Raw genomic sequence first — 285,758 nt, forward strand, 5'->3', positions numbered from 1 at the left:
TTTAAACAAATATTTATAAACAGCCGATATAAAATACCAAAGCAGCGTACAACAATATATTGCGAGTGAAAATAATAACGTGTCAGAAAAAACGATACAATAATAATCATTTTTTAAACAGCTGGCTCATCGGAACAGGTCTCTTGGCATGAAGAGACACCTGAAAACTAGGCTTGTGCCAAACGCCAGACTTTTAATGGAAGTCTTGGCAGATGTTGTTCAAAGCTTTGCAAATTATTTTCTGCACACAATGAAGTTTGCATGGAGAAAAGGAGACAGAAAACAGGGTTACAATACAACAGGGAGAAGCTATGCACATTCAACAGGCTTCCCTTTTAAAGAGATTTTTTTAAAAAGGAGAAAAGCACTCTGTGCATGCTCAGAGACACCTTTGCCCAAGTGGCAGCATTTGAAATACTGAGCAAAAAACTGCGAACTTCCGAGCTACGGTTCCTAGCTTGGCAGATGCTTTGCATTCCTACCCAACCCAGCTCAACTCTTCCTCCTTCCCAGCAAAATGCAACATTAAGCCAAACCCTCCCCTGCTCATCTCAGTCCTCCACCCCAGCAACCAAGTCCTGCCAAGGGACAAAGGCGGGAACGAAGCGTGACGGACACCCAAGCAAGCCAATGCCCGGCAAGATAGCCATCCCCACCTCGCCCACTCACCAATCAGCGCCGCCCAGCCCCACAGGGGCGGGGTTCCTTCCCGGCTCGTTCGAGACGAGCGAAGACGAAGAATGCGCCTTCCGCCATCTTGGATGCGGCGCCCATCGCCTCAGCCTCCTTTCCGCACTCGTGGTACAACCCAGCGCCGGGCGGGAGAACGGGAGTAGGTGGGCCCGTTCGTGGAGTATACACACACATATATATATATATTAGAAATCCCCCCACACAACCCCGAAATCATGCCCTTGTTTCTTAATATACTGTAAGCGACAACTCAAGCGGACGCCACGCTCAAGATGGCGTCGGCGTCCTCCCCACCTCGTGCGGGAGACGCGCGCCGTGCGGGGTGACGTCACCGCGCGCTTCTGGGCATGGGCAGGTGGGAAGAGCAGGCTAAGTTTGGCCCCTGTTAGGAGGAGGGAAGCGGGAGCAGGAGGCAGGCTGCTGTGCGTGGGAAAACTCAAGGCAGGCTCCGGTCTCCTTCTTCTCCCTCCCCCCTTCTCTCCCCACTTCCCTGCCTTTTGGGGGCCAGGCCTGCCAGCCTTCCCTTTTTTCCTTTTTGCCTGTGCTGGGGGAAGCAGCTGCTGGTGCCATGGCTGCTGAAGACTCCAGCTCCCTGCCCTGGTCCATCAACAAGGATGATTACGAGCTGCAGGAGGTGATTGGTGAGTGGGGCCGGGCACTTGGGGGGTGGGAAGGGCGAGGAGGCCAGGGGGGGGGGTGCTGCTCCCTCCCCAGATCTCTCCAGCTAGGCCTGGTGTGGCCAAAATGCAAGGAAGAGGAGGGTGGATCTTGCATTTTCTAGGGGGGCTGCACTTTTGCACCGTGTGTGCGTGTGCCTAGGAGTTGCTTTCCTCCCTCTCCCTCTCTCTGTGTGTGTTGGGACTCCCGTGTGCAGCATATAATCCTGCCTTTCAGCTGGAGGAGAGGAGCACGAGGGGGTGTGCCTCTGCCTGGCATTTTCGCGTGTGCACTTGGGAGTGCGTAGGTCTGCGAAGGGCTGGCCTCTCCAGGTCTGTGTCAGGGCATCTGACACTTTCTCTGCCCCGCTCTTTCCCCTGAAATCTGGGGCCAAAGGGCCCAGATGGGTTTACAGTGACTGTTTTGTGTCGACAGGGTGGCCTCCCTTGTGAAACGGAGTCCTCTGCCCCTGGGGAGGAAACACTTCTGAGCCAAGCATTGTGGGCACCTTAGATGTTGTGCTTGCGGAGTGGAAATTATATCTGTGATGTGTCTGTCTATCTGTCTGTCTGCATATGTACACACACACACACGTGTGTGTGTTTAAATATATGTATGGCATACCATGACCCCTATCTTAAATGTCCTTTTCTGGCTGCAAGTCTTGCTGAGGTCAAAGGGGTTGTGAATAGTGCTCTGGATTGCAGCCCGGAAAGAACCAAATTAATGTAGGGAATTGCATGTGTCATGTTCATGCAAGGAAAAGGACAGAGTGGGCATTGTGTGCTTACGGGCGTGTGCAGGTTGTGTATATATGTGAGGATGTGTGTCCGGCAGCTCTTAGTGGTGACAGGCAAGCCTCTTTCTTGGAGCTGGGTGGGTGGTGCTGGGTGGTGGTGCTTTGGAGGTGGGGGCCTTGCATGTGTTGCGCCTGCCGCACGTGTGCTTTGGTGCTGGCGGGTGACCCAGTTCCGGAAATAATAGTTTTCTGGATGCCTTTTTTTCATTCATCTGGAGGACCATGTGTGTCTCCCGGGAGCTCATGGTGTATGTCAGCTGCGTTTGGGGAAATCTCTTGTATTGGCATTCTTGCTTTTCAAAATATTGTAGAGCTTGCTGCTTCTTAGCTAGGTGGGAGAGTCATGCTTTCTCATGCGAAGTTGGGGCTAAGGTGTTGGTGCATGCGTGAACATGTGTGCCCACAGCTGCTTGAGATTTTGTGGAATTTGGAGTGTGCTGAAGTGATTACCGTGGACCTGAGAGATCAGGGCTTAAATCCCTACTCAGCCTTGAAGCTCACTGGCTAACCCTGGGCCAGTCACCATCTCTTAGCCTAACCCACCTCACTGGGTTGTTGTGAATATAAAAGGGGGAGAGCAGAACCATATATGACTCCTTAGTTCTTTGGTGGAAAGGTGGGATATAAACGTAATAAATCTGTGCCTGATTTGGAGGTGAAGGAGCACTTGAGTCGAGTGTTCTCATGCATAATACCATTGTATGCACCCCATTTTGTACACAATTAAAATATCTGGATCTTATTTTGTAGGCACACAGCTATAGTTACGTGCTACCAGTTCAGTACGCCTACTCCTGCATGTGTGTATTCCTGTACAAAGCTCTATCTGTTGGCGTTAGCGCTGTAGGCTTTCACGGGATCTCTGTGGTCTCCCAGGGGAATGGTGTGTCGCGACTTTGTACTGGGTTGTAGGTATCTGCAGGCCTGCAGCTACTCTCCCTGTTAATGATGCTCCACGGATGAGGTGGTTTGAATACCTGTGGTTTGAAAGCTCTGGGGGTGTGGCTCTGCTATCATTTAAGGTTTTTGTAACTGGATCCTTGCTCTCCGTCAAACTTTCTCTTGCTGGAGCTGTGGAGATACAAGGTGCACAATAGAATTTTCATTTCTTATATTTCCTCTTTGCCTCTTTAGTTTGCTGTAACAGACGCTCTTGCATTTCAGCGCTCGGAGGTGCATCTGTAAAGCTCAGGAAGAGGTCAAAACTCTTGAGGAGGTGTTAGCTGCTCGGAGATTTGGGGGTCTGTTGCATTGTGGAAGTCATTGTGGGCTTGCAAAGTAAGCATTTTAGTGTTGGTGCAGCCTTGCAAATTTATAACGTATTGCTGAAACAGTGTTTGTCGCCCTTCATCCTGACACCTACCCTTGTGTGGTGACTCCTCTCCCCCGCCTTGGGGTGTGAGTTCATTGGGAGGACACCAGTGCTTGTGACCTTGGAATGGATGGTGGGTCCATAGAGTTGGTGCTGAAAGCTAAAGGAAGCCCCAGTCCCAAGTCCAAAGAAGTTTGCTATGTATTTGTGACACCTCTCTACTGCTCATCAACCAAGTCCTCTGGTTTTATCAAAATCAGCAAAGTCAGTCTAAAAAAGTGATTGGACACAAAGCAATCTAATTTTTTTTATAAAAGCATCCTGAAGCCCAGCATGGATTAGTGCCAATGATCTGAAATGTCCCCTCCTCAAAACTATATAATTAAAAGTTATGGGATTTTTTAAAAAACCAAAAAACAGATGTTTAGTTGGCACTGGAAAGACCATAACAGAAGTATCGGATGAGCCTCTCTAAGAAAAATAATACGCAACTGGGGTGCCAACACTGCAAAAGGCCCTCCTCCTGGTGACCTCTCACCTTGACTCATTAGGATGGAAACCTGGAGAAGCACCTCTGCTGAAGATCTATTCTTAAGGGCCAGAGAGGGATACCTGACTGGAAGTGATCCAAGCTAGTCACAACCTGTTGAGGGCTTTAAGGGTGCTTTGAATTGGGCTTGGAAATCAAGGGTGTGGGTTTTCCAGAAAACTGTGAATTGTAAAATTCTCCTGTGAATTTTTATCAACATTTTCAGTTTGCATTGGAAAATGTTACAATGCCCACCAGAGTGATCTGATTCAGCGTGTTCGTTCCACTCGCGTTGTTTTAAAAAGCCGAACTTTTCTGAAACTGCCCTGCTTGTCTAATTTTTTAATTACCGTTGGCATCTCTTCTTTGTTTCAAACGAACATATAAGATGGAATTTCCCCCCTGAGATTTTTCCGTCCCATATCCCTGACTGGAAACCAGTGCAGGTCATCGAGTCTGGTGTGATGTGATCATACCTGCCAGCCCCAGTTACGATAACCCTGGTGCCCCACACTCTAGGCCTGTTGAAGTTTCCAGACCCATTTTCAAAGGCAGCCCCATGCATATCACTGTGCTGCTGTAATAACCCCACTAGGAGGTTACCAGAACCTCATTAACCGTTGTAAGGCTATCTCTGCCCAACTAAAGTTGCAGTTGGCCTGTCTGCCAAAGCTGATGAAAGTGACTGTGCTGAATCGAATAGCATCCCCAGTTGTCAAACCTCCTCCTTTGGATGGATGGAGCAGAATGCTAACCATTAAATGAGCAGATGAACCACCCACTAGTTCCGCTCCTTGAGATCAACTTGGCAAAGGCTGCGCTAACAGCTCCTCTGCCTTGCCGGGATTGAGGCTCCATTCACTGGCTGTCATTCATTCCATTTCCATGCCAAAGCTGTGGTTCAGAACACCCACTGAGTTACCTGGATTAGGTGAAAAGGAGATAAAGAGCTGGGTGTCACCCGCATATTGGTGACACACCAGCCCCCACCCCTCGGTGACCTCTCCCAGTGGTTTCATGTAGGTGTTAGATAGCCCGGGGGATAAAATGGAGCCCTGTTGAACCCCATGGCATAACTGAGATAGGTCAGGGCAATAATCCCCCAGAGTAATAATTTCTTGAGTCAACCATCCAAGTGAGACCACCATGATTGCCGTGTAGGGTCTCTAGGACCCAAACCAGGCAACAAGTAACCAGACAGATACTGTGATTGATGGTATCTAAAGCCACTGAGAGGTCCAAGAGAATCAACAGGCACTTTGGTGAGATCTCTGGGAAAGATGCAGCAGGGTGAAGTATGGGGATGGTAGCTGATTACAGGGCCAGAAGGGAATAGACAGGGTGATGGTGATGAATGGTGCTGCAAGAGGGTGCATGCAAAAATCCAGTAGAATGTGAAGACAGGGGAGATGGGAAGTGAAGACAATGAAAGGCCCACGAGAGCAGTGTGTAGCAAGCGCATTAGGCTCGTGAGCATTGGTAGCCAACATAGTGCTCTCCAGATATTGTTGGACTGCAACTCTTATAATTCCTGGCCATTGCTGGCTGAGGTTGATGGGAGTTGGAGTCTTCTGTTGACTATCCTTGTCCTAGAAGATGGCTTTCCAGGAAAGGCCAGGGATGGAACCACCCTCGTTGCGAGAGTCTTCATCCATGGTAGTGTTGGAGGCCTTTACATTTCTTGTGGTATCTTGAGGACAGATGGGGCATTCCAACCCCACCTATTGGTTTGTTGGACTATGGTAGCTGCTGTTATGCATCAGAGCTGTGGAAGAATTGCCTCTTGGAAAATACTGGTGACACGGCCTCTTCTTTGAAGACTTCTGAATTCTGAACCAATATTGTTGGTTGGTTCCTCAGTAGGCTGTCCCATGGCACCCCCTTTGTCTCTTTCCCCTGCAAAATAGTGAGTGACTGCAAACTCTCTCCTGGCTGCCATGTTTATGTGATCAGTACCTTAGAGATAAGGAATTGTGTCACATTCAGTTGGGCTAGTAGTTTGACAAGTTAACTGTCCCGTTTTCATCATTCAGAAAAAGCTCCCATGCGCATCGTGGCTGAGCGTTGGGGTGTCAGCCCTGGCAGACTCTCATAAGCAAATGAGTCACTTAAAGGTCAAACTCCACCACTGAGACCGTTGCTCTGCTATCTGTCTGTCCTGTTCCTCAGGTGATGGTCTGGAGTTTGCATGCGTGTGCCTGCTGTCCAATCCATGCTGTTTATTTTTAGTGGAGGCAGCAGCAGGTGAATAGGGCTGGTGCCCTTTGTCTGGCTTCTTCAGCAATCACAAGTAACATGACTCATTTAAGAGGCGGGGTTGGGTGGGGGGAAGGAAGAGGAAAAAGAACCCATAGGTTCAAATTTTAGAAGAAGGGGAAAAGAGCACTTAAATGTTCCTTTTCCAGCAGCTTTCAAACGCCTTCGTTCCCAGATCCGCGTTGGACAGCTGCACCATGTCTATGAGTTAGGTTGAGAAAACTTGGAGCCAGACATGACAAGATACTGCTCTTCTGGAAATTGCTTTTGATCAAATGCTGTCCATACTGTAATAGGGAAGTAGGAGCACAAACCTGCTAAAGAGGTCTGCTTCTGTTTAAGCATAGTTGGTCTCTGGCATGAATGTTGCAGGCTTGCACAGACAGCTTCACAGTATGAAAAGGGACCAAGTCCCCTGGAGCCAGTGTCTGATGCAAAGATGCTGAGCTTTATGATGCCATCATTGGTTAGGAAAGGCGTACAGTGTGATGCCAGTGCTCTGCTTCTCCGCTGCCTGCAAGGGGGGTCAAATGAAGTGGAGCGGGAGGCAGGGAAACCCTGATTGGGATTGGATGGCTTGGCTGCTTCAGCTAAGTACTACTGAAGATGCCTCGGCTGGTGGTAGCTTGCATGTCCCATGTAATGTGCAGTTTGGTCGTAAGTGGTTGCTGCTAAGTTGGGTCCTATTTCCTTTGTTGTTGTTGTTGCTGTTGTTTAGTCATTCAGTCGTGTCCGACTCTTCGTGACCCCATGGACCAGAGCACTCCAGGCACTCCTGTCTTCCACTGCCTCCCGCAGTTTGGTCAAAGTCATGCTGGTAGCTTCGAGAACACTGTCCAACCATCTCGTCCTCTGTCGTCCCCTTCTCCTTGTGCCCTCCATCTTTCCCAACATCAGGGTCTTTTCCAGGGAGTCTTCTCTTCTCATGAGGTGGCCAAAGTATTGGAGCATCAGCTTCACGATCTGTCCTTCCAGTGAGCACTCAGGGCTGATTTCCTTAAGAATGGAGAGGTTTGATCTTCTTGCAGTCCATGGACTCTCAAGAGTCTCCTCCAGCACCATAATTCAAAAGCATCAATTCTTCAGCGATCAGCCTTCTTTATGGTCCAGCTCTCACTTCCATACATCACTACTGGGAAAACCATAGCTTTTGTTTCCTTTAATTTTATTTGTGTAGCTGAAGCCATTACAAAACAAGATGCATGAAACAAAGCAAAATGTACTATTACCCAGTTAAAACTGTGATTAAAACTGGGCATTCTGTCAAATAGAAAATTGTTCCACTGAAGAATTTGATTTGTCGTCCCCACAAACTTCCCTCCTTAAAAACGCTGCTCTAAAGGCAAAGCAAGTCGCCTTTTCAGAAGTGTCCCCCCCCCTAAGAAAAGTTAATCAAGTGCCCCGTAGGTCTTTCAGCTGATAGATTTAAATCTTTGGACAAGGCTACTCTTAGGTCCTCGTAAATGGGTCAGACAAATAAGTAGCTAGGTAAATTTTCAGGCATATTTTCCCTGCCCCCCATGGACAAGCTCTGTCCCCATACAGAATCCAGCGATGGCGTCCTTCAGCTATAGCAAAGTGCCTGGGTTGGAATCGCAGAGATGTAGAAACGTTTCTCCATTTAAACATTTGTCATGTTTGTTACATAGTAGGGATAAGGAGTCTGAATCGGGACCGATTATTTTGGTGTGTGTTTGCTCTTTTTTATGTGATGAAGGGTAATGAAATAATTAGTAGGGGAAGAATCATATTAATTTATTTTTCCTGTAGACTATCTCCCTTGCAACTGGCTGCTGGTCTTCAAAGATTGCTTCAGGATTTTGGACTGCGTGTTAAAACACATGTTGACAATTGGTCGAGAAGAATGGGCTTGTTCTTATTTTCGTCCTTCTTACCTTCTCCCCCCTCCTTTGACCCTCAAATTCCTGAAAGCACTGAAATACTCAACCGTTGCAGGCTGTGACTAAAAGCTCTGCAAAGAACTCGTGTAATTCATAGGAGGAAAGGTGAGAGGTCATGGATCTTGCGGGTGAGATAGGGCAGAAAAATTCCCAGGTCTTTTCCCATTTTGTAAATTTGTTAGTAACAATGAATGGATGCTAATTGGAAATATTACGCAAGCTTGGCAGTTCCAAATGGTTTTGCTTTGACAAGTAAAATAACCTGGCTGAATTGGATAACACTCTAAGGTAAGTGGTTCTCAAAGGGTGTGGTAGGAGACAGTGTTAGAAACTCAGATTTTTTGCTTTCCAATGTATTTCTTATCAATAAAAAACTCAGTGTGGCACAAGCAATATTTTGTTCTGAAGCTCAATGGCTTGAGAACCACAGTTCTAGAAATTACCAGTTTTGCCGTTCAGAATTTTCTAGGAAACCCGCATTCCTGGGTGTTGTGTTTATTTTCCCCTCCACTGTCTTTTTGTTATGCTCAGTTGTTATTTTTTTTTGGGGGGGGGGGAGAAAACCACTTTCACTCTACCCACTCACCACTTCCCGCCCCCTTCCCATCCATGTCCTGTAGCTTGTACAGTATATCTAACCGCCAATAGTTTCTTTGCGGGGGGGGGGGGCACCAGTATCCGAATGGAGAAACGGCTATCTTTAAGTTGGCAAACTGCTAATGTTGCTGCTCCGAATCACATTGATACAAAACACTATTACTAGGAAACTACTTTGTGGTTTCTCCCCTCCCCTCCTTTTTTTGGGTTAAAAAAACACTTCCTCATGCTGATTCTTTGCCTGAAAACCACCCACGAAAAACTCTTGAGTTACTCTAGTGGGCATTGTGCCATCCTGCCACCGCTGTTTGCTGAATGCTATAAAGAGAGAGAGAGAGAGAGGAAATCCCCTTGTGAAATGTCCTTGCTTTATCTAGGGCCCAAAAGAGGAAAAAATCTATTACTCAGCACGGGTCTGATTCATTCCATTTACAAGGTATGCATTATATCTGTGTCATGATCTGGGATTAGCCTGGAGTGACTAACAGCTGCAGCGTCTCTGTGGACTTAGATCGGAGATCTTCTGCATGTAAAGACAGCAGCTGTTGGTGGAGGCAAAGATTATAGCCTGGGTTGCGTCTATTCCGTTCCCTGTATGGTTTAGTGCAAGGGGTCAGCAAACCTTTTCAGCAGGGGGCCGGTTCACTGTCCCTCAGACCTTGTGGGGGGCCGGACTATATATTATTATTTTTTTTGGGGGGGGGAGGAATGAATTCCTATGCCCCACAGATAACCCAGAAATGCATTTTAAATAAAAGGGCACATTCTACTACTACTACTACTACTACTACTACTACTACTACTATTACTAATTTATTATTTGTACCCCACCCATCTGGCTGGGTTTCCCCAGCCACTCTGGGCGGCTTCCACAAAGACAAAAAATACACTAAGATGTCACACATTAAAAACTTCCCTGAACAGGGCTGTCTTCAGATGTCTTCTGAATGTCAGGTAGTTGTTTATCTCTTTGACATCTGATGGGAGGGTGTTCCACAGGGCGGGCGCCACTACCGAGAAGGCCCTCTGCCTGGTTCCCTGTAGCTTCACTTCTCGCAGTGAGGGAACCGCCAGAAGGCCCTCGGCGCTGGATCTCAGTGTCCGGGCAGAACGATGGGGGTGGAGATGCTCCTTCAGGTATAGTGGGCCGAGGCCGTTTAGGGCTTTCAAGGTCAACACCAACACTTTGAATTGTGCTCGGAAACGTACTGGGAGCCAATGTAGGTCTTTCAAGGCCGGTGTCATGTAAAAACACACTGATTCCCGGACCGTCCGCCGGCCAGATTTAGAAGACGATTGGGCCGGATCCAGCCCCCAGGCCTTAATTTGCCAGCCATGGTTTAGTGAATGCATTTGGGAAGTGTGCAACACACACACACACACACACACACACACACGAGTCAGTGAGTGCAGAATGTAATATTGGACTCAAAAGATGATAATGATGATGATTTTTACTGTTGACCAGGTGGAAACATACACGATTTCGTTCAACCAGTGTTAGAAACTCAAATATATGAGTTAGGCTCCAAATGGCTCCTTAAAGCAAGGTTGCAGTTGCCAGAACGGAATGTCTAGTTGCCATTTTGGACAAGGCAGCTCTTGGACAAGTTGTATTTTTCAAATGGTGCGCTGACTGTGATTGATGATCAGTTTAACATCTGGCTAGTTCCTAGGACAACTTTGAGAACTTCAAAAGAAAAGTCACTTGATCCAGGGACAGTCTGCATATATATTTGCCTATTCTGACCTGCTTTTCTTAATGCTGACACAGACCATTCATAACATAAGAATATTCTTCACAATACATTGGAGAATATGAGCAGGGCAGTGGGGTAAGTGGAGACAAGCTACAACAATTAACTATAACGTTGTTCACTGCTCCTGCTCAGACTGGACAGAAAAAGCATTTTGATCCCTTAAATTCATTCCACATGTGCAGATACAATATAGCTGATAGAATTCTGCAGGTTGTGATATTAGTGTGTGAAAACAGTCAAGTTCCAATGATTGCCAGGCACGCACCGCCAGATGGCGGAGATGTCAAGTTGCAAGTGGATGATAGTCAGGTGCAAAATACGCCCGGGTAATTTTGAACACTGCCTACAGCCCATTTTACCTTTACCGTAGCCCTGTGGGGTAGATTAGGTTCATTGGCCTAAGGTCACCCAATGCATCTTCGCAGTTGAGGCAGGATTCAAATCTTGATCCCTCCCATACGTACTACTTTCGTGGTAACAAAATGAGCAGGGACAGTGTCTGATGCGGGGAGAAAATAATTTTGCCTTTCTTAGGTCAGGTTCCTTCAGAACTGCTTAACCCTTTACTGAATGGCCTGGCTGTTGCACTTGAGTAGCAGCACGGAGTGATACCAGCTTTGACGACTTTAGAAAGTTATTGTTTGTGCAGATCGAAGACCTGAATTTTTAACTTCCTTAAAAAATAATAGCAGCAAGAACTTGTTAAAATTCTGCATATTTCCTTGACCTTTGCAAAGAAATAGCTAGGCAGAAATGCACAAAATAATTGAAAGTGTAGAATATATTATAATAAATTTGCAGAATTTAAGTTTACACCACAGGTAGAATTATTATTTTGCTTTGGCACTTGAAACTTGTGAGCACAGCTCTGGATATGTAACACTGCATTTTAGTTGGGTTCAGATTTCTCCTTTGTGGTGAAGTTAGGGCTGCTTTGCTTTAAGGTTTCCAGAATCAGGGCTGAATGAAGCATTGCAAGGGAGGGAAGCAAGGGGCCTGAGCTGCTCTGGTGCAAGCCAGAATAGCCAGACCAACTGTAGCCTGAGGTGGAACTGTTTTGCCTGTGAGTGGAGCTGGGGGGGACCTTTTTAGCTAGTGCACCACCTCAGCCATATTGATGCTTTGCCTATGGAGTGCCTTGCAGTCGAGCACCAAAGGATTCCTGTTACTGGAGCAGCAGAGACTTTCCATGCTTTAGCCCCAAGAAAATTGCAAGGATTTTATGATCTGGCATTCTTTTGTTTGCTTTCTTGAAATCAAGACAGCTATTCGTGCCAATTAAAAGGACATAAAGCATTAACATTATTTTTTTTAAATTCAGTGACTAACAATCTTCAGCTACTGTCATGAGATTTGTGGCTTTGTGTTGCTTAATCTTATTTGATCAAGGCTTGTTTCCTTCAGTTACTCAGCGAGTAAGCGTTGCCTCTTGACGTAGCAGCTTAAATACCAGATGTGTGCGTTCTGTGTTCTGCATCTCTAACTGGATGATCTGTGCATATGCATTTCAGCATTCTCCATGTAGTCATTTCCCTTCTTTCAATGTCCTTACAGCAAATCTCTGCTGTAAATGGACACAAGAATGTCAATTTGCACCAGCCTTCTGTTCCTCACGGTGGCCGGCCGGGTGCATCTGAGAGGTCCACAACCAGGATATGAAAGCAATAACCTCTGGAAGTCCCAGTATTTAAGAGATACACTGCTTTTGAGCCAGGAGGTTTTGCTTAATCATCATGGACAGTAGCTACTGTGCTCCCATGTATGTTTCCGTCGTCTTCTCTCGCCACAAAGTACCTTTTTTGTTTTGTTTTTTAGGAACAGTTTGTTAAGGCTTTCCATATCAAAGAAATACAGACAACAAAACCCCGGAGCATATACACATATACACTTTGTTGCAGCAAACGTAAGACCAAAACAAGCAGACAGCAGAAAATCTCCTGCAAATATACAATACGTAAACACATGAACAAATAAAACACTCAGTGAAGCAATAAAAGGAGCTGTCTTTTATGTAATTAACTAGCCGAGCATAACAAGAAGGGAAAATAATTAACTCAGCCAGCCTGTAATAATAAAGCAGTACGAGTTGATGGAGGAAGCCAATCACTCTCTTTGACCGAAAAATATTTAATAAAACAAAACCATTCCCTTTCTTCCGAATGTCTCAACAAATGAAACTGATTTGTAAAATTGTTACATGGAAAAAATACGAGGGACATTACACATATTTCTGTAAATCAAGAAAATCTTTAATAATAATAAAAAAATGTAAATAAATAAAAAAAACAAAACTATTTCACATAAGACTTTCCCCCTCAATGGACTCTTCCTTTCCCTCAATTGACAAGTTTTTACATAAGGGCCACCAACCAAATATGAGAATACCACTCCCGTATCAAATTTGCTGTTACTAATCTCAAATATTGTGCTACCGCTATACAGGCTGCAATTACAAAGGGAAATGATAATAAAAGTAAAGACGGAAACAAATAAACCAATAAACTCTTATCACCACATAGTTGAGAAGGTTTTCCTCCCTATATGCTAACAGAAGCCGCACTGTCTGCTGAGTGACACTGTTGGACGCAGCCCCACGTGGATGATGCTTACCAGATTGCCCCTGCCTACGTATTTCACACTCTCACAGAATTCTTCCTTGTCATACTGTTGCTGCCTTTGTATTAATGGACTTTGAATTGAGTTTGTGCGGTTGGCATGCATGGTCTCTACCAAGAATCGAGGCACACTCATTCATGTTTTGTACAGCATATCGAATTGGCCGCCATGTTTAGTTGAGATTCTCAGTCATCAGCTTATGCCAAAAATATAAGAAGCCGTACTCTATAGCTAAAGTCAGCAGGCTTATGCTTTCATGTCCAAGATTCCATTATAATTGCTTACATTTATATGCTGTCTCCCTTTTGCCATGGAACCAAATACGACATGGGGTTCCCAGTTAGTCACTCAACAAGGTGCTGGCGACGCGGGTGGCGCTGTGGATAAAACCTCAGTGCCTAGGACCTGCTGATCATAAGGTCGGCGGTTCGAATCCCCGCGGTGGGGTGAGCTCCCGTCGTTCGGTCCCAGCTCCTGCCCACCTAGCAGTTTGAAAGCACCCCTAAGTGCAAGTAGATAAATAGGTACCACTTTATAGCAGGAAGGTAAACAGCGTTTCCGTGTGCGGCACTGGTGCCGGCTCGCCAGTTGCAGCTTCGTCACGCTGGCCACGTGACCCGGAAGTGTCTTCGGACGGCGCCGGCTCCCGGCCTCTTGAGCAAGATGAGCGCGCAACCCTAGAGTCGGTCACGACTGGCCCGTACGGGTAGGGGGGCCTTTACCTTTTTAAGGTGCTGGCAAAACACAGGCTTGCTTAGCTTTAGTGTGGCCATTGCTTCATGTTCCTTTAGACTCTACCCTTAGACTGACCTAGAACCTAAGGAGAACCCTGCTAGACTAGTCTAGAGGCTGATTTAGTCCAATATCCTGTCCTTACAGTGGCCTATGGGATGCCCACGAGCTAAATACACATTTGTTAGCCTTTAAGGTGCCACAGGGCCTTGCTTTTGGCCAAAATGCAATGGTACTCTTGTTGCTCACTCCCACAAAATGATCTTTTTTTGCCCCAGTGGTCCTGTCCACTTTTGTGTAGAGCATTGTGTGAAAACCCAATGTACGTGGGCCTGAACAGCAGATTGATATCTGAGAATCATCCTGGGCCTGCGCATGATGGATTTTGTGTGCCCTATTGATACATTAAGACTGTAGCATCGTGGTGGAGCGGCATGTTGGGTAGTTGGGAAGCAGAGGGAGGGTACATAAGTCCTAGGCATGTGGAGAAGGGAGGTGGGTATGTTTAGCCTGGAGAAGAGAAGACTGAAAGGTGATATCGTAGCCACCTTCAAATGTCTAAAGGGCTGTCGCATGGAAAATGGAGCAAGTTTGTTTTCTGCTGCTCCAGAGGTAGGACCTGAAACAATGGATTCAAATTACAAGAAAGGGGGTTCCAACTACAGTGGTACCTCGATTCTCCAAACGCCTTGGTACTCAAACAACTTGGAACCCTGCAAACCCAGAAGTGAGTGTTCCGTTTTGCGAACGTTTTTTGGAAGCCGAACATGCTCCGTTTTGAGTGTTACACTTCTGATCTGAGTGCCACACTTCCGTTTTGGGTGTTACACTGAGGTCTGTCTATTTTTTGCATTTATTTTGCATTTCTGTTTTTGCAGCTCTTTTGTTTTTGTGACTGTGTGGAACCCAGTTCAGCTACTAATTGATTGATTGTGTGACTGCAGTACATTGTTTATTGCTTTCATTTGATGGACCAATGGTCTCGTTAGATTGTAAAATTCATGTTCAATTGCTTTTTTTAGGGGTTGTTTTTAAAAGTCTGGAACGGATTAATCCATTTTGCATTACTTTCTATGGGAAAGTGTGCCTTGGTTTTGGAACGCTTTGGTTTTGGAACGGACTTCCGGAATTGATTAATTTGAGAACCAAGGTACCACTGTACAGAACTTTCTGACAGTAGGAGCTGCTCTATGGTGGAACAGACTCCCTCGGAAGGCCAGGGGCCCTCCTTCCTTTTAGGTTTCCAAGTAGAGGTTTTTCTATTATTCATTTTCTCTTGCTGTGGGGGAGCCATCGGGTAAGTGCATCATTTGAATCGGGCCTAAATTGCTGCAGACTAGCACAGCTATCTCTCTGGAATTAAAGTAGCAATTGGTAGATGTGAAGAGGAAATGGTTCAGCTCTCTGATCAATTAATCAAATTGAGGCTATTGCACAAGGGAATACAGAGAAGAACTTCATTGACTGATACTTCAGAAACCTGCACATTAGAGGCGGGAGTTAGTGAGTAAGCTTGAACTAATATATTACCCCTTTTCTTCTGCTTGTTCTTATTTGATGTAAAGTGAAATCTATATTAATATATTTAATATCTGCTATGCAGTGTAAGGGTTTGCAACCTTTGGAGACTTGTGGAGACAATTCTATGAGTTGCCTTCCGTCCATGCAAGTCTTTGCTTATATGTTTCTATATGCAATACGTTGTCCATTCAGGAAATAGTTATTATATCTGGTGGGTTTATTTAATCTCTCCCCTTCCTTAACCTGCTAGGTTATTAATACTTCAACTGGTGGTTTAATGACCGTAATCATTAGGTGTAATTGCATTTTTTAAAAAAATGTTATCAGGCATGTGGTTTTGTTTTTCAAAAAAAAGAAATAGGATGGAAGCAAGGTACTACTAGGGAGGCAGTGCTGAGGAAAGTTTGGAGTTTGGAAAGAAGACAAGTAAAGCGGGGGACATGATAGAGGTGTAAAAAATGATGCATGGGTGTAGAGAAATCAGGGTATAATTTTTCTCTTCCTCTTATATTACTAGAATTCAGGGCATTCAGCAAAGTTGAATCTAACAAAGTTGCTCTTATTTTCCTACAGCAATGTATTTGACTGGTCGGAAGAACCGGGAAAACTAGCATTGTTTGGAAGAGAAGAATTGCTAATGAAAAAAAATAACAGGATTGATGTATAACAGCTGAATCTAGTAAAGGAAATTAGGCACTAGAACTCTTGCATCATATTTTGAAATACTTGTGTACTAAACCCAAACATTTTGCAGCTTGTGACAGGCCAGGAAAATTATTAGCTCATATGCTGGCAAATTGCTTTTGGAAAGAGTCGGTTCCCCCCGTCAAGAAAAGTACATAATGCACTGGCTATGAGCAATAAAGAAAACTGCGCAATATATGCTGGCATATTAATAACACCCCACAAAGGTGCCATTAGAATAGCCATATTATTTCATAAGCTTTTTATTCTGCTTTTCACGTGGACCTTGCAAAGAGGTTTATTGATGGTCATTGTTACAAGAATGTCAAATAGAAAAGACAAATGTTTTTGTTTTTCAACGAAGCCGGTATCTGTTTCTTCTATTCCCTCAGGGCAAAAAGAGCTCTTCAAAAGCTTCTGTGGTGGAAATTGGGGAAGGCAGGAGCTACTCTTGGGAGCTGAATGATGGCTGCTCACCAGGAGGCTTTTGCCTTTTCTCTGTGCTCCTCAGGGTGAGGTGATTTCTATTTTAAAAAGCAGCCATATTAACAGTTTCTTAGGCTGCCTGCACACCATACGTTTAAGCCACAGTTAAAGCACAACCCCCCTCAAAGATCCCTGGAAACTGTAGTTTAGGGGGTGCTGGGAATTGTAGATCTGTGAGGGGTTCCCAAGATCCTTTGAGGAGGGCTGTAAAGACATTTATCGTGTTTAAACATCTTAAATAACATGGCTTAAATAACCCATAATTAAGAGTGGACTGTTGAAGAGCTTATGGAATCCATTCAGCAAAAATAAAGCAATATGTGTATTAAAAATACTTCAAGGCTTCTGGCCCTGATGGTTTTAAACTATGGTTACCATGAAGTGTGTGTGTGGTATTTTGAAACTTAATGGAAGTGGGTGAGCATAGTAGGAAATACGAAGGGAAACTTCTAGAAGAGAGCCTTCCTCAACATGGCGCCGTTTGGACGTTGTTGGACTCCAACCCCCCTCAGTCCCAGCCAGCATGGGAATGATAGTTCGACAACATCTGAAGGGTGTCATGTTGGGGAAGGCTGGCCTAGAATCATGGACAGGAATTTGAGTAATACCGGCAGCGAAGCCAGGGCATTTTATTGTCCTGTTTCTCTGAAGTCACGGCTATAAAATGGTGGCAGCCATCTTGGATGGGGCGGAAGGGCCTTCAGCCCGAGAGATGAAATTAATTCAAAAATTAAGGGCAGAGGGCTAGATGAGGATTGTAGAGAAGCGGGGAGTGAGTTGAGGGCCAGTCCTGGAAAACATTTACAGAGAAGCATTTTCTCTTCTGCGCATACGGAAAGCGACTCATTGAGAGAACTAAGGGTTGAGAAATTTATTCAGGAATTCCTTCCCACCCCCAGCACAAATCAGTGTGCGATTCTTCCAGTCACATACTGTTAAGAAATAATGCGACTCATATTATTCCTTAACAGTGTGGCACAATGACACATATGTTGTGACAAGACAGAGGGAGAGATTTGTGTCACTGTCAGCTGAAATATTGAAATTCTACAAGAGGCTTGCAGTTTTGGGGACCACAGTTGAGGAGAAATTGACATAAAATAACACCCCAGTGTCATTTGACTCCTTGAGTCAAATGTGTAATACCTTTAGTGATAATTATTGCTTTGGGGGGGGGGGAGTTTTGGAAGGATTTTATCTTACATCTAAGGAAATGTGTGAGAGATTGGAGAGCCTTGGCAAAATGGCGCAAATCTGATTAACCTGCTCCTGTATCTTCAGAATAACATAAAACTTGAAATCCCTGAAGGATATGTTGAGTTTCTGTGGCATTTAGAAACACAATAAGCAGAGTCCTAGTATGTTAACATATTAGAATCTGTACGAGGTCCGTCATTAGAAAGATATTTTCTTGGTGATACGTCTTGATATGTTACCATGGTCAAAAATGATGAAATGGTTACGGACTTCAAACCAGTTTTGGACGATATATCACCCAGCCCTATTGGATATATATAGCCACAGTACAAGTACAGTGGTGCCTTGCAAGACGAAATTAATCCGTTCCGAGAGTCTCTTCGTCTTGCGGTTTTTTCGTCTTGCGAAGCACGGCTATTAGCGGCTTTAAGAAAAAGAAAACAAACTCGCAAGACGTTTCGTCTTGCGAAGCAAGCCCATAGGGAAATTCGTCTTGCGGAACGACTCAAAAAACGGAAAACTCCTTCGTCTTGCGCGTTTTTCGTCTTGCGAGGCATTCGTCTTGCGAGGTACCACTGTATGTGGAAGGAAGTCTTCTACAAAGTTATTTGGGAATTAGCTTTATCTCATGGTTTGCCCTGAAGTTGCAGGTTTATGATTTTATATCGTAACCCTCCGAAAAAGTAGGTTGAATGACTCCCAGCTGCTTAAATCTCTTTAGTGAAAAGAGACATTGGCTCTTAAACCATTGCTTTTGACTAACCCGTCTGCCATCTGATGCAGAGACATCACCTTGCCAACAAAGGTCCATATAGTTAAAGCCATGGTTTTCCTAGTAGTGATGTATGGAAGTAAGAGCTGGACCATCAAGAAGGCTGATCGCCGAAGAATTGATGCTTTTAAATTATGGTGCTGGAGGAGACTCTTGAGAGTCCCATGGACTGCAAGAAGATCAAACCTTTCCATTCTGAAGGAAATCAGCCCTGAGTGCTCACTGGAAGGACAGATCCTGAAGCTGAGGCTCCAATACTTTGGCCACCTCATGAGAAGAGAAGACTCCCTGGAAAAGACCCTGATGTTGGGAAAGATGGAGGGCACAAGGAGAAGGGGACGACAGAGGACGAGACGGTTGGCTAGTGTTCTTGAAGCTACCAGCATGAGTTTGACCAAACTGCGGGAGGCAGTGGAAGACAGGAGTGCCTGGCGTGCTCTGGTCCAGGGGGTCACAAAGAGTCGGACACGACTAAACAACAACAACCCGTCTGCCCACCTGCTACACTGCAAGGAACAGCATTTATTGTTTTAATAGCATTTTTTAGAAGACAAAGTACTCTATTATTTTTCTCTCTTAGCCCAATGAGATATGGTCACAAGTTCCTGTTTTCTAATCTCCATCCAGAGGTGTTCATCCAGTCCTGACCACTACAAATGTAGCTTTACTCTGGTGCAGGTTTGTCAGCCCTTTGCCTGGACAGCTCTTGGCAATAGAGAAGTGTCTTCAGGTGACACAGTTTTGAAAACTGCTGGGGTAGTGGCCCACTAGCCAATTAAAATATTATTTATAACTGGCCACTAATATTTGGAGAAGGGGCAGTTCAGAGGCAAAGGAGGAATGGGGATACCATTTTGACTACAGCGGTTCCTGTTTAATAATAAAAATAATAAAAAAGCATTGAGCCACAGTAAGATGAGAAGTGGATACAGTGATCGTAGCGTTTATTATGGCATCTTCCATCAAGACAGCTGCAGGCGATTAAGGAGGAATGGTGTACCATTCTGATCTGGTCGCTGTGTGCTGGAAATGGGTCCTGCAGAATTGCTTTCCCTCCATCCCAGGGAATTAACGCTGAATAGTTTGGGTGCCCTTTAAATTGGCCCAGGAGGGAGCCTGGCCGAAGGGAAAGGAAGGAATATAATTGCTCGTTTTCAAATGGCAAATCTAATTTGAACATGTTAATAGTGCTGCGAGTAAATAAACACACGTGGCAAACGGCATACGGCTCTTGTTCACTCTCTCACTCGCTGCTTTCCAGAGCTGTCAGTAGCAAGGGGGCACATGTAGAGGGTTATGTTGTGGGGTGTGTATGTGTACCTAGGTCATCTCTCAGATACTAGAGTTCTTTATAGGCATGGATAAAAACAGCTTTAAAGCCAGTGCAACCACTCTCAGTCCTGTGTCCAGAATAAAAATGAGCAAAATAACTGAATAGTTTTCAAGACCTGAGGTTGTGCAAATGATATAAAGGTGAGCTGGAAGTGTTTTGGGGTGGATAGGGGAATTACATCTGCAGAAAGTTCAAGAGGGAGAGAAATATTTTGACGGTTGGGGTGAGGAACGCGAAGGACTGTTGCTAGGGGTTTTCTGACTTAAGTTTCTGGACTTTGTGTTTGCTTCAGTCCTGAGAGCTAGGAACCGCACTCAGGTTCTGAGGACGCAAAATCTTATGTTAGTTTGCATTGGGAGATTTGCGCATTGCATTTCCACAGTGTTGGTCTCCTTTGCTAAAGTGCGCATCTGGAAAGTATATAAAAGTCAGGACTGGTTAGCTTCAGCAGCAAAACTGTTGTCAAGTCAGCTTGGCCTTGTAAAGGGTGAGAGAGAAGACTTTGGGAAGCTTTGCTATCCCCTTTCAAAAAACTGTTCCTTGCCTCACAACAGCTTCCTCGTTGTCTCCCCATTGTAACCTTTCACTCTTCTTGCTATTAGCTTTGTGGTTTTGGTATGCTGTGTCTGTAGTGATACCTTCAAACTTGTTCTGCCTCTCTTGAGGAATGTTACAATTTAAATTCCATAGCAGCTCAGCCATCCCAGGAATTGCAGCTATGCCTTTATTAACGTTTTTCTTGAGGCAGCCTGGCGATCCGCCTTAAGTTTGGTCTGGAAAATCCATGGTGTGCCACAGTCGCTGCCAAAGTGAGAATTCACATGTGTGTCTTGTTGCTTTTTTAAAATATATATACTTTGGAGAAAGTCATCCCTAGGAAGTCTCTTTGTTTGCTCTGCAACCTAATAGTTGGAGGGGGGATATGAATGGATGTAGTGGGGAGCAAGTGAGATACGGAGCCTTGCATTTAAATCAGGCATGGGCAAATTCGGCCCTCCAGATGTTTTGGGACTACAACTCCCATCATCTCTAGGTAACAGGACCAGTGGTCAGGGATGATGGGAATTGTAGTCCCAAAACATCTGGAGGGCCGAGTTTGCCCATGCCTGATTTAAATTCTGGCCTGGTAGCCATAGCTGAAAAAGCAATTGCATGCTGACATTTGAGCTGGCCACTGGAGGAGAAATGGAGTGCCCATCAGAGAAGTGCAACTGGCTTCTAAAAGAGGCGTGGAGTTACTGGCAGGCTAGTAATTTATCTTTCTTTTTATTTTTAAGGCAGGACTATAGGATTTCTGTAAGTTTGTGGGCAGAATATGCAATTTGAGTATGCCAAGAGTGTTCAGAAGCAGCATTGTTTATCAATGTATTTATGCAAAGAAAACCAGTGTGGCTTATTGGCTTAAGAGTGTCGAACCAATACCTGGAAGGGCAGGGTTCTAATCACCACTTCCTCATGAAGACCTCAGCCTGAACTACCTCACAGGGTTGTTGTGAGGGTAAATTGCAGGGAGGGAGAAGCACATGCACAACCTTGAGCTCCTTGGAAGAAAGAAGGGCCCATAAATGAAATAATAGAATTCAAAAATGTAGTTGTCAATATTTCAGACCTCTCCTCGCAAAGAGTTGCTACTCGGCAGCATCCTTAGCAGCTTCTTCCTAACTTTGTATTTTTCTGTGTTTTCTCTGCCAGGCAGTGGAGCAACAGCCGTGGTGCAAGCAGCCTATTGTAGTCCGAAGAAAGAAAAGGTGGCAATCAAGCGGATCAACCTTGAGAAATGCCAGACCAGCATGGATGAGCTTCTGGTACAAAAATCCCATCCATCTTCTTCCACAATTCATTTTAGGGTCTATAAATCACCGTTGTTCTATGTTGGCGGAGGAGTTCCCCCCCTGTGCAGGCAATTTGTTAGACTTTCTGTGACTGTGCTGGGTTTTTGTGGTTGTTTTTTGTTTTAAGGAAAAAGTTGAAGACCTCATGACTGTAAGCAACATTTGAAAAAGTGTTAAAATCTTGTGGCTACTCTCTCTCTCTCTGTGTGTGTAGGTTTCCTGGATTTGTGGGTAGGATTTCACCCTTGGATTGCATAGGAGAAAGCTGTACAATTACGGGAAACAAAAAAATGGGGGGGGGGACTGGACGATCAGTGGTAGGAAACCATTTTCACATTGAGGGCTTCTTTCCATCATGAGCAGCCTTATGTTGGCTGTGTGGCATGGGGTGAGTGGCCAGAGGCAAACACTGGCATGGCCTCGGCCCAGTATACCTGAAGGAGCGTCTCCACCCCCATCGTTCTGCCCGGACACTGAGGGCCAGCGCCGAGGGCCTTCTGGCGGTTCCCTCGCTGCGAGAAGCCAAGTTACAGGGAACCAGGCAGAGGGCCTTCTCGGTAGTGGCGCCCGTCCTGTGGAACGCCCTCCCACCAGATGTCAAAGAGAAAAATAACTACCAAACTTTTAGAAGACATCTAAAGGCAGCCCTGTTTAGGGAAGCTTTTAATGTTTAATAGGTTATTGTATTTTAGTGTTTTGTTGGAAGCTGCCCAGAGTGGCTGGGGAAACCCAGCCAGATGGGCGGGGTATAAATAATAAATTATTATTATTATGGCAGTGGATGTGGCTCTTACATCCAAACTAGCGCTGGGCGATACCAGGTTTTGAGCATCAAAATAGAGTCATACCTTGGTTCTCGAACGTAATCTGTTCCAGAAGTCTGTTCGACTTCTGAAACATTTGAAAACCAAGGCGTGGCTTCCGATTGGCGCAGGCAACCCGGAACCAATAGCCGACAGCCACATCGGTGTTTGGCTTCCGAAAAGCATTCGAAAACCGGAACACTTCCCGGTTTTCGGCATTCGGGAGCCAAAATGCATGAGTACCAAGGCATTTGAGAACTAAGGTACTACTGTATATCGCCAGCTAAACATCGCATTATACTGATATATCACAAAGTCTGAAATAAAGATGGAACTATATAGAGGCGAACAGGAGGGCTGGGCAATATCTGGTTTTCAACATTGTGATATATTACCAGCTAAACATCGCAGTATACTGATTTGTCACAATGTCTGAAATAAGGATGGAGCTATGTAGAGCCATTGGCTGGCTTCACAGTTTTCCCTGCATCATGATTTTTGCATAGCGCACACACGCAAACCATGATTTGCCATATATTTCCCGGACAAAAAATTATGAAACTGGTATCATGATATGGACTTCAAACCGCTTTAGGATGATATATAGATATGTCGCCCAGCCTTAATCCGAGCCACGGAAAAGAGTTCTGCACCCCTACCCTATCTTAGCAAGTAAGGAATATTATCATAATTCAAGGGACGCAGGTGGCGCTGTGGGTTAAACCACAGAGCCTAGGACTTGCCGATCAGAAGGTCGGCGGTTCGAATCCCCGTGATGGGGTGAGCTCCCGTTGCTCAGTCACTGCTCCTGCCAACCTAGCAGTTCAAAAGCACGTCCAAGTGCAAGTAGATAAATAGGTGCCGCTCCGGTGGGAAGCTAAACGGCGTTTCCGTGCGCTGCTCTGGTTCGCCAGAAGCGGCTTAGTCATGCTGGCCACATGACCCGGAAGCTGTACGCCGGCTCCCTCGGCCAATAAAGCGAGACGAGCGCCACAACCCCAGAGTCGGTCACGACTGGACCTAATGGTCAGGGGTCCCCATTACCCTTTAAGGACACATTGCAGCCAGGAAAAAGCACTTGAGAGTGTGGAGCAGGGCCTGTAAAAGGTTGCAAGACCAAATGGAGGGGCCTGGAGGGGCACATTCCTTCCCCCAGACTGTGAAGTGTTTCCTGCGCTGCCTCTTGCTCTCGGGGAGTCAGTTTTGTGGGCTTTAGTTCCACTGCAACTGTGAAGTAAGTTGTTACAGGTCAGATCTGGTTCAGGTGTATACAGGTTTGGGAAGTGATTCGATCCCTTAAAGATGAATCACGTTTGCGGTGCCTGTAAGGGGGGGGCACGATGCCACTGATGGAGAGGCAGCTGAGAGCAGCTTGCCCAGAGCCACGCCGCCCCCACCCAGCCACCCAAAACTTAGAGGCCGAGCCTGTGTGTCTGATTGCCTTTTGCATCCGTTGTACCATTCGGCCCCATCCCCTCCTCTCTTTAGTCCCTTCCTGCTAAAGTAGTCACACATACTGTTGGAACTTGGGCACTTGCCAGCTCAGGGCTCAAAGAACCATTCAGAAAGCTCTGCAGCAGAAAACACAGATAAAACTCCTAATTAAATAATTTAATCTCCAGCTGACCCAGTCCTCCACAACAGCCCCCTATTTCATTGGCTAATGAATGGGGCAGCAATGAATTGCTTCATTTTCTTCTCAAGAGGTCCCAATTAGGTGACCTGATGGGCAGTCGCGCTTTGTTTACCGGGCTTTTCGTTGGGGGAAGGAGCCTCGTGCTTTTCTTCCCCTAGTGACTTAAACATAACAAACAAACTTTTAATATTGCATCCGAGCTGCGCCCTGTCAGGATCAGGAAGATGGGAATTTTCCACCTTCAATAGTTTCTTGGGTCTCTTCTCTCAGCCAGCTAGTCCTCCTTCTGATAATAGATGATGGTGGTGAAATAATCAAGACAAGCGCAGATTTTAAAAAAGATCTGCCCAGTTTTCTTTCTCCAGCAGTGGCTGGATAGATGCCTCCAAGAAATCCAGATCTGGCAATCGTGATGGTGCGGAATGCTTGTTGCAGGACTTAGTTTGAGCTGGGGCTAAGCCTGATCCCCAGCACATGTGAACAAAAATTGGTGCCACCATCTTGAGCATGTGCAGAGTATTTTTATTGTTGAGCAACCAGACAGCTGTGATGTATTTGGCAAAGAATGGACAACGTTTCCACACTACTACTTAACTGCTCCTGCTTTTTAGTGTTCCCATTTAACAGCCTCCCCCAAAGCCACTTGGTTTGCTGTGAGTGTATTTAAACATATCTCTTCTAAACACACCGCTATGGCCAGCTGGGCCAGAGAAACTGCCCTGCATGATGGAATGGTTAATTAGCCTCCAGTGTTGTGGGTTTTCCAGGAAACTTCCCTTGTTATATTAGCGTAATTTGCATTGGAAATTTTGAGTTTTAATTAAAAACAACAACAACATTCTGATGCCCTGTGTTTAGTAAACAATGCTTAAAACTTTGAAACTGCCTTGCTTGCCTAATTTTTACTTGCAGCTGACATCCTTTCATAATTATTAATGAATTTATGGAGTGGAACATTTTCCATGGGAAAATAAAGTGCTGGAAAATTTTCCACTGCAGCATTTAATTGCCTGGTTACACTGATTAAAAATAGGTTGCTTGGAAACGTTTGCATAATTGATTGAGCAATGGATCTTAAAGTTTTTTTAAAAAACACACACGCAGGTACTACTTAACTACTACAGTTGGTCAGTGCTCTTGATTAAACACACAAGCAGGAATGATTCTTCTAACGTGGTGCGGACTTCAATTTAACTTGTGTTCAGATTTAAGCAGGTGACTCACTTCGTCTCCCAAGGTTTCTTTAATCAAGCGACTGCCCTAATGCATTCTAAAGACTTTTTTTGGGGGAAATCATTGCCTTGAAGAAACACCAACTTAATAGAGCAATTCAGTTAACTCTGGAAAGGGAGAGAAAAAGAGAGAGAGATGAATTGAGAGGGGTCGAATTGGTGCCTCTTCGACAGCCCAACCCACTCTGAGTGCTGCTCTCCTTGCTTATTCTGCTGATCGAGGGGGGAATCCAAGCCCAGTTGCCAGCTTGCAACACATTCCATCCAGTTTCTAGGCAACACAATCCTAGCTTTTGTGCCACATCAAAAGCCCTGGCCTTTCCACCTTGGTGGTGCTGGGGGGGGGGTGGTGGAGCAGAGAATAATGTATTGGGGAGGTCAAATAGACCAAAAGATGTGTGTGGGGGGGGGAACCATATGCAGATTTTGTGTTGGGGTGCGTTAAGTCTTGTTGTGGGTGGAGGCGCAAAAGCTTTGATCCCCTCCATCTCCCTCCCCAGTCAACTGAGCAGCTAGGGCTCCATTACTATTGCTGGCTGCCCCAGCAGGCATGGCTCCCTTCAGTTTTGCCTTTGCTTGATCTTCTGGCACTTTGTACATTTCCCTCTAACTTTCTTGAGAACTCTGCCCCCTTAACTGGGTTTGGGCTGCACTTCCATCCAGAACTTGTGGGGTGCAAGGAAGGATAGGTAGATAGCTGCAGTTTCTCACCACTGTTGCAAGGGAGGCGTAGATTTGAAACTATTAAAAAATACTTGATTATTACCAAATTAACTGATGGGTTAGGCCTTGGGGGTGTTGACCGTGCTGCAAGTATGATGCGGAGTAGGGGTCTTTTTTTGAGGGGTGGGGTAACATTAGATAGAAACTGAGTTTGAAAAGGCATCCTCCTTCAGATTGCTTGGAACAGCCTTCCTTAGAAGACCTATATGTCAGCAAGAGTTGTTTGACAGTGGGACAGGCTCCTTTGGAAGGCAGTGGACTTCCAAAACAGTTTGGTTGGCCTTCTGTCCAGGATTATTTAGCTGTGATTCCTGCATTGCAGAGGATTGGATTAGATGACACTCAGGGTCCCTTCCAACTCTACAGTTCTCAGATTCATCCCAGGGCACTTCAGATGTTGCTGGACTCCAAATTCCCCATCATCCCTGACCATTGGCCACGGTGGCTTGGTCTGATAGAGGAGTTTCAGCCCATAATCCCTGCGGGGGCACCAGGTTGTAAAAGCCTGCCTTGGAATGATAATTCCCCCCACTCAGAAAAGAGCTTGCTGGGCATTTTTGGAAGCACTTAACTTGCCGTTAAAAGTCTCAAAATATACTCGAGGGGCTGCGCGGCCTCCTGTGACCCTCACACCTTGTTGTCATGTGGCGGTTTGCGACGGCGACGTGTTTATAATTAACAGGCGTGCATTTCTAGATGAATGCCATCTTCATACACAGTGACAGTGTTTTAAATTTAGAAAGCTGGGGCTTGCCCACACCAGGGATTAGCGTGGGGGATTTAGTATGGAAATATGCACGCAGTAACTCAAGGACACCTTGGCTGTTAGGCAGAGCAAAGGAAAAAAGGGAAGAAGAAGAAGAAAAGATCATTGAGGTGTAGGCACGATCTTCCACAAAATGGCAGGGGTGGAGGGAATTGTGGCAGACACTTGTGGAATATAATAGACAGGATGTGAAGCTAGGGATTGCAGGTGGGCAGACTAGTTGAGTGCACCCCTCTTGCAAGAGTGGCATTCAGGCTGATGTTGGGAATGTGCATAATTCTTGGGAGCCAGAACACAGGAAGCTTCCTTATACTGAATCAAGACTGTTGATCCATCTAGTTCAATATTGTCAACACTGACTGACAGCGGCTCTCCAGGGTTTCAGGCTGGATCGTGTCCAGTGACCAAAGAAGAGCATTGGAAAAGGGAGCTTTTGACTTGTATTTCTAGAGCAGCAGCTCCTCCATCCTCATGCTATATAGCATGGGTAGGCAAATGAAGGCTCGGGGGCCGGATGCGGCCCAATTGCCTTCTCAATCCGGCCCGCGGACGGTCCGGGAATCAGTGTGTTTTTACATGAGTAGAATGTGTCCTTTTATTTAAAATGCATCTCTGGGTTATATGTGGGGCATAGGAATTTGTTCATTTCCCCCCCAAAAAATATAGTCTGGCCTCGCACAAGGTCTGAGGGACAGTGGACTGACCCCCTGCTGAAAAAGTTTGCTGATGCCTGCTATATAGCAATGGTTCCCAAAAAAGCCCAAGCCATGGACCACCTACTTTTGAAAAAGGTTAGTTTCTCTGTGGTAGTTTTTGTTGGGTGAATGGTGCCACCATACCCTCCATCCAGGCCCAGTGCAAATCTGGGACGTGCATCTTTCAGGCTGCGCCCTTGCATGAGTCGTTTCCCCCCCAAAATGGGACGTCCTGGGCAGTTGATGGGTATTAGACCCCCAGTTGGGAACCATTGCCATATAGCAGTGAAAGGGCTTTTAAAATGCAGTGTTTGATGTGGCATTGGGGTCTGATATTCAAAGCGGAAAAAACCCTGTTCGGTTATTCCCATGCTCTAGGGTGTACCTGAAGCAGAAGATTGGATCTTTGTAAGGACAGCTGAGATTATGTACTAATGCGTATAAATAGTGGTCCAACTGTTGGTCTCTTTGGGGCGGTGTGGGGGGGAGTATTCAGCAAATGCTTTTGGATTGCACAGCCTTTCCTGCGAAAGAGCTGAAATTCCTAGAAAGAGTTCCTCATCCATGTCCGGCAGACATGGGCGACTTGTGCATCCCTGAGCACAACAGTAGATTCCATGTTGCTTTTTCATTTCGGAGGAGCTGTTACATCTGGGCCTCTGGAGATGGAAAGGTAGAAACCCCGAGATCCCTTGCGTGCAGAGAGATTCCTCGGGATTCGAGTCTGCCGAAGCTTATGGCTGAGCAGTCTTAATTACTCTGCGGGTTGATGTCTGCTCTTATTATAGCTCAGCCTCTACATCTGGGCTGGAGGAAAAGCCCCGACCGCTGCAAGGAAGCAGCATTCTACATTTGCCTCTTCCTTCTGTCCAGAAGGAGCAGGTCCTGCCAGGTTGCCTGGGAGGCAGGCAGTAGGACCCAGGAAGCTGCCATATATGAATCAGTATATCAAGCCACCTAAATCCGTATTGTCTTTATTGATGGCGTCTTTCCAGCGTTCCAGGCAGGGGCCATTCTCAGCCCTGCTTGGAGACGATGGGGATTGAACCCGGAACCTTCTGTGTGCAACTCAGATTCTCTACTTCTGAGCTGCAGTCCTTCAGATTAGTCAGCCGATGACAGCAATTATATTAGCTGATGGACTGATAGCAAATTTTTGTGCCAGTAAAAACGATAAGCTTTTGTGGTATAGGTGTGGTGTAAAAGGCACACTCCTGAGAGGCCTTCTCGTCGTCCTTTCTCATGCACGAGGTGATGTCTCTTCCAAGATAGCCCTTGCAATCCGAAGCCTTTTAATTGTGCAAATTTTTATTTTAAAGAAAGCTAATGTTCATTTAACCAGGACACCTTATTCCAGTACAGTCATACCTCAGAATGAATATGCTTTGGGTTAGGCAAATTTGGGTTGCGCTCAGCGGTGACCCGGAAGTAACGGAGCGTGTTACTTTTGGGTTTCGCCGCGTGCGCATGCGCAGACCATCAAAATGACATCATGCGCAGAAGCGACAAAACGTGATCCACGCATGCGCAGACGCGCGGGCACGGATTGTGTTCGCTTCGGGATGCGAACGGGGCTCTGGAACGGATCCCGTTCGCATCCTGAGGTACCACTGTATGTTAAAAGTTTTAGATGGTTTTTTTTAAAAAAAAATAATAATCTATTTATCCGATTGATTTTTAAAAGATGCAATCCTCTAGGCATTAAGAAGTAAGCTTGAGATTTTGATTATCTGAAGCATCATTCTGGCTAGTTAAGAAGAGTGAATATAACCCATGGTGCAGTGTAACTCACTAGTGTTTGTGGTAGCTGTGAGCTAGGGCAATTCTAGGAGCAGGAACCCTATCTGCCTTCAAGAGTTGGCTGTTTGAGGAAAGTTGTTTTTGGAGACTCTCGCCTCGCTAGGTTGGCTGTGATAAGTTACAGCCTGAAATAGACGAGACAACATTCGCAAGCTTTTCCGCTTCACATTGTTTGCAGGGGTCAGAAGAATGGTTAGCTCTGGAGCCAACCATTTCTCCCCCCGACTGCTGCCCTTCTGCTAATAGAATCATAGAATCATAGAGTTGGAAGAGACCACAAGGGCCATCGAGTCCAACCCCCTGCCAAGCAGGAAACACCATCAGAGCACTCCTGACATATGGTTGTCAAGCCTCTGCTTAAAGACCTCCAAAGGAGGAGACTCCACCACACTCCTTGGCAGCAAATTCCACTGTCAAACAGCTCTTACTGTCAGGAAGTTCTTCCTAATGTTTAGGTGGAATCTTCTTTCTTGTAGTTTGGATCCATTGCTCCGTGTCCGTTTCTCTGGAGCAGCAGAAAACAACCTTTCTCCCTCCTCTATGTGACATCCTTTTATATATTTGAACATGGCTATCATATCACCCCTTAACCTCCTCTTCTCCAGGCTAAACATGCCCAGCTCCCTTAGCCGTTCCTCATAAGGCATCGTTTCCAGGCCTTTGACCATTTTGGTTGCCCTCCTCTGGACACGTTCCAGTTTGTCAGTGTCCTTCTTGAACTGTGGTGCCCAGAACTGGACACAGTACTCCAGGTGAGGTCTGACCAGAGCAGAATACAGTGGCACTATTACTTCCCTTGATCTAGATGCTATACTCCTATTGATGCAGCCCAGAATTGCGTTGGCTTTTTTAGCTGCCGCATCACACTGTTGGCTCATGTCAAGTTTGTGGCCAACCAAGACTCCTAGATCCTTTTCACATGTACTGCTCTCAAGCCAGGTGTCACCCATCTTGTATTTGTGCCTCTCATTTTTTTTGCCCAAGTGCAATACTTTACATTTCTCCCTGTTAAAATTCATCTTGTTTGTTTTGGCCCAGTTCTCTAATCTGTCAAGGTCGTTTTGAAGTGTGATCCTGTCCTCTGGGGTGTTAGCCACCCCTCCCAGTTTGGTGTCATCTGCAAATTTGATCAGGATGCCCTTAATAGATGATGGGAATTGTCATCCAGCAACATCTGGGGACCTAAGGTTGAGGAAGCCTGCTTTATGTGATCCTCGGGACCCTTGCAAGATTTGTAACTTTCATGAGGGGAGACCGAAGGAATTGAGAGTTGTGAAAGCTTTGCCCCATGTGTTCAGCTCTGTCAGTCTTGCAGAAATAAAGGAAGGCAGCATCCTTTCCATTAATAATTCACATCTTTACTTCTCCATTTTACAGATTTATTTTTTTTTAAATCCTCTGCCTTCCATTATTGAATCAGCCTTATTGCAGATGGCTAAGTGCCTCTTCGTTCCTAATAGCCACAGTACTTCCCCCACTTCTTCTGTCAACCTAGCTGTGATCTTGAAATCTGGAGAAGACTGTCAATTATTCAAGGTTGTTTCATGCATTTCTTGTCTTTCTTTCGAGAAGCTCGTGCCGGAGTATGTGGTCACCCCTCCCACCGTAGAAGAAATCAGTCCTGAAAGGAGCAAATAGGTTGTGGTGTGTGCTTGGTTGAGGGGCACATGCGTGGCACCCACAACAGCGCCTCTGGTTTACAAACACGCCCATGGGCCCAAAAATGTTGGTGACCATGGGATCCTGGGAAGTGTAGTTTGTTGAAGAGATTTGTGCATCTGAAGGCAGCCCTGTTTAGGGAAGCTTTTAATGTTTAATAGATTATTGTATTTTAATGTTCTATTGGAAGCTGCTCAGAGTGGCTGGGGAAACCCAGCCAGATGGGCGGGATATAAATATTTATTATTATTATTATTATTATTATTATTAGACTCCCCTAATCCTCTCACAGAGCTACAATTATCAGAGTGGTTTAAGAGTCTGAGAATTGTTCCCAGGGAATTCTGGGAACTGTAGTCCTGTGAGGGGAATGGGGGAGTTAACTCCCCAACTCTCAGTACCTTGAGCAAACTACGCTTCCCAGAATCCTTTGGGTGAAGCGATTAGTGTTTTAAGTTGTGTTATACTGCTTTAAAGGTACAGGCCAGATGGGGCTTGGTTGCAGCACATCACCAACTTCTCTGAAAGGAGATAGTGTTGGTACTTGTAGAGCAGATGTCTCACTGGCTGGTTGAAAGCTCACCTGTTCACATGGGCGTCCCCAGCCACTTGACCCTTAGTATAAATCCTTGGTGGGAAATCTGTCTGTGTATATTATTATTATTATCATTACTTTATCGTATTGGTTTTGTAAACAACCTTGCTTGTTTTGTTTTAAATTCCGCTTCTTCTAAGTTCTTTGCACCTCAAAGGAAGATTGAATGGAAACAGTAAAAAGAAAACCAATAGAAGAGAACAATATCGCAACGAAACCAAGCACCATACATCGTATATGTTAATAGCAACCTTAGTTCTTGGCAGGCGCTTCTCCTTATGGAGCCAAAATGGCACCACTCTTGCACATGACGGAGGTGTTGGCATATGAGGAGATGGGAAAGCAAGATTTGCAGAAGTATATGGGGGGGATCTAATGTGGGGGGAGGTGGAAATAGTTGTGCTCATACTGGGATATGAATGAAATGGGAAACTGGAAGGGGGAGAAGGGGAAATGCAATGGAGTATTTGGGTAACAGGCTGGCCTCCTGCACAGCAGCACTGTACACTGCAACACTTCGTTGCAGCCACCCCCACCCCCCGCACAAAACATTTCCAAATGAGCAGAATTGAAATATGCATAATCTCGGCACCATATTTCTAGAATTCTGTCTCTGTTCTTCTCGACTTGCATTCTTCGTCCAGGTTTCTCCATCTTCAAAGACTCAGATGAATTTTCTCCCTCAGTTTATATAATAGGGTTGCCATACATTTGGAATTTCCCAGACACAGCTGGGATTCGACCACCAGTGTCCGGGTGTATCTCATTTCTTGCGATTTTGCCAAGAAGCTCAACAGCTTTGCCCCCAAAAGGCTCAACAACTTTTCTGTCTGGATTTTCGCTTTTGAAATATGGCAACCCTACCCTAGGAGTTGGCTCATATGCTTCTTAATATACTAGTTTTTCTACATCCAGGGATCCTTTTTAAAAACACTGTTGAGCCTTCAGACATGCAGCAGCCTACCTGCAACTTGGAGCACTGGAGCAGGCTTTCCCAAACTTGGGTCTCCCAGCTGTTTTGCGGCTACAGTTCCCATCATCCCTGACGACTGGTTCTGCTAGCTAGGGATGCTGGGAGTTGTAGTCCAAGTCTGGAGACAACCCTGCACTGGAGCGTAGCAAGGGCTGTGTCTTGTGTTTTGTCCTGACTCTGCAACTCAGCTCTTACGGCCAGTTCCTGACCCCTTCACTTGCTTGCCATGACTGGGTTCATCTTACACATGTCTTGAGCACTCTGCCCCCAAACTGGGCACTCCACTACTTCTTCATAGAGCACTCAGCACATGGTTTTTGAAAAATAATAATAATAGTAACAGCAGTTTTCTCTTTCTCCCCCACCCCCTTCTTTAGAAAGAAATACAAGCCATGAGTCAGTGCCATCATCCGAACATCGTATCTTACTATACTTCCTTCGTAGTGAAAGATGAACTCTGGTTAGTGATGAAGCTTCTCAGTGGAGGTAAGTATAAGGTTATTAGGCGTGTCTGTGTGTGCTCTCAGGTTGTTTTGGTTCTAGTCTAGTAAAAGGGACTTTCAAAACATTCAAAGAGGTATTTTTGTTTCTAACACTGAGTAGCAATTTTGACTTTTAAAAAATAAAGCATATCCTACCCCATTTCAAAAAGGCATCTAAATAGAGCTTTAAAAAATAATCTGATAATTTTATTTGTCAGATTTTATTTATTTTAACCTGAATGATTCCCAAATACAGTTGCTTGGCTCACATTTAATGGCAAAGCCATAGCTAGGGTTGGACGATACCTGGTTTTCAACATTGTGATATATCACTAGCTAAACATTGTGTTATACTGATATTTCAGACAGGATGGAGCTATGTAGAGGCATTGGCTGGCTTCATGGTTTTTCCTGCGTTGTCATTTTTGCATAGCACACAAACACATCATGATTCACAACATATTGCCAGGTCAAAAGTTATGAAACTGATATCACAAGATGGACTTCAAACTGGCTTTGGACGATATATCGACATAACACTCAGCCCTAGTCATAACTTGGGTATCCTCGAAAGATTCCATCAATGGTGTCTCTGAAAAATTTTACACATCACTTGGGAAGACAGACAAACTAATATCAGTGTACTGGAAGAAGCAAAGATCACCAGTATTGAAGCAATGATTCTTCAACATCAACTTTGTTGGACTGGTCACGTTGTGCGGATGCCTTATGATCATCTTCCAAAGCAACTACTCTATTCCGAACTTAAAAATGGAAAGCGTAATGCTGGTGGTCAACAAAAAAAGGTTTAAAGACTCTCTCAAGGCAAATCTAAAAAATAAAGTAGTATAAACACCGCCAACTGGGAAACACTGGCCTGCGAGCACTCCAGTTGGAGCACAGCCTTTACCAAAGGTGTCATGGGCTTTGAAGACCCTCGAACTCGGGATGCAAGGGAGAAACATGATAAGAGGGAGGCATGCTTGGCAAATCCACACCGTGATCAACTCCCACCCAGAAACCAATGTCCCCACTGTGGAAGGACGTGTGGCTCCAGAATTGGCCTCCACAGTCACTTACAGACTCATTGTTAAAACCGTGTTTATGGAAGACAATCTTACTTGGCTAGGAGTGATTGCCAAAGAAGAAGAAAGATCATGATTATTATGCCTGAGGCCTGCAAACTTCCCATGAGACTTGGAGATTCCCTCACTTCCTGGTTTGGCACACTATAGTTTGTTTTGGCATCCATAATGGACAAATTGTAGCTTGCCTATTAACTAGACTTAGAAACAAACTATGGGTTGCGCCAAAGTTTGACCTAATTGGATGTCATAAAGTATGGTTTACCTTAACCAGGAAGTGATTTGAAAATGTGTGAATGCAGTGAATGGCCACAGCTACATGGTACAAGGACCCCTTATTTGAGCAGAACTTCTGTTCTTGCTCCTCCCATCCACCCCTGACACTAGCAGTCCCGTAACCCTCAGGAATGGCTCTTGGCAGAGGAGGGAGCAGTTGGTTTTAGCAGGGAAATAGAGAGGTTGCAAAGCCCTGTTTGAACACAACTTCTCCAGATGCTCTTTGGATCTAGGCCAATTACCTTTATTTTTTTGGTAGAAATTAAAAGGATGGCTTGTGTTCACTTGCAGACATTAATAATACCCTAGCTAAACCTACCCACTCAACCCTGCCAGAGACATCTTGTGAAAATAGCAGGAATATTAATAAATTACTTGATAATCCAGAAAAGCTTGAGGGAAGGTGACTGAGGAGGGAGAATCTGTTTCACCTGGTTGGGATGAGGGGACCTGATACTCTTTCAGACCTGACTTTTCTTCACATCTTTAAAGGATGAAGAAAGCAGAGTAGGATATTTCAAGAACCACTTTTTTATTTTTGGTAGACTACCTGTTTCTTGGTATGCATTTAAACTTGAGTTGTTAAAAGGCACAAGTTTAGTTGGCAAAAACGGCCTCAATCAGTTGGCAGCCCTATTCTTGGACCCTCTTTCTTTCTTTTGTTGCTGCTTTGGTGTTCAGACCTGTTGCTTGGGATCCTCGGTGTAGCTGCAATTTGTCAGGATTCCCACGAGGTTGAGCTGGCAAGCAGCAACTTCAGATTCTATCTCCCTTTTCTGAGGAACGTTGCTGCCTGTCTTTGGGGAGAGTGCAGTTCTTAGTTACGCACGCAAGGCTCTTCCAGCATGTGTCATAAATCAGCTCTTTATTGACCTTTTCCTCTCCCTTAATTATCTCGTTAAGTCTCTTTTACCTGGCATTTGAAGAGGGAGGGGTACAAGAAGGGAAGGGAAAGGTTCTTGAGTGATGACTGTGCGTCTTTCATCTCTCTCTCTCTCTCTCTCTCTCTCTCTCTCTCTCTCTCTGTTTCTCCCTCCTGCTGCAAAACTCTAATGCCTAGCAATGAGGAACACCAATTGATTCCTTTAGAATTTGTGTTCAAGCCGGTCATTTCCATCTCACCCTACTTTGCATTGCCTTGTCTGCTGAGGAACCTTTGTCCATGACAGACAACTTCTTGATGGTAGGGCAGTCTGACAATGGACTGATTAACCTGATGGGGTTGGTAGGCTTTCCCTCCCTGGTGGTCTTCAAGCAAAGGCTAGATAGCCAGCTGTTGGAGATGCTCAAGCTGTGGACCTCCTGCATCAAGCAAAGGGGTGGGGGAATGTGGCTTGCAAGCCATCTCCTCAACTCAGATTCTAACCCAGATATCCTTGAATATTAGTTCCTTCAGATCAGCTACTTTAAACTCGGCACATTTCCTGGTTTAAAAGTGATCTGTGTGTAGGAAATAGTGTGTAGCTGGTGTGCAGGTTGAAGTGGAGTGGTCTACACATAAGTTTCATACTACATATTTCCCTACATCAAAGTGCCTTCTGTGTAGGATTTTTGCAGCCTTCCCTTGAGGAAGGGAGTTGTCTTGGGGTTTCCAAAGCTTTGGAGCTGAATCCCTCTTGAGTTTTATAGGCAGGTTAGTTTTCCAGAATAGCTTTCACGACAGAGATTCTTCTGCTAATTGAGGAAAGCTTCTACAAGTCTATGATTCTATGAAACTTCCAAGTCAGTGGATGACATCATAACCAAGGAGGAAGTCACTGAAGTGTTTTGCTCTCAGTCTGCAGGCTGTCTAATAACTTTCTCTAAATCACATTTCTTTCCCCGTGTGTCTTGTTAACTGCGATCATCTCTTTCCCACAAGGGAGTTCAGGGTGTGTCACTTCCTCTCCTTGGAAAAGAATTTTAACTACTCCATAAAACTCCCTCTCTCTAGGGAAGGAAAAGTGAAGCCTCTCTGGATTAATATATGGAGAAGTTAAAGAATGGCTCAACAAAATTAAGTAGAAGTATGTCTTGAGCTGGGGTGCGATAGGTTCTGCTTTATGATAAACTTGCTGGATAGGGCTGTTCTTTGAGCCTCATAGCTTAATTTGTACTTCTATCCCCATTACATTTTCACTTTTTGGAAATGCCACTCCATTCTGTTCTGGAAGAAGAGTTAACAAACAAATAAATGCAATTCATGAGGACCAGAAACATGATGTCATTGCTGTTGGTTGGCTTTAGAAGGGAAAACCCCATTTCAAGCACAGCTTTGCACAGATTAATAGCATTGAAGTGCCTATAATTGGACCACTGAAAATGAACAACCTTTCAGGGAGCATTATTAAGGGGGCTGAAGGGGGCTTGATGAAGTTCATTGAGAGAAGATGAGAAGAGCTTTTGAGAGTGAGTCTTGGTGCAGCTACATAATGTCTAGACGCACCTTTGCAAGGCTGTTTGCATATTAAACTGGGCAGGTTGCCTTAGTGAAAAGCAGGTATGGAAGCCAGGGTCCTGATTGATCATTCATTCATTCAGTGCCTGTTGCATCTATGGCTGTGTCTCAACATTTGCACATCCTAATCCAAACAGTTCTTTTTTTTCTCTTTTTTTTTGCTGGGGGGGGGGAGCTGGGAGTCTCCAGCCTCTCCCATTTCTCATTCTGCTCATGACTTGCTTTCCTGCTGAGTGGCCCATGAATACCCACTTAGGTCTACACACACGCACTCCCCCTTCTCACTGCCTCTTGCCCTATTTTTATTTCCAACATATGTCTGCAACCGGAGGCTAACTAGCAATTTCAGTGATGCATGAGGCAGCATAAGTACGCCTTTTCAGATGTTATTGTGGGTCCTGGAGGCATAAACATTTATCTCTTGGTGATTCACATGGCATTTGCCATGGCAAGGAGGTGGCTTTTTTGAAATTCCATTATCTTGTCAGCTCCCCCAAAACAGTGAAGAACATGTCAGAGGCTTTTGCTTGTGCCTTTGAATCTTTTTTCTAAGGAGCACTCTTGCCGATGCTTCCATTACTTCTTAAGCATCTTAACCTTGAACCTGGATGCTTCCAAACACCTAGGAGAGGCTGGGTTTGATACCAGCACTGCATCTCATGGCCTATTATTTTCCTTGGATGCCTTGGATATCTTCCCCTTCAGTCTATATTTGCATCTTCCCTTTAAAAATGCTTTTAATGATGCCTGCTTTATTTGCTTCTTGCACGGTTGAGGCATTAACCTCTTTGGAAGCTATTATTTTTGAAGGGTGGAAGGGTTGAGGAGTTCCACAAGGTTTATTTCAAACCAGGAACACAAGAGGCTGCCTTGTAGCGGATTATCTATTGTTACCTCCAGCTAAGAATTATGTACATAGTGCCCTCCAGATGCTGTAGGACTACAACTCCCATCATTCTTGACCATTGGGCAGTGCTGGCTGGTGCTTATGGGAGTTGTAGTCCTACATTTGTTGGCTGCCCTTGATCTACACACTCAAGAGCGGCTTAAGACGTTTTGTAGAGTTGCTAAAGATTCAGAAAAAGCGCAGCCAAAACAATCAAGAGCATGGCCAACGAGGCTGATGGGAGTTGTAGTCCTACAGCACCTGGAGGGCATCGGATTGGGGACAACTAGTGCAGTGGATAGTGGCGCACTTGAACCCTCTTCCTCCTTCAGGAAGTTCAACGTGGCACATGGGATTATCCCATATTCATCTCAACAATCCTGGGAGGCAGGTTGGGCTTAGAAATATGTAGTAACTTAGCCCAGTGCCCCCTGCTGACCTTCATGACTGGGCAAGAATTTGTACCCAGATCTTGCTGCTCCAAACCCAGCATAGTTCATTATACCAGGCTTGCTCCTAGCTCACCAACCTGAGGAGCTGTTGGTCATTCTAAGTATGGGGTGATTTCAGAGCCTTCTCCCAAGCAAGGCATTAGCTGGAGTTTTCCTGCTTAAATACAATGTGCTCCCATATATCCCTGTTCCCCCGGCTGGAGGAAGGGAATATCTTTTCCAATAAGAAAATGTAGGAAGGGAGAGGATATGGTTTGTTTGTGTTACTAGTAGTTATGTCTAAGAATACAGTAATCAGCCCAGAAACTGGTTGTTGTACTAACACATAAGTATTGCAAATAAAGGGGATGCAGGTGGCGCTGTGGGTTAAACCACAGGGCCTAGGACTTGCTGATCAGAAAGTCGGCGGTTCGAATCCCCGCGACGGGGTGAGCTCCCGTTGCTCGGTCCCTGCTCCTGCCAACCTAGCAGTTCAAAAGCACGTCAAAGTGCAAGTAGATAAATAGGTACCGCTCCGGCGGGAAGGTAAATGGCGTTTCCGTGCGCTGCTCTGGTTCACCAGAAGTGGCTTGGTCATGCTGGCCACATGACCCAGAAGCTGTATGCCGGCTCCCTCGGCCAATAAAGTGAGATGAGTGTCGCAACCCCAGAGTCGGCCACGACTGGACCTAATGGTCAGTGGTCCCTTTACCTTTACCTTTATTGCAAATAAAATTAAGGAATAAAATAGGTCTGGACAATCGGCAGAAACAAACACCCCCATTTGTGTTTTTTAAAAAAGGTGGTTTCTTGCTGTTTCAACTCACTGATTTTAAAACATTCTGCAAAGTGAAAAGCACAGGAGCAAGTCAGGCAGTTTTCTTGGGTCACTTGGCAGCACTGTGTGGTAGACTTGCCACAGTCCTGAGCCACTGATGAATGCTGGGGGGGGGGGTCGAGGGGGTGTGTGGGTGCTTATGTGAAAGCACTAAGGCAGTATTTTCTATGCCATACCTTTGACACACATTTCCTCACGCCCAAATAATTTGGGGCACTGTAGTTTGTTAAGAGTTGCTGGGAATTATAGTTGCTGTGAGGGGCAAACTACAGTGCCCAGAATTATGCGAGGGAAATAACGTGCTTCAGATGTGTTTTAAAAGTCATGTGTGTGTGTGTACGCAACCTCAGTGCAAGGCCTATACAGTCATATCTCTTGTTATGTTTGCTTCAGGTTACATCTTTTCAGGTTGCGTCCCGCAGCGACCCAGAAGTACCGGAAAGGGTTACTTCTGGGTCTCGCCTCATGCGCAGACGGGCAAAATGACGTCACGCGTATGCGCAGAAGCGGCGAATTACGACCCACGCATGCGCAGACGCGGGTTGCATTCCTCCCAGGTTGTGAATGGGGCTCCAGAACGGATCCTGTTTGCAACCAGAGGTACCACTGTAATGCTATGTGGTACTCTGGGTTTTGGTTGAGGATATGCAGGAATTCCTCAGCAGTCAAAAGGAGGTAGGAAAAAATCACCTCAAGGTAGAAAGTTTAGGAGGAGGCCGGGTTGGTTCCAGACTGAGCCACCTCCACTTCCTGCACACACGTTTATCGGGTCTTAGTGGTGCTAACTGTCATTCTGGATTAATCGGCAATCCAAAATAAATACTGTTTAAACTTAATTTTCAATGGGGGTAAGTCTTAAGGATTCTAGGCTTTTGAAACTCCCCGAAACAAGCCTGGGCAGGCAGTCTCCCCCACCGTGAAATGTTAATCCCCAGGCTAAGCACAATGAACTCTCTGTAACTTTTATTCCAAATTAAATTGCTGCTGCAATATCTGAGGCCTATAAGCACCCTAAGGTTTCTTGTTGACCTTTTTAAAGATATATATTTTAAAAGCTAGATTAGGACCAGCTCTTGGCACACTCTGGGGATGGTGGCTGGATTTCCTAAATCCTTTCCACAAATTACTGTTGCCGACACTTTGATCTAGTAGCATCGTCACATAAGTTGCATTCAAGTGAAAGAGAGAGAGAGAAAGAAAGAAAGAGAGATGGGAGGTGCTGGGCAGAGCTGGTAGCTCAGCCCTAATTCTACCTGCTTAAATGTTTCACACAAGAGACTTTATTTCAAGGGCTGCATAACTGGTGCTTCTGCAGGTATTGTGGGATACCCAGTTCCAAAAATACCTGCCCATGAGCTGTGCTAGGTTCAGCTGATGGGAGCTGAGAATCCCATAATAGCTGGAGAGCCACAAATTTCCCACCCCTGCTTTCCTTTCTAACAGCCTTTCCTTGCTCCTTTTCCTCTTTCGACAGTGTGGTCCAGCCACTACAGTCCAAGGGAAAGCTAAGCTATGGTTTAGCATTATGTCCAAACCATAGTTTAATATCCTTGCTCTCACACTTGGGTGTGTGCACACCTGTGCTGGGATCATGCTTACAAGGCTAAACCATAGTTAAACTCAAATGTCCAAATGCAGGCAAAAATATAGCAAGCAGTAGTTTGTATACTCCCATCGTTCAGCACCCAAACCATGGTTTGAGCACATATAACAGGCAGATCATGGTTTGGAGCTGCTAGTTTGCCTTTCTTCTCAGCCATTTCTGCATTCAGCATTCAATAACTGGGAGGCAGAGCCATGGCAGGAACACTGGCTTGGCAGAATGTTTGAACAGAACAAACCACCCTTGGCACAGGCCACAGTTTGCCAACGTACATGGTTTCTGAATCTGGCTTCCCAGCTAACTGCAAGCTGTTCATCTGTTCAGAAATTACACCAAACTGCAAGTAAAGCTTCCTTGAACTATGCTTTCACTGATGTTCTAGAACTGAGCCATGAGACAAGTAACTTATCAGGACTTGCCAATTCAAACTGGCAGCTGTGCAGGAACTATGTTCTGTGGGGGCTTTCTGTCTCTGAGTGCTGGGGACAAAGAGGTAAGGCCATCGAAAGGCGTTCAAGAGCATTCATTGAGTGAGGTGCAAAAATCATTAGGTGGCTTACGAGTCACCCATTCCCTATCAACCGCATGAAGCTGGACACAAATGAGAGGATGAATATCTTGAGATAACTGGTGGTGTAATCAAGCGCTGCCCCCAATTTTACTAACACGTTTCTTCCCTTCCATATAGGGTCTGTTCTGGATGTCATTAAGCACATTGTGTCAAAAGGAGAACATAAGAGCGGAGTGCTGGATGAACCTGTGATAGCCACGATCCTGAAGGAGGTGCTGGAAGGACTGGAATACCTGCATAAAAACGGACAAATCCACAGGTGGATCTCTTACTGCATTTATAACTTGCTGTCTTATATCATGCTTCTTGTGGGGTCAACGTGCCTCCCAGTCTGTTCCGTTTGTTTGTGTGTGAGGCAGGTCACATTTGTTTTCATCTGACATGTTAAGAGCTGTGGCAGAGGCAAACTTGACACACTTTCTCCAGAACTGCCTTGCAAGCCTGAGTCACAATTTGAATACAGGACCCAATGTTCGGGAGTGCTCCTGTGCATTGCACCCACTTTAGCTCTTCTGACACATTTTGTATTTGCTTGTTGTTGGTCTGGAATTAATACCCAGCCATTTACTGCACTCATACACTTCCCTCCTGAAGTTTGAAGGCTTATTTTTATTAATATTGTCTCTGCTTTTAAAAAATACAATAAAATGCTGAACTGGTCCATCAAGCTCAGCACTGTCTACACTGGCTGGCAGTGACTCCCCACTTTGCAACAGCCTTTTCCGCCATTGACTACAGCCTGCATTGCAAAATACCGGTAATTCTATAAAATAATGCATTTCTGAAACTCGAAGACGTTTCCACCCTCTCATTTTCCACTGGTCAGGCCATTCTTTTTGATCATTTCTGGATTCCCCCTCTCCCAGCTTTTTGCTTGCTGAGAAGTACTGCCAATTGCATTCACGATTGCCAGGTTTATGTGTTACGTTTTCACTGCACGGGTGCCTCCAAAGCTGTCACCGTATAGAGACTTTTTTTCCCTTGCGGACCAGCTCCAAACAGACGTTGTTCTTGGGGTGCATCTGCTTGCCTGCTTAGAGGTGGAGCTGAACTGGAAGAGGAGTTTCAAGACTTTGTGGAAGAAATAAGCTCCAAGCAGCTTATCCAAGTTAGCACAATAAAACGATTGTTCGGGGCCTGTGCAGCGGAAGGCCTGAGTCATAGCTCACACCTTTAGCAGAAAAGCAGCCCAGTACCATCAGAGCCATGGCGCGGAGGCAGGACGAATGCCTTTAGTACATCTGACCAAATTTGGCACCCAGCTTATTGGCGGAGTGAGAAGGGAGTCTCTTTCTGGAGTGGAGCCTGCCTTCCCCCTTAGTTATCGTATGTTTTGAGAGGAGACGGTGGGAAGAACAGGTCAAGCTGTTAAAGTAGTGCATTGGCAGGGACCTGACATGTTTGTGTGTGAGAGGGAGGGACAGAGAGAGACATTCGACCCTGCAGATGAGTGTTAATTTAAACACTCTCCTTTCTTTTAAAATATAAGTTTATGGAGTAAATGGCTACATGTGGCTTTCTTGTCTTAACATTTTCAAAGATTAAGCCACATTTGCTTGCTTTTTTTTATTCTTAAAAAATGTACTCGTTTCACTACCCTCCCTCAAGCCTTCAAGGGCAGGAGAAGTATAAGTTTTACCTACTACAAGCCTAAAGGTGTAGGTGTGTAGGACCCAGTACACTTTATAGCATCTTGCATTAGCTAGTTACTTGCTGGGCCTCCTACAGGGTATTAAAAAGGGGGGTGGGATTTGGGTATTTGTTTGCTGTCTTTGAGGGCTATTTGGCCTTCTCAAGGTGGTTCACGTCACAAAGAATAGCATATGACTTTCACAATAAAAGTAATTCAATTTAAAAGAGAACAACAACAAAAACTGCAGCAGCAAATGAAATAATGCGTAAAAGTTCAGAGCGGCCTCAAATTTAATCAGTTAAATCTTGCTGGGCCTGTGGGTATAATTAGGCCTAGTCTGGGTCCAACTGGTCCACCAGGTTGTTTTCCCCAAACCGTGGCCACCTGCCCCTAACCCATCAACAGATTCTGAGTAGGCAAGGACATGGCTACAAAGGAACGACTAGGACCCGATCATTCCTTTGCAAGCTCGCTGTCAATTGCAGCCAGCTGATTGGCACTCTCAGCAAGTGCCACTTTGAGCTATGTAAAGGCATTGGCTGGCTTCACGGTTTCCCCCACATTGTGATTTTTGCAGAGCACCCACACCCACACACCATGATTCACACTATATTGTCCAGTCAAAAATTATGAAACCAATATCATGATATGGACTTGAAACTGGTTTTTGGACGATATATCGCCCAGCCCCAAACACATCATGATTCATGATATATTGCCAGGTCAAAAACTATGAAATCGATCACAAATATGGACTTCAAACCGGTTTTGGATGATATATTGATGTATTGCCGAGCCCTAAACAGGATAAGGGAGAATTACCCACCATCTGATGCAAGTGACTTCTCTCTTCCTTAACACTGGGCTTCTTGCCATGAGCAACATTTCCCCCAAGCTTCTTTGGCAAGGGTTTAGGGGAGATTTGGCTTGGGAACTTTTGTTTGCTGTGGAAGACAGCCCAGTTGGGAAGCTGCCATTCATGCAGGAAGTTCTAGGTTCAGTCCCCCATGTTTCCGGGTAGTACTGGGAAAAACTCACTGCTTGAAACCCCAAAGAGCTGCTGCCAGCCAGTGTAAGCAGTCCTGACCTAGTTGGTCCAAAGGTCTGACTCAGATGAAGGCAGCACCCTATATTCCTGTGTAAAGTGCTGCAGGTGAGCAATCCCTGTTGAGCATCCAGGTAATGCACTCTGTACCACCTGCAAACTCCTCCACGGTCTTCAAAGGTTGCCCTGGTGTGCCAGAGGTGTGTTGCACTGCGGTTAATCCTAGAGGCTTTGAAGGCCACGGAGTGTGTTCTGTGACTAAGGAGGGGGAAAAGGAGACCACTCCCAGGCCTGAGTGACAAGAGGCAGTTGATGTGTTAAATATTTTGCACCACTCCCAATTCTGGACGCTTGACTTGCCTTTGCATTTGTTCATGGATTATCATGTGTCCAGTTGCTTGATGGATGATCCTCTATAATCTGTAACCAAAGCAAATGGGAGAGCTGCTGGGAAGTTACTGGGCAGAGTTTGAAACTTAAGCCCTTTCAGGTGGTGCTGCTTTTTCTTTTTTTAAATAGCTTTCTGACAAGCCAGTCATGGTTAGCTTAACTGGATGGCTTATGATCAGCTCTTGTGTAACTGAATATTTTGACAATCTTGGAGAGGAAGCAGTAATACTATGTGTGTTGTTGTTTTTGTTTTTCAAAAAATGCATCTTAGCTTCGGGAGGTTTTCCTTTTTGGTATGCCGGATTGTTGGGGCTGCACACAGGTGCTCTCTAAAGTCGGTCGACATGGCTGAAATATAAAGGTTTGCTTGGGACATTCTGAAAGCTGACCCGGGTACCATTGAAAGTGAGCAAATATAGACTCAGGGCCTAAATCTATTGCAGCAGAGGAGGGCGATCCTGTGGCTGCTCCAGATGTCATTGGACTCCTGCTGCGGTTGGACTCTGGCTCCCATCAGTTCCATGCAGCATGGCCAATGTCCAGGCACGGTAGAAGCTGTAGCCCAACAACACAGCCACAGCTCCCCCACCTTGTCCTACAACTGTGTTTTGGTAGCTTGGGTCCACCTGTGCTTGGCGGTGAAACAGCCTCTCCGCTCTAGAAATTGCTCACACAGAGGGACAGCTTCACACATTCCTTAGTGGCGCACCCAGTGTTTGAAATTCGCTAGGTGTCAAGCGCATTTTGCACATGGCTATCGGCCACGTGTGACCTAGTGAACATGTCTCCGTCACCTGGAGGTGCGCGTCTGGGGATCCTTGGATCTTGCCTGTTTTCACACACCAGCAACACACCCTGTAGAATTCTATCTGTGGTATTTCATCTGCACAATCAGAAGAAATCTCAAGAACCAAAAATTTGTACTGAAAGATATGACTTTCAAGCCTCCTGGCCCCAAAATGGCAACTAGGCATTCCATTTTGGTGACTGTAAAAGGTAAAGGTACCCCTGGCTGTTAGGTCCAGTCATGGATGACTCTGGGGTTGTGCGCTTATCTCACTTTATAGGCCAAGGGAGCTGACGTTTGTCCGCAGACAGCTTCTGGGTTAGGTGGCCAGCATGACTAATCCGCTTCTGGCGAACCAGAGCAGTGCACGGAAACGCTGTTTACCTTTCCACCGGAGCAGTATGTATTTATCTACTTGCACTTTGACGTGCTTTCGAACTGCTAGGTGTGCAGGAGCTGGGACCGAGCAACAGGATCTCACCCTGTTGCGGGGATTCGAACCACTGACCTTCTGATCGGCAAGCCCTAGGCTTTGTGGTTTAGACCACAGCGCCACCCACGTCCCTTGGTGACTGTAACCCTGGTATAATGAGCCATTTGGTGCCCAGCTTATATATCAAGAGTTTCTAACACTGGGCACACCCAGCCCTGGCAATGGGAGATGTGGCCCATCATCAACATCCATGACTGTAGGAGACACACATCTGCAAGCTTGTGTTTTTCTTGCTTTTGTGTTCTTCACCAGCTCATATGCTTCGTTGGAAAGGATTGGGATTAGGTACGGTTGCTTTGTGCCCTGTTTGGACAGAGGCAGCATATTTCTGCCTAATGGGTGCTGAAGACCACTAGGGATGGCTGCTTCCACCTTGCTCTGCTTTGAAGATTCCCAGAGTGGCACAAGGGATGTTGCCTTCCACAGAGTCAGACCAATTGGCCCAGCCAGCTCAGCGGCTTTGCAGGTTTTGGGGCAGGGAGCACTCCCAGCCCTGTGTGCTTGCCTGTTTTATATTTTCTCTAAGTCTGGCTATCCCTGGTGATCCCAGGGCAGACAGAGGAAAACTTTTCCTGACTTCATACATACACCTCCTGAGAACATTGTTTTCAGAATCTGGGTAATTCAAGACATCGCGATTCTCGCTCCATTCTGCTCTATGAAGTTTCCTGTCGTCGTAAAGTGTTGACATTTATGCATACTATTTTAATTGTTTGGGGGTTTTTGGTTGTTTTTTTTTAAAAAAAACCCTTCCCTTTCCCCCAAAGAGCCCTGCAGGGATATATATTTTCCCACTGCTTAAATGCGCTCCTTTCTCCAATCTCTCCTCCTTGCATGTCAGAAATTCCAAATCCGAGCTGCGCAAAATTGGAAAAATGTCAGCTGTAATATTTGATTCCTCAAAAGATTGGTCAAGGCCCCCGGAAGCGTAGGAACAGAACACGCCTTTTCCCCCTGTTGGATGCCGACTCATATTTCTGGGATCCTGAGTAATGCTTTGACAAGATTGCTCACAGATGCTGCAGTTGGGAGTGTGTGTGTTTTTAATTTTGAAGAAGAGGAAAATCCATTCTCCGCAGAATTGCTATGGAGACTATCAAAGACTGCAACTCTTGTGTTAACCATTGTATCCTGTGCGATTCTTTTCTTTTCCCCATCCTCTTTCCGACATCAGATGGTTTTTGCTTCAGGGGAGTTTGTAAGTGGAGAAATCCAGTGGGAACAAGGAGGTCAGGAGAAAAAATTAGTGGGGAGGTTGCCATAAGAATGTGGAACCCGGTCTCTCCTCTCCTCTTGGTCTCCTGGGCCTCAAGGAGATTAGGCTTCGACCAGGGCCAATGCCTTTTCAGCTGTGGCCCCGGCCTGGTGGAATGCTCTGTCGCAAGAGACCAGGGCCCTGCAGGATCTGACATCTTTCCGCAGGGCCTGCAAGATGGAGCTGTTCCGCCAGGCCTTTGGCCAGAGTCCAGTCTGACTCTTCCTCTCTCCTTATAAGAACTTGCATGAAAGTGGCCCCCCAACTTTTCTCACAGGCTCATATAAGATCAGTATAAACAGTTAGGCCTGGTGAGCATTTAAGGTCCCCATCTCTAATTTGCGGGTTGCCATCTGATTGGATTTCACTTTGATTCTGATTTGATTTTAAGATGTATTTTAATTGGTTACTTGATTTTATGGTAATATGTTATATAGTTGATGTTAGCCGCTCTGAGCCTGGTTTTGGCTGGGGAGGGCAGGGTATAAATAAAATTTATTATTATTATTAGTGTTGCTTCAAGGCCTCCAGAGCTTAAGATTGATTGAAACTTGTTGCCGGTTAACAGCCTTACACTTGCCCTTGTGAAATGTAGGGGCTGCTGCAAGCACACGCTGTTAACCACGATGAAGGGATTTAAGGGTTCATGGGGTTATTTGATACTATCCCCCTCTTGTCTTGGGGGGTGGATTTCCACCCTCCCCTTGGCCTTAACCTCACAGATAAGGGCTGCGTTGGCACCGACCTTAACTATGGATAAGGCTAACCAAGTTTGCTCTTCGACTGTGGAAAGACCACAGTGCAGAGCATAGCTGTCAACCTTCCCTTTTTTTGCGCGAAATTCCCTTATTCCAGCGCCGTTTCCCGCTGCTTCCCACTGCTATCCCGGATTGTTAGATATCCCATAGACTGTCCCCGGGACAGGTGAGGCTGCTGATCCCTTATTTTCAAATCTGAAAGTTGACAGCTATGGCTCAGAGTCAGAGCAGTTCATTTAGAAGGTCGCAGGTTCAATCCCTGGCACTTCCAGTTGCAATGGGAGGTGATGTGAAAGGCATCTGCTGAGACCCTCAGCGCAAGGCTCGCTCATGTGGTTTCCTCTAGATCAGTGGTGTCCAAACTTTTTTCAAAGAGGGCCATATTTGATGAAATGAAGGGCCAACCAAAGTTGACAAAGTTTAATCTGGCCACAGGGGCCAAATTAAACTGACTGGTGGGCCGGATCAGGCCCCCAAAATGGACTTTGGACATGCCTGCTCTAGATATAATAAAAATGTTATTATTTGCACCCTGCCCACCTGATTGGGTTTCCCCAGCCACTCTGGGCTCTTGTCTCCCATCAGTGTGGTGGAGAGTTAGTTGCTCTTGGGCTGGCTATGCGCAGGTGCAAAGGATGTCCGGCATGGAAGCCAACGTTCAGTTGGATGGTTGGCCCCACTGTAACACTGCCCCAGGTGTTGCTCTTTCCTGTTCCTCATGGGAATAAATGGCTGCCATTCATTTACGTGGGGGGAAGAGAAAGGGTACGCATGCAGGCGTCATTGGGGTGATGGGGGGTGGCAGGGCTGCTCCTGCCACTAGTGACCCCAGCCGTCGAGAAGCACATCTGCTTCTGGGGTGGCGAAATTGACATGCTTAATAAGAGAAAAGTCATTGTTAACATTTGCTAAAGGTTAGAAACCTCTCATAGACTGAAAAAGAAATAGTGACATTTGGATTTGAGAATTGCAGATAATTGTGGCTTTATTAGATGTCATACTGGAGTGGATGAAGTGAATACTGTTTATATATAGTGGACAGATGAAGAATCGGAAGTTCTATACTTATCTCTCATTTTTCTCTCTTTTTCTCTCTTTTCCACTTTTCTTTCTTTTAATTCCTTTGCAATTCCTTTTTCTTTATCTCTTCCTCTTTCTTTCTTTTTTGTTTTCCCCCTCTCTCTGTTTTGCCTCTGGATTGTTTTAGTTTGAACAACAACAACAAATATTTGACATGGTTCCAGTTACTATATAGAAGGATCTGGCAACTTCTGTTTCAGTGTATCTGAAGAAGTGTGCATGCACACGAAAGCTCATACCAAGAACTAACTTAGTTGGTCTTTAAGGTGCTACTGGAAGGAATTTTTTTTAAATATTTGACAGTAATCTTTTGCATTTTTTCTTTATAAACGCTAATAAAAATTATATTAAAAATATATCAAGTCTGCTCCAATGTCCATCCAGAGTTCTGTCTCGTGGTCACACAGAAGTGCAACCGGATATTCTGATAGTCAGCCCAGCATGTAGGGGAGCTGGTTTTAGCATGCTCTCTCTCTCACACAACGGTAATTAACGTGTGTTTCTGTGTATAGATTCTTGGCATCGTTTCCTCTGGCCAAATTAAAAGCTAGGCCATTGGAAAGTTATAGTTTACAGTTCAGATACATTAGCCATTATGCCCAGATGACTCTAGCCCACTTTGACAGCCGTGCATTTGTACTAAGCGCTCAGACAATGCACAGGAAGGATGGATGGCGTAGGTCTAGGTTTACTGTAATTGGAAAGAGCCTAACAAGCTTTTGCTACTTTGGCAGTAATGTTTGGAGTTGGAGGGGGCCAATTACTCAGCCATTAAGAATGCAGCGGAACATATTATCTCTCCTTGGTCTATAAATAGCATTAAATAGAAAAGAAAAAGAAAACTGACGTCCTGCATTTGTGTTGTGCTTTTGGTGAATCTAAGTGCACTCTCCCTGTTTCCCCCCAAGATTAGAGGAGAAAACAAGTAAATGGGTTCTATTGGAAGTGTGGAGTGGGCTGGTTGCGGTCTGATTTGGGTATGGCTATAGCTGAATACATGGGTTTTTATTGAACACCAGTTGCCAGAAAAAGCAGAAGGGGAGTGCGTTCTTGTGGTTCGGCCCTGCTTGTGGACATCTTCACTTAGACATCCAACTGACCGCTGTGAAAACAGGATCCTGGACTAAATTGCCTGCTGGCCTGATCCAGCACACTCTTCTTATGTCAAAATATATAAAAAAATTTAAAAATTGTCCAGTAGCACCTTAGAGACCAACTAAGTTTGTTCTGGGTATAAGCTTTTTTTATGGGACGCGGGTGGCGCTGTGGGTTAAACCACAGAGCCTAGGACTTGCTGATCAGAAGGTCGGCCGTTCGAATCCCCACAATGGGGTGAGCTCCCGTTGCTCGGTCCCAGCTCCTGCCAACCTAGCAGTTCGAAAGCACATCAAAGTGCAAGTAGATCAATAGGTACTGCTCCGGTGGGAAGGTAAACGGCGTTTCCGTGGGCTGCTCTGGTTCGCCAGAAGCGGCTTGGTCATGCTGGCCACATGACCCGGAAGCTGTACGCTGGCTCCCTCGGCCAAGAAAGCGAGATGAGCGCCACAACCCAAGAGTCGGTCACGACTGGACCTAATGGTCAGGGGTCCATTTACCTTTTTAAGGTGCTACTGGACATTTTATTTATATATATATTGACTGTGCCAGACCAACACAGCTACCTACCTTACTCTTCTTATGTCTTAGGGAAATGCTTAAGGACAGATAGAGAGAGACGGTGCTTTGTGACTTCTGGTCTCATATTCTGGAGCTCAAACAAAGCCATTAGGGTCCTGCTCGATTTCCTCATTAAAATATTTGCACACTGTAAGCGTCGTTTACACATCACGAAAAGTAAAACAAAATCCATCTGCAATAAGAAGCACCAAAAGTTGTTTGTTACAATGCAGGGAAACACGAAACAAACTTAGAAATAATAATAATAATAATACAGTAAAACAGCAGAGAAGATGATAAAAGTCAACACCCCATTAAGCAACATTCAAAATTGGTTCTGATAAATTGTACCAGTAATTAAAAACAACCCCTGCAGCCAGTATGCCTTGCTGGGAAAAAAGCGAATAGTGGTTCCAAAGTTTTGAAGATGGGTGTCTTCACCTCTTAGGGAAGATTTGTGGTGAGCTGGCACATCACTGGTGCTCCCTCAAGAATTCTGAACCGTTCAATGGAAATTCCCTTTTGTTCTGGAGAGGAACCAAGCTCTCCCCCTCTCCCTGGGTTATGAAACAAAATGAAAACAAATAATAGAGCCATTATTCTGAGGACAAAAGCTTTTGCTACTCTTTGGCACTTGCTGGAAGTAAATAGATGGGCCGCGGACAAAGAGATACAATGAAGTTTCCTTCTGTGTAATATTAAGCAAGCTGGTTCATGCGTTTTTTATTTAAAAAAAGCTCGTTGGAGTGTGGTTTGCGTCGTTTAATTTGTACACAGTGAGTTTTGCTTCAAGTTCTGGAAGCTCTTTTGGCGTTACGTTGGCCATAAATGCTTCTTTAAACCTATGGTGGGAAGGCTGGGCATTTCATCGCATCCAAATGAGCAAGAAGGCATTTTGGGATCCCGGGATCAGTGTTAGAACCTCAGATATAAAAGCTAGGTGCCAAATGGCTCCTTAAACCAGGGTTACAGTCACTAAAACGGAACGCCTAGTTGCGATTTGGGGGCCAGGTGGCTTGGAAGCTGTATTTTTCAATGTGACTTTTTAGTCCTGCAATTCATTATGATTGCATAGATTAAATATAATGACCAGCATGTGTTGCTTTTCAAGATCCAATAAGTCCCAGGCAGGCATCTCCAGATGGTGGAGACTATGGGTAGGCAAACTAAGGCCCGGGAGCCAGATCCAGCCCAATCGCCTTCTAAATCCGGCCTGCGGATGGTCAGGAAATCAGTGTGTTTTTACATGAGTAGAATGTGTGCTTTTATTTAAAATGCATCTCTGGGTTATTTGTGGGGCATAGGAATTCGTTCATTTAAAAAAATAAAATAAAAAGTACAGCCCCCCCCCACAAGGTCTGAGGGACATTGGATCGGCCCCCTACTGAAAAAGTTTGCTGACCCCTGGTGGAGACATCCGGCACCATCCAGGTGCCCAGGCATCTTCACATGGCCGCAAGTGGCCATTAAAAGGTTAAAGGTAAAGGGACCCCTGACCATTAGGTCCAGTCGTGACCGACTCTGGGGTTGCGGCGCTCATCTCGCTTTATTGGCTGAGGGAGCCGGTGTACAGCTTCCGGGTCATGTGGCCAGCAAGACTAAGCCGCTTCTGGCGAACCAGAGCAGCGCACGGAAACGCTGTTTACCTTCCTGCCAGAGCGGTACCTATTTATCTACTTGCACTTTGACGTGCTTTCAAACTGCTAGGTGGGCAGGAGCAGGGACCGAGCAACGGGAGCTCACCCCGTCGCGGGGATTCGAACCGCCGACCTTCTGATCGGCAAGTCCTAGGCTCTGTGGTTTAACCCACAGCGCCACCAATAGCCAGGTGCAAAATGCGCCTGGTGAATTTTGAACACTGCACAGGATTGGTAGAGGAGAAGTCACCAGAGATGGCGCAGAACTACCACAGCCCCCACCTTCCCGGGGCCCTGCAGATGTTTTGAGCTATGCTTCCCACCAGCAAGTTGATGGGAGTTGTAGCTGGAAACATCTGGAGCTTGCCAGGTTGCTAAAGTTGGACCAGCTGTTTCTCTCTGCGTAAGACGGCTTCGCTGAGCTCACAAAAGGAGCATTCAGCGGTTAGAGTTCTGCAAGAAACCAGATTCTTGAGCTTTGCAGCATAATTCCAGATCAAAATCAAATGAATGTCATGGTTGCTTGTATATTTAATCGTAAAGTGTGTTTGACTGGTGGGGTACGTTTTATGCACTTTCCATTTGTTTGTTTTCCTATGGGTTTTTTTCTTTTTAAAGGTGGGGCAAAAGTATTCATGAAAATTAATTAAACTTTTGTGAATGTGAACGAATGGATACATGATCATCAGGCATGCATGAAGACAGGTCTCTGCTCCAACGGCCATACCTGTTTGATCTCAGAAGAAAAAACACCCCAGTTAGGAGAGGGAAGCAGAGACAAACGATGGGAGTTGGAGTCTATCAGCAACTAGATGACGCTATTCAGTGTTACCTCGGGTTAAGAACTTAATTTGTTCCGGAGGTCTGTTCTTAACCTGAAACTGTTCTTAACCTGAGGTACCACTTTAGCTAATGGGGCCCAGTGCTGCCGCAGCGCTGTTCTCATCCCGAGGTACTATTTCTGGGTTAGGAGAGTCTGTAACCTGAAGCGTCTGTAACCCGAGGTACCACTGTATTGGGTAGCCCTTGACCTAGATCAGTCTTTCCCAAAGGTAGGACCTCAGATGCCCTGACACCTCTGACCATTGGGCTATGCTGGCTGGGGCTGATGAGAGTTGTAGACCAACAACCTCCAGGGACCCAAAGTTGAGATAGGCTGACCTCTAGAGCTGAAGGAGCGTCTCCACCCCCATCGTTCTGCCCGGACGCTGAGGTCCAGCGCCGAGGGCCTTCTGGCAGTTCCTTCATTGCGAGAAGTGAGGCTACAGGGAACCAGGCAGAGGGCCTTTTCGGTAGTGGCGCCCGCTCTGTGGAACGCCCTCCCATCAGATGTCAAAACGATAAACAACTACCTGACATTCAGAAGACATCTTAAGGCAGCCCTGTTCAGGGAGGTTTTTAATGTATGATATTTTAGTGTTTTTTTGGTTTCTATGGAAGCCGCCCAGAGTGGCTGGGGAAACCCAGCCAGATGGGCGGGGTACAAATAAATTATTATTATTATTATTATTATAGAGCACGGTTTTCAACTGAGGGCTTCTGACGCAGATATCCAGGTGGTGATAGTTTGGAAGGTGGTGAAAGTTTGGAAGGAGGCATATTTCCTTGCCCCCGAAGGGGCTGCAGAGCTACAGGGGGCTGGGGAAATGGGGCTCAGTGGTTTTATGCCTATAGGGCAGGGGGGGCAACCTTATCTCATATAAATCAGGTGAGCAGTACAGTGGTACCTCGGGTTACAGACGCTTCAGGTTACAGACGCTTCAGGTTACAGACTCCGCTAACCCAGAAATAGTACCTCGGGTTAAGAACTTTGCTTCAGGATGAGAACAGAAGTTGCGTGGCGGCGGCGCAGCGGCAGTGGGAGGCCCCATTAGCTAAAGTGGTACCTCAGGTTAAGAACAGTTTCAGGTTAAGAACGGACCTTCAGAACGAATTAAGTTCTTAACCCGAGGTACCACTGTATTTGCTGAGCTATAAGCAGAACAGACCTTATCAGATAAGTAAACTAGTTGCACGTGCTTTCCATAATTTTCGCAGGTTTGCCAAATTTAGGTCTCTCTCTCGCTCTGCGGGTGGGACTTTAATTTGAGTATTTACAGCCTCAGCAATGGCCTTTTGCATTGAGAAGATAATGTTTGGATCATGAAGCAGAGTGTGGCAGGAGAGAATGGAGGGGCACTTCACCGCTTGTACTCACAGTGTATATCTTTTTGTTTTGTCTCTTCCTCTTCTCAAAAGGGACGTGAAAGCTGGAAACATCCTTCTAGGAGAAGATGGCTCGGTCCAGATTGCAGGTGAACCTTTTTATGATCATGATTATTATAATTGTTATTATTTGCCATGTGGTTTGCTCTCTGCTTCCATGCCAGAGAGAGGACCCTGAGGACAAACATCTTTCAACATCACATGGAAGAGGGAACAAGCTTGTTTTCTCCTGCTCTGGAGGGTAGGACACGAACCAATGGCTTCAAGTTACAAAAAAGGAGATTCCAACTAAACATCAGGAATAACTTTCTGACAGTAAGAGCAGTTTGACAGTGGAATGGACTCCCTTGGGAAGTTGTGGACTCTCCTTCCTTGGAGGTTTTCAAGCAGAGGTTGGATGGCCATCTGTCATGGATGCTTTAGCTGAGATTCCTGCATTGCAGGGGGTTGGACTAGATGACTCTCAGGGTCCCTTCCATCTCTTAACTTGTAGCTCCACTATAATTAATTGGTTGTTAATCGCCTTCCACATTATGTCCTAAGGTGATGTACAAAATATAATAAAAACAGCTTAAAAACTGTCCCTTCCAGCTCTATGATTCTATGACCCTGAAGACGGTGGCATGGGGAGGAAGGGGGAAACAATGTGCCATAGGTGTCTGGTTCCCCCTCCAACACGGGGACTCAGTGGGGTGTGGGTGGGGGTGTGGACACATCATGCCCAACCCTTAAGGGCATTGCATAAGCCCCTCCCACCCCAAGAGTTGGTTGTCAAAGGTGGGCGTGGAGCAGCTTTGTTAGGGTGAACCAGGGGTGGGGAGCCTCTCGACCTGGAGTCTGAATGTGGCCCTCCATTGCCTCTATCTGGCCCTTGGGAAGTCTCCCCAGGCTGCACCCCACACAGGCTGTCCTTCACACCTCAAATATTTTCCCCTGACTGGAATGTGTCCTTGAACTTCAGTAATGCCCCTTGCTCTCCTGGATGAAGGGTACGGAGAGGTGTGTTGATTGTATGTAGAAACTAGCCTACCATGTTAGGGTAACAATGAAAATTTGCTGCTGCGCCCACTTTCCCCATAGCCCTGCCCACCACTGGGATGTGGCCCCCGGAAGGCTCCCTGGAAGGGAATGTGGCCCTTGGACCGAAAACATTTTCCCACTCTTGCTTTGCCGTCACACCCTCGAACTGCAAAATCTGAAGTGGCTTGCTTGCTGTCCGATTCTGCTGTTGTCTAGGAAGCCTTGTCGAGAGCAGCTTGGGTCCGTCCAGTTTTGTCAGGCGAAGACCCTTGCTGCCAGCCTTCCCTTGCTCTGTCTACGCTGCCTGTGTCAGAATCTCCCTCCTCGGGTCCCCCTTTGCTCACCTTGTCTGGCAAGAGTTTTTTTTTTTTTTTTTTTTGAGTTCTTGCCAGTAAACATTGTCAAAACAAAAAAATTCCTTCCGGTAGCACCTTAAAGACCAACTAAGTTAGTTCTTGGTATGAGCTTTCGTGTGCAAGCACACTTCTTCAGATACACTGAAACAGAAGTTGCCAGATCCTTCTATATAGTGGGAAGGTGGGGAGGGGTATTACTCAGAAGGGTGGTGGGAATGGGTGATTGGCAGATAGCTGAGATGAGCCTGTAGACGACTCTTAACGACTGCAATAGGTCTTACAGGAAAAAGCAAGGGGTGAGAAATGGCTTTGTCATGTATAATGAGATAAGAATCCAATGTCTTTGTTCAGGCCAGGTCTCTCCATGGTTTTAAGTTTGGTAATGAGTTGTAATTCAGCAGCTTCTCTTTCCAGTCTATTTCTGAAATTCCTTTGTAGTAAAACAGCTACTTTGAGATCTTGTATTGAATGTCCTGGGAGATTGAAGTGTTCTCCTACTGGTTTCTCTGTCTTGTGATTCTTGATGTCAGATTTGTGTCCGTTTATTCTTTGGCGTAAGGTTTGGCCTGTTTGTCCAATATAGAGAGCTGAAGGACACTGTTGGCATTTGATGGCATAAACAATGTTAGACGATGAGCAATTAAACAGTCCCGAGATGGCATGTGTGATGTTGTTGGGGCCAGTAATGGTGTTGTCCGGGTGTATGTGGCAGCAAAGTTGGCATCTGGGTTTATTGCAGGCTCTGGTGCCAGTGTCCGTGTTAGGTCTGGTTGTAGTATTATTGTGGGTTAGGAGTTGTTTAAGATTGGGTGGCTGTCTGTAGGCAATGAAAGGTCTTCCTCCCAGAGCTTGAGAAAGAGAACTGTCATTGTCCAGGAGAGGTTGTAGATCTCTGATGATGCGTTGTACTGTTTTAACTTGGGAGCTGTATGTGATGACTAGAGGTGTTCTGTTATTTTCTTTTTTGGGTCTGTCTTGCAGCAAGTTCTCTCTGGGTATCAGTCTGGCTCTGTTGATCTGTTGTCTAACTTCATCTGCTGGGTATTTTAGTTCTAAAAAGGTTTGCTGTAGATCTCTTAGGTGAGAGTCTCTGTCTGTAGAATTGGAACAGATACGGCTGTAACGTAGTGCCTGGCTATATACAATGGACTGTTTGGTATGTTTGGGATGGTAGCTAGAGGCATGTAGATATGTTTGTCGGTCAGTTGGTTTACGGTATAAGGTGGTGTCTATGTGCCCATCCTGTATTTTTATAGTAGTGTCCAAAAAATGTATTTCTTGTATAGATTGATTCATAGTTAGGTTGATTGTGGGGTGAAAATCATTAAATTTCTGGTGGAAGGTGTCCAGGGTCTGTTGACCATGTGTCCAGATGATAAAAATATCGTCAATGTATCGCAGGTATAAGAGAGGTTTGAGTGGGTAGGAGTTTAGGAAACGTTGTTCTAAATCTGCCATGAAGATGTTGGCATACTGTGGGGCCATGCGGGTGCCCATTGCTGTGCCGCTGATCTGAAGGAACAGGTCATCACCGAATTTGAAGTTGTTGTGGGTAAGGACAAATTGGCAGAGTTTGGCGGCAAGGTCCGCTGTGGTTTTATCTGAAATGGTGTTCCTTATAGCTTGTAAACCATCGTTGTGTGGGATGTTGGTATACAGAGATTCCACATCCATAGTAGCTAGTAACAATACTATACTAGCTACTATGGATGTGGAATCTCTGTATATGGCAGACCAACACGGCTACCTATCTGTAACCAGTAAACATTGGCTTGGGAGGCAAGGAGAAGAGAAATGAAAAAGAGCTGGTCCCAAAAACTTTCTTGCATTGCCTGGTTTCCAGTGTTGAAAGATTGGGGGGGGGTCCTCCTCTCCGTAGAATTCCAATAAAGGAAAGGAAGGCTCCTGTCATTGCAGGGATTTTTGGGGGTGCGTATGAACCAAGGCTTTGTCTTGCACCTCTTTGATCCCCCAATCTATGGACCTTCTGTGGTTTATTACAACAGAGCTCTTTCAAGGATTCTTCTGAATGGGGGCATTTTGCTTCCCCCGCCTTTTATCTGCAGAGGTTTATCAATTTACACTCACTGGGCACTGGCTGCAGTATAAATTAAGGCTGCCTGCCTCTTTGTTTCATCCTCTTCCAGAATCACTTAGCCGTGTGAGATCATCTCAATATCAAAATGATTGTACAAGCAACTAGATTTGCCTTTTAAGCAACCTCCTGAATCCTTAATGATGCTTTGACCGGAAATCTATTGCCTATGCCCCAGAAGGGTCTTTGTGTTGAGAGTTAATAACCCTGTCCTTACCTGCGTCCTTTGATAATCTTATCTAAAACAGTCATGTGCCCCATTCATGTTGTATTTGGATAAAGGCGGAGCCTACTGAAGGGTCTGTTTGTGTTGGATTAAACAGCTGTGCGAGTGCCACAATCGAGCCTAAGCTCAGAAAAGCCACAGAATTCGGTCCTGATTATTTTTCTCCTTTTCTCCCCCATTTTTCAATTATTTATTTATTTGCATTTCATGGCTGCAAAGATAATGTATGTCAGCAGTAAGAAAAAAAAAGAGTATGGACATTTGTTCATACTGGTTGCAAAATTCATTTAGCATGAATTGTGCTTCTGTCTGAATACACAAAATTATGGAACTAAGTATAGTTATAGGCTTGTTCACACAAAGAGCAGGTGAGGGGGCTAGTGTAGGATTATGGAATCATAGAACTGTAGAATTGGAAGGGATCCCAAGGGTCATCTAGTCTGACCCCCTGCAATGGAGGAATCTCAGCTGAAGCATCAGTGACAGATGGCCACCCAACCTTTGCAGACCTCCAGAGGTTGTTAGGGCTCCAACTCCCATCATCCCAGCAAACATAGCCAATAAACAGGGGTGATGAGGCAACCTCTGGAGGGCCAGAGGTCCCCTATTCCTATTTTAGAGCATCCTTCAGTTTAAAGATGTGAATGTGGCAGGCACCATATTGCATGTGTCTCTGCAGAGGATTTGAACACAACCTTTGGGTTTTCCAAAGTTACTGTTTGTGATGGGACATTTTAATTCAAAGCGAAGCCTCTTGGCTACATACCTAGGGGTCTAAAGGAGTGGTAGGCCGAAGATAGGTTAGCTGTAGAACATAAGCTAAGCTCTCCTTGATGGGGCAATGGACTCTGGTCTGCGACTTGATTTCCCATCCCTTGGCAAAATGCTTAGGACACAGATCATAAGATGCTGGTATCTTGCTACTGCCTTCAAGACCCACAACCTGTGAGTTCCCATTGACCATCATGGTTGAAAGACATCTGTGGATCCCCAGAAATAAAGAATGCACAAGATTCCACTACTGGCAGGCCCTCCGAGAGGGGCTACATAAACGTAGAAGGCTGTCTTGTGCAAAGACGGCACCAGGCAACTTCAACATAAAAAATGCACCCGACGATGTAAATTATGACTTCTACTCTTGGAACTGCCCAATCTTCTACAGATTGAGTTTCTTCAGCTCTTTTCCAAGGATATATTGCTTTTGCAACAGATTTTCCTTCTCGGTGGCAATTCAAAAGCCAGTATACCCCAGGTAAGGGTGGGGATGTCTGCTTCCTGAAACCCTGGAGAGGTATAGCCTGTCAGTGTAGATGGCCCTGATCTGGATGGGCCAATAGTCTGACTCTGTGTAAGTTAGCTTTCTTTGTTCCTGTGAGTTACTGGATTGACAAGCTGTCTCAGGCATTCAAGATGAACAGTTTTAAATTGTATGTTTCCATCCTCTGGAATAAAAGTTGATTACTTGTGCTGTCAAAGTGATCTTAGGTTTAGACAGTTCAAATGTGCAAATATTAGGAAACTCTTCTGCATTGAAGACATCCCTGTGAATGCAAGTCCACACTTCAGGAAGAAGTGAGTTAATTATTTCCTATAAAAAGACTTCTTGCATAATACTTAATTGAGGGGGGATTCTCTGCAAAGCATCGACTTCTCTCCTTGACAGTTTTGCTTGTAGCATCCACAACAGCAAATCCATTCATTGTAGTGAGACGTCTGCTAAACGACGAGAACTTTGTATGGTAGATTTGGGAGTGGGCATCTAGAGAGCCGAGTAGCTGCAAATGTCGCTGGTGAACCTCTGGCGGTTTCCTTTTTCTTTTAACATTACAAAGATGGGCTTCTCATGGCTGATTTTATGACGTTTACCATTGTAGCTCCATGAACGGAAGGCTGAGGTTCTCCTGGGGGAGTGAACAGAAATGTGGAAGCCCAATTAGGGGTTCATAATGTAGTGTGTTAGCTTTTTAGTGGCTCAGGCAGAACTTGGCCTAAACCAGAGAGAGAATCTGCCTAGCAAGGTCAAGGGGAAAGGCCTGACTCTGGCCACCTGCTTTTCCACGCACGCAGGAAGTCCCCACATCGCTAGCCGGGGCTGAGAGGTCCCACTTCCTGGGTTACGCCCTCTCCTTTGCGGCTGAAGGTGACACCGCAGTATTCTGCCGCATTTCCCCTTGGTTTGGAAATACTTTGTAAAACTTGCCCTCTCTTTCATCCTGCAACTGGCTGTAAAGAAGTACGACAGGATAATTAGTATGCTGCAGTTGTGATGTGTGGCTGATTAAAATGCATGCATTCCATGCAAGGCAGATTTGTCTCGGAACAAGATATCTGACTCCTCCCCCTCTCTTTGTTCTTAGAAACAATAGAAGATTCATAAATCTGTGCGTAATCAGAGGAGCAACAGTGCTAAAATCTTGTGACCGGATGATGTGGGGTTTCTGGGGTGACACTAAGGGGTGGGATCTGAGGGTCTGTAGGGTCCTGGCATTATTGCCAGGGCTGTTAGTACCATGTGCCCCAAACTCAGTTTCAACATCCTGCTTTCACCGAGTAAAAGCTTTGGATTTTTGCCACCTCTGCAAACATGCAAGCTCGCAAACTTCCCCCTACTGCTTCTGATAGGGATTTTGGAATTATGAGATGGGGGCTGCAACAAAATGTTGCAGTGCGAAGTGCTCCCGGTTCAGGATTCCAGCTGCTCTGTTCTGATTTCTGCCCCCCTCACCCCAACCATTCAGTCATCATCACCTGAATGGGGTAACTGTGCCCTGAAGGACCAGGTGCGCAGCCTGGGAGTCATTTTGGACTCACAGCTGTCCATGGAGGTGCAGGTCAATTCTGTGTCCAGGGTGGCTGTCTACCAGCTCCACCTGGTACGCAGGCTAAGACCCTACCTGCCCGCGGACTGTCTTTCGATAGTGGTGCATGCTCTAGTTATCTCCCGCTTGGACTACTGAAATGCGCTCTATGTGGGGCTACCTTTGAAGGTGACCCGGAAACTGCAATTAATTCAGAATGCGGCAGCTAGATTGGTGACTGGGAGTGGCCGCCAGGACCACATAACACCGGTCCTGAGAGATCTGCATTGGCTCCCAGTATGTTTCCGAGCACAATTCAAAGTGTTGGTGCTGACCTTTAAAGCCCTAAATGGCCTCAGTCCTGTATACCTGAAGGAGCGTCTCCACCCACATCATTCAGTCTGGACACTGAGGTCCAGCGCTGTGGGCCTTCTGTCGGTTCCCTCATTGCGAGAAGTGAGGTTACAGGGAACCAGACAGAGGGCCTTCTCGGTAGTGGCGCCCATCCCGTGGAACACCCTCCCTTCAGATGTGAAGGAAATATCTTCTCTTTAAAAGACATCTGAAAGCAGCCCTGTTCAGGGAAGTTTTTAATATCTAATGCTGTTGTTACCGGAAAAATCCGAGGGCTCCCTTGGACAAAAACAAAGACACCAACCAGGATAACTTGGAGCAAAACAGCAGCCTGTAGGCTTGGCCTTTATTGAACTGTTGCAACAGGGTGTTCCCCTCACTTGCAGGAGAGAGGAAAGACAGAGGAAAAATGGTGTGCAAGGCCTTATAAAAACTTTTGAAATTCCCACCCTGTAGATCAAGCCCACCCGCAGAAACATCATGCATACATTACAGAAAGGAGGGGTTGAGGGAGGAGTTGTGGTGGTAACCTGAGTGTCCTGTCACCTGGCTGGTTTCCTTCTCCCCCTCCCCATGAGTCATTTTCAGAAGACAAAAGGTAGTCGCAGTTTCCTGCCTCCTGAGGGGGAATCCAATCACTGTTCTTTTTTGTTATAGTCCGTGTTGAATCCACTCATGTATGCAGTCAGTTGTGTTGTTGATGGTCTTCCGTCTGAGACCATCAGGGTTGGCATAGCAACTGGGCAGGGCTCCTGAGTACATGCTCTCATGTTTAAGGGATTATGGCTGACCAGAACCAAGCCACCCCCCCTTTGATAGTCCTTGTCATATGGAGTAAAATAAAAGTGGAACAGTGCAAATCCGGTGTATGGTTGATTTTTCTATAAATTCATAACAGAAGCGTAGTGTATGTAGTGTGTGAGTGTGAAGTTTGTACAAACTGAATGATTGGGGGGGTTGATTGGGAGCTGCCCAGAGTGGCTGGGAAAGCCCAGTCAGATGGGCGGGGTATAAATTATTATTATTATTATTATTATTATTATTATTATTATTATTATTATTATTTCATACTGTGGCCTCTGAGCACGGCCAGTTCTCATTAGGCTGCTTTGTGGAGCTCCAAGTATGTTTTTGTACTTCTGAAGATCTTGGCATTCCCCCCCCCCCAGCCTGTTGATGCCTCCTTTGTGTGGATGAGTGTGTGGTGAGTGTTTGTGCGCGCACACTATTACATAAGCAGTGGCACGTATGGAATTGTAGCATTGGAAGGGACCCTCAGGGGTCATCCAGTCCAACCCCCTGAAATGCAGGAATCTCAACTAAAGCATCCATGACAGATGGCCATCCAACCTTTGCTTAAACACCTCCAGTGAAGGAGAGTTCACTCAGCTACTTATCAGAATCAGTGGGAATTCTCTGGCATACTTGCATTCCAGTTGTTCATTGGGTGAGGCAAGTAGCTGTGCTGGGTTCTGAAATCCAATCCCTGTCCACTGGAAAGCATTTACAGCAAGCCCTTCAGCTCTTGATAATTCATTCAGGCATTGTCAGTATATTTCCAATCCTGTCTCCAGAATCATAAGGTATGGAAACTTTTTTTTTTCCTTTTTAAAAACAAAAACCTTTGTTGACAAAGCTGAATTCTCCTGAACTCACAAATGGTGGGTTTCCCTCCATCTCACACTGACACACAGTTTAATGATTTGCCACTCTTGTGTTTTTTCTTGCAACTGATAATGATTTGCATGGCCTGATCCAGTAAGGGTTCTTCTTATGTTCTTGTCATCTGATATGTTTTAAAATGCTTGCTTGAATCACAAATCTTGGCCACCTTAAAATTTGTAAAAGTGCATCCTGTCTGTCTCCTAAATCTGTTGGTGGCTTGTTCATGCTATGGTACTTCTTTAGCTGGGTGCCCGTGCATTGAAAGAGGTTGGTTGTTTGTCTGTTTGTTTTGGCTTCCTACGTCTTTATCATAGGTGTGCAAGTTGCCATGTTTCACTTCAGACCAGACTACTGCCTGAGAGCAGATAGCAATACTATGCGGCTAAAGCAAAGACATGAATTTGTTCCCTGGCCCAGCCACACTTGGCTTGACAAACTTAACAACTGGATAACCTCTCAGCACTTGTGATTTTCTTCTGCCCCGTTCGCAGATCAAGCAGAGCGACGGCTGGGAAGCACGCAGTGCAAATGGCCAAGGGGTGCCATGTGTCCGTGTGTCATTCAGAAACTCCTCCTTAAAACGTAATTCTTTTTCAACATTTCAGATTTTGGTGTTAGTGCTTTTTTAGCCACTGGCGGCGACATCACCCGCAACAAAGTGAGGAAAACCTTCGTGGGCACTCCTTGCTGGATGGCACCTGAAGTCATGGAGCAGGTAGGGAAGAAAAGGGAAAAGCCTTGTTCAGAATGATTGATCTGCAACTTCTGCTTAAGGACTTTTGGCAGACAAGTGGATAGCTCAGTTGGCTGGAGTGTGGTGCTGAAAACGCCAAGGTTGCAGGTTCGGTCCCCATATGGGGCAACTGTATGTTCCTGCATTGTAGGGGGTCGAACGAGATCAGTGTTTCCCAAACTTGGGTCTCCAGATGCTTTTGGACTACAATTCCCATCATCCCTGACCACTGCTCTTGCTAGCTAGGAGAATAAAGGAAATAAAGATGATAAAGTGCATTCAATACGTTTCCAAGCACAATTCAAGGTGTTGGTGCTGACCTAAACGGCCTCAGTCCAGTATACCTGATGGAGCATCTCCACCCCCATCGTTCTGCCCGAACACTGAGGTCCAGCGCTGAGGGCCTTCTGGCGGTTCCCTCTCTGCAAGAAGCAAAGTTACAGGTAACCAGGCAGAGGGCCTTCTCGGTGGTGGCGCCTGCCTGTAGAACACCCTCCCATCAGATGTCAAAGAAATTAACAACTATCTGACTTTTAGAAGGCAGCCCTGTTCAGGGAAGTTTTTAATATCTGATGAATTATTGTATTTTAGTGTTTTGTTGGAAGCTGCCCAGAGTGGCTGGGAAAACCCAGACAGGTGGGCGGGGTATAAATATTATTATTATTATTATTATTATTATTATTATTATTATTATTATACGAAGGCGATTGAAGGTGCTGTGTTAATATTTCTTTAGAAGAATCTGGGATCATTTCCCTATATTTGGGACAGTTCTCTCCCCTCTCCCCGCCTGCCCGTTCCAGCTGCATAGTACAATATGAAACCACCACTCTTTTAGTGGAAGAAATAGCTTTTTCCTTCCAGAGCAATGCTGAGTTATTGAAACAACACACTCCTGCAAAGATGCCAATTTTTCAACGAGTCCAGGGGCAGTTAATTCCTCCCGTTTGGCCAAAACTCTTGAAGTATAGAGAATACGCAGTGCCTTTTCTCTGCCATTGGGAGAGAAACTCAGTGTTCTGGATAAGATGTTTGGCAATAACTCATTGCCAGAAAAGAAACGGCTTTCTTGGGATGTGGATTATCTCTGCTTGGTGAGAGCAGAGCAGAGCTTCTAGGTATGATTCCAATCTACCGTTAGCATGGAGTTGGATCAGTTTTGTGACCAAGAATGCAGGAAAAGCCTGGAGGCCTATGTAGGTTAACTGGAAAGAAATGCCTTGTTAACCGTCTCTTCACTTTCTAGGTGAGAGGTTATGATTTCAAGGCGGACATCTGGAGTTTTGGAATCACGGCAATCGAGTTCGCGACAGGGGCAGCTCCTTACCACAAATACCCACCCATGAAGGTGAGTCACTGATTGACTAGTTCAGATAACTGTGTTGGTTCCTAGGAATCACCTGTGTTCCCCATCCCCCCAAAAACCCAGCATCCTAGAACGTGCTGCTTCTGGAAGTAAGCGATAACCCGAAGGGGTGGCAGTGGGGAGAGCTTCGGAAGCCTGGGTTTTGTCAATGAGGAAGGAAGTTGGCAAACACGAAGCAAAACTGTATTATCAGAATGCAGAGCCAGCGTCACTGCATACATACCTTGGAACTGTGCTTTACCAAGAGAAAGTCCCGAGGTTTCCCAGAAACTAATCTGGGGTCCCTCAATGAGAAGATTTGTGATGGTGGGTCAAATTCCTGAAAAAATTGCCTGCCTGCTGCTGATCTTCTCTTCTTGAAAGACCTACATTGGCTCCCAGTACGTTTCCGAGCACAATTCAAAGTATTGGTGCTGACCTTTAAAGCCCTAAACGGCCTCGGCCCAGTATACCTGAAGGAGCGTCTCCACCCACATCCTTCTGCCCGGACACTGAGGTCCAGCACTGAGGGCCTTCTGGCGGTTCCCTCACTGCAAGAAGCCAGGTTACAGGGAACCAGGCAGAGGGCCTTCTTGGTGATGGCGCCCGCCCTGTGGAATGCCCTCCCACGAGATGTCAAGGAAATAAACAACTATCTGACTTTTAGAAGACATCTGAAGGCAGCCCTCTTTAGGGAAGCTTTTAATGTTTAACAGACCACTGTATTTTACTACTTGATTGGAAGCCGCCCAGAGTGGCTGGGGAAACCCAGCCAGATGGGCTGGGTATAAGTAATAAAATAATAATAATAATAATAATAATAATAATAATAATAATAATAATAATAATATCACTTGCTTTTGAGACACGCAGCAGCTCAACCCTTCTGAATCTACTCCCCATGCCAAGCAAGCTCTTGATTTCTCACTGGATTCCCGTGTAGACGCTTCCGCAACCCCTCCCTCTTTCCTTTACTTGAAACCTTCCTTCTTTTATCCAGCGTCTCCAAATGGCCCCTCCCAGGCTGCATCTAGAATTCTTGCCTCAATAATTAATGCAACCATTAATATTTCAATTTATACGCTGCTTTTTGACCTTCAGGAAACCCTTGAAGCGGTGAGCTTGAGGAATGATACAGCCCTATTCACAATTAAGAGAAAACTATAAAATCAAACAATTTAAAAGCAGGAGGTGACTTAGCTTTTACGCCAAAAGCATGCAGTAGTCCTCAAACCCTCGACCAACTGAGGCTTTTGACCAAACTAAGAAGGCAAAACAAAGTGGACTACAGTAATGTTAGCAGGAGCACCCCCTAATTCCATCACTGATGTCTGATGTTGTGGTTTCACCTGGCTGAACTGGTTTCCCCCATTTTCCCCATCCTTAACACTTTGTGTGTTTTTCCCCTGTCTTTTTTTCTTTCCAAAAGCATAATTCGTATAAAAAAGCGGGGGGGGGGGAGCTTTAATCCCAAACATGTGTTCATCTAATTGCATCTTATTTTTAAGTTGCCGGGAATTTTGAGCTGGGACCTTCTCTTTTTGGAAACTACCAGATAGACGTTTTGGGTGCTCAATTGTAAATTAAGGAAGTCATTCCTGCTACTCACTCCAGTGTTCAGAGTCAGATGGTGGAGTTGAGGAGGGCAGATGCTTTCAAGCCTCCCTGGAGATTTTCCAAAATAACCTCTCAGTGGTTTGGGAATTAGGATGCTGAACTAGACATCACCCCAGTAGAATCCAGCAAGTCTTTATACATACATACATACATACATATATATATATATATATATATATATATATATATATATGTCTGCTGAAGGCTATAAGCTGCTTGCCACCTTCCTTTTGCTCAAAGAGGCCATGGCATCTTTTTCAAAGTGACAGCGCCTGCTTAATGAACTTGAGGTTTGTCTTGGTGCTTCTAACGGGTGCAATTGTTTCAGGTCTTAATGTTGACGCTACAGAACGATCCGCCCTCGCTGGAGACAGGTGTGCAGGATAAGGAGATGCTGAAGAAGTATGGAAAGTCTTTTAGGAAGATGATTTCACTGTGCTTGCAAAAAGACCCCGAGAAAAGGTGCGCAGCAAACCGTCTTGTTTCCACCCATTGTGAACCAGCATTGCTTGATAAAAGCTTATTGTGAGAGTGGGAGACACAGTACAGTGGTACCTTGGGTTAAGTACTTAATTCGTTCCGGAGGTCCGTTCTTAACCTGAAACTGTTCTTAACCTGAAGCACCACTTTAGCTAATGGGGCCTCCTGCTGCTGCCGTGCCACCGGTGCCCGATTTCTGTTCTCATCCTGAAGCAAAGTTCTTAACCCGAGGTACTATTTCTGGGTTAGCGAAGTCTGTAACCTGAAGTGTATGTAACCTGAAGCGTATGTAACCCGAGGTACCACTGTAATGCAAAGAATGCAGAAAAGCAATTTTCTACAGTACTTATAATTTTTAATGCACATTTTTCTTCTTACTTTTAATTCGGCCACTGCAGACTTGTTTGTGGTCAGTGGGTTCCAGTTACATACCCATCCCCTTAGCAAAGCTCATTGAGTCCAGATCTTAGGAGCTCCTGTTAATATTGTCAAAATCTGAACTAAGATGTACACATCAGAAGGAAACAGCAGTCTCTGCCAGAATCCAATTTGGCCTCTTCAGTCAGAGATGGTGCCCAGCTTTTTAAAGATTCCTACAATCTTGTTTTGGCGTAGCAAGAAAAAGCAACTATTGTGACGTCTTCTAATGACACCCTCCTTTTCTTTTTTTTTAATAGACCAACAGCTGCTGAACTTCTAAGGCACAAATTTTTCCAGAAAGCAAAGGTAGGAACTTAGCTTGACCTTTTAAATAAATGAACAAATGATCAATAAATAATATATTTGAAGAGAGGAGCAGTTTACTGGTGTGCAGGTAATAAGAGCTCAATGCAGCAGAGATTTCTCCAAGGTTTTATTCACCAGTGAAATTTCGTCTGCCTTAAGATCTTCCAGGACTTAAGATCTTGTGGCCTGATCTAAAGTGGGTCACACCAGCACCACTAGCACCATAAAAATAAATGGTGAAATGAAACACAGAAAAATGTCAGAAGTCAACAGAGCAGAATTTAGAAATGGGGGAAGTATTTTCACCTGAAGGCTAGTAATGTTGTGAGGCAGAATGGGCTACCTTGGAAATTGTGGTATCGGGGCAGAGATAGACCTTGCCCCAGGCCTCACGAGGCTTTGCTTCACATACAGAAGCAAGCATTCTCCCACAGTTTGCGAAGAGCTAGGACAGGGGCCAGCAACCTTTTTCAGCTGTGGGCTGGTCCACCGTCCCTCAGACCATGTGGGGGGCTGGACTATATTTTTTTTGTGGGGGGGGGGAATGAATTCCTATGCCCCACAAATATCCCAGAGGTGCATTGTAAATAAAAGCACACATTATACTCATGTAAAAACACCAGGCAGGCCCCACAAATAACCCAGAGATGCATATTAAATGGACACATTCTACTCATGCAAAAACATGCTGATTCTTGGACCGTCCGCGGGCCGGATTGAGAAAGCGATTGGGCCGCATCTGGCCTCCGGGCCTTAGTTTGCCTACCCCTGAGCTAGGAGGTTCATGTCAGAACAAATGTTCCTGCAGACAAGACACAATGAGTTCAGCCATTTTAAGGCAGGGAGAGGCCTGCAGTCTCCTGGCAGCTGCGTATGGATTTTGAAAACCCTTGTGGTGAAGTTGAAACCTTGACGCACACTCCTCTCTGCTACCGCCTCAGGATAATTTCTAAGGAGTGTGGCACGGACTACTCTTAGGAAGAATCTAACGTGTTGGCTTTCCAACACTTGTATCAAAGGATCTTCTCGTTCCCTTTCAAGTAACTCGAGAGCTTATCTCTCTCTCACACACATAAGCAATGAAGCTTGAGCCAGACGGTGGCCTTTGAGGAACAGGAGTCGCAAAGTGTCGATTTTATTCCCCTCCATTTCTTTTCCAGAATAAAGAATTTTTGCAAGAAAAAATGCTGCAGAGAGCCCCAACCATCACGGAAAGAGCCAAAAAGGTACAAGTTAAAAGAGTTTGAAGTGGGAACCTGCACACCGCACTTCTTAAATTTTCCATTGACCAGCTCTCTGGTTGCACTAGAAAGGCCACGCTAGAATTCTCTGTATGAAATTCTGTCGGTGACTTTAATGGTGGCTTTGTTGAAATACAGGTCCGAAGAGTCCCTGGCTCCAGTGGGCGCCTTCATAAGACGGAAGATGGCGACTGGGAGTGGAGTGACGATGAGCTCGACGAAGAGAGCGAAGAAGGCAAAGCGGCAATTTCACAGCTCAGGGTGGGCACCAAGAGTCACCGTTTGCCTCTTAAAATTAGCCCCGGAATTGAAAGACAGTCTCTGTTGCGAAAGCTGTTTTAAGGGTGCAGTTAATGCATTGATGGGATTGCAAGAGGGTTTCTCAGTAAAAAATACAAATACCGTATCTTTCGCTCTATAAGACGCACAAGACCACAAGCTGCACCTAGTTTTTGGAGAAGGAAAACAAGAAAAAAAATATTCTGAATCTCAGAAGCCAGAACAGCAAGAGGGATCCCTCCGCAGTGAAAGCAGCAATCCCTCTTGCTGTTCTGGCTTCTGGGATAGCTGTGCAGCCTGCATTCGCTCCATAAGACGCACACACATTTCCCCTTACTTTTTAGGAGGGAAAAAGTGAGTCTTATAGAGCGAAAAATACGGCAAATAAAAATTATTTATTTATTTGGTTTTTCAATTTAAAATTTTACAGAAGTATATCTTACATAAATCATAAAAAAACAAGGAATCGCCATATTTCCCATCAGTCCTGACTGTTCTGCACACTGACTGTGGCTATCAGAAGATGAACTCTGGCAACATATGGGGAGATGCGTGCCCCTTCTCTAAGGACAGGAGAATCTCTCTCTTCGAAAGAGCGCTTCTCTCCCATTTAAGTCTTCATAGCCATTGCCAATGCTTTAGGCTGTTGAGTAAGCATTTCAAACTGAATGAACTCCTGTTATTTATTAAAAACAAATGGTAAACCATTTTGACACCCCTGCTGCAACAGCCTCACCACCTTAAGACCTCTGAGCTCCTCTGCTTCAAAGATCTTCTGGGATCTAAGAATTACTGCCCGCAGTTAGACTTGGAACACATTAAAATGAAATTGTGCCAAAAGCTGCCATTTTCACGGGCACGACATCTGTTGTGGCTTTGCATGCTAATTGCACTTGTCTGCTTCTTCCCCTTTAGTCGCCCAGAGTGAAAGAATCATCACAAAATTCCGAGGTGAGTTATTAACCAGTCATGCATCTTGAAGCACCGGCCTGTCTTCTGTTTTGAAAAGTGCCAAGTTCATTATACGCACACAAATAATAGTAACAATTAAGGTAATGTTTTAGCCCTCTGTTAAGAGAGCGCTGACCTACAGGCTGACTTATGCTGGCTTAAAAAATGGGGCGGCCGCGCTTCAGGACAATAAAATAAGTGTTGCTAGCTTGAAGCAATTGCCAGGCAGCATTTTATATACAAAGATACACGCAACGTGCGATTTTTGCAAACAAATCTCGACTTTTAAGTAATGGAACGATAACTGCTGAAGCCAGTTAAAATATTGGCATTTTTAAATTATGATTTGTAACAAAATCCAGAGCATGTTCTGAAGGTTCATGGAAAGCCACCAGCTTGTGGAAGCTGAAGCAGGTCTGGGTGTAGGTTCCTGGATGTGTGAATGCCAATGAACCACACCACCTTGGGTTCCGTGACACAGGAATGGTGTGGTGTGAATGTAAGATAGTAATAAATTGTGGCACTTAATCCCACTGGCAAGTGTTCAGGGTGGGGGAGTGTGGCACAATGGGCTGGCGAATGTATTTTTCCCTTCCAGTGGGAGGACGGAAATCCCTTCTGGAATAAAGGGGAAAGGCTCCTGAGAGCCAGTGTGGCGTAGTGGTTAAGAGCGGTAGATTCGTAATCTGGTGAACTGGGTTCGATTCCCTGCTTCTCCACATGCAGCCGCTGGGTGACCTTGGGCTAGTCACACTTCTCTGAAGTTTCTCAGCCCCACTCACCTCACAGAGTGTTTGTTGTGGGGGAGGAAGGGAAAGGAGAATGTTAGCCGCTTTGAGACTCCTTCGGGTAGTGATAAAGCGGGATATCAAATCCAAACTCTTCAAATCCAAATCAAGGGAGACGAGGAAGATGGAAGCATCTTCTGCCTTGTAGGCATAAGCCCAAGAGGGCTGTGGAGTTGGCCAGTATTGCATACCAATGCATACTAATGCATTAAATGTAGGGATGTAGGAATTGCTATAAGCAGCAAGGAGTTGATACATAAACAGCAAGGACTCGTAAAGAAACTTTAAATCACTTGTTCCTTGGGCTGGCAGTGTTCAAGCGTTTTGGAATAATAATTGAGTTATCTTTGCTTCATTCGGTCACAAATTCGTAGCTGGTTTTTACCTTCATTGTGTTGGATTTGTTTTATTTTATTTGTTATTGTGTTGAATTTATTTAATTTTATTTATTTATTGAATTTATACCCCACCTTTCTCTCCAAAGAACTCAAAGGCAGCATATGGGGTTTTCCTCATTCAATCCCCACAACAACAACCTTGTGAGGTGGGCTAGGCTGACAGGCAGTGGCCCAGTGAGCCTCATGGCCAAGTGGGGACTCGAACCCTGGTCTCCCAGGTCCTAGTCCGACACTCTAACCACTACACCACCACTGGCTCTTACTTACTTACCTACTTACTTACACAATGCTCTTAGTTACTTGTTCACCGCTTAGGGACAATTGTAATTAAGCGGTAAAAGAAATTGCCTGAATAAGTCAACAAACAAGCAGCTCATCGTTGGTATTTCTGACAGGTGGGCCCCCCTCATTCTCCCATACCCATCTCCTCTCCTTTCTGATTTGCAGCTCTTTCCGCCAGCGGAGCAGCCGGCAAGCCCTTTGCTCAACGTCCCGGCCCAGCCGCCTCAACTACCTCAGCCTGCAGGACAAGCACCCGCACAAACTTCTCCCGCTGTCCCTGCTCCAGCTTCTCAGGCACCTGCAGCAGGAGCTCCTCCACCTGCGCAGGTAAGACCCACCAGAAGCGGAAACAGTTCGTTTTTGCATTTATATCCCACTTTTTCCTCTGAGGAGCTCGAGGCGACACACAGAGCTCTCTTCCTTTGCAGTGTATCCCCACAGCAATGCTGAGAGCCAGTGGCTGGCCCAAGGTCACTGGCCCAGGGAGCTTCCTGGACAAGTGGAAATTTTAACCCTTGTCTCCCAGGTCCTACTTTGGCACTCTAACCCATGAGTAGGCAAACTAAGGCCCGGGGGCCGGATCTGGCCCAATCGCCTTCTAAATCTGGCCCACAGACGGTCCAGGAATCAGCGTGTTTTTACATGAGTAGAATGTGTCCTTTTATTTAAAATGCATCTCTGGGTTATTTGTGAGGCATAAAAAGGTAAAGGTAAAGGGACCCCTGACCATTAGGTCCAGTTGTGACCGACTCTGGGGTTGTGGCCCTCATCTCGCTTTATTGGCCGAGGGAGCCGATGTACAGCTTCCAGGTCATGTGGCCAGCAAGACTAAGCCGCTTCTGGCGAACCAGAGCAGCACACGGAAACGCCGTTTACCTTCCCGCCAGAGCGGTGCCTATTTATCTACTTGCACTTTGACATGCTTTCGAACTGCTAGGTGGGCAGGAGCAGGGACCGAGCAATGGGAGCTCACCCCGTCGTGGGGATTCGAACCACCGACCTTCTGATCGGCAAGTCCTAGGCTCAGTGGTTTAACCCACAGTGCCACCCGCGTCCCTATTGTGAGGGCGTTAATTATTTCCCCCCCCAAAAAATATAGTCTGGCTCCCCACAAGGTCTGAGGGACAGTAGACCGGCCCCCTGCTGAAAAAGTTTGCTGACCTCTGAGTCACTAAACCACACCATAAGACCAGCGGGGAAAAGGGTTAAGCAGCTGCTGTCCATACTGCTTTGGCTATAAAACAAGTACATGCATTCCTTCTGGCGAAGAGGCCGTGAATTGCAAAGTTCCTGGCCGAAATGTCCATTCAGCGACGAGCAAAGTAGGTGGTCTAGCCGCCCCTCTTTTTTCCCAGTCTCCTGGTCTGCGAGACAGGATCGAGAGCAGCTGACCCACCCTATAGGGCTGCTTGGAGAGACCTTAGGACCTTTCTGCGCAAAACCCATCACCACCCCAATGTCCTCTGCTTTTCGGGCGACGGAGTGTTTTAATGCAAGCCCTGCCTTTTGCAGAGGGCGTGGAACTCAGCGGAGGAGCAGCCAATGAGATGGCTTTCCTCACCCAGGGCGAACTCCTGCCAAAACCAGCCCGTTCTGGAGCGTGTCCCACTGCTTGCGGATGCTCTGGAGGCAGTCGGACGGCGATTGCTCATGTATTATAGCAAATAGCTGTCCTTGGAGCCGGGGTGAGGCCTGCAAGGCTGGAGGGGCGGGGGAAGCTTCCTCACCCCGTGATCCTAATAGGCCTGCTGGGAATGGTCCGGCGGTGATTTGTGGCCAGAGCAACACTCGAGGGCTTCAGCGTTTTTCCTAGAAGTGTTTTCATGGCTTTTTGGGAAGGAGGCTATATATAAACCCCTCTGCGCTCACTGGGCTCGTGTTCTCTCCCTGACAGCCCATTAATCTTGGGGAGACAAACCTTGGCGCCCTGCGTTCCTGGATTCCAGCTGGCTGAAATTAAATAGGACGGACTTGGCTTAGGGTCTGCAGATGTTCTCTGTGTGAGCAGGCCCAGCAATTAAACGCTTGAGGGAGCCCCCGGCCTCCGCTTTGAAACAATCCCTCAATGTGCGTGGTTTTGCTTCTCTGCCACTTCCCAGCAGCTGGAAGGTACGGCAGCTGTGGCTTCGCTGACGTCAAGGGAGCGCGATGTGGCTCCCCAGCGCAGGATTTCAGGGAATCTCTTAATCTCATCCCCCTTGTGACCTAGGCGGCCATTTGTGGGCTGCGTCTGATCCGCGTCCTATCTTCTTCTACCCCCCCCCCCAAGCTCTATTTATGGCTCCTGTATATCAAGGAACCACTTCTAAGCTTGTAGGCACCTCTCCTCTTGTGGAACTAGGCTGGGCCAGTGGTTGTGGGACCACCCTGGGAGATTTTGAAGCATAGGAAGTTGCTTTATACCAGCTCAAAGTATTTGTCCCCTTGGCCTGCGTATTTATCTGCTCTGACTGGCCTTATGAGGAACGGTTGAAGGAGCTGGGTATGTTTAGCCTGGAAAAGAGGAGACTGAGAGGAGTTATGGTAGCCACCTTCAGATCTCTAAAGGGCTGTCACATGAGCCCAACACAGGGCCTTTATGTTAGCCCTACTGAACATTTCCCCCTCAACTTTCCTCAAGGGCAGATATTTAAACATCCTCAGAAATGATAGACATGGTGGGTGTTCTTTAAATCCTTTTATACTGTCCATTGTACACCTAGTTACGCAAACACATGCTATCCCCCTTTTTGGGTAGTCTAACATCACGACACAATGAAAATAACAGATTCCGTCTGTCAGACATTAACCCGGAAGTAACTGCAAGGGTGGCTAAGTTTCTGTCAATAGTATCTCTTAGAGTGGTGAATGGCCCCTCTCACAGGTGCTTATAATATCAATGGAAACAGTTGGTAACCGCCTTCAATTTTAACCTGAAGATTGCCACTTACCCAATTTTAATTTGTTTGAATTAATTGTGGGATGTATCTTAATTTATTGATCACTTGTTTTATGCATTGTCTTATTTGTATGATCTTAGCCACTCTGAGGAGCCTCTCGACCTGGAGTCTGAATGTGGCCCTCCATCCCCTCAATCTGGCCCTTGGGAAGTCTCCCCAGGCTGTGCTTCACTCTAGATGTCCCTCGGAGTCCCTTTTAACTCTACAATTCTCCAATTTTCTGGGTCTTAGGCAGAGGTGTTCTCTACCAGCTGCTCCCTGAGATCCATAGACTGGAGGCACCAGATATTGCACCTGGAGCCTCCTGCACGCAGAGCATGTATCCTGCCACTGGCCTGCAGCCTCTTCCCCTTAAGGACAGGGATGGGGAGACCGTGACCCTCTAGGTGCTGCTCGGTTCCGACTCCCTTTGTCCCTGAACGTTGGCTGTGCTGGGTGGCAGTTGGAGCCAACAACATCTGGAAGGCCATTTGTTCTCCATCCCTGAACGAAATCAGCTGTTAAGCGAAGAGGGCGCTGATGCAGTAACAAGCGCTTCAGACCTATGTTGAAATGAATAGAGTTGGCAGGTGCCTGAAAGTCTGAATACCCACATCTCCTTGCAAACAGGGGCAGCCACCCATCAGCCCCTGCCCCAGTGTACAAAGCTGAACATACTCAATCCATATTAGAATATAGCACCTGCAGTAAGTATGTGCTCTGTGGAAAGTCTTGTTTAATCATTGTGATTTTGATTTCCTTGGTGGGGCAAAGGCTTTTTTTTTTTAATAAAATTTTTTATTGGTTTTTCACAATTTATATAAACACAGACAATACACAATACAAACATACAAACACAGAAACAAACACGTATAATTTCATATCCTTTTTTTCTTAAAACTTATTTCACCGACCTCCCCATACCTCCCCTTTCTGCATTCCAATTCCTAAAAAGGAAAGAAAAGGAAATAATTAGACAATTAGATAAAACTAAGGGGGAGGATTTGCAAAGGCTTTTTTTTTTTGCTGCTGCTTCTTTTTAAGAAGACTGTCTTGCTCTGGGTTGGATCAATGCTGCGCCGGATTTCTCTGTGCTTTAGTTCCTGAGAGAGCTGCAAACCATTGCGTGGAAAAATGGTTTAATAAAGGAAGAAACATTAAAAAAATAATAAAAACAGGTTCCTTCGGAGCAAATGATTAAAACAAACAAGTGAAGCCATGTACTGCAATAAGATGCCAAAATAATAAGTAGTCATAAATTAACCCCATCGGATCAGTAGCCAGTTTGACTCGGGGCACAAGAGTCCTGTGTTTTGGGAAGGGGCAGGGAGAGAGATCTGCCTTACGGAATATTGTTTGAGCTATTGCCAATCATGAAACACTGAAGAAAATTCATCCAGCGAGTCGTCCCAAGGGAGTTTTTTTAAATCAGTTCCATCTCTGTGTCACCACATTTGTTTGCTTTCTGCCTCTCCAAAATTGTCTCATTTGCTGCCTGATCATCTTACAATGCTTTTGTGTGTGTTTTTAAAAACACAAAACACACATTGATTATTTTTTTAAAAAAACCACAAATTTATTTATTTTTTAAAAAGTCGACCCTTCCTCTTCCCCCCCCCCAAAGGCACCTCCTGCAACAGCCCCAGCGCAAGAGGAAATGAAAGTCCCCATCAGCCTCGTTCTAAGGTTAAGGTAAGCATGTTCTTGCAAGCGTCTCTAAGGCTTAAATCACCCGGCTGTTGTTCAACTCCCATCCTTGACAGGAGAGGCTTTGGGTGGGGTTTCCAAGATGGCAGCCTCCATATGTTGTTGCACTGCAACCCCCATCAGTCCCAACTAGCATTGCTGCTGGTTTAGGTTTGATGGGGAATTAGAGTTCATCAGCATCTTTCAAAGGCACCATGACATCCACGCTTGCTCTCTCTGTGGTCCACTGGGTGGGGCTTGACTTGGCCCCAAGGAGAGGTGGGTTCAGATCTCATGAACTTTCCATGGCCGTGTATACCCTAAATTCTCCTCGCCTGTAAGTATATCACTGCTGTTAATATTTTCAATCTTGGGAGCTTTTCAGCACCCCACTATAGGAAACGGCCTTAATACCTGGGACCTCTTTCTTGGATCACAATATTTCTTTTTCAAGATTTCACACCAAGAAAATCCAGTTACCGTATTTTTCGCTTTATAGGACGCACCGGACCACAAGATGCACCTAGTTTTTAGAGGGGGAAATCAAGAAAAAAAATATTATTCCACACACCCCCAGCCCCAAAGAGCAGCGGACAGGCTGCGCGCAACCTGTCCGCTTCTCCCAGAGCTCGGGGCTGCCCGGGGCTGCCCGGGTCCCCCCCCCCCAGCCCCAAAGAGCAAAGAAGCCAATATAGCAAGTGGGATCCATCCCACTGGCTGTCTTGACTTCTGCCATAGCTGTGCGCAGCCTCTCCCTTTAAGGAGCGTTTGGCTCCTGCGGGCTTTTCTACGAGGAGGGAGAAGGGACTGACTGGCCGCATCAGTCTCTTCTCCCTCCTGGGGAAAAGCCCGCAAGAGCTGCACGGAGTTTGTGTGCGGCTCTCGGGGGCTTTTCCTGCCTGCCTCCCCACTGCATTCGCTCCATAAGACGCACACACATTTCCGCTTACTTTTTAGGAGGGGAAAAAGTGTGTCTTATGGTGTGAAAAATACGGTAATTTGGCAAGACTCTTTGGCTGAGGCTTAATTTTTGCATCGGAAAAGCACACAGTTCATTAAAGTAACTATACACAGAGAACCGAGGTGCCTGTCAACAGGCAGTGCCAACTGATGAACCCAGTAATAGAACAACGTGGTCACGTACTTAAAGATGTGTCAAAGGCTTGAATGTATTTTGACCTCACGACTTCTGTGGGAAACGATGCGATTTAAAAACAAAACCACACCGTGGGAATGGTGGAAAAGTCGATTCAGTTTTGCATTTTTAAGCCAGCTGTGACCGGATTTGCACCACCCAGACTAATACACAAAATCGGAACGTAAATATTCTTTTGGATTCTGTGCTTCTTTGAATTTTGCAATAACAGCCCTCTGCTCAAAACCTGTACTGAAATGTGTACCAAAATACAAAACACGTATTCTAGACTAAATACTGTTACGAATGTGTTTATTAAGGCAATATCTTACAGTTTTGTTTTTTTGTTTTTTAAAAAATCAAATTAATGTAGAAATGGGATGGAACAGACTTCTGAAAGAACACATGGAGAATTGACATGGGCTGCAAACAGACGGTCTATGCATAGCCACATCCACAGCCCAAAGAGTATAAATCCTTGTAATGTTTGTAGTGCTTAAAAAATGTATGAAAATACAGTGGTACCCCGCAAGACGAATGCCTCGCAAGACGGAAAACCCGCAAGACGAAAGGGTTTTCTGTTTTGGAGGCGCTTCGCAAGACGAATTTCCCTATGGGCTTGCATCGCAAGACGAAAGCCCATAGGGAAATGCTGGCGGTCGGGAGCAAAGACTTTCGCCCACAGCCGGCCTTCAGAAGAGGACCTCTTCTGAAGGCCGGCGGGGGGCAAAAGTCTTTGCTCCCCCCCGCCTGCCTTCCCCCCGCCTGCCCCGGGAGATTTTAAAATGCTGGGGGTCGGGAGCGTTCGCTGCCGACCCCCAGCATTTTAAAACGCTGTTCCGAAGCGGGGGGTGGGAACATCTGCCCCAGCCGCCCCACTTCGGAACGCTGTTCCGAAGTGGGGAGGGGGGGCGGGAACAGCTGCCCCATCCGCCCCACTTCGGAACGCTGTTCCGAAGGGGGGAGGGGGGGCGGGAACAGCTGCCCCATCCGCCCCCCTTCGGAACGCTGTTCCGAAGGGGGGAGGGGGGGCGGGAACAGCTGCCCCAGCCGCCCCACTTCGGAACGCTGTTCCGAAGGGGGGAGGGGGGGCGGGAACAGCTGCCCCAGCCGCCCCACTTCGGAACGCTGTTCCGAAGGGGGGAGGGAACAGCTGCCCCAGCCGCCCCCCCTTCGGAACGCTGTTCCGAAGGGGGGAGGGGGGGCGGGAACAGCTGCCCCAGCCGCCCCACTTCGGAACGCTGTTCCGAAGGGGCGAGGGGGGCGGGAACAGCTGCCCCATCCGCCCCACTTCGGAACGCTGTTCCGAAGGGGGGAGGGGGGCGGGAACAGCTGCCCCAGCCGCCCCACTTCGGAACGCTGTTCCGAAGTGGGGAGGGGGGGCGGGAACAGCTGCCCCAGCCGCCCCACTTCGGAACGCTGTTCCGAAGTGGGGAGGGGGGGCGGGAACAGCTGCCCCATCCGCCCCCCTTCGGAACGCTGTTCCGAAGGGGGGAGGGGGGGCGGGAACAGCTGCCCCATCCGCCCCCCTTCGGAACGCTGTTCCGAAGGGGGGAGGGGGGGCGGGAACAGCTGCCCCATCCGCCCCACTTCGGAACGCTGTTCCGAAGGGGGGAGGGGGGCGGGAACAGCTGCCCCAGCCGCCCCACTTCGGAACGCTGTTCCGAAGGGGGGAGGGGGGGCGGGAACAGCTGCCCCAGCCGCCCCACTTCGGAACGCTGTTCCGAAGGGGGGAGGGGGGGCGGGAACAGCTGCCCCATCCGCCCCACTTCGGAACGCTGTTCCGAGGGGGGAGGGGGGTGGGAACAGCTGCCCCATCCGCCCCACTTCGGAACGCTGTTCCGAAGGGGGGAGGGGGCGGGAACAGCTGCCCCATCCGCCCCACTTCGGAACGCTGTTCCGAAGGGGGGAGGGGGGGCGGGAACAGCTGCCCCAGCTGCCGGGCTTCGTAGCGCTGCTGCAAAGCCGGGCGGGGGGTGGGAACACCTGCCCCAGCCACCCCGCTTCGGAACGCTGCTCCGAAGTGGGGTGGGGGGGCGGGAGCACCTGCCTCAGCCGCCGGGCTTCGTAGCGCTGCTGCGAAGCCGGGCGGGCGGGGTGGGAACACCTTCTGAAGGCGGGCGGGGGGCAAAAGTCTTTGTCCCCCCTGCCTGCCTTCCCAGGGGCTTTTAAATCGCCCCGGACAGCGGAGAAGTCCTCCGCTGTCCCAGGGCGATTTTAAAATGCCGCCCGCCAGCATTTTAAGATCGCCCGGACAGCGGAGAAGTCCTCCGCTGTCCCCGGGGTTTTTTAAAATGCTGGGGGTGGGAAGAAAAGCCCTTGTCCCCCCCCCCCCAGCCTTCAGAAGAGGTCCGGGGACAGACTGTCCCCGGACCTGGTCTGAAGGCGGTTTCCCTAGGAACGCATTAATTGATTTTCAATGCATTCCTATGGGAAACCGTGCATCGCAAGACGAAAAAACCGCAAGACGAAGAGACTTGCGGAACGAATTAATTTCGTCTTGCGAGGCACCACTGTATGTTCATTGCTCAGACCACTCAAAAGTAATCCTTAGAACATTTCATACTGAAATAGATAATACTACCTAGAACAGGTTTCTGCTTCTTGTGCATGCCTGCGCCCAGGCCCATTCCATCCATGCGCTGAACACATTAATGAAAAGTGCTCAGGCCCCATAATGTATTTGCTCTAACGTTAAGGACTTCATCTAAAGAGCATATGCACTCAAGTATATGATTCGCCAACAAATATTTGCATTTACGTGTGACATGAAAAATCCGAAAGAGATGTAAAGTTGAATTGTGGGTCATCCTTACAGGATGTAAAAACATCCTTCTACACAAACAAAACTGTGGGCAGACCTCCTTTTTATCGTGCTTGGCTATAATTTGGCATAGCGTTGCTAGGGCCAGATAAAATGTGCTTGGGATCTGCAACCCAGGCTTTTCGTTCACCATCCTTGCTTTCGTCTACAGAGTAAAAAAAAAAAGGCTTTGTGTTTCATCTCTCTTCTCTTCCTCAACAGGAATTCAAAGAAAGAACTCAACGACATTCGATTCGAGTTCACCCCTGGGAGAGGTGAGATATGGGTACGGGAAAGAGAAACGTGCTGGAAGTTATTGAGTAACTTGGGTGCAGAATGTTCTGGGTTGAATCTCCAGCATCGCCAGGCAGGAAAGATCCCTCACTCTGGAACCACAGAGATCCAGTGGCAGCAAGAATAGTTCATCTGAGCTAGACGCGGCCTCCCTTGGTATAAGGCAACTTCCTTTGTTGCAGCTGCAGACATGCTGCGGATGTTCCACCTGAATGTTTTGTGTTTAACCTTATGGTAGTTGCTCAGAGGGACGCTGGTGGCGCTGTGGGTTAAACCACAGAGCCTAGGACTTGCCGATCAGAAGGTCAGCGGTTCGAATCCCCGTGACGGGGTGAGCTCCCGTTGTTCAGTCCCTGCTCCTGCCAACCTAGCAGTTCGAAAGCACTTCAAAGTGCAAGTAGATAAATAGGTACCGCTCCGGTGGGAAGGTAAACGGCCTTTCCGTGCGCTGCTCTGGTTCACCAGAAGCGGCTTAGTCGCGGGGATTCAAACCGCCGACCTTCCTAGGATCAGTGGTTGGGCTTAATCAGAGTTGGGGTTCAGACTCCTCTGAGCACACACAGAGCGCTTTTTCTTCCCAAATGAGAAATCCCAGCTCGATCCTATTAGTCTGGGATTAGGAGGTGCTACTTTTAGGTAGGGCTGGATCCTTAGAAGCTCTGTTTTCAATTAAAGAAATTATTCTTTCCCACCTCTCTGCATACAATCCATTCGAGGCATTTTAAGTAAAATATAATGCAGAACGATGCATAATATAGAACCAATCTAAAAAGAAGAAGAAAAAGGTAAATGCCTGCAAATTGTGAACTCTGAATTTGTTTTAGACCACCTGTGTGCAGATGTGATGGTCTCTTAATTACGATCTTTCCAGATACTGCAGATGGGGTATCCCAAGAACTCATCTCGGCTGGGCTTGTCGATGGCAGAGACTTAGTAATAGGTAATAGTGCACATTTCATGTTCACCTTAATCCCATACTGGATTTGTGGATACAAGTTGCCGTATTTCTTCCCAGGACAGGGAGGGGGAAACTCCTTCATTGTTAACTAGGTCGTCTCTTCCCAATATTTTAGGGAAGCTTGTTCAGAATGAAAATGCTTAAGTACTCCGTCTTTGAGTGTGTCCACCCTCTGTCGTTTCAGTTGCTGCCAACTTACAAAAAATTGTGGAAGAGCCCCAGACGAATCGATCTGTCACTTTCAAACTGGTATATTTACTATTTCCCCCCCTTATTAACCTGGTCTGTGTTAAAAGGGTGTGTCTGCTCTAGGCTTCTTTGGGGCGCTGATTCTTCAACAGTAATCCCTGGACGATGGGTATCTAGTGGGGGACCCACACAGTCACAGCAGAAATAAGGCAGGGTCTTTATTTTCAGGGGCTCTGGGGATCAGTTGAGTTGCGATTAATCTTCATAATTTAGATACACCCGGATCAAAAAGTGGGGTGAAAATATCGTTTCCTCTGTGACTGATGCTTGGGGACATGGGCCAGTCTTTTTGTTGTCAGATTGGCATCATCTTTGCTCCAGGGTGGAAAGATCAGCTTGCCTGGGGGAATAGCCCAGAATAGCCCAATGAGGGCTTGGAATGCCAAGTGTCTCTTGAGAAGAAAATCTGGGGGAGGGGGGTAATGAAATGGAGTTTCTGGAAGAGGGTATGGCTGGCTGGCTGGCTGGCAGGAATTCTGAACAGGAGCGTTCCATGCTGCTTTGGAAAAACGCCTTTGAAAATTCAACCGGGACCCGGGACAAAATATTGCAAATGCCAAATTGAACTACATTCTGCACAACGGCACAGTTTAATGTAATGTGGTGGCTTTAGACATGCTTAGTGGTGAGCATTTCTGATAAAGGAGGATTTGATAACTTCGAAATACTTGCCCCCACCATCCAGCCCTTTTCTCTGTGTCTCACATGTTCTCTTAAAGCTGCATCAGAATGCAGAAGGATGTGAGTTTTAATTTTGGTCTGCAGAGAACATTAAAAAAAAGTATAAGTGTGGTCTGCTGTGACTAGAGTCTCGCTTGCTGTTTTAGCGAATTGCTTCCTTGTCCATATGCACCAGGGTTTGCACTCGTGACAGTCTCCCCACTCATGCTCCCCACACCTCTGTAGTTCACAAGGTGACTGTGCAACAGAAGCAGACTATGGCAGTCTCTGTCACTTTGGTGAAGTGCATGGGGCGGGGGCACGGAAATATTTCCCACACTTCTGATTCCTCACCGAGGCATCACTCTCACATATTCTAGCTGCTCTCTTTTTGCTTTGTTTTGTTTAAAAGCAAGGTTGCAGACCTCATGTTTGCTCGAGGTAGTGGGTCTTTCCGCCCTCTTTTTTCCTTATTCTTTGTGGTCCCAGGTCACTCTTATCCAAAACTCTGCCCCGCAAGTGGCCTATATTGGAAGGCATGAGGAACACTGGTCACCTAACTTTGCCAAATGTTTTTGCAAGTTCGGTTTTTGCAATAGTATCTTCAGAGGAGCTCCTGATTCAACTTCCATCTTATATGGAAGCTTGATTTGCTTCCGTTAGAAACTCACCTTTGATTCCCTGGGACTCAAAGACTGTGTTCAGGTTGCCTTTGCTACCTTTCTGTAAAGATTTGTTGACCGGCTACTGCTGCTCTTTTTGAACCACTTTCTGATATATTTATCATTTTGCTACTATTGATATTAAAATATTTACAGGCCACACTTTTCACAAAGCTACTGCAGGGCTGGGTTACTTATATTTGACTGTTTCCACTTATTCTTAATTTTCTCTTTCCCGTGGCTCTTTTCTTATTTTGGCGAGGGTTGCTATTCTTGTTTAATCAACAGCAAACTGTATTGCAGGGGGTTGGACTAGACCTTTGGGTCCCTTCCAGCTGGGCACTTCTATGATTCTATGACCCATGACTCTCTGGCCTGGGTGGCAACTCTGCCTCAGCACTGCGAAATCCAGGCATTCTTCTTCACGTAGAATTCCAGGGTGTTGGGGTTTTGTTGTTGTTGTTGTTGTCAATGGTTTGCAATTTTTGAAAATGGTTTGTGGAAAGCTTCTCTCCTCCGTGATGCTTACCGCTGTTGGACTTCCCCGCTCCCTCTCTTCTCCAGGCATCTGGCGTCGAAGGCTCCGATATCCCAGACGACAGCAAGCTGATTGGGTTTGCCCAGCTCAGCATTAACTAAAACGACACTCCCAGACGATGGTCTCCCCCCCCCCAAACGGGTGCAGCCTTGAACGCTTCTGTCAGCCTGAAAAGCAAAACCACTACTGCCAAAGAACCAAACTGCAGCTCCCTTTCTTAGAAGCTTTAACCTTGTTTGTTTCCCGAGTCGCATCGCGGCGCCTCCCCACCGACACCACCATTGCAGACAGCTGGCTTCTCGGCCACGTTTCCTTCATCCCAGATGTGCAGACTCAGCCTTCCATTGCCTGCATGTTTGTAGTTTTTATATGATTATTATTATTATTATTGCCTTAACTATTTAAAGTACAAAAAAGAAAGAAAGAGAAGGAGGAGCCACAAATACTACTGAGAGTACGACACGGGGCTTCCACTACTCTTAACAACTACCCCGGCGCGATTTGTGTGCCTGTCCGTTTCTTGATTCTATGTCGAATCAGGTTTTTATCTCTCCCCCCCCCCCCCCCGGTGTGGCTGTGTGGTTGTTGCTCCATTGCAGAAGGGGGCTTGCTTCACTTTTGGGTCCACTTTACCAGGCATTGGGGGGGGGGGAATACTTTAAAAACTACAGGAATGGCAAGCTATTCTAGCAAGTCAGAAATCCGGATGGGCTCTTGCAAACCCAACAAAGTCTTAAGAGAGAGTCTTAAGCCTTAGGCTTAGCAATAAACCATTAAGGGATCTTATTTAATGGGTCTACGGCACGAAAGAAATGGATTAGCCTTAATTCCTCCTCGCCCCCTTCACATTAATGCAAAATATAGCATTTGGGAAGGGGAACTATCAGGGTATCGTTTTGTTGCTGCTGCTTTTTTCGTTACTTTTCACCATCCGCAATCTTGTCAGGCCACTTTCCAAAGTGTTTGTCTCTAGCGGAGGGGTGGTGGACCTGTTGTTGCCCCCTCCCCACACGTCCCACCTGTCCTATCCAGCATGAGCAACAATCAGGGGGGATGGAAGTTGTGGTCCAAAAGCACCCAGAGGAGGGTTGCGGGCTTCCCATCCTTGCTGTAAAGCAGCAAGCCAGAACCTCTGCATACTTCTGCTGCTGTTGCCGCCATGCCCAAATCACCGTTGTTTGAAAAGCGTTGGCTGCTGGGAAGTTTGGGAAGGCTGGCCTTTGCAATCCCTGTTTTCCCATCGGGGGTGGTTTCCGTAACAACGTTTGTGATGGGCGTCCCTTGCTGAAAGGAGATTGGGTGGAGCAGTGGGACTGGAGAGCCCTAAATATTGGGCTGCTTTGTAAAAAGAAGAAGTTCCCCAACCCCCAGGAATTTTGCCATGCTGTTATCAGGCTTGCTGCGTCCCCACAAATCCACACAGTCATTGGGTGGCAGCATGGGGTGAGTTTCAAACCTCCTGACTTCGTAATCCTGGGAATTGTAGTTGTGTGGTTAGCAATGCATAGGCCGGCCTCTTCTACTTTGTTAAGCCTCCAGTTGTTGCTAAACCACAACTCCCATTATCCTTGATCACTGTCCGGGGCTGAAGGGAGTTGGGAGTCCAATATTCCCTGGAGGTGAGCATCTTGGTCTCTCTGGAGATGAGCATGTTGCCCCCCCCCCAAAAAAAAGGAAGGCAAAGGAAATCTCAGCTTGCTAAGCTGGCTGCAAGTCCCAGAACTCTTTTGCAAAACTTGGGTTGCTTCTTCAAACGATACACATTTCCCCTCACTGTGGGATTTTCTCTGCAACCGTTTTTGAGAAGGGAGCCCTTTGTAAGTAGACTACGTTGCTGGAGGTTGTAATTGCGCAAAGTTTGGCTGGGGTGGTTTAACTGTGCAAAGTCGTAGATGTGTGGTTTGACGCATTCATAAAACCAGATGTTCTCTGTACATGGTTGCTAAGAACAAAAGTCGATCATGCCTTCTGGCAGTTGGAAGCTCTGTATTTGTGTCTGTACGTGTGTGTGTGTGTGTGTGTGTGTGTGTGTGTGTTTGAGCCGAAGCAAATCTTTCCTGTTCTTGTTCTCAGAATTTTCCTTTGGTGTGTTCAAGATAGAAAATGCATTCATCCTCTTTCCTTTCCTCCCTCCTGCACAGACTGGTACATATGGAACCACCCCTATTCTGTTTTTACAGCAATAAGATAAATAAATAGATTGCCGGTAGATTCATACATGGCAAGATTAAGCTCTGGACAATTTTGTCTCTCTTGCTGCACTAATTGCTTGGGATTTGCAAAATTGATTTTTTTTATACTCTCCAGTTTGAGCATCAGAGTTTGATCAAGATGATATAACTGAAACCAATATAGCTTGCGTTTAGTATTTTTTAAAGAAATGAGTATCTGGTGGGGTGTGTGCGTGCGTGTGTATGTGTATGGTTTTTTTCATTTTTTTTTGAATTTCTACATATAAATTATACTTTTTAGTTTGGAAAAAAGCAACACTTGTAATGCAATATGTGAATAATAAAATGGTGTAGATTCTTCCCTCTCCCACAGGTCTCCCCTCCCCCCCCCCACTTCAAACACAGTCCAGTTGGGCCTTTTGTGTATCCCCGCTCTGCTTTTGAAGCGTAGAGAAATTGTAGGCAGTCTGTGATGGGTGAATTTAAATCCCAGATAAAGGAATTGAGTTCTCGTTTCTCGCCCTACAGCCTTCCAATGTACTTGGAATTGGCCCAGTCGGCACATTGCAATGCCAATCTCTTAACCAGAGTTAAACTCTCTGGAGCTGGCTTACGGATTCCTTCCTTCCTTCTCGTTGACTCTCTTTCCAGGGCAAATTCCAGCCCTCCTTGTTTCTTTGGCTTTATCCGTGGTTCTGCCCCAGCTTTAACCGGAATTAACTTTCCAAGCATGCATCTGAATCTGCTCTGTTAACTTGGGTTAAGGCAGATCCTGGTTAACGTTTCTGCAAAACCATGGCTACGACCGAGAAGGAAGCTGGGGAAAGAGAGGATGGAGCTTGCAAGTTTTGCAGCTCACATCTAACCTCTTAACTGGGATTTAAGGCGCACACACGCAACCTGGTGCCTTCAGGGGTTTTGGACCACAATTTCCATCTGCCCAGTTGTGATCCAAAACACTTGAGGGCACCAGGTTGGGGGGGGGGACTGATAGAAGAGACGTGTGCACTGGCTCACTCTGGTTGGGGAGTGGGTTTCAATTCAGTTAGGAATCTCTCGGGTTTCCCCCCCATTTAACCAATTATATTTATATTTTTTTCACTCTATCGGCAGTGACAGAAGCTTCCTTCACTCCCTCACACACAAGTTTTTGCCATGTTTGCTTTTAAAGAGAAAATAACAATTCCTAAAAAACAAAACACACACCCCCCAAAAAAACCCCTGTAGTTTATTCGCTCTACCGGTAGGTCACGCGCAAAAACTGCTACAAGCGTGGAGGCAAAACGAAGAAAGGATAGGAAAGGGCCACATCGCAGTGGTGTCAAAGAGGCAGAGTGTGAAAGAAAAGAGCCCCATTCGAATTCTGAGTCTGTGTTAGAAGATCTAGTTCTGTCCGCCTCGCCCCCTCTGAGAGCACCACATTCACACCCCCCCAATCTCTTACTTTCTTTTAAAACCTACATGGGTCGAGTGTAACACTAAGCAGTCCCGGGACTACTGTTTCCGAGGGGTGTGTGTGTCTCTGACCGGGGTGTGGGGGTCCCCACTTGATTGATGGGAGTGGCGGAGGCTCCGCCGCAGTCTCGATTCCCTGAATCCATTGCCTGCCTTTGGCCGGCGGCACGTCCCTTTGGAGCCTGTGATGTCATGCCACTAAAGTGGGCAGGGCTTGCCTCAAGCCCCACCCCCTTGTAGGATGATGATGATGATTCAAAAAGGTTGGTGGAGCTTGTGGCTGAAATGGGCCTCAGGTGAGGAGCCAGGTGGGCGAAGCTTGGAGGGCAAGTAGAAGGCACCCCCCACCCACTCTTCCCACCCTGTCTTCAGCTGTGAAGACCAAATTATTCTGGTACAGTATTACTTCACTTTTGCCTGCATGCCGTGCGAACCTTGTTGTACTCTACACTGGGATGGGAGTCCAGCCTAATCCAGTGCAATGATGCAGTATCTATTTATTTGCTCCCACCTCTGTCTAACCGAAGTCTAGCGGACAAGAGTATCCATACTGGCCGTTCTCCTTGTAATTTTATTTTATTCTGTCTTAATGAGCCTTCACTCCCCTTGCTATTAGAAATTTCTAGGCACGTGTCTCTTGGTAATAGTTTCCTTTTCCCCCTTTTGTTTTGTTTTTGCCTGGGATACTAAAACGTGCTAGACGACTGTTTTGTTCTCGAGGTTCAAAGTGCCAATGATTTTATTATTTTATATTTTAATTTTTTTGGGGGGGGGTAAGGAATTATTTCTAACCTTTTTACCCTTAACGGATCAGAGGGGTTTTTTTAAATTTTTATTTTGGGTAAATTCTGAACTTGAACCTAGAAATCAGTTGGTATTTTTTTAAGAACTTAGTTGATACTCTTAGGGATGATGATGGTGTATTAATATAACAGGAACCTCTACACGATTTTGGTGTACTGTAGATTTTAATGAAAGATGTAAAATATTCAGCCTTTTCCCTCCCCCCTTTGACTTTGTATTTTACTGCATGTACTTCTCTAATTTTTAATCAATAAAAAAAAATGTCCATTGCTTTTTGGAGTCGGTTTGTATTCTTATGATGCTGCTCTCATTCTCTCTCTGCCTCTCCTTGCAAATATCCCCAATACCTCATCACGGTTATGTCGTATGTTGTAAACAAAAATTGCCCTTTTCCTTTATGGAGTATCCAAGAGCCCATATAGAGACCTTACATAGGTTCCCTATTGGTAGGAGAGAATAACAGGGGCCAACCAGAGAATATTGAGAAGCAAAGCAGCTAGTAAGCTTGATCTTTATTGAACTGTTGCAACAGGGTGCTCCCCTCACCCGCAGGAGAGAGGAGGAACCCAGAAAAAATGGTGCACAAGGCCTTATAAAGACTTTTGAAATTGCCACCCTGTAGATCAAGACCACCCCCAGAAGCATCATACCTACATCACAGAAAAGGCGGTCTTAAAACAGAAATTTGAATGTTGTTTTTCTCCTGTCATTGTTTATCTCCTGTCTGGCAGGTTACTTGATTGGATTGCCTGGGGAGCCTGGCCAGTCTTTTGTAATGATAAATACTTAGTTCCTAGGCCAGGTCACAGGCTCACACCCTATTCAAACACAGACATACCCTTAAGACAGGATTTGTGAAGGAAAAGACAATGGGGAGGCTTTTCCATTTTCTTTTGACCTTGCAGAGAAAACATTTGGTCAGTTTGGGAATCAAAATGGTTCCAGGTCGGTCTTCCTGTGCTGATCTATGTATATGCTTGGTTGGTACACTTATGAACATTTAACATATATCTAAGACCTCAAAATTCCTATCACATGTATGCTTACATACAAGAGAATATCCACACAACACACCAGCCTTCCTCAAGAGAAGTTCTGGACCACATTTGTAATCTCTCTGCCCAACTTTAATTCTTGGCTCTTTGTTCCCATCCCCCCATTATTTTTTAAATATTTCCTTAGTTGGCATTTCCAGCATTAGAATAAATAACAGCAGCGACATGGGACAACTTTGTCTTGTCCTTTTTCAATATGGCATTTTCCCGTGATATTGCCATTTATTGTTGGCAGCCGGGTTAATGGGTTACAGAGTAGTGTTGCAGAAATGTGAGGCACAAAAGATCACAGTGGATACCCATCCTTCTTGCCAAATCCCATCTAAACATTTATTTTGGGTTTAAACATTAATTCCAGAGGCTAGGTGAAAAAAGTCTTTGGGGGAGATTGCAGTCGCAGAAGGGAAGGGTAGAAAGAAGCTAGCAATGTCTGACACTGGGGAAATCATCAAAACTCTTGGAGACTTTGGGCGTTTCCAATGGCGGTTGTTGATGCTCGTGACTCTAGCTTCGCCAAGCCTCGCCTTCCATATGTTTTCCCAGTTATTCATGGTCCTGGAAGAGCCCCATCATTGCAACACAAGCTGGTTCAACGCCATCGGCTTGAACCTGACTGAAGAGGAACGGCTGAACTTGACCCTTCCCAAAAAGCCCGATGGGACATTTGAAGAATGTCTCATGTACACTCCAGTGGACTGGGATCTCGATGCCATCGTGCAATATGGACTTAATTCTACCGAAAAGTGTCGGCGTGGGTGGGTTTATCCTTCAAACCAAGAGCCTTCCTTGCTTACACAGGTTTGGAAATTGTATTTTACCCTTTGGATCATTTGCTTGCTTTCCCCCTAAGTTATTTATTAATTTATATACCAATTATGTGCCAAAATGGCTTCTAAGCAGTCTATATACCCCTGTGTCCTTCCCTTCGTGGATCCCAAGGCAACCTACATTTCTGTCCCACTGTGATGGGGTCTCCCATCCAGGCACTCGTCCAGGCCTGGACCTGCTTAGCTTTGACAAGGTGGTGGCCTCGTGGTTCTTCAGACCGTATAGCAGGACCGCAGTCCAGCACTTTTATTCTGCGCAGACAGCGCCTTGCAATGTCTCTTTGCAAGGAAGCAGACATTACGAAGTGCACATTCCTGAAGGTGATTTTTTGAACCGTTAGAAGTGACGGCAGCAGCCACTGATTTTGGTTATTTCTTTATATAAGATTGTCCCAGCATACGTCATGCTTCAGAGAAGCCTATTTAGACATAAAGCAGTATATTAATGGCAGCTAGAGAGTTGACAGCCACACGTCCTGGTCGATAGTTTCCTTCGGTGTGTAAAACATCACTCTCGTCCTATTCCTCTAGCTCCTTCTGGGAAGAGTCCCTAATTGTGTGTCTAGACCCCGCATTCCCCCCCTCGTAAAGAATTAAGACACCAGGACACAGATATTATGTTAATGTTATTGGGCAAATTTTGGCCACAACTTTATTGATTACAGACTGTGAGCAGTATTGGCTTAGGCATTGAATGAACTATATCTGACTCCTGCCCGTTGCGTAGGGAGTCCGGTAAGGGTAAACCACCAGAAAAGGGAGTCCCGTTGATGCAGAACAACACGAGCTCCCCCAGATGTTCCCGTCGGGGTCGTGTCATGGCCCTAGCCCCGCCCTGGGCTTCGGACAAGATCCACACCCCCGGATTCCTTTAACGGAATACCCTTAAGCTTGGAGGGGCAGGTGATGGCCACACCTCCCTCATAAGGTCAGACAATGCCTAACCGCGAAACCTTACAAAGTTGTGACGATTGCTACGAGGTAGGTGAAAACCAAATGGCCCCTTGCCAGTTTTTCCAAGTGGAAAAATTCCTACCAGGCCCCTCAACGGCGACCAACCAAGGTCCATAGCAAGGGCAATGCAGAAAACCTGTAAAATAGGGAGGGAGGGAGGGAGTTTGAAGAAGCGAGCCAAGAGGAAGCCCTCCAGCTCACGCCCCAGCTTAAATGGTCCCGGCCACGCCCCCCAGCTACCAGATTGGCCAGCTGGACGATGACGTGGCCGGGATTCCCCAGGCAACACGGGACTTCGTCCCCCGCCCCCGGAGTAGAGTGCGTGGCCACGTGGTCCACTGCAACTCCTCCCCACGGTTAAGTGGAGCGGACTTCACAGCTTTTGAGACTTCCTTGCACGTCCACCTCTGGCCTTTTGATGCCAGCGCTACCAAATCCCTGTTCCTAGGAATATAGGAAGAGCGCTTTAGAATAAGGCGAAATAAAGTCTGTTCTTACAGTGGCTAACCACTGGAGGCAATCTTTGGCCATCATGATTAGTAGTCCGTGGTTGTCCTATTCTCCATTAGTTTGTCTAATCCCCTTTTCCACAGTTTAGCCATGCAAGCATTGTGTATGGTACCAGGTACCTCATTTTGAGCACAGTGAAGTCTCAGGAGGTGGTGCATGTTGCATTTCACAACCTCGCAATTCAGAGCCATTTCACTTCCACACCTGTAGCCATAGGCGCCAACTCCTGTTAAACATCTTATGAACCGCCCTGAGATCTTCGGACAACAGGCAATATATAAATTTAATTAACAACAACAACTCCCAACCCCAGTGCCTGCCCCACGGATGATGCTAAACCATAATTTGGCAACCCTAAGTGTTTTTGCAAGCGAGGGAAAGTGTATTGCTTTGCATTCATTTCTTTGTCTTCCTGACTCTTTCCAGCTCCCTCCCACCAAATTATGAACTTTAAACTTAAACAGCAGCAGCATTTTTCAGGCAAGTAAAAACGGTAAATGCAATGGCCGCTATCAAAAAATATTTGTGTGTGCATATGCGCGCGCGCACCCAATTAAAATTAAAAGCAAATTGAATTTAAAAAATCACCCAAAGTTACACCACAAAAGGAACTTAATTCACATTCAATTCACTTGGAAATTATAGGTGCAATTCAGAGATGTTTGATTTACCGTAATTCAGTGAATTAGTTAACCTGAATTAGTTCATTGCAAGATCTGAATGGACCTTGGTTGAAGAGCCATGTTCTCCACTGACAGCTCCCCTGGTTTTCCGGGTTTACTATCTGGAGATGTTAGGGATTGAATCTAGGTCTTTCTGCATACAAAGCAGCTGTTCTAACAATGAGTTCTGGTCCTTCCAATTAAAAGTAGCAGGTCTGTATTCTTGGACAGCTGTTGCCAGTTAGTGCAGGGAACAGAGGGTTAGGAAGACCTAATATGCTAACCCTATGGTTGAAAACAGTTTCCTATGCACAAGCCTTGGCTACTGAAAAGATGTGCCCATTGTCAAGGTACAAGTTTAATTCTTTCCCTCTTCTGATTCCTTTCAAGTAAAGTGGCTTTCCTTTTCTTTCCTTAAGTTTGACCTGGTATGTGACTGGGAAGATTTAAACGACATCTCACAATCTATTTACATGCTGGGCCTTCTTGCTGGAGCGCTGGTGTCTGGTCTGTTAAGCGACCGGTAAGAGAGAAAATAAAAGGGGCAGCAGGCTGGGGAAATGTTGCCATTTAGAAATGTGGTCAGTCAGCAGGAGATTCCTGCCCGTCCCCAAAAACCAGCTTCAGAAGGATTTTACCCAGGACAGTAGCAGGGGAGGAATGGGTTAAATTCCCCGCTGCTTACCTCCCTGCTTGTAATTATTAGATTCCCCAAGCTAACACAACTTGCATTTTTTAGAAACCTGCACCTTAAATGCAAAATAAATAAATGCATTTAACTTTGCATGTAGCTTGGTCCTAAGAGCACCGTGGTGTCTTAAAAATGGGTAAAAGTGATTGTGGCACTGCTGCCTGTGTCACCAGACTCCTAAAGTCTACCACAAGCACAAAACCAGAGACAGCGGAGAGGTGTGGCCATGAAACTCAGGAGGTTCATTGGGTTTATGACATTTATCTGCAAAGTTTAAAGCACGTGAGATAAACTATTCTCAGCAGTAGAATTTGTGATAACATGGCCATCATTGCAAGGCTAGGAAGGTTTAACACACGTAGTGGGAGACAGGTCCCTAGTCTCAGTTAAGACCTCAATGGGCAGAGTCAAATTTTATCATGAATTGTTACATCTGTAGTTTCATGATGGGGTTTGGAGCGTGTCTTCAACAGCAACAAAACAACGGCTTCTAAGCCAGTACAGTGGTACCTCGGGTTAAGAATTTAATTCGTTCTGGAGGTCCGTTCTTAACCTAAAACTGTTCTTAACCTGAGAACCACTTTACATGGGGCCTCCCGCTGCCGCCGCGAGATTTCTGTTCTTGTCCTGAAGCAAAGTTCTTAACCCGAGGTACTATTTCTGGGTTAGTGGAGTCTGTAACCTGAAGCGTCTGTAACCCGAAGTACCACTGTAGAAGAAGTGAAATGACAATATCACAATAAATGCTAGTTTTTAAAGACACCACAATACAGTGGTACCTTGGGTTAAGTACTTAATTCATTCCTGAGGTCCATTCTTAACCTGAAACTGTTCTTAACCTGAAGCACTACTTTAGCTAATGGGGCCTCCTGCTGCCGCTGCTCCGCCGCTGTACAATTTCTGTTCTCATCCTGAAGCAAAGTTCTTAACCTGAGGTACTATTTCTGGGTTAGCGGAGTCTGTAACCTGTAGCGTATGTAACCTGAAGGGTACGCAACCCAAGGTACCACTGTACTCTGATCCTTTCTGCCGCAGCAGACATAACAGGATGTTTCATAGATGAGCAAGCTCCCTCTGGCTTTTAGCAATGGCCTATTGTCATTGTTGTCATGCATATAATAGGAAACTCAGGAGCAGAGTCATGGCTGCTATGTAGCTACTGTGAAAAAAGAGGAAGATGCAGGGAGACCGTAAGGTTCATAGAAGTAGGGGGGTAGATATAGGGGGACCTAAGGGGGCACCCCCAGTGACGACTGAGCTTGCACAGTGGCCATACAATGTTGTATGATGGGGAAGACTGGGAGGAGGGAATGGAGTATCTTGGGAAAGGTATGACTGGCTGGTACCCTAAACACCAGTGACGTCTGTTTGCAGGTCCCACTTTTTGCAAAACCCAGTGTTGTAAACAAAATCTGCCCTTTTTCCCTTATAGGGTATCCAAGAGCCCATATAGAGTCCTTACGTAGGTTCCCTATTGGTAGGAGAAAATAACAGAGGCCTACCAGAGAATATTGAGAAGCAAAGCAGCTAGCAAGCCTGATCTTTATTATTCTGTTGAAACAAGGTGCTCCCCTCACATGCGGGAAAGGAGGATGAATCCAGAACAATTGCACGCAAGGCCTTATATAGACATTTTAAATTCCCTGCCCTGGAGCTCAAGACCAACGCTCCATACATCATATCTACATCACAGAAAAGGTGGTGTTGTTTTCCTGTCTGTCAGGTTATCTGATTGCCTTTCCTGATAGTCTGTCACCCATTAAAATGCTGGTTACTCAGTCCCTGAGACAATGGGAAGGCTCCCTGACCTCCCCCTCCCTCCTTGCAGAGAAAACATTTGGGAATCAAAAATGATTTCAGGTTGGTCTTCCTGTGCTGATCTATGTAAGTGCTTGGTTGGTACACTTATGAACATTTAACATCTAAGACTCAGGTGTCACTGTGGGTTAAACGACAGAGCCTAGGATTTGCCGATCAGAAGGTTGGCAGTTCGAATCCCTGTGATGGGGTGAGCTCCCGTTGCTCGGTCCCTGCTTCTGCCAACCTAGCAGTTCAAAAAGCACGTCAAAGTGCAAGTAGATAAATAGGTACCGCTCCGGTGGGAAGGTAAATGGCGTTTCCGTGTGCTGCTCTGGTTCGCCAGAAGCGGCTTAGTCATGTTGGCCACATGACCTGGAAGCTGTACGCCGGCTTTCTTGGCCATTAAAGAGAGATGAGCTCCACAACCCCAGAGTCGGCCACGACTGGACCTCATGGTCAGGGGTCCCTTTACTTTTAAGACCTCAAAATTCCTATCACACCAGTATACAAGGCAAACATCTGGAAATCAGGAGTAGCACTTGGGGGAGGTTGGGAGTATGTAAGTTACACCAGCCTCTGCCAATGTGGTGCTCCCATCATCCCTAATTGCCGGTCCTGCTGGCTGGGGCTTATGGGCTCCCAGAAGCACCTGTCTTTTCATCCCTCTACTAAAGAGTGCAGCTGGAGACCAATGTCCTTGTGACCAGGGATTTTTGTGTGTGCCTCCTATTTTCTGCTACTGTCTTAGGAGAGCGAAAGTTCCCCAAAAGCAACCTGATGGCAAAATGCATTCCCTCCTCTCCCAGGTTTGGTCGGCGGCCAAGTCTTCTGTTGTCCATGCTCATCGAAGGCGTGTTTGGGGTTGCTACGGCCTTTGCTCCCAATTTCTACCTCTACATTGCGTTCCGATTTCTTGTGGGTGCTTCTGTTTCCGGAGTCGTGATAAGCAGTTTAGCTTTAGGTAAGATGTACAGAAACGGCTTTACAAAATAGAAAGGGAAGCCTAGTCTCTGGGTTGCTCTTTGGGCAAATGCGGCCCTCAATACCATTCTACCCGGCCCTCGGAAATATCTCCATGCCACCGCACTCGCTGGCTGTTCTTTGTGCGGTGTGTGCTTATTTTTATTATGTTTATTATGAATATTCGTTACTCGCCGCCTTGCGAGACATCCTCAGGGGATGAAAAGGCTAAGGAGTAAACCCTACACAAATCTGGAGTGCGGTCCCTAAGACAGTTGGGTGGCAACTTCTGCAGTGAAGCTGGTGCCAAATGTATGGCTCTGCTTTCTTTTGGATCACATCAGCGAGGCCTTTTTCTCGCTCTCTGACTGCATTTTTTAAAAGATCAAGAGTGGTGTTTATGCTCTGAATAGCTTCACATTTCTGAAAGCACAGCATTCTGAGTCTTAAGTATGGCTTTTGAAGACAGATATACCAGACTCTCATATGAGCAGAAGCGATAGCGCAATGGTCAAGCCTTGTGCTTTGCATGTAGAAGATACCAGGGTTCAGTTCCTGACATCTTCAGACAAAAGGACCAAATAGCAGGTGAAAGGGAAGATCCTTCTCTACCTGAGGCCCCTGGGATCTGCTGCCTTTTGGAAGTCCGAAGCCCTCCAGAAGGACCAATAATGTGATCTTTCATCAAGCAGCTTCATTTGTTCCGTTTGTGATATGCACTTGTCAGAACATAAGACCTGGGCCCTGGGCCCTTCCAGGGTTGTTGGACTACAGCTCCCATCATTGGCCATTCTTGCTGGGGTTCATGGGAGTTGGAGTCCATCAATGTCTGGAGGGCACCATGTTGTTCACCCTTGACCTAGGTTCTTTGTAAGCCCTGGTGATCTTCCAATAGTTGAGGCTGCTTCGCACAGAGCTATGCAAAATAAACCCCAGACTGACAGCTGGCCAGCCACTTGTCAACCTTGTCCCATTGGGGAGATAAGAACCTGTCCAAGTTCAGTTGACCTAGGGCAGTGATGGCCAATCTTGGCCCTCCAGCTGTTTTGGGACTACAATTCCCATCATCCCTGACCACTGGTCCTGTTAGTTAGGGATGATGGGAGCTGTAGTCCCAAAACAGATGGAGAGCCAAGTTTGGCCATCACTGACCTAGGGCAAGGTTTATTACCCACTATATTGCTGCCCTAGGAATAGGTTTTTAAATGGCTTTCCATCTGGAACAATATTTTAGTAAGTCACAACCGTGTGTGTGTGTGTGTGTGTGTGTGTGTGTGTGTGTGTGTGTGTTGCTGAACATCCAAGACAAGTGCCCTACATAATAGCTGCAAATTCTCTTTGCACTACCAGCAGGAAAAATCAAGAGAGGGTTTTGTGGAACTGAATGCAACTTGAAGCCAAAACTTGTGAGACTGCCTTGTCAAAAGCTATTAAAAAATAATAATTAAAGCTTTATTCATATGACTGGTTTTTTGTTATTTCGATTTGCTTTGAAATCAATTTCTACTAACCACCTGTAGCTACAGAATGGGTTGGAATTGTCTACCGTCCACATACGGTGATTATCAGCCATGCAGCCTTTTCCGTGGGGCAGATGATCCTGGCTGGCCTGGCTTATGCCTTTCGCGACTGGAGGACGCTGCAGCTTGCTGGATCTGCCCCAGTTTTTGCCCTCTTCTTCTACCTGTGGTGAGTACTGGATCAGAATGTGACAAGTCCCAGAGCCAGGCCCTCAGCCACCCAGCCACCTATTTTTTTTATTTGAAGTGGTGTTCTGTTTTGTTTTTACTTTGCCTTCTGCAAGAGCCCCAAGGTGGCTTACATTGAAAACAAGTGCATTGCAGAGGGTTAGACTAGATGACTCATGGTGTCTCTTCCAACTCTACTGTTCTATGAGTTGGACTTACAGCAGTATATCATACACACACACACACACACACACACACACACACTTTTATTGATTTTTTAACATATCAGTTCCAACATTCATACAACATATCTTCTCATCTTATAAAATATATTAGACATCCGTCAACACCTCTGATGATTTTCCGTTCTTTATCACTTATTCTGCATTTTTTAATTTCTATATTGCATTTAATTGCCCTTAACTACTAATTCTTTTCATAGTCTTTCTTGTAATATTTCAAATAATCCACCTTAAAAAAAACTTCTTGCAAACCTACTAGCGTAATCTGTTCATCACAATTACTTTTCGAATTGTTCATATATTTACTCCAGTCCTCTAAGAATCTCTGATCCCGCAGGTTTCGAATCCTTCCTGTTAATTTATCTAATTCTGCATAGTCCGGACTTGCAGCAGTATATCAAGGGTTCCAGCCTGCTATGCTGTCTGCCAGGTCACTGTACCATTCTGTTTTTGTTTTGTTTTGTTTTGTTTTTAGTAGGGATGTAATGGACTGTCCTGAATTTGCTTGCCTGTTGGAATAAAACCATCCTGAAGATGCCTGCAAATAAAAACATCCTGAAGATCCCAGGCCACAGAGAGGTTAGGCTGGCCTCAACTAGAGCCAGGGCTTTCTCGGCCGCGGCTCCAATCTGGTGGAACGCTCTATCACAAGAGACTAGGGCCCTGCGGGACCTGACATCTTTCTGCAGGGCCTGCAAGACAGAGCTGTTCCACCAGGCCTTTGGTCGGGGCGCAGCCTGACCCCCTCCTCTGGCAATCTCCACAGAATTTTGCTTAATGGTTGCCATCAATTTGATTTTAATTAATTTTATAATGAATGTTTTTAGAATGTTGGGTTATTTTGATTGCTGTTAGCCGCCCTGAGCCCAGCTTCGGCTGGGGAGGGCGGGATATAAATAAAATTTATTATTATTATTATTATTATTATTATTATTATTATTATTATTATTCTCAGGATCCTTCCTGAATCTGCTCGGTGGCTGGTGACCAAAGGAAAAACAGAAGAAGCCAAGAAGCTTCTCCAGAAGGCATCTTCTGTCAACAAGCGAGCCATCCCACTGAAGCTGTTAGATGAGGTAAGAGAAGCCAGGCGTTGTAGCCAGCTATTCTTTCCAAAAAATATCATTTATTTCACCTAGTCCATATTGTTTTGTGCACCCCAATCTCAGAACGGTGAGAGGGGTGCCAGAGCATATCTTGGGGCTAATTATTTGCACCCCTCCCCCCACAAAAATAGCTAGCTTCAATTTTCAAAAGCAGATGTCTTGTAGGAAAAATGAAAAGCACAAAACTTGAAAATGAAAAATGTATTTTAAATTGCTGAAGTCGCCTACTTGTAGCATCAGAAAATTGGATCCTTAGGCATGGCCTGGGGAGTGGAGCTCTATGGCTCTAGGATGAAGAAGAAGAAGAGTTTGGATTTGATATCCCGCTTTATCACTACCCGAAGGAGTCTCAAAGCGGCTAACATTCTCCTTTCCCTTCCTCCCCCACAACCTTTGATGAAGTCAAAGAGGCAAATGTAGCTCAGTAGTATTTGCCATACAGCCTAGACTGTTTTTTAATCTAATCCAGTGTCTTTTCATCTAATCCAGTGGCTGGGAACTTGTGGCTAGATATTGGTTGGGCAACATCTCCCATTGTCCCTGACTGCTAGCCTTGCATCCTGGGGCTAGCAGAGGGCCGCAGAATCACTATTCCTGTCTTACCGTGTACTTAAGCTCAAAAGAAAAGAAACGCAGTCGTACCTTGGTTTTCGAACAGCTTAGTTCATGAACAACTTGGAACTCGAACGCCGCAAACCCAGAAGTAGGTGTTCCGGTTTGCAAACTTTGCCTCGGAAGCAGAACATCCGGCATGGCTTCCGCAGTTTCTGATTGGATGCAGGAGTGCCCTGCACCAATCAGAAGCTGTGCCTTGGCTTCCAAACGTTTCAGAAGTCGAACGGACTGCCGCAACGCATTCTCTTTGAAAACCAAGGTACGATTGTGGATAACACTTTCCCCGTGCTACAAGCAAATGAATCTAGCCAAGCCATCCTGACTCCTTAGCAGCCTCCATTTAGCAACTCCTCACGTCTCCATTGCGCAAATCATGTTTACCCCCTAACTCCCACAAAACCTTGTCCAGCTGAGAAGGTGAGCGGACAGGAACCATGGATGAGCTGGGCAGGAACTGCGCTTCTTTTTGGTCGCCGCAAAGCCCAACAGAATACCTGCCAAGTGCCCTGGGAAAAATGGGACATCTGGGGTTTTCTGTGAGAGATTGCGGTGGCCATTTTCGGTGTCACGTGCTCTCACACTGTGTTCTCACCCCCAAAAGCGCTTTTTTGGGGGGGGGCAAGGGCAAGGAATGTGTCTCCAGAAGTTGGGCAGTGTGCTAAAGGGACACAGATATGGCCAACACTCAACACTCAATTCAATGAGTTGAATTGCAACTCATTACCAAACTTAAAACCATGGAGAGACCTGGTCTGAACAAAGACATTGGATTCTTATCTCATTATACATGACTAAGCCATTTTTCACCTTCTCACCCCTTGCCTTTTCCTGTAAGACCTATTGCAGTCGTTAAGAGTCGTCAACAGGCTCATCTCAGCTATCTGCCAATCTCCCATTCCCACCACCCTTCTGAGTAATACCCCTCCCCACCTTCTCACTATATAAAAGGATCTGGCAACTTCTGTTTCAGTGTATCTGAAGAAGTGTGCATGCACACGAAAGCTCATACCAAGAACTAACTTAGTTGGTCTTTAAGGTGCTACTGGAAGGAATTTTTTTATTATGGCCAACACTGTTTGGGTGGTCCATAACTATAGTTTGGTTTTGATGCAGAAACAACAACAACAAAAAGTGACCTGAGGTGGGCTTTCCAGAAAGCAAGAGATTACAAATGAAGTTAACTTGGTTTCCCCACTCCGTCCTTTCTCTCTTTGTTTTCACTTTCATGTCTTGCAAAAGCTGAAACCTGAAAAGACCGTGTCTGCAGGCATTTGGGAACTGTTTAGAAACCCCCACATGGGGAAGGTGACTTTCGTCCTATCAGCAGTCTGGTAAGCCTGTTATCTATTGTTACTTTATTTGCAGTAGTACATTTGCAGGCCAAAGGTGCAAAGTTCCTGGCCTCTGCTCTGTATGGAGAAGGTTCCCTTTTCAAACTCCGCTATCTCCAGGTGTGGCTGGCAAGGACGCTACCTGAAACCCCAGAGTGTCACAGCCATTGTGTGGACAATACTGAGTCACATGGACCAGATATCCAACTTGGCGTATTTCCTAGATCTGAGAATGGCATTGGGAAGACTACTTACCCGTGATGGGCAAAAGGGCCAATGATTTGATTACGCAGAAAGCATCTTAATACATTTTGTCTCCTTTTATATTACCCTATTCATACATCGGCCCACACTGAATGATCAGCGTCTGTAATTTGCCCAAAATACATGCCCTTTTCCAAGTCGCATTTCCAAAACGATCTGCACTCCCATCCATGTGGGTTAGAAAATGTTAACGGAAAAATCCGAGGGCTCCCTTAGACAAAAACAAAGACACCAACCAGGATAACTTGGAGCAAAACAGCAGCCTGTAGGTTTGGCCTTTATTGATCTGTTGCAACAGGGTGCTCCCCTCACCCGCAGGAGAGAGGAGGGACCCAGAAAAATGGTGTGCAAGGCCTTATAAAGACTTTTGAAATTGCCACCCTGTAGATCAAGACCACCCCCAGAAACATCATACATACATCACAGAAGGGGTGTAACCTAAGACCACCCCTCAGATACATCATACCTACATCACAAAAAAGTGGTCTAAACAGAAATTTGAAAGTTGTTTTTCTCCTGTCTGTCAGGTTACTTGATTGGATTGCCTGGGGAGCCTGGCCAGTCTTTTGTAATGATAAATACTTAGTTCATGGGCCAGGTCACAGGCTCACACCCTATTCAAACACAGACATACCCTTAAGACAGGATTTGTGAAGGAAAAGACAATGGGGAGGCTTTTCCACTTTGACCTTGCAGAGAAAACATTTGCTCAGTTTAGGAATCAAAATGGCTTCAGGTCGGTCTTCCTGTGCTGATCTATGTACGTGCGGTTATGAACATTGCCATATATCTAAGACCTCAAAATTCCTATCACAGAACCTTTTAAAGAAGTTAAAACGGGGTACTGTGAGGAATCGCAAAGGCGTGTTTTGGGAAGTGCTGTGTGTCCTTCCAGTTTAAAACTTGCCTTACTTTTAATCATGGATATGGTCTGTTCGTCTTTAGGTTTGTCAGCAGTTTGGCGTACTACGGGTTGAGCTTGAACGTGGGCGGTTTCGGTTTCGATATCTACCTGACGCAGGCTATCTTTGGGGCTGTTGAAATTCCAGGTCGTCTCTCCTGCATCTTCCTGGTGCAGTGGCTGGGGAGAAAGAAATGCCAATCTTCCGCCTTGCTCCTGGGGGGAGCTTGTTGCCTTCTCATCGCAGTCATCCCAAAAGGTGCATATCAATCCCTGAAGGGCTAGCATCCCCCGGGCTAACACTCTTAATGCCAAAATTAGCTGTTTACAAACTTGTTGTTGTTTAGTCGTTTAGTCGTGTCTGACTCTTCGTGACCCCATGGACCAGAGCACGCCAGGCACTCCTGTCTTCCACTGCCTCCCGCAGTTTGGTCAAACTCATGTTCGTAGCTTCGAGAACACTGCCCAACCATCTCGTCCTCTGTCGTCCCCTTCTCCTTGTGCCCTCCATCTTTCCCAACATCAGGGTTACTTTTCCAGGGAGTCTTCTCTTCTCATGAGGTGGCCAAAGTATTGGAGCCTCAGCTTCAGGATCTGTCCTTCCAGTGACCACTCAGGGCTGATTTCCTTCAGAATGGATGCGTTTGATTTTCTTGCAGTCCGTGGGACTCTCAAGGACTGCAAGAAGATCAAACGCATCCATTCTTAAGGAAATCAGCCTGTCCATCTTGGGTGGCCCTGCACGGCATAGCTCATAGCTTCTCTGAGTTATTCAAGCCCCTTCGCCACGGCAAGGCAGTGATCCATGAAGGGGGTTTACAAACTATAAAAACACAAAAAAGTTAAAATATAAAGATCCCAGACTAAAATATGCAAGAAAACAATCCCATTTGAAACCACACAGCAATTTAAGCAGGAGATTGAATTGAGAGATCAAGGCAATGCCTGTGGCAACAGATACATCTTCTGAAGCTGGTGGCATGCCCATACAGATGGCGCCTCTCGTACCCATGGCCTCCTCCCCTGAGCATGGGTTGTTGAAGCCCTGGGTTGCATGACAACACACACACACACAGCTTTTGTTTTTGGGTTTTCTTTGACATACAATCTTTCTTCCCCCAGATCTGCCTATACTAGTAACGCTGTTTGCCACCACGGGGAAGTTTATCATGTCTGGTTCCTTATCTATATCATATGTGTATTCTGCAGAGCTGTTCCCAACTATTGTCCGGTGAGGCTTGCTATGTACTTTTAAAAATATTGTGTCTCAAAAACGGGGTGTATTTATGCAGACGGCCTGAAATAGAGCATTTTTAAAATAAAGAGTTATATCAGATGTAAAGGTTACATTTCCAGTTTTTAAATTGGATAATTCACGACCTTTTGCAGTGTTACGTAATGTAAGTTGCCCATATGAGCAGCCATAGCCATAGCACCACCCTGTCTGCTCTTTTAAGTTAGCCTGCTGCTCTGTGTAATTCAAGCTCTTGTAGACTGCAAAGGGCTTTGATGACAAAATGGCGGAAAGGGGGGGGAATGCTAGGTCTGGAGAACCAGGCTCTCTAGCAAAATTTGAGAAACGTCACACACCATCAGGGCTTTTTTTCAGCCGGAGCACACCAGAGCTCAGCTCCAGCACTTCTCAGGTAGACATCATTGCCATTCTAAAAGAACAAGGAAAATGTTCATAATGACCTCTTTTTCTAGAAAAATAGCACTGCATGTTGTGTTTATAAACCAACCATACAATCAACAAACGATTGTAAGTTTAAACTCGTAGACTGGGTGAATGGAAAAGACTGACAGAAACAAGTGAAATCTCCACCCTCCATTCACTTTCCTACAGAGGTGCCAACTTCTAAAGACGATTGCGAGTGCCCAATGTCACAAGGAGCCAGGGGTAAGGCTGAATGCCCTCTGAACATTGAGGGGGCCTAAGAGTTTTTTAGTGGGACACGGGTGGCGCTGTGGGTAAAACCTCAGCGCCTAGGACTTGCCGATCGCATGGTCGGCGGTCCGAATCCCCGCGGCGGGGTGCGCTCCCGTCGTTCGGTCCCAGCGCCTGCCAACCTAGCAGTTTGAAAGCATCCCCGGGTGCAAGTAGATAAATAGGGACTGCTTACCAGTGGGAAGGTAAATGGTGTTCCGTGTGCTGCGCTGGCTCACCAGATGCAGCTTGTCACGCTGGCCACGTGACCCGGAAGTGTCTGCGGACAGCGCTGGCTCCCGGCCTATAGAGTGAGATGAGCGCAGAACCCTAGAGTCTGGCAAGACTGGCCCATACGGGCAGGGGTACCTTTACCTTTACCTTTAAGAGTTTTAAGCCAATGCTTATTCCTGCTTCCAAGGGGAGCTGGCTGTTCATAGTGCTTATTGGCTGTGCCTTGTGGCAATCCAAAAGCCGCTTGGCCTATATCCAGGTTTCAGGAATCTCTAGGGAGAGTGCCATTTGTGTGGGTTGCCTTTTTACATCCATGGGCCCCCTCTGGCTCACATGGAAGCAGTGCCAGCTCCTGAGCCTGGGAACTACCATTTTGATTTCCTGCAATGCCTCCAATGTGGCTCCCCTCCAGAGGATTGTGGAAAAGACTCGCCACACATGTCTTCCTTCCTTCTCAGGCAGACTGGAGTGGGGTGGTGCCAAACGGCAGCCAGATTGGCAGGCATCATCTCGCCTCTGATTGGTCTCTTGGACAAGTACCACCCCTCTATCCCCGTGGTGATATTTGGCAGTGCAGCCGTGGCTGGTGGACTCCTTGCTTGCTTGCTTCCGGAGACGTGCGGCAAGGAACTCCCGGATTGCATGGATGACATTGCACACTATCAGAGGCAAGTGTTGGGGTGGTTCGGAAGACTTGTGCATTTATTTATTCTCTTGCCCTTTTTTTAAATCCATGTGTTTGTGCTTGAGCTGTTGACCTGGTTGTGCTTCCTGGCTGTGTGGAGTCCGCAAGGCAGCTAACCGCTTCCATTAAAACAATGCAATGCTAAAGCAACTGTGTTGGGTGATTTTAAAACACTGTTTTGCGCCTACCAAGGGCCAAGCAATTGTTTACAGTCATTTATACATATGGTTAGGGGACGCGGATGGCGCTGTGGGTTAAACCACAGAGCCTAGGACTTGCCGATCAGAAGGCTGGCGGTTCAAATCCCTGTGACGGGGTGAGTTCCCGTTGCTCGGTCCCAGCTCCTGCCAACCTAGCAGTTCGAAAGCACGTCAAAGTGCAAGTAGATAAATAGGTACCGCTCCGGCGGGAAGGTAAACGGCGTTTCCGTGCGCTGCTCTGGTTCGCCAGAAGCAGCTTAGTGATGCTGGCCACATGACCTGGAAGCTGTACGGCGGCTCCCTCGGCCAGTAAAGCGAGATGAGCGCCGCAACCCCAGAGTTGGTCACAACTGGACCTCATGGTCAGGGGTCCCTTTACCCCTGTACATACATATGGTTAATTGAACTGGTTATCAGAAGAGAAGGTTGACTTTTGAGGTTTTTACTGTCACTTGGGAATCTCAGGGCTATGGATCGCTTGATTACTCTGCCTCCTGGGCTGCTTCACACGTGCATTGCTGTTGCTCGAGGTCTGCAATATTGAGGGTTTGCTTGCATGTGCAGATGAGCTGTCACAGACCTAATGCCACAAGCAGATCTCGTGTCTCAGCCAGGGCAGAAGGTCCACTTGTTTGCCTTCTATTAACTTACATGAATGTGTGCCTTGATCTTCAATAACTGTGGCTGAATCGCACATGTTAGGCATCATCTGACAGTGCAACCATCAGTGCTAATGTGGCGTCACCTGAATGGGCTGAGAAAGGCTGTGTCTGAAACCCCGGAAAACTGCTGCAAGTCAGAACAGACAATATTAACCTACATGGACCCAAAACCATGACGAGAGCCAGTGTGGAGTAGTGGTTAAGAGCGGTGGACTCATAATCTGGTGAACCGGGTTCGCTTCCCTGCTCCTCCACATGCAGCTGCTGGGTGACCTTGGGCCAGTCACACTTCTTTGAAGTCTCTCAGCCCCACTCGCCTCACAGAGTGTTTGTTGTGGGGGAGGAAGCTAAAGGAGAATGTTAGCTGCTTTTAAGACTCCCTAGGGTAGTGATAAAGTGGGATATCAAATCCAAACTCTTCTTCATGACTCTGTGTGAGGCAGCTTCTGTGAACCAATTCCTAGGTTTGCTTGATGCACCTGCCATTCAGAATCGTTTGGAGCAGAAAACGTATGCATGAATTTAATAATTTCCTTTTAAACTTCTGTCCCCTCCATAGGCCCAGCAAAAGAATCAACGGTAGTTTGGGAAATGCATGTTTAAAACCGAATGAAGAGATTACTGAACGGATAGCAATAACTCGCCTTTAACCCACCATGTGGATTGCTCCAAGCTGCCAAGAAGAATGTGTGAATTTCATCCCCTTCTACTCTGAGCCCAGCAGATAAAAATAATTGGTTTAAATATTTTGTTTTTAAAAATGGTTTTTAAATGAAAATTAAAAAATCAATTCTATTACGTGCCCCTTAAAATAACTTGGTTTGAAAGATCTGAATGTAATATGAGCAGATTAAAAGCATACACTCATGTTTAAAAGAACATTGATAATCTTAGGATAGATCTGGTTGTGCTTCTTACAGAATAGCTGCAGTGCAAATTTAGGGTGCAGTTCTATGCTCACACATATATGGGAGTAAATCCCTTTGGACTCAATGTAGGAAGTCTAGAAAACATCAGAATCAGCATTGTATCAAGCCAGACCTGGAGATGCTAGGGATTGAACCTGACACCTTCTGCATACACAGAATCATAGAATTGTAGAAGGGTCCCACGGGTCATCTAGTCCAACCCCCTGCAAAGCTGCAATCTCAGCTACAGCATTCATGACAGAGGGCTATCTAAGCTCTCCTTAAAAACCATTGCACTCTTTCTTTTTCTTTTTTACAGCTGGTGGATTATTAGCTTTAAATTGTTTTATTGTTTCAAAATGCTGTACTTGTAGTGTCCGATGTTCTCTCCAGCATGAGAATTTGCTGGGATGGAATGTTTTAGGGTTGTAAATACTCTTGTGAAACGAATATGTGAAATAGTTGAGCGTTTCTCTTATCAGGAGACCTCTGTAGCTTTGCAAGTCTGAGGGAAGTGATCTGCTGGTCTCAGCTTTACCCTTGTACTTGAAAGTTCCAGTGTACCTGAGGAAAACAGGTTTGCACGTACGCGTTTGTTTTGTACAGTTTCCATAGCTAAATGTCTGAAAAAGCTTTAGCTATAATGGGGGAAGACGGCAACTTTCTGAAACCTAAGAAACACAGGCCATAACTTTTAACTGTTACATATTCAAGACACACCAATATAACATGTCTGTCCTGAGAAATATTCAGGTACACTCCAGGCAAAAAAAGTTCCTCTATAACCAAACTTTTGGCTGATTAAACCATTGATGTCCTTCTAATGGTGTTTGTAGAAGGGGGGGTATTTGTTTGCTGTTGTTGTTATCTTATGTTATGTATTTTGTGTTTCTATTTTGTATTTTTATGTTATAAACCAGCCTATGACGTTTGTATGAAAGGCAGTATCTGAATGAATCAAATAATTAAATGGATAATAGTTTGAGCCATTGGCATTGTGAATACATACTGGTGGAATACAGGGTTTTTGAAAGGCAGATACCCCTTTAAAACCCAAAATGAACACAAAGCATGATTTGCCCCTTCCTTACATACTATATATGAGAGGTGGTTTCTCCATGAGAGTCAGCCATTCATTCCGTAACCAACAGGACAATCCAATGTCACTTTCCAACTAAGTGACACTTGGATGTCCCTGAAAGGTACCTAAGTGTAAATATTTTTATTGGTTTTCTGAACACACAAATAACAAATATCAACATAAGACAGGATCATAGTCCTTTTGCTGTTCACAGTGAAATCCAGTAGATTAAGCCACAGGTCTTCATGGGTTGATGGGGGTAATTATTGTAATGACTACACCTGTTAACATACAAAATAACTAAAAACAAAAAGGTGTCAGAGCCATCTGTTTTTACATTCCTGTTAATTTTTCAGCTAAACCAATTTGCCAAATGTTTGTGTGCCACCTGGATAATGTTAACCTGAGACCAGTTTTCAAGTGCTCACTTATCAGCTAATGAGCCGCCACCATCAAAAATCTACTTAAGTCCTTGTAAGGAACATCAGCATTTTTGATTATAAAATAGGAGCAACGACGCTAGTTGAGGCGTACTCTGAAGCTTGCACCGTACTATGTTACTAGTCTATTCAAATGGTGTTTGCCAGAATGGATATATTATGGTGCGGTTCCACCACATATGATCCTAAAAGTAATCTATTTATTTCAGCTGCCTTGTCAAACTTGTACTGCCAAAACTGGTACCTCTCTAACACTGGGTTTCTCCAGTTTTCAGCAAGATTGCCTGGTAAGCACAACTTAAGGTAAAGGTAAAGGGACCCCTGACCATTAGGTTCAGTCATGACCAACTCTGGGGTTGTGGCGCTCATCTCGTTTTATTGGCCGAGGGAGCCGGCGTACAGCTTCCGGGTCATGTGGCCAGCATGACTAAGCCGCTTCTGGCGAACCAGAGCAGCGCATGGAAATGCCGTTTACCTTCCCGCTGGAGTGGTACCTATTTATCTACTTGCACTTTGACATGCTTTTGAACTGCTAGGTTGGCAGGAGCAGGGACCGAGCAACGGGAGCTTACTCCGTCACGGGGATTCGAACCGCCAACCTTCTGATTGGCAAGTCCTAGACTCTGTGGTTTAACCCACAGTGCCACCCGCGTCCCACAAGCACAACTTAGCTAGTCCATTTTACACTTCAGGCAAAACAGGGCCTGCAGTGCAGACATTCAGTACGGACTGCTGTTAGCTCGCAGGGGAAACGGGACAACTCCTGGCCGCATGGCATTCCTTTAGGGCTGTTTATGGACTCAGGAGAATACATATGGAATTTATTAAAAAAGGGAAAAAATGTCTAATAACTCCCCCACTTCAGACTAAAAGCATTCGTGTTCAGTGTTGGATGCAGACCTTGGTTTGTGCCTGCCAGCAATGAACTCTCAAACAGCAGCAGTTCTCAGCCCTTGAGTGTTTATTCTCCTTGCTCAGCCCTGGTTCTGCTAAGTTCTTATGCTGATGATTCCCAGCTACTTCTGTGTCAGTTTAGAAAAATATAAAGGAACAGTTCCTGACTCTTTCCTCAGGGTCTTTAGGTTTCTTGTCCTTCCTTCTCCCAATCTTCCTCTCTCCTTTGATAGCAAGCTCAGAGAGACTACAGGCTGTCAGCTGCTAGGCCAAACAGACTGGACGCTGGACCAAATAAAACCCAGCAAAAAAGACTTGAAGCCAACACCCCTCGCTCATTTTTGTCCTGAAACAAACAATATTCAAATGGCCCCTTCTTGTTGCTATAACTCATCTAAGGTTGCATACCTGCACACTGTACATTTAAAGCACAGTCTCTCTCATCACCCCAAGAACCCTGGGTAATGTTGTTTGTTAAATGTGCTGGGGGTTTTAGCATTATTGGGGGTAAACTACAGTTCCCACGGTCCTTTGCAGTGTTCTAAATGTTTGGTGTGGATGCAGCCGTACATGTTAATAGCCTCGAGGCTCACTTTCTTTTTAATTGGAGGAAATACTTAAGTCAAAGGAACACCAGGACTGAATAAGAAGAGAACAATCAGAAATAAAGTATAGCCTTGGCAGTAGCTGTGATAGCATATATTCCTTAAGTTTATCCGATGCCAAAGCCTGATTAATTATTCACTTAATCCATAGCCATGATTGTGTTTAAACATTAATTTCAGTCCCCAGGTGTGAGAACCATGCAGACCGGCTGCCAAAGATCCCAGAATGATCAGATTTGGAGACATCTTGAAGGTGATCGGAGAATTTGGCAGGTTTCAGAAATGGCTGGTGGTGCTGAACTGCATCCCCAATTTCCTAATTCCCTTTCACGTGTTCGGACAAGTCTTCATTGTCATGGACGTGCCTCACTACTGCAACACGAACTGGATCCTTAATATTACCCAAAACCTGACCCAAGAGCAGCAGCTGAACTTGACCATTCCCAGGAAACCAGATGGCTCTTTTGAGGAATGCTCCATGTTTACTCCTGTGGAAGGCGATATCGATTCAATCATAAAAGACGGACGAAATTCCACGGAAGCCTGCCGAGATGGTTGGGTGTATCCCACAGATCCAAAGCCATCGTTGCTGACAGAGGTATTTTACAGCCCTTGTTGAATAATTTGACTCTGTCTCTCCTGAAGGGTGTGTGCATGCGCGCACATCAATTGCTAACCATACTAGACAACTCTAAAGTGATTTCATTGGTGCTGTCCCTACAACTAAAAACCTGGATAGGGGAACGGACAGGTCAGGGAATGCTTTTGAAAAAAAAGCCAGTGAAGTCGGGTTTAAAAAGAAGAGACCATTACAGTTTAAGGATTATGAATTTTATATTAATTCTCTATGTAAGGCGCGACTGATGGTACTTTCACTATGGTTCATTTTGTCCTTTTTTGTTGTGTGTTGAGCAAACAAACAAACAAACAAACGAATGAATGAAAAGAAAACAAAAACCAGTGAGCCTATGATAAAGTACCAAAATGTGGATAGATTAGTGGCATTCCTCTTCTTTTAATCCAGATGTTACATATCATGGGATAGTTATCCTGAAGCTCTTTGATGTTGAAGCCTTGTTGGATGATGTGCTTATTTAATTCCCATTCTTACTTTCCTAATCTGATTTCTGCAAGTATGAAACTTCACTGTCTGGGAGATAATAAATTATTATTATTATTATTATTATTATTATTATTAACCAGATTTTGAACCAGGGAGACAATTCAAGCAGTCCAGAGAGAGAGAGAGAGAGAGAGAGAGAGAGAGAGAGAGAGAGAGAGAAAGACGTCATATCGTCATTCCAGAACTTTACAGGAATGGATGTCAATAGTCCATGTTTCTTAAAGACAATTGCTTGTTAATTGTCTAGGTCTCAGTTGATAACTTTTAAAGAAATTAATGGCTTCAGCCTGTATTCCTCAAGTATATTTTGCAGTTGTAGGAATTCTCCCTGCTTCCGGTTTCCCTGGTTTCCATTTTGTGAGGGAAACTCCGCATTAATGAGGCAAAAAAATAACAAGGCTTGAACGTTTAAACTGCTGTATGATCTTTTTTGGCTGGGATACAATTTTTATACTGTGGTAATAAGGATTACCTTTAATAAAGAGATTATGCCAGATCGCACATTTACCAAATGTGAGGCCTTGTAGGTCATGAGGAAGTCCTCTAACCATTTTGACACCTCTGTGAGGTAACGAGAAAGTTTTATTAATTTTTCTCTAATTCCCACGTGAGATAAATTTGGAATATTAGAGGCAGAAATGTCCCGTTTTCAGAGGCTCTCCTAAAAGCTACTAGCAAATGTTAATCTGTTTGTTTATGAAGATAATTCCATGTCACTTTTCATTTTTTCCCCTCCCCCCCCGCAGCATTTTATTTATTTATTAAAGTTCTTATGTTACATTGGTAAACATTATCATATTACATCACAAGGCTTATTATACTATAAATTTCAACATGTATACAAAGTTTATATACTAAAAGGAAAAAAAAGAAAAATGGACAAAAAACTATTCCAAAATCATATATGTACCAACACTTTGGACTTCCTGTCTATCCCGTTGCATATTCCTTTTTTTACAAATGAATGTACTCTTATTATTGTATATTTCTTTCCATTTTATCTAATACATTCCTATATCAATATATATCCTTGGTCTTATTTCTCAACTCAGTCTGTCTCCAACGTCAGTCAAATGCCAGCTTAGATACTGCACCTTTACTGTATTTTTGAACATATATGTTATATCTATCCCGCTTTTCCACAAATTTTTGTTTTGAGTTGCTTCTCAGGCTATTTGTCAACTGTGCCATTTCAGCAAATTCTTGTAGCTTGTTATGCCAATCCGTTATTGTCCATGTCACTTTTCAAGTGAGCCTTGCAAGGCAGTTTATATAGGAATATGCATACATTAGCACTCTGTTAAAAAACAGCCAAAAAAGGGAGACTTTTTAAAAAACTAGAAATCGCCTTCCCTCAGGGAGGAAGATGTTTCAGTTTTCAGATTTGGTGGCAGTTAGGGGAGGGAGAGAACACCTGAGCTGGAACAAGATGGCGGCTCTCCTGTCTCTCTTCTTCACAGGGGACAATTCTTTTTGAGCATTCTGGAATTTCCCCCAAAGAGGGGATTATTATTATTATTATTATTATTATTATTATTATTATTATTATTATCTTGCCCTACTTCCCAAAGGAGCCCAGGATGGCAAATAACAACTCAATAATTTTTTTAAAAGGGGGGAAAAAAACCCCCACACCAAATACCCTCTCAAAGTTGAGAAAAACAATTTCTTTCTTGCCTGGAGCTAACAGGAATGTTTTAAAATTCTGCCTCATGGAAGAAATTCTAAGATTATTTGGTTAAATATGTTAAGATAAATAGAACTACTTGTGAGTATCAGATTGGCCTAGGATATAAATATGTGATAATGTAGAATACTATGGATATAAGTCAAAATGAAAAGAAAGAAAGAGGTTAATTGGACTAAGTAAATTTTATGTGACAGTAGGAAAACTGCTACAATGATTTATATGGCAACTCAGCCAAGGGGATTCGAGGAAGTCACCCAACAATGATAACAAAAGTGGAATTGCTACAGTTAGGATATATGTTTGTTTGTTTTTTAATGTCTTATTTTTATGTTTGTGGATATGTCTGTTATAAATTTGGAAAACTAATACATTTTTTTGGGGGAAAAAAAAAATCTGCCTCAGCACTCAAGTCAAGTCAAGTTTTATTACGGCCGAAGCCAGTGACACTAAACACCACAAGATCAAACAACAAGAAATCAACAACAACCTCAGAAAAGAAAATAGGTTACACAAGGGAACTTCACAGTGTGCCATTCGACAGAAAAGATTTACGCTTCCTAATTGCTGAAGTGCAAAATTTAGCCACCTCATATGATATTGAGCTTGAGGAATCTTCCAGGAGGTATTTTCGAAGAATTTCGGGGGAGGATTCCAAATAATATTGAAGGGGTATAAATTTTGATAGAAGCGGTAATAATGAGGGTGAGGAGAAGGTATTCTTCTAAGTGAGGGGACTTGACCAAGGTGGGGTAAAATTTGAGTCCACCCTTCAGCATAAGGCCCAGGGCGGGTTACAGCAATAAAATGGTATACATTATGAAAGCAAGTGAAACAGTTAATTTTTTTAAAAGAGCAGGCTAATACTATTCAAACAAAACCAGAAACAGTGTAGATTTGTGATATACTGTACACAATGCAGTGTCAGGAGAGGGAAGTACAAGGATTTTTCTTCTTTTTCTTTAGTTCAACTTGGTCTGTGACCGAAATAACTTAAAAGATGTCGCTCAGTCTATTTACATGGCGGGTGGTCTTGTGGGAGCCCTGGTCCTTGGCCCGCTGAGCGACTGGTAAGTATAACTTTGAGATGCCATGGAGAAGCTGAGAGAAAATGGCCACTCCATTTTCAGGAGGCGAAGGGGAGAGACTTTTCTGCAATCCTCATCGGAGGCCCTTCTTCATGTGCCCCTTCATTGAGAAGCCCGGAGGGTGGCAACATGAGAACGGGGCCTTTTCTGTGGTGGCTCCCTGTTTGTGGAAAGCGCTCCCCAGGGAGGCTCACCTGGTTCCTTCATTATATATTTTAAGGTGCAAGGAAAAAACATTCCTCTTGAACCAGGCCGTTCAATAGGCAGAAGTAAGGATATGCCCTCTGCGAGGTAATAATAATAATAATAAATTTAGTAGGCTCCATTTTGCAGATTGACCCATCTTGCATTGCATTTCCCTCCTCCAGGACTGGAAGTCACATGATGATCCTGCTCAGCCTCCTCCTCATGGGCTCTTTTGGTGTTGGGGCAGGATTTTCTCCAAATTTCTACGTCTACATCGCCCTGAGATTCATCGTGGGCGCCGCTTTTGCTGGGATCAGCATCAGCATGTCAGCTTTAAGTGAGACACTTCCGCTTCTCTGGGGAGGTTTAGGCCTTGCGATCAAAAGAATCACACTCCATCTTTGGTATCCTCCAGATGTTTTGCACTAAACACAGTTTTGCTGGTCGGGGGGCAGTGCAAGTTATAGCCCAAAACATCTGTAGGGCATCTGGTTGGGGGCACTGCCTTACTCTATCCAACCTGCACAACTTGCTTTTTATGAATATATTGCCCTCCCCAAATACAGTGGATGCTCTGGTTGTGAATGTGATCCGTGCGGGAGGCATGTTCGCAACCTGCAGCGCTGCGCCTGCGCGGGTCGCAATTCGGCGCTCCTGCGCATGCACAAAGCGTGATTTAGTGGTCCTGCGCATGCGCGAGCTCCAAAACCCGGAAGTAACCCATTCCGGTATTTCCGGGTTCGGCGCGGTGAACAACCTGAAAACACGCAACCTGAAGCGTCCGTAACCCAAAATATGACTGTAGATATATTTTCTCTCAAGGTAACATTGCTTAAAGGTGAATGTTGAGGTACAGTGCCGGATTTATGTATAAGGTAAACAAGCTATAGCTTAGGGCCCCACTCTCTTGGGAGCCCCCAAAAAATTTAAAGGAAAAAAACCTGGATGTACAAAATATAAGATAAAAAACAAATAAAATAAGACCTACATACAGCAACAGTGTTTTGTGTTGTGTAGGCTCCTATGATGTAAGTCATGGGCCCCGCCTGCTAGCCTGCTCCCTAAAATATCACTGGTTTGCTCATTTCTATATATAGGGTGCCTACATTCTGCATGTGCAAATGGCTTTAGATACCTGTTAGGTTCATAAATTACCATATAGCATATATTCAACACAAAAAACAGCTACAATTTGTTGTTGACAAAGGACAGCTGGACATATAAAGGGCCCCATTACCTTCAGTAGCTTAGGGCCTCCTCAAGCCTAAATCTGGCCCTGTTGAGGTACAGTGTCATTGTTCTGTACAGAAGCATCCCAACCATGAAATGAGATGCAGAGACGGCCCACTTGTTTGAGACACTTTAGGAGCCAATTTGCAAGGGGACTGAGGTAGGGTAAAGACTGTTTGGGGGACAGATGGAACCTAGTGTGCCTGGTGGGTGGAAAGCACAGCACCTGCCTAGTTAAGGAAAGAGCCAGGCTGTGCCAGGCACGTCAGGTGAACTCTGATGGACATGATTTGTGTGTTTGTGTAAATGTGTGTCTCAAACTGGGGACCCAATCCAAATAATCAGTAACTGCTGCAAGCGTTCCAGCCTCCTCCTTGACATCATCACATTAATCCACCGTTATTTAATAACAACAACAACAACAACAACAACAACAACAATAATAATAATTTATTATTTATACCCCACCCATTTGGCTGGGTTTCCCCAGCCACTCTGGGTGGCTTCCAACAAAACACTAAAATACAATAACCTAATAATAAAGCCGGGCGGTTAAATGATTTTATTTTTTTTAATGTGAGTGCTTGACAATGGCAAGGTCTTTTCCTGATACTGATTGTAACTTGAACCCTTTTAGCTTCGGAGTGGGTTGGGCCTTCCTATCGCCCGCTTGCGATGATCATCAGCTACTGCTTCCAAGGCGTTGGGCAGATGGCTTTGGCTGGTTTGGCATACTCGGTCCGTGACTGGAGGAACTACCAGTTTGCTGGCTCGGCTCCAGCGTTCGCCCTCTTTTTTTATATATGGTGAGTGTGCACAAGAACCAGAAATGAGCATAATGGGGCTGTGTGTAAAACAATACAGCATACTGTATATCATTAAGAGTAACAGTAGCATAGGCTCATAACCACCCTGTGTTTTAAGATCTGTCATATTTTATGATCTGCCAGGGACCAAGATAAAGCTCTATTTAGCTTGGGACAAAAATACTTGAAGGAGTACCTCTCACCCAAACTGCCCCTGAGTTAAGATCTGAGAGAAAAGATATGAATGCCTGTGGACCCACTAGTGTGGGTGATCAACAAAACAATTGGCTGGATGCTTATATTCAAAACATGGGGCTTTGTACACTCTCCTGCAGGGAGAGAGCAGCAGCAGCAGCAGCAGCAGCAGCAGCAGAGACTGAACTCGCATTAGGAATATAGGTTGTTATGCCGTTTTTTATGCCTTTCAGCTGTACACAACAGTTGACCTCTTCCTACCCCTCTTGCAATGAGCAGATCACACACTGTTAAGTAAGTTTTAAAAAATTTACTTACAGATTCAAGGTCTCAGTCGTGCGTTGTTCCATACAGCAGCAAGGATAATACAGGCAAAATGCTCTTAGGTAGAAAATACAGAATATAGTTCCAAACACATGCTGTAAGATTGGGAGCAAGCTTCCACACATATCCTCCTTCATTGGTTATATGATGCAGAGGCATCACTTCCTCTTTGGACTGAGACCTGAGTCTGTCTAGGAATACAACTCTATGGTCCTTAACCCCTTCATGTACTAACTAGCAGTTAGGGTTGACTGTGATCTCCCACAGGTTTATTGCGGGAATGCCTTTTGGTTGTACTGCAGCTGAATGAGAACTGTTGTGCCCAGGAGACTAGTTCATTAGGGCGCATGGGGCACATCCCCAGCAATCTCAATCTGCCCTCAGATGGCTCCCACCTAAGGCCTTTTTACTTACAAAAAAGTAAGACACTGCCTGCCAGCTTCTTAGTCTCAGCGTTATCCCTTGTATAACTCAGCAAGGAGGAGAATGAGGATACAGGGCTCACCCAGATTTGCCCTTGCCCTGCTGTTTCCCCCCTGGGAAACTCTATTTTTTACCACTGAATCAAAGCAAACATCAAGGGACTTTTCTCCTGATTGACATTTGCTCCGATTTATTCCTAAAGAGTGGATTTTCCATGGGGAAATAGCGGGACAAGGGCAAAGCTGCCTGGAAGGCATGGGACAAACAGGAAGCAGCAGACAAGCAGAAGTGTGGAGAAGCCCACAACTAGAATTAGTTGGCCCTGCCCTGCCATTAGCTCTTGCTCCACCTACTGTTGGTTTCATTGACTCCCACCCATGCTTCACAAACTCTTGTCTTTTTCAGGGTTCTTCCCAAGTCTGCGCGATGGCTCCTGACAAAAGGGAAGGTCGAGGAAGCCAAAAAGGTGCTTCGAAAGGCTGCTTCCGTTAACAAACGAACCGTCTCAGAAGAACTACTCAACCAGGTAGCAAAGCCTGGGATTTCTATTGCTCCTTTTCTGGAAATGTCTGGGGAGGATATTGAGGGAAAGCGGCATAGAAACACAATAAAGGTAAAGGGGTAAAGGGACCCCTGACCATTATGTCCAGTCGTGGCTGACTCTGGGGTTGCGGCGCTCATCTCGCTTTATTGGCCGAGGGAGCCGGCGTACAGCTTCCGGGTCATGTGGCCAGCATGACTAAGCCGCTTCTGGCGAACCAGAGCAGCGCACAGAAACGCTGTTTACCTTCCCACCAGAGCAGTACCTATTTATCTACTTGCACTTTGACGTGCTTTTGAACTGCTAGGTTGGCAGGAGCAGGGACCGAGCAATGGGAGCTCACCCCGTCATGGGAATTCGAACGGCCGACCTTCTGATTGGCAAGTCCTAGGCTCTGTGGTTTAACCCACAGCGCCACCCGCGTCCCCAGAAACACAATAGATCATATCAATCCAATCCTCTAGTCTCTCATGCTGCATTAGAAATTTTTTTTTAATCTGTTGCATATCCACCTCAAGCATTCCTTATTAAGCTGTTAGCCTGTCCCTCCAAACTCATTTTGTTTTATTTACAACAAAATGTATATCCATTCCCACCCTTCCTCCAAGGAGGTAAGGAGGACAGCTTACACCATGTGTGAAACATTCTCCAGATGTTGTGCAACTGCAGCTCCCATCACCCTCAGTGAGCATAACCAAGGCTGGGGAATCCCATAAGTTACAGTTCAAAAACACCTGGAGGACCACAGGTCCCCTACATTTGGCTTACATCGTTCCCCATTCCCTGCTTTAGCCTCCTTATAGGCCTGTGAGATTTGGGCAGGGGGAGAGATGAGTCGAAGTACACCCAGTGAGTTTTGTGGCTGAGTGGAATCTCTCCAGTCTTAGTTCAACTTGCTAACCCACCTGGCACCCTGGCTGTTTGGAACTAAAACTCACATCAGGCCAAGCCAGCACAGCTGCCCTGGCAGATGGGTCTGATGGGAGTTGTAGTTCAAAGCCACTGGAGGGCACCAGGTTGGGGGAAACTGTCTGTCAGGGAACTGACATTGGAGCTAGAGGCGGAGGGAAGGCTCTCAAATGATGCTGGAGAAGGGCCCAGCAGGGAGAGAGGCAGCTCCGTAGATGGGGAAGCAAATCAGCGCAACACCAGGGATATAGAGGGGCTGATGGGGGAATCGGCGAGAGGGCTCCAGGACTCTTCACCGGACACCAGTGGGGAGAGCACGGGTCCTCCGCTACCCACGCCCACCCTGCGCAGAAGACTTCCGTGCAGAGAGAGTAGGAGGAGACTGGGTGTCAAACAACTTTTATGTTGGAAAAGATTTAAGAAACGCCCACTGACAGATTCTGCTAGCGACTGAGGCAGCCACGAATTGAAGGGCTGTCCAGACAGAGCAACATAGCCAGGAGAGGCAGCAACTTACGCACGAGCAACCCCATACCCATTACACTGTCCTTTGATGTTCTGTGTCTCTCTTGTCTTGCACATTTTGAAGCTGGCTCCAGAAGAGAAGGTGAAATCTGGGAATATTCTGGATCTTTGCAAGAATCCGCGTCTAAGGATTTTGACTTTAATCATGGTCGTAGTCTGGTAAGAATTCTGAAGTACATTAATTCAGCAACCAATATATAATATGCAAGTGGCTTCAGTTTTGTGTGTGTTGTTTAAACTTCCTTGTTATTGTTTCTTCATGTATAAAATGAGCACAACCAGCAACTTACGGCTAAACCTTTGTATGGTCCAAGGCAGGACTTTTCTCTTACCCTTGGTTGCTACACTGAGAATTAATTTTTATTAATTAAAATATTTTAATGTCACACTTCCAGGGTGGCTGACAATGAAAGCATAGCACACACGCTGCAAATATCAAGAATTGTCAAATAAACAAAAGAGCGGTAAGCAGCAAGGAAAACACAAAAATCAGTGGGATGGGTGGAATGAAAACCATACCCACTTGTCAAACAAAGGTCTTTGCCAGGTGCCAAAACGACATCAGAGTTGCTGATGTGCAGGCCTGCTTCTGGAGTGCGTGTTCTGCAAATACGATGCCTCTGATGTGATCCTTTTTCAAGTCACCATCTTTGGATGCTGGTGGTTCAGGAAGAAGCACCTTGGCAAATGACTGCAAGGTTCAGGCAGGGCTGTCTGACAGAATGCAGCCATTGAGATCTACATCTAGGTAGCTGCACACACAGCTACCGGTCAAATAGAACAAAGGAATGTTTGGGGCAATGGGCAAAATGCTTTTGCTGTGCCCCAGATGGATAGTTTTTAGGCTGTTTTTATCCTTCTTCATGACACACATTGACACCACCTGTTTTGCTGTTGTTTCGCTATAGTTTCCAAGAGGCAGCTGTGTTAGTCCGAGGCAGCGAAAAAGAGAAGAGTTGGTTTCTTCAGAGACTTCAAACGCTGCCTATAAAGTTTCACAGTCATGAGGACTAGGATTTAAAATGATGATTTAGACTCTGAGGAAGCTGAATTCTGCGTTCAGTTCTAGGGCATTGTAGAACTGTATCACGTGCAGCACCCTGGTTCTAACCAGCACTGAAGTTTAGTGGTGGGCTTGTGTGAGCCGGGAATTAAAATGAACAATAGCAATAAATGCAGAATGAACAGTAATTTCTTGCTTGGTTCCCAGGTTTGCAGACAGTCTTGTGTATTATGGAGTGAGCCACCAGGTTGGGGATTTTGGCTTGGACATCTACATGACCCAGCTTGTGTTTGGAGCTGTGGAAATACCATCTCGAGCCTCCTGTATCTTCCTCCTCCAGTGGATGGGGAGGAAGAAATGCCAGGCCGCTTGGCTTTTCCTAGGCGGAGTCATGTGCTTGATCATCCCTGCTATTCCAACAGGTAAAAAAGCCACTTGAGGGAGAAAACCTGGAAGGCAAACTGCAAGGCAGGCAAGGGGAACCTGCAGCCCTCTAGATGTTGCTGAATTTCAATTCCAATCATCCCTGAGCATTGGCCACCTTGGCTGGGGGATGATGGGAGTTGAGGTTCAACATCTGGCGGGCCAAAGGTTCCCCATCCCTAATGTAAGAAGTGACCCACAGGCCCCTGGCTATACAGAGCTGCTTCAGAAGGACACAGATGTGCCTGTATATTCTCAGAACTTGTCTTGTGTTTGTGCAGAGTGTTCCCCCTTTTGTCTCTTTCTTCATAGACAGGACACAACAGGCAAGCACGGTTGGAGTTAAAGGCAGCTATAAGGCCTGAGCCCTGGGTCTTTTGCACTGGGGACCTGATCTTTTGCCCCTTGCTGCTTTTTTGAACCATTTTTTAATAATAAGGGGGAAAAACATGTTCCTTTCCCCGTTTCTGTCCTCCCACTTCCTCCTTTCCACTGAGATCCTCAAGGGACTAAGTTCTGAGAAACAAACAGGCCACAGGTTTGCATAGTTACATTAGCCAGTATATAGGTATGCTTGCAAATCTAGAAGCAGTTACTAAAATTTAAATAGAAACCCATTCCCTCCAACATTTCTCCAATGAGAATAGGAACATCCAGTGCCTTTTTTTTCTTAAAAAAAATGTTCAGGGGTACTCTCATTTCCCTACTCATATTGAAATACTGTCCCTCAATGAGGCCAAAGTTAGATTCACAAAATATTTAGGGGTGCATCCCCTTGCGTGCCCCGAGAAGAAAAGCACTGGGAACGTTCCATGGAAAAGCATGACATTCTGGGATCAAAACAGAAACTGCGACGGCTTCTGTAAATCTGGGACTGTCCCTGGAAAATAGCGACATTTGGAGGGTCTGGAAATCTTAACAGGGGAAGACTGTGAGAAAGTGGCCTGATATGTGGACTATATACAGAAATAAAAATAAATAAAAGTAAATGATAGTTTAGTATTATGTGGTGACACAGCAATCTCTAGCCCAGTATTAGCGACTGATGGCATCTCTCTAGGTCACAGAAGAGGCTCTTCTGCATCACTTCCCACACCACTAGATTCTCCAAAATGGAGAAATTGAACCTGAGAGCTTCTGCAACCAAAGCAAGTGCTCTAATACTGCCAGTCTTCTCCCCAAATGAGCCCCAGAAACCATTCTAGCTACCCATAGATTTGTGGTGACAATATTTCCGGATTTCTGTAGGACCACAGGTAACATTTCAGAACCGGATTAGGCATTTTGCTAGGCCTGTGGTCTTTCAACAATGCCTTACCTTGGTTTTTTGTGGTCTAGTTTCTAACCTCCCTGCCTGTCTTTGCCCAGACTTCCCTGTGATTGTGACGGTGCTGGCTGTTATTGGCAAGTCTGCGTTGGCTGCCTCCTTTTCAACCACCTATGTGTTTTCTGCTGAAATCTTTCCCACAGTTATCAGGTGAGGATATCTTGGGTATAGGCGCTTAGAAAATGAATTTCAACTTTCAGCTTTACCTGGGCAGTTTTGCCCACAGGCATAATGACAACAAAGGGGGCTTTAAATCTTGCATGAGAACTATCTTTTATTCTATGTAACAAAGAATTCTAGTAGATTTGACTGTGCTTTTACTGTATATGTAGTGGTTCTTGGTGTTTTTGGATGATGCCCATGGCCTTTTGGCTTGTGCAATAAAGTTTATGAAAATGGTATCATTTAACTGGAGGTATACGCAAAAGATTCAAGTGCCTGAACTTTGAGGTCTTCAGTGTACAAAGCATATTCTGAAAATTCTGAGATATGAATCCTTCACATATTGTGCTATAAATAAGTGCAGGACATTGACAGTATATCTTGTCAATTTTGTGTTGGACCTGACCACAATGCTCTTCCGAAGCAAAATAAAGGGGAGCATTGTGTTGTGCCCAGGGACGCGGACTTATAAAAAATATTGGGGGGGCCCGGGAAAGCTCATGAATAATAAATAAGCTCATGAATATGCAAATAAAGTGGCGCCGCCTCCTCGTGAGTGAATAGGGGAGAGTGTGCTGCGCCTATTAATCAGCTCCGAAGGAAATTGGGTGGAGCTTTTGCTTGGGAGGGAGGGCAGGAGGCATGCAGCCCGACCCTGTGCATTTTGGGCTGGGGGAGGGGCGGCGATGGCGCTCTGCTGGAGGGGCGCCGGAGATTATTGGGGGGGCAGAGCCCCCCCAAACGAATTTTTGAGGGGGCTCGGGCCCCCTCAAGCCCCATGGAGTCGGCGCCTATGGTTGTGCCCCAAGATATGCCCTCAGGTTAGGGGGCTCAGCCCAAGGAAGGTAAACCCTTTTACCAGATTGCTTGCCAAAGAGAGCAGTTAGCAATGAAATGAATGAGCCCAATTTTAGACATGTTCATTGATTTCAGTGAGTCTTGTTCTGAGTAAAGCATAGCTGAACACCATCCAATGTACACAGCTACATATATTCATGAAAACAACATATTTTAAATGCATTGCGTTTGGCAAAACTGATTGCAAAGATGGGTGCAATAGGCAAAATAGCATACTTCTAATGTGTGTGATAGTGCACTAAAGTGACGAAATCATAAACTGCTGCAGAAATGTGGTGAACTGCATTTAAGACTGAAAAACCCCCGAGAACATTAGAGATACCAAAACCGAGATATTTGTCCTTTCCTTCCTGTTGTGTAATTGTTTACTGCATGGTGTGGCTGATTTGCTTCTGGAAACTTGCCCCTGGCAGGGCACATCTGTCTGTGCCTCCTCTCAGGCATCGCTCTCTGTGTTTTGCTACTTCCACCAGGCAAAGCAGTTTAGGCTTGTGCTCCATGGTTGGCAGAGTAGGGGGCATCCTTGCCCCACTGGTTGTTCTCCTGAGCAAATACCACCCTGCTATTCCCATGGTGATACTTGGAGGCACAGCTCTGTTTGCGGGGATCCTCTGCTTTTTTCTTCCTGAGACACAGAACCAGGATCTTCAGGACGACATCAGAGACTCCCCAGCAAGCCAGAGGTGAGTTGCATGGAATTCTAGAAATATAGTAAGCATATAAGTTCACATTTTGTACATTGCATGCCCTCAAGCTGCTCCATTCTGCCCCCACCCCATTGTGTTAAGTCCTGGTAAAACACTGCCCCTCTTTTGGGGAGAAGTAAGTCCACTGAGGACTATGGGCTTTTCTCCAGAATATAAAGGTTTAACTACATATGACAACATTAATGATGAATGAGTTTTATGTTTTGAAAAATTTAGCACCAGGTTCCTGCCATGGTTGTTGCTGGGATTGCAGCTTAAGCTTCTCTTCCCAAGCCACAATCTTTGTGAAATTTGCCCCTCCACTGAAAGCAAATTAGCTTTCAGAAAATGCTAGGGTGGCTTAAGTTAGCAATAGTGTTCAGGAGTTTGGGGGTAGGGAAGATTTGGTTGTCATAGAGGGGGAAATTTAATGGAGACAGAGGAGAAAAAGCATTCCTCACTCCATGCACTCTGATCTTGATAACAATCCCCTTCTGTGTCTCATACTTAGTTTAAAAACACACACAAATGTGATTGCTAATTGTGGGGAGACCAGTTTCATGTAACCAACATGCTTAAGTCTAGTTAATGTGTGAAGGTGTTAACACCATAGAGTAAGCTGTCCTGCCAGGCTTAGCTATGCCATCCCCTCCAACATCCTGCTGATCAAAATTGGGATGCTTATCTTTTTGGTCTTGATCCAGAGCAGAAAACGAGTGCCTTTTGGTCTGGCGCTCTAGCACGAGACTGCTAATTTGTGCAAAAGCACAGGGCCAAAAAAACAGGACATTTTGGGTTCCAATCAGAAGCCAGGATGGTTTCTGCTCACCCCCTGTAACCACAGATGGATGACAGCTTGGAAGTCTCCAAGGAAGAGATGACAGTGGTGATGATGAGGCTAGTGGGCGATAGAGGGCTACTTTATGTCATGTTTATTTATATTCCCTTTCATTAGGTCCAACAAGGCTGTCAACGGTAGCTTTGAAAATGGACCTGTGCAGACAGAAGATGGCCAACTGAAAGAAGCCGCCATCACTACACGCTTCTAGCAGAAATAACACTTGGATCCAAAGGACATTTAGCGAAGATTTCAGGGATGAGTGAATTGGTCGTTTTGATTTCTCCCCGTTTCTCATCTCTCGAAACTCTAGTTCTTCACATTCCCTCACCGGTTTCTTCAGTCCTCGTGAAGATTTACCAGCACTTTAGTGCGAATTTCTCCTAATGCGCACATTTTTGTACACACCTTTCTCTGATACAATGCATTTTGGTATGTTGTTTTCACTAATATATGCATTTCTTTCCACACTTCAATATATGCATGTTCAATCTCCGCTTGGCTGGAGAGCAGCATTTCAATATTTGGGGAAGTGCGAGTTCCAAAGGACAGCATATTGTTTCAAAAAGAGCAAACTCTGCTGGTTTGTCTTTCAGTGCAGACTGAATTGCATTCCTCTGCTCACATTAGAGCACTCAGTTCAACTCCCTAAATAACCTCAGTGGTGGAGGAAAACATGCCCTTTTTTTTCATGCTCAGGGTTCCAGGTCCAATCACCAGGTTCTCCTATTAGGAAGCTCTCTGGATGAGGCATGTTCTGTGTGTGCACCAAGTCACCAATTCGAAACTCTGGAGAGATGTGATTAGACATTAATGGGTTCATGGATGAGCCCATGAAGCAGCAATAAGGCAGCTTTGTGTGCTCATAAGACACAAACGTGGCATCAGCAATATGGATTTGCTGACCCAGGTGCAGTGAAGCCGCGGGAAGTTGGGGCTAAGGCATGGTGAAGCTGCAAGCATTTGGCGATAAAAAGGGCTACAACTTTCTTTATTACAGGTGTCAGCAGGTTTCGGCGCAGGCGTTGGGTGTGTGTTCAGCAGCTGCTGGTTCACCAAGATGAAGAATTGCCCCATGGCATACATCAAATTAGGGATGCAGGTGGCGCTGTGGGTTAAAGCACAGAGCCTAGGATTTGCTGATCAGAAGGTTGGTGGTTCGAATCCCCATGACAGGGTGAGCTCCCATTGCTCGGTCCCTGCTCCTGCCAACCTAGCAGTTCGAAAGCACGCCGAAGTGCAAGTAGATAAATAGGTACTGCTCCGGCGGGAAGGTAAACGGTGTTTCCATGTGCTGCTCTGGTTCGCCAGAAGCGGCTTAGTCATGCTGGCCACATGACCCGGAAGCTCCCTCGGCCAATAAAGCGAGATGAGAACGGCAACCCCAGAGTCGGTCATGACTGGACCTAATGGTCAGGGGTCCCTTTACCTTTACCTATACATCAAATTGGGGTGACTCTCTGTGAGCACCATCTTGGCCCACCAGCCCCTGTCTGGGCATTCAGACAGAAGCATCTCCCCTGGATCTCCTTAACAGCATAGCATAGTTTTCAACCTTTTTGAATCCATATCTCCCTTGACCACCTGCATTCTTTCTGCAGCAGCCTTGTGAGGCTCCGGTGCCCAGTTATGTCACCGCTTGCCTGCAGAGCTAGCAGCCTCTTACCCTTTTTTGAACACCTTCCCTCAGCCTCCTCTCCTCTCCCTTTCCTTGGGATTCCTTTGGGCAGCTGCTCCTGCCTCCCCTAGTCTCTAAGCTGCCCCTCACTTGCCCCAGAGAGAGGTGTCTCCTCACATTGCCCCACAGGGGCCTGGAAAGAGGATGTCCCCAGCCTTAGTGGCCCAACAGAGACTGGCGAAACATGAGGCCAGCACTTTACCATGGGAGGCAGCAGTGGGTGCAGCTGGGTCTGCTTAGCAGAAAGGTCCCCCTTCAGCCCCAGGTACTCAGCTCCCAGGCAAGCATTGCACACAGCAAGCACAAGAAAGGTCAGTGCAAGAAAGGCCTGCCCAGACTCCCATTTGTCTGTCCATTCCCAACAGCAAGGGCTGGTTGCTTGCTTACTCACCCACTTGCTTGCTTGCTCCAAGGCTGCCTCAACTACTGGCAACCAGCCCCCCCCCCCAGCCAGCCCCAGAGGCACCATTCGCCTTGGGAGCTTGTATCCAGGGCTGCTGCAACAAACAGCTGTGCAAGCCTTTGGGAGGCAGAGATGCAGGAGGACATCAGAGGAGAGAGGGAAGGAAAGAGGGACAGAGGCCCGTGTTGCCCGTAGCACCCCTGACCATCATTCAAGGCACCTCTGGTAGCCATGGCTGAAAACCACTGGCATAGCTGATTCCTTGGACTGGCGTGGGGCTCCCAACACCCCCGTTGACTAAGGATCCAACCCAATGCCTTATCTGCCATCAAGTTGTGACAATTGCTATGAGGTGGCCAAACCCCAAGACAGGCCCAATATCATGTGAAGGCAAATTCCTCCCTGGCCCTGAATATGGAGACTGAAAATTTCCACAGCAAGCTCTCACACAGGGTTGTCTGCCAGCCAACCTGCAGCGTAACACTTGGGGTGGGAGGGCTGGGAAATCCGGCACTAGCTAAGGCAGAGAGCAAGGTGCAGCTGGCTTTTATTAAAGGCAGGTTTAGGGGAGTGCGACCGGTTTGCCCGCACTGGGCACTGAGCCAAGAGGGCACCACAACAGTGACTTAGAACAGAGAGGTGGCGCCAGTGTTTGGCATTGCATAGGGCGTGCTGAAACGTGAAAGCCTAAAGTTCACCGCTGCTTATATAGCCAGGGAGCAGACCAGAGGGAAGAAGTTTCCCCTCTGGTCTTCTCCAAGAGCTATGCCTGCGCTGGTGCCAGAGCTTTTCCTGGCACCATCGTGGCTGTGCTGGGCTGCAACCGCCATGAGGTAAGCGGTCTTTTTCTTTTTGCCACATCAGCTTCCCATGCGATAAAGCCTTTGGCACCTATATCCCCCAGGTTCATATTCCTACCCATGGCTCAGAATTTAATGCATAACTTGCTAGGAGTGGACTTTATAAACTCAGGAGTCCAGAAGGGCAATCAGCTGCTGATGGGCTTTCTGCCAGGAGAGGCGATTTAAGAAGAAAATAACCATTCCATCCACCATCGTGTTGATTTTACTGTGAAGGGGTTAGCTGCCGATCATAAGAGTGTTATCTTAATGGTATGTGACTTCAGCCTGGCAAGCAGGAATTTAGCAGGGGAAGATTCTCCCATCTCTTCTCTCTATTCTGTACCAGGCGTCTGTTAAAGGCAGAGGAGCAGGGCCAGTAAAAGAAGGTGGCAGTCTTTGGTGACAGTCGTTTCAAATAAAACCAAGCAACTATGATACTCAGAATGCATCTGGATGTTCTAGGGGGTGATGAAGTGAGCAGCAGTGTGGATCCCACATAATGGGAAAGTTAATGCAAGATGGGTTCCCAGGTTAAAATGGGTGGTTCTGATTTAGATTTCACTCCTTTGGAGCCACATCTAAGGGTCTTTCAGAATAAGACCTCCTGAGTTCACCTCCTTCCACATTCTGTTCCAAACAGTAGCCAAGATGGCAGACACCTAATGGGAGACATTGCGCCAAATTCTGAAATCTGGACACATCCCCGTGTAAGGATAGGCGTTTTCTATCTTTGAGAGTCATCTTAAAGTAAACAAGAGCAGTTGAATTTTGAAGGATTCGGTTTCGTCTGACTCATCAGCTTTCCTTAAAATTTATGGAATAGCATTTCATGTTGATAAAATAGAGAGTGCAACCTGTTCTTTTGGGGTAATCTGTAATGATTGATTCCTTTTAAAAATACAGTCTCTCTTTCTAGAGAGGAAAGAGAGGCAGCGGGTGCATTCAGACGTGGGGGTTATTTCATTCGTTTCCCTGGCCGTAATGCTCGATTTCTAACCATAGCTGTCAACTTACAGATTTGAAAATAAGGGACCAGCAGCCTCAAAAATAAGGGATCAGCAGCCCAAAAAAAGGGATTTTGCTTAGCTTATGAGTTCCATCGGCCTTTCCTCACCCGCGAGGGAGGGAGGGAGACTCTTGCCCATGCCGCCCACGAGCCTGGCATGAGGCGGTTGCGGCGCCACGGCGGCCGCTGAAGCGCTACCCTTCTGCATCCCTCCCCATCCCCTCCTCTTCCTCTTCCCTCAGGCCACCTCAGCCACTGCCGCTGCCATTGCCGCCACCGCCTCTGGCTTCCCCTGGCAGCGCGGCAGTGCCTGCCTGCCCGCCCGCCGCCACCCGTCCCCTCATGACGCGCCCCTGAGGGGGAAAAGGGGTAGACGCGGTAGCTCGTGCACGCACTCTCTCTCGCTCTCTCAAGGCAGAGGACCCCGAGCTGCTGCTTCCCTCCCGAGCTGGGCAAGCATGAAACCTAGGAAATTTAAGGGACATCAACAATCCGGGACAGCAGCAGGACACGGTGCTGGGATAAGGGAGTTTCCTGCCAAATAAGGGACGGTTGACAGCTATGTTTCTAACTTACTTTTTACACTGCATTAAAGGTAAAGGTAATTAAAGGTAAAGGGACCCCTGACGATTAGGTCCCATCACGGATGACTCTGGGGTTGTGGCGCTCATCTCACTTTATTGGCCGAGGGAACCGGCGTACAGCTTCCAGGTCATGTGGCCAGCATGACTAAGCCACTTCTAGCGAACCAGAGCAGCGCACGGAAACACCGTTGACCTTCCTGCCGGAGCGTTACCTATTTCTCTACTTGCACTTTGACGTGCTTTCAAACTGCTAGGTTCGCAGGAGCAGGGACAGAGCAACGGGAGCTCACCCTGTCGCGGGGATTCGAACTGCTGACCTTCTGATCGGCAAGCCCTAGGCTCTGCGGTTTAACCCACAGCGCCACCCACTGTTGTATTAAGCAACTGTGACCTTTTGGATTGTTTATACAGCCATGTCACACAGTGGGCATGGTGTGGCACAACGGCGGATGCCATCGGACATGCTGCCACCCTCTATAGGCATGTGTGCCCCTGTTTCCCCATGATTCCCCCATGAAAATAATAGAATTGTAGCGATGGAAGGGATCCAAGGGGTAATCCATTCCAACCCCCTGCAATGCAGGAATCTCTGCTAAACCATCCACGACAGATAGTCATCCAACCTCTGCTTAAAATCCTCCAAGGAAAGAACTGCATATAGTAGAATACTGCCCCAGATTTCATCACGTTAATGGTTGTGGAATGATCCATGAAAAACACAGGAATAAGGGCTGCCTGAATGCAGCCAGAGAAGGAGTAAATTTGTGACTGCTTCCAGATTTGTGCTTGATTGTGGGTGTAGTGCGGAACCGCTAGCAGTGGGTGAAAACAATTGCAATGGTGAGATGGAGCAAACTTGACAAGACGACAATCTGGGATTTAAAATTGGCTGCATTTTTATTGATTGCACATGCAGACAGGCCTTTGCTCTGGCAACAGGTGTATAGCCACTATCAGTCTCCTGATGGGGGGCAGTGTTGGGATGCTGCTAAGGAATTGGGGGCAATTGGCAAGCCCCCAGCTGGCTCCAGCCCACCGGCTGACGTGCTGATCGAACTCCAGTCCTTGGTGCAGCATGAATCTGCGACCCTGAGCTTCAGAAGCTGGGCACGCAACTCAGCAGAGTAAACGCACAACAGAAGTGGCAGGGAGAGGCTGTGTAAAGCATATTTACAAGCCGTTTATTCAGCGTACATCAGGACGGAAGGAAGAACATAGAATCGTAGAATCATAGAGTTGGAAGAGACCACAAGGGCCATCGAGTCCAACCCCCTGCCAAGCAGGAAACACCATCAGAGCACTCCTGACATGTCTTCTCCCTTTCATGTCCAAGCAAGCAGCTTAAGCAAAAGCTATACACAGACGGAAGTTCCCAGCAAGCTGTGCTGTGCTGGAGTGTAAACAGACATATGACATACAACAACCCACACATCTGTTCTTAAGGTGGAACGGAATATTCTAACAGGCAGAAGCATAAAGGTCATGCCTGGGGTATGGACCACGCCAAGATGCAAGTCAACTGAGTTGGCCTTCCCTGGCCGCTGCTGGTAGCTGTGTGGTCCATATGCCCTACGCTTGGCTTCTGGGCACTTAGACCCCTCTAACAGCGTGTCCTGAGATTGCACCTTCTTGAGTTTGGAATGATGCACCAATTCAGCCCAATCCCAGTATTGGACTAAGGAGCCCACCCAATGCTTTATCCGCCAAAAGTTGTGACATTTGCCACGAGAAAGGCTAAACCTCCAGACAGGCCCAATTTGTCTGGAGGCAAATTCAACCAACATCATTTGTTTATTGAGTTATCATACAGTACAGTACAACCCAGCCTGGGAGCACAGGGACGACATACAAATTGTCTCACTCAGTGCAAAATTAAAACGAAGATTCGCAAATCTTTAGGGAAGCCATACTTCACGAAGTGTTTCATTTCTAAGGAAGCATGTTGTTGCTTTGCTGACACAACAAGACTCCGCGGTTGTGGTCTCCCCAAACGAAACTTCCCCAGTCTTGAGGAAACACGAGCAGAAAATGCTAATCCTTTGCATACAAAAAGGATGGCTAACACGGTACCAAAAACATGTTCACTGAGCCCAGGCTGCCTTTTGTTGTTACTGGTTCCTTGAGATGCAATCCTGGGCAAGGGAAATATAATTAATCTTCACCCCCTCCCACCTTGCGATGTTTCATTTTAGGCAGAGAGAGAGAGAGAGGAGGAAACAAATTTTCTGCCTCCTCCCACCGGGGGTTAGAGAGAGCAATTTCCTTTTCGCAGAGCAATGCTCATTAAGGATTTTTCTTCTCAGAGTAAGACAATTGGGAGTGTCCCAAATTGGTTGTTCCCTCCAATTTGTTAGCAGGCTTGGGGGTCGTTGTAATGAGGAGGTGGTGGAGGCAAAGGGAAGCCGGGTGCAGAGGGTATCAGATAATATATTATGGTTTTCTAAGGTTACAGAACTCTGGAAGGCAAAATGTCTTTTAGAAGACATCTGAAGGCAGCCCTGTTTAGGGAAGCTTTTAATGTTTGATGTTTTACAGTATTTTAATATTTTCTTGGAAGCCGCCCAGAGTGGCTGGGGAAGCCCAGCCAGATGGGCGGGGTATAAATAATAAATTATTATTATTATTATTATTATTATTATTATTAAACATTCAGGAGTACTGTTAACTAGATGCTCTGGTTTCCATCAGGCAAGCTCTTCCTCTTCTTATCTGCACACGTCCTGATGGTGTTGGGTGATATCCTGTTCTGCTGATTGTGGTTCTCACTCCCAGCCCCTTCAGCAACTTCTATTTCCATTCCAGATGCTGCATTAGTTTCCCACACGGAGCTTGAATTGGGCCCTCACTGTTCTGATGGGACATCCATTTGAACCAATGGCCACTTGCTTTGTAAATCTTTGACACTTAAGATGTTTTTTCTTGCGGCAGTACCATTGGCTAGGAGGGTGCCTGAAATGTACTCTAAGTCATGTAGTGATTTCATGCTCTTTAATGCAGCTCATAAAACAGTGAATGGATTTCCTCCCAAACCTCAGGCTTTATATACATTATTTACACAATACGCTCCGTTTGATTGGCTGATTCTGCTTCCCTCCTGGAACCTGATTGGGCTGCTACTGGAAGCCAATCAGTTGTTGCATTCCAGGATCCTATCAGCCTAATAGGCTGATTAACTTCCTCCTGAGGCCTGACTGGGCTGCTCCTGCAAGCCAATCAGGTTGTTGCATTCTAGGATCTTTCCTGCCTATTGTTCTAGGATCCAAGCTTAGTACATAACAGCGCCAGAGATAGGGACCATCTTTTCAGATGTGCAGCTTTTGTGTTTTCCATTCTCAGACCCAGCCTAATCTCAGTTTGGGATTATGTCACCAGTTTGGTAAGCCTGTTGTCTATTGTATTGCTACCCAGGCATGGCCTGAGACACTTTCTGGCAATGGGTTGACGTCAAAGGCTGGGGCTATTGCTTTATTGCCTTTGACTCCTGCTTTTGATTTCTGGGAAATGATTTATTATGAATTTGGGGGGGGATGTTGAAAATAACTTTAGTTTAAAAACTAGAAGCTTTTCTTTTAGGTATAACTGGGGAAGAGGTACCCAATGATCAGGAAAAAACCTCTATTTATTTATATAACCATGGCTGCCTGAATGGAATATGCCCAAAGATGGAAAGAAGAAGCAGTTCCAACGATTGAGACAATTGGCAATTAAAACTGCTGGAATGCACAGACATGGCGGAACTCACCAGAACAATAAGAGATCAAGATGAGAGACTTTTTAAAAAATAGAATGGGGAAAAGTTGTTGAATATATGAAGACAAATTGTAAACGATTAAAAACGTTCACAGGATTGACATAAACATGAACAGTAAGAAATAACTTAAAGGGAGTTAAAAAGTTTAAAATTGTAAATAGGTTTTCAATAGTAAGGTTACGATATAAAATAAGGAACTGCAGTGATGGCGGGGAGGGAAGTTGAAGAAAATGTAGGTTGAATTTGTTTAGATTGAATTTTTGTTGTTGAAATATTGTGAAATGTAAAAATGTAAAAATAAAAATAAAAAATGAAGTCAGAGGCAGGGTAGTTAAGTGGTATTTAGTGCCCTGGAATCAGTGCAAACCCTGTTCATTCACAAAACCCAAGTATGGGGCTCTGTGGTTTTCCAGATGTTGACTGGGCAACATCTTCCATCATCCATGATCATTAGCCATGCAAGAAGGGGCTAATGAGGGCCGCAGGTTCCCCATTCATGCCCTAACCTGTAATTAAGCTTAAACAATGGAAAAGAAAAAAGATACTGTAACACTTTCCCCATGCTTTCCCAGCAACTGATTCAAGAGTAAAACAAACCAGTTTTAGCAGACTCCATTTGCCCCAACCAAGTAAACCAAAGCCTGCCTGGTCTGCCAGCTTGCACAAGACTTTAGCAACTCCTCCTGTCTCCATTGCTCAAACAATGCTTACCGCTAACTTCAACGAGATTTGGTCTTGTTTAGAAGGTAAGTGTGCTCCAATGATACAGACAGGAACTGTGGATGAGCTGGGCAGGAACTGCACTTCTTCCTTCCCACCAGCAGGTGGCAGAGTCCAACAGGGATATATACATCTGGCCAAGGCTGTTCTGTTCTGGTCCATGATGAGCAAATAGTGTAGATTGCTTTGGGTGCAGAAACAAAAACATGATGGATTGAGATGTACAGAAAACAAGAGATTACAAATGAATTTATCTTGGTTTCCCTGCTCTACCCTTTCTGTCTGTGTTTTCACTTCCATGTCTTGTAAATGCTGAAACCTGGACCCCCCCCCCCCAATTTTACAAACATTTTGGAACTTTTCAGAAACGCCCACTCCAGGGAGGTGACTTCTCTTATGTCATCAGCGAGCGCTCCAATCGGAGAACAGACTTTACCAAAGGTGTCATGGGCTTTGAAGACACTTGAACTCAGGACACAAGGGAGAAACGTGTTAAGAGGAAGGCATGCTTGGCAAATCCACACCGTGATCAACTCCCGCCCGGAAACCAATGTCCCCACTGTAGAAGGATGTGTGGATCCAGAATTGGCCTCCACAGTCACTTACGGACTCATTGTTAAAATCGTGTTTATGGAAGACAATCTTACTCGGCTACGAGGGATCGCCGAAGAAGAAGAAGAAGAAGAAGCCGCCTGTTGTCTGTTGCTTCTTTATTAGCAATGGCAGATTACCTGTTTTGTAGGCTCAATCGCCAGCAACTCCAAGTATGGCTAGGAATGTCCCCTGCCAGGATCCCTAGACAGTCCCTTGAAGATCTCTTGAGGGTCATTGTTATCTACTAAGCTTGGATCCTAGAACAATAGGCAAGTAGGATCCTAGAATGCAACAACTGATTGGCTTGCAGGAAAAGACCAATCAGGCTCCAGGAGGAAGTTAATCAGCCTATTAGGCTGCTAGGATCGTAGAATGCAACAACTGATTGGCCTGCAGGAAAAGACCAATCAGGCTCCAGGTGGGCAGCAGAATCAGCCAATCAGACCTTACTCATTGTGTAAAGTATATAAAAGCCTGAGGTTTGGGGGGCAATTCAATCACTGTTTTACAAGCTGCAATAAAGAGCATGAAATCACTACAGGACTCCAAGTATATTTCAGTCATTGTAGATAATATTGAATTAGATGATCTGGCTTGGTATCAGGCAGTTTCCGAAGATCTCAGGGAACGGGGTGGGAAAAACTCTCCACCTGAGTTGGCTAGATGGGCCAGTGTGTCGGTTTCCAGGCTGTGCAAAATGCTTGTTGGCTATCCCTTGCGACAATCACACAGGCACGTGACTGTATGCTGGTTTCAGGAATCTTTAGGAAAAGTGCCATTTGTTTGGGCCCCCCTTCTTACATCCTCTGGCTTACCCGGTTGGCACAATGCCCCCACTGCAGTGTCACTCCAGAGCATTGTGGGAAAGACTTGTCAAATGTGCCTTCTGTGTCTCTCTTCCTTCTGGAATGGGTGTGCCCAGATGACAATTAGGTTGACCAACCTCATCTGGTCCCCGATTGGCCTCTTTGACAAGTATCGGCCCCCGTTTCCGTGGTGATATTTGGCAGCACAGCAGTGGTTGGTGGAATCCTTTCCCTCCCTCCCTCCCTCCCTTCCAGCAAGGAACTTCCAGATCGTGGGGATGACATTGCAGGCAGCCAGAGGCAAATCCTAGCGGTAGTTCCAAACATACTTTTTTTAAAGAAGAACAAATGCCTTTGCCACAGTCACACTACAAAGAATTCGTAAGCCACCCATTCTCAGCAGCTAGGAGCATCAAAACTAGACACTGGAGGGACCTGTCAGGAGTGAACGTGGACCACTGGTCCCAAACCGCATGGGAAACAGCCCAGGGGCTGTTGGGATGCGTCCGGGGAGATGGGGGGCATTTGGCAGGCCCCCAGCTGGCTCCAGCCACCGGCCGGCAGCTGGGCAAACTCTGGTTCCCCCTTGGAACAGCATCAATCAGCAACTCGAGCCGCAGAAGCCTTCAGAGACTGAGCACGCTCTAATCAGCAGTGAATAACTTTTCACAACGGAAGTAGCGGACAGAGGCATATGTAAGTATATTTACAGGCGTTTATTCAGCATCGGGACACGGGTGGCGCTGTGGGTTAAACCACAGAGCCTAGGACTTGCTGATCAGAAGGTCGGTGGTTCAAATCTCCGCGATGGGGTGAGCTCCCATTGTTTGGTCCCTGCTCCTGCCAACCTAGCAGTTCAAAAGCATGTCAAAGTGCAAGTAGATAAATAGGTACCGCTCCGGCGGGAAGGTAAACGGTGTTTCCGTGCGCTGCTCTGGTTTGCCAGAAGCGGCTTAGTCATGCTGGCCACATGACCTGGAAGCTGTATGCCGGCTCCCTTCGCCAATAAAACAAGATGAATGCCACAACCTCAGAGTCGGCCACGACCGGACCTAATGGTCAGGGGTCCCTTTACTTTATTCAGCATCAGGAACAAAGGAAAAACATGTCTGCTTCCCTTCGTGTCCAAGCAAACAGCAGTATAGCAAAAGCTATATACAACGGAAGTTCCCAGCAAGCTGTGCTGGAATGTAAACAGACATGTGACATACAGCAGCTCCACATGCCTGTCCTAAAGGTGGAATGGAACTCTGTCCTAACAGGGCCATGCAGTGAATTTTTTTCATAGGGGAACAGTTAGGGCCAGAGGTGCCAGCTTGCAAGGGGACGGGGTGTGTGTGTTATGCATGTGACATTGTGACACCCTGACATTGTGTGTGAGAGCATCGTGCCTCCCTCCCTAAGCCAGGCAGAAGCTTCTCGGGCTTTGTGAAAGAGGTGCCAGGGCAGGAGTCCTGCCTCCTTCCAAAAGTTGGATGGGCTTTGGGAAGATGGCAGGACGGATCCACGACCCATTGGACCCTTGCACCTTCCTCCCTGAGCCAGGCAGAAGCTTCCCTTGCTTTGGGAAGGAAGCAGCAGGGGAACATTTAGGGGCTAGCCTACTCCCCTTAGTCCAGGGACCGCATGCTACTGAAACACCCCTAACTAGAAAAGCTAGCCAACAAATTGAAACTGGCATGGGGACAAATAAAAGAGGATGCCTTCACCCCAGTGGGGCTCCCTTTATTACAGTGCTTTTTCTAGAAAAAGAGGTGCCGGAACTCACCACAAACACCTCCCTCATTCTCTTAGAATGCCAATAGCACCCACCCGAGAGGTGCCAGAACTGAGTTCCAGCTGAATAAAAGCCCTGCATAAAAAGGTAAAGGTAAAGGACCCCTGACAGTTAAGTCCAGTCGTGGCCGACTCTAGGGTTGCGGCGCTCATCTTGCTTTATTGGCTGAGGGAGCCAGAGTACAGCTTCTGGGTCATGTGGCCAGCATGACTAAGCCACTTCTGGTGAAACCAGAGTAGTGCACGGAAAAGCCGTTTACCTTCCCGCTGGAGTGGTACCTATTTATCTACTTGCACTTTGACGTGCTTTCGAACTGCTAGGTTGGTGGGAGCTGGGACAGAGCAACGGGAGCTCACCCCATCGCGGGAATTGGAACAGCCGACCTTCTGATCGGCAAGCCCTAGGCTCAGTGGTTTACAACATCCCAAAAGTCCATTCCCCCACACATACAAAACTCATTGCAATCAACCGAATGCAACCAATCATGCCCCAGGCTCCCCAATCTCAGAGCCAACGAAAATTAAGAAATGAACAGATGAAGAACTTACCCATATGATGCTGACACAAAGCGCCCCCCCCCCATACACCATGCAAAAGAAGGAAAATCTCTCTCCCACCTTTCTCCCCACCCTGGCAACCTTACAATGGCTTTGATAGCAATGTCTCACGCCAGATGTAACTGACCTGCAGATAAGACTCTTACAAACTGAAAACAGAGACGTTATATGTACCTTTGTCATCCATGGGAATCTTTCAATAAAAGCTCTTTCTTTTCTTTTTTGGCCTCCCACTAACCTTGGAAAGCAGAGCTACTTTGAGGCCTTTTGCTGCCACACCCCTCGCCCCAAGCGAAAATGTGCAAGACCCAATGCCAAGTTATTTCTGGTCTGTGATGCAGAAAATCCCACAAGCACCTATCCTCTTCTCTGGTGCTAAAGATGCAAAAATAATTAACTAGCCATTTTTGCCATTTCTTTACAACCAATGTCCTCCACCCAAGGCATCTTCCTCCCTCTGCCCAGTGGCTTCAAGTTACATAAGGCGCTACTCACACCCAGGCTAGATGGCTGTACACTGGTACCTTGGTTGTCGAACGGCTTGGCTCTCAAATGCCACAAACCTGGAAGTGAGTGTTGTGTTGCGGTTTGCGGAAGTTTTTTGGAAGCCAAACATCCGAAGCGGCTTCCACGGCTTCTGATTGGGTGCAGGAAGCTGCTGCAGCCAATCAGAAGCCGCACCTTGGTCTTTGAACCATTTGAGGAGTCGAATGGACTCCCGGAACGGATTAAGTTCGACAACCAAAGTACCACTTTTTTTTTTTTTTACATGTTTTCTGTAGGGCCACCGTTAAAAAAACCATTCGGAACTTTTAGTCAGCATAAACTTCAGCCACCAAAATGCTTTGTTGTTGTTTAGTCGTGTCCAACTCTTCATGACCCCATGGACTAGAGCACACCAGGCACTCCTGTCTTCCACTGCCTCTCGCAGTTTGGTCAAACTCATTCTGGTAGCTTCAAGAACACTGTCCAACCATCTCGTCCTCTGTCGTCCCCTTCTCCTTGTGCCCTCCATCTTTCCCAGCATCAGGGTCTTTTCCAGGGAGTCTTCTCTTCTCATGAGGTGGCCAAAGTATTGGAGCCTCAGCTTCACGATCTGTCCTTCCAGTGAACACTCAGGGCTGATTTCCTTAAGAATGGATAGGTTTGAGCTTCTTGCAGTCCATGGGACTCTCAAGAGTCTCCTCTAACACCATAATTCAAAAGCATAAATGATTCAGCAATCAGCCTTCTTTATGATCCAGCTCTCACTTCCATACAACACTACTGGGAAAACCATAGCTTGAACTATATGGACCTTTGTTGGCAAGGTGATGTCTCTGCTTTTTAAGGTGCTGTCTAGGTTTGTCATTGCTTTTCTCCCAAGAAGCAGGTGTCTTTTAATTTTGTGACTGCTGTCACCATCTGCAGTGATCATGGAGCCCAAGAAAGTAAAATCTCTCACTGCCTCCATTTCTTCCCCTTCTATTTGCCAGGAGGTGATGGGACCAGTGGCCATGATCTTTGTTTTTTGATGTTGAGCTTCAGACCATATTTTGCGCTCTCCTCATTCACCCTCATTAAAAGGTTCTTTAATTCCTCCTCACTTTCTGCCATCAAGGTTGTGTCATCTGCATTATCTGAGGTTGTTGATATTTCTTCCAGCAATCTTAATTCTGGCTTGGGATTCCAGCCCAGCCTTTCGCATGATGAATTCTGCTTATGTGGCTAATAATAAGAATAACTTTATTGTTTGTACCCTGCTTGTCAGGGCTTTCTTTTCAGCCGGAACTTGTTGGAACTCGTTGGGTGACATTGCCATTCTAAGAGAACAAGGCTGAGTTCTGGCACTTCTGTTTCTAGTAAAATATCACTGCCACTCATCCGACTGGGTTGCCCTGAGCACCAGCTTCCAGTGAGCACCAGCCGCCACTGGTTGACTTTTCAGATCGCCTGGAATTCTGCGATCCAAACAGGTTTGCCTCGCCTCTTCCTCTATATGTTGCTTTGAATGCAACAATATATTGCACAAGTTTACATTAACTGGCGAAGATGGTAATCTCTCTTGGAGGTGCCCAGTTCAGGGTGTGTTGACCTCCTACTGATGTCTCAACCGCCTCAGTGTTGCTAGCTTTCCTTCACGGAACATTTTTTCCCTTAGACTTCCTTTTCTTTTTTTCCTGCTATGATGTGCAAGGGAAGGAGGTACGGCTGTTAAGAAGTAAGTAGCATTGGCAAAGGTTTATGTGTGTGTGTGTGTGTAGAGATAAAGGTGTGAAACAGGGTGCTTTTTTCCTGCATCCAAAGCTCGGGAATAGTGCTGGTGCCTAGATTCAGTGGTAAAGCATCCTCATAGAAAAGTTGCCTGACTCTGGGCAGTGAAGACTTTTATTCCAGAGCAGGGATGGAAGGATCTGATAATTTGGGTTCTTGCAGTTTCTCATTTTTCTGGTTTTTCATTTCTGCAATAATTTGCAATTGTGACTATTTTTCTTCTTTAGCGATCACTCGTAGCTGAGTAAGATTGTCTTCCATGAAAATGGTCTTAACAGAGAGTCCATAAGTGACTGGATCCACACATCCTTCCACAGTGGGGACATTAGTTTCCAGGCAGGAGTTGATCACGGTGAGGGTTTGCCAAACATGCCTTCTTCTTAGCTCGTTTCTCCCTTTTGTCCTGAGTTTGAGCGTCTTCAAAGTCCATGATGCCTTTGGTAAAGGCTGTTCTCCAATTGGAGCACTCGCAGGCCAGTGTCTCCCAGTTGTTGCTGTTTATACTGCATTTTTAAAGATTTGCCTTGAGAGCATCTTTAAACTTCTTTTGTTGCCCACAGGCATTACGCTTTCCATTCTTAACTTTGGAACAGAGAAGTTGCTTTGTAAGACAATGATCAGGCATCCAAACAACATGACCAGTCCAACATCCCCACCCCACAAGAATTCTGGGAATTCTAGTTAACAAAAGGGTGCTGGGAATTGTAGATTTGTCGGGTAAACTAAGGTTCCCACGTTCTTTGTGAGAGAGGGGGGTCTGCTCTAAATGTCCTTTAAAAGTACGGTGTACACTTTGGATCACACATTGAAGCTCAATTCCTTTTTGGTTAGATGAAATCTATACTGAAATCGAGACAATATCAACACTGAATCAGAAAAAGGCAACAATAAGGAAGCGTTTGCAGGAAAGTATGTTTTTAATCTTGGCGCTTGCTGTGATAGGATAGATTCCTCAAGTTTATCAGAAGCCAAAGCCTGATTAATTATTCACCTTATCCATAGCCACAATTAAGTTTAAAGATTAATTTCAGTCCCCAGATGTGAGAACGATACAGACCGGCTGCCAAAGATCCCAGAATGATCAGATTTGGAGACATCTTGAAGGTGATCGGAGAATTCGGCAGGTTTCAGAAATGGCTGGTGCTGCTGATCTGCATCCCAAATTTCCTGACTCCCTTTCACATGTTCGGACAAGTCTTCATTGTCATGGATGTGCCTCACCACTGCAACACGAACTGGATCCTTAATATTACCCAAAACCTGACCCAAGAGCAGCAGCTGAACTTGACCATTCCCAGGAAACCAGATGGCTCTTTTGAGGAATGCTCCATGTTTACTCCTGTGGAAGGCGATATCGATTCAATCATAAAAGACGGACAAAATTCCACGGAAGCCTGCCAAGATGGTTGGGTCTACCCCACAGATCCAAAGCCTTCGTTGCTGACAGAGGTGAGTATAGTATATTCCTTGTTAACAAAACACGGTCCTGTCTCTTCTGTGGTAGATGTCTTTGTGTGTGTGTCACATGCGATTTGTATGAGACTGCTTTAAAGCGATTTCAACATTGGTATTCACCTGCTATCCCTACCGTTAAAGATCTGGATAGTGAAACTGACAGGACAGGAAATGACTTGTGGATAGACTAGTGGCAATCACCTTCTTTAAGTCTTTTAGCTGCAAGATTGTATAAAAGATCAAGGTGGTGTACCACAATGTACATATAAGCACTACAAAAAGTAAGAACAATACAAAATAATTATTGACATGAGTGGCCAGCCAAGGGGATAATTGATTTGACATGCATTTTGACATGCAGCTATCTCAAGAGGTAAATTTTTTAAACTGCTGATTTTATTTTTTTCGGGAAAAATAGGCTAACTTCTTTTTAACATCTCATTTTTATTGGCAATTTTAATATATAATTTACATGTGATGGAAACCGCTTAGAGGTTTTGATAATACAGTGGTAAAAGCTCCGCCTAATTAACTGGGCTACGATTTGCGATTCTTAACCAGGAGTTCCCAGGATAGGTTACAACAATAAAATTGTAAACTTTATTTATTTATTTTTTAAAGTGAAACAGTTAAAAATGATTTTAAAAACACAGGTTGGAACCATTCAGAACAAAACAGTGTACAGTGGTACCTCAGGTTACATACGCTTCAGGTTACATACGCTTCAGGTTACAGACTCAGCTAACCCAGAAATAGGACCTCGGGTTAAGAACTTTGCTTCAGGATGAGAACAGAAATTGTGCTCCGGTGGCAGGCCAGCAGCCCCCATTAGTTAAAGTAGTGCTTCAGGTTAAGAACAGTTTCAGGTTAAGAATGGACCTCCGGAACAAATTAAGTACGTAACCCGAGATACCACAGTATAGTGGACTAGAGTCAGGTCTCCCGAGGCAAAACACCTGAGCTGTCGAAGGCCAGGTGAACTGTACAGGGAAGATGGGAGACACACCTTCTGTGGGGAGGGAGTTCCCCAGTTCTGCCACCTAGAATGACCTCTTCCAGGCTGTGGCTCCCTTGCTTTTGGGGGATGGTAGAGACAGAGCCTAGGACTTGCCGATCAGAAGGTCGGCAGTAAGCATGTCAAAGTGCAAGTCGATAAATAGGTACCCCTCCGGCGGGAAGGTAAACAGCGTTTCCGTGCACTGCTCTGGTTCGCCAGAAGCGGCTTAGTCATGCTGGCCACATCCCTCAGCCAATAAAGTGAGATGAGCGCCGCAACCCCAGAGTCGGTCACGACTAGACCTAATGTTCAGGGGTCCCTTTACCTTTACGAGACTCCAAGAGAACTCCCTCTGATGCTCAACACCTGAGAGGGTCCTTAGGGATGTCTGTATTCAGATTTTTCTGAGGACTGGAGTGTCTTGGACTATGGAGCGATTAAATGTCAGGGCTCCAGGACCCTAAGAAATTGAGGAGTGAAGTGGCTCTCCCCCAGCCTCTCTCTCACACACATCACACACACACACACACACACACACACACAGAGAGAGAGAGAGAGAGAGAGAGAGAGAGAGAGAGAGAGAGAGAGAGAGATCCATGGTTTTCAAACTTCCTTCCCTTTGGAGATCTTTTCTACACTGACGTGTCTCCCATGGTCCTTTCGAAACACCCACACTCCAGTATTTTCCTCCCCCCAAACTGGGATATCAGGCAGAATGCACTCTGGCCATCATCAGCAGGGTCGTGCCAGAGCGCTGGACCAAAAAACAGGACCAGAGAGAAGTCGGGATTGGTTTCTGTGATCTGGGATGTCCCACTTAAAACAGGACACTTGGGGTATGGCAGAATTGTAGGGTGACTTCTAGGGTGCATTTTCAGGGTCACACAACATGCCCAGAATTCCTTGAAGCAAGAGTCACCCACATTGTGCCCGTGGGCATAATGAAATCCTTCAGATCTCCCCTTGGCACCCATTAAGCCTGTGTAAGCCCCTCCCCCTTGCACATGAGATGGTGAGGGCGGTGTGTGTTACCTTTTCCTCCCTTGAAAAGTACGTAAATCTGAATTAGGAAGAGTGGAGTTTTTTTCCTTCCTCCTCTGGAAATGCAAAATGTATGTTGGCATACTTTCTCGCCTTCTGTCTTTCAGAGTGGGGGGTGTGATCTGGGGAAGAGAAGTGACCAGAGGGAGTGATGCTCACAGCACTCACTCAGAAATCCCAATGCGCATCCCCCTTGCCATACATCCGGGTTTTCCAGGACATTTTGCCAAATCGGCCAAAATCCGCCCGAATGGCATTCTGCTGCTGCTGCTGCTACTACTACTACTACTACTACTACTAATTTATTATTATTTATACCCCGCCCACCTGGCTGGGTTTCCCCAGCCACTCTGGGCAGCTTCCAACCGAATATTAAAAACAACACAGCATCAGACATTAAAAACTTCCCTAAACAGGGCCGCCTTCAGTTGTCTTTTAAAAGTAAAATAGTTGCTTATTGCTGGGAGGCACCACTACCAAGAAGGCCCTCTGCCTGGTTCCCTGTAACCTCTCTTCTCGCAATGAGGGAACCGCCAGAAGGCCCTCGTGCTGGACCTCAGTGTCGAGGCTGGATGATGGGGGTGGAGACGCTCCTTCAGGTATACTGGAACGAGGCCGTTTAGGGCTTTAAAGATCAGCACCAACACTTGAATTGTGCTCGGAAACGTACTGGGAGCCAATGAAGAACTTTCAGGACTGGTGTTATATGGTCTCGTTGGCCGCTCCCAGTCACCAGTCTAGCTGCCGCATTCTGGATTATTTGCAGTTTCCTAGTCACCTTCAAAGGTAGTCCCACATAGAGCACATTGCAGTAGTCCAAGCGGGAGATAACGAGAGCTGCCTGAATCCCGGTCGTGTCTGGGAAAATCTGGACATTTGGCAGCCCTAACCTAGTCCAATTCCCTACAATGTAGGAATATGCAGTTGTCTCATACAGGCCTCGAACCTACAACCTTGGTGTTATCAGCACCTCGCTCTAACCAACAGAGCTATCCAGTATTATTTTTCTCCTGAGCTTGGCTGATCTAGGTGACTTAAGGAAAACAGGCCAAATTTTGAGGAGCGCGGCTTGTAATTCATGAATCATAAAGTCAGTCAAATTAAGAAAAGGGGACGTATAATATACACCATGCAGTGCTGGGAGATGGAAGGAAAAGGCGCTTTCTTCTTCTTTTCCTTTAGTTCAACTTGGTTTGCGACCGAAAGGACTTAAAAGACATCTCTCAATCCATTTACATGTCAGGTCTTCTTGTGGGAGCCTTGGTCTTTGGCCCACTGAGCGACTGGTAAGCATAACTTTTGAGATTTCATGTTGCGGCTGAGAGAAAATGGCCGCTCCATCTGCAGTTGGTGAACAGGGGAGGTATTTCAGTCATTTAGAGGGGAGGGGATTTGCCCACAACTTTGAGGCTGTTTACCTATTATATTTATTGAACAATTGTTTTGGATGCAGAAGGAGGTCCCAGATCCAGACATCTCCAGCTGGTTGCTGACAATGCAGTTTCCCATCTTCCACTTTTCCGTTTAATAACAACAACCAAGTTTCTGGTCCTCAAGGCTTTTCAAATGTATGGGCATTGCCTGGTGGGAGATTGGGTTGTTTTTGTTATGTATTTTGTGTTTTTGTGTTGTAACCACCCTGAGGCCTGGGACTATAGGACGGTGTACCAATTCAATTTTAAGAAAAGATGGCAGAGAAGGAGTTTCAGTGCCCTGCTTAGCTCCTTGCACTTTCTATGTGCCTTTGCGAAAAAAAAAAAACATTTCCTGTTCTTCCAGTTGTACACTGGAACGCCCAGTCAGAGGAGTGTGGGCAGCGATTCTCAGGGTGTGCCTGAGAGGCAAAACATATTTCTAGAAGAAGCAAGGGCAAGACAGAACCCAATGCTGATACTTTATGGAGAAATGGATCCACTATGACCTTAGTGAACTGGCCCGTCAGTTTAGCTTAGATTACCTCAGGTAGCTTTGGACAACAATCAGGGTAGCACCATCAGCTAAGTGCACTGCACTTCAAAATATAGTAAAGGTTATGTTTTTGTGCTGGTGGGTTTCACCTGATCAGGCTCCTGTTGTTGTTAAAATTTATATACCGCCCTTTGAGGATCACAGGGCAGTGTACAATATAAAAACACAAAAATATGAAACACAGTAACAAACAAAGAACAATAACCCCCATAGTTAATAAGATGGTTCAATTAGCCCAAGGCCTGGTTGCAGAGGAACGTTTTCACCCGGCGCCTCAAGGTGTATAATGAAGGCGCCAGGCGAGCCTCTCTGGGGAGAGCATTCTGCAAATGGGGAGCCACCACAAAAAAGGCCCTGTTCTTGTGTTGCCGCCCTCCAGACCTCTTGTGAAGGAGGCACCTGAAGAAGGGCCTCAGATGATGATCCCAGGATAAAGGGGGGTTATATACAAAGAGGGAGTCCTTCAGGTGTTGCGTTCCTGAGCCATTTAAGGCTTTATAGGTCAAAACAAGCACTTTGAGTTGGAAACTGTCAGGGAACTGACATCAGAGCGAGAGGCGAAGGGGAGGCTCCCAGATTCTGCAGGCGAAGGACCCAGCAGCAGGGGAAGAAGCAGCTCAGTAGAGGAGGAAGGAAATCAGCGCAACACCAGGGATAAAGGGAGGCAAATGGGGGAAGCGGAGGGAGAGCTCCGGGATTCTTCTCTGGACATCAGTGAGGAGAGCCCAGGTCCTCCACTACCCACGCCCTCCCTGCGCAGAAGACTCCCGCGCAGTGAGAGGAGGAGGCGACTAGGAGTCAGACAGCTTCTATGCTGGAAAAGGTTTAAGAAACACCCACAGACAGATTCTGCTAGCGACTGAGGCAGCAACGCGGAGATGGGCTGTGCAGTCAGAACGGTTTAACCAACACAATTAAGCCTAGAATGGCGGCAGTTTACGCACGAGTAACTCATACACATTACAGAAACTAATTGGCGGCCTGTGCAGTTTGGCCAGGATTGGCGTTATAGTTTCAAGCCATCTTACCCCAGTGAGCAACCTGGCCACCTAATTCAACACCAGGTGAAGCTTCCAAACCATCTTCAGAGGCAGTTCCACATATAACGTGTTGTGGTAATCTAACCCAGAGGTTACCAGAGCATGGGCGACAGAAGTTAACCTATCCCTGTCCAGATAGGGGCGCAGCTGGCCCACGAGCTGAAGCTGAAGGAAGGCAATTTGCAACACCAAGGCCACCTGAATGCAGAAGTACCCAAACCTCACATGCCTGCTCCTTCCAGTTTGAGCTGCTGCGTGGAGCTTCTCTCGCTGTTTAGTTATGCTGCACTAAAATCAGGTTGTGTTTGAAGACTGGTGTCAGGGAACTGCCATCAGAGGCAAGAGGAGAGGTAAGACGCTCCAGTGATGCAGGGGAGGGAACTAGCAAGGAGAGAGAGAGAGCTTCCGCTGGGGAAGGAAATCCAGGGGACACCAGGGAGAAAGGGGAGGCTGAGAGTACTGCGGAGGGGAGGCTCAGAGACTCTTCCAGTGAAATCAGCGGAGAGAGCACAGGACCTCTGCTTGGCACGCCCACGCTGCGCAGAAAGCTTCCGCGCAGAGAATCTAGGAGGAGACTTGGAGTCAAAGAATTTCTATGTTGGAGGAAGTTTAGGAGACGCCCACTAACGGATTCTGCCAGTGACTAAGACAGTTGCGTTGTAAGGGCTGTCAAACCAGGGAAAGGTTTAGCTATACGACCAGCTTGGAGCAGTTTGCAGTTTACGCACAAGCAACCCCAATTCCCATTACAGCTGAGTTATCTGTTGTTTTCTCCCAGAATCTTAACACAAGAAGCAATTGCATGACACATTTATATGCCTTGAATCTGAAAGGCTCTCAGGGGGTCTTGTGGCATACCTTAAGTGAGGTAGAGTTTGCAGAGCTGGGTTGAGATGTGCTGAGCTCCCCACCCCAGCTATGTCAGGTTCAAATGGCCTCAAAGCCTTCAAATATATATATATTTTTAATGTGTATAAGAACAGAAAGGACGACAAAATTAATAAAACTTCTTTATTTTTTTTAAAAAAACAAATTTTCATCGGTTTTTAAACAAATACAAATACAATCGGCATTTAACACTTACCCAGCAGTACAGCTAATGGTGTTTGTTTTACCCATTGTCTCTAGACATATTAAAACTTTTTTATTTGTGCTATGTACCGAATCATAGGTGAGGATGCGACTAAAAACGAGAAAAAGCATCTATCTTGCAATAAGCCACTATGGATATAAAATACCTTTTGAATGAAAATACCTTATGGGTTTCTCGCCTAGCAGGTAGGAAAGCTTTTCATGTGCAGCAACACAGGAGGGCAGGATGAGACCCTGTTTTAAATCTGTGGAGAGCCACTTGCAGTCAGTGTTGACAGCACTGAGCTACATGGCCCAGGGGTCTGATTCAGTATAAGACAAATTCTTATGTTCCTGCGAGGTGCAAGTTCTGAGCTCCCTCATTTCCCTCCTCCAGGATTGGAAGCCAACGGATGATCCTGCTCACCCTCCTCCTCATGGGCGCCTTTGGTGTCGGGGCAGGCTTTGCGCCAAATTTCTACCTCTACATCGCCTTGAGATTCATCGTGGGCGCTGCTTTTGCCGGGATCAGTATCAGCATGGCAGCATTAAGTAAGACACTTCTCTGGGGAGGTTCAGGCCTTGTCATCCAAAAATAAAAAATAAAAGATCAGCCTTCTCCAATTGGGGTCTTCCAGGTGCTTTAGACTACAACAGTGATGTGAGCCGAAGTCCAAAACATCTGGATAAAGGTAAACGTAAAGGGACCCCTGACCATTAGGTCCAGTCGTGGCCAACTCTGGGGTTGCGGCGCTCATCTCGCTTTACTGGCTGAGGGAGCCGGCGTACAGCTTCCGGGTCATGTGGCCAGCATGACTAAGCCGCTTCTGGTGAACCAGAGCAGCGCACGGAAACGCTGTTTACCTTCCCGCCAGAGCGGTACCTATTTATCTACTTGCACTTTGACATGCTTTCGAACTGCTAGGTTGGCAGGAGCAGGGACTGAGCAATGAGAGCTCAACCCGTTGCGGGGATTCGAACCGCCGACCTTCTGATTGGCAAGCCCTAGACTCTGTGGTTTAACCCACAGCGCCACCCGCGTCCCTTAAAAGATCTGGATAGCAAATGCCAATTCATCTAATCCAACCCCCTGTAATGCAGGGATCTTGCCCACCGCAGTCCTTGGCTGGACTCAAACCACCAAACTTCTGGTTAACAGCTGGACGCACTGACCCATTGCGCCAGCTGACAAATGTGAGCTTCAAGGCCGCGTGGGGATTTGAACCCTGGTCTCCAAGTTCCCAGTCCAACATGCTAACCCTGGCTCTCTCAGCTAGGGAAGAAATAACCTCAGAGTACAAGTCCATGTTGGGACGTGGGTGGTGCTGTGGGTTAAACCACAGAGCCTACGACTTGCCGATCAGAAGGTCGGCGGTTTGAATCCCCACGACGGGGTGAGCTCCCGTTGCTCGGTCCCTGCTCCTGCCAACCTAGCAGTTCGAAAGCATGAAGTGCAAGTAGATAAATAGGTACCGCTCTGGCGGGAAGGTAAACGGCGTTTCCGTGCGCTGCTCTGGTTCGCCAGAAGCGGCTTAGTCATGCTGGCCACATGACCTGGAAGCTGTACGCCGGCTCCCTTGGTCAGTAAAGCGAGATGAGTGCTGCAACCCCAGAGTCGGCCACGACTGGACCTAATGGTCAGGGGACCCTTTACCTTTACCTTACAAGTCCATGCTGCAGGAGTTATGGCCACACAGTTGATGTGTTTCTGGAAGAAATGCAAAACTCAGTCCCAATTTGCATGGGTCAAAATGCTCCTCTGCTTGCTACCAATGTAGCTTCTTCTGTGTGGCTGCATGAATGGCGCTGGGGGGACAAGGCGGGGCAAACAAGGACTTCCCCCCACATTTCTGAACTGTCATCTGTGGTTATTTTTCTTTCTTATCCACCTAGAAATAGACTTTGCTCTTGTAATTTACGTGCTTATTTAAAAGCAGCCAATAATAAAGTCAGGGTTGTTTTTTAAAAATGCAAGCGATTGTCAATGGCAGGGCCCTTTAATTTTCAGATACTGACTGTAACTTGAACCCTTTTAGCTTCGGAGTGGGTCGGGCCTTCCTATCGCCCGCTTGCGATGATCATCAGCCACTGCAGCAACGCTCTTGGGCAGATGGCCTTGGCTGGCTTGGCGTACGCCATACGTGACTGGAGACTCTACCAGATTGCTGGCTCTGCGCCAGCATTCGCCCTCTTTTTTTACATATGGTGAGTGTACAGAAGGACCAGAAATGAGACAGGAGCGAGCCGGCTGTAAATCGCACTGTGCAAGTTGGAATTAACTCTTTATTAGCAAAAACAGGATCTGCACAGGAGTGTCGGGTCTACTGAGCACAGTGACTCGTCTCAAGTAGGTCTTGCCCCTATGAAGCAGTGGAGACGGAAGGTCCCCACCTTCCCACAGCTGCTTAAGGCCCTTTTATAATGAATTGATTTTAGAATGCTGTGCGCTTCAGGTTACAGACTCCACTAACGCAGAAATAGTGCTTCAGGTTAAGAACTTTGCTTCAGGATGAGAACAGAAATCGTGCTCCGGCGGCGCGGCGGCAGTGGGAGGCCCCATTAGCTAAAGTGGTGCTTCAGGTTAAGAACAGTTTCAGGTTAAGTACGGACCTCTGGAACGAATTAAGTACTTAACCCGAGGTACCACTGTATTATTTTACTGTTGTTAGCTGCTCTGAGCCTGGCTTTGGCTGGGGAGGGCAGGATATAAATAAAATTTATTATTATTATTATTATTATTATTATTATTATTATTATTATTATTCCTCTCCAGGGCTTTCCCCAAGCAATCAGAGACTGTGCCCATGTGCAGCCAACCTTTTCTCCACCCTTTCAATGCCTCTCCTGGTTCTTGGAGACTATGGGGGAGGAGATCTTGTCACAACAGGAGGGGGAGATCCCCATGTCTCTTCACCAGCCAGACTCACCTCTGGCCCCCCTCCTCTCCAGCCTCTGCTTCTGGTCTGTTCTCTGTCACAGTCTCTTCCTGCTCACTAAACCCAGTTACTTTTTCAGCTTCCGAAATCTCCACCTCCCAGTTTCCTCCCTCTTCTCCCTCTAACCACTCATCATTGTCCCATCACCAACCCCTGGGCTTTGAGCTGGTTCCTCCCAACATTCTTCTGCGTCCAACTAGTGTTAGAAACTGAAATGTGAAAGCTAGCAGTTAAGTGGCACCTTAAATCTAGGTTCTGGGCGCAACAACGGAATGTCTAGGCCAGGGGTCAGCAACCCGCGGCTCCGGAGCCACATGTGGCTCTTTCACACCTTTTCCGCGGCTCCAGGACGGATACTAGCGAGGGGAGGAGGCGCATTGTGCGCCCCGACACTCCCCACTGTGGCGGGTGCTGTACTGGCTGTGACGTCGCATGGGGGGGTGCGTGCGTTAGTCACGCACCGTCCCGACGTCACCTTCCCGCCCAACCCCCTACATTGTAAGGGGCATGTACGCTGGTCACTGCATTGAAAGGGGGCATGTACGCTGGTCACTGTTTTGAAGGGGAGTGAAGAACACACACACACAAAAAGGTAACTTGTTAATTTAACGTTTATTTCTATGAGGAGGAGTAATTCTGAGGGGTCAAACAAAGAAATAATAAAAAAGTGACAAAAAAGTTATTTTTATAATGACAGGTTTTGTGGCTCCCAGTTTTTTTTCTTCGGAAACGGGTCCAAGTGGCTCTTTTTGTCTTAAAGGTTGCAGACCCCTGGTCTAGGTGTGCTTTTTTATAACAAGAATACAAAGCTGAAAATGAATGAACTGCAGCTAAAATATTATGTTCATTTTTCACATGGTCTAGTCCTTCCCCTGCCCACCCCCAATATTCTTAAGAGGGACACTTCTCCAGAGAGAAGCTGGAAGTGTGGAGGCAGAAAAAGGTCCTCCTTTCCTTCCCCTCTGCAGTTTTAATCTGAAATCTTAGGCAGCGTATTGCATCCAGAGCTCAGAAACTGCTTGTGCTAATGAAATTCCTTCTTGCAAAATGCGCCTAGAAAAATGGGAGTTTCGCACACTGCTTCCAACCAGGCCATGACAGTTGGACTGCATGTAAAAATATACAGCGTGCAATGATTAAGTGAAATGGTGGCATCAACTCCTATCTACCCTGTGTTTTAAGATCTATTAGGGACCTAGATAGGGATGCGGGTGGTACTGTGGGTTAAACCACAGAGCCTAGGGCTTGCCATTCAGAAGGTCGGCGGTTCAAATCCCCGTGACGGGGTGAGCTCCCGTTGCTCGGTCCCTGCTCCTACCAACCTAGCAGTTCGAAAGCACGTCAAAGTGCAAGTACATAAATAGGTACCGCTCCGGCAGGAAGGTAAACGGCGTTTCCGTGCGCTGCTCTGGTACGCCAGAAGCGTCTTAGTCATGCTGGCCACATGACCTGGAAGCTGTACGCCGGCTCCCTCGGTCAATAAAGCGAGATGAGTGCTGCAGCCCCAGAGTCGGCCACGACTGGACCTAATGGTCAGGGGTCCCTTTACCCTTTACCTTTTAGGGACCTAGATAAAATAAACAGCCTTCTTCATGCCCTCCAGAGGAGGGCAACCAAAATGGTCAAAGGCCTGGAAACGATGCCTTATGAGGAACGGCTAAGGGAGCTGGGCATGTTTAGCCTGGAGAAGAGGAGGTTAAGGGGTGATATGATAGCCATGTTCAAATATATAAAAGGATGTCACATAGAGGAGGGAGAAAGGTTGTTTTCTGCTGCTCCAGAGAAGCGGACATGGAGCAATGGATCCAAACTACAAGAAAGAAGATTCCACCTAAACATTAGGAAGAACTTCCTGACAGTAAGAGCTGTTCGACAGTGGAATTTGCTGCCAAGGAGTGTGGTGGAGTCTTCTTCTTTGGAGGTCTTTAAGCAGAGGCTTGACAACCATATGTCAGGAGTGCTCTGATGGTGTTTCCTGCTTGGCAGGGGGTTGGACTCGACGGCCCTTGTGGTATCTTCCAACTCTATGATTCTATGATTCTATGATTCTATTCTTCAAAGGCTTTTTTGTCTCTTTTAATGGCCGAAATCTAATTTTGGCACCTGATCGCATCATTATAACTGCGATTTTGTTCTGGCCTGTTAATGTTTACTGAAGTTCTCTTTGCAGTGCTATGGAGCCCCAAGGATTCTGATGCAGCCTTGCCCCAACCTGGTGTCCATCAGCCCCCATCATCCCCATCCATCAGGGCCAATGGTCAGGGATGAAAAGAGCAACATCAAGCAACACCTGGAGGGCACAGTTTGAGGAAGGCTGCCTTCTGCGCTCTCCTAGCACCAGATTTAGGGTGGTGCAGGCATTTCCCCTGCACAGGCCACAGAGGGAGTGCAAAATGGAGAAGATCCATAATTGAGAAGGTCCATTTGGAGGCGCCAAGTTTTGGCCTCGCTAAGGGTGCCGTATAACCAAAGTCTGCCCCCGTTTTCACCAGACCAGACCACAGCACAGCAGACCACTACCCACCTCAGCTCCTTTCCAGGTTAATGCACTTGCTGTGCTTCACAAACTCTTGTCTTCTTCAGGGTTCTTCCCAAGTCTGCGCGATGGCTTGCGACAAAAGGGAAGGTCGAGGAAGCCAAAAAAGAGCTTCGAAAAGCCGCTTTCATTAACAAACGAACTGTCTCAGAAGAACTACTCAACCAGGTAACCTGGGATTTCTATTGCTCCTTTTCTGAAGGAAGGATATGGGGAGGATATGGAAAAAGCAAACGGTGTGATGGGGAAAGGGAAAACAAGACCATTGAAAAAAGAGATATTCCTGCCCTGCGATATTTGAGTCCCTCATCAAACTGCATGTTGTTGGGATACTGCCAGGAAGACGGGGGCATCAGGTAGGCATCAGGCAGGCCCCCAGCTGGCTCCAGCCGGCAGCCAGTCTCCCTTGGAGCAGCATCAAAGAGCGGCATGAGCCTCAGATACGTTTAGAGACCCGTGCAGGCTCTGTCAGCAGAGTGTGTAAATCATCTCATAGCAGAAGAGGCGGACAGAGAGATGTGCAAGCATAATGTACAGCATTTTATTCAGCATAGTTCAGGAACAAAGGAAAACATGTCTGCTTCCCTTCGTCTCCAGTAAAACAGCAGAGATGCAAAAGCTATATACAAACGGAAGTTCCCAGCAAGTGCTGGAAGTAAACAGGCATGTGACACACAACAGCCTGTTCCCTTTTAAGGTGGAACGGAACTATATCCTAACACATTTGACTTAAAAAAAAAAAATGTTTATCCACTTTGAGTATCTACTATTTAGCTGTCCACCTGCCCCTCCAAACCACCGCTGCCTTCTCATTTTATTTAATTTACTACAAAATGTATATATACCACCCATTCTCCAAGGAGGTATGGAGGACAGCTTACATTAAATCTGGGGAACATCCATGAGATGTTGTGAAACTACAACTCCCATCAGCCTCAGCATGGTTGGTGATGATGGGAGTTGTATTTCAACAACACCTGGAGGGCCAATGGTCCCCCCGATCGGACTTACATGGTTCCCTAATTCCTCATAGGCCTGTGAGATTTGGGCTGGGGGTGGGAGACGAGTCCAAGTACATCCTGTCAAGTTTGTGGCTGAGTGGAATCTCTCCAGTCTCGGCTCAACTTGCTAACCCACCTGGCACTCCAGCTGTTTTGGACTAAAATTCCCATTGTCCCAAGCCAGAACAGCTGCCCTGGCAGATGGATCTGATGGGAATTGTAGTCCAACCAGTTTGGGAACAGCCATCCTTGATTCTGGCTGATGTTCTGTGTCTGTCTTGTCTTGCACATTTTGAAGCTCACTCCAGAAGAGAAGGTGAAATCTGGGAATATCCTGGATATTTTCAAGAAGCCGCATCTAAGGATTTTGACTTTAATAATGGTCATAGTCTGGTAAGTATTCCAAACTATATCAATTCAGTACAGTATTTTATTTTATTTTAAAAATCCAATGTCTACATGGAAAGGCATCACCAGATGAAGCTTCCTTGTTATTCGTTCTCTGTATTTTAGTCGTTTAGTCGTGTCTGACTCTTCGTGACCCCCTGGACCAGAGCACGCCAGGCACTCCTGTCTTCCACTGCCTCCCTCAGTTTGGTCAAACTCATGTTGGTACCTTCAAGAACACTGTCCCACCATCTTGTCCTCTGTCGTCCCCTTCTCCTTGTGCCCTCCATCTTTCCCAACATCAGGGTCTTTTCCAGGGAGTCTTCTCTTCTCATGAGGTGGCCAAAGTATCGGAGCCTCAGCTTCAGGATCTGTCCTTCCAGTGAGCACTCAGGGCTGATTTCCTTCAGAATGGATCGGCTTGATCTTCTTGCTGCCCATGGGACTCTCAAGAGTCTCCTCCAGCACCATAATTCAAAAGCATCAATTCTTTGGCGATCAGCCTTCTTTATGGTCCAGCTCTCACTTCCATACATCACTACTGGGGAAACCATAGCTTTGACTATACAGGCCTTTGTTGGCAAGGTGATGTCTCTGCTTTTTAGGATGCTGTCGTTCTCTAGGTATACAATAATCAGTGGCTTATAGAAAAACCTTTGACTTCTATCCGATGAGGCTCTGTTTGGTCTAAGGCCAGATTTTTCTCTTGCCCCGTGAATGGCTTGGCTGCTTTACTGAGAATTAACTTTCGTTGGCTGAAATATTTCAAGGCCACTCTTAGTAAAACCTGTAGGGTGGGTGGCAATGAAAGCGTAGTTCACGCGCTCCAGAAAACGATTCTTAAATATCAAGTACAGTCGAATAAACGAAAGGGCAGCAAGCTGCAAAGGAAGCATGAAAATCAGTGGAATGTGCGGAACGAAAACTTTGCCCAACTTTACAGACAAAAAGTCGTGTCAAATATGTCAGTAGGGTTGGTGCCAAGCAGGCCTCCTTGGAGAGCGTGTTCTGCAAAGAGGGTATCCCTAAGGTGGTCCTCTTTCAACTCACGGCTCACCTTACTTTGGATGGGGAAAGGATGGGAGAAGGCCTTTGGCAGTGTCTGCAAAGTTCAGGGAGAACCATGTGATAGAAAGCAGCCATTGGAATTTGCATGCATATATCTCCATCAAATACAACAAACGCACAGTGGCGTAGCGTGGGTTGTCAGCACCTGGGGCAAGGCAAGTAATTTGCGCCCCCTAACCCGTGGATTTGCGCCCCCTAACCCTAACCCCCAGATGTTGCGCCCGGTGTGGCAGGCCCCCCCTGCACCCCCCATGCTACGCCACTGCAAACGCATACCCTCCAATTGTCCCGATTTTCCAGGGACAGTCCTGGAATTACAAAAGGTAGAGGGCACGGAAGAAACAGGGAGCAGAGTGGAGCACAAAGAGTCCCGGTTTTCTTTCTGTTTCAATTCTTTGTGTGGATGTGTCTAATCTTGCCCCTTTCTAAAATTTGTTCATTGGCGTGTGCTTTTCTTTTTGTAAATCTACCAAAGAATAAAACAAAACAAAACCGGGATTAAGGGGTTTTCTCATGATGGTGGAGGGTGTGTGTGTTTTGTGTCCCATTGGTGGTGGTGGAAATGCTTGGGGGTCGGGGGACAAAAAAAATAGGGGAGGTTGAGGAGGGTCAGTTTTGGGGGAGTCAGAAATGTCCTTATTTTCATCTGAGGAATGTTGGAGGGCAGGGGTCAGCAAACGTTTTCAGCAGGGAGCCGGTCCACTGTCCCTCAGATCTTGTGGGGGGTCGGACTATATTTTTTTTTGGGGGGGGGAATGAACGAATTCCTATGCCCCACAAATAACCCAGAGATGCATTTTAAATAAAAGGACACATTCTACTCATGTAAAAACACGCTGTTTCCTGGACCGTCCGCAGGCCAGATTTAGAAGGCGAATGGGCCGCATCTGGCCCCTGGGCCTTAGTTTGCCTAACCATGTGGGAGGATATGCAAAGGAATGTTTTTGGGAATGGGCGAAATGTGTATGCTGTGTCCCAGATGTAAAAACAAAATAACGGCATATGCTACAGGCAGAGTTTTTAGGCTGTTTTTATTGATCTTGAATGAGACCTTTTGGTTTGTTGTTGTTTTATTATAGTTTCCAGAAGGGCATCAGGGCTAGTCTCAGGCAGCAAAAATAGAGTTGGTTTCAACAGTTCTAAACACTGCCTGTCATAGCCTGGAGGGCTAGGAATGAGTTCTCCCATTGAAAATGAAAAATTAGAGTCTGAAGAAACTGAATTCTTCACCCAAGCCTGCGTTATTGCATTCTTTTGTGGAACTGCATCCCAATGCTGTGCCCTTATTCTAACTAGCACTGAAGTTTAGTGGTGGGCTTGTGTGAGCCAGATATTAAAATGAACAATAGTAATAAATGCAGAATGAACAGTAATTTCTTGCTTGGTTCCCAGGTTTGCAGACAGTCTTGTGTATTACGGAGTGAGCCTTCATGTTGGGGATTTTGGCTTGGACATCTACATGACCCAGCTTGTGTTTGGAGCTGTGGAAATACCATCTCGAGCCTCCTGTATCTTCCTCCTCCAGTGGATGGGGAGGAAAAAGTGCCAGGCCGCTTGGCTTCTTCTGAGCGGAGTCGTGTGTTTGCTCATCCCTGCTATTCCAAAAGGTACAAAAAGCCGCTTGAGAGAGAAAACCTAGAAGGCAAACTGCAAGGCAGGCAAGGGGAACCTGCAGCCCTCCAGATGTTGCTGAATTTCAATTCCAATCATCCCTGAGCATTGGCCATCTTGGCTGGGGGATGATGGGAGCTGGAGTTCAACATCCCTCATTGTAAGGTCTGAACCACAGGCCTTCGACTGTTTCAGAAGTGTCTCTGTGTCTTCAGGAATCCCCTGAGGTATGTGAAGAGGACACAGCAGCCAGGCACTGGTGGAGTTATTATGGGGTGCCACAAGGCTCTGGGTCTATTGCACAGGGGACCTGATCTTCTGCCCCATGCCTCCTAATTTTTTTAAAGGGTTGCTTACAAGGAGGCTGGACCCTCTATAAAGTGCACCCACCCACCCTGTTATTTGCCACAGGCAAATCTGGAGCCTGAACGCCAGGACTTTTAAGTAGCTAGCAATGCCCTTGCAGGCATGGCTTGCGTAATCAGCTGCTTCTCTCTTCAACTTTGCTTTCTTACACTTCCATCCATTTCCTCCTTTCCTTGTTTCTTCCCTCCCATTCCTTTCTTCGAACCAAGACTCTCAAGGGATTAACTTCTGAAAAAAACAAAACAGGGCACACTGGTTTGCATGACAATTACGCGTGCTAGTTTATACATAAAGATGCAAATTTTAGAAGCAGTTAAAGGTAAAGGGACCCCTGACTGTTAAGTCTAGTCACGGACAACTCTGGGGTTGCGGCACTCATCTTGCTTTATTGGCCGAGGGAGCCAGCGTACAGCTCCCTGGTCATGTGGCCAGCAGGACTAAGCCGCTTCTGGCGAACCAGAACAGCGCACAGAAACGCCATTTACCTTCCTGTCGGAGCGGTACCTATTTAACTATTTCAAGCCGAGGGAGCCGGCATTTGTCCATAGACAGCTTCCGGGTCATGTGGCCAGCATGACTAAGCAGCTTCTGGCAAACCAGAGCAGTGCACAGAAATGCCGTTTACCTTCCTGCTGGAGCGGTACCCATTTATCTACTTGCACTGGCGTGCTTTCATACTGCTAGGTTAGCAGCAGCTGGGACCGAGCAATGGGAGCTCATCCCGTCACGGGGATTCGAACCGCTGACCTTCTGATCGGCAAGCCCAAGAGGCTCAGTGGTTTAGACCACTGCACCACCCGCGTCCCTTAGAAATTTGATGGCATTTCTCCAGGGGCTTGGGTAGAGCGCCATTTCCTACACCATGAGATTCTCCTAAATGGAGAGGTTGAACCCAGGATCTTCTACAAGCAAAGTGTCTGCTCTACCACTGAACCAGAGTCTTTCTGCAAATGGGCACCAGAAAACCTTTCAACTTCCCATGCATTCCTGGGTTAGAGTAGCTCTGGATATCCATAGGACAACAGGCGACATTTCAGAACTGGATTAGACATTTTCCTAGGCCTGTGGTCTTTCAACAATGCCTTACCTTCATTTTTTGTTATTTAGTTTCTAACCTCATTGCCTGTCTTTGCCCAGACTTCCCTGTGATTGTGACGGTCCTGGCTGTTATTGGCAAGTCTGCGTTGGCTGCCTCCTTTTCAACCACCTATGTGTTTTCTGCGGAAGTCTTTCCCACTGTTGTCAGGTGAGGATCTACTACACAAAGCACACTGTATTCTAAAAAACATCCTCTACAAATTTTGCTCAAATAAGGTGAAGACAGTGGCGGTGCATCTCGCCAGCGTTTGGGTTGGACGTGACCCTGACGGTGAAGATAACATTTTAAAAAATACAGGTAGGTAGCCATGTTGGTCTGCCGTAGTTGAAAACAAAATTAAAAAATTCCTTCCTGCAGCACCTTAGAGACCAACTAAGTGTGTTATTGGTATGAGCTTTCGTGTGCATCTGAAGAAGTGTGCATGCACACGAAAGCTCATACCAATAACTAACTTTGTTGGTCTCTAAGGTGCTACTAGGGACGCGGGTGGCGCTGTGGGTTAAACCACAGAACCTAGGACTTGCCGATCAGAAGGTCAGTGGTTTGAATCCCCGCGACAGGGTGAGCTCCTGTTGCTCGGTTCCTGCTCCTGCCAACCTGGCAGTTTGAAAGCACGTCAAAGTGCAAGTAGATAAATAGGTACCGCTCCGGCGGGAAGATAAACGGCGTTTCCGTGCGCTGCTCTGGTTCGCCAGAAGTGGCTTAGTCATGCTGGCCACATGACCCGGAAGCTGTACACCGGCTCCCTCGGCCAATAAAGTGAGATGAGCGCCGCAACCCCAGAGTCGGTCACGACTGGACCTAATGGTCAGGGGTCCCTTTACCTTTACCTTAAGGTGCTACTGGAAGGATTTTTGTTTATTTTTAAAAATGCATCGCGACTGATAAAATAGCGGGCAAAACATTGTATGCTGGGCAAAATTGCATGCAATCGTAAACTGGTGCAGCATTGCGGTGAAGTGAATTTGAGATTGAAAAAAATGAGAAGGTCAGAGATACCAAAACAGATATGTTTGTTGATCCTTATGCACGGGGCAGTTTCTTTACTTCTGGAAACTTGCCCCTGGCCGGGCGCACCTGTCTGTGCCTCCTCTCAGGCATCGCTCTCTGTGTTTTGCTACTTCCACCAGGCAAAGCAGTTTAGGCTTGTGCTCCATGGCTGCCAGAATAGGGGGCATCCTTGCCCCACTTGTGGGTCTCCTGGACAAGTTCCACCCTGCGATTCCCATGGTGATCTTTGGGGGCATAGCACTGGCCGCGGGAATCCTCTGCTTCTTCCTTCCTGAGACACGGAACCAAGATCTCCAGGACGACACTGGCAAATCCCCAGCCAGTCAGAGGTGAGTTTCAGGGGATTTTAGAACAGCTCTGCATAAGAAGTTAAGAGGTTGACATTTTTTGCACATTGCATACACTAAGTCTGCTCCATTCTCGCCTCCTCCACCCCTGCCTCTGTGCTCTCTCTCTCTTTTTTAATTGACTTAAGAAAATTATACAGACAGCAAAATGAAGACATCTAAGTTAACATTGCCTTCTACCAATAAGAAATAATAATAACTATTACAATATTGAAAATACTAAAAATACAGTTACTTCCCCTTTTGAACTTCTATTCTTGTTACAATATATTACTATTCTATAAGAACCTATTATATCCTTTGCTGTCCCATATATTATTTTATTTCCGAAATTCAACCTAACCCTCCCCTCCTCCCCACGGCTTCCTTTCATCTCTGTGAGATCTTCCCAACATAATTTTTTTTCTAGTTGGTTTAACAGAATAAAATAACATGAAAACTAATTACTTCTTTTGTCCTTACATGCTTAACAGTTAAGCGTGCTGTCTCTTTTTTTGGTTAAGTCCACTGAGTAAAAGGGGTTTTTCTCCCAAGACCTGAGTCCGTGTGACAGGGTTAATGGTGGATGAGTTCAGTGTTTTAAGAAATAAAATATTAGGTGGTTCCCCCTCCCCAATATCATTGCTATTGAAATTGCAGTTTAAGCTTTTCTTCCTGACCAGCAATGTTTGTGAAATTTGCCACGCATACCCCACACATAGCATTTTAAAAAATGCTAGGAAAGCTTAAATTCAGGAGGGCCAACTTGAATAAAATATTCGTGGGGGAGGAAAGCTCCTCCATGCATAATCAATCACATGATATAGTGTGCCCATCAACTTGGGTCCCTCAAATATTGTATTGGGGAGGGGGATGAAGACCTCTTGGCTTCTAGGCGTCAGCATCTATGCTTAAGTTTGTATTAACATGCAGGGGGGCGAGTGGAATGGACGAAGAATTTCATGGAGATTGTGGCAGAAGAGAGAAAGTTTGAAATCCCCTCTCTACACGCTGGGGAAACCAGTGGCTGGGGAAACCCAGCCAGAGGGGTGGGGTATAAATAATAAAATTATTATTATTATTGCACTGTGATCTTGATAACAATCCCCACCCCTGTGCAATAGGTAATTTAAAAAACAACAACACCCAATGTGATTACTAATTATGCTGTTAATTGCATGTAACTAAGCCCTAATCGTGCCTATGATTGATGGGTAGGACTTGAATGAATGAAATCGCTGTTAGGCTAGGAACCAGCTTGTTGTTGTTGTTTAGTCGTTTAGTCGTGTCCGACTCTTCATGACCCCATGGACCAGAGCACGCCAGGCACTCCTGTCTTCCACTGCCTCCCGCAGTTTGGTCAAACTCATGCTGGTAGCTTCGAGAACACTGTCCAACCATCTCGTCCTCTGTCGTCCCCTTCTCCTTGTGCCCTCCATCTTTCCCAACATCAGGGTCTTTTCCAGGGAGTCTTATTTTCTCATGAGGTGGCCAAAGTATTGGAGCCTCAGCTTCAGGATCTGTCCTTCCAGTGAGCACTTAGGGCTGATTTCCTTCAGAATGGATCGGTTTGATCTCCTTGCAGTCCATGGGACTCTCAAGAGTCCTCCAGCACCATAATTCAAAAGCATAAATTCTTCGGCGATCAGCCTTCTTTATGGTCCAGCTCTCACTTCCAGTGAGAGGAACCAGCTTACCAAACTGTAAACAAGAAAAGGAAAGGCGAAAGAGGCAAGTTTATTTTGGCTTGCGAATATCGCTTGGTGATCATTTCTGCTCACCCCAGGTGACCACAGAAGAGTGACAGCTTGGAAGTCTCCATGGAAGAGATCGCAATGGGTGGGGATGAGGATAGGGGGGCAATTGGGGGCTGCTGTACGTGATGTTTATTTGTGTTCCTTTCCCTTAGGTCCAAAAACGCTCTTGGGGAAAAACCCGTGCAGAAAGCTGGCGAAACGAAAGAACATACCAACAGCACATACCTCTAGCCGAAACATCACATCTCTTTGCAGTCCAAAGGAATGGTGGGACATCTGCGGAAGATTTTAGCAGGCAGATGATGTGGATCTACCTCTCGATTGTTCACCCGCCGTGCTCAGGCTGCCTAGGAAAACATGCAGCCCTGCAAGTCCCAGTGATCCAGATGTGTACCTAGGGAAGGCAGGTGCCGTGTCCCTTTAAAGCGGCCTCCCAGTCACACCAGTCAGGATTGCCATTCCTTTTCATCCAGCAGGGATGAGGAACCAGTCGCCCTCTGGATATTATTGGACTTTGATTCCCATCATCCCTGCCAAGGGTCATACTGGCTGAGGCTGATGGGAAATGAAGTCCAGCAATCTCTGGAGCCACAGGTTCCCCATCCCTGTTAAATAAAGTCTCTTTTTCTGACCGGTTCAGGCTGGTATATTTCATGTGTCTTGAAACACCTGTGTGTGGCTATCCATTTGCCCAATTCATCATCTGTTTTGGACCAATAAAGCCATAAGCAGCCCAAAGGGTGACCATCTCAAGGAGATCGAAAAGACACAGTCCAACCTTTAATATCTACCCTACTTGAAATTCCATCTTGTATCAAGGTGAGGTTGAATACCCCCCCCCCCAAAAAAAAGAACAGGGGCTTATCTGTTGTAGCCCCAGAACTATGGAATGTTCTCCCTCAGATTGCTCACACAGTTTCTATCCATCTGGTCCTCTTGAATGCAAATTAAGACCTTTATGTTACACGGCACTTTTGGTAAAATGGTAGCTTTTTCCAGCTTCACTGTTTTCATTTTGTGGCTGCTCTTCTTTATCTGTGTCCCTGGTTTTTAATTAATTTTAACATATTATGATCTCTCTCTCTCTCTCTCTCTTTTGTACACTCCTTTGAGACACTTCTGCCGAAGACTGGTCTAAAAATATTGTAAATAAAAATAAGTGAAGAATAGGTGAAGACGCTGGCAAATATTTGAAAGGACCCCTGACAGAATGGACCTTGTGAACGGTACTGTTGATTATAGGGGTACATAGAGGGTGGGAGCTTCCAGGCAAGTTTGACCCACTACTATTAGTGCTTTCCACCATTTAAAAAAATAAATTAGCCACAAACTGGTGATGAGAAAGCAGTTTCAGACATGGTAGAAACTGGCGACAAGATGGAGAAGGGCCACAGAGTTTCGGGTTAGGTAAGGACAGGTAACGTGGTCAGTTTTGATTTCCCTCCATTTCTCATTTTTCCAGGATCAGTTCTCTATGTTTCCACACCAATTTGCAATTCTGCTTTTTAAGTCCTCGTGAACATTCACCAGCATTTTAGTGTGAATTTCTCCTAATATACGCAATTATTATTATTATTTTGCATGCAGCATTCTCCAGCACAATTCATTTTTGCATGTTGTTCTCACTAATATATACACACATTAGAAATGTGTTTCAGAATTTGGAGAAGTGCAAATGTTGGAAGAACGAATGTGTCTTGGTTTGAATATTTCAGAAAGCGCAATATTCACTTCGAATGTGAACTAATAATAATAATAGTGTTGAAGCACGTGCAAATACTTTCCCACCAGATCAACTCCCCAAATAATCTCAGTAGTGGAGAAACACATATTTTGTTTGTAATGCTTCAAGTTCCAGGCCCAGTTACCAGGTTTTGCAGTTAGAAAGCTCTTTGGGTGACATGTGTTCTGTACATACGCCAAGTCCCTTTTTCAACCTTCAGGTTATTTTAAAGAAATAAAAATAAAGTTTTGCTGCAGTTCAGAGAGCCCCTGAAACTCTAGAGAGGTGTGGTTTGTCAGATTCTATAGACATTACTGGGCTGGTAGACGTGCCCATCATCTGGCACGGAAGCAGCGATAAGGCAGCTTTGTGCATTCGTAAAAGGGACGCGGGTGGCGCTGTGGGTTAAACCACAGAGCCTAGGGTTTGCCGATCAGAAGGTCGGCCGTTCGAATCCCCGTGACGGGGTGAGCTCCCGTTGCTCGGTGCCTGCTCCTGCCCACCTAGCAGTTCGGAAGCACGTCAAAGTGCAAATTGATAAATAGGTACCGCTCTGGCGGGAAGGTAAATGGCGTTTCCGTGCGCTGCTCTGGTTCGCCAGAAGCGGCTTAGTCATGCCGGCCACATGACCCGGAAGCTGTACGCCGGCTCTCTCGGCCAATAAAGCGAGATGAGCGCCGCAACCCCAGAGTCGGTCATGACTGGACATAATGGTCAGGGGTCCCTTTACCTTTACCTTACCTTTAAGACATAAATGTGGCAAAAGCAATATGGATGGTCGTCATGCTGCCTACACTTGCTGCACAGGCAATTGCACTGACACTCTCTGTGTCCTTATTTATGCCCATGGCTCTGAAGTTAATGCACAACTTGCTAACAGAGGAACGATAAACTTCGGAGTCCAAAGGGGCAATCAAATTGCTGATGGGCTTTATGCCAAGAAAGGCGATTTAAGAACAAAACAACAATTCCACCCACAATCGTGTTGATTTTACTGTGAAGGGGCTTAAAGGCTGATCATAGGAGGGATGGCTTTGCTCCTGTGACTTTAACCGCATGCAGCTTCAACTTAGCGCACAGAAATTTATCAGGGGAAGCTTTCCCTGAGACTTATCTCTACTCCTGAAAGAGTACAGTAAAGCTAAAGGGAACCCTGACCATTTGGTCCAGTCATGGCCGACTCTGGGGTTGCGGCACTCATCTCGCTTATTGGCTGAGGGAGCCGGCATACAGCTTCTGGGTCATGTGGCCACCATGACTAAGCCGCTTCTGGCAAACCAGAGCAGTGCAGAGAAACGCCATTTACCTTCCCGCCAGAGCTGTACCTATTTATCTACTTGCACTTTGACGTGCTTTCGAATTGCTAGGTTGGCAGGAGCAGGGACAGAGCAACGGGAGCTCACCCCATTGTGGGGATTTGAACCGCCAACCTTTTGATCGGCAAGTCCCAGGCTCTGTGGTTTAACCCACAGCGCCACCCGCGTCCCCTGAAAGAGTAGCTTGCTCCATTTCTCTGCCCCAGACTTTGGATAAAGGCGCAGGAGCAGGGCCAGTAAAAGACAGTGGCAACCTTAGGCGGCCATCTATTTCAAATAAGAACAATCAACCACGAGACTGAAGATGTGGATGTTCTAGTGCAGGGGTAGGCAACCTAAGGCCCGTGGCTTTAGGACATGCCTATGACACAAACGATGAGGTCATTGTTGGCGGCGTTCAGGAGAGATGAAGAGTCAGCAAAGTTTCCTTTGGATCCAGAATTTTAATCCGCAGCAGCCAGAACAATCGGCTGGCCCAGAACAGCTTGGAAGCTCTCTGCACAAATAAACACTCCATGATGTGCACTTTTCATTGAGTGATTGCTTGAATTTAGAAGGTGAAAGAATATGTTAAATAAAGTTCTTATTTTCTGATGTTCTGTGTTTCAATTTCTCCCTCCTCCCCATTTCTTATATTCACGCTAACCCTGTGAAGTAGGCCAGGCTGAGAGTGAGAGTGACTAGCCTAAGGCCTTCCATGGATGAGTGGTGATTTGAACCCTGGTCTAGTTTGACCTCCTAACCATCACCCGCCACTGACTCTGGAAATCTGGCAGGAACCCTTGAAAAGGAGGAACAAGGTGGTTTTGCTTATGCCCAGATAGTTGTAAGAAATTCATAATAGCTATAGAACAGGGGTAGGCAACCTAAGGCCCGGGGACCGGATGCGGCCCAATCGCCTTCTAAATGGAATCAACGTGTTTTTACATGTGTCCTTTTATTTAAAATGCATCTCTGGGTTATTTGTGGGGCATAGGAATTCATTCATTTTATTTCCCCCCAAAAATATAGACCGGCCCACCCCATGGTCTGAGGGACAGTGGACCAGCCCACGGTTGAAAAAGGTTGCTGACCCCTGATCTAGAGGAGGTGAAGTAGCAGCAATGTTGATCCCACTGAATGGGAAAGATGATGCAAAAGGTGCTTCTCAGTTAAAATGTGTGGTTCCGATTCTGCTCTCCTGGAACCATTGCCTGTGAAGTGATAGCCAAGTTGGAGCCTTTCCAGTTCAAGAGTCTTGAATGGAGCCCCTCCATTGAAGTGAATGGGAAGGTAGAATGCTGAACTCTGCCTGCCTGTGGGATAGCGCATGTACTCCTTTAACGCTGCGTAAGCATTTAACTTGTGTGGGTTTTCCTCCTAGCATCAAACACATTTTTACGTATTTCTTGTCTTTATTGCCATCAAACAAGAAGGTCAGGGAGATACAAATTTTCTCAGTCAATGCAACATCAGACCGAATGATATTCCAAACATCCACAAATCCTTAAGCAAGCCATTCTCCGTGCATTGGCGAAGCATTTCCTTTGTAAGGAAAAAATAGGTCGTTGCTTTGCTGACACAACGAGACTCCAAGTGTGGTTCCCCCCAAATGAAACTTCCTCGGTCTTCAGGAAAAGGGAGCAGAAAATGCTATTCCTTTACTTTGAAAAAAACGGACGGCTAACGTGGTACCCAAAAACAGATACTAAGCATGTTTTCAACTGCCTGGTGGTGTTACTAATTCCTTGGGATTCAATCCCAGGCAAATGGAAATCTAATTAATCCTCAGACCTCCTATCTTGCAATGAGTTATTTTAGGAACAGGGAAAGAGGAGGAAACAAATTTTTCACCTCCCTCCGGGGTTAGAGAGAGCAATTTCCTTTTCACAGAGTGATGCTCATTAAGGGGTTTTTTTTCTTTCCAGAGAAGGAGGGGAGACAATTGGGAACGCACTAAATTGGTTGCTTGTGAGTTTGGGGCTGATTGAACGAAGGTGGTGGAGTAGAGGGGAAGGAGAACGTGGAGAGAATCAGATAATGCGTTCCTTAATGGTTTCCTAGAGTCACAGAGCCATGAAGAGTAAAAAAACCCAGCCTTCTTCCACCCGTTGAACTCCCGACTCCCATATCCTCTCACCTTTGGTCAGGCTCGCAGGGGCTGATGGGAGTTGTAGGCCAAAGGTCATTGGATTGCACCTTTGACCTTGGAGGGGGGCTCTCTTGGGTTGCCAGTCCCTAACCTGGGAAATTATAGGCAGTCAAGCCAGTTAGCACCCCAGAGAGTGGACTTTGCTGGTTGCTGCTCTTAGCCACAGACTCACCTCTGCTAGGACTTTGCCCCCATATATGAGAGAGTGCTGGAGGGGAAATAGTTAAATAGGTTGCACAGACAGGACCCAGGGGGGTAGAGTCAGTGGGTCTATAAAACTAGTTCTGGGAGGAGTTCTGGGAGGAGTTTGTTGGGAGTTGTGGGTGGGGAGTTGGTTGGATTTCGTGGGTTGGCTGGTTGGGAAAGGCAGTTGGTAATAGAGAGACAGTTAGGGCAGTGGGTTCTTGAGTGTGGGGAGGTAGCAGAGATAGAGAGAGGAACATAAGACTAAGAAAGTAAAGAGCAACAACGTTTGGAATGCTGTAAAAGTTTGGTTTGTGTCTGAAGTAAAATACACTCTTCTTTATTAATTCAAAAGCTGACTGAGACGGAAGTGATTTTACAAGGGAGGACCTGGTTGGTGGCAGCGGATTAGTGGTGTACGGGTCAATAGTCCGTGAGACGACTGGGGGGCCCGTACGAAAGCCACACTCATAACCTTGCCTTGTGAGTAGAACACACTGCATTTCAAGTTGCATTACAGAAGGCTTCCTGATGACCCATCACTCTTCTCTGCTAACATCATCTCTTCCAGGGATTGTTCTATTGCAGCTGTAGTTCCCTCAGTGTTACGCTGAATGGTATCTCTAAGGAGCTCTGGAATATGCTGGAGAGATCCAAGCAATGAAGGGATGTCCACTTTTCCAGTGGGGTAACCATCAGCAGTGGCTTTTTCAACATGGAGTCCGAGGAGAACATCTTCACTCAGCTCAAGGCAGGATTGTGGGTTCTGAAACATCTCAGAATTTTCAGTTAATGGAGTGTCGTTGTTATTAAGAGTGATTGCTCTAATGGTCTCAGATTCTGAAAACTGGTGCAGGTTGCTTACCTCTGAGATGTTTTCTGAAGCGCTTAAACCAGAGCAAGCTTCATTTTTGACTTTCATGCTTCCTGTGTCCAGATCAAGAGAGCTGGACTGCAGGCCACTTCCATCCATGCTTGCTGCTCGGTCTACCCCCATAGAAAATAGAAGCATGTCAGGAACTTGATAGTCACACTGAGCCTTGCCTTCTCTTGAAGGGCCCAATAAATAAACATTTTCAGCCTTTATTTCTAAACACTGAGCATCCATGGCAGCTTGGTCAGGGAAGTTTTGTAGATCTTGATCATAGGGATCACCTCTAGAGGTGATTTCTGTCTTTGTTTCCATCAAGGAGCTTGTAGAACATTGCAACGGGTTCTCTGTAGGAGTTGCCAGAGAATCCTGAAAGCTGGAAAATAGTGAGGACTTCTTGTTGTCCGAGAGGACTGTTTCCATTTGCAAATTGGATTGTTTGGGAACTTCAAGACCCTTCATTCCAGACACTACTTCAATGCTACTTGAAATATCTGTGCTCAGTTCTATAGGAAGTGCGTCACCACTGAAGGCTTTGGCACTGTCCAAGGATGGAGAACTTTCTTTCTGCCCATCCCTTGTGTGGCTTCCATAATTCTCCTCTGGATCCTGAAGGCCTGCTTCTGAACCTTTTGCCTGAATAAGATCTGAGGTCTCTCTTTCCTTGCAGGTGCCAAGCTTTGGTAAGTTTGAGAAACACACAAGTGATAATCCTTCTTCAGTGCTGGTTTTCATTGTGGGTTTAGCCTTTGGGATCTTGTCTTTCTCCAAAGAATATCCGAACAGTGTGGCCAAGGCAGATTGAGTCTTAAATGCTTTCTTAGTCACTGCTGGTTCTTCCTGCTTGCATGCTCTGCCTTGAGTTTTGGAAGCAAAAAGTCGAGCCAAAGGGTTCCTTTCCTTTTGCTTTCTAGCAGACTCCTTGGTGGTCTCCTTACTGCAGATGGCCTGCGCACCTGAGCCATCTTCGCTCTGAGGTTTCATAACCACCTTTGTACTTCCCATCTCTTGCTTTTCAGTCAAATGTGGGACCTCACAGGAGCTGAATGTTTCTTGGTCTTTGACCTGAAGCTCAGAATCCTGAAGGATGGTCCTTCTGAAAGTTTCTTCCTCAAGCTGGATATTATTGTCACTGCTAGCCTTCCCTAGTATCTCTTCATTTGTGCTGGCTATTTCTGCAAGTAGGTCACTTGGTTCCAGGTTTTCACGAGTGAATGGTGCTGTGTTGGAAGTCAAAGTGGAGTCTTGTGCGTTATTTCTTTGCGGAACACTCATTTTTTTAGCGTCTTCTGCTTGTGAGCTGGACGCTGAATGACTTTCTATTTCTGCTTCCTCGTCTGAAGTGGTGGCTCTTTCCTCAGGTTTGCTATTTTGGGAGACCTCTTGAAGAATGCCATTTTGTGTCTCAATGCTCTCTAAATCTCCTCCTGCCTGCATTCCTTTCTCCCTTCTATTCTCTGCCTCCTTACTGTTGTGGGTTTCAGGATAAAGTTGGTTTTCTGGCCTTTGCAAGCTTGCTGGGTCTATCACCGCTTGCATTTCTCTTTCGGGGAACTCAATCATGACTTCCCATGAATGCTCACTTACCTGGTCAACCACCAGGCCTGTCTCCACTGAATCAAGAGAAGAACCCAACGTCTCCTCATCATTGCTTTGCTCACCTTTGTGCTCAGGTAGATATACTGAGGATTCAGCCTTTGCCTGGGAGGGCTTGTGGGCCTCTGTTGGTTTAGTGCTGATGTGACTCAGTTGTCCAGCCTCTTTGCATGCCAGAGTGATTGACATGTTACCTTTGCTGGCTTCTGGAAGCTTCTGTCTGCTGTCTGCTGGTGCCAAAGCAGGCAGTGGAACCCTGGCTTTAGGAAGAAGCTCAGCTCTTAGCAAAATCTGATCTGCACACCTTTCATCGGATGCACTTGTGCTGGAGGAAAACCCACTACTAAGCCTCTTGCCCTCGGGAGAACCTTCTGCAAGACAAGAAGCATCAGCTACAGTACCTCCTGAAGCGGCAAAACAAGTTGCTTTACTAGTTCTGAGTGCTTCTGAACGGGAGGGCAGTGAACCAAAAGAAGAAGACTCCAGAGGGGTTGATGTTAAAGGTGAGACTACAGGAACGCTCCTCTTCATTTTGAGCGGGTTGCCTTGGAACATCACAGCCCTTTCTGCTATGCTGAGTCCGTTCTTCCTTCCCTGAGCCCCTGGGATGCTTTCACCCGTGAACAACTGTCTCTTCCCCGATACTCTCAAGTCTCCGCTCCCACCTGCTGTTTTAATCCAGTGCGAACCGTGCTTTGGAAATGGGACTCTGGGTAATTGGCTTTGCTTCTTTTCCGCCCGAGCACTTTCTGCTATCGATTTGCCTCCTAGGGCCTCGCGGCGGCTCCCATCTGCTCCACTCCGGCATGGCAGAATCAATACGGCATCTTGCAATGGTCCAGGGCTGCCATATTTTCGACCTACTTCTTTCCCAGACGCTTCCTTTAAAGGGGGCCAGCTAGTTCTGGGCTTGTTGCCTTGCCTGGCTTGCCTAGGTGGTCTCAGCTCAGCCTGAGAGTACAAACCAGAAAACGGCGGTTGCATTTTCTCTCTGGCGAGGAGCTTTCCTGGGCGATTATTTCTATTCTTGGTCCCCAGTCCTGGACTTGGCTGCACGGCTATCTGCAGCTGCTGATCTCTTTGGTGGATGCCGACGTTTTCCTCTTGGCTCCTTTTTTTAACCCCAGCAAGCAGCTGGTGATGAGATTTGCAATAAAATGTGCCCTGGAAGGTGGCATAGTTGGCTAAGCTGCAAGACATACAGAAGGGAAATGGTTACGGTTGTCGTGTATGCAGGAACACTCATCATTTCCCAGAGTTCTACTGCGTCATGCAAGAACAAGCCAAGTGGTAATATGCAGATGAAGGGGGTTGGGCCATGCAGATGAAGGGGTGGGGCTATGCAGATCAGAGCTGCCTGAATTATCAATAACCCCCATTTAGTTCAGTGGGGCAAAATAAATGAGCTACAATCTGAGGGACAATGGGGAAGAGGTGAAACAATGGAGTCACCAGAAGAAGGGAAAAGGAACATCTCCTGCTCTGCTGCTGCAGCTATGCTGGGTAGTAACTTGAATAGCTTTGAAAAATTTTTAGACACAACTAAGCTTTGAAATGGGTTAAACCACAGAGCCCAGGGCTTGCCGATCAGAAGGTCGGCGGTTCGAATCCCCGCGACGGGGTGAGCTCCCGTTGCTCGGTCCCTGCTCCTGCCAACCTAGCAGTTCAAAAGCACGTCAAAGTGCAAATAGATAAATAGGTACCACTCTGGCGGGAAGGTAAACGGTGTTTCTGTGCACTGCTCTGGTTCACCAGAAGCAGTTTAGTCGTGCTGGCCACATGACCTGGAAGCTGTCTGCAGACAAACGGCGCCACCCTCGGCCGGAAAGCAAGATGAACGCCGCAACCCCAGAGTCGGTCACAACTGGACCTAATGGTCAGGGATCCCTTTACCTTTACTTTAAGCTTTGAAATAAATTTGGACACATGTGCTATTGGTGGGTACCAGCAGTAATGGCTTTGTTTACCTCTGCTGTCAGAGGCAGTTGCTGTTGGCATCCTTCTGTCTCAAAAGAAAATGGAGTACACCTCCTGGGGTGAAGTCAAACGGCTGAGTTTGCAGCATCCATGTGGGGTGCAAGCCTGGGCAGTGTTTATGGAGGTCCTGGGCCACCCAGATTACAAGATCCCCTTCTTGGCCTGGGTGATGTGGTCCAAAGGGAAGCAGAGCAAGACCTTTGACACCAGCTTGGCTGCAGGAGTTGCCAGAAGGAGACACCATCCAATTGCCTAAGGGACTCCATTCTGGATTTGTGTAGGGTTTAGTCCTGAGCCTTTTCCTCTCCCAAAGATATCCCACAAGGCAGTGGAGGTTTAGGATCAGATATTTCCTTCACCTAGATGGGCTCCCTTCCCAGGTGGACGAGCCCCACCTGCCTCTCACTGCCCTCTTACAGCACATGCAGAAACCCCCTTCTTGGCCGATGGACCCACTATTGGTCTCGTATGCTCAATCCACTGGAGCCTGTCTTTGCATGCCCAACTCACTGAGGGTTTGAGTCCCATCAGCTACTCTCCCCTGGTTTAGTTGACCAGTAAAAGCCATTCCCAGGGTGTGGCCCCTGTCTCGTGCTGACAGCTTCTAGGAGCCACATGGTGAGAGCTGAGTGGGGACCAAAGGTGGACAAGCTACCCCAGAAGGAACATGATATGCCCCCCACCAGAGGTACTACCCCTCTCCTAACACCCCATATCTGGATGCCAGTTGCTGAGAATCACAAGTGGCACTCAGGTTCTAGGCTTCCCATAATGGCCATCTGGTTGGACTCAGGTTCTGGGCTTCCCATAATGGGTTGGACTCAGGTTCTAGGTTTCCCATAATGGGCATCTGGTTGGACTGAAGTTCTAGGCTTCCCATAATGGGCCTCTGGTTGGACTCATGTTCTAGGCTTCCCACAATGGGCATCTGGTTGGACTCAGATTCTAGGTTTCCCATAATGGGCATCTGGTTGGACTCAGGTTCTAGGCTTCCCATAATAGGTATCTGGTTGGACTCAGGTTCTAGGTTTCCCATAATGGGCATCTGGTTGGACTGAAGTTCTAGGCTTCCCATAATGGCCATCTGGTTGGAACAGGAAGTTAGGCTAGATGGGTCTTTGGCCTGATACATCTTTGCATTCTTTGAGCGTGACCTGTTACCCCGTGGTTTTCTCACTCGATTCTCATGTCTCACCTCAGCTTCCTTCCGCAGTGCTTACAGCAGAAACATGCGTGGTGCAGAGGAACGTTCTGGATTGCCATGCGCTCCGCTGTGTAGACAGGCTTGGAACATGATGCGCACACTTCCTTCACTCCAGCCTGGAATTACAAAGCATCAGCTAGCTAGTGCATTCAATCTGTTTGTCTTGCTTTTGTTGGCCTGCGATGTCCGTCCAACAAGGTGGTTCTTATGGGGAGGAATGGGACAAAAAAGGTGATTCTGGTGGTGTGAAATAACTCTTTGGATTTGTTCTGTAACAAAAAATTATTTGGGCGGTTCACACGTTTTAAATATTTGCGTTAAATGAGCAATTCTCAGCTTAAAACCAGAACGTCTGCCCCAAATGGGAAGGTTTCTCTTCTCCTCTCCTGAAGGCAAGAGTGGAGGATGTTGAGCAGTTCTGCCTTAGCAGGAACTCCCACACTCCCAAGAAGGCTCTAAACAGGGACAGGGCAGTCCCCCTCTATCCAGCTGGGGTAGGGGAGAAGTTAAATTCAGTTCCCATTCCCACATTCTCACTTTGAGAACATTATGTGAACCAAAACACAGTCGTCCTTCAAAATCTGCCCTTCCCTGGTTTTTTGCAGCGCAGTTCTCCAGCCACGTAACGTGTGCAAAAATGCACACGCTGAGGTAAAGCGTGCAGAAAAATGCATATATCAGTGAGCGTACTAAAGAAAACTGCATTGTGTTCAGTAAAACGTGCTTTGCCAATAAATAAATAAATGTGTGTATTAGGATTACGTGCGCTAAAAGGCTGATGGATTTTCGTGAGGATATAAAAATAATAGCAATCATGAACTGCCGTGGAAAATTGAACTTAAGGTTGGAAAAATGAGAAACGGAGAGAAACCAAAACAGCCTGGTTCACCCATCCCTATGTCCAGCCCATTTATTTTGGCAGCTGAGGCAGGAAAATCCCACAAGCGCCTCTCCTCTCCTTGGGGCCTCCTGAAGGCAGGGTCTAGGTCTGTCAGGCTGTAGTAGTGACTTTTCAATGCGCTACTGCATTTTAGATGATGGTTTCATCTGCAGTAGATAGACTGCTTCTATAATACACTCACACCGACGCACTCGCTTTGCAGAAGTCACCCGTAAACTGCAAATATCGCTCTCCTCTTCTGACTGGTAGCAATGGGCTCCTGGGATTTCCTCTGCCCCAACTCCCAGGCTGGCGTCTGCAGCTGCAATGGGGGCGTTGCTTTGCCTTTTATTCCTGCCTGTGGTTTCCCCCTCCCATTCCTGTTCACACTCTTTCTCTCTGTGTGTTTTGAAGAGTGAGAGAGCTTCTTTCTTACATTGCAGAGGTCTCCAACCTCTTGGGCCCAGAGGGGACAAAGTGCCGTGGGCGCCTGTCACAAAATGGCTGCAATGGGAGTAGCATAATGCTTAATAATAATATATTTATTTATGGTGGTTTCTGTTTATGCCACTGTGCAGTGCTTGGAGTCACAAGACTCTGTTTTGCACTCCAGAGATTCCAGGCTGTTGGAAGTCTCACGGAAGACAGGAGACGGATGTGATGTTACTGGTTTCCTGTTCCTTTGTTTTTCTGTTGTCTCTCTGCTTTCGCAGAGAGAGGATGTTTCTTTTCTGTCTGCGTAGTTAGAAATAAAACTCTTTGCAATGTAGCTCATATTTCTCATCCTTCCCTGTGTGCTGGATACTCTGTGTAATGAGGGAACATGCCTGGAGCCTCATCAACGGCTCAGGTCGTTAATCACGTCGGAGGACTTGAGGAGTTCGGTCGAACGCAAGGTCCGACAATTTATACCCCATCCATCTGGCTGGATTTCCCCAGCCACTCTCGGTGGCTCCCAACAGAATATTAAAAACACAATAAAACATCAGACATTAAAAAATTCCCTAAACAGGGCTGCCTTCAGATGTCTTCTAAAAGTCAGGTAGTTATTTATTTCCTTGACATCTGATGGGAGAGTGTTCCACAGGGCGGGGGCCACCACTGAGAAGGCCCTCTGTCTGGTTCCCTGTAGCCTCACTTCTCGCAGGGAGGGAACCGCCAGAAGGCCCTCGGAGCTGGACCTCAGTGTCCGGGCAGAACGATGGGGGTGGAGACGCTCCTTCAGGTATACAGGGCTTACACATCTCAAAGGGCAGAGAAAGAGACAGAATCACACTGTGGTTTGAGCACCCCAAATGATCAACTCATCCCATCCAATGGGGGGAAAGGCACCTACATGAGCTACTTGCTTACAGACAGAAGCTCTTTGCACCTCTTCTTTGTTCAAAATGGGTGGGTGTGCACTAATGGCATCCGTCGAAATTTTCTGGGTGTGTGCTTAATGTAACACACTTCTGATGTGCGATGCAGTGTGGTTGAGGGTGGGGTCAGGGTGGGAACAAAGATTATGGCAACCAACCCACCCACCCTCCTCCCGAGAAAACTGGCCCTGTCTAAATAACTAGTTTGGCCATGGCTTGCTCTCAGTGAGGCAGCACTCATGGGATAAGACTTTCTTGGGCACCGCAGGCCTGCAGGTTGATGACCAAGCCAGAGACAGCAGCTACAACATGTTCTCCAAGTCTCACGATTTTCCAGGGACAGTCTTGAGAATTACAGAAGCCCTCCTGATTTCTGTTTTGATCCTGGAATCTCCCGGTTTTTCTTTTTCCTCCACGTCTCGGAGAGCAATTTAAAAGGGGTGTGTGTGTATGTGTCCATAAAGGTAAAGGTACCCCTGCCCGTACGGGCCAGTCGTGTCCGACTCTAGGGTTGCGCGCTCATCTCGCTAAAGAGGCCGGGAGCCAGCGCTGTCCGGAGACACTTCTGGATCACGTGGCCAGTGTGACTAAGCGGCATCTGGGGAGCCAGCGCCGCACACGGAAACGCCGTTTACCTTCCCGCTATAAAGCGGTACCTATTTATCTACTTGCAGTTAGGGGTACTTTCAAACTGCTAGGTGGGCAGGAGCTGGGACCGAACGACGGGAGCTCACCCCATCGCGGGGATTTGAACCATCGACCTTGCGATCAGCAAGTCCTAGGCACTGAGGTTTTACCCACAGCGCCACCCGCGTCCAGTATGTGTCCATGTGTAGGTGCAAAAACAGAGTCCTGTTTATACTGAAAATAAAATACCTTCACTTATGCCCTTTTACATCCCCTCCCCCCGGGTATGTGTTATTGAGTTGTTTTTATTTTGATTGTGTATTTTGTGGTTCTGTGGTTTGATTTTGTTCTGTGAACCACCCTGAGATCTCTGGGTATAGGGCAGTATATAATAATAATTTATTATTTATACCTCGCCTATCTGGCTGGGCTTCCCCAGCCACTCTGGGTGGCTTCCAACCAAATATTAAAATACAGTATTAAATTATTATTATTATTATTATTATTATTATTATTATTATTATTATATGTAGGGAATGGTAAAGCTGGCACACAAAGGCCTTCCTATAATTTTGAAGGAAAATGTCACCAATCCACTTTAAATTCTTTCATTGCAATGCTTCCGCAGCCAGCCATTTCTTAGGCTGTTTATTCCTTAATTGTAAATGGAGCTTTACACTTGTCTACTCAGAAGTAAGTCCCACTGTGTTCAATGGAGCCTACTCCCAGCTAACTGGGTCAAGACTGTGCAGTCTTACACTGCAATTGTAAGCATTTGTACTTGGAAAAACGACAAGCTAAGAAAAATGGAAATTGATGGATTCTCCTACCCCACACAGCCAAGTATGATGGGAGGCTGGAGCCCAGGAATATTCGAAGGGCACCGGGTTGAGGAAGGCTGGACCAAACTGCTTTAATGTCCATGAGAACTGATGCTTACGATGCCCCATCATCTCTCTTGCTGGGAAATTATCTTGGGTAGTCTGGGAGGCTGTAGCAGCAGCTGCAGCAGGCAAGGAGTGCTGCCATAGGAACATAGAGATCTGCTTTATACTGAGTCAGACCTTTTGTCCATCTAGACCAGTGCTGCCTGCTCGCACTGGCAGCAGCTCTCCAGGGTTTCGGGCAGGATTTGAACCCGAGACCTTCTGCATCATGCAATGCAGATGTTCCACCACTGAACTATGGCCCTTCCCCAAAGGCAAAGCTCCAGGCTTTTATTGTTTTCAGGAGAGATGCATTTGCATACAGGCAAATTCAAGCTGAGCAATTTAAACCGATTTGGAGCTCTTGCGGAACATTCCTTCTCCCTTCTCCCTCCAAATTTGACTTTTTGCAATACAGTCGTCCCTTGGATCTCGAACACTTTGGCTCCAGAACAAATCAGCTCCTGAGCGATCGAAACCTAGAAGTGAGTGTTGCGGTTTTTGGAGAATTTTCGGAAGCCAAACGTCCGGCGCAGCTTCCGATTGGCTGCAAGAGCTTCCTGCAGCCAATCAGAAGCTGCGCTTTGGTTTCCGAAGATTTTGGAAGTCAAACAGACTTCTGGAATGGATTCTGTTCGACTTCCAATGTACAACTGTAAATAGAAAATCCACTGGGAAGTGTGGGATAACGTTTGCTTGACGTAATATTATGGGCCTATCTGCAATAAACACCTAAAGCAGTATCAAACAATTTTAAACAGTCACAGCTCCTCTCACAGAGTCCTGGGACTGTATTTTGTTAAGGGCGCTGAGAGTTGTCTAACCTCGCAGCAAACAAACCAGGACGAATGTGCGATGAGCAGGTTTCTGACCACAGATTTGTAGAGTTGGCCAAACTGAGAGTGCCACGCAGAGCTGGACTCCCTAATCTGGCTATTTAGAGCGATTCCCCCCACCCCCACTTTAGAGGATTAACACGAACACCCCATAATATGATTTGCTTTTTGATACAATATTCTAGAATGGTTGGAGAAAGGCAACACTTCCACAATGAGTATTTGGCGAGCCGGCAATTGAATTTATATCCTCCAAATTTTGCAACGCAACGCTTAAATTCCACAGTGAGAAAGCTTGCTGAAAAGGGAGATGACAAGAGTGTTTTTTCTGCCCTTTCTTTAGTCTGGATTTGCATTTTGAGCAATTTAATTTCTTGCTCCACAAGAGCCACACACTGGAGGCATGTTGTGGAGCTGGAGTAATCTGAGACGAGGTGCGTCAGTTCCCTGGATGAGACTGACTTCGCGAAAAGGATCACACATCTGCTATTATTTCACCTGCTATAAACAGCTTCCCCGGGGCCTTAGGACATGCCTGTGACACAAACGATGAGGTCATTGTTGGCGGCGTTCAGGAGAGATGAAGAGTCAGCAAAGTTTCTTTTGGGTCCAGAATTTTAATCCGCAGCAGCCAGAACAATCGGCTGGCCAGAACACCTTTGAAGCTCTCTGCACAAATAAACACTCCATGATGTGCACTTTTCATCGAGTGATTGCTTGAATTTAGAAGGCGAAAGATATATATATATATGTTAAATAAAGTTCTTATTTTCTGATGTTCTGTGTTTCAATTTCTCCCCCTCCCCATTTCTTATCTTCACGCTAACACTGTGAGGTAGGCCAAGCTAAGAGAGAGAGACTAGCCTAAGGCTTTCTGTGGATGAGTGGTGATTTGAACCCTGGTCTAGTTTGACCTTCTCACCATCACCTGCCACTGACTCTGGAAATCTGGCAGGAACCCTTGAAAAGGAGGAAGAAGGTGGTTTTGCTTATGCCCAGAAAGTCGTAAGAACTTCATCATAGCTATAGAACAGGGAGGGACGCGGGTGGCGCTGTGGGTTAAACCACAGAGCCTAGGACTTGCCGATCAGAAGGTCGGTAGTTTGAATCCTTGCGACGGGGTGAGCTCCCATTGCTCGGGTCCTGCTCCGGCCAACCTAGCAGTTCGAAGCACATCAAAGTGCAAGTAGATAAATAGGTACCACTCTGGTGGGAAGGTAAACGGCGTTTCCGTGCGCTGCTCTGGTTTGCCAGAAGCAGCTTAGTCATGCCGGCCACATGACCTGGAAGCTGTACGCTGGCTCCCTCGGCCAATAAAGCGAGATGAGCGCCGCAACCCCAGAGTCGGTCACGACTGGACCTAATGGTCAGGGGTCCCTTTACCTTTACCTTTTATAGAACAGGGGTAGGCAACCTAAGGACTGGGGACCAGATCCGGCCGAAATGCTTTCTCAATCCGGCCTGCGGACGGCCCAGGAATCAGTGTATTTTTACATGAGTAGAACGTGTCCTTTTATTTAAAATGCATCTCTGGATTATATGTGTGGCAAAGGAATTCGTTCATTTCCCCCCCTCCAAAATATAGTCCGGCCCCCCACATGGTCTGAGGGACGGTGGACCGGCCCTCTGCTGAAAAAGGTTGCTGACCCCAGCTATAGAAGAATGACTGATGAAATGATTGGATCTGGCTGAGATGGCGAAGCTTGATTAGAGACGGGGGGGGGGGGGGGGAATCATTACTGACATTTGTTAAGGACTGGAAAGTTCTTATGGACTTTTTGAGTGAAACAGAAAATGAACTGGTAATATCGGGGTTTGAATATTGGAATAATGCGGGGTTATAGAAGACAGAATGGTTGGGTTTTAAGGAATGAATATTACCGTATTTTTCACCCCATAAGACGCACCGGCCCATAAGACGCACCTAGATTTTAGGGGGGGAAATAAAGGGAAAAAAAATTATTTCCCCCCCCAGGTGCGCTGCGCTAATCCAGAAGCTTGGGGCAAGCTGAGGTCAGCGCGCCCCAAGCTTCTGCGTGCCGGCAAGCAGTCCGCTGCCGCCCCAAGCCTCCCGCACCCGGCAGGAGGTCCCGCTGGGTGCGCGAGGCTTGGGGCGGCAGCGGACTGCTTGCGCGCACCTAGAAGCTTGGGGCGTGCTGAGCTCAGCACGCCCCAAGCTTCTGCATGCCGGCAAGCAGTCCGCTGCCGCCCCAAGCCTCCCGCACCCGGCAGGAGGTCCCGCCGGGTGCGCGAGGCTTGGGGCGGCAGCGGACTGCTTGCGCGCACCTAGAAGCTTGGGGCCAGCTGAGGGTGCGGGAGGCTTGGGGCGGCAGCGGACTGCTTGCGCGCACTGAGAAGCTTGGGGCCAGCTGAGCTCAGCTGGCCCCAAGCTTCTAGGTGCGCGCAAGCAGTCCGCTGCCGCCCCAAGCCTCACACACCCGGTGGGACCTCCTGCCGGGTGCGCGAGGCTTGCAGACACTCACCCGAAGCAGGGGGAGCCCTCCAGAGGGCTCCCCGTGCTTCGGGCGACAGGCTGCCGCCCCAAGCCTCGCGCACCCGGTGGGACCTCCTGCCGGGCGCGCGAGGCTTGCAGGCATTCGCCCCATAAGACGCACCCCGATTTCCCCTTCATTTTTGGAGGGGAAAAAGTGCGTCTTATGGGGCGAAAAATACGGTATATGTAGCTGCAGGACAGGGAGCTGGAAGTCATAGAATCATAGAATCTTAAGAGTTGGAAGGGACCCCAAGGGTCATCCAGTCCAACCCCCCTACAATGCAAGAATCTCAGCTAAAGCATCCATGAGAGGTGGCCATCCAACCTCTGCTTAGAAACCTCTATTGGAAGGAGAGTCCATCACATTCTGAGGGAGTCCATTCCATTGTTGAACAGCTCTTACTGTCAGAAAGTTATTCCTGGTGTTTGGTCAGAATCTCCTTTATAATGAATCTCCTATGAGCCAGCAGTGTGACATGGCAGCTAAAAAAGCCAATGCAATTCTGGGCCTCATCAATAGGAGTATAGCATCTAGATCAAGGGAAGTAATAGTGCCACTGTATTCTGCTCTGGTCAGACCTCACCTAGAGTACTGTGTCCAGTTCTGGACACCACAGTTCAAGAAGGACACTGACAAACTGGAACGTGTCCAGAGGAGGGCAACCAAAATGGTCAAAGGCCTGGAAACGATGCCTTATGAGGAACGGCTAAGGGAGCTGGGCATGTTTAGCCTGGAGAAGAGGAGGTTAAGGGGTGATATGATAGCCATGTTCAAATATATAAAAGGATGTCACATAGAGGAGGGAGAAAGGTTGTTTTCTGCTGCTCCAGAGAAGCGGACACGGAGCAATGGATCCAAACTACAAGAAAGAAGATTCCACCTAAACATTAGGAAGAACTTCCTGACAGTAAGAGCTGTTCGACAGTGGAATTTGCTGCCAAGGAGTGTGGTGGAGTCTCCTACTTTGGAGGTCTTTAAGCAGAGGCTTGACAACCATATGTCAGGAGTGCTCTGATGGTGTTTCCTGCTTGGCGGGGGGTTGGACTCGATGGCCCTTGTGGTCTCTTCCAACTCTATGATTCTATGATTTCTTTTTAAGGTTTGTATGGATGGTTTATATATATTTTTAAGTTCATTGATTCGATTTTGATGTCCTTAGAGCTTGTGTTTCTGTTTTATTCTGTTTTCACCTTGCATACCATTTTGAAGGCTTTATGCCATGCAGAGGTCTATGAATTTGATTCATACATAAAAAGATATGTACTATCTTAATCCTCTTTTCTTTAATAGCAGTCTGATATAAAGAAATGCAGGCAACCTTGAACAGGAATTAAGAAGGTGGAAGTTTCCCCCATCACTCAGCCTAGTAAAAGTGATTCTCTTTACTTTCTTAACTTCTGTACACCAGACTGCTGTAATTGGGAGAGAAACATGGAAATGAAGAATGTCTGACTGGTGCTGAAATGGTCAGTTTAAATAAAATAACAAACAGGTCTTTGGCCAATCTAGACAATTAATGAAAAACACCCCCATCACACCACATTGTAAAAATGTTCAGGAATTTTCATTGTTGTTTCATGGTCATTTAAAACCCACCTGGTTCTTTTAATAGACAGATTTAACTACTTCATGAAGAGAAGTGATCTGATGGGTGATTTCAAAGGAATTAACTCTTTTGGCTAAGCACGCCCACGCAGACAAACAAACTGACTCAAGTTATTTTTCAGAAAGTCAAATTTACCTTCAGAATGCAAATTTTTAAAAAAACAACCACAAAATACCTAAAATCTTCACTTGAGAATATACAAAACATTGTAATAAAATTGCTCTTACATGGTTTCACAATTGATTTAAGTACTGAACAGGTAAGAAAGCGAGGAGTCTAAGAATAAAAGACATGTTAACAACGAATAATAAATTACAGTTCTAATTTTTTTTTTAAAAAAAGAGAGGAAAGCAATAACCATCAATATGCAAAAAAACCACCCTGGTATTTTCTATAATCCCTCCCCCCATTTTCTCATTAAGAGGGAAAGACAATGATAGGAATTCTTAAATATGGGTTTATGTATTTCATCCTGATACGGATCTCTTGCTACATATGGATAGCTCTAAATATCCTGTTGGAAATGTAATAACGCCGAAGCTATTGACAGCTGTGATAAAAACTGTTTCAATTTCTAGCTATAGAGAAGTCATGGGTGTGTCTGTGGGCAAATGGCATGGTGGGAAATGAGAGTAAGGGGAGCAAATAGGTTGGGGGGCTTCCGTCAATCGAAATAAGAGGTGGGGGAAGGGCACCGCAGGTTGAGTATCTTCTTCTTTTGGCGATCCCTCGTAGCCGAGTCAGATTGTCTTCCATAAAACACGGTTTTAACAATGAGTCCGTAAGTGACTGTGGAGACCAATTCTGGAACCACACGTCCTTCCACTGTGGGGACATTGGTTTCCAGGCAGGAGTTGATCACGGTGTGGATTTGCCAAGCGTGCCTTCCTCTTAGCACGTTTCTCCTTTGCGTCCTGAGTTTGAGCGTCTTCAAAGCCCATGACACCTTTGGTAAAGGCTGTTCTCCAACTGGAGTGCTCGCAGGCAAGTGTTTCCCAATTGTTGGTGTTTATACAACGTTTTTTAAAGATTTGCCTTGAGACAGTCTTTAAACCTCTTTTGTTGACCACCGGCATTACGCTTTCCATTTTTAAGTTCGGAATAGAGTAGCTGCTTTGGAAGACGATGATCAGGCATCCGCACAACATGACCAGTCCAAAGAAGTTGATGTTGAAGAATCGTTGCTTCAACACTGGTGATCCCCCCAAAATATTGGCTCCCTGGTTCTTTAGTTGTGTCCAGTGTCTGTCTCTTTGACCTCTGCTTTGAACATCTGATTGTCTATTTTTTGGGGAAAGACTGTTGGACCGTTGGCCTAGGACAGCAGGGCGAGCCTTAGAAGAAGTCTTAAACACAGGGCCCACTCTTAAAAGCAGTTGCCCCAATCTCTTTCCCTTCAGCTTGAAATCCAGGTCTGTACTGTGATGGCAGGAAGCCATCTTCTTCCAGAACCGGTTTGGAGTTCATCAGTCCCAGTCTTACACAAACCCTAAGACTGTTCTGCAAAAGTTTGGCGAAGCTGAAGAGCTTCTCCTGTCACAAAATTTCCGTAATTTACAGTTCCTTTATCTTGAACGTACTGGATTAAAGACATTTGGGTCTTATTAAAAACCAGCCGGCTTAATCTTCAGCCCTGGGGTGAGGTTAGCTAGCTGGTAGACCACCCGCCATCACTGTTATCTGATTCATTTTTTGGCAGGCTTGGAGTTGCTGAAAGTGACATAGACCACCCCTGTTTCCTGGTTGCCTCCGTTTGAGTGGAAGTCTTCTGCTGGGCTGTTCAGGTACCTACGAAGGATTGGAGAGGCAGTCACTTCATATCTAGTAGGGCAGGAGACCATGTCACATGTGGAGGAGGTCTGAGTCTCTGACTGTTTGGTGACGGTGGTGGAAGAAGTGATGATTTTGTTTCCAAACTGGTCCACCTCCTCATACTGTTCCGTTACGGTTCGAGTAGCCCCATAGAGCTTGGATCCATCGGAACTCGTCTGAAGTTCTAGTATGCTTTTCTGCCTTCGTGGATTTGATGGACTCAAAGAGCTCAGGGGAGCTACTCCTCCTTGGGTCAAGCTTTGGGATGTCTCCCGTTCCTGATCACCATTGCTGCTAAGGTGGAGATGGTCGGGACTACGGAGATATTGCTGCTTAATTAAGCTCCCTCCTTTTTTCATCTTGATGAGCTCCTGCTCACCTTCACTGAAGGTCAAGTTGCAGCCGTCAGACCTCACCGAGTGACGTGGTAAGGAGCTAAAAATATCCTGAGCAAACGTGTCCCTTTCTGCTGCCCTGTCCAAGTAGTCTGAGGAAGAGGAACGCACCGTTTTGGGGGATTCTGCGGTCTTCCGTGCAGCCGACTGAATGGAGATATAGGAAGGGGAGGAAGGAGAAGTTGCTCGTGGCTGAACAATGCAGGGGACCCCTAGCTCCACTTTGGGCACCTCGTGCCTCCTTTCCTCTTCACAGGATGAGTTCTGCACCCCTCTCTCTTGTTTGGCTTTGCTGGAGACAATGCTGATTTTGCGGATGTTGTTGCCGGCTGCAAGGCCCTGGGAACTCCCAAGAGACTCCTTGAGAAGTCCGGAGAGCCCAGCTATGTCTGATTCGGATTTCAGACTGGAAATAGAATACAGGGCTTTCCTGATGGTCTCCTCAATGTCTAGCAGCCTGCTCAGGGTCTGCTCCTTTAGATGAATGATCTCAGCACTGGCTCTCTCCAGATCTTCAAAGGCTAACTCCACCGACGAAACGCTGTCGGCATCTTCGCGTGCTTCCTTCATCTGCCCAGCCTTCTCCGCCTTGGGCTGCTTCGCCAGGTGAGCTTTGTGATACACCACCCACTCAGGGACGTTCTCGAAGAGACTTCTCAAGGCTTTCACATCCACCTTGGAGGTTTCCTCCTCAAACTCCTTCACCCGGGTTAGGATTTCCTGGAGCTCCTCTTGCCTTCGCAGGTTCTCAAATATCTCCATGGCTTCCTTGACGTTCCCTTTCATGATCTCCTCCTTGTGGACAGACAGCCTCTTGCGACGTTCGTCTTCGGTTTCTCTGCATGCTTTCTCCCGCATGACCACAACTGGCTTTTCCTTTTCCGTCTCTTGTTCAGCCTTCGCTTTCGGTTCTCCTAACCCCCTGCTGCTCACAGACTGGTGCCCTTTAAAGAACTGCTTTGATTGTGAAGACATTGAACCAGAAGTTCCTGGTGTCTCTTCTTGTGCTCTTGGACTTGTTCTCTTTGTAGCAGAGGCTCCAATGACGGTTGCCTTTTCTACCTTCGATGAGGAGACGTGGGCTGTGACGGTTCCTTTTCTCAGAATATTGGCCTCGCATGTTGCAGAGAGATATGGCTTCCTCTGACCCTCCAAATTAGGAAGACCCATTTGGCATCCAAGAGGTGAGAGAGAATCTTGCTTGCCAGGCAGCAAACAACGCTTTTCTTGCTGGCACAACTCCAGAGATCCTTGGATTTGGGTAGCAGGGTGGCAGTTCCCTCCTCCGCAGGCAACCGACCCATTTTTAATCTCCTCTGATGAAGATGCTTCCACTTTGCTCTGCTCTTCCTTCTTTGCCTTATATTTTTCTTCCGCTACTTGCAGAGGGGTCTTGATGGTACTTTTCGTGGCCCTCTTCTCAAAAGCGACGTCCGTGATGACAGTCGGCATGGGGCAACCTGTCGAATCGTCTCCGCATGCAGATTTCTTCCCTGCGTCAGCCTCCCCAGGTGCCCTGGCTTGGTTTGTGGGGGAAGCCATAGGCTTGTCCTGCTCAGTTGTGGCTGGAGGTTTGGGTGGGGAAAGGGGAGGCACCGCTTTTCCTGACTGCCCTTTCCTGCAGCAGGGAGGGTGGGGCGGCGCTTCCTTCAAAAGGAAGTCTGGTTTCGGAGGTGGGGCAGGTTTCTTCCTTGGTGGGGCGAGAACGTCGGGCTTGGGGGGAAGTTGCGGCTTCTCTAAAGGACGCTGGTTGCTGGGCTTGGCAGATGGAGGAGGGAGAGTCTGAGGAACATGGGGTGGGGTGGGTAGGCAATGCTCTACAGCCTCTGCTTCTCTCAGTTTGCTTGGGGGTGGCGAGCTGCCTTCGGCCATCACTGAAGCTGAAGCTGGAGGAGGAGGAGGAAAGTCATTAAGAGCTTGCGAGCCTGAAGCCGCTACAGCAGCTGCCTGACTACTAACAGACTGAGACTCGTGTTTCTTTTTACAAGTGGAATGGGACAGCCCTGCATTCCTGTATATCATGGCCGCTTTAAAATCTCCTTTGGAGACATTAACGTTAGACTTCTCCAGGGACTCGAGCGCGGCTTTTAAGTTGCCACGGACAACGTCCTCTTTGTCTACTTTGTCTCTTTGTTCTGTGGCGGCACTCTGGAGGGCCCGGATAGCGGTCTTTACATCCCCTCTGATTATCGCCTCTTGCTCTCGTTCTTCTGGAACGGAAGAGTGCTCTTTGTAATCAGACTCGACAAATGGGTTTACATAGGACTTCACTGGCGTGGCAGTATACAGGCCGTCCTTAATACTAAGACCTGCACTAGGCGCACCTCGGCCGTCCGGGCAGGCTGCAACGGGCAGCGCACCTCCCTGGACTTCCTCGGAAGCACTGACCTTTGCTTGGGACACCATGGTCTTCTGAGACACGCTTGCATGGGACCTGGAGGCCTCCTGCACGCGGAGGAAGGTGACGTTGCTCGCTTGCTGCTGCTGCTTGGTGGTCACGCAGCCCTCTGTGTTTGCTGCAATGGATTGCACGGCAGCCTGGGGTTGCGCAGGGCTCAAGTGAATCTCTTCGGTCGTCTTCTGCAGCTTGCTCTGGACTTGGTGCTGGAGGCTTTGGGCCTCTGCTGTGGCTAGCCGTAGGCTTTGCATCGCTGCTTGAAGGTCACTCCCCAGAACCTGCGTTCTGGGCTGTGCTGCCATCTGGCTGGCTTCCCCGACCGTGGAACAGTGGGTCACCCCAGCTGTATTATTCTTCTGATCTGCCACCTTAGTGGTGGTGGTGGTGATGACGGCTGTGCCCTCTCTCCTGTTGCCCAAGATAATTTGTTCTTCTCTGGCTACCTTGTGGCTACCGTTCTGTGCCTTTTGCACTGACTCCATGGGCAAATTAACACCCCCAGAAACAAGACCTTCTTTGACCATCACAGGGGGCGGGGTTTGCGCAGGGCAATGCGCAGAGGAACCTAGGTCACTTGCATGCATCGCTTTCCTTTCTAATGTACCTTCTTTGCTCTCACATAAGACCACTCGCTTAGCCCCACTGCTATTCCCCAGCACAATGTCTGCTGCTGCTGTCACAGTTTTTCCCTCCTGCAGCTGGGCAGGAGATACTCTGACCTCTTCCGCCGTTTTCAGGGACTCCTCTTTTGCTTGCGAGGAAACCAGGCCCTCTATCTCAGAATCCCTTTGGAGGTTCTTTAAGTAATCCAGGTCTCCCTTTTCGATGCAGCTGGTGTACAGCTGGACATTGCCTCTCTCATTGTCCTCTCGCCGGACGGTCGCCGTGGCCCTCTGCTCCTGGGCAGAAGCCAACAGATTCCCAATCGTCGACTTGACATCCCCCTTGACAAACTGCTGCTGTTGAGCAACGCGGTGAAGGAGAGAGTAGATGGTCAAGTTTGCTGACCCCATTTGTGTCTCCTGCATAACGATCCCTTTCTTGCTTGAGGCGTCTTGGCTAAGAACTTCTTGGAGAGCCTTTGCAGCATTGCTGCTCAACTCCTCTAGGCTCCTTTCAGCCTTGCCAGACTCCAAGAGCTGCACCGCACTGATTTTGATATCCCCACTCTCTTTTTCCTGCACCAAAACTCCCTGGCTCTCCACGTTGGGCCTCTGAAGCAGCCGCATCAAGATCCTTTGCAGGTTGCCTCCCATGACCTCTTCCTTCTGGATTTCGGGGGCTCCTTGGCTGCCGAGTTGATACTTGGCCATCTTGACGCTTTCAATGTCGTTGGCTTCGATGAGGATGCCGTCATGTTGGATCACTTGGTAGGAGAAGAGAACTTCCAAAGTGTCCTTTATGGTTCTCTCCCTAACTTCTGTTTCTGTGCAGTGTTGAGAAGCGCTGAGCTTGTCCAGAGGCGTGCTTTCAAACAACCACGTGGTGCTCTTCACGTCGGCCTGAGGGACCAGCTCTTGGGGCTCAGCACTCGCAGAAGCCTCTGTGTCTTTCAGGCTGTCCATGGGCTGAGTCTCAAACAGCCACGTGCAGCGTTTCACATCCCCTTTGGCAATGTCCTCCCTCTGTACCGTGTTCAGGCTGGAGGTGCTTTCAGATTCTCCTCTAAGGGAGTCAATAGGCTGGTTTTCAAAAAGCCAGGTGGATGTCCTCACATCTCCTTGCTGGACATCACTGACACTGACCATCCTCACGTACTTCTTTTGACTCACTTGCTCTGATTCAAAGAGTTGCTTGTTGGACTGGACGTCCCCCTTTGGCACGTCGTCAACAGTTTTCAAGACAGGCCTCTTCTCATCAGCGATGGAATCCAGAGGCTCTGTTTCAAACCTCCACCTGGCTGTTTGGACATCTCCCTTCTTGACGTCCTCTTGGGTAACAGCCCTGATCACAAACACCTCTTCGTCTTTCTTGATCTGGTCCAAGGGTTTGGTCTCAAACTGCCACCGGGCGCCTTTTACATCCCCTTTCATGATTTCTTCCTTCTTCACAGATGTGACTTCATGGTATCCCCCGTCTCTGTCCTGGATGGCATAAAGAGGCTGTGTTTCAAACAGCATCGTGCAGGACTTGACGCTGTCTTTGTTCATGGTCTCTTCCTGGATTTTCTTGATTTGCATCTGGTTCTCTTTGTCATGGATCTGATCCAGGGAGTAGGTTTCGAAGACGAATCTCTTGCCTCCGACATCTCCACCTCGGATGTCCTTTTCGGGGGGCACCTCTTGAATGCCCCCCGTGCTGCTTTTCAAGGTATCCATGGGGCAGTTTTCAAAGAGCCAGGTGAACTTGTGCACTGCCCCTGCCTCGATGTTCCCATCTGCTGGGATATCGATGGCCTTCATGGACGGGCTGGACTTACCAGCTGAATCTAAGGGCTTCGCTTCAAAAAACTCCTTCACTCTGGACACTTCGCCGGACTGGATCTCCACACGGCTGGAGTACCGGATTATTTTCTTTGAATCTGCGTCACCAGTGACGTTATTGATTAAGGGTTCTGTCTCAAACAGGTGCCTGGCCGTTTTCACGTCCACCCCTTGCAATTCGTCCTGGCGATAGGTCTTGCTGACCTGCAGATATTGTTCCTCTTGGCCTTTCAGGGAATCCAAAGGCTGTGTTTCAAACATCCACGTGCAAGACTTGACATCTGCTCTTGGCACAGGCTCTTCTCCACCCTGCTGCTTCTTCTCCCCTTTCTCATACAGGGTGTCCATTGGGCGTGTCTCAAACAACCACCTACAGGTCTTCACGTCACCGCCTTGGGAAGAGTCTCCTTTCTCAGAGACCTTCTGCTCTGCCTGGTTCATCTGACTGTGGATGACATCGATGGTCTGCGTCTCAAAAAGCCACTTGGCTGTCTCCACGTTCCCGGCAACCACCTCCTGCTTAGTGATGCCCTTGATAAGGTCCACTTTTTGGATGCTGTCGTCAAACTGGTCCAAGGGCTTGGTCTCAAACATCCACTTGTAGTTCTTGACATCTCCGCCCACAACTTCCTCTTCTCTGCTCACAGAGGTGACTTTGTGGAAGTTCCCAAAGCTGTCCTTGATGGCGTACAGAGGCGTCGTCTCGAACAGAAGCTGATTGGCTTTGACGTTCCCTGGAACGATTTCCTCTCCTTCCTTGATAGGCTCCTCGGTGCTCGCTTGCCTGATGCTATCTAAAGGGAGGGTCTCAAAGAGGCTCTTGAAGGCCTTCACGTCGCCTTTCTCCACCTCTTGTACGCTGGTGGCCGAGGAGTCCTCAGGTGGCGATTTGGAGATGCTGCCCAAAGGACAGGTCTCGAAGACATGCTTTGTTTGCCTCACTGCTCCTTTCTCCTCCTCTGAAAGCTCTACCTTCTTCAAATGACCCACTTCAAAGTCATCCTTCAGTGTCTCCATCGGCTGGGTTTCGAACAGCCAAAGGGTTGACTTCACGTCGCCTTTGATAACTTCCTCCTTGGCTGGGATGCTGTCGGAGGCTTCTCCTTTCAGGGCGTCAAGAGGCTGTGTCTCAAAAAGGAGGCACTGCTTACTCACATCGGTCCCCTGGATAAGGTCTGGAGAAGCCTTGAAGTCTGCTTCTTCCACGGTAAATTCCCTTATGGCATCCAGGGGCTGCGTCTCAAACATCCATTTTGCTCCGCTGACGTTCCCCGGGGCCACCTCCTCCAGCGATATCCCTCGGATGACTTGCACTTTGGAGGTGTCCTTGTTGATCGTGTCCAGAGGCTGGGTCTCAAAGAGCCAGCGGGCCGTCTTCACGGCATTGCTCTGTATTTCCTCTCTGCAGACAGATTTGATCTCGTGCATGTTTCCTGTTTTGTCCCTGATGGCGCAGAGGGGCTCGGTTTGGAAGAGCTTGACGGTTTTCTGGACGTCGCCTTTGAGCTCTTGAATCTCCGACTTCAGCTGCAAGATGTTCTGCTCCTCCACCGAACTGCAGCGGCCCAAGGCGTCTAAGGAATGGGTTTCAAAGAGCCGGGCAGCCCCCTTCACATCCCCTCTCTGCACGGGCTCTTTGAGGACTGCCTCTTGCAAGTCAGTCTCATCCAAATACATTTTGTTCAAGGAGTCTAGCGGCTGGGTTTCAAACAACCACCGAGCCGTGTGTACATCCCCTTTGGCTTGTTCCTTCTCAGATGACTGGGCCGAAGAGACCAGGTTGTCTCCGTTGAACGGTTGGCTTTCAAACCTCATGGACCTGTTCTTCACGTCTCCGCTCGGGATGCCTTCCTCCTCGGTCAGCTTCTTGGCGGCTTGACGTTCTCCAATGGAGTCCAGTGTCCAGTTCTCAAAGATCCAGCGCATGGATTGTACCTCTCCTGGAAGGACCGCATCTAGATTCACTATGGCCTGTGCACCAGGGTCGTCAGTGCTCAGCATCTCTGCCAGGTCCTCTGACACAGCCTCTTCCAGGTTTTTCCTCAGCTCTGGGTGCATATGGCGGTAAAGTCTCTTCAGCTCATTCACCTGACGCTGCTGGTAGAACCTGGAGAAGGACTCCTTGGGAGGAGGTGGAGGCAGAGGGTTAGTATCCTGAGTCGCGGGAGCGGAAGATGCGGCTGAGGCAGAATCCTGGGGAGGAGGAGGTGGGAGCAAATCCTCATCCGACTTGATGTTTGCCTTGGAAGACTTTTCGTTCTGAGATTCTGCCATCTTTAAGGAAACAATTTTATTTTTTTTAAAGTCAGCATAATCCCTTCGTCAGTTTGTTAGTGAGAAAGGTCAAATCCATGCAGCAACTTGGGTTAATATGCCTAGCTGCGTGTTCATTCCGTACCTGCAAAGCACAATAAGCGTCACACCACTGCAAACTCGCACAACCACCACAACTGGTTTCCGGTTAGTGGTGCTAAAGACACCCGTAACTCCAGTGACAATCTACAACACAAACTCTTCCCAGGTGCTTGTTTCTTCAGTTTTTAAGTCCTGTGTTTCTATTTAGCTAGAAGAGGGGTTGCCAACCTTTTCAAGTCCATGGGTGCATTTCGTTTTTTGAGTGAGTGCAGGTGCCATGACCTCTGGTCACTTCTCTCCTCCCTTTCCAAGATCAGCTCCCCTGTGTTAAGTATAATTGTTTAATTCACACTGGCATGGGAATGCCTGCGTATTGCTGAAAGGTTTAACATTGGAAAATTCCACTGCAGCATTCTAAGAGACTGAGCTTTATCTCAGTTGACAATTAACTATTGATGTTTTCTGCTAGCTAACACATGAGTGTTTAACTTTAGATGATATGAGAGACATTGAACTGCAAATTCGCCATCTTGGAAGGGTGGTGGCTGGAGTTTTTTGTTCTCAGGCTCTGTGAGAGTGAGGATGTAAATGTAGTTCTCCAGGAGCACACAGCCCCAGGCAGGAATGCAGGATGTGCGAAGAGACAGACCTCTGCTGGAATTATTTCATATTTTGTAAGATGCTAAGCCTATGCTTTGGACTGAAATATGTCTTACAGAACTGTTTGGATGTATCATCTGATGTTTTTGTTATGCTTTGAACAAAGTTCTGCAAGTAAAGTTTTTAATTCAACTTATGGGCCTTGGTAATGTTCTATTTCCAAAATGAGTCTGTTTTTATTCACCCAACCGCTTGAAGCTACACAATATTAATATCTGCAACACCCTGCCAAAGAGGCAGAAAGAGAGAAAGGGACATATACGTGCTTTGCTTTTCCAAGAGATCCGAGTAAAGGCTGAATCTTGTAGATGAATCTGAGCTTTGGAAAGTGCATAGAGCTCAAAGAGGAAGTGGGAAGGAGTGTCAATCTTCCAACTTCCTTCTTCAACTCTATGTACTTTTTGCGACAGGAAAAGAGAACCTCATCACCTCATGACCGAGGGGGAAATGAGTGGTGGTTCAAAGGCTTCATGGGTAGCAAAGGAAGACCTTGAGGGTACCATTGCACCCGAGAGCACCACGTGGTTAGTGAACAACACGTTTTCCCAGTCTTGAATTCGGTTTGCCCCATTTTCACATACATTTGTGAATTTTTGAACCAGTATGCTACAGTTTGGGATTAGGACCTAGGACGGGGGTCGGCAACCTGCGGCTCCAGAGCCGCATGCAGCTCTTTAAAGCCTTTGCTGCGGCTCCGGGGCGGAGGCGCGAGGGGCGGGCGCGAGGGGAGGAGGCGAGGGAAGGAGGCGAGGGGCGGGCGCGAGGGCGCGAGGGAAGGAGGCGAGGGGCGGGGGCGAGGAGGCGAGGGGCGGGCGCGAGGGAAGGAGGCGAGGGGCGGGGGCGAGGGAAGGAGGCAAGGGCGCGAGGGAAGGAGGCGAGGGGCGGGGGCGAGGGGAGGGGGCGAGGGGAGGCGGCGGAGGAGTTAGTTGCCTGAAGCCACTGTTCAAAACTGGTCACTGTTTTGAAGGGGAGTGAAGAACACACACTCAAAAAAAGGTAACTTGTTAATTTAATGCTTATTATGTTTACTGATTTGTGCTTTGTGACTGTTTGAGGTGGGGTTTTTTTCTCGGGAGGCTGGGCGGCGCGAAGAGAGGGAGGCTTGTGGTAGCGTCGGGGCTTGTCTCTAGCAAAGTAAGTCCTCGCTATTTGGTCACATGCGCAGCATTGTGGCTTCGGAGCTCCAACACTTGCTTTGCCGGCTGCTTTCAAAAGCGTAGGAATCAGCTGTGCTGTTGCTGGGTAACCGGATCGTCCCAGCAGCCATCTTATCTGCCCATGTGGTCTTCTGAGGCGGCCGCCATCTTACTATAGGAAATTCCACATGGGAGTTAGTTGCCTGAAGCCCCTTTTTAAACTTAAGCAGGGGAAAGTTTTTGGGGAACGTTATGCAACAGCTTATTGCTGGTCTTTGTCGTCCCGCCTTTGTAAGCAGGCTGCATTGAAAGGGGGCGTATACACTGGTCACTGTTTTGAAGGGGAGTGAAGAACACACACTCAAAAAAAGGTAACTTGTTAATTTAATGTTTATTTCTATGAGGAGGAGTAATTCTGAGGGGTCAAACAAAGAAATAATAAAAAGTGTCAAAAAAGGTATTTTTATAATGACGAATGCCTCATTATTATATATTATTAACATCAGGCACTGATTATGATTTATGGTACACTGGGGCCCTGATTAATTTTCTATGGCATTTTGGGGCATTGGTTATTGGGCATAGCAAGTTGCGGTCGCGTGGAATTTGTGCTTTGTGACCGTTTGAAGTGGGTTTTTTTTTCTTGGGAGGCTGGGCGGCGCGAAGAGAGGGATTATTTTTATAATGACGAGGCTGACATTGGGCCCTCATTATTAATTATTATTTACATCAGGCACTGATTATGATTTATGGTTCACTGGGGCCCTGGTTAATTTTCTTTGGCATTTTGTGGCATTGATTATGCAGTCGCGGTCGCGTGGAATTCCACGTGGAGTTAGTTGCCTAAAGCCCCTTTTTAAGCGAAGCCCCTTTTTAAACTTAAGCAGGGGAAAGTTTGGTGAAAGTTTGGTGAATTGCTGCCAAGGAGTGTGGTGGAGTCTCCTTCTTTGGAGGTCTTTAAGCAGAGGCTTGACAACCATATCTCAGGAGTGCTCTGATGGTGTTTCCTGCTTGGCAGGGGGTTGGACTCGATGGCCCTTGTGGCCTCTTCCACATATGTATGTGAGCAGGTCTTCTCCAACATGAACTATATTAAAAACAAGCACCGATCACGCCTCACAGATGACAGCTTGCAAGCCTGTGTGAAAATGAAGGTGACGTCTTACAGCCCTGATGTGCAGACACTGAGCACTGAGGTTCAGGAGCAAAAGTCCCATTAACCTGGTTACCTGGTTGTAAATTAAATATTTTAATTAGCTATTAATTTGTCCTTTTTTCTTGAGATTGACAGCTGACTGCACGATCCTGTATATATAGCATTAAGGCCAGAAACAATATATGCAGTGTTATATTTGTTTTAAATGTTGCAATGTTTTTGCGGCTCCCAGTTGTTGTTTTTTTTCCGGAAACGGGTCCAAGTGGCTCTTTTTGTCTTAAAGGTTGCAGACCCCTGACCTAGGAGACCAGGGTTCAAATCCTAACATGGCCATGGAGTCACTGCCTCTCACTACCTCACAGGGTTGTTGTTGTGATTAAATGAGGAGAGGGAGGACCAGGTACCCCACCTTGAGCTCCTTGGAGGAAAAGGAAACATAGCAATGCGGTAAATAAATAATGTTTGCATGAGAATTCATACGCCTTTCCATGCACGTTGCTCCTAATAGACACTTTTTCTTGGCACACAGTTAATTAAATTTGGCAACCAATTCCCCTCAATTCAATGCACTTTTGTACATTTTTAAAAAATGCATTCTTTTAATGCATGCAGCTTTTGCTAATATACACATTTTGTATGCATTCATTGGTTGGGGAACCGCATTGCAAAATTCAGAGGAGGTCCCTCCCAAAGAAGCTCTGTATTTCAATTTGGAAAGTGTGGATTTTGGTATATTGCGCCTTCCGTGTTTGAACCTGATGCACAGAGGGTGCCATTGAGAGGAATCCGACATCGCAGAGAATGCAATGGGTAGCTCAGAATTTAAACAGGTGAGTCCCACCCGCTTTTTGTACAGGATGAGTCCCTCAATTGGATGCACAAGCATTTCCAGTAAACAAAAGTCTGGATGGACAGCGTATTAGTAAACAACAGCAACAGAAATCAGTACACTGCAAACTGAACTGCAAATCACTCCAGTTTCAATTGCCGTTTAGTGCTTTCCACCAATTCCACATTAGTGAGGCTTAAAACACAAGGTGATGTTGAAGTTCAGCGTGAGACACAAAGCCTGCATTCATTGTTAGCATAAACCGCACAACCGCCTACAGATACTGGATTAGGCAACCACACCTATGTTTGTAGCATTTCCTACCTTATTTGCTTTCTGGTTATGCGGAGAATTAGAAAGGGATCTTGTGTATGAAATTCTGAACGAAACACAGAAAGTAGATTTATACATACATATACATACATATACACACACACACATCACTAAATACATATTGGTAGGCCTGTAAGCTACAAATACGGAAATACCAAGTTCAATGTCAGTGTATAGGCACATTTCTCTAAAGCTATTTTATCTTAATATTCTGATCTTTCAGTTTCACCATAGTGGAGGCGTATTTGTCCTGCTCTACATGCATAGACTGGTTTGACGAGCCAGGGGTGGACCTTGGTAATCTGGCACCCCGTGCGGGGCCAAGATTTGACACCCAACCCCCCCCCCCAGCCCAGGGCCACCTGCCCAAAGCCAGGTAAGGGAGGAGCAGGCTTTGGGGAGGAGGCATGTGGCTCTGGCAGGGTCCTAGAGCCCTTCTCCTCCTTCCCAAAGCTGGGCAAGAGCTAACTAAGCTTTGGGAAGGAGACGAGAAGACACCCTCTTGGGTCCTGCAGAGGAACCAATCGCACTGCCCCAAACCCACCTCTGCCATTGGCCATGGAATTCTGGGAGTTGTAGTTCACTGTGGCAGCAGCATAGGATGGGATCGGGGAGATGGGGTTTCCAAAAGAGAATCCTCTGCGCTCTCACCAACTGTTACCCCCCAGGTTCTTTGGCAGGGTGGGCACATGAAAAAGAGAGCAGGGGTCCTGCACTTTTCACAGCTGTGTAGAAGAGGGAATTCCAGCTGTTAAAATTCAGACAGTATGCAGTGATGGACACACACTTGGATGGCTTTAACATGAATTAGAGGGTAAGGCATCCAATCTCTACTAGCCACGATGGTTATACAACTGCTTCCAGTGTCAGGGAAGGTTCGCCTCTGGGTACCAGTTGCTCGGAATCACAGGTGGTCAGAATACTGATGTGCTCAGGTCTTCCTAGAGGGTTTCCCTAAAAGACCTGCATTGGCTCCCAATACGTTTCCGAGCACAATTCAAAGTGTTGGTGCTGACCTTTAAAGCCCTAAACGGCCTCGGTCCTGTATACCTGAAGGAGCGTCTCCACCCCCATCATACAACCCAAACACTGAGGTCCAGCACCAAGGCCCTTCTGGCGGTTCCCTCATTGCATTCCCTCCCATCAGATGTCAAGGAAATAAACAACTACAGTGGTACCTCGGGTTAAGAACTTAATTTGTTCTGGAGGTCATTTCTTAACCTGAAACTGTTCTTAACCTGAAGCACCACTTTAGCTAATGAGGCCTCCCCTGCTGCCGTGCCGCTGCTGCACGATTTCTGTTCTCATCCTGAAGCAAAGTTCTTAACCCGAGGTACTATTTCTGGGTTAGCGGAGTCTGTAACCTGAAGTGTTTGTAACCTGAAGCGTCTGTAACCCAAGGTACCACTGTATCTGACTTTTAGAAGACATCTGAAGGCAATCCTGTTTATGGAAGTTTTTAATGTTTGATATTTTATCGTGTTTTTAGCTGCCCAGAGTGGCTGGGGAGGCCCAGCCAGATGGGTGGGGTATAAGTAATAAAAAAGTTGTTGTTGTTGTTGTTGTTGTGAATCTCAACACGCGGTGCCCCATCCAATTTGAAGCCACACTGAACCCTGCTTAGCTTTTTCAAATGTGCTAGCGGTTTTAGTGCTGAACCCCTAGAAGGGTCCTCTTCTATACAACTGTTAAATGTGCAGGAGCCCTGGTCCGTTTTGCATCAAGAGCACTCTGGATTCATGTTGGGTTGGCTGTATTTTATCATTTTCAATTTCTGTCTCCTCATTTTTCCAGTAGTAAGTTCAGTTCGTCAGTAGGCATTTTTAAAAAAGACATTTAAAAAACCACCAGCGTCTTAGTGCAAATTTCTCCTAATATATACATTTTTGTATTGCAAGCAAATTTCCCTTAATAAATTCCATTTTTTGCTTTTGTTGTTTTCACTAATATATCCATTTCTAAAGAGCCACCCCCCTAATATATTTATTTTGCACACATTATTTGGTTGGAGACCTGCATTGCAAAATTAGAAGAACAAATTTTGAAGGAGAACTGTGCTTCAGTCAACATATTGTGTCAGGAGTTCGAATTATGATGGCTACTGCTGAAATGTGAACCAGATTGGATTTCTCCACCATTCCTAATTCATGCTAGTTATCATAGAATTGTAGAGCTAGGGTCATCTAGTCCAACCCCCAGAAATGCAGAAATATTCAATCCCATACGGGGATTGAACCTGCAACCTTAGCATTATCAGTGCCCCGCTCTAACCAACTAAGCTATCGCATGGATATGCCCTGAAACAAGCTGATGCCAGTCTGAACACAGTGTTTGCAGTTATTTGAACTTTTAAAATTGCCCTACAGCCTTTTCAGATCTATGCATTTTATATTAGCTACTTGGACAGTGGAAGATGACCACAAAAAACACACTCCCATAATAGCATTCACCCTCCCACCCTGTGCCCCAATTCTCCTCTACTCCAGTATGACCATTTGCCAGAGGAAGGCATGGCTCAAATACTTCTTTTAGCTCAGAAAAATGGGAGGAATGTCAAGGCTGAGAAACTTACGGGTTCTGTCAGACCACCGGGGAGATCCGCAGCGGCAGCTGCTGCCTGAGACAGATAGAGAACGGACCGCTCCTTCACAGAGGGGAACGAGGCCGTCCTGTGTCCTTGACAAAGTATGTGGCTTTTGTGGCCCGAGCTGTTTAAAACTCCCAGGGTCTTCTCATCTGCAACAGGGACAAAGATAGATACGCTAAGATGTGTGCCAGAGTTCCAGCACCAGTAGAAATGCTACTTCACAGAATCACAGAACTGTAGCGTCGGATGGGACCCCGAGGGTCATCTAGTCCAACCCCCTGAAATGAAGGAATCTTTTGCCCAACGAGGGGCTCGAACTTGCGAACCTGAGATTAAGAGTCTTGTGTTTTACCAGCTGAGCTATTCCAGCATTTGCCCATTTGTGGAATGAAGCCTTACCCTCCTGCTAGGAAGCTTACTGCTTCAGGGTCCAGATAATGTATGATCCTGGTTAGCAACTGATGGCCACACCACTAAATCTGGCCTAAAGGTAAAGGTAAAGGGACCCCTGACCGTTAGGTACAGTTGTGGCTGACTCGGGGGTTGCGGCGCTCATCTCGCTTTATTGGCTGAGGGAGCCGGCGTACAGCTTCCGGGTCATGTGGCCAGCATGACTAAGCCGCTTCTGGCGAACCAGAGCAGCGCACGGAAATGCCGTTTACCTTCCCACCAGAGTGGTACCTATTTATCTACTTGCACTTTGACGTGCTTTTGAACTGCTAGGTTGGCAGAAGCTGGTACCGAACAAAGGGAGCTCACCCCGTCACGGGGATTCGAACCTCCGACCTTCTGATCAGCAAGTCCTAGGCTCTGTGGTTTAACCCACAGCTCCACCTGCGCACGGTACTAAAAACAAGCCCTGCGGTTGTTAACCCCGAAAGCAAAGGAACAGTGAGGGTGAGCCCTTGCAAAGAAGTCTTGTTGAACTCAACAGGGCTTATTTTTTTTTCCTAGACAGATATAAGATTTCACTGTTGATCTCCTATTTTGGACCCCTCACAGCCCCATTGCTTCCTGCTCAGCTAAACGCCCAGCTCCGCTCTGCCTATATTCAAAGTTGCTTCAAGCAGTCTCTCTGACCATCTCCCCAACTCTGATGGATATGGCATTCCAAAGACGGGAGAGAGGCTTCCAGCAATTAGGGTTTGCTAAAACCAGTCCCAAATCCCCAAAGAAAACAGAAAGGGGGGGGGGGACACTGTGATACCTTCCACAAATAATCACAATGCTGTTATTTGTTGCAGATCTATAACAGTGAGACTAAAGGGCAGATTTCTTCTCAAAACACCTTTTCCGAGATGAACTTTGGTACTCATAAAATCTCAGGTATGTTGCCTGATATTATCATTGTCACTTTTTAAAAAAAGGCTTCATAGGATCTGTTTTAGAGCAAGTCACTTAAAACCCAATTTTATGAGTGCAACTGTGCGCCATTTTGATGCCTCTAGCTCCCTGTCCTCTGGGGTTGCCAAACTGAGATGCAATTTAAAGGTGAAAGGTTTTCTGTGTAGGTTAATCTACTGCAATGCTCACCTCCCCTTGCTTTTATTGTGCTTGATACTTCTCAGCCCACTGTTGGCTTATCAGCTCTTATAAAGCAACATTTCCAAGAAAAGGAGTTACAGACAGCAGCCTGAGTCACGTGCCTTGGTGACATTCGCCCCATACATTTAAAGCACATTTAATGCACGTGGCTCCCCCCCCCAAGAATCCTGGGAACTGTGGTTTGTTAAAGGCGCTGGGATAGCAGCTCCGTGCAGGGTAGATGACAAAACACACAACACAAAAGGAAAAGAGGAGGCGGAGGGAAGAGGAAGAGACGCAAACTCAAGCTCCAAATTCAATAAAAGTGGATATTTGAATAGGGCAGACTATACACATGCAGGAGTGGTCAGGAATGGTGTATTCTTCACCACTTTTAAAATACTTGGAAAGGGGGGACCAGCACATGCCAAGTGCCCATTTTTGTGTGTTTTGAAGAGAAGTTGTGAAGAATACACCTGTGGGCCCTCTTGCACCAGGAACATAGGGATCTGCCTTAAACTGAGTCAGATCATTGGTCCATCTGACTTAGTATTGTCTGCACTGACTGGCAGTGGCTATCCAGGGTTTTAGGCAGGATTTCTCCCAGCCCTACCTGGAGATGCTGGGTGTTATGTACTGAAGTTCTCACCCTGAGCCAGCAGAGGGATACTGTAGATAGTTTTCACTCAGGTCCATATATGCAAATAAGGGATTGAAAGTGACGTTCAGTGATTGGATAGTTACAGAAAGTGATTACAGTTGCGTTGTAGTGGAGCTCTATATAAGCAGGCTGGCTGAACCCTTCCGTTCAGTTCTGTTCTGGCCTGTGAATAAACAAGAGCTGTTTGAAGAATCGCTGTGTTGTCTGATATGTTCACCCACAACTTAACACTGGGCTTTGAACCTGCGGCTTTCTTCATGCAAGGTGCCCTTCCCCCAGAGTACAGCGTCGGGTGAGGCTGCTCCAGAGACCAATTTATGATGGGCCTTGACATTTAAACATCTCAAACAGCTGAAAATGCCATGGTGAACCACGGGGATGCCTTGCACTTATTATTCCAGTGCGTGACACATCTATCATGCACACAACTGATGCAACAGGCCGGCCAGGCATGGCGGCCCCAGCCAGTCTAGGCATTTGACTCTCGCTGTGCAGGTGCCCACAATACAGAGTTCGCATCTTTTACTGAGAAACATGCTTCTTTGAGAGGGTCTATTTTTATAACCTCCACTTCACATCCCAAGGCCACGCTTATGTAGGACGGATCAGTCTATTTCTGCCCTGCGTCAGATTCCCATATGTTCATTCGCAAGCACCTTCTCATCCCCTCATCCGTCTTTTAAAAACCACCTTGAAAATTAGTTTTGGATGTATCCTTTCAAATTGCATTTTATCTCTTCCCCATGCTAAAGATTCCCAACTGCTTCAATCTACCCTCTTCGTCTTTCCCACCCTCCTCTGGCCTTAATCTCAGGGCACGGGTTCAAGGCCCTATGTTGGCTGAAAGATTCCTGCACTGCAGGGGGCTGGACTAGATGATCCTTGCGGTCCCTTCCAGCTCTTCAGGTCTTTGATTCAAGGATATCCTTTCTAAACCGCAATGCCCAGACGTATGTACAGCATCCCCGCCAAAGTCTGTGTTAAGTCATGGGTGAAGATATCAGGCGACACAGCAATTCTTCAAACAGCTCTTGTTTATTCACAGGCCATAACAGAACTGAGCTGAAGGGTTCAGCCAGCCTGCTTATATAGAGCTCAACTACAACGCAACTGTAACACTTTCTGTAACTATCCAATCACTGAACGTCATTTTCAATCCCTTATTTGCATATGTGGACCTGAGTGAAAACTATCTACAGTATCCCCTTGCTGGCCCAGGGTGAGAACTTCAGTACATAACAGTCCGACCAAAGCAGAATGCAACAATACCATAGGATGCTATGCTTCTGTTGAGGCAGCCTAGAATTGCATTCGGCATTTTTGCTGCTGCATCACACTGCAGACTCATGTTTATCATGTGGTCTGTCCTTAAACTTCAGTGCCCAGGTGTGGACACATTATTAGTAGCAAGCAACCAATTTCTGCTGTGGCTTGGCAACTGAATTAATGCTCCTCTGCGATATGTGGCATCCAAATTAGTAGTCAATCCAGACTCAGAATCAAACATTGTTCCAGATGTTCTGGGTGCGTCCCTGAAATTCCCCCCGCCCTGAGTTCCAAGTGGAGAAATGTGTTTCTTGGGAGGGATAATGGGAAGTTGTAGCAGAATCCAGCTCTGTCCCGGACAAGGCAAGGTCCCCATACCCACCAACATACAGAGTCCCCAAACAGCGACGTGGAACTTCCTGTCTGTGCTCCCTGCAAGTCAGGTGACCTGCACGAGATCACAGAGCCCAAAAGACACACAGGGGAGGCTTGCTCTCACCAAAAAGTGCACGTTTTGGAGTGCTGCACAAGATTGCGGCTCCAAAATACCGTATTTTTTGCTCTATAAGACTCACTTTTTCCCTCCTAAAAAGTAAGGGGAAATGTGTGTGCGTCTTATGGAGCGAATGCAGGCTGTGCAGCTATCCCAGAAGCCAGAACAGCAAGAGGGATTGCTGCTTTCACTGCGCAGCGATCCCTCTTGCTGTTCTGGCTTCTGAGATTCAGAATATTTTTTTTCTTGTTTTCCTCCTCCAAAAACTAGGTGCGTCTTGTGGTCTGGTGCGTCTTATAGAGCGAAAAATACGGTACGTGCTTTTTCAAGGTGAGATCTCAGTGCAAAACCACGTGAGATCACAGTGACCAGTGCTCTTCCAGGAGAAAGCAGGGTGTTCTGTTTTTTTCCAGGACGCTTGTCAGGTATGGGTCTACTGAAGTGTAAAACCAAGCAGGTGAGAGCAAACTTTTTGGGTAAGCCTGCAACTTGAGAGCAGGGAGAGATTGTCAGCAGCGAGAACCGAGAGTTATGACTATAGAACAGAGTCAGGAAGCCACAGATCATAGGAGAGTGAGGTGGATGAAACGCAACAGAAGGTAATTTAGAAAGCGTTCATAGAATCATAGAGTTGGAATAGACCACAAGGGCCATCAAGTCCAACCCCCTGCCAAGCAGGAAACACCATCAGAGCACTCCTGACATATGGTTGTCAAGCCTCTGCTTAAAGACCTCCAAAGGAGGAGACTCCACCACACTCCTTGGCAGCAAATTCCACTGTCGAACAGCTCTTACTGTCAGGAAGTTCTTCCTAATGTTTAGGTGGAATCTTCTTTCTTGTAGTTTGGATCCATTGCTCCATGTCCGCTTCTCTGGAGCAGCAGAAAACAACCTTTCTCCCTCCTCTATGTGACATCCTTTTATATATTTGAACATGGCTATCATATCACCCCTTAACCTCCTCTTCTCCAAGCTAAACATGCCCAGCTCCCTTAGCCGTTCAGGAGCATAGCTGTCAACGTTTCCCTTTTCTTGCGAGGAATCCTATTCAGAATAAGGGAATTTCCCTTTAAAAAGGGGAAACGTTGACAGGTATGTTCAGGAGTTTCCAGTTCCTCTGTGAGAAAGCAAAGCAAAGCATAGTGGCCACCAGAGTGGCGGGTTCTCAGCCTGGAAATGCCAACGACGGGTTTTTTGAAGAAGAAATAATAATATTTTGATCACATATAAGAACATAAGAGGAACCAGCTGGAGTGACCAACCAGATGCGTGTCTTCAGCACAACGGCAGTCAGAAGGGGTGACCAGGCCTGCAAACTCCATACACTTCTGGCGGAAAATGAAAAACAGGCAGACTTTCCCTTTCTTCGAAAGAGGAGCAGGGTAACTCCAGCCCCGCAGACCTAATTTGACCCAGTAGTGTTTCCAGTTTGGTCTGCAAGGCCATTTCTCTCAAGCCACGCCCACCCTCCCAACTCACAACATCCTATATAACCCATAGGCGTTGCCAGGGGGCAAGGAGGGGGGCAGCTGCCCCTCCCCCCAATCAAGTAAATAAATGAAAATACTTAACTTACTGACCAGTTGTGTCGCAGACAACTCGGTTCTGCCCCCCCCAACATAAACCCTGCCCCCCCTAAATAAATCCTGGCTACGCCCATGATATGACTTGGCGATAATCATGCAAGTGGCTGCCTGGTGTTTTGTAAATAGCAGCCATATGGGAGCAGCACTGATCCAAATTGGGATCATGGTTGGGGGAGGGCTTTAACCCTTTGCTTCCACCTCTGTTCCAATCTGGATCTCTCTCTCTCTCTCTCTCTCTCTCTCTCTCTCACACACACACACACACACACCACACACACCCCGTAACTGCTATTGCATCTGGAGGAAAGCTTATCACTGGTGCCAAAAAATATAGTTAATGTCTAAAGGTTAAGATGTACGGTATGAGCACAGCCTCACACCCAACAGTTGAAAGCTGGCAACCTCTCTGTGGGTGAAATCAGCTACTTTGGCCGGGTTGCCTTTTTCCTTCCTTGCTACAAATAGCTCAAACTCTTGAGTAGTCAAAAAAACTCAATCTGTGGCATCCGCTACATCAATCTCTGCTGAACTGGCTGCCTTCCAGATGTTGTGGACTACAACTCCCATCAGCAGCAGGTAGTTCAAAAGATCTGGAGGCCATGAGGTCGGCAGAGGCTGTTTTACACTTGACTCATTTTCTCTCTCCACTGTAGCCGTCCTTACTAAAAATGCTCATGCAATACCCAGATTTGTTCCAACATCCAGAATCTATAGTCAAATAGACAACTCCTTGTCCTCCCCCCCTTCCTGCCCTGCCCCATTTTGCCGCTACGCTAAAACCACCGCGAGCGTGTCGTCTAGCGGTGCCACCCACCTGTTAGCATCGATGGCTTCCTTCTCCAGACCAGCTGAGTGCCACCATCCACCCCTGGCTTGCCGACGGACGCAACCGCCTATTAAAAAAAAGGCAAAGCTGCAAGCTCAGCGACCAGCCTCTCCGCCGGAGGTGGCCAAGAGCGTGTCGTCAGCTTTGCTGCTGAATCCATCTGCCCCGGACAAAGAGGCCTGCTAAGCGAAAAAACCCTATTGTGTGTCGCGGCATAAGCCCTGCTGTGGCTGCCCCAAATGCCAGCAGGATTTCTCTCTCTGCAGGAGCCAGTCTAGCCTGGTGTGAGCTGTGTTTCATCGCAGCCTGCTTTTCTTCCTTGGGAGAAGAGTGATCCATGCACTGATCGCGCCAAGCCTTGATTATTTTCATCAGCATTGCTGCCTTAACAGCACAATGAGGAAGTCTGGCATACTTCAGTTTTGGGGTTATATTGGGATTCCCAGCTTTCACACCGTATCTCCTTGGACCACAACACTAATATTTGCCCCTTCCTTTCCCCCTTTGCTGCCTGCTGGCCATTTCCAGTCCTCCAAAGTCATGGAACCATTGTCGAGTTGGGAGGGATGCTCTGGTTATCTCCCGCTTGGACTACTGCAATGCGCTCTACGTGGGGCTACCTTTGAAGGTGACCCGGAAACTACAACTAATCCAGAATGCGGCAGCCAGACTGGTGACTGGGAGCGGCCGCCGAGACCATATAACACTGGTCTTGAAAGACCTACATTGGCTCCCAGTACGTTTCCAAGCACAATTCAAAGTGATGGTGCTGACCTTTAAAGCCCTAAACGGCCTCGGTCCAGTATATCTGAAGGAGCGTCTCCACCCCCATCGTTCTGCCCGGACGCTGAGGTCCAGCGCCGAGGGCCTCCTCAGTGCGAGAAGTGAGGTTACAGGGAACCAGGCAGAGGGCCTTCTTGGTAGTGGCGCCCGCCCTGTGGAACGCCCTCCCATCAGATGTCAAAGCGATTAACAACTACCTGACATTCAGAAGACATCTGAAGGCAGCCCTGTTCAGGGAAGTTTTTAATATGTGACATTTTAGTGTATTTTTCATCTTTGTTGGAAGCCGCCCAGAGTGGCTGGGGAAACCCAGCCAGATGGGTGTGGTACAAATAATAAATTATTATTATTATTATTATTATTATTATTATTATTATTATTATTATTATCTCAAGTGTCATTTAAGAATACTACTTCAGCTTGCAAATACTTTGCCTCACCTCGTGCTGGTGGCCTCTACATTCCCCAGCATCCTAGGTTTACTTCTGAGTAGAAGAGAACCATGCCCCCTCACAGCCACACAACTCACTCCCCTGCTTCAGCCTGTCTGTCTGTCTGTTTGTCTGTCTCCAGCCTAAGGCTAAGCCTTCCTGCCCCCACTCCCTGCTTTCCATCCTGCACAGTACTGGAGATACTGGGAGTGAGGCAAAGCAGGCACTCGGAAAAAAACAGACTTTTTTCTTTCTTTCTTGTCACATTGCCCCCATCTCTAATGAGAAGGGCCAGTACAGACCAACAACCCTGATAAGAGTCGATTTTAAGACTAGTTTCTGTTGCCAGCGCCAGATTTAGGGTGGTATGGGCAGTTCCCCTGCGCTGGGTGCTGAGCCGAGGGGGTGCAAATTTAGAAGCCCCATACAGTGGTACCTCAGGTTACATACGCTTCAGGTTACAGACTCCGCTAACCCAGAAATAGTACCTCGGGTTAAGAACTTTGGTTCACGATGAGAACAGAAATCGTGCAGCAGCGGCGCAGCGGCAGCTGGAGGCCCCATTAGCTAAAGTGGTGCTTCAGGTTAAGAACAGTTTCAGGTTAAGAATGGACCTCCGGAACGAATTACGTTCTTAACCAGAGGTACTACTGTAATTGAGAAGATCAATTTTGGGGCGCAAAAATATGGCCTCGCATGGGGCGCCATATTACGAAGGATTACCAAAGTCCGCCCCTGCTATTGCATTCAAACCCACCATGCAGTCATGCCATAGTAGAAATGTTCGCCTGCGATATACCCCAAGCTCTCATTGATGTGATTTGTGTGTGACACTCTTCACTGAATGTCATGGAATCTTAGGAATCCTAAACCGTCCTTGCAAGGGAAAAGCCAACGGGCGGAAGCAAGGAGAAGCCGGACACTGAGGTCCAGCTCCGAGGGGCTTCTGGCGGTTCCCTCACTGCAAGAAGTGAGGTTACAGGTAACCAGGCAGAGGGTCTTCTCGGTAGTGGCGCCCGCCCTGTAGAAAGCCCTCCCATCAGATGTCAAGGCAATAAACAAGTATTTTACTTTTAAAAGACAACTGAAGGTGGCCCTGTTTAGGGAAGTTTTTAATGTCTGATGCTGTATTGTTTTTAATATTTGGTTGGAAACCGCCCAGAGTGGCTGGGGAAACCCAGCCAGATGGGCAGGGTATAAATAATAAAATTAAGTTCCTAGTAAGTTCCTTTTTTAAAGAAGAATAAAAAAACCAACATTCTCACTGCCACATCAGCTCAGATAGCTTGGTCGGTAGAGTATGAGACTCTTATTCTCAGGGTTGTGGGTTCGAGACCCCTGTTGGGTAAAAGTTTCCTGCAATGGCAAGGAGTTGGACCAGGTGACCCTCACAGTCCCTTGCAACCCTCTGGTTCTGTGGGGCAGCAGTGATGATGCCAGAGACCTTTCTCGTTGCAAAAAGGCCCTGAGTGCCATTTTCTCCCCACCTCCATGAATTCATGACCTTTTGATGGAGTGTCATTCCAAGGGGATTTTCCCAGTGTTGCCCAGTCGCAAAATAAAAGCAGATCTGAATTCCTCACACCCAAAAACCTATTTGTCAAGACTGAATAAATTTGCCAGAATGCTAGAACGGCCCGCCATCTTTTCCTTCCACTTGCACTCCGTATGTCTTTGCCCTGCCTGAGCTTCTATGGAGAGGTATCTTGGCCTGGACGAAGGACGTCAAGCATCCCAGCCCTGCCTTCCAACGGCCCGCATATCTGTGGCTGGAAGTTAAGGAATTCACTCGCGTGGCCTCTCCCCTAATCCCTCCCTTTTGCTCCGCTGCAAGATAATTCGGGCCTTGACAAAAGGCTTGCTAAGCGCCGGCGCCGCTCGTGCCCCCGGCCTCGGGGGATTCTCATAGATGGATAAGCAGCAATAATAGACCCAGGGGTGGGGGGGTGGAAGCCAATGCATCCTTTTAACCAGAGGGTGATGGGTCCAGCTATATATGCAAGCCTGCAAGCCCCATTCAGGCAATGGGTAACGCTCAGCCCCCTGGCACCGCCCTGCTCCGCCCCCTTTTCCGTCTTTGCGCTGGCAGGCCATTGTCCTGCTGCCAGGACCCTGATCCTGTCTACATTCCTGATGGAGCAACACCATCCCAGCTCTCTAGCTCTCTCTCTCTCTCTCTCTCTCTCTCTCTCTCTCTCTGCAAGGCTTTTTCTGGTCCAGGAGTCTCAAAGTGGCTAACATTCTCCTTTCCCTTCCTCCCCCACAACAAACACTCTGTGAGGTGAGTGGGGCTGAGAGACTTCAGAGAAGTTTGACCAGCCCAAGGTCATCCAGCAGCTGCATGTGGAGGAGCGGGGAATCGAACCCGGTTCACCAGATTACGAGTCCACCGCTCTTAACCACTACACCACGCTGGCTCTCACACTGGATGGAAATGGAAGGGGCAGCTTCAAAGATCTAGCACAGCTGCTGGAAATCATGCCCCGCCCTCACCTCAACTGCATGGTCTTTGGAATAGTAGAATCACAGAATTGTAGAGTTGGAAGGGACACCGAAGGTCCTATAGTCTAACCCCCTGCGATGCAGGAATCTCAGCGAGATCATACGTGACAGGTGGCCATTCAACATCTGCTCAAAAACCTCCAAGGAAGGAGAGTCTACAACAGGCACAGGCAAACTCGGCCCTCCAGATGTTTTCGGACTACAGCTCCCATCATCCCTAGCTAACAGGAGGACCAGTGGTCTGGAATGATGGGAGTTGTAGTCCCAAAACATCTGGAGGGCCGAGTTTGCCTATGCCTGGTCTACAACCTCCCGAGGGAAACAGTTCTGCTGACAAACAGCTCTTACTGTCACAAAGTTCTTCCTGATGTTTAGTTGGAATCTCTTGAAGCCATGGGTTCGAGTCCTACCCTCTGGGCTTGCACCGTAATTCCGTGACACATACAAGCCCATTTAGGCTGCAATGCTATCCCTCACTGAGCTCTGTGGGGCTTACTTTTGAGCAGGCAAATACGATTGTCCACTGAATAGCCGATGGTGCAGAATTAACACATTCCTTCTGCTGAACCTGGAGTTTCGACTGCTCGGAAGGTGCAGTCTCTTTCGCACACATTCCTTGCAAATGGCCCCTTGTTTGAGGCAAAAGTCATTGTGCTTGTTACATTTGGCCGGAGAGAGAAACCAGGATTGGGGGTGGAGGGGGGTGGGCAGGCAGGCAGGGGAGATAATCATGCTTTGAAAGAATGCCGAGCTGCTATTCCTGGTTCAAAAATGCAAAGGCGAGTGACAACTGCCGGTGGCATTTTGGGATGTGGGGGCGAGAGGAGGTTTGCCTTCCAGCGGGCAGCTGGTGAGAGAAGCCCAGTTTCATTCCTGTGCAAAAGGCCAGGGGGTTGAAGGAGGGATCCTTAGGAATGTTAAAGAGCTTTCAGAAATACAATGCGTGAGCCGGTGGTATTGTTTGGAATTATCGTCGCATTGCTGGCGCTGAAGGGAGCGTAGTTGTCCAGACAGGCAGAGGGTGGTATTTTAAGGCTGTGCATTTTTTTAACTAAAAATGAATGGAAAATGAAATGTAATGCACCCAGATTTGTTTTGGATGCTGAAATGAATTGGTAGCTGCAGGGGGCAAGGAGGAATCAAAACAAACGTGAAAAGCAACTGCGAATCCATTTCCCTTTCGTTCTTCACTTTTGTTTTACGCAGGCCGCACCATGCATTTAAAGCACTACCCTATTGCTTTAAACAGCCATGCCCCCCCCCCAAGAATTCTGGGAGGTGTAGTTTGCCAAGGGTGCTGAAAGTTCTTACGAAGCCCCTATTCCCCTCACAGAACTGCAATTATCAGAGTGGTTTAACACTCAGTCCATACCCTCCAACATTCCTCCCATGAATATAGAGACATCCCCACCAACTGTTATCTGATGAAAATAGGGACGTCTTAAGGAAAAGCGGGACATGGCAGGATCATATCAGAAACCAGGATGGCTTCTGTAAATCTGCGACAGTCCCTGGAACATAGGGACACTTGGAGGGTCTGTCAGTCTCTCTTCTCAGGGAGCTCTGGGAATTGTGATTATATGAGGGGAATAGGGGGTCCGTTCCATAATAAGCACCCCCATGTCGCTGGGCACCAACTCTTTCATCTTGCTATGTAATATATTTCTGAAGCCAGCAACGAAAAGACTGTGCGATGCCCCAAGAGTAGAAAGTCTCTCCACACCTTCCTCTCTTGTCTGTGGATAGCTCAGTTTGGCCCGGGTTGGGTTCTACTTTGACCCATGAAGCCGTTTCCCCCAAAACTTGATTGCAAGGCCAATCCCTGCAACATGCAGGCTTGAAGCGCCTTCAAGGTGCTGCCTTCAAGATGGCTGAACCATGGCACGTCAAAGCACCATACAGGGCCTTTCCAAGCCCTGGGCGGTGCTTTCAAGTCATGATGATCAGCACCTGAAGTCACCCAACCGCCAGATCAGGTTTCCACCCATTTGATGCAAAACCATCCACTCTCTAAAGGTAAAGGGACCCCTGACCATTAGGTCCAGTCACGGACGACTCTGGGGTTGCGGTGCTCAGCTCGCTTTATTGGCTGCGGGAGCCAGCGTACAGCTTCCAGGTCATGTGGCCAGCATGACTAAGCTGCTTCTGATGAACCAGAGCAGTGCGCGAAAATGCCATTTACCTTCCCGCTGGATTGGTACCTATTTATCTACTTGCACTTTGCTGTGCTTTCGAACTGCAGTGGTGCCTCGCAAGACGAAATCAATTCGTTCCGCAAGTTTTGTCGTCTTGCGATTTTTTTCGTCTTGCGAAGCACGGTTTCGTGAAAGTTTTGGAAAAGCTTCAAAAATCACCAAAGTCTTAAAAAACCTCAAAAAAGGCTACCACACCGCGTTCTATGAGTTGCTCCTCGAAGTCAAGTCGCAACTGTATTAACGCTGTTAAGAAAAAGGAAACAAACTTGCAAGACGTTTCCGTCTTGCGAAGCAAGCCCATAGGGAAAATTGTCTTGCGAAGCAGCTCAGAAAACAAAAAACCCTTTCGTCTAGCGAGTTTTTTGTCTTGCGAGGCATTCGTCTTGCGAGGTACCACTGTGCTAGGTTGGCAGGAGCAGGGACCGAGCAATGGGAGCTCACCCCATCGTGGGGATTCGAACCGCCGACCTTCTGATCGGCAAGCCCTAGGCTCTGTGGTTTAACCCACAGCGCCACCCGTGTCCCTTATCCACTCTCTAGACTAGACCAAATATTTGCAGGGAGTCTCCATGTGTAGCTGTTTCAGCTGAGACTGATGGGAGTTATAGTCTCTGGAGAATCTCTGGTTGGGGAAGAGTGGTCTAAGGCAGGGTTCCTCAAACCTGGGTCTCCAGCTGTTTTTGAACTACAGTTCCCATCATCCCTGACCGCTGGTCGTGCTAGCTAGGGATGATGGGAGTTGTAGTCCAACAACAGCTGGAGACCTAAATTTTGGGAATCCTGGTCTAGGGTATACAGAGCTGCCCTTTGGATTCTCTAGCTGATTGTAGGGATTGGACTAGATGACCCTTGTGGTCCCTTCCCATTCCATAGTTCTTCGGTCTGATCACTCCATCACACAAGAGGTTTCCAAGATCCCCCATTCCCAACTCTAAAATTCCACGCCACCATTACCCAGGTAATTAAATCACAACAATGACAATTAAAATAACACCCTAAAACCACAATATGAGATAAAACACAATGGAGGCAGGCGGGAAAGGTGTATGTCAGAAAGACCTGTAGCTTCAGGCTCTGAATGGCAGAAACCCCTCCAAGATCTCAGGAAGAGTCAAAATGTGTGTCTGGAGGGTGGGACGGGACGTTTGTGGAAATACTCTCTTTATCCATTTTTCAGTGGATTTGCCCGAGACCTGAATCTAGGTCCACCCTTCGCATCTGGGACCAGTTATGCCCACATCAAAAGATAGACCAGTTTCCAAAAGCGTCAGGCCACAATCTGGATATGACTGTTCACCAGGTCAAAGGAACACATGCCTGACTACAGAAAAATAACAATGACCACTATCCGGCAGAAGTTTTGGCTCAACGTAGAAAAACCAGGTACGTTAATCTGGCTTCGCTCAACGAGATATTTGACAATCCCTAACTCCACCTAAATCCACAGATTTAGCTTCCGTTAGCTTCCCCTTCCCTTTGCAATATCTCAAGGAATGACTTACGGAGAGTTCCCAGCAATCTGCAATGGCAAGTCCTGGTTTGGCGTCTTGGAAAGGCCGGGCTGTTGGAATATCCTAGGGAGGAGAGACCTGCTCCACGCTCCGATCCTGGCTCTGAGTGTCTCCAGCCGGCCCCTCACAGCTGATTATATCTTGGAATCCTGAGCTATGTTGGGAGGGTGAAAAGGCTGGTCTATTTTTAGGGGGCAGGCGCTGCTATTCCATCAGGCTGAGTCAATCACGATTTCTTGTACGCCAGTATGGGAGCAGTAGAAGGAGCCTCAGCACGTCCTACAAAATTCGCGGTGCCAAGAGGGCTGACTCAGTCCGTGAAGCCCCCACTGCCGCCTCCACCCTTGGTAAATCGTAATTCGGTAAGGGAAGAAGCACATCGGGGACTAGGGACGCTTTGCTGAGTCATGCTCTGAGGTGTTGTGTCATGACGACGACGGCACTACGTCAAACGCACCTCGTGAGATCAGAAACTAATTTCAGACCATTAGCCCAGTCTAAAGCCCAGTTAAGTCCAAGGTCTTGGCCTGCAGTGGTTTGTTTTGTTTGTTTGTTTGTTTGTTTGTTTGTTTTTTGCCCCCGTCCAGCCCAGGCCATTGGGATGCAGGTGGTGCTGTGGGTTAAACCACAGAGCCTAGGGCTTGCTGATCACAAGGTTGGCGGTTCAAATCCTTGCAATGGGGTGAGCTCCCGTTGCTCAGTCCCTGCTCCTGCCAACCTAGCAGTTCAAAAGCATGTCAAAGTGCAAGTAGATAAATAGGTACCGCTCCGACGGGAAGGTAAACAGTGTTTCCGTGTCTTGCTTTGGTTTCACCAGAAGCGGCTTAGTCATGCTGGCCACATGACCCAGAAGCTGTCTGCGGACAAACGCCAGCTCCCTCAGCCTATAGAGCGAGATGAGCGCTGCAACCCCAGAGTAGTCTGCGACTGGACCTTATGGTTTACCTTTACCTTTAGCCCAGGCCATGGAAGGTCTGTGTCTCATTTCTGGACCCTCATTTCAAGGGTCCCTTGAACTAATATAGGCTGTAAGACAGGCACGGGCAAGGTGCCTCTGAGTATGTCAAGACCGGTGATCTCATACCCTCCGAAGGGATATGGCCCAAATATGGGACACCATCTTCTGGGACCGAAATCCTCCGCAAATTGCATGACCCACATGAGATTGCGGACCCAGAAAAAAAGCACTTGGGGGGGCATGGTGAGATCGTGGACCCAAAAAAGCAGTTTTTCGAGCACAGTGCCCCAAAACACATGTTTTGGGGGGGCTGCACGAGACTGTGGATATGAAAAGGCAAGATCTCAGCCCCAAATGAGGTAGTTGACAGGTATGTGCTCTTTTCCTGGTGTATGTGTGACATGTAATAATAATAATAATAATAATAATAATAATAATAATAATATATCACGCCTTTTTCCCAGAGCTGGACTCAAGGTGAGTCCATACATAGACTAAAGCAACACAGACAAAATACAAACTGCTAAAAACATAGGAAAGATCACCATTAGTAAGTGTAATGGTTCTAGGGGTTGCTCGTGCGTAAGCCGGTGCTTATCTCCCCGGCTGGGTGCAAACACCTGGCTGGGTTGCCTAAGTGAACCTTTTCTGTCCAGACAGCCACTCACCCGTGGCTGACTCAATCGCTGGCAGAATCCGTCAGTGGGCGTTTCTTAAACTTCTTCCAGCAAAGCAGCTCTTTGACGCCTAGTCTCCTCCTACTCTCTCTGCGCGAAAGCCTTCTGCGAAAGGAGGGCGTAGGCAGCGGAGGACCTCTACTCTCCCCACTGGTCCCCGGCAAGGAGTCATGGGACCGCCTCGCCGCTTCCCCATCTGCCCCCCTTCTCCACTGGTGCTACGCTGATTCTCTTCCCCAGAAGATGGGCTGCTTCTCCCAATCCCTGGACGCTCTCTGGAATCCCTCTGGCTTTTGCTCTCTCCCTCCGGCACTGATGGCAGTTCCCTGACAGTAAGTAATTAAACTCTAACAGAATTAAAACAATATTACACAAACAATTGATTAAATTACAAATAATAAAAACAGCACAGCGCTATTAAAGCTCCCTCCTTCAAAAACAGTCAGTTCCCAAAGGCCTGTTGGAATAAAAGTCACCACCTGCCAAAGGAAGAGCAACAAGGAGGGAGACAATTTGGCTTCTCTAGGGAGTGAATTCCAAAGTTTGGGAGCCACCACCGAGAAGGCCCTCTCCCACTTCCCCATCAAGCATTCCTGTGAAGGTGGGGGGACCAAGAGAAAGGTCTCCCCCAAAGATTTCAGGACCAAGACAGGTATGGGAGAATATGGTCCTTCAGATAGCCTAGGCCAGTGGTGTCCAAACTTTTTTCAAAGAGGGCCAGATTTGATGAAGTGAAGGGCCGTGGGGACCAACCAAAGGGCCAACCAAAGTTATTGGGCTTTTTATAAGGATTGAAGATGTTGAGGTTTTTTTAGGATTTTACCCCAGGAAATAAACTGCCACAGGGGATGGATTAAACCGACCGGCAGGCCGGATTAGGCCCCCAAACAGACTTTGGACATGCCTGGCCTAGGCTATCTGTTTTAATCTGATTTTATATCAACTCCTGATTTTAATTACATGTCGATTTTTTAAAATATCAGTTTTTAAACTTTGTCTTTTATTTATTTGTCCTTTAGTACAATTTTCGTGTTTGCTTTGTTTTATTTTGTTTTGGAAAAGCTTGGTTCTATACATTTTGTTAAAGCGAATAAATAAATAAGCCTTGGGAAAATGAGAAAACAGAAGAGGCAGCAAAAACTAGCCGGTCCGCTCATCCCTACGCATCTCGTAGCTATGTCACAAATGTGTCATTGTGTCACCCGGGCTTGTGACAGCCGAGCTCTGGTTGACACTCGGGTGACCAAACATTTCAGGAGCATTTTTGGGAAAGGAATGGCTTTTCCCAGTGTCAGATGTCATAGCTGGCAAGCGCATTTAGAGGCCTGGGGGCTGGGAAATGGAGCTTCCCCGAGGACGGAAAGGGTGACCTCATGCCGGTGGATTCCTCTCCCCTGCAGATTCATTCACCTTCACCCCGGACACTAAACAACAGCACACAGAAATGCCTCCTTCATGACAATTAGCTTATTTATGGATGTGGTGCGTCTATCGCCTTTCTGCATAAAAGGTATGCCTCTGAGGCCATAGCCATCTTCCCTTCGCCTTCCGTAACGCAGCTTAAATAAAGAGCCATGAATAAGCAGTCCCCCCCCCCCCCAGGGTGAGAGAGCCTGGGCCCGTCTCAGGTTATCAACATAAAATACAACAGAAGTCAAACTTTTGTCATTAAAGACGGAGAATAACGAGAAACCAAAATATGGAGAAAGGAAAAAAATCAAGAAATAGGGAGACAGAAAAGATAAAGAGAAGAAGGTAGATAGAGATAGATAGATGATAGATAGATAGATAGATAGATAGATAGATGATAGATAGATGATAGATAGATGATAGATAGATAGATAGATGCTAGAAATAGAAATAGATAGATGCTAGAGATAGAAATAGATAGATGATAGATAGATAGATAGATAGATAGATAGATAGATAGATAGATAGATAGATGATAGATAGATAGATGATAGAGATAGATAGATAGATGATAGATAGATGATAGATAGATGATAGATAGATAGATAGATAGATAGATAGATAGATGATAGATGATAGATAGATAGATAGATAGATAGATAGATGATAGATAGATAGATGATAGAGATAGATAGATAGATGATAGATAGATGATAGATAGATAGATAGATAGATAGATAGATAGATAGATGATAGATAGATAGATGATAGATAGATAGATAGATGATAGATAGATAGATGATAGATAGATAGATGATAGATAGATAGATGATAGATAGATAGATAGATGATAGAGATAGATAGATAGATGATAGATAGATGATAGATAGATAGATAGATAGATAGATGATAGATAGATAGATAGATGATAGATAGATAGATAGATGATAGATGATAGATGATAGATGATAGATGATAGATGATAGATGATAGATGATAGATGATAGATGATAGATAAACTAGATGATAGAGATAGATAGATGATCGATAGATAGATGATAGAGATAGATAGATGATAGATAAATAGACACCCCACCCATCTGGCTGGGTTTCCCCAGTCACTCTGGGAGGCTCCCAACAGAATTAAAAGCACAATAAAACGTTAAACATTAAAAACTTCCCTAAACACGATAATGTTAGACTCCAGACATAATAGTTTCATGCCCCTGTCTCCCGATAGATGGCAATGTCTATTACTTCACGATTACTTCAAAATATGAACCGTCCTGAGATATTTTGATGAAGGGTGGTATATAAATTTAATAATAATAATAACAATAATAATTGCACTTTGGTGTGTTTGGCGGCTCTCCTGTTCACTCTGTTGCAGGACTGGCCGAAGACATTTTGGCACCTGAGGCAAGCAACAAAATGGCTTCCCTTCCTTCCCTGCCATGGAAGAAGGGGTGAGGGAAGATCTACATGGACCTCTGGACCTCTGCCCCAAAGTCCTGCCCTGATGGCATGGAAAGGAGCAGCAGAATCGGGCCCGACCTCCACACATTCCTCAGTAGCTTTGAACAGGGAGGCAAACACACTTCTGATGAATGGATGCGTTCGGGAGGTACAGTGGTGCCCCGCAAGACGAATGCCTCACAAGACGAAAAACTCGCTAGACAAAAGGGTTTTGCGTTTTTTGAGTCGTTCCGCAAGATGAATTTCCCTATGGGCTTGCTTCGCAAGACGAAACGTCTTGCGAGTTCTTGCGAGTTTGTTTCCTTTTTCTTAAAGCCGCTAAGCCGTTAATAGCCGCTAAGCTGTTAATAGCCATGCTTTGCAAGACGAAAAAACCGAAGAGACAAAGAGACTCGCGGAACGGATTAATTTCGTCTTGCAAGGCACCACTGTACAATCTTCTTCCACACTCATAGCCGCAGAAGAGGGGGCCAAACATGGAAGGGCTATTGCCTTCATGGGCCAACTCGGGGATTGTGGGAGTTGGAGTCCAACAATTTATGGAGACCACAAGTTCTCCATTCCTGAATTAGGATTTCCGGGAAAAGCAAACAGCACTTTCGCCCACCAGGTGGCACTCCGAGCTTTCTCAATGGTGATTGCTCTAACAATATTTTAATAGAAACCCCGCCGATAAATTGGTGAGAATAGAATAGCACTTCAATCATAAAAGTCCTGTTGTCTTTTCTAGCAAGATCTGTGGTTTTTGTGCAGTGTGTGGGAACACCAAGATTTTCCTTTTCCCCCTCCCCACCTTGGTATTTTTAATGAGTTTATAAAAATCTTCAAGTGATGCAAAAGTAGAGAAGAGATTTAAGCAAGGGTAATGGACGCTGGTGGCACTGTGGTCTAAACTGTTGAGCCTAGGGCTTGCCGATTGGAAGGCCGGCGGTTCGAATCCCCGCGACGGGGTGAGCTCCCGCTGCTCGGTCCCTGCTCCTGCCAACCTAGCAGTTCTAAAGCACGTCAAAGTGCAAGTAGATAAATAGGTACCGCTCCGGCGGGAAGGTAAACGGCGTTTCCGTGCGCTGCTCTGGTTTGCCAGAAGCGGCTTAGTCATGCTGACTACATGACCCGGAAACTGTACGCCAGCTCCCTCGGCCATTAAAGCAAGATGAGTGCCACAACCCCAGAGTCGGCCACGACTGAACCTAATGGTCAGGGGTCCCTTTACCTTTTAAGGTTCTTGAGGTGACACGGTTGCTTGGGGACATGTCATTACGCCAAATCTTGACCGGATTGTGGTTGGGAAAAGAAAGGATTTCCCCACCCCCAGGGACCAAAACAGATTAGTTCACTCACAGCTGTTGACTTTTCTTGAAGCGTAGGTAGCAGCTGCACCAAGCGTTGTCGAAGGGAGAGAAGATGCCTTCTTTCTCCTTGTGAGTAGCGCTTCCTGGATGGTGACAAAGTGACAAGACAAGGTGTGTTATGAGGCCAATAGGCATGATGTGAAGTCACTTGCTGAAGTCTCAAGACCTCAGGAAGAAACAGAGCACATTAAGCGAGGTGTGTTGATTTCAACAGGTCTAACATTTAGGAATACCATCCATAGTAACCAAATTTGGACGATGGCTCGTGGGATCAGGGAGCAGGTCTCCGTCTCCGTTTGGATACAACTGGACGCCATTTTGAATCAAGATGGCTGACAAACCATTTAAAGCGGCCAGGGATTCACAGAATCATAGAAGTTGGACGGGACCACGTGGGTCATCTAGTCCAACCCCCTTCAATGCAGGAATCTTTGACCGAACATGGGATTCGAACCCACAACCCTGAGATTAAAGAGACTCATGCTTTACGAGCTGAGCTATGATTGAAAATGGGAACTGGGAAGTTGCCTTAATATAAGTTAGCCCACTGGGTCCACCTAGCTCACTACTGTAAACACTAACTGGCCGTAGCTTTCCAAGATTTCAGAAAGGATTTATTATGTACTAAGTTGAATAGGATCCAAAATGCAGCAGTCTGATTGGTCCTAGACCAATAGGATCCAAAATGCAGCAGTCTGATTGGTCCTAGAACAATGCAACAGTATGATTGGTCTGCAGGAGCCACCCAATCCAGCTCCAGGTGGAAGTGAATCCGCAACCTGATTGGTCTACATGAGAATCCCAAAATTAGCTAATCACATGCGGCCCATTGTGTAAATAATGTATATAAAGCAGATATTTTCGGGAAACTTTCATTCCCTTGCTACTATGAGCTGAATAAGGTAAAGGTAAAGGGACCCCTGACCATTAGGTCCAGTCGTGGCCGACTCTGGGGTTGTGGCGCTCATCTCGCTTTATTGGCCGAGGGAGCCGGTGTACAGCTTCCAGGTCATGTGGCCAGCATGACTAAGCCGCTTCTGGTGAACCAGAGCAGCGCACGGAAATGCCGTTTACCTTCCCGCTGGAGCGGTGCCTTATTATCTACTTGCACTTTTGACGTGCTTTTGAACTGCTAGGTTGGCAGGAGCTGGGACCGAGCAACGGGAGCTCACCCCGTCGCGGGGATTCGAATCGCCAACCTTCTGATCGGCAAGTCCTAGGCTCTGTGGTTTAACCCACAGCGCCACCCGCGTCCCTTATGAGCTGAATAAAAAGCATGAAATCCACACTCGACCCCGAGTATCTTTCAGGATTCTTGCCCCTGCCTCACGCTCTTTGGAATAAGAAAGGCCACCCACCTCGCCGTCCGATTTGTTTTCTTGCAGGTGGGTGACGACGTGGCACTTCCCCTCTCTTCTGCTTTTTCCCCGGGAAAGGAACAAGGAAGCAGGATTGGACCCAGCGCTCAGCTGATGGGTGGCTGCCATTTTGCGGGACTCAATCTGGCTCTTCCTAGGAAGGTCAGCAGCTGATGTTCTGGCAAGGAATCCGCCAAGGCTTGGTGAAAATGCAGTTCTTCGGGAGTCAAAGCTAGCCTGGGAATCACAGCCCTTGTTCTTCACTTCTTTTGTTTGTCGGAGGGTGAAATTCTCCGCGGATCTGCTCCCGGGGGCTCTGCGGTCATTGCTTTGGATGATGTCTGATTCGGGGCCAGACCCATCCGCTGGGGCCTTCTGCAGAAGCCGTCTCTCTAGGACCTGAAACCGTAACAAAGAACGGGCTTACCGGCTACACCATATATCTATATATTCTGTTATTTTAGCACATGCCACTGGGGCCAAAGACTCGTCCGGCAATGTTTAACCTTCTCTCGCTTCGAACTTCACTCTCCAGTCAGGTGACTTGTTACACTTGAACGACTCGCCTTGCCATGATTATTCATGATCCAGACAGCTATTTTTTTAAAAAAATGCAATACCCATTTATTTTCAACATTATCCATCCCCCTGAACTCCATATTTGGGTCCAGGTGTGCCAGCTCTAGGGGCCAAAGGCATGTCGGTCCCCTCAATATTTGTTTAAAGGGTGTTGGGCCCCCACAATCTTGGGAGCAACCTGGTGCCTCTGTTCAGATACCAGTGCCCTAAATAATAATAATAGTAATAATAATAATAATAATAATAATAATAATAATAATAATAGTTGTACCTCACCCATCGGCTTCCAACATTTGGAAAAACATAATAAAACTTTAAATAGTTTTTTTTTAAGCTGCCTTTATATGTCTTCTAAATTCTGAAGCGAAACCCCTGCACCCTTTGAATTTTGTGGAAGAGGAAGTTTTATTTAAATATATATTCTGCAAAAGAAGCAGAGTGTCAAGAGGGAGGCAGAGTTTCGGTTCCAGGGTGGTTCGTCTGTGCGTGAGAGGACATTGATGGGTCAGGATAGCCATATTGATTCGTACGCCGTTGGGGTGAGGGAGGAATAGGTCAATTTATTAAATTTATATACCGCCTTTCATCCAAAGATCTCAGGGAAGTTCACAGTCTAACTTAAACCTCTTCGGCCTTCTCGCTCACCTTTGGCTTTTCTTCAGTTGTGGAAGCATTTTCTGATATATTCTGATACCTACAATAAGGAAAACAGACCTCAGGGAAACAAAAATGAACCAGCCATACCACCCTTAGGACAGGACTGGCCGACCTGTGGAACTCATGGCCACTTGGAGGTGACATCTCCCATCACTTCTGACCAGTGCTGGCTAGGGTTTATGGGAGTTGGAGTCCAACAGCACCCAAAGTTAAGGTTACCAGATTTTTTTCAATGAATCCGGGGACACTTTAATTAATTAATTAATTAATTAAAGTAATTAATTACTACACATTTGGGACGTTGATGCTGCAGCGATGGCAGAGGGGCGGCAGCTGCCTTGACCTCAACTGCCACGTTTCCCCTTCCTCCGAGGCTTGAGAGCCAGTGTGGTGTAGTGGTTAAGAGCGGTGGACTCGTAATCTGGTGAACCGGGTTCACTTCCCTGCTCCTCCACACGCAGCTGCTGGGTGACCTTGGGCCAATCACACTTCTCTGAAGTCTCTCAGCCCCACTCACCTCACAGAGTGTTTGTTGTGGGGGAGAAAGGGAAAGGAGAATGTTAGCCGCTTTGAGACTCCTTCGGGTAGTGATAAAGCGGGATATCAAATCCAAACGCTTCTTCTATCTCCTTTCTCCATGAGCCTGGGCAGCCCCTGAGTTATTGGTTCTTCGGTGGTGGTGGGGAAGCGGTGCGTGGTGGGTCAGGCATGGAAGGTGGAGAAGGAGGGCTGAGAGCGGAGGCGGTGGTGAGGCACGATGCCTCCCTTCCCATCAGAGCAGCTCCAATCCCATTCCTACTTGCGTGCAAGCAGGAGGGGCGGGGATCTCTCAGCTGGTAAGCGAGGCTTCACACTGCCTTTTGGAGCAGCCCCATCCCAACTCCTACTTGTGTGCAAGCAGGAGAGGGCAGGGATCTCTCAGGCAGCGCGATGCTTCCCTTCCCATCAGAGCAGTCCCAATCCTGTTCCTACTTGCGTGCAAGCAGGAGGGGGCGGGGATCCCTCATCTGGGAAGGGAGGCTTCCCGTTGCCTAACTGAGAGATCCCTGCCCCGCTCCTGCTTGCACACAAGTAGGAGTTGGGATCAGGGCTGCGCTGATAGGCAGCGTGAAGCCTCCCTTCACAGCTGAGAGATCCCCACCCTGTTCCTGCTTGCACGCAAGTAGGAGTTGGGAGGCTGCTCTGATAGGCAGCCTGAAGCCTCCCTTCACAGCTGAGAGATCCCTGCCCCGCTCCTGCTTGCACGCAAGTAGGAGTTGGGATCAGGGCTGCTTCGATAGGCAGCATGAAGCCTCCCTTCCCAGCTTAGTTGCTGGGGTCAGGGAAGGTGGAGGCAGCCTCCCGGACGCTGCATCTTAAAGCCCCTGCACCACCATCATATGGGGACTTCTGAGCAGCTCCTGAAGCCAGCCAGAGCCGACTGCTCCAGGCTGCTGAGACTGCCGCTGCTGCATTTCCCAGGGACATTAGATGAAATCCGGGGACATTCTGGGGGTGGAATTTGTCCAGGGACTTAGTCGCAAATCCGGGGACTGTCCCCGGGAAACGGGGACGTCTGGTAACACTATCCAAAGTGCCACAGGTTCCCCACCTGTGCCTTATGAAAACTACATCTCCCATACAGTGGTACCTCAGGTTAAGAACTTAATTCGTTCCGGAGGTCCGTTCATAACCTGAAACTGTTCTTAACCTGAAGCACCACTTTAGCTAATGAAGCCTCCCGCTGCCGCCACCGGAGCACGATTTCTGTTCTCATCCTGGCACAAAGTTCTTAACCTGAGGTACTATTTCTGGGTTAGCGGAGTCTGTAACCTGAAGCGTAGGTAACCTGAAGGGTCTGTAACCCGAGGTACCACTGTATGTCCCTGCACCCTGGCATGCTATTAGCCAACACAAAGGGAAAGGGAGAGATGGAGAGAATTGAACCCCACCTCCATCTCTCTCCAGCCATTTGTTGTTACTGTTCCTGGACCACCAGTAATTTAGTGGAAAGGGAAGGGAGAGGCTGTGTTTGGGGTTATGGTGGGACAGTTTGGGAGGTATGTGGAGTGTGGAGTATCTTTCACTTCTCAGAGGCTCTTTTTCCCGTCAGCTGGAACCAGGATTAAAACAGAGTCTCCGCAAAGCATTTGGTTACTGTCATGCTGTCTTATCCAGAGATTCCTTCTCCCATAGCCAAGCTCCTCCAGTAATGCTATTCAAAATAAGCAATGTTCAGATGAGATCCCCTGCACAATTAGTTAAAAGTTTCCTTGCTTTTTCTTGCTCTTCGGAGGTGGCATGAGGGTTGTTGATGAATTGCCCCTTATTGAGACCGTTTCTTGGGCTTTAGTGATTTTCATTTTCACTTTGCATTGCTTGTATAGCAAAATAACACTTTACCTATCAAAGAAAGCCAAAGAAAAAAAGCAACACCAGGAAATAAGTAATTAAAGCCACACTAAAAAAGCAAGCTAAAGGCATTCTCCTTACTGAACCACTAATTCCGAAACGGACTTTCTTCCCAGAGGTGCAGCTCCAAAATTCTGTTTTCTCCCCGGAGACTCCGAAGTATTAGACAATCTCTGGGAAGCCCGTGATCTCACGCTGGGACTTCTGTCCATGTCAGCAAATTAGCATCATTGCATCCTCTCACCTGGTGGTACATGAAGAAGAAGCTTCTGAAGGTACGAATTCAAGGCATTCCAACAAACCATACATTAAGGAAGGTTGTGCGCTGACGGAGGTGCGTTGAATGGGGAGAAGGGATGGGGACAGATGTTCAAATGGATTAAAAACCAGTTTGCTCCCGCAAAAAGTACTGGCGGCCACAAATGTGGACGGCTTTAGAAGAGGGTGAGACAAAAACCATGGACAAGAAAGTTATCAGTCTCTTACCATTGGACCTGCTGGCTAAGGCTGATCGGAACTAGAGTGCAATAACATCTGTAGGACTCTAGATTGGCTATCCTTGAGCTCAGATGAAGTACTGAGTTCGAATCCCCTTTCAGGCATGAAAGTTGCTTGGGGACTGCAAGGCAACTCCCTCCCACAGCCTCCCTGACGGCTCTTTGAGGTTAATGTGGAACCTTTGGAGATCCGCTTTGAGTGCCTTAGAGGAAGGAAGGCATAGACACAGGAGGAAGCGATTTATTTATTTGTTTGAAATGGTTAACAGACCATGGTACTTACCTGCCAACGGTTGGTTTCCTAGCCCGCACTAGAACACGGCAAAAGCATCCTGAAGACTTCTCCAGGTGGTGACTTCCAGCCTCCTGTCTTTTGTCTGGGCTGTTTAGCTCCAGCAACCAGGTGGGCAAAGTCCACTGGCTTTGGGATCAAATTAAACATTAAAAGTTAGGCCTCGAGAACAGCAATGGCAGAGCTTGAGAGGAGAGAGAGAAAGCTCGGGTTTTCTTGTGGGGAGGGGCTTTAGATGGATCTGCAAACCCCACTACTTGATAGGGGTGGGAACTAATACGTATTTACATAATTTCGATCTAATCCTCTAATTTCTTTCTAATGTGGGATGCTTGGGCATAAGGCTTACTTGAGTTATCTTGGAGCTACTTCTTTGATAGTAAATTTGCCCTTGGCTTGTGCAGGTTGAGCTATTTGTGTGTGGAAACCATATACAGTGGTACCTCGGGTTACATACGCTTCAGGTTACAGACTCCGCTAACCCAGAAATAGTGCTTCAGGTTAAGAACTTTGCTTCAGGATGAGAACAGAAATCGTGCTCCGGTGGTGCGGCAGCAGGAGGCCCCATTAGCTAAAGTGGTGCTTCAGGTTAAGAATAGTTTCAGGTTAAGTACGGACCTCCGGAACGAATTAAGTACTTAACCCGAGATACCACTGTATAGTGTTTCTCAAATTGGGTCCCCAGTTGTTGATGGACTACAACTCCCATCACTCCTAGCTACAGGACCAGTGGCCAGGGATGATGGGAACTGTAGTCCAACAACAGCTGGGAACCCAGGTTTGAGAATTTAGTTGTCTCTGATGGAGGATTCTCATAAAGCTAGGAATTTTATTTTATTTATTTTGGGTCTGTTCTCAGTTTATGATTCTAAGAGCTTTGAGGCACAAATAGCTGATGTTAATATGTTAACAAGAGGGCCATTGAGGCACCAAAAGAATATCCTTGCTGGCTACTCATTGTCCAGGAATGTCCTTTGTTCAGGGTGTGGAAAGGGGAAGGAGGAATAACTTTGACAACAGGATTGTGCTAGTAAGCAAAAACTCAAAAACTGAAACTTAAAGCTCTTCCTGGTCTTAGCCAATGGTTTCCTTAACTTGGGAAGACTTTACTATAGTGGGAAATTGATGAAGAGGTGCACCACTCATTTCTCAGGTTAGGGGGCTGGATCCAGAAAAAGCCTTTCAGGAAATAATGAAGTTCAACATGCTGTTATAATTTGGGGAGGGGTGTAGGCCGCATGCCGAGACCCTTCTAATTCCTGGAGACAGCAAGTGTTAAAATCTAAGCAAGGATTCAAAATCCTGGAATAGCCAGGCTAGTTTCCTGGTGTGATAATGAACCTCTAAGTACAGATCATTAAGGGAACAAAGGAAGTGGCTCTGTGCCAGACGACAAATGGGTGGACATCTCTCCCTTAACTGGCTGGTATGTACATATGTGTAAATAAACCGTATATCCTAAAGGCACCGCCGTCTCTGCTGTGTCTCATTCCGAAGGAAAGACGAACCCTGGGTTAGCACCTGGGACCCCTGGAGTCGCACAAGTTTGGGGTGAGGTGCAACAATGCCACTGTTTTTGTTGTGGTGGCATTTGGTTTTTTTTAAAAAAAACGGGGTCTTGTTTTGACAGTAGCATTTCTAGTTTTGTTTACACAGTTTTTGCAATTTGTTAAAAAATAAAATAATTAGTGATGTTTCCTGGCTTCATTCCCCGCTGCCACCCCCACCCCCACCCCCCGGCTTCATGGAGTTCTTGATTTTGTCTCACAGTGCTTTTTTTTTTCTTTACAAAAAAGTTTAGGGGTACTCTCATTTTGACTCAAGAAAATCACCGTTTTATAGTTCAAATCAGGAAAAATAAATACAGTAAATGGACAAAAGTACAAAGATTAACAAAATGTTTAGGGGTATGCGTACCCCTGCGTCTCCCCAGAAAAAAGCACAGTGTGTACACACACACACACACACACACACACACAGAGTTTGGCTTGTGGTGAGCGCAGGCCCAAATAAACATGTGTTCGCCTTGTGCAATGATACATATCTCTTTAATTTCAATTGCCTGCCTCCAGTCTGAGACTTCAAACTCCATTTCCCCCGAAATGACAAAAGCTTGGATCTCAGAGGTTGTTGCAAAAGAACGAGGGAGAGCGCCACCTGTTGAACGTTGCTTCTGAAATTTCCCATTTCTCCATCTGGGAAGGACAGAGAGACTAGGTGCCTCTTAAGGCTCCATTTGCACTATAGAGTTAAAACAATATCATACTTCATGGCTCCCCCCCCCAAAAAAAGAAAGAATATTGGGAACTGTCGTTTGTTAAGGATGCTGAGAGTGGTTAGGAGACCCACCAATTCTTTGGACAGGGGTGCTTCTCAGTGAACAAGAGCACGCATCTGCCATGGCTCTGCAGTGATGTTTCGCAAGAGCTGCCATGTTGCTGCAACACCGTTTCTTAAGGAGAGGGTAGACTGGGATTTCCAAGTTGCCTCAAAAGGGCCACAACAGACACCTGAGGCGGCTTATCCAGGGGAAGGGAGGATGGGAACAGGGGTATGGTTACCTGACGTCCCTGTTTCCTGGGGACAGTCCCCGGATTCACAAATCTGCCCCCTGACAAAATCCATCCCCGGAATGTAACATTTCAGGTTACAGACGCTTCAGGTTACAGACTCTGCTAACCCAGAAATAGTACCTCAGGTTAAGAACTTTACCTCAGGATGAGAACAGAAATCACGTGGTGGCAGCGGGAGGCCCCATTAGCTAAAGTGGACCCCGGGAACAAATTAAGTTCTTAACCTGAGGTACCACTGTGATGTCCCCAGATTTATATTTTAAGTGTTGTAGATTTATTAGTAGGGCATGAATGGCGCGTGATTGGTTAAACGGCACAAGGCACATCATATGGGGACTTCCGGCGAGGCAACGTGGTGGGCGCCATGACAACGGGCAGCTCCTGAAGCTACCAGGCTGGATCCGGGCGGGCTGCTGAGACTGCTGCTGCCACTACTGAGGGTAACTCAGAGGGTCTGTAACCTGTGCAAAGCACATACACAACCCGCATATATGAAATCTGAACATATCTCAATGTTCTTCTCCCCATTTATTTACTTTGTTTGCTTCCTGGGCTGCTGCTGGACTAATGCGACTCTCCTACAGCTGATGAGTTCCTGTTGAAAAGCTGTTCTTCCTTGAGATGACTGGCGCTGCACATTACAAGCTTTGAAAGAACCAACCTTGAGACGGAAGGTCAACGTGAACCGTAAGCCAGGAGAAGGAAGAATCCCAAGGCCCTTCTCTGCCTGCTGGGGAAGAAGCATCTCAAGGCAGGAAATGTTCAGGAAACCTATTAATAACCTCGCGGGAGCAGCGTTGCCTAAGTGCACATCAGCCTGGAGGAGAGGTGCAAATGGATCTCTGTGCACAGAGCGATGGGCACAAGGCCAATGGCAATAACTGGAGCAAGTCGCCTGGAAGAGCTTTCAGGGAAGGCTCAGGGCCTAAGTGCTCAGGCTTGTTGTTTTTACTACAACCCTGGGCTCCCCCCCCCCTAAGGTGCAAAATTGTGGCTAGGAATTGAGAAACCAGGGGCCTCTGAGCATGTGCTGAGTCCAGGAATCATAGAATGGGAGAGTTGGAAGGGACCCCAAAGGTCTTCTAGTCAAAATCCCTCTGCTTATAAAAACCTTCAAGGAGTCTGAGGGAGTCTGTTCCACTGTCAAACAGATAATAATAATAATAATAATAATAATAATAATAATAATAATAATTATTTATTTATACCCCGTCCATCTGGCTGGGTTTCCCTGGCCACTCTGGGCGGCTCCCAACAGAATATTAAAAACACAATAAAACATCAAACATTAAAGCTTCCCTAAACAGGGCTGCCTTCAGATGTCTTCTAAAAGTTAGATAGTTGCTTATCTCCTTGACATCTGACGGGAGGGCGTTCTACAGGGCGGGCGCCACTACCGAGAAGGCCCTCTGCCTGATTCCCTGTAACCTCACTTCTCACAATGAGGGAACCGCCAGAAGGCCCTTGGAGCTGGACCTCAGTGTCCGGGCTGAACATGTACTCTCTAACTTCCTGCTGAAATTCTGTGACTTTTTAGAGAAGAAGAGTTTGGATTTGATATCCCGCCTTTCACTCCCCTTCAGGAGTCTCAAAGCGGCTAACATTCTCCTTTCCCTTCCTCCCCCACAACAAACACTCTGTGAGGTGAGTGGGGCTGAGAGACTTCAAAGTGTGACTGGCCCAAGGTCACCCAGCAGCTGCATGTGGAGGAGCGGAGACGCGAACCCGGTTACCCAGATTACGTGACTACCGCTCTTAACCACTACACCACACTGGCTCTCACCACACTGGAGGAGCACCAATACTCCTCAGCATTCTGAATTATCTTTACTGTTTGGTTTAAGGGCTTTTTAGAAGCAATCTTGAATTTGGTAAACTGTTACCGAACGTCAAAATAAAAAAGTTCCTTCCAGTAGCACCTTAAAGACCAACTAAGTTAGTTCTTGGTATGAGCTTTCGTGTGCATGCACACTTCTTCAGATACACTGAAACAGAAGTTGCCAGATCCTTCTATATAATGAGAAGGTGGGGAGGGGTATTACTCAGAAGGGTGGTGGGAATGGGAGATTGGCAGTTAGCTGAGATGAGCCTGTTGACGACTCTTAACGACTGCAATAGGTCTTGCAGGAAAAGGCAAGGGGTGAGAAGGTGAGAAATGGCTTAGTCATGTATAATGAGATAAGAATCCAATGTCTCTGTTCAGACCAGGTCTCTCCATGGTTTTAAGTTTGGTAATGAGTTGCAATTCAGCAGCTTCTCTTTCCAGTCTATTTCTGAAATTCCTTTGTAGTAAAACAGCTACTTTGAGATCTTGTTACCGAACGTGATTGCCTGGACATACATCAAGGCTTAAATTTTAATTTCTCCGTGGCATTCTTCCAAGTTTGAAATTTTTGAAACAACCAAATTTTGGTCCGATCTTTAACTTTGCTCCTGCACTAATGGCACCAGGAGCTGCAATCCTGCACACACTTTCCTGAGCATTAGCACTGCTGAACACAGCCAGATTTCTTCTGAGTTAATATGCTAAAGGTTTTGCTGTTTCATCTTGTCAGTCCTATATTATACCAATGTGATTCCTCATCAGGCCAGCAGAGGGAACACAGACCTTACTTCTGCTAAAAAAAACTTGAGGAAGAAACTAACAAGAGGTCTAGGGCGAATGGATGCATACATGCGGACGTTCATCATAAAAGAAGGAAACAGAAAGAAGATGACTCAGAAATCAAAAGCGGAGCATTTGGCATTGGAGAAAGAATGAGGATAGATAAGCTGGTATTGCACTGACTTCTCCACCACGCACCTTGAGCAAGACTTGGTGGGAGATTGTGCAAAAAACATCCACTCATTATGATAGCTTAGGCTACGGCCAGATGGCACATTTACCCCCTGGCTGACCTACAGCCCAACTGGGAGTATGAATTTTGAAGGGCCTCTGCTCCCCAATAAAGTTTTTCAGCCTGGGTGGAAATATTGTGCAACACAGTAGCAGAGGAAGAGGTCCCACTTGGTAGCGGATGAGTGAGTCTATCCATTTCTGTTTCTCTCTGTTTATTTGCACAAAGGCAAACAAAATTCAGATTCATTTCAGCAGAAGCACACTGGATCTCAGTCTCTCCTTTCCCCAATCTTCAGTTCTCCATAAATCTGCAATGGTTTCCGAATTCACCAGCAGTTTAGTGCCCAATTTTCCTACTAATACAGTGGTACATCTAGTTACTAACTTAATTCGTTCCGGAGGTCCGTTCTTAACCTGAAACTGTTCTTAACTAGAGGTGTGCTTTTGCTAATGGGGCCTCTTGCTGCTGCTGCACCACCAGCACACGATTTCTGTTCTCATCCTGGGGCAAAGTTCTCAACTTGAGGTAACTCTTCCAGGTTAGCAGAGTTTGTAACCTGAGGCGTTTGTATCTCAAGGTACCACTGCACACCCATTTTTGTATGCAGTTTTGCCTAATATAGTGCAATAAAAATTCCCTCATGGAATGTATCTAATTTTTCACAAATACATGCACTATAATGCACATTTCTCCCCAATATATATGCATCTCTGTCTGTTTGGTTGGAGAACTTGTTGTTGTTTAGTCGTTTAGTCGTGTCCGACTCTTCGTGACCCCATGGACCAGAGCACGCCAGGCACTTCTGTCCTCCACTGCCTCCCGCAGTTTGGTCAAACTCATTGGTTGGAGAACTACATCAGAGAAATTCGGAGAAGTGTGCATTTTGAACGATACCTTCATTTTTGGTTCATATTTTTTTGGGAAGCGCAGATTCTGATTCCACCCCATCTCTCCCCGCTGACATTAACATGACCCCGCGAATCAGCTTCATCAGACATGAGAGAGCAAGAAAAATGAATGTCTCCACATCATGCCCAATTATTATAAACCACTACCATCTTCCCCTCTTATACCCTAACCTTAAACATGCACATTCAGAAGTGAAACCCATTGAACTCAATGGGACTTACCCCTTGCCCAGGACACTGTGTCTAGGACTGCAAACTTATGCCTCCTTAAACGAGGGCTGGGGAGCCTGTATTGGGCTCCCACTCCCATGGGCCATGCTGGTTGCGGCTGATGGAAGCAGGATCCCAGCAACACCTGAACAGCTCTCCATCTGTCATTGGACTCCCACTTCCATCAGCCACAGGCAGCCTGGATAAAGGTGAAGGATGATGGGAGTTGAAGTCCAGCAACATCTGGAGGGATGCAGGCTTCTTACCCTTGCCTTAAACTAAAGTAAAACATGTGGTGGTAATGTGATAAGGTAAAAATGTACCGGGAAAATATATTTGTTGTTGTTTAGTCATTTAGTCGTGTCCGACTCTTCGTGACCCCATGGACCACAGCACGCCAGGCACTCTTGTCTTCCACTGCCTCCCGCATACTGGTAGCTTCGAGAACACTGTCCCACCACCTAGTCCTCTGTCGTCCCCTTCTCCTTGTGCCCTCCATCTTTCCCAACATCAGGGTCTTTTCCAGGGAGTCTTCTCTTCTCCTGAGGTGGCCAAAGTATTGGAGCCTCAGCTTCAGGATCTGTCCTTCCAGGGAGCACTCAGGGCTGATTTCCTTCAGAATGGATAGGTTTGATCTTCTTGCAGTCCATGGGACTCTCAAGAGTCTCCTCCAGCACCATAATTCAAAAGCATCCATTCTTCGGCGATCAGCCTTCTTTATGGTCCAGCTCTAAATATATATAATGAGGAAAATATATATAATGAACTAAAGAAGATCTTTAGATATACGTTTTTGAAAAAGCCAGAGGCATTCTTGTTAGGAATGGTAGGAAAAGATATAGTTAAGAACGATCAGAAAATGTTTTTATATGAAACAACAGCGACGAGGTTACTGCTAGCCCAGGTTTGGAAACAGCAGCAATTACCAACAGTAGAAGAATGGCGACAGAAGGTAATGGAGTATGCAGAAATAGCCAAACTAACAGGGAAAATTTGACAACAGGGCGAAGAAACATTTCATAAAGAATGGGGAAAATTTATGTTGTATATAGGAAAGATAAGATGAAAAAGTAAAACCGGTAGAATTGGAAACAAACCTCATAACGGGAAAGATTAAGAAAAGCGATGGATAATGGAAATAATAAGAAACAAAATGTATAAGGAAACTAATATAACTAACAGTAGTGATGAATGAATACAGACAGACAACAAGAATTGTATAAACAGGAGGATTTATTTGTTTAGGGATACACTATGGTCAAATATGGAAAATGAATAACAATATATAAAATGGAAGAAAATAATGCGATAAAATTATATGTGATATAAAAAACCAGAAGAAGGAAGGAGGGAAGTCAGCTCTGAAGAGCAAGTATAAATGTAAAATGTGATACAATATGTGTATGTGGAGTATCTAATTGAAAAACTAATAAAGATTATTTGGAAAAAATGTATTATTTTTAGCTTAGTTGGGGAGAACTTTTCCTTTATTTCTGAGCTGCAGTGCAAAAGCATCTGCAACAGGATCTCCTCTTTCCAATTAATATTCCTTAATCTTAATTCCTTTATCTGATTTTAACTGGGAGAAGGGCAACAACATCCTCTTTTCCTACAGCACTTTCCAGGCATTTGGCACACTGGCCGAGAATGGAAATTATAGCCAGATCCCCATAAATGTTAAAAGAAGGAAAGCCCCAAAGAGTCAGGTGGAGGAATGCCAGGTGTGTCGCCCAGGTGTGCCTCCAGATCCTTCCGTCTTGGAAAGAAACTTACCCAGGAAAGTCCCTTTCCTTCTCTGGTTTCTCTCAAAGTTTGGAAATTTCACAACCCTAGCCAGGTGCCTCGCTTTTTCCGTTACCCTGTGGGATATTAAAATTCATTCAACGGTTTTTCGTTTATACCACGTTGTAAGGAAACCTTCCCCACTAAGGGTTGTCCCCACCCCAATGCACATTTGGGTTTCCAGGTGAATTAACTTGGCTATGACTTCCAATAAAACCAGAAAATGGGAAAATAAAAATGAAGGCAAGCCAGATCCAATTGCGCTGGCCCAACCCTGACACTGCAAGTTTTCCCTAATCCCTTCCCTCCACAATTCTTGTAATCCTCACAGGGAAAGGTAATTTACAGCATGCCCAGCAAATTGCATTAGTAGGATATTTGGGGTTGGCGCTGCGTTCTGCAGAACAGGACTGGACCTCCTCTTGTATAGAGTTGACCACAAACTTGACATGAGCCAACAGTGTGACGCAGCAGCTAAAAAAGCCAATGCAATTCTGGGCTGCATCAATAGGAGTATAGCATCTAGATCAAGGGAAGTAATAGTGCCACTGTATTCTGCTCTAGGCAGACCTCACCTGGAGTACTGTGTCCAGTTCTGGGCACCACAGTTCAAGAAGGACACTGACAAACTGGAACGTGTCCAGAGGAGGGCAACCAAAATGGTCAAAGGCCTGGAAACGATCCCTTATGAGGAACGGCTAAGGGAGCTGGGCATGTTTAGCCTGGAGAAGAGGAGGTTAAGGGGTGATATGATAGCCATGTTCAAATATATAAAAGGATGTCACATAGAGGAGGGAGAAAGGTTGTTTTCTGCTGCTCCAGAGAAGCGGACACGGAGCAATGGATCCAAACAACAAGAAAGAAGATTCCACCTAAACATTAGGAAGAACTTCCTGACAGTAAGAGCTGTTCTACAGTGGAATTTGCTGCCAAGGAGTGTGGTGGAGTCTCCTCCTTTGGAGGTCTTTAAGCAGAGGCTTGACAACCATATGTCAGGAGTGCTCTGATGGTGTTTCCTGCTTGGCAGGGGGTTGGACTCGATGGCCCTTGTGGTCTCTTCCAACTCTATGATTCTATTCTATGATTCTAGGGTATCCCTGTCTGAGCTGCTTCTAACCAGCTAAGCTCATGCGTAACTTTATCACGTCTTCTATTGAATTTTGAAAATTGATAGCAAGAAGAGCAGAGCCATCATTAATATGGCAGCGCATCGAGGCTAGTTTGATAAGACTTACTTCTGGGTGAAGACAGCTAGGATCATGTTGTAACACATTAAAAAAGAATGTGAAACAGACTGAGTGATTTACAAGGGACCAGAAAAGTGTCCCTTTACCTGGTAAAAGTGAGAGTCCTGTTTCCTTACAATGCTTGGCATCTTTTCCCTGGGCTCTCGATTTTTCTGCAGCTTGCAGCTGCAAATGCAATGAATCGAAAGGTGTCTCTATTTGTCACATCTGACAGGCATGCTGCAACCCAGTGCAGCTCGTGCAAGGACGTTTTGTCACGACACTTTTTTATTTAATTTTATTTATGCTTTAGCAGTAAATTGGTAGGTCCATTTCACAATGTTCCTCATTATCCTACATTATCCGACTTCCCCACACACCTCTCCATGGGTTCCTTTTTACTCATAGTTGTGCTACATATCTTTCTAGTTGATGTAGCTGCTGTTCTGATACCCAGTCCTACTTGGAGATTTATGTAACTGCTGTAATTCTTTAAATATGCCCCCAAAGTTTTCCCAGTCCTCTCTTATGTTCATCCTGGTTTCTTTGCAGTCAGCGTTGCTGACTCCACATATTCCTAGTTACAGGTAGGTAGCCGTGTTGGTCTGCCGTAGTCTAAACAAACAACAACAAACCTAGTTGGTCTCTAAGGTGCTACTGGAAGGAATTATTATTATTATTTTGTTTCCACATATTCCATTAACTTATTCTGCCAGTCCTCTTTTGTTGGACTGTTTTTGTCCTTCCACATTTGTGCATCGGCTATTCTGGCTGCAGCAGTTGCATAAAGAAAAAGATTTAATACATTCTTAGTTTTACTCAGGATGTGAACAGAACAGATCCTGGTCACATCCAGAGGTACCACTGTAATGACATGTCCCCAAGCAATCGTGCCACCTCAAGAACCTATAAAGATAAAGGGACCCCTGACCATTAGGTCCAGTCACGGACGACTCTGGGGTTGTGGCGTTCATCTCGCTTTACAGTGGTACCTCGGGTTACATATGCTTCACGTTACATACGCTTCAGGCTACAGACTCTGCTAACCCAGAAATATTACCGTGGGTTAAGAACTTTGCTTCAGGATGAGAACAGAAATTGTGCTCCAGCGGCACGGCGGCAGCAGGAGGCCCCATTAGCTAAAGTGGTGCTTCAGGCTAAGAACAGTTTCAGGATAAGAACGGACCTCCAGAACGAATTAAGTACTTAACCCGAGGTACCACTGTATCATGACACTTTTCTTTAATTGAGTGTCATCTTGGTACATGAGACGAAGGAAGAGGCAGGTGAGTGTGTGTGTGTGTGTGTGTGTGTGTGTGTGTGTGTGTGTGTGTGTGTTTTCATCCTGGCCCCATAGTCAGGGCACAGCCTGCTTTCCTCAGAAGGGCCCTGATCTTCTGGAAAGTTCTCCCTCCCATCGAAATAAACAGGAGAGGGGCAAACCCCCCACCGCTTGTGAAACACCACTCGATGGCAAAATCAGAAGGATATTGGTTTCCTCACAAAAGGATTAGGAACAGATGCTAAAGGCAGCCCCTTTGAGCTGATTTAAGGGAAAACAGCTGAGTTCATCTAGCAATCTTTGGGGGGGGAGGAACGGAGGGGGGGCCTAATTTGTGCTACACCATTTGTCCTGCAATTCTGCATTTTGGGAAGGAAGGGCCATCTAGGATCGATGCAATGCAACTTCAAACCGAGTTTTCAACTTGGATTTATACCGGCACTTTTTTTGTTGCGTCAGGGGGTAAATGTGGACAGCTGCCTTGGTGCTGGAACAGTTTTGATGTAATAAGAAGTCATGCTTTATTTACTATACTTAATTTGTATATCCATTGCCCTTCACTCAAGGCAGTGCATGGAAAAATTAATCGGGCGAGACAGTTTAAAAAAGCCATCCGAATATAGTAGTAACGAAAAGATGGGTTGTGACTCTGTTTCTGACAGCAGTCACTATTTGAGTTATTGTTATCATTATCATTATATTTATCAAATTTGTATACCGTCCTTCATCATAGATCTCAGGGAAGTTCACAACAGTGCAACATAAAAAACACAAAATACATGATAAAATTGAGAACAGAAAAACCATAAACCCAATAACCCCCCTCCCCACCCATGCCCACAAACACATTAAAAAGGGGTATAAGATGTTAATCAGCCAAAGGCCTGGTTGAAGAGGTCTAAAGGCATATAATGAAGGTGCCAGGCGAACTTTCCTGGGGAGAGCATTACACAGATGGGGAGCCACCGCAGAGAAGGCCCTGTTCTCATGTTGCCACCCTCCGGACCTCTTGTGGAGGAGGCACATGAAGAAGGGCCTCAGAAGACGATCTCAGTTTCCAGGTAGGTCCATAAGGAGGGAGGAGGCCCTTGGAGTATTGTGATCCTGAGCCATTTAAGGCTTTAGAGGTCAAAACCAGTGTGGAACCAATTGGCAGGCAGTGCGGTCAGGCCAGGACTGGCGTTATATGCTCAAACCATCTTGCCTTGGCGAGGAACCTGGCCACCTTATTCTGTACCAGCTGAAGTTTCTGAGCTGTCTTCAGAGGCGGCCCTACGTTTAACCCATTGCAGCAATCTAACCTAGAGGTTATAAACTACCTGTCATTGAGTGGTGGGGCTACCAGGGCTGACAGGACAAAGGCAACTCAGAGGAGGGAACCAGCAGCTGTTGGGGGTCCTAAGGAGACCTCAGTATCCCTCCAGGAACACAGCAAGGCACCAGACCAATGAGAGAGCAAGAAGAGAGCATGGAATACCAGCCCATATATTGGGTAAAGTGTTCTTGTATGTAAACAGTTCCCAAGTTGTTAAAGGCTTTGTAAGGTAAAGGGGTTGCGGTGCTCATCTCGCTTTATTGGCCGAGGGAGCCAGCGTTTGTCCGCAGACAGCTTCCAGGTCATGTGGCCAACATGACTAAGCCACTTCTGGCGAACCAGAGCAGCGCACGGAAATGCCGTTTACCTTCCCGCCGGAGTGGTACCTATTTATCTACTTGCACTTTGAGGTGCTTTCGAACTGCTAGGTTGGCAGGAGCAGGGACCGAGCAATGGGAGCTCACCCCGTCGCGAGGATTCGAACTGCCGACCTTCTGATTGGCAAGTCCTAGGCTCTGTGGTTTAACCCACAGTGCCAAATAGTGCTGCCATTTCAACATCCATTCTGGAGCCAAGCTATCTTGATTTCCTGGCTGGCAGGCAGGCCAGATCCCAAACACACCAACCCTTGCTTTCCCTTAAGACATGCTGCCTCCACTCTCCCAACTCTAACTGGACCCCGCTCTCTTTCTGGGACAGCCCCCTCCCCTTAAGCATTTCCAGCTGCTTGCAAAACAGACTGAACAGAGCCAAGCGCTCCATGGGCTATTTGTGCTTGGCCATAACTCACCGCTTTGGCCAAGTGACAGAGACAATAACCGTGCTGCGGAAGGCAGCTATTTCGAGCTGTTTGGGCTTGTTTACTTTCACGGTTGCCATGGAAGCCCTTGCAAAACAGCAGCGTGCTTAAAACCAGCTTGTTTTTAAGCCCCCCACCCACTCACCCACCCCAATGCATGTTGCAACAAGGTGGGGCTTCTCTCCTTTCTTCTGAACAAAGCCTGGCTTGGCCTGGGTTCAGAAGCCCTCAAAGCTCCCCGGTTGGGGTTGGCCTGCTGGAAACTTGGAGATCTTTGCCTGAACTTTTCAGGAAGAAGACATTTGGAGGGGGTATGGGAATGGCGGGGGCAGGGGCAGGGGGGAGAGATTCGGTCCAGTTCGCACTGAAAGGCGAATCTTCCAATTTCACACTTTCAGAAAGCAATGTGCGAATTGAAATAACCATCCTGCAAGATTCACATGGATCTGTCCCCCCCCCCCCCAATGTGCCTCTCCGGCCAAATATTGCGTACAAAATGGCACCCATTTGGAGGGCTGAAGCTCAATGATAGTACATCAGCCTTGCATGCAAAAGATCCTGGGTTCAAACCCCAGCATCTCCCCGTAGGAGAGAATCTGGTCTAAAATCTCAGAGAGCCACTGTTTGTCATTTCAGACAGTACTGAGCTATAGGGACCAATGGTCTGACAGCTTCCTACATTCCTAAAATAGGTATATAAATGCCTATGTAAGCAAAACCACCAAAATATTAGGCCAGATTTCACACAGGAATGTCTGCGTTGGGAGAATTTCGCACTATAATGCTGGTGAATTTTCTAATATATATATATATATATATATATATATATATATATATATATATATATATATAATTTTTTATTGATTTTAACATATAAATTATAAAATGTACCACAAAACTTATCACTTATACAATCTTTTTAGACTTCCATCAGCACCTCTGATGATCCACCGTTTTAACCACTTCTTATGCAATTCTTAACTTTATATTGCCTTTACATCTCTTAACAAATCATCCTCCCCCTTCTCCATTTTTGCAATAATTCCAATAATACTCCTCACAAAACTTCTTGCAAACCTACAAACGTCGTCTGAGCTTCAGATATACTTTTCAAGTAGTCCGTAAATTTACTCCAGTCTTCCGTGAATTTCTGGTCCCGCCGGTTTCGAATCCTTCCTGTTAGTTTATCTAGTTCTGCATAGTCCATTAACTTCATCCTCCATTCTTCAATCGTCGGTAATTCTTCTTGCTTCCATTTTTAGGCCAGTAATATTCTTGCTGCTGTTATTGCATATAAAAAAAGCTTATATTCCTTTCTATTTATATCACTCCCAACAATGCCCAGTAAAAATGCTTCTGGTTTCTTTATAAATGTATATTTCAACATTTTTTTCATCTCATTATATATCATCTCCCAGAAGCATTTCACCTTTTTACATTCCAAAATGCTGGTGAATTTTCAAGTGGACTTTGTGGGGGAGAGATCCCCACAAATGTGAAAATGTGGATAGCTTTACTGAAGATGAGGTGGGAATGAAAACCGAGAGAAACAAAAATTAGTAGATTTGCCCACCCCTAGGTGGAAATTCTCCAAGTCCAATCAGGCACATACCGTATTTTTCCGTCTATAAGATATGTATAAGATACCTCCTATTTTGGGGGACTCAGGTTTAAGAAAATCCACCCTCGGCACTATCCGTGTATAAGGCGCCCCCTAATTTTGGACATTATTTTTGAGGGGAAAAACCTAGTCTTATACATGGGAAAATACGGTACAAAGCCTGCGTTTTGATGGAGTTGGGTGAGGATCTGTCAGGGACCATGCTGAGGAGGCCTGCACCGAGGAGGAATAATGGGAGCCACCCCCTCCCCTTGCTCCTGATCAGGATCCTGAATCTTCCCAGTATAGATTTGGAAAAGTGGTTTGCAGAGGGACGTAGTTCAGAAGACAGAAGTTGGGAAGAACTGGCTGGTGAACAGCTAGGAGAAGAACTGGGAGAGGAAGAGTTAACAGACTCTCTTTCACTGGAAAGCGTCCATCCGCTCAGCCCAAGGTCAAGAAGAGCAGATAAGGTGGCAGTGCAGAAAGCACAGCGGTTGCGAGATCAGGATGCGGAAGTGACGTGGGTGACAAGAGGGGAAGTGGGTGGAACCCTTAACTGGGAGCACCTTCATTCCTAGGAAAGGATCCTTTGTTCTCTCGCTGTGATCGTTAAAATCTCTAACTGGTAAGAGACTTCTTTTGCTTTGTTCTGCTTATCTACTGCCAAAGGAGGGGAGGAAGACAAGTCCCTGAAGCCTGACAGGAGCCTAACTCCCCAAGCCACTGCTGGACATTTGCAAACCATAGAGATATTCAGGGTCAGTGTTAGGCCTTAGCCCCACACATCCTTGTGTGAACTCCTGCATCACAATGGTGACATCCCCCCACAAACTTACCAAGTGGTGGGCAGAAGCAGCTGCCTGATACCTCCTTTCCCTCCAGAATGCTTCTGGGCACCCCAACGTAGTTAAAACCAGAGGCATCATGGGAGAAATTAATGTATTCTTTCCTTTCGTAAAATTTCCACACCGCTTGCTATTAAAAACGAAAAACCTCACAGTGCTTTACGAAAAACAAAAGAGCACCAGCAAAGGGGGTGAGGGCGGGAATAACAATCTTACTTTGAAACAGATGAAAGTTAACTTTCTAAAACAGAAAATCACCTCCGCTTTCAAAGCACCTGGGTAAGTAAAGGTAAAGGGACCCCTGACCATTAGGTCCAGTTGTGACCGACTCTGGGGTTGCGGCGCTCATCTCGTTTTATTGGCCGAGGGAGCTGGCATACAGCTTCCGGGTCATGTGGCCAGCATGACTAAGTCACTTCTGGAGAACCAGAGCAGCGCACAGAAATGCCGTTTAGCTTCCCACCGGAGTGGTACCTATTTATCTACTTGCACTTTGAGGTGCTTTTGAACTGCTAGGTTGGCAGGAGCAGGGACCGAGCAACGGGAGCTCACCCCGTTGCGGGGATTCGAACCGCCGACCTTCTAATCAGCAAGTCCTAGGCTCTGTGGTTTAACCCACAGCGCCACCTGCGAAGCACCTGGGTAGGTTTGTCTAAACAGGAATGGTTTTTTGCAGGCGTCAAAAAAAGAACAGTAAAGCCGCCTGCTTGATCTCAACAGGCAGAGAGTTCCAAAGTGGGTTCTTACAGATGTGGAATGGGTATCCTGTGGCACTGGTAGTAGTGCCAACTCGGCTGATCAAAGCAGTCAGGTGGGCACATGTGGGGTAAGACCATCTCGCAGGTGAACTGGTCCCTAGTTGTTAAATGGCAATAGTGGGTGGTTGCAGCCTCTGTTGATGCCTTGCAAAGTCCCTGTCACCCTGGTAAGAATGTAAGAAGCAAAGGAGATTTTGGCAGGGGGTGGTAGTCAGCCATGGTGGACCCTTGAGGGGACTGTGGAGCCTGGCATTTACCTGACAGGACCGAGTGCCAATGTTAGGCTGGATGTTGCCCAAATATCTTTGAGCACACCTGATGGGTTAGAATAGGTGTTTTCGAAGCCATTCCGACCAGTTGCGTCCCTTTCCCATTAGGCTCCTTGCCGCGTTCCAACTCTTGCCCTCAGGAAATCAAGTCGGAACAATACGTTTACTGTTTCGAAAATGTAAGCTGCAAGGTGTTGTTTTCTCCCCTTTTGTTGCAATTTGGAAACTGGAAAGCTATTTTCCGTGACATGCTTTTCCGGGGTCACGGTATTTATGTTTTGCTCCCCGGGGGGGGGGGGGATAATGCGCTGGCTGTTTATAATAGGGAGACCCTGCCCCGAACCCGATGAAATGCTTTGGCAGAGATTTAGGTTTCCTGTGAATTTTGCGCTTGCTGTTTCATTGTATCCCATTCATCACCCACAAACGGGGTGATGAAGTTAAATGCAGCATCGTGTCACTGTGACCCTGGCTTCTAATAAATGCCTTCCTCTCCTCACCCAGTGTTGTTGGGTTTTCTTATGCTCTTGAGTTTTATTATGGCTTCGTTTGTGTTTCCTTAGGTTCTACCTGAACTTCTGTGAGGGACAGGTGGACAACATTTAATGCTGAAAAGCAGGGTTGAAAAAGCTAAATGCCTGGTGAATGTCAAGAACGACTGGTGTTTATCGAACATTCTCCAGTCAGCTCACGTACACCAAGCTGGATTATTGGAGAGTTTAACATTATTACTCCCAGGGTTCTGGAAGATAGTTCCCTACAATGTTGAGATTGTCTGGTTAAGATAGCATTTGAGATGTCCACAAAGCTGCCTTCTTCAGCAGGCAAAGTGAGGCAGCCACGTTGACATTTCTGCTGAGCACTCATATCATGGAGAGAGTCGGGCCGCAGGTGCAATTCCTCACAGATAATTGTGGCCCAGAATGCTTAAACCCATAGGAAATACTAACTGTGGAGGCCTGAATTTGGTTACTCTAGGTAAAGGTAAAGGGACCCCTGACCATTAGGGCCAGTCGTGACCGACTCTGGGATTGTGGCGCTCATCTTGCTTTATTGGCCGAGGGAGCCGGTGTACAGCTTCCGGGTCATGTGGCCAGCATGACTAAGCCGCTTCTGGTGAACCAGAGCAGCGCACGGAAATGCCGCTTACCTTCCCGCTGGAGCGGTACCTATTTATCTACTTGCACTTTTGACGTGCTTTCGAACTGCTAGGTTGGCAGGAGTTGGGACCGAGCAACGGGAGCTCACCCTGTCGCGGGGATTCGAACCACCGACCTTCTGATCGGCAAGCCCTAGGCTCTGTGGTTTAACCCACAGCGCCACCTGCCGCCTCTCTATATGACCCTCAGAAATCTTTCCGGTCCGCATCCCTCACTGACCTTCCTTCATACCCTGGGAGTTTTTACCTGGCTGGAAAATGGCCTTGAACCCTGAAAATGTCTCCCGTATGTCTGAATGGAGAATAAAGCAGAATGTGTGTGTGTCATTCTGTAATTCATGCAGTATGCAGTAGTTCTACACTGTATTTTATGTACTGTGGCTTGCCGTTGTTTTATTGATTATAGTTTAGAAATCATTTATTGTAACTGATGAGTGGATTTCCGTTTAACTTTTATGTTATTATTATTTAATACTATTCTAATGATTCTTGAATGTTACTTTTTGATGTAGGTTGCCTATTGTAAAGTTATGTTTTATTACCGCATTTTTGTATTGCATTAGATTGTTATAAGAGGTACATTTTTTGTTTCTTCAGCTTGTAAACCGCCTTGAGTATTGTAAGATAGAAAGACGGTCTACAAATTAAAAATGATGATTGTAGTGGTTGGGAGTTACTTGTGCGTAATCCTGCCCCGTTTGAGCATTAGATTGCCTGGTTAAACCCTCCGGACTGCACAGCCCATCTCAGCGTGGCTGCCCTTAGTCACTCGTAGAATCTGTCTGTGGGCGTTTCTTAAAGCGCTGCCAACATAAGAGTTGTTTGACGCCCAATCGTCTCCGCCTCTCACTGCGCGGGAGTGTCCTGCGCAGGGTGGGCGTGGGCAGCGGGGTGCTTGGGCTCTCCTCACTAACTTCTAGCGAAGAGTCCTGGAGCCCCTGCACCTCCCTGTCCCGTTGCTCTCCCGGATCCCTGGTGTTACACTCATTCTCTTCCCCTTCTTCCCAGCTGAGTCTCCCCCTAGCGCTGGGACCTTCTCCTGCAGAATCAGAGACCCTCTCCTTCTCCCGTGTCTCTGATGTCAGTTCCCTGACAATGATGATGATGATGATGAAATAAAGAACTTAAGGGCTGTCACATGGAAGAGGGAGCAAGCTTTCCTTCTCCTGCTCTGGAGGGCAGGACTCGAACCGTGGCTTCAAGTTACAAGAGAGGAGATGCCGACAAAACATCAGGAATAAGTTTCCGACAGCAAGAGCTGTTCGAACAGCAGAACGGTCTCCCTCGGGAGATTGCAGATTCTCCTTCCTTGGAGGTTTGTAAGCAGAGGTTGGATGGCCATTTGCCATGGATGTTTTAGCTGAGATTCCTGAATCACAGGGGGTTGGACTAGATGACCCTCAGGGTCCCTTCCACCTCGACAGTCCTATGATTTTATGAAGCCAAATATTTGCATCCATTTCCCTGCCCATATTTACCTTTGGCTCCACCCACCACGGTCGCATGGGCCCTGGAAAATTGCCCAGAGAGATTGTGGCCGAAGAACAGTAAGAGCTGTTTGACAGTGGAATTTGCTGCCAAGGAGTGTGGTGGAGTCTCCTTCTTTGGAGGTCTTCAAGCAGAGGCTTGACAACCATATGTCAGGAGTGCTCTGATGGTGTTTCCTGCTTGGCAGGGGGTTGGACTCGATGGCCCTTGTGGTCTATTCCAACTCTATGATTCTATGATTCTATTCTATTCTATGAAATGTTTCTCTGCCATTGGGGGTATACTATACAGTGGTACCTCAGGTTAAGAACTTAATTCATTCTGGAGGTCCGTTCTTAACCTGAAACTGTTCTTAACCTGAAGCACCACTTTAGCTAATGGGGCCTCCCGCTGCCATCGCCATTTAATTCATTCTGGAGGTCCGTTCTTAACCTGAAACTGTTCTTAACCTGAAGCACCACTTCAGCTAATGGGGCCTCCCGCTGCCATCGCCACGCAATTTCTGTTCTCATCCTGAAGCAAAGTTCTTAACCTGAGGTACTATTTCTGGGTTAGCGAAGTCTGTGACCTGAAGCGTATGTAACCTGAAGCGTCTGTAACCCAAGGTACCACTGTATCTCGGAGCAAATCCTTATCTCTGGTCTAGTTCCCACTCTTCAGATAATTTTTGGCATAGGTGGGTATTTCATATCTTTAGCCGTTAAGCAGGAGCGGGTGGGCAGCTGGCATAGTTGGGTGGGTGATTTTAAATAACATGTGCATTTGAAGCCAATTCTGCACACAGTCAGGTGTTAATTTGCTCCCTGGTTTGGGGAACAGGTGTGTAGTTTCTGTTTTGGGAGGCTCAATGCCGGATTTACGTATAAGCTAAACAAGCTATAGCTTAGGGTCCCACTCTCTTGGGAGCCCCCCAAAAATGTAAAAGGAAAAAAGCTGAATGTACATTTCCAAAATATAAGATAAAAAACAAATAAAATAAAACCTACACACAGCAACAGTGTTTTGTGTTGTGTACGCTCTTATGATGTAAGTCATGGGCCTCGCCTGGTAGGCTGCTCCCTAAAATATCACTGGTTTGCTCATTTCTATATATAGGGTGCCTACGTTCTGCATGGACTGGTGGTAACAATTACTTTGATAAAATACGTATTTTGTTATGTGCAAATGGCTTTAGATACCTATAAATTACCATATAGCATATATTCAACAAAAAAGCAGCGACAATTTGTTGTTGACAAAGGACAGATGGACATATATATATATATATTTATAATGATATTTATTGAAAAAAGAATTTTTAAAATTACAAAGAAAAAAAAAGACAAAATTACAGAGAAAAAAGACAAAGACAGAAAAAAAAGATAAAACCATCATTTTCAAATTCTCCACTTTCATTACCTTCTTTCCACGACCTCCTCCTCCTCCCATCTCTTGTATCTTGATTAATAATTGTCACAGCAAATCCTTTCCATAATTCATAATATTCTGTCATTACATTACCTTGCTCTATTTTCATCTTATCTTGTAAAAAACCTTAAACCTTAAAACTTAAATCTTATTTTTACCAGCTTCTCATAACCATTACCTTTTTACCTAGTTCTTTAAACATTATTACAAGAGCCAAGTAATTTCATTTCAACATTTTTGCAACGTTCATAAAACATTTCTGATGATTAAAAAAAAAAAGAGAATAAAAACAATCCAATCTTCTTCCAGTGTTCCCCTCCCCCCGGTCCCGGGATTGTCAGTCCATGACAGATGGACATATAAAGGGCCCCAATACCTTCAGTAGCTTAGGGCCTCATCAAACCTAAATCTGGCCCTGGGGTTCTCTTGCACAAGCAGAGCTGGTCTGGCCATGGAAGGTGTATGGATGAGAGGCATTTTGATAAATGGTGGTGGTCTTGTAGTAAGGTTAAAGCTTACTGGGAAATGATATATAATGAATTGAAAATGATGTTCAAAATAACGTTTATTAAAAAAACAACCCAGAAGCTTTTCTTTTGGGAATTATAGGGACAGAACTACCATATTTTTTGCTCTATAAGACTCACTTTTCCCCTCCTAAAAAGTAAGGGGAAATGTGTGTGCGTCTTATGGAGCGAATGCAGGCTGCGCAGCTATCCCAGAAGCCAGAACAGCAAGAGGGATTGCTGCTTTCACTGCACAGTGATCCCTCTTGCTGTTCTGGCTTCTGGGATTCAGAATATTTTTTTTTCTTGTTTTACTCCTCCACAAACTAGGTGCGTCTTGTGGTCTGGTGCGTCTTATAGAGTGAAAAATATGGTACCTAAATTGTATAATTTATTTATGTATGCTACTGCAGCAGCAAGAATGCTACTTGACCAAAAATGGAAAGAAGCAGAAGTCTCAGGAAAGGGAGAATGGATAAAAAAAACTTATGGAGTATGCAGAAATGGCGAAATTCACCGGAAGAATAAGAAATCAAGACAACAAACTCTTTATAAAAGAACGGAAATGGTTTATTGAATATTTACAGACAAATTGTAAGCCGATAAAAACATTAGCGGGATTATTGTAAAAACCTGCAGATTTATAAGAGTATATATTTGCAGTAGATAAGTAAATGAGTAAATTAAATGAATTTGGATGTGCAGAAGATATGGAAAAATAAATTTAGGGAGCTGCAGAAAGAGGGGGAAGGAAGTCAAATTTTGAAATGTTAAATGGATTGTCGAATTAATGGAATGTATAAATTTGAAAGAGGGACGCGGGTGGCGATGTGGGTTAAACCATAGAACCTAGGACTTGCCAATCAGAAGGTCGGTGGTTCGAATCCCCGCGCCGGGGTGAGCTCCCGTTGCTCGGTCCCTGCTCCTGCCAACCTAGCAGTTCAAAAGCACATCAAAGTGCAAGTAGATAAATAGTTACCACTCCAGCGGGAAGGTAAACGGCATTTCCATGCGCTGCTCTGGTTCGCCAGAAGTGGCTTAGTCATGCTGGCCACATGACCCGGAAGCTGTATGCCGGCTCCCTCAGCCAATAAAGCGAGATGAGCGCCGCAACCCCAGAGTCGGGCACGACTGGACCTAATGTTCAAGGGTCCCTTTACCTTTACCTTATAAATTTGAAAAGTATAAATAAAAAACTGAAAAGAAAAAGAAAAAAAGATGAGGGACATTTTGGCAACCATCAATAAGCTGCCCTGACGTCTTCCATGGAGCTGAAGGTTACCCGAATGATAAATAAGTTGCGGCAAATAATCACTGCATGCCGGTCTCCTTCCGAGGCTTGTTTGGGAATCGGAATGAGTGTCTTCCATTACCTGTCGACGATGTCTCTTCATCCGGTCCTCTGTGGTTAGCTTTGCACATCATATCGGGCATCTATCATCCGCCAGCCTCCCCCCGCCCCCTCCGCTCTGTGGCATCTTTCTGGAAAACGCACCGGCGCGCCTCCTCCCGGGACCCTTTGATGGAGTGGCTTCTTAATGGAACGTGTCTACGGTTGGGTCCTTGGAGAGGGGCCTGCGTAGCGCGAAAGCTCATTATTCACAGCTTCCGTGTCACTTCTGCGAAGGAAAGGAGCGCCGAGACTTTGCCCTCATTAATTCCCGGCTTCCTTACGCGTGCAAAGGCGCAATTCCGATCGCCGTTCCACGAAGAGACGCCGGGCGGAGGTGTGGGAGAACCACTGCACTGGAATTAATAGATCGGCACCTACCCTCTGTTTTTGAGATCGTTCATCATCTCATATGCGAACCAGGACATTTGGAGTCTCGTAATCCCTTAGCCTTGAGAAATAGGTTGCGCCGAATGAACTCTCTTTAAAACGTGGTTGCTGTTTTCGTTCTTTAAATCCACCTGGTGCCCTTCTTCGAAGAAGAAGGAGGAAGGGCTACTTTTCAACAGTGGCAATTGCTGACCAGTGCAGCTATTAGGCCAGAAGGCAAGGAGCTGAACAGCAGGTGGCGCCAAAGACAATGAAAAGCAGAGCCAGCGGATTACAGTGGTACCTCGGGTTACATATGCTTCAGGTTACAGACTCCACTAACCCAGAAATACCGTATTTTTCGCTCCATAAGATGCATTTTTTCCCTCCTAAAAAGTAAGGGGAAGTGTGTGTGCGTCTTATGGAGCGAATGCAGGGGGAGGCAGGCAGGAAAAGCCCCCAAGAGCCGCACACAAGCTCCGCGCGGCTCTTGCGGGTTTTTCCCAGGAGGGAATCATAGAATCATAGAATCATAGAATCATAGAATCATAGAGTTGGAAGAGACCACAAGGGCCATCGAGTCCAACCCCCTGGCAAGCAGGAAACACCATCAGAGCACTCCTGACATATGGTTGTCAAGCCTCTGCTTAAAGACCTCCAAACAAGGAGACTCCACCACACTCCTTGGCAGCAAATTCCACTGTCAAACAGCTCTTACTGTCAGGAAGTTCTTCCTAATGTTTAGGTGGAATCTTCTTTCTTGTAGTTTGGATCCATTGCTCCGTGTCCGCTTCTCTGGAGCAGCAGAAAACAACCTTTCTCCCTCCTCTATGTGACATCCTTTTATATATTTGAACATGGCTATCATATCACCCCTTAACCTCCTCTTCTCCAGGCTAAACATGCCCAGCTCCCTTAGCCGTTCCTCATAAGGCATCGTTTCCAGGCCTTTGACCATTTTGGTTGCCCTCCTCTGGACACGTTCCAGTTTGTCAGTGTCCTTCTTGAATTGTGGTGCCCAGAACTGGACACAGTACTCCAGGTGAGGTCTGACCAGAGCAGAATACAGTGGCACTATTACTTCCCTTGATCTAGATGCTATACTCCTATTGATGCAGCCCAGAATTGCATTGGCTTTTTTAGCTGCCGCGTCACACTGTTGGCTCATGTCAAGTTTGTGGTCAACCAAGACTCCTAGATCCTTTTCACATGTACTGCTCTCAAGCCAGGTGTCCCCCATCTTGTATTTGTGCCTCTCATTTTTTTTGCCCAAGTGCAATACTTTACATTTCTCCCTGTTAAAATTCATCTTGTTTGCTTTTGCCCAGTTCTCTAATCTGTCAAGGGAGAAGGGACTGATGCGGCCAGTCAGTCCCTTCTCCCTTCTCGTAGAAAAGCTCGCAGGAGCCGCGTGCTCCTTAAAGGGTGTGCGGCTCCTGCGGACTTTTGCGGGATGGATTGCGCTCGCTGTCTTGGCTTCTTTAGCCGCATGCAGCCCCTTTGGCCGGGAAAGGCTGCTCACGGCTATGGCAGAAGCCAAGACAGCCAGCAGGATGGATCCAGCTCGCTGTCTTGGCTTCTTTGCTCTTTGGGGCTGGGGGGGGGGATAATAATTTTTTTTCTTGATCTCCCCCTCTAAAAACTAGGTGCGCCTAATTGTCTGGTGCGCCTTATGGAGCAAAAAATACGGTGGTACCTTGGGTTAAGAACTTTGCTTCAGGATGAGAACAGAAATTGTGCTCTGGTGGCACGGCAGCAGCAGGAGGCACCGTTAACTAAAGTGGTGCTTCAGGTTAAGAACAGTTTCAGGTTAAGAACGGACCTCCGGAATGAATTAAGTACTTAACCCGAGGTACCACTGTATAGCTTTGTCCCGGTCATACTTCCTACTGAGTTCTACAAATAAGACTAAGGAAGAGGAAGATGGCACTTCATGGCACCCCCTGGACTGGTTGCAAGTAAAATGGCAAACAGGTTGAGGCGCTGGCAGAAGGTAGGCTGGGTTTGGTGGGGGCAGTGCCCCATTTGCCCTCATAGACCAGCCTCCACTGCTTTTCAAAAGTATGTTGGAAGATTGAGGACAGTTAAAAGGCACATAGTTAAACTATGGAACACGCTGGCTTGTCCTGTGGAACTCCCTGCCAATAGATATCTAGTGGGAATAATCCCTGCTTTCATTTAGATGCCTTTGGAAAACTGTATTATTCAGACGGGCCTTTGAAATGCAAATTTCTTTTCCCCAACCAGTATTTACTGGAGCTTTTATGGAACTTATTGTCATGCTGGGTTTGTAATTTCTGGATATTGCTTTGTTTTTTTGTTATGGAAGTGTGGCCTATAATTATTATTACGATTATATATTTCTTTATACCCTGCCTTTTCCCCTGACGGCACCCAAGACAGCTTACAGATAAAAATAAGAACCGCTAAAAAACATAGAAAACAAAAAAAGATTGAAAATAAGTTTATAAGAATTTAAACTTAAGTCCAGTCAAAGGCGACTATGGAGATGTGGCGGTCATCTCACTTTTCAGGCCGAGGGAGCCGGCATTTGTCCACAGACAGCTTTCCAGGTCATGTGGCCAGCATAATTAAACCACTTCTGGCTCAAAGGGACACCGTGATGTAAACCAGAGCGCACAGAAACACCGTTTACCTTCCCGACAAAGCGATACCTATTTATCTACTTGTACTGGCGTGCTTTCCAACTGCTAGGTTGGCAGGAGCTGGTACCGAGCAACCGTCGCGGGGATTCGAACCACCGACCTTCCGATTGGCAAGCCCAAGAGGCTCAGTGGTTTAGACCACAGCGCCACCCGCATTGGCGCTTCTTTTGATCACAGTCCCAGGGGTTTTGTGAGCTGTCCAAAGACAGACTAAGGCTCTTTATTTCCTACAGAAAAGCTTTTCCACCCAGCGGGAGAAAGGGAGAGCTTTGACCCAAGCAGAAATGTGCAATTTGGATTTGGGGAAGGGCTTACACTCACACTTTGTTGTTGTTGTTATTTAGTCATTTAGTCGTGTCCGACTCTTCGTGACCCCATGGACCAGAGCACGCCAGGCCCTCCTGTCTTCCATTGCCTCCCGCAGTTTGGTCAAACTCATGCTGGTAGCTTCAAGAACACCATCCAACCATCTCATCCTCTGTCGTCCCCTTCTCCTAGTGCCCTCCATCTTTCCCAACATCAGGGTCTTTTCCGGGGAGTCTTCTCTTCTCATGAGGTGGCCAAAGTCTTGGAGCCTCAACCTCACAATCTGTCCTTCCAGTGAGCACTCAGGGATGATTTCCTTAAGAATGGATAGGTTTGTTCTTCTTGCAGTCCATGGGACTCTCCAGAGTCTCCTCCAGACCATAATTCAAAAGCATCAATTCTTCGGCGATCAGCCTTCTTGATGGTCCATACACTCACACTCACACACAAACACCATCCCCGGCTCCATCCCTCCCCATACTGAGAGCTCTGTTCATTGGCTGATCTGGCCGCCTGTTGTCCTAGCTCCCTCGCCTATTTTTCATCCCGGCACCACTTGACAGGCCTCGGCGCTAATGCTCCGATCCCACGATCTCCCCGTCTGCCTGAACCTGCTTCTCCCCCCGGCAAGCGCCATTGCTTTCTTCGCCTTATATGGCAATAACCTTCATTGTTGATGTATCTTCTTCCCAGGCCCCTGTCTGCGCTTCTCATCAGCCGAGGACACATCTGTATTCTTCAGAAACTTGAAGCTGGGAGGTTGGGGGTCCCCTGCCTAACATCTAATCCCTCTCTGTCTCCTGCCCAGCAGGCAGCGATGCGTCTCTGCCAGTTTGTTGAAGAATAGCTGCGGATAAAGATCTGTGTACACGCCGTGCTTAACTTCCTCACACCTGCCATTAATAAGCAGCATGTCACTCGCGACGGAAGCGCTGGTTTCGTGCAACTTGTTGGCGCGAGTCGTTTGGTTGTTGATTCCCGAATCCGTGCAGCTTTTGCTATTAGCGCCAGGAAGAATTGCAAGGGATTTTTTTTTTTGCAGTTGCAAGAATGCCACGATCCAACAATTGGTTCCATAAACTTATCCACAGGGCTCCTTACCCTATCGAAATTATTATTATTATTATTATTATTATTATTATTATTATTAGTGTTGGTGCTGACCTTTAAAGCCCTAAACGGCCTCGGTCCAGTATACCTGAAGGAGCGTCTCCACCCCCATCGTTTTGCCCAGACACAGAGGTCCAGCACCAAGGGCCTTCTGGCGGTTCCCTCCCTGCGAGAAGCCAAGTTACAGGGAACCAGGCAGAGGGCCTTCTCGGTAGTGGCAACCGTCCTGTGGAACACCCTCCCATCAGATGTCAAAGAGAAAAACAATTACCAGACTTTTGGAAGACATCTGAAGGCAGCCCTGTTTAGGGAAGCTTTTAATGTTTAATAGATTATTGTATTTTAATATCCTGTTATAAGCCACCCAGAGGGCGGAGTATAAATATATTATTATTATTATTATTATTAGTAGTAGTAGTAGTAGTAGTAGTAGTAGTAGTATCATCATCATCATCAAATGGCCCTTCATCTGTAGATCTCCGGGCAGTTCACAACCTTAAATTACAATAGAAAAAACAAAATACATAATACACCTTTATTATACACCTGTAGGCGCCAGGGAAAAACATTCCTTTTTAACCAGATCTTTGGTTGATCTGTTTTACATCGCATGCCCCTTAAAAAAAAATTTTTAGGGGGGGCTATTGGGTTGTTGTTTATATTTTTATTATGTATTTTGTGATTTTATATCTTGATTTTATTCTGTGAACCACCCTGAGACCCCCAGGTATTTATATATATTTATATACCGCCGTATATAAATTCTATGAAGAAGAAGAAGAAGAAGAAGAAGAAGAAAGCAATAATCCCACTAAGGAAAATAGTGACACAATAAAATTCGAAACAATAACTGCACATTTATTCGAAATTAAATTAAAATGACTTAGTTTAATTAATTCAACAAAATCGATGGACTTGCTTTGGAGATACCAGCTTTTTAAAGTCTGATAGTCATTTGCGCCTCCCGTGCCCTCTGCCGCCCCCTTTCCTCCATTGCCCCTACTTTGGGAACCACTGATCTATTGCAATGTTTTTCAAGGTCTCTTGGGGAACAATTTTCATGCCAAAGAACCACTGCATGATAGCTCCATCACCACTGTTTGATGCCATAGTCCTGGGTGTCCTCCGAATGTCCATTGTTGGATTAGATCAGGCATGTCCAACAGGTACGGTAGATCATGATCTACCAGTAGATCACTGGACATCTGTGGTAGATCACTGGTAGATCACTGGCTCCCCCCAAAGTAGCTCAACAACTTTGGGCTCCCCTAAAAAACCCTCAACATTTTTGCCCTCCACCACCCAAAAATGTGGCTTTCCTCCTCCCTAAAGAGTTCAACAACTTCAACCTGAACGCCAAAACAGAGGGCTTTCCTTCCTAAAAGAAGCTCAGCGACCTTGACCTAAACCCTCCAAAAGGGGGTAAATCACTGCCAGTTTTTAACTCTGTGAGTAGATCGCAGTCTCTTGGGAGTTGGCCACCCCTGGATTAGATCTTTGATCTTCGGCTTGATCCAGCAAGTTCTTCTGCTCTTGTTACTCTGAGCTGCTGCCCTAAGATACACCCAGCTCTCTCCCCCTCCGGTGGCTACAAGATTACAGAAGAACAAATTGCCGATCTATTACAAGGGAGGCAGCCCTTGTTGGCAGCAGGGGGGCGAGATTTTAAAATGGGTTCTTTAAATCATTGAGAAATGAGAGTGATGCAAGCAAAGTGGTGTAATTTGTGTTAGTTCCCTGAGCAAGTCTGCACTCTGGGCGGCTCCCATCGTTCAGCCCGGACACTGAGATCCAGCGCCGAGGGCCTTCTGGCGGTTCCCTCATTGCGAGAAGTGAGACTACAGGGAACCAGACAGAGGGCCTTCTCGGTAGTGGCGCCCGCCCTGTGGAACGCCCTCCCAACAGATGTCAAAGAGATAAATAATTACCTGACATTCAGAAGACATCTTAAGGCAGCCCTGTTCAGGGAAGTTTTTAATATGTAATGCTGTACTGTTTTTAACACTGATTGGGAGCCGCCCAGAGTGGCTGGGGAAACTCAGCCAGATGGGCGGGGTATAAATAATACATTATTATTATTATTATTATTATTATTATTATTATTATTATTATTAGATGACCAGATTGCTTGGCAAGTATACATTAAGAGTTTCCACGGTCCAACCTCTGTGGGACAAAGGGGAATTGTCAAGTCTGGCTGGGTTGAAAATCTTCTGTAGGAGTGCACTAAGAAGTGCAAAGAGTTTCTCTTGCAAGTTCCAAGATCTCAGAAGCCCAGTTCACAGTAACACAGAGCAAGGCTTTTAGTGTGGTTGCCCCATTTCTTTGGAATTGCATTCCTGACAAGAAAGGTTCCCATTACATTTCAGAAACAATTGATGTCATGTTTGTTCTGACAGGCTTTCTCAGCTGGAGAAATGGGTGTCTACCCTAAGTCTACTTTAAAAGGACCCCTGACCATGAGGTCCAGTCGTGACCGACTCTGGGGTTGTGGCGCTCATCTCACTTTATTGGCCGAGGGAGCCGACGTACAGCTTCCGGGTCATGTGGCCAGCATGACTAAGCCGCTTCTGGCGAACCAGAGCAGTGCATGGAAACGCCGTTTACCTTCCTGCCAGAGTGGTACCTATTTATCTACTTGCACTTTGACGTGCTTTTGAACTGCTAGGTTGGCAGGAGCAGTGACTGAGCAATGGGAGCTCACCCCGTCGTGGGGATTCGAACCACTGACCTTCTGATCAGCAAGTCCTAGGTTCTGTGGTTTAACCCACAGCGCCACCCGTGTCCCTTTTAAGTCTGCTTTATATGGTTTTAATTTTGTTTTAGATGTATTTGCTCCTTTGAGTTTTAAACTTCGATGAAATTCAGTGTGCATTGCCTTGAGACAGTTCTTTAGAAAGCAATTAATAAATTGGTGATGCTGATAACAGAGATTTGGATCACTGGAAAAATCAGGATTCTGAATTGAGCAAGAAGCCTAAATGAGTAGAAAAGGCTCTTCATTGCCATGGGTGGCGGCAGGACTGGTAATGATGATGCAATGAAGAGAAGCTAAAGTCTCCTTCCTAAGTAGGGATGGTTGAGATATTTGATCCAGTTCTCAACTAAAGGCCAACATGCTGAATTCACACTTTCTGGAGCAACAAAAGCACAGCCATTGTCACGGTCCGTTCTACAGGTGATCGAAGTCCCGGCTGAGGACGTTGGGACCGGGGGCAAGATGGCAGGATAGGAGCAGGAACCAGAGTCCAGAAGCTAGGGGTCCGAGGGTCAGGGAGCAGGGAGTCACAAAGTCAAGGGTCCGAGGGTCAAGAAGCAAAAATCCAAATGCAGCAAGGCAGGAAACGTGTTGCTGTGGCAAAGAGCCGAAGGGAAATGCTGTGTTACCAAGTGGCCTCACCTGTGCGGCCGCACCTTGCCTCTCCAGAACAAACTTAGGAAGGCCCCAATTCTGCGAAGCCCTACTGGTCACAGGGCATGGCTCCTGCACACACTCCTGAAAGCCATCCTTTGAAATTCGCACCTCTCTGAATTTTGCAATGCATCTCCGTAGCCAAGGCATGCGTACAAAATGGCATATACTTGGGCAAATCATGCTGATGAATGCATATATTTATTGAAAATAGCTATCTTCTCTTTTGAGATAGACAGGGACTGGGAGGTGTTTAAAGGATACTTGCAAAACCATATTGAAAAATCAGAACTCCAAACAAGTTCCGTTTTAAATACTGAAATACTAAATAAGATGGAATCATAGAATAGAATAGAATCATAGAATAGAATCATAGAGTTGGAAGAGGCCACAAGGGCCATCGAGTCCAACCCCCTGCCAAGCAGGAAACACCATCAGAGCACTCCTGACATATGGTTGTCAAGCCTCTGCTTAAAGACCTCCAAAGAAGGAGACTCCACCACACTCCTTGGCAGCAAATTCCACTGTCGAACAGCTGTCGAACAATGTGTAATAGAAAAAGGAGCATGAAATTAGGTTAAAGGTGTGTGAAAGAAAGTAATAGAAGTGGAAAGAAATTGCAATTGAGTAGATTGGTAGTCTCTGGTCCTTGGGGTCACGAAGAGTCGGACACGACTAAACGACTAAACAACAACAAGATTGGAAGTCTAACACAAAGGTGGGGTGAGGGGTGGTGGATGGTGATGGGAAAAGGAATTATCTGTGGGATTGTGTGGAGGTATGCCTGAACATTTTTAAGGATTGTATGAAATGTATGTTTGTATGCTTGTATATTCACAATATGTGTGTATTAATGCTGAATTATTTTAATAGTAAAAACCAAAAAGCAGCCAGTCATTTCAATGATTGTTCTGTATTCCTTTTAAAGGGTACTTTTACAACATTGCTGTACACCTCCGTGCGATGTTTTGTGAGAGGGCAGCGTGTGCATATTTTTATAAATAAGTGTGTGGGTAAATAAATAAATAAATAAATAATGTTGGGGGAGAATGCCTTTGCAAAAAATGTGTATGCTAGGGGAAATTGCGCGCGCGCACACAAAATGTGCATATTAAGAGAAATTACCACTCAAATTCTGACAGATTTTCATGAGGACGCAAGAGCTTGGAATTGGCTGTGTACGTATGGGGGGGGGGGTCTGTGAAATATCCACATGAGCAGTGAAAATAATTACAGAAGGATGCGCAAAGATTTATCAATATTGTTTTTCTTTTCATTCTGGGTGATTTTGGAGGATCCCAAGGGACTGAAGGTAGGGGTTTTCAAGGGAAGGTGAAAAGAATTTTGATTCCATTTTGTTCAGAAGGAGTTTGAAACGTGCTTCCCCTCTCTTTGAAAGGAAGCTGAACTTCGCTACTACAGCTGCCTCGAGGGAAAAGAGCGAAGCAAATCTCCAGAAACAGCAACGACAACATGCCAAAGTCCTGCTCATCTCCTCTGAGCTGTGATTTTAACATTTCACACCTGAGCTGCAGCTCTCTGGTTAAACTAAAGGAGAAAGTGGATTATGACTCTAGAATGACAGATTATCCTCAGCAGGTATCAAAGGGCTCCTTTCAAGCCCAGCATCTATGGCGCCAGGCCCAGAAGGGTTATTTGCGATGTAGGCTTTGATCAATGGACAGCAAGCCACACCACCCATCGATTTCTTGGTCTCCTGAAAATCCCTACAGCATCTTCTACCACCCCCACCCAAAGTGGCTGGGCTGCCCAGTTCCTCTTGCCAGCTGACCACCAAAACAATCATTTCGGTGTAGATTAAAGAGTTGTTTTCTCCCTGTCCGGCAGAAAGAGCAAGCAAAAGAAACAGTAAAAGAGTCCCCTTCTTCATGAAAGGACAAATGCCTTTGGGGAGAATTCCCTTCTGCCTCACTCAGATACAGGTATACGTCAAACTTCTACCAATTTCAAGCCTACAGAATTAGGCGCGTCAACATCTTCTGTTGCGCCAATCTATGTTGTTGCAATGGCATGCAGGCGTCAGGGTTGCGCCTCCCCGCCGAGAGTATGCCCGGGGAGCCAAATGCATCTTATTATTATTATTAGGATGCGGGTGGCGCTGTGGCTTATGCCACAGAGCCTTGGGTTTGCCGATCAGAAGGTCGGCGGTTCGAATCCCCGTGACGGGGTGAGCTCCCATTGCTCTGTCCCAGCTCCTGCCCACCTAGCAGTTCGAAAGCAAAGTGCAAGTACATAAATAGGTACCACTGCGGCAGGAAGGTAAACGGCGTTTCCATGTACTGCTGTGGTTCGCCAGAAGCAGCTTAGTCATGCTGGCCACATGACTCGGAAGCTGTACGCCGGCTCCCTCGGCCAATAAAGCGAGATGAGCGCCGCAACCCCAGAGTCGGTCACAACTGGACCTAATGGTCAGGGGTCCCTTTACCATTATTATTATTATTATTATTATTATTATTATTATTATTAATACCCCACCCATCTGACTGGGTTTCCCCAGCCACTCTGGGTGGCTCCCAACAGAATATTAAAAATAGAATTAAACTTTAAAAACTTCCGTAAACAGGGCTGCCTTCAGATGTCTTCTAAAAGTCAGATAGTAGTTTATTTCCTTGACATCTCATGGCAGGGCGTTCCACAGGGCAGGTGCCACCACCGAAAAGGCCCTCTGCCTGGTTCCCTGTAACCTTACTTCTCGCAGTGAGAAAACTGTCAGAAGGGCCTCGGCGCTGGACCTCAGTGTCTGGGCTGAACGATGAGGGTGGAGACGCTCCTTCAGGTATACTGGGCCAAGACCATTTAGAGCTTTAAAGGTCAGCACCAACACTTTGAATTGTGCTCAGAAACGTACTGGGACATGCAGGAAATGATATTGTTATGAGTTTGGGGTGTTAAACTGTGTGCCAGACCCCCTTCTAATCCCTGGATCCAGAAAGTGTTTGAATTTAATCAAGGCTTTTAATTCTTGGAACAGCCAGGTTAGCCTCCTGGTGAGGTGATAGCCTGGGTGGCTTGCCATTAAATCCCCCAAATTTGTAACCTGATGGTTAAAGAATATTTTGCTCCACCCCCTCACAGGTAAAAATGTGGATGCCAGCTTAATCAGTGTGGGTTTCCCAGTTGATGGAATGGTAAGCACAGCTGGGCATTGCATATAGAAGTCTTTGCCAACCAGGTACCCTCCAAAATGTTTCAGACTGAATCTCCCATCAGCCCCTGCGTCATATGACATAGGTTGGCTCCATCAGGTCTCCTTTCCCCTCAACTATCATTGGGAGCAGCCGTTCCGGCAGTGGGAAAGCTGGGGATAAGAGCTCACTCCATCAGCTCTGCTGTGACAGGCCAGCTGCATCTGGCATTTCATAATAATAATAATAATAATAATAATAATAATAATAATAATAATAATAATATCTTTATTGTCATTGCCCCTTTCGGGGACAACGAAATTACCTGACTGCTCCATAAAAACACTAATTAAACAATACAGTATAATACAGCAAGGGAGATTAGATGACTTTCAAAGTCCGGGCTTCCCATTCAGGGCCGAGATCGCTCTGGAGAAGAAGCTGTTCTTAAGACGGCTCGTTCTTGTCTTCATCGTCCTGTATCTCCGTCCCGACGGCAGGAGCTCGAAGAGACAGTGACCAGGATGCGATGGATCATTTACTATGTCCAGTGCCTTCCTATGGCACCTTGTGGCATAAATCTGCTCTAAGGTGGAGAGTGGGCAGCCAACAATGCTCTCTGCTGCCTTAACAACCCTGCACAACCCCATCCTGTCCTGGGTAGTGCAGCTTCCGTACCACACACATAAGCCATTATAGGAACAACTGTTTAATAACTGGTGCCTGAGTTCTGATTTTTCTCTTCCCTCCCTGTCTCTTTTCTTTTGAGTGTTGTGATGTTTTCTTTTAGGTTGTAAGCCTCCGGGTAGGCTTGTTTTGATGGGGAGCCGCTTTGGCTGAAGAGTGGGGTACAAATGCTGCAAATAAATAAATCAATTAAATGAATGGATGAAAAATATTTATTTGCCGCTCATCTGACTGAATTGCCCCAGCCACTCTGGGTGGCTTCCGGCAAACATCAAACACAGTAAAACACCCGACATTGAAAACTTCCCTACGAAGGGCTGCCTTCAGATGTCTTCTAAAAGTCAGATACAGTGGTACCACGGTTTTTGAATGCCTCTGTAGTCGAACGTTTTGGAACTCGAACATTGAAAACCCCACTCTTTACACCAGTAAAACTTGGAAAGATGTATAAGGTTAGTAATAAATGTTGGAAATGTCAGGAGAAAGAAGGAACATTTTATCATATGGGAATGTAAAAAAATGAAAGGCTTTTGGGAAATGATTTACAATGAATTGAAAAAAATGTTGAAATATACTTTTGCTAAAAAAACCAGAAGCTTTTCTGGTAGGAATATTAAGAAATGATATAAAAAAGAAGGATGAGAAGTTGTTTTTATATGCAGTAACAGCGGCAAGAATTTTGGTGGCACAAAAATGGAAACAGGGAGAAATCCCGACGAAAGAAGAATGGAGAATGAAGATGATGGAATACTCAGAATTAGACAAATTAACAGGGAGAATTCGGAACCGACGAGACCAGAGATTTACCGAGGACTGGAATAAATTTACAGAGTATATTAAAGATACATGTGAAGGACAACTAACGTTTGTAGGTTTTCAAGAAGCTCTGTGATAATAATGGAAAGAAATATTGTTTTATAAGTTTGTTATGACTATTATGATTAGGGTTAAAAAAACAATACTGACAGAAGAAATGTGAATAATTGTGATAATATAGAAAATTCACAGATAGGCTGAGGGAAGTCTAAAAGTATAAAGATCAGAATCGGATGTAAATTTTGGATTGAATGTTTTTTTATTTATTGTTATTTTGGAAAGCCTGATAAATATTTTTTTTTAAAAAAGAACATTGAAAACCTGGAAGTAAACGCCCTGGTTTTCAAACATGCCTCGGAAGTCGAATAGGAAATGTGGCTTCCGTTTTGAGTTTTCCGTTTTGAGGCTTCTGCTTTCAGTTTTTGGTTTTTGAATGTTTCAGAACTCGAACGGACTTCTGGAACAGATTACGTTCGAAAACCGAGTTGTTTATTTCCTTGACGTCTGAACCATAGGGGCAGAGACGCTCCTTCAGGTATACAGGGCCAAGGCTGTTTAGGGCTTTAAAGGTTAGCACCAATACTTTGAATTGTGCTCGGAAACGTACTGGGAGCCAATGTAGATAAATGAATAACTAGGTAAAGGTACCCCTGACCATTAGGTCCAGTCGTGGACGACTCTGGGGTTGCAGTGCTCATCCCACTTTACTGGCCGAGGGAGCCGGCGTACAGCTTCCGGGTCATGTGGCCAGCATGACTAAACCGCTTCTGGTGAACCAGAGCAGCGCACGGAAATGCCGTTTACCTTCCCACCGGAGTGGTACCTATTTATCTACTTGCGCTTTGATGTGCTTTCAAACTGCTAGGTTGGCAGGAGCAGGGACCGAACAACGGGAGCTCACCCGGTCACAGGGATTCGAACTGCTGACCTTCTGATCGGCAAGTCCTAGGCTCTGTGGTTTATCCCACAGTGCCACCCGCGTCCCTAAATGAATAACTAAATAAAGGGAAATTAAGGGGTTCTGTTTAGAGTAGGATTTAGAGTAGAGGTGGTTTTTTTCGGGGGGTGTTTTTTTTTTACAGCGATGTGACCTAGAAGTTAAACAGCAAGCTGGGGAGAGAGAGGGAAAGCAAGTGTTTGAAAGCCATGTTTGATTTCTGTTTGAACCCAAAAGGAAACCTGAGCCTCGGATAAGATTCTTGGACCCCTGGAATCTTGCACAACTCAGAGTCAACGTGGGTCTCAGAGAGGGAAGATTTTGCTCACCAAGGTGCTTGGGGAGCGTTTCATGTCGTTTCCAGTTCACATGAGTCAGTCGCGGCAACAAGAAATGTCTGGACTGTTGGCTTTCTAGGACAATAACCCAGAGACGCTGCAGGCAGCCTAAGGCAGAATTAGTAGTCTATGGTGTGTGAGTGTTTATAATGTCTTGGCTGGATTATTGCAACCCATCACTCTGCAGAAAAACTCTGCCACACGCTTCAGCACACACGCCGAGTTGCACACGGCCGCTATTAGCTGCTGCTACATTTTTAACTCTCACAAATCACACACCTGCGTGCTCCAGAAACAAAGAGCAGCGTGCGGTTTTTCAGTGCTCTGGACTGCATTTGCAGGGGGAAGCAAGCGCTTAAAATAATGGCGGGTGACTTAGTTGGCTTCTTTCTTTGTGGGCAACCGTTTAATGCTGTGCAGAGTGGAAGAGAAACATTTAATACAGGTTTCAAACTGTGTTTTGCATTCAATACGACTTGACGTGTCGAGAATACTCAAAGGTACAGCATCTTGATTTCCAGGTTTCCTCTGAAAGCAGCACGTGGGGTGGAACCGAACTGTGATGGCCTGGGACTCGGCCTCGGCCTCGGAACCAGAGGGGTCTCAGTCCGCACCGGATCCTTTGCCTCAGGCATCATCTGGGGCCTGATTCTGAAGAGTCCCAGTCTGCACAGGTTCCCCTGCAGCAAACACCAGCTGAGCTGAGTCAGGGGCCTGAGCCTGCCCTGGCTCCAGATGTGGGGATGACCTCATTGCCTTCAGCTGGGCCATCACTTACAGCTGCTCCACTACCGGTTGGGTCAGGGGAGGCTGAGGCGGCCTCTGGGTCTAGTAACCCACCAACGTCTCCCAAGCTGCAGAGACTAAGGTTTGAGAGAAGGAAGGACCTGAGTACTTGCAGGAGGAGTGCTCGCCTTCGGGTGAGAAGGGAGGTGAATTACTGGGGGATCAGGACCGGCCGTTACCCTGACAAAGATAAAAGGCTGTCGGACCTTGCCCCAGGTTGCGGGAGCAACATTGCTGTATGCTAGAACCTGCCTGAGACCCTGTGCCTGACCCTGCCCGGTTTCCTGCCTCGTGTCCTGCCTTGGCCCTGTCAGACTGACTCTTAGCAGAACGTTTGTATTCTGGACCAGACCTGGGCCATGTTTCTCGGCTAACCCCCGGGGTCAGCACACGAACCAATCACTGGCAAACTACTTGCTACACCCTTTCTTGGTTCCTTAGTAGTAGGTCAAGTTGACCAACGGCTCTGTTCAGTGTGACGCTTCACCACCCTGTCCCCTCTTCCCCCAAGACCCACAAAACTTGCCAAGAGCAGCCCCCCCTGTGGAAACTGACACAGGGATGGGTGGCTCTGCCAATCTCAGTTTCTCCATCTTTTCTAATGTCAGACTGGATAGCTCAGTTGGTTAGAATGTGGTTCTGAGAATGCCAAGGTTGCAAGTTCGATCCCTGTACAGTGGTACCTTGGGTTAAGAACTTAATTTGTTCTGGAGGTCTGTTCTTAACCTGAAACTGTTCTTAACCTGAGGTACCACTTTAGCTAATGGGGCCTCCCGCTGCCGCTGTGCGATTTCTTTTCTCATCCTGAGGTAAACTTCTTAACCTGAGGTACTATTTCTGGGTTAGCGGAGTCTGTAACCTGATGCGTCTGTAACCCGAGGTACCACTGTATAGGACAGCTGCACAGTCCTACATTTCAGGGGGTTGCACTACAGATGTTATAGGCGAAGGGGATCGAGATACGGATATGCTCGTACCCCTTCCAATCTGCGCCCCATCCCGAGAGACGAGGGTAGGGTGAGCAAGGATTACTCACCTCCGTCACTGGTGTTGTGCAATGCCAGGTCTATAGGCAACAAAACCGCCACCCTGCGAGATTTCTTCATCTCTCAGGGGGCCGACCTGGCCTGTGTGACGGAGACCTGGGTGCGCGAAGGGGTTACTGTTACCTTACGAAAGATGGCGCCCCCGGGTTTCTCCGTCCTCCACCAGTCGCGGACTGTGGGCCGGGGGGGAGGGGTGGCATTATTAATCCGGGAAGATTGTTCTTTCAGGGCTCTACCATCGCCATCGATCCCTGGCATTGAATGTGTTGGCCTAGTGTGGGGCTCCGAGGTGAGCTTGGCTGTCTGGCTGGTGTACCGGCCACCTAGCGCACCAGCAGCCACCCTGTCAGGCCTGCTGGAGGCGGTGGCCGGCTGGGCCTTGGAGTTCCCTAACCTATTGGTATTGGGGGACTTCAACATCCATGCCGATGCCACTCCCTCCTCACAGGCTCTGGACCTGGTGTCTTCCATGGCGACACTAGGGCTCTCCCAGTTTGTTTCGGGCCCCACACATCAAGCAGGCCACACGCTGGATTTGATCTTTGGCGTCGGTATAGATGTGATCATGTTCCCTTCGATGAAGGTGCCATGGTCTGATCACTACGCTCTGAAAGCCAGGATTGACGTTCCACCCCCTCCCTGCTTGGGTGGCGAGCCGATTTGGGCTCGCCCGCGGAGGCTGATGGACCCTGATAGATTCCGTCAAGCCTTGCGGGACCTTGCTCCCCCTGGCGACTCATTGACTGAGCTTGTTGAGGGCTGGAATACCCAGCTCCTGGCAGCCATCAATGAGATCGCACCTAAGCGCCCTCTGCGTCCCCGCAGAAACCGGGCTCCCTGGTTTACCGAGGAGCTCCGGAATATGAAGCGGGACCTCAGACGGCTAGAGCGAGTATGGCGGGGTGCCCGTGACGGAGCTTCAAGAACATCCTATAGAGTTTTTATGAAAACCTATGAGAGGGCAGTGAAGGCCGCTAAGAAGTCCTACTTCTCAGCCTCCATTGCATCCGCTAGCTCTCGCCCGGCGCAATTATTTAGTATAATTCGATCTTTAACGTCCCTCGAAGGACAGCCAAATTTAAATAACAATTGGACACACAGCTGTGAGGCATTTGCGAGCTTTTTTGCGGAGAAGGTCCTGTTGCTCCGCCATGACCTCCCTGCCAATTTCGATACAATAAAGGAACTGGAGGCCCCTCGACTGTCCTCGGGTCCAGTACTGGACCACTTTGACCGGATATTCCCAGCCGATGTGGACAGACTCCTCCGAGCTGGAAAGCCCACCACTTGTCCTCTCGACCCGTGCCCGTCCTGGCTGATTAGAGCGTGTCCAGACGAGGTGCGGGCCCCCCTGGGGGATATCATCAATCTGTCCCTTGGCACCGGGACATTCCCAGGGGAACTGAAGGAGGCGGTGGTGCGTCCGCTCTTAAAGAAAACATCATTAGATCCCTTAGATCTATCCAATTACCGCCCGGTCTCGAATCTTCCATTCCTGGGTAAGGTGATTGAGAGAGCGGTTGCTGAACAGCTTGGTAGGTTTCTGGATGAAACATCTGCTCTGGATCCATTCCAGTCCGGCTTCCGCGCTGGTCATGGGACCGAGACGGCTCTGGTCGCCCTAACAGATGATCTCCGCAGGCAGCTGGATCGAGGTGGCTCGGGGCTGCTGATTCTTCTAGATCTGTCAGCAGCCTTTGACATGGTCGATCATGAACTCCTGGACCACCGCCTTGCCGACGTGGGGATCCAGGGCACAGTCCTTCAATGGCTGCGCTCGTTTCTCTCTGGTCGGGGACAGAGGGTGGCGCTTGGGGGGGAATTGTCATCGCGCCACTCCTTGGTGTGTGGAGTGCCTCGGGGTGCGATTCTCTCCCCGATGCTTTTTAACATCTTTATGCGCCCCCTCGCCCAGCTTGTCCGGAGTTTTGGGCTGGGTTGCCATCAGTATGCTGATGACACCCAACTCTATCTGTTGATGGATGGCCATCCTGACTCGGCCCCAGACACACTGACCAGATGTCTGGAAGCTGTGGCTGGATGGTTACGTGGGAGCCGGTTGAAGTTAAATCCTGCGAAGACAGAGGTCCTCTGGCTGGGGCGGGACGATATGGGATCGAGGGGGCAACTCCCATCTCTTGCGGGGGTGCAATTGGTGCCAGCACCGTCCGTTAAGAGTCTGGGTGTAATCTTCGATACCTCCCTCTCTATGGAGGCGCAGATTACAGCTATAACAAAGGCGGCATTTTTCCATCTCCGCCAAGCTAAGCAGTTGGCCCCTTATCTCTCTCGCCCTGACCTAGCCACTGTGATCCATGCGACGGTCACCTCCAGACTGGATTATTGTAACTCGCTCTACGTGGGGCTGCCCTTGAGACTGACCCAGAAACTCCAGCGGGTACAGAATGCCGCAGCGAGACTCCTTACGGGGTCCTCGCTGCGAGATCACATTCACCCGGTGCTATACCACCTGCACTGGCTCCCGGTGAGTATAGGATCAATTTTAAGGTGCTGGTTTTAACCTTTAAAGCCCTATACGGCCTAGGACCCTCGTACCTACGGGACCGCCTCTCCTGGTATGCCCCACAGAGAAACCTACGGTCTGTAAATAAAAACATCCTCAAGGTCCCAGGCCTCAGAGAGGTTAGGCTGGCCTTAACTAGAGCCAGGGCCTTCTCGGCTGTGGCTCCAATCTGGTGGAATGCTCTGTCACAAGAGACTAGGGCCCTGCGGGACCTGACATCTTTCCGCAGGGCCTGCAAGACAGAGTTGTTCCACCAGGCCTTTGGTCAGGGCGCAGCCTGACTCCCTCCTCTGGCAACCTGCACTGCACTTTGGTTGCCATCAATTTGATTTTAATTAATTTTTATAATGAAATATTTTAGAATGTGTGATTATTCAATTATATGGTTATTTGATTGTTGTTAGCCGCCCTGAGCCCAGCTTCGGCTGGGGAGGGCGGGATATAAATAAAATTTATTATTATTATTATTATTACATCAGCGGTTCTCAACCTGTGGGTCCCCAGATGTTGTTGGACTACAACTCCCATCATCCCTGAGCTCTGGCCTTGCTAGCTAGGGGTGATGGGAGTTGTAGTTCAACAACATCTGGGGACCCACAGATTGAGAAAGGCTGGACTAGACGATCCTCAGGGCAGGGGCGGAGCAAGGTGGGGGTGGGGCGGACGGCCCCGGGTGTCATCACTGAGGGGGGTGTCATCGGCTCACCGCCTGCCCTCAACTCCTGCCTACCCCGAGCTGTTGGTGGAAGGAGGGGAGCTGTGGTGTTCCCCCCTTTGCCCTTTGTTTTGACAGCCCCACACTCCCATGCTGCTGTAGAGAGCTCAACAACTTTGGCCAGCCCTCCCCCCGATAAAGCGCAACAATTTTGGTCAACCCTTCCCTAAGGAAAGCTCAAGAACTCCTGGCAATGGGTAGATCACAGGCAGTCTTTTTATACTTGTGAGCAGATCACAGTCTTTTGGGAGTCTAACTAGATTTCAAAGTGTGGGGAGGACAAAAAAAATTACGCGCCAGGTACCACCTCACCTTGCTAAGTCACTGCCTCAGGGTGCCTTTCAACTCTGTGACAGTCCCACGCAAGTGTACAAAAAGCGCACATTTCATTTAAAGGCTCACCCACACTTACCTTTTGTCCGTGTTTTAAAGCGGTGATTCTGAGTGCTTTTCTTTATTGCCCTGGCGCTTTCCCCACAAAAACCCGCTCTTCAATGCTGAATCAGAACAAACAGCAGTTTGGGTTTCCCATGGACTGCTGTTTGCTCCGATTTAGCGGTACAGAGTGGGTTTTTGTGGGGTTTTCTGTGAGGGGCTTCCAATGAGATCAGGAGCACAGTAGACCTCTCCTGCTTGCGACCCCCAGCGACTGATGTTCAGGTGCCTAGAGATGTCGCCACATAGCCACCATGACTGGGAGCTTTTGATGCCCTTATCAAATCCTCTTTCAAAAAACCAAGGTGTTGTAGCACCTTGCGGTAGCAAAGTCCATAGTTTTAACCATACACCGTATGAAAAAGTACCTTTTTTTGTCTGTCTTGAACTCCCCAGTGATGACCTCATGTCCCAAGATTTCAAGAGGGAGAGAGAAAGAGAGAGAAACCTCTTTGTGTCTACATTTCCCCACATGCCGTATAATCCTGCACACTTCTTATCATCCTGCCTTTTCCCTGCACACCTTCCTTCCCTCCCCCCAAAAACCTAAAAAGCCCTAAGCTCTGCAACCTCTGCTCATATCTTCATATGTTATCTTCTTAACAGCCTGCACGGCTGAAGTGTTGTGGACAGAAGCCGAACTAAGGTATGTGACGATGACAAGAGCTGCGGATCAAATGTTAAAGTCTGGAATATAAGTGCTCTTTTCTGAAAACTGCTTCCTGGCATGAAAAGCAAGTGTTTCTGCGAATGCAGAGGTGAGGAGGAATATAATATCCTGCCACCACCCTTGCCGCAAAATTCAGCATGCAAGAAAAGATTGAGGTAACATTTCTGGAAACTTATTTTTCCTTCCACTCATGTATGCATAGTAATGCGTCCTTTGCTCAGCAGAAATCGAGGCTCGAAGAAGGATTGCAAAAACTGTGTGTGCGGTGCTTTGTGATATATTGCTCTGTCTCCCTAGCCTAAACACCTTGATGTTATGAGACGTGAACTATGAAATTAGAGAATAGATAATTATGCCTCTCTGGCAATAAGAAGCCTCCTTGCAAATCACTGTTTACAGGAGTTCCCAGACACTCTTAGAGGTGTATTCATTGCCGGCGGTAAGAATTTGGACCCGCTCTGCACTTGATCCGTGCTAAAAATAACTCGGCCGGTCTATTTTTGTCGCAGAGTACAGAGGGAAGGAAACCTTTGTTCCACAGATTGCCATCCAGCCAGAACGTTATTTTACAAAATAATAAAAGCAGAAAGTATCAGGCTGCACGCAGTTCTCATTTGGCAGCGCTTTCGTGGGTGGATAAGCAGATCTCGGGGAATGAGTGTAGCACAGTCTAGGGAGGGAGAATTTTGTCTGGTCTGCGATTTTAAGGAAATTGAGCAGATTCATGCCTCCTGGGCACAATTCATGAAATCGGAGCCTAATTACCCTTCAAGTTTTGCACTCCTCTGGATTTTGCGATATAACCCGGGAGTTTCAGGGCGTGTGTGTGTACTAATTTATTCTGTTGCCGTTGATGTATACTCTTATTTTAATATATAAGCAACTTTGGAGGAAATGCAAAATGTTTAAAAATAAATTCAGGAGTCCTCAGCTCAGAAAAATGTAGCAACGTTTTCGGATGGAATGTGTTTCAAAATGCGGACACTGGATTTAAATACGCATTTTGGGGTAAGGTGCATTCAAGTACCTGTTTAAAAATAAATTTAAAATATGAGGTTTTTAAGCATTTAAAAAAGAAAATCCAGCCAGCCAGATAAGGATGCAAGAAGAGGCTTGCTGGATCAGGTCCACCCAGCAGCACCCTCTCATTGTGGCAAACCAGGAGCCTAGGAGAAGCAATGTTTAGTGGCCTCCTGCACTGAAAATGGTAGAGATACAGACAGTTCTAGGAACTGGAGTTCAGTGAGAGACAAAATGGACAAGGTTGCCCCACAAGACCTGAAACCCCAAAGATGGAAAACATCAGAGGCAAAAGTGGATTTAACTATTTAAGTAGGGTGCACAATTGGAGCTGTTATAATTTTTGGAGTAGGAATGGATGAGGGTGGGGGAGAAATCCAATCAGTTTAATGCAAAACAACCTACTTTGCACTTCCAGAACTAAAGGCAAGAATTGAAATGAAGTTGTCCTTTGAAATTTCAGAAATAGACTGGAAAGAGAAGCTGCTGAATTGCAACTCATTACCAAACTTAAAACAATGGAGAGACCTGGTCTCAACAGAGACATTGGATTCTTATCTCATTATACATGACTAGCCATTTTTCACCTTCTCATCCCTTGCCTTTTCCTGTAAGACCTATTGCAGTCGTTAAGAGTCGTCAACAGGCTCATCGCAGCTATCTGCCAATCACCCATTCCCACCACCCTTCTGAGTAATACCCCTCCCCACCTTCTCACTATGTAGAAGGATCTGGCAACTTCTGTTTCAGTGTATCTGAAGAAGTGTGCATCTGAAGAAGTGTGCACACGAAAGCTCATACCAAGAACTAACTTAGTTGGTCTTTAAGGTGCTACTGGAAGGAATTTTTTTATTTTGACTATGGCAGACCAACACGGCTACCTATCTGTAACTGGTCCTTTGAAACTGTCACTCTTCTAAATTTGGGGTGCAGTTCCAAAACCTGTCTGCAAGGAGCATGTCCTAAGGGAGGGCAATGCATATATTAGTGAGAACAAAGCATAGAAATACATAATATTCTGGAAGATTGTGTGCAAAAAAATCCATATGTTAGGAGAAAACAGGCCCAAAAAAAGTGTGCAAATATTTGTTTGAGGTTTTGTTTTATTTTGTTTTTTTAAAAAAGAAGTTAGTAAACTCCTCCAGAAATGGGGTGGACTGAATTTAAGAAGCTGAGAAAAGCCAGAACTGACGGATTCATTCAGCACAGGAGTGCTGAGAATATTCCTGGTTCACAGCGCCAAAAAATGCCCAGACAAAGAGCCCTGCGTAATTTGTTTGCTGTCAAATGACCATCTGATGTGGGAATCACTGGAGGCCAAAGGAAACTGCTACAGGCTTTGTTCTTTTGCCCCAGGGAATGCTGGGAATTGCCATTCTGTGGTGGGGTATGATCTCCGCCAAGGAATTCTCAGCACCCTCACGGAACTGCGGTTCTCGGAATTGTTTGGAGGAAGCCATTAATAACAGAGGAACGAAGCGTAAGTTTGACAAGATGTAGAGAGAGGCCTGCTGTAATTTGTGTGGGACTCTTACTTCTCGCAGGTATTTAGCTTGGACCTCAGACTAGGTTGCATCACTTGAATGACATTTTACCGTTTCGCCATTCCGTTCTTTAGATGGTTTTTGCACCTCCCTTTGAACAAACTGCAGGGCTGCTTGCAACAAGGCAGAATGGATAGAAATCCATAAAAATGACCTGCGAAAACACATCACAACAAAACAACAGAATAGCCATTGCTAATAGTACCAGGAGCAATCAAGTATCTTCTCCTAACACCTGCCAAAATAGAGGAATCTTGAATAACCATCTGAAACTATAGCAGGATGGGAGCCAGGCATAGCTCAAGAGAGAGGGAGTTCCACATACAAGGAGCCATCACTGAAAAGGCCCTTTCCTGGGCTCCCAACACCAGGTACCCGATACTGAGGAGGAACCAGCAGAAAGGACTCATCTTCTGATCTTAGCATGAGCAGGAAAATACTTGACCCAAAGTTCATAGATACACTCGTACCTGGGTTTCCAAACAGCCTAGTTCTTGAACGTTTTGTCTCCCGAACAATCGAAACCCGGAAGTGACTGTTCCAGTTTGCGAACTATTTTTGGAAGCTGAACGTCCGATGGGGCTTCTGATTGGCTGCAGGAGCAATAATAATAATAATAATAATAATAATAATAATAATAATAATAATTTATTTATTTATATCCCGCCCTCCCCAGCTGAAGCCAGGCTCAGAGCGGCTAACGACAGTAAAATAATACAACATTCTAAAATCAGTTCATTATAAAATCAGTTCAAATCAAATTAGTGGCTACCATTGGGCTAGAGTTCTGTGAGGATTGCCGGAGGAGGGGGTCAGGCTGTGCCAAAGGCCTGGTGGAACAGCTCTGTCTTGCAGGCCCTGCGGAAAGATGTCAAGTCCCGCAGTGCCCTATTGTCTTGTGACAGAACGTTCCACCAGATTTGAGCCACAGCCGAAAAAGCCCTGGCTCTGGTTGAGGCCAGCCTAACCTCCCTGTGGCCCGGGATCTCCAAGATGTTTTTGTTTGAAGACCGCAAGGTCCTCCTTGGGACATACCAGGAGAGGCGGTCCCATAGGTACAAGGGTCCTAGGTTGTATAGGGCTTTAAAGGTTAAAACCAGCACCTTAAATCTGATCCTGTACTCCACCGGGAGCCAGTGCAGCTGGTATAGCACCGGGAGAATGTGATCCCACAGCGAGGACCCCATAAGGAGTCTCGCTACGGCATTCTGCACCCGCTGGAGTTTCTGGGTCAGTGTCAAGGGCAGCCCCACTTAGAGTGAGTTACAATAATCCAGTCTGGAGGTGACCGTCACATGGATCACAGTGGCTAGGTCAGGGCGAGAGAGGTAAGGAGCCAACTGCTTAGCTTGGTGGAGATGAAAAAATGCCGCCTTTGTTATAGCTGCAATCTGCGCCTCCATGGAAAGGGAGGTGTCGAAGATTACACCCAAACTCTTAACGGACGGTGCTGGCACTAATTGCGCCCCCGCAAGAGATGGGAGTTGCCCCCCCCCAATCTCATATCATCCCGACCCAGTCAAAGGACCTCTGTCTTTGCAGGATTTAACTTCAACCGGCTCCCACGTAACCATCCAGCCACAGCTTCCAAACATCTGATCAGCGTGTCTGGGGCCGAGTCAGGATGGCCATCCATCAACAGATAGAGTTGGGTGTCATCAGCGTACTGATGGCAAACTTTGGTTTTCGAATGTTTTGGAAGTCGAACGGACTTCTGGAACGGATTCTGTTCGACTTACTTCCCCCTCCTAACTTTGGCTGCGACTCCAGACGGCATGCAATATTAAGAACATATATTGCGTTGGTTGGCTTTTCCTTTCTTTTTCCTTCCCATGTCTTCCTGAAACCGAGAGAAAACATGGGACCAAGCGGAAGGATGGCTTGCTTATAACCTCTTGAAAATGTAGATCTTCTACGTTCCCCCTGAGGCTGACGGGTAGCGGTTGTGATGGGCGATGCCTGGTTGTATCCGTCACCATACTTAATGAGACATGATTGATCTAAGCGGTTATGACACAGCCGAAGTCCAGCTCTAAACTTGGCTCTCCCCATCTGGGGACTTGCCACTGGGCAGTGGAGTGGGAGGGAGAAGGGCTTCTTTCTCCTGCACACTCTCCAAATGGAAAAGAAAAGAGAGGGCCCTCTGAAGGCAGAAGACCTTCCTATCAACATAGAAGTCCTCCGAGCTCCCGACGGCCACGCACGCTTGGCGAGAAACGCCATTACGGCTCACTGAGCTCCACTTTGTACTTGCACTTCATTAATAATCCTTTCTGAAAGGATCTGTGACCTCCTGTGGAAGCTGGAAACCAGGTTAGATTCAGCGTTGTGGAGAAATGAAGTACGTGTAAGGTTGGATGCTCCGTGGAGGAAGGGCCATAGCTCAGTGGCGGAGAAGACGCTTTGTAGGCAGAAGGTCACGGGTTCAAGCCTGGGCATCTCCCAGAAAGTTGGGGGGCATATGCTCTACTTTACAGAGAGCAGTCTTCTATCTGAAGGACCATCTTATCTGGTATAATATGGGAAGGAGAGATTGGATCTCTCTCTCTGTATAATTTTTATTAAATTTTCTGTTTTAAAATTTATAATATTCATTTAAACAACCTTAAAATATCAATTACTTCCCGTCCTCTCTTTCCATGGTTCATTTTTCATATTACAAATCCCTGCATATTTTACATAAACTAAACTATTCAGTATTCCATTATTACAACCATTAAAACTTACACTGTTGAATTTATCTTAATGCTGCCAACATTCTCAAGTGTACACAATCCCCCCCCCCTATATTCAATAAACATTTTCCAATCTTTTTTAAACGTATGTTCTTCTTGTTTTCTTATTCTGTATGTTAGGTCCGCAAGCTGTGCATATTGCATCAGCTTAAGTAGCCATTCTTATTTAGTTGGGACTTCGCTCGCTTTCCATTTTGGGGCTAACAAAACACGGGCCGCAGTAGTGGCATACATAAATAACCTTTTTTTGACACCTGGGAATTTCCATCTGGATTATCTCCGACAAAAAGGACTGGTGGGGTTTTTTTTTGGGGGGGGAGTACTTTTAAACATTTTTTTCAATTCATTGTGAATTATTTCCCAATACTCTTTTACCTTTTTACAAGTCCACCACGTATGAAAGAATGTACCCTCGACCTCATTGCATCTCCAGCACTTATCTGATTCAGCCTAAGACATCTTAGAAAGGCTATTGTTGTTGTTTAGTCATTTAGTCATGTCCGACTCTTTGTGACCCCCTGGACCAGAGCACGCCAGGCACTCCTGTCTTCCACTGCCACCTGCAGTTTGGTCAAACTCATGCTGGTAGCTTCGAGAACACCGTCCAACCATCTCGTCCTCTGTCGTCCCCTTCTCCTTGTGCCCTCCATCTTTCCCAACATCGGGGTCTTTTCCAGGGAGTCTTCTCTTCTCATGAGGTGGCCAAAGTAAGCAAAATAGAAACATCGCCACCCGACCCCACCCTCACCCATCTTTCCCCACTTCCCCCCTTTCCCCCTCTTCTTCCTAATGTCTCAACAAATGAAACTGATCTGTAAAAAACGATACTTGGAGGAAAAAAAGAGAGAGAGAGAGAGAGAGAGAGAGAGAGAGAGAGAGAGAGAGATTGCACATACTTTTGAAAACCAAGAAAATCTTCAATAAAAATACATTTTAAAAAAAATTTGCGGGCCCCAAAGGGACCCCGGCCCCAGAGGCAGAGCTAGCTGCTCTGGCACCCAGAGCTGCACTCATGTTGTGCACCCTGGGTGGGGCTAGCTGCCCGCGGGGGCGAGCGCTGAGCATCCCAGGGGGCATTGTGGTGATGTCACCCCCCCAGGGATGACACCCAGGGCAGACCGCAGCTACCGCACCCCGCTTCCTCCACCAACGCTCGGCCCCTAGGAGTTGGCTGCTATGCTCATTACTGCCTTCCCTCCCCCTGAGCCCCTCCCCCCTCCCTCCTAGTATATGAAGAAGAAGAAGAAGAAGAAGAAGAAGAAGAAGAAGAAGAAGAAGAAGAAGAAGTTGTTATTTACCGTATACCCCGCCCATCTGGCTGGGTTTCCCCAGCCACTCTGGGCGGCTTCCAACCAAATATTAAAAACAATACAGCGTCAGACATTTAAAAACTTCCCTAAACAGGGCCTTCTTCAGTTGCCTTTTAAAAGTAAAATAGTTGCTTATTGCCTTAACATCTGCTGGGAGGGCGTTCCACAGGGCGGGCGCCACCACCGTGAAGGCCCTCTGCCTGGTTCCCTGTAACCTCACTTCTCGCAGGGAGGGAACCGCGTGATGGCCCTCGGTGATGGACCTCAGTGTCCAGGCAGAACGATGGGGGTGGAGACGCTCCTTCAGGTATACAGGACCAAGGACGTTTAGTAAGCAAGCGCTCAATCCATCAGAGCCTGTCTTCGCAGGCAGGGGAAGTCCCTAACTCACGGAGGGTTTGAGACCCATTGGCTACCCTCACCTGGTTTAGCCGACCTGTTGAAGCTGTTCCAGGGCTGCTGGCACTTGTTGATGGCTTCTAGGAGCCACAGGTGAGAGGTGAGTGCAGGGTGGCCACCACAGGTGGACAAACTACCCCAGAAGGAGCACAATGTGCCCCCCACCAGAGGTACTGCCCCTTCCCTAATTCCCCATATATACCCCAGCCCCTGTCAGGAGTTCAGCCTAACTCGAGTAGGACCCTGCAGAGACACATGCCCGACTGGCAAGTTCTCTCCCTCCTGGTTGATCATTCGGGAACTTCAAAAGCTTTCTTCAGCCCAAACATCACAACGACCGATGCCAACAGACACGGGCACACTTTGGGATCTGCAGAGTATGCGCAGTTGCATAACAGACCTCAGCAACTCAGCATTTTGGCTAATCTACTTTATTTACATATAAACACACACGGAGCACTGCAACATGGCTCCCTCTCTCTCTCTCCAGCATCAGACAGCAAAGAGAAAAAGAACAGAGGACAGTAGTCCCACTTCACAGAACACAGTAACACAAACATCCTGTTTCCATCACTTCCCACTCTGTGGAGTCAAAACACACACCGTTATGTGAAAGACAACAATCCCATGACTGCAGTCATGGAGCAGGAATTCTAACAGCCCTTAGGTATAAGTAACTTTTAATAGAAGATGTGCAAGCCATCTGGCTTCTTTAGAGAGAGGGAGCACTTAAGGTGCGATGAATTCAAGGCTGCACCTTCCTTTCCTGTCTGACCAACAGATTTTGAAGAGCACTCTGCTAGCAATTTTAAATCTGTGGTGGTAGCTGTCTTGATGTCCCTTCTGAAATGCCCTTCCTTGGGAGCAGAGGCAGAGGTTGTTGTGCTGGCGGGAGTCTTTCCTCCTCCTCCTTCATCAGCCCGGGATCAGCTTGCTGTAGGGGGATACTGTTCGCCCCCATTTATTTGGGAAACAAGAGGGGGTGGCAGAGGCAAGCCATGCTGCCGACGAGCGCCTGGAGAGCTCCTCAAATGAATCACCCTCGCCCCTCCGCTGATCTCCATTCATTTGCGCCTTCGGGGCTGCAGGAGTCGAGCACTTTTACACCACCTAATTAGATAACTGCCAGGGAGATGGAGAGCCCGGTATTCTTTTTAGCAAGGTATCATCAAACAAGATGGAGAACTGGTGCCACCTGCAATAAAGGTAGGGTCACTTGGAATCCCCCCACTACTCTTCCTTTTTCTTTTTCTAACCTTTATCTCTCCCAATCATCTCATGGCTCATGGCAAACTCTGCTGTCCTGTTTGCAGAATCTACATGGACAAATGTGGCATTTTTTGCCCTGTTGCTGCTGCTGCTCTCTGTCTCTCTTGCACTGAGAAATCTGATATCCAGCCAAGGGGCTACTTACACAACGGTGAGAGAGGAAGTGAAGGAAGCATTTTAGACACGCTCAGAGGTTCTCTTGTTGTCACATTTTTTAAAAAATATTTTTTGTTAATTTTTCATTAATAACATTCCAATTAATCACATATCAAATCTTCCCACATCACAACACAAATATTAAAGCCAATTTCTACATTCCAAATTAAAGCCATTCTGAATTAAACAATTTAAAGAGGGCTCCCCATGTTCTGGCTAGGAGGAAAATGTTTTTTATTCTTGTCTCTGCGTTTTTCTCTGTTGTTTATTCCCAATATCACATTCCGATCTTAACCCTTGTAATCACATTTTTGTCTGTTTCAATGATTTACATCCCACCTTTCTCCCAAGAAGCTCATGGTTTGTCCACTCCCCGTTTTATCCTCACAACAACCCTATAGGGTAGGCTAAGAGAAAGCGACCGACCCAAGCTCACCCAATGAGCTTCATGTGTGAGTGGGGATTTGTGAAGAGGAAATGGGGAGCAAGAGAACCACCTACACCACCACGAGTTCCTCAGAGGAAAAGATGGGTTATAAACGCAAGAAATAAATAATCAGTCTAGGAGGGAGGGAGCTGACAGCCAGTGTTGTGCCATTGGACGGGTTATACATAAGGGAGGGCAAGTATAATAATAATAATTAATAATTTTACCCCGCCCATCTGGCTGGGTTTCCCCAGCCACTCTGGGTGGCTTCCACAAAGACCAAAAATACACTAAGATGTCACACATTAAAAACTTCGCTGAACAGGGCTGCCTTCAGATGTCTTCTGAATGTCAGGTAGTTGTTTATCTCTTTGGCATCTGCTGGGAGGGCGTTCCACAGGGCGGGTGCCACTACCGAGAAGGCCCTCTGCCTGGTTCCCTGTAGCTTTGCTTCTCGCAATGACGGAACCACCAGAAGGCCCTCGGTGCTGGACTTCAGTGTCCGGGCAGAATGATGGGGGTGGAGACGCTCTTTCAGGTATACTGGGCCGAGGCCGTTTAGGGCTTTAAATGTCAACACCAACACTTTGAATTGTGCTCGGAAACGTACTGGGAGCCAGTGTAAGTCTTTCAAGACCGGTGTTATGTGGTCTCGGCGGCCGCCCCCAGTCACCAGTCTAGCTGCCGCATTCTGGATTAGTTGTAGTTTCTGGGTCACCTTCAAAGGTAGCCCCACATAGAGCGCATTGCAGTAGTCCAAGCAGGAGATAACTAGAGCATGCACCACTCTGGTGAGACAGTCCGCCAGACTGTCTAGGTGGGGCACTAGGTGGGGCACTGTCTGAGAGTAACTAGGTGAGGCAGTGCCCCTTCCAGTGCCCTAATGGACTAGTCTCAGGGCCAGCTCAAGACATTTTGCTGCCCGAGGCAAGGGACAAGATGGCACCCTCTCCCAAGGCACATGCAGAAGTCAATTGGACCAGTGGTTGAACCTTGCTCCAATACTGGCGATAGGACACTGTCTTCCACTGCACTAGGGGACGCAGGGCAGACCACTGGCCACTCATACAGTGGCATAGCTAGCCGCTCGGGTGCCTGGTGTGGGGGCGTGTCCTGCAGCCAGGGGTGGGGCAATCTACCCATTGGGGTGGGGCAAGCCTCTCCAATGCTTGGAGCCTCTCTGCCACCTCCCCTTCAGCTGCAGGGCGGCTGAGGGAGAGGCAGTAGGCAGACACACGTCCCACACTGCTGTTTCAAGCAACGCAAAACCCACAGGCTGCCAAGCCACCACGTCACTCCTAAAAAGTTTTGTGGGCCTGTTATTATTTTTTTTTTTAAAAAATCATTTTGTCACACACACACACCTTCAGTGATGACACCCGGGGTAGACCACACAGCCGCACCCCCTTCCTCCGCCACTGCACTCATAGCTCTGGCTACTGCCCCCATCTTAGCATCCTTAAGGTCTGCAGACGACCTTAAGGTCCATGAATAATCATAGTTTAGAGGTCCCGGGCCCTAAGGAAGTCAGATTATCCACCAGGGCCAGGGCCTTCTCGGTGATGGCTCCGACCTGGTGGAATGCTCTGTCCCATGAGACCAGGGCCCTGCAGGATTTAACTTCCTTCCACAGGCCTGTAAGACAGAGCTATTCTGCCTGGCTTTCAATTTGAACTTAGCCTGATCTTTTATTCCCCTTCCTTCCCTCCCCCTCCCCTTTTTATGAAGATTACCTGCTCTGGGATCCCACAGCTAATTCTCCCCTGGTCTCCTCGCTGGCCCGAATAGGACTAATTTAGCCAGCTAGCCCTGGTGATCATCAAATGTTTATTGGATGGATTTCCCCCAAAATTGATTTTTGAATTCTGAATTTATTGTTATTCACGTTTTATACTGTATTTTATGCTGTCTTTTTGTTGCATCAATTAAGTGTTTTAAATTTGTTGTTAGCCGCCCTGAGCCCGGTTTTCTGAACCAGGAAGGGCGGGGTATAAATAAAAAAATATTATTATTATTATTATTATTATTATTATTATTATTATTATTATCCGCCACCTGAGGCAGCTGCTACCTTGTAGGGCCAGCCCTGACTCTCCTGAATGTGCTAAAGGACTCTCTTGTTTTCTATCGCTCTGCAAATTTGGGGGTTGCCCATGTCAAGCAATGTGTGATCCCCCACAAAACAACCTGTATCTTTGTTTAAAGGTCACTCCAGACCACAAAGCAGCCCTTCTCCTCTCTGCCCTATTAAATCCCCCTCACCCCTTCTCTGACTGACAAGGCTGGCCTCCCACTGTGGTCTGCCTGCAACAGAATCCAGCGGGCCCTTAGGCTAGTTTTACATTATCACTGAAGTGATGAAATTAACAGTGGAGAAACATGATGGTGAAGGGAACCAGAGGCCAAAATCTTTTATACATGAGCTGCATACATGTTAACCACAATTTCACCTTCTCCACGGTCTCGGCCAGGAGAGATCCAGGCAGGTGGAAGGATATGTGAAAATAAGTAAATAAATAAATTAGATTTGTGGGGGTTTTTTGAACAAAAAGTTTCTAGCAGTGAAATGGGCACTCAGCAACTGGATTTAGCTTGTTGAGGATTCCGGTCCACAACTGAAACAATTTGGTTTTAGGTTCAAGAGGCACAGAAGGCGTCCAATATGTCGAGCCGATGCCACTAGGGAGAGCATCTGCTGTGTGGCTTTGTGACAGTTTTCCCGGAGATCATTTTATTACAAAACAGAAGTAGGACAAGGAGAGAGCCCAGGGGGCCATCTCCAGCAAAACAGTTGCTAGACAGATTTCTGGATCGGAAGACCAAATCTGATCAACCTCCCGGTTTCCTAAAATGCTGCATATTTGTGGGTAAGGGTCTTTGAGTTTGTTGGCAGGATGCAAACCCCTGCCAGACTATTTCATGGGTAGGCAAACTAAGGCCCAGGGACTGTATCCAGTCCAATTGCCTTCTAAATCCGGGCCTCGGACGGTCTGGGAATCAGTGTGTTTTGACATGAGTAGAATATGTCCTTTTATTTAAAATCCATTCCTGGGTTATTTGTGGGGTCTGCCTGGTGTTTTTACATGAGTAGAATGTGTGCTTTTATTTAAAATGCATCTCTGGGGTATTTGTGGGGCATAGGAATTTGTTCATTCCCCCTCCCCCCCAAAAAAAATATAGTCCGGCCCCCCACAAAGTCTGAGGGACAGTGGACCGGCCCCCTGCTGAAAACGTTTGCTGACTCCGGGTATTCCATGGGGCTTAAAACTGCATCAGGATCATAATACATAATAAAGGTGTTTTGTGTTTCCCTTGAGGTTGGTGAAATCTACCATCCGATGGGAGCTGATTAACGCGTTGCAAAGAATCTGTTCTTTGCCCAAAGCTACCTGGTCCAAAGAGGGACGTGGGTGGCGCTGTAGGTTAAACCACAGAGCCTAGGACTTGCCAATCAGAAGGTTGGCAGGTCGAATCCCCATGTCGGGGTGAGCTCCCGTTGCTCGGTCCCTGCTCCTGCCAACCTAGCAGTTCGAAAGCACATCAAGTGCAAGTAGATAACTAGGTACCACTCCAGCGTGAAGGTAAACAGCGTTTCCGTGCGCTGCTCTGGTTTGCCAGAAGCAGCTTAGTCATGCTGGCCACATGACCCGGAAGCTGTACGCCGGCTCCCTCGGCCAATAAAGCGAGATGAGCGCCGCAACCCCAGAGTCAGCCACAACTGGACCTAATGGTCAGGGGTCCCTTTACCTCTTACCTGGTCCAAAGAACTGGAGTTTGCTCCTAGAACTGCTAAGAAGATGTTGCAAGAGAGAAAAAGCTGAGATTTCGCTGTGCTCTGTAATGGCTGGCGCTTTGGGTGTAGAGCTGATGGAAGAGCCCTTTCTTTTGATGCTGGTGCTGCCTTATACCGAATCAAGCCATTGCCCCATCACCTAGCTCAGTACTGTTGACACTGGCTGGCAGCATCTCCCCAGAGATTCAGGCAGAGCTCTTACCTAGAGATGGTTGGCACTTGCGACCTACTGCATGCAATATAGACACTTATTCCTGAGCTACGACGTGTGGCGACAGAGCAGCATTGACCCAGCCCACTCGCTTACAGAGAACGCTATTGAACCTGTTTGCTTGCTTTCAATGACAGCTGACAGTCTTTCTCAAGACGTTTGGTTTGGTTTTGAGGAAATGCTTAGCCTTTTTCTTCTCTCTCTCTCTCTCTCTCTCTCTCTACCCCGCCCCCAACCTTAAGAAAAGGCCACTTTGCAGAATCTTCTCCAAATATTCTCCCCTTGTTTTGTGGGGGGGAGGGGTGCAGCTGAGGGGTTCAGAGATCCTCAACAGCCCAGTTGGTTGGGGCGTGGTGCTGAAAACGCCAAGGTTGCAGGTTCGATCCCTGCACGGGACAGCTGCATATTCCAGCATTGTAGGAGGCTGGGCTAGATGATAATATAATAATTTATAATAATAATAATTTATTATTTATACCCCGCCCATCAGGACCCCTTCCAACTCTATAATCCTGTGGTTTTATGATCCAATCTGCCTGCAGCAGGCGACACAGTTCACCTTCCACCACAGACCACTTTGTTCGCCTGTCTGCTGTGGTGAAATGACGTAATTTACGTAATTAATTATGTCCATTGCGTCATCATTACGTTATTCCTGCCATTCATTTTCGTCACAGCCATGGGATGAATAAGTAAAAACTGGCAACTTCTAGTCCTGTTTTCTTTTTCCGTCTGACATGCCTGCCTTCAAGACGGCATCCAGCTAAAAAATATCCTCCTATTCTCCGCAGGGTTCATTTACATGCACACCGTTTAGAAATGCGGATGATTAAGTGGCGTATAAATGCCTGGAATAAACAATAAGGTGCTATGGTTCTGGACTGCTGACACGAGTGCTTATTTATTTTTTATTAAATATTTTATTAGTTTTTTAACATATCATTTTCAACAATTATTAAACATACTTTTATATCTTATACAATCAATCACATCTGAAAATTTTACAATCTCTTCACTTAATTTACATTTCTTACTTTCACTATTACATTTAAATATCATAACTAATATATCTCCTCTTAATCTTCTTTGCAATGTTTCATATATTTCTCCTTACAAAACGTCTCGTAGTCCTACTAGCGTAATTTGTTGATTACAGTTGCTCTTCAAATAGTTCATATATTTCTTCCAATCTTCTGTAAATCTCTGGTCCCACAGGTTTCGAATCCTTCCTGTCATTTTGTACAATTCTGCGTAGTCCATTAATTTTGTATGCCATTTTTCTTTCATCAGTATTTCTTCTTGCCTCCATTTCTGGGCCAAAACACGAGTGTTTATTTCTTATTCTGCACATTCCCAGAGTCAGCATGGTGTAGTGGTTAAGAGCGGTGGACTCGTAGTCTGGTGAACTGGGTTCGATTCCCCGCTCCTCCACAAGCAGCTGCTGGGTGACCTTGGGCTAGTCACACTTCTTTGAAGTCTCTCAGCCCCACTCACCTCACAGAGTGTTGTTGTGGGGGAGCAAGGGAAAGGAGAATGTTAGCCGCTTTGAGACTCCTTCGGATAGTGATAAAGCGGGATATCAAATCCAAACTCTTCTTCTTCTTCTCATAACAAAAGTTTTCCAGTTGACATACAGCAACTAGGCTTAACTAGAATTTGTGGGGAATATCTGGGCAGCAGGTGCTTTCTCGAATCTATATCTGAAGTTTATTTCCTTAAAGCTGGGGAGAGAGGGGGGGGAGAGAAATCTGATTTCTTAATACTGTTGAGCAGAGCTTGAATAACCGCTGGACCTGTGCCTGCTCGCATCTTGAAGAAATAACCCTTTTCTGTGTGTGTCCAGCTGAGAAGTCAACTCTTGAATTCTCATGCAAGATAACGTTTTGGCAGCGCTCCGGCTCGGCTAATGTGCAGCATCTGTAGCTCTGACATCGAGGGCTTTTGATGTTCAAGAGTCATGAAATGCACTCCGCTGACTGCGGAGCTGTGTCTGAAATAATAGCCGGCACCCTGGCAGATGATGAAAACCTTCCTGAGCCCTTCCCCTTAAGCTGGGCTCCACCAGCAGATGAGAGAAGCAGCAACTCCGGAGAATTATTTGGGGCTGCCCGGCCGAGACTCAGGGGTCATTTCACATAAGCTGGGAATGGGAGCTTGTTCTTCCGGGGCAACTCCTCCAGACGGCATCATTCATCCTGATTTGCTTGCACAAAGCTTACACGGAGGTCAGATTAGAGTCAGTCTTTATTGAGCATTCATTAGCGGGGAGGTTAGATGCCAAGGATCATTCATCTTGTTTTGCTTGCAGGGCATTTATATGCCTTTCCTTTAGTCACTCGTTCATCCCATACTTTTTAGTGCAGTTCTGCCTCACTTTCCAGTTGTTGTTGTTTAGTCGTTTAGTCGTGTCTGACTCTTCGTGACCCCATGGACCAGAGCATGCCAGGCACTCCTGTCTTCCACTGCCTCCCGCAGTTTGGTCAAACTCATGCTGGTAGCTTTGAGAACACTGTCCCACCATCTCGTCCTCTGTCGTCCCCTTCTCCTTGCACCCTCCATCTTTCCCAACATCAGGGTCTTTTCCAGGGAGTCTTCTCTTCTCATGAGGTGGCCAAAGTATTGGAGCCTCAGCTTCAGGATCTGTCCTTCCAGTGAGCACTCAGGCTGATTTCCTTCAGAATGGAAAGGTTTGATCTTCTTGCAGTCCATGGGACTCTCAAGAGTCTCCTCCAGCACCATAATTCAAAAGCATCAATTCTTCAGCGATCAGCCTTCTTTATGGTCCAGCTCTCACTTCCATACATCACTACTGGGAAAACCATAGCTTTAACTATACGACTTTCCAGACTCACCCTCAAATCCAGTTTATCTGTTGAGCTAGGGCGGCAGAGCCCTTCTGAAAGCAGTGTGGTGTAGTGGTTAGAGCGTTGGACTAAGACCTGGCAGACCAGGGTTCAGATTCCCCACTCGGCCATGAAGCTCACTGAGTGACTTGGAGACAGGCACCGTCTCTCAGCCAAGCCTACCATAGGGTTGTTGGGAGGATAAAATGGTGGTGGCAACTTGGCACACCATGTTGAGCTCCTTGTTCATAATGAAGAAACCACTTTAACGGCAAAAAGTTCCCAGTACAGTCGCGGGTGGCGCTGTGGGTTAAACCACAGAGCCTAGGGCTTGCCAATCAGAAGGTCGGCGGTTCGAATCCCTGCAATGGGGTGAGCTCCCGTTGTTCGGTCCCTGCTCCTGCCAATCTAGCAGTTCAAAAGCACATCAAAGTGCAAGTAGATAAACAGGTACCACTCTGCTGGGAAGGTAAACAGCGTTTCCGTGCACTGCTCTGGTTTGCCAGAAGCGGCTTAGTCATGCTGGCCACATGACCCAGAAGCTGTACGCCGGCTCCCTCGGCCAATAAAGCGAGATGAGCACCGCAACCCCAGAGTCAGTCACGACTGGACCTAATGGTCAGGGGTCCCTTTACCCTTTACCGTACAGTCATACCTCGGGTTACAGACGCTTCAGGTTGCGTTTTTTTGGGTTACAGACCACCGAAACCCGGAAGTACCAGAATGGGTTACTTCTGGGTTTTGGTGGTCGCGCATGCGCAGAAGCGCTGAATCGCAACCTGTACGTGTGCAGATGCACTGCTGCGGGTTGCGAATGTGCATCCCGCACGGATCACTTTGGCAACCCGAGCATCCACTGTTTGTGCCTGAATCCTTCAAAATCCACATGACACTTGCGCATGGTGTTTTCATGAGAGGTGGTCAAAGCAACTTCCTGCCTCACGTCATTGGCTGGCAAAGGGGTGGTGGGCGGGGAGATGCACTTCACAATGATGTCATGTCCTGTGTCTCATGGGTTCATCCTCACGGACAAACAAGAGTGCCAGAGTGGTGGCACTTTGTGAGTGTCAAACAGAGACTCAAAAGACCTCAGTTGAAATCCTGACTCACTGGGGCCAATTCCTTGCCTCTCAAACTTAGCCTGCCTCACACGGTTGCTCTGAGGATTAAATGTGGGAGAGATAGGGAAGAAACATGGACACTATAATTTTTATTTATAGTTAATTAATTAATTAATTAATTTATGAACCGCTTCCCACGAGGCATCCTGAAGCTATTTACAATACAATAAAAGTGTGCGTAAAACAGTCACATATATATATATTTTTAAAAATCTAAAATTTGCACATATAAAAACAAAGGCTTACATCCTTTGAAATTCACACTTCTTCAAATTTCGCAGCGCAGTTCTCCAGCTAAGTAACGTGTGCAAATTTATATATACTAGGGCAAAGTTTGCATTAAAACGTGCTATATTACAGGGAAATGTTTCGCAAAGAATGTATGTATCGGGCAAAGGTGCAGGCGGAAATGTGTCTATTAGGACAAACTGGCGCTGAAATGCTGATGAATTTTCATGCAGTTTTTTGGGGGTTTTTTAATGCAAACTGGTGTGGAAATATGGAGATCTGTAGAATGGGGAAATGAGAAATGGAGGAAAAATGAAATGGACAGAATTTACCTTCCCTTGCCAGGAGGAGAGAGAGAGAGAGAGAGAGAGAGAGAGAGAGAGAGAGAGAGAGAGAGAGATTCAGAAGCCTCTGCTTTTAAATTTTAGATGTGAATTTAATGTTGAATTGCATCCTGTGCTACTGATGAGCAGCTGGTGAAAATGTTCTCTCTCTCTCTCTCTCTCTCTCTCTCTCTCAGCTCAAAGCATAAGCAGGGATATATCCACGTCTGAGATGTGCATCGTACCGTTCTTCTAATTGTAGTTTTATGCATGCTCACTCCATTCCCATTAGTGACAGAGTTGTACTAGAATTAGCCCAGAGGCAACAAATAACTAGTGGGCAGTTTAATCAGAAGGAAAGGGGGGAAATAAAATTAATGTAGCATGCAGGAGGTCTGGGCAGAGCGTTTTGCTCATCTTTATTGTGCAAAGCTGGGTCATGTTTATTTTGCAGGTTTGGGAAGAAAAGGTTAAACAGGCCCAAAATCTATACAGTTTTAGCCACATATGTTTTTCCCCCTTCCAACGCCCCCTTCTGACGCCCTTGTATCAACACAGGTTCATGTCTTATAGCGAGGCTCAAGTTGGACAGAGATGCCAACATTTGTCTGCATCAATTTCATTCTCTCATCATTGAATTCTAGAGTTGAAGTCATCTAGTCCGTTGCTGGTTTTTGAGGCTCAGGTGGCCTCGGTGGGGCACAGCGCTTTTCATCCGCTTTGGCTAGTGGCCTAGCTGCTCCCCTGTCTGGACAGAGACAGCCAAATTACTGCTGTCTATGCTTTGGTCCGTATAGTCCGTATAGTAAAAGCCATGGTTTTCCCAGTAGTGATGTATGAAAGTGAGAGCTGGACCATCAAGAAGGCTGATTGCCAAAGAATTGATGCTTTTGAATTATGGTGCTGGAGAGTCCCATGGACTGCAAGAAGGTCAAACGTATCCATTCTTAAGGAAATCAGCCCTGAGTTCTCACTGGAAGGACAGATCCTGAAGCTGAGGCTCCAATACTTTGGCCACCTCATGAGAAGAGAAGACTCCCTGGGAAAGACCCTGATGTTGGGAAAGATGGAGGGCACAAGGAGAAGGGGACGACAGAGGATGAGATGGGTGGACAGTGTTCTCGAAGCTACCAGCATGAGTTTGACCAAACTGCGGGGGGCAGTGGAAGACAGGAGTGCCTGGCGTGCTCTGGTCCATGGGGTCACAAAGAGTCGGACACGACTAAACAACAACAACAATGCTTTGGTAACCTCTAGTGTTTGGTGTTTATACTACATTTTTAAAGATTTGCCTTGAGGCAGTGTTTAAACCTCTTTTGTTGGCCACCAGCATTATGCTTTCCATTTTTAAGTTCGGACTAGAGAAGCTGCTTTGGAACACGATCATCAGGCATCCGCACAACACGACCAGTCCAAAGAAGTTGATGTTGAAGAATCGTTGCTTCAACACTGGTGATCACCCCCCCAATATTGGCTCCCTGGTTCTTTAGTTGTGTCCAGTGTCTGTCTCTTTGACCTCTGCTTTGAACATCTGATTGTCTATTTTTTGGGGAAAGACTGTTGGACCGTTGGCCTAGGACAGCAGGGCGAAGTCTTAAACACACTCTTAAAAGCAGTTGATTTGGAAACTTCAGCTAGTGCAGAATTTGGCAGACAGGTTGCTGACCAGGATAAGACGGTTTGAGCATATTACACCGATCTTGGCCCAACTGCACTGCCTGCCAGTGAGTTTGCAGGCCCAATTCAAAGTGCTGGTTTTAACCCATAAAGCTTTAAATAACTGAGGGCCACATATGAACCTGCCCAGACCCTGTTATCATCATCTGAGGCCCTTCTTCATGTGTCTCCTTCATGAGTGGTCCGTTTGGGGGCAAAACGAGAACAGGCCTTTTCTGTGTTGGCCCCCTCTCATGATGTAGGCTTGGACTCCAAAACCCTCCTTGTGAATGTGAAGTAACTGTATCTTTTTTCATTACCTATGGGACTTGTGTGTTTTTTATTGTACGTTTTTAAAGTAACACTAGCAATGTGTGAATGAGACAAACGATGGGGGTGCGGTTAGCTCTACGTAGCTCTGAGATTTCTAAAACTTGGCTAAATATACACAGTATGAACTATAAGCCAACCAATTTTATTTCGAAGACCTGTAAGTTAGGGGACCTGCGAGAGAGGCCATTCCAGAGAATGAGATCTGAGCTCATTCCCACCCTGCCCCTAATTTGGGCTGGGTTACGGTGATGGCAACAGATGCTTCCCCAGTTCAGCATGTGGAAATAGGTGCAGGATTGGGTCTGTAGTGTCATCCGCCAATATTTATGGACACAGTTTATGGCCAAGGAGAAGCAAGCAAGGACATTTTGAGCCATGGTCACGTGACTCCCAGTTTTGTGCTGATTGGCTTCGCCCATGTCAGCTGACTCCCAGCTGTCTGCTGATTGGTTCTGCCTTAATTGCACCTCTTGGTTTCCTTCCTATGCTCATAATTCCCTAGGAATAATACCAGCCTACTTGTTTGCTTTGGTTCTTCAGTCTTTCAACCTGCACACATAATTCTGCTGTTTGCCACATTTTCATCCTGTCCAAATGTCCACGATAAATCCAGGGACCAACCCACATCTGGGGCCATAGATGGTCAACGTTGACAATTATTAGTTTGGCATGAAGTCAAGGGGGGCAGCTCAAGGGGGCGAACGGAAAAATAGGCAGTGGGGCAACGAGAGCCGGAAAAACTGGGCCATTTCTTAGGTCTGAATCAGCCCCCATTCCCCGAGAGTTCTCGGTTGATGTGATCAATATGACAAGGTTTGTGTGATTGCCCCCCCCCCCACTCAGCTCCATTTATTTTTAATGTCTAGCGCCGAGTGTTTTTGTCAGGAAGATGTTGCAATCTAGACTGTGTACTCAATGAACAATTTATCTTGTCTGGGAACAAATTAACCAAAGTAAGCAATTAGTGGGAGTACTCAACCAATCGCAATGCTCAATCTCTCTGTCTCTCTCTCTCTCTCTGTGTGTGTGTGTGTGTGATAATATGTTGTTGTCGTTGTCTCCACTGCAATGTCGAAAACTGTTGCGGCATAGGGGCTAGAGGAACTGAAGATGGGTTCAGAATGCCCATTAAGCCGTCAAAAATCATTGGTCAGCCTTATCCAAGTCACTAGCCTCCAGCGTCTCTGCAAGGATAAAACGGGATGATAACCCTGTATGAACTAATCTCTGAGCTCCATGGGGGAAGGGAAGAGTCTGGAAGTATTCCAGGCTAGCCCAAGAGCTCTCGCCGACTGATTTTTGCTGATTTGAAGGAATTTGGCAAGTGAAAAGACATTTTGGGAAAGGTTTTCCCAAGATACTTCTTTCCGCTGCAGAGAAAAGATTTCGGGTCGTTAAGAGAGTCAAATACTAACCTGGCAGGGGAGACACCTTGATCATGGAGGTGGTTTTCTCAATGTGAAGCTCATCCATTGCACTGTGGGGGTGCTGACCCCTGTGATTTCCCCAAAGTGGACCGCATTATTTGTGACAGTGGGGGGCTGTATTCGTGCTGTTTAAGAGAGAGAGAGAGTGTCTAGATGGTATTAGGATCGCTCTGTAAACTCAGATAAAGTGTCTATTTTTTCCAGAGACTATTTCTGTTATGTACTGAGTTGAATAGGATCCGAAATGCAGCAGTCTGATTGGTCCTAGAACAATAGGATCCAAAATGCAGCAGTCTGATTGGTCCTAGAACAATAGGATTCAGAATGCAGCAGTCTGATTGGTCCTAGAACAATAGGATCCAAAATGCAGCAGTCTGATTGGTCCTAGAATAATAGGATCCAAAATACAGCAGTCTGATTGGTCCTAGAACAATAGGATTCAGAATGCAGCAGTCTGATTGGTCCTAGAACAATAGGATCCAAACTGCAGCAGTCTGATTGGTCCTAGAACAATAGGATTCAGAATGCAACAGTCTGATTGGTCCTAGAACAATGCAGCAGTATGATTGGTCCGCAGGAGCCACCCAATCCAGCTCCAGGTGGAAGTGAATCCGCAATCTGATTGGCCTACATGAGAATCCCGGAATTAGCCAATCACGTGCAGCCCATTGTGTAAATAATGTTTATAAAGCAGATACTTTGGGGAAACATTCATTCCTCCTCACCACCATGAGCTGAATAAAGAGCATGAAATCCACTCTCAACTCTGAGTATATTTCAATTTCCTAATTTTGAAGGGCAAAGGATTGGTTTGCTGTGGAGCATGTGCCTGCTTGTATTCCCCTTAAAATTCATGTAACACACTTCCAGGCCTACTTTGAGGGCAAGATCCCCCCCGTTCGGTGGCAACGAGGCCACACAATTGCGGGGTGCACACAGCCTTATTTTTACAGCGACGTTTCCTTTTTTCAGTGCCAGAAAGGTTATTTCAGGCAGGCCTGGAAACTGCGTCGTTTGTCACTGAGGCTGCTTTCTATTTTCTCTTAAGCATGGTGACACCAGTCTCTTAAGTGGAACGAGAAGACAGGCGAAATGAAGGAGAAGCCATCTGGGGAGATGAAGGGCCAAAGATGATTCTCGGGAGAGTTGTGGATGAATGTTTTCCTCCCTGTCGGGTTTTCCTGTGAAGGCCGTCGCCCTGGGGGATTCGTATGCCTGACACCCCGTTTCTCGTTTCTCCTTCGAGACGTTCACGGACCCCTCCTGAGAGAGGGAGAACAGGAGTGCAGAACATACAACCCATAATTACACTCTGTGGGGTGTAGCTGGGGGCAAGGGAAAGCGTGTGGTGGGGTTTTTTGTTAAGTTGTGGGGAACATATCAGACGA

At 46.6% G+C, this 285,758-nt stretch overlaps 7 protein-coding genes across 12 annotated transcripts; 4 read left to right on the top strand and 3 right to left on the bottom strand.

The window, feature by feature from the left end:
• The first annotated feature begins 1,017 nt into the window (after positions 1-1,017).
• OXSR1 (oxidative stress responsive kinase 1) lies at positions 1,018-88,066 on the top strand. 2 transcript variants are annotated; one of them, XM_083467037.1, is made up of 18 exons: positions 1,018-1,334; positions 21,538-21,650; positions 32,937-33,045; positions 41,286-41,427; positions 54,141-54,196; positions 63,227-63,336; positions 64,601-64,702; positions 66,645-66,778; positions 67,474-67,522; positions 68,683-68,748; positions 68,902-69,024; positions 69,958-69,993; positions 71,627-71,788; positions 76,004-76,071; positions 80,226-80,278; positions 81,169-81,237; positions 81,440-81,504; positions 83,391-88,066. In XM_083467037.1, exons 1-18 carry the CDS (start codon positions 1,262-1,264, stop codon positions 83,463-83,465), a joined length of 1,605 nt encoding a protein of 534 aa, XP_083323163.1. In that variant the 5' UTR covers positions 1,018-1,261; the 3' UTR covers positions 83,466-88,066. The 2 variants fall into 2 exon arrangements, with proteins under 2 accessions (XP_083323163.1, XP_083323162.1); XM_083467036.1 differs by lacking the exon at positions 1,018-1,334 and adding an exon at positions 16,939-18,072.
• An 85-nt stretch (positions 88,067-88,151) lies between these two features.
• On the top strand, positions 88,152-107,001 carry LOC310689378 (solute carrier family 22 member 13-like). Of its 3 annotated transcripts, XM_083467032.1 has the most exons (10): positions 88,152-89,647; positions 92,222-92,325; positions 95,100-95,254; positions 96,774-96,942; positions 98,139-98,259; positions 100,144-100,235; positions 101,445-101,659; positions 102,523-102,631; positions 104,020-104,229; positions 105,668-107,001. In XM_083467032.1, exons 1-10 carry the CDS (start codon positions 89,276-89,278, stop codon positions 105,756-105,758), a joined length of 1,638 nt encoding a protein of 545 aa, XP_083323158.1. In that variant the 5' UTR covers positions 88,152-89,275; the 3' UTR covers positions 105,759-107,001. The 3 variants fall into 3 exon arrangements, with proteins under 3 accessions (XP_083323158.1, XP_083323159.1, XP_083323160.1); XM_083467033.1 differs by lacking the exon at positions 102,523-102,631 and having other exon boundaries at positions 104,024-104,229; XM_083467034.1 differs by lacking the exon at positions 105,668-107,001 and having other exon boundaries at positions 104,024-104,223.
• Positions 106,549-123,846, top strand: LOC310689377 (solute carrier family 22 member 13-like). Of its 2 annotated transcripts, XM_083467030.1 has the most exons (12): positions 106,549-106,601; positions 107,747-107,824; positions 109,217-109,634; positions 112,813-112,916; positions 113,303-113,457; positions 114,988-115,156; positions 116,504-116,624; positions 118,138-118,232; positions 119,284-119,498; positions 120,868-120,976; positions 122,320-122,529; positions 123,488-123,846. In XM_083467030.1, exons 3-12 carry the CDS (start codon positions 109,263-109,265, stop codon positions 123,579-123,581), a joined length of 1,644 nt encoding a protein of 547 aa, XP_083323156.1. In that variant the 5' UTR covers positions 106,549-106,601; positions 107,747-107,824; positions 109,217-109,262; the 3' UTR covers positions 123,582-123,846. The 2 variants fall into 2 exon arrangements, with proteins under 2 accessions (XP_083323156.1, XP_083323157.1); XM_083467031.1 differs by lacking the exons at positions 106,549-106,601; positions 107,747-107,824; positions 109,217-109,634 and adding an exon at positions 109,790-109,885.
• A 14,281-nt stretch (positions 123,847-138,127) lies between these two features.
• Positions 138,128-161,180, top strand: LOC310689381 (solute carrier family 22 member 13-like). The gene is made up of 11 exons (XM_083467038.1): positions 138,128-138,288; positions 139,373-139,790; positions 143,017-143,120; positions 146,311-146,465; positions 147,950-148,118; positions 151,433-151,553; positions 152,685-152,779; positions 155,234-155,448; positions 156,956-157,064; positions 158,048-158,257; positions 160,164-161,180. The coding sequence occupies exons 2-11, from the start codon at positions 139,419-139,421 to the stop codon at positions 160,240-160,242; spliced, it is 1,629 nt and encodes a 542-aa protein (XP_083323164.1). The 5' UTR covers positions 138,128-138,288; positions 139,373-139,418; the 3' UTR covers positions 160,243-161,180.
• Positions 161,181-164,058: 2,878 nt separating this feature from the next.
• Positions 164,059-171,575, bottom strand: LOC310689252 (uncharacterized protein). The gene is made up of 2 exons (XM_083466688.1): positions 171,004-171,575; positions 164,059-169,020 (listed from the first exon to the last, which is right to left on the bottom strand). Exons 1-2 carry the CDS (start codon positions 171,069-171,071, stop codon positions 165,879-165,881), a joined length of 3,210 nt encoding a protein of 1,069 aa, XP_083322814.1. The 5' UTR covers positions 171,072-171,575; the 3' UTR covers positions 164,059-165,878.
• An 8,281-nt stretch (positions 171,576-179,856) lies between these two features.
• Positions 179,857-195,885, bottom strand: XIRP1 (xin actin binding repeat containing 1). 2 transcript variants are annotated; one of them, XM_083466490.1, is made up of 3 exons: positions 195,813-195,885; positions 193,232-193,286; positions 179,857-189,045 (listed from the first exon to the last, which is right to left on the bottom strand). In XM_083466490.1, exon 3 carries the CDS (start codon positions 189,043-189,045, stop codon positions 181,429-181,431), a length of 7,617 nt encoding a protein of 2,538 aa, XP_083322616.1. In that variant the 5' UTR covers positions 193,232-193,286; positions 195,813-195,885; the 3' UTR covers positions 179,857-181,428. The 2 variants fall into 2 exon arrangements, with proteins under 2 accessions (XP_083322616.1, XP_083322617.1); XM_083466491.1 differs by lacking the exon at positions 195,813-195,885 and adding an exon at positions 194,649-195,696 and having other exon boundaries at positions 179,857-190,412; positions 192,378-194,406.
• A 19,574-nt stretch (positions 195,886-215,459) lies between these two features.
• Positions 215,460-221,229, bottom strand: LOC310690338 (uncharacterized protein; the record flags this gene model as incomplete). Its single annotated transcript, XM_083469094.1, has 5 exons — positions 220,950-221,229; positions 220,545-220,707; positions 218,061-218,109; positions 216,837-217,235; positions 215,460-215,561 (listed from the first exon to the last, which is right to left on the bottom strand). Exons 2-5 carry the CDS (start codon positions 220,673-220,675, stop codon positions 215,460-215,462), a joined length of 681 nt encoding a protein of 226 aa, XP_083325220.1. The 5' UTR covers positions 220,676-220,707; positions 220,950-221,229.
• Positions 221,230-285,758: the final 64,529 nt, after the last annotated feature.

The sequence above is a fragment of the Podarcis liolepis genome (assembly GCF_965112155.1).
Source record: "Podarcis liolepis genome assembly, chromosome: 12".
Classification (NCBI taxonomy): domain Eukaryota; kingdom Metazoa; phylum Chordata; class Lepidosauria; order Squamata; family Lacertidae; genus Podarcis; species Podarcis liolepis.

Coding starts and splice junctions, on each gene's coding strand:
- OXSR1 (XM_083467036.1), top strand. CDS start 17,973: ATGTTACCATGGTCAAAAATGATGAAATGGTTACGGACTTCAAACCAG. Junction 41,428..54,140: donor AAAAACGGACAAATCCACAG/GTGGATCTCTTA, acceptor TCTTCTCAAAAG/GGACGTGAAAGCTGGAAACA. Junction 63,337..64,600: donor CACCTGAAGTCATGGAGCAG/GTAGGGAAGAAA, acceptor TTCACTTTCTAG/GTGAGAGGTTATGATTTCAA.
- LOC310689378 (XM_083467032.1), top strand. CDS start 89,276: ATGTCTGACACTGGGGAAATCATCAAAACTCTTGGAGACTTTGGGCGT. Junction 89,648..92,221: donor AGCCTTCCTTGCTTACACAG/GTTTGGAAATTG, acceptor TCTTTCCTTAAG/TTTGACCTGGTATGTGACTG. Junction 95,255..96,773: donor GATAAGCAGTTTAGCTTTAG/GTAAGATGTACA, acceptor AACCACCTGTAG/CTACAGAATGGGTTGGAATT.
- LOC310689377 (XM_083467030.1), top strand. CDS start 109,263: ATGATCAGATTTGGAGACATCTTGAAGGTGATCGGAGAATTTGGCAGG. Junction 109,635..112,812: donor AGCCATCGTTGCTGACAGAG/GTATTTTACAGC, acceptor CTTTTTCTTTAG/TTCAACTTGGTCTGTGACCG. Junction 120,977..122,319: donor ATCTTTCCCACAGTTATCAG/GTGAGGATATCT, acceptor TACTTCCACCAG/GCAAAGCAGTTTAGGCTTGT.
- LOC310689381 (XM_083467038.1), top strand. CDS start 139,419: ATGATCAGATTTGGAGACATCTTGAAGGTGATCGGAGAATTCGGCAGG. Junction 143,121..146,310: donor TTTGGCCCACTGAGCGACTG/GTAAGCATAACT, acceptor TCCCTCCTCCAG/GATTGGAAGCCAACGGATGA. Junction 152,780..155,233: donor TTAATAATGGTCATAGTCTG/GTAAGTATTCCA, acceptor CTTGGTTCCCAG/GTTTGCAGACAGTCTTGTGT.
- LOC310689252 (XM_083466688.1), bottom strand. CDS start 171,071: ATGGCAATCCAGAACGTTCCTCTGCACCACGCATGTTTCTGCTGTAAG. Junction 169,021..171,003: donor CACTGCGGAAGGAAGCTGAG/GTGAGACATGAG, acceptor TATGTCTTGCAG/CTTAGCCAACTATGCCACCT.
- XIRP1 (XM_083466490.1), bottom strand. CDS start 189,045: ATGGCAGAATCTCAGAACGAAAAGTCTTCCAAGGCAAACATCAAGTCG.